A 234,149-nucleotide genomic window follows, 5' to 3' on the forward strand; every position below is an offset into this window, starting at 1 on the left:
TGAGAAGGGGCCACGGCGGGAAGAGAGAAAGGGTGAAGGGGGAATCGCGGATTTAAAGGGGCCGCGGACAATACCCGGCCCCGCCGCGCTGCCGCTACCGCCGCCGCCGCCGCCGCTGCCGCCGCGCTCCCAACTTTACCTCAGTCTCCTCCACACTGACACCCCGGGCCGCGCCGCCCCTGTCACGTGATATAGACTCCCTCTTCTCTCTCCACCCCCCCCTCTTTTTCCTCTCGCGCTCGCTCTCGCGCCTTTCCCCTCCCACTCTCCTTCCTTCCTCCCCCAGCACGTGATACGCAAAGAGGCGCGCGCCCGTCGTCCTGCCACGAGCCACCTTCTCCGGATTCGAGGATCAGCCTCCTCCGGTCACGTGACATTCACAAGCCCTCCTTTTCCTCCCTGCCACGCAGGCCCGCCCCTCTCTCTCGCGCTCTCTCTTTCCCTTTGCCGGTGTCACGTGCCGAGGGAGAGGAACTCGTCACGCTTCCCTCCGCCTTCTTTCCTTTCCCGGCTTCAGTTCCCCCCCTCAATCCCCCGTGCTCCCGGCCGCCATGTTTTCTGACCGGGCCTGGCTTTGGCTTCCCCCATAAGGAAATGGCCAGGGAGCGCCAGGGAGCCCTGTGGCCGTCGCTACCGCGGAGCCCGAGCTAACGAAGCTGGAGGGAGGCCATGGCGTCCAGCAGTAACTGGTTGTCCGGGGTGAACGTAGTGCTGGTGATGGCCTACGGGAGTTTGGTGAGGAGCGACCCCCCACACTCACCCCTCCCTCCCCCGTGACCAGCCCTGTCCCGAGGCTGACCGTCCACGCCCTCCTGGCTCCGCGCCCACCCCCAGCTCCCCTCGTGCCGGCACCCTCACTCTACTGACCCGCCCAACCGGGTTGGGGGAAGTCCCGCTCACCTGGATCTCCGAATTTGGGGGGAAATGGGAAGGGGGCTGTGGGGAGCCGCAGCTGGAGCTTTCAGCTCTTAGAGGGGTCTCCAAGGCTGATTTCCCCCCCAGGTATTTGTGCTGTTGTTCATTTTTGTGAAGAGGCAGATAATGCGTTTTGCTATGAAGTCTCGAAGAGGCCCTCATGTCCCTGTGGGGCACAACGCTCCTAAGGTGGGTCTCTGGAAATTCTCTGAAGTTCATGATCAGCAGTTTTTAAATGAAAAGATAAGGTTTTTTCTCCATCTCTGGCATATAGCCCTAATCTACTTAAGGCCCATCTACATAATTTGAGATTGTGGAAAGAACACTACTGTAGGAAAACCTGAGTTTCAGAAATGCTGCCTGTTGATTGTCAGTTGGTGTTTTTTAAGTATTCCCCCTGTAATTTATTGCCTGGATGCTGGATGATTTTTGATGGGTCTCTTGAGTGTTGGAGAATCCTAGTCCCATTTCTTCCTGGGTACTTCCCCAGGTACCAGAAGTCAAAAGATTTTAATTTGCTTCCTCTTCCTGACCAATCGTTTTATTACCCTGCCCCAGAGATTACTGCATTTTTAAATTGGTGGGAGGTATTAATAATAAAGGAAACCCTCAAGGATAAGCATTCTAAGATGATTGCTGTTCCCTTCTCCATGTGAGCAGGATCTGAAGGAAGAGATTGACATCCGACTATCCAAGGTCCAGGATGTAAAGTATGAACCTCAGCTCCTTGAAGAGGATGATGCCAGACTTTTACAGCTGGAGACACCAGGAAATCAACGTATGGGGCGAGTTTTCCACCTTGGGGATCAGTAAATTTGGAAAGCTAGGAGCTCAGAGTTTATTTTCTGGGAGCTGAGAGTTAGAAGTGCCTATGAAATCATAACTTTGCTTGCTTTTTGTTATAGTTGATCTAAGAGAGCAGGCTTAATAGTAAAAGGGTATTGGGAATGGTATTCCTGATTCAAGCAATTATCTTTACAGATTGCTACAACTACCTGTACAGAATGAAAGCATTGGATGCCATTCGTGCCTCTGGTAAGGGTCAGTCAGGTCTGGGAAGGTCTCTAAAGGGATCCTGATGCTCTAGTTAGAAAAGAAGCTTAAAGCCCACATCATAAGGATAAGAATAAATCTATCCTATCCTTACTGGGGCACATTTGTCTTAGGAATTCCCTTGAATCTACAGAATATATTTCCTTCCCTTGGGGACCAACTTGATGAGGAAAGCCAATCGTTCTTTAGAGATATTTTGCCAATGATTCCCTTTATTTTTTGGATAAGGAGGATGGGAGAAGGGAAACAGTTTGCTGAATTCTTAGAAGGCAGGAAAGATCTGCTTCAATTTCACCTCATATTAGAATAGGCAGTTAAAAAGCCCAATGGGTAAGAGTGCTAGACCTGGAGGTAGGAAAATCTGTGTTCAAATCCACCTCAAACACTATGATCCTGAGGAAGTCACTTAACCTGATCTGGCCTTAGTTTCCCTGTCTATAAAATTAGAATAATAGTAGTACCTACTACTTCAGGTGGTTGTGAGGATCAAATAAGAAAATATTTGTAAAACTCTTTGCAAAACTTTAAAACAGTTATATAGGTGCTATATTTTGGTATTTTTTTAACTTACATATTCTGTGATATTAAGGATTCTTGCCGTTACTGCTAGAAAAGGATAAACATCTAGTTTTATCAGCACTTATTTTACAAATGGGAAATGGTTTGCTGAAGGTCATAGACTAGCTAGTGAGTGGTAAAACCTCAGTCTCTTGACTTTTAGTCTACTAGTCCATCTTCTTAACTGCTTTCTTTGAAAGTAGAGACCTGGCCTCTAGGGAAAAACATCCCTAATGATAAGCAATCCCAGGTTAGGACCCCTAAACCAAGAGAAATGAGGGAGGGGGAGCTAAGACAGATAGACATCTCAGAGGTGAAGGCAAAGGAGGGTTACAAAGAAATATCACAAGGCCTTAGGTTTCAGGCCCCTATTTGAATTCTATATTCCCTGAGCCTAAACCCTGAATCTCCACCCAAAATCCCGCTCCTAATCAAGCTGAAAAGTGATCAGAAGATACTCTGATCAGAAGGAATAGGAATAAACATATAGAACCAAAGCTATAGAAGGTTTACCCATACATACCCACTTTTTAAAAATGTTAATAGATTCTTAAATGGTGGGAAATAGATAAGAAACCCAAGAAGTTGAGGAGTAGATCCTCCCATTCACAGAATCCACTATTTGCTACCCTTACCAAATAGTTGTTGAAGCCTATATGTTTGGCTTCTGTTATTCCTTCCAGAATTTCCTATGACTTACTTAAAAGTTTCATTCCCTTATTTGAAGAATTATTGATCAAGATTACTTGGGGGTACAAGACATTCTTTACAGTAAGTGCTTAAAGAAGTATTTTCATCATGTCTTTACCTTTTTCAGAGATCCCATTCCATTCAGAAGGCCGACATCCTCGATCCTTGATGGGCAAGAATTTTCGATCATATCTGCTGGAGCTTCGAAACACAAGTACTCCCTTCAAGGGTGTCCGAAAGGCCCTCATTGATACCCTGTTAGATGGTTATGAGACAGCTCGATATGGAACTGGAGTAAGTCAGTTGATCTGTTTGCTACTTGTGGATTTCTTATTTGAAGTGGAAACAGTAGAGAACAGAGCTTAAAAGATTCCTACCCTCTTTTTCTCCTCAGGTCTTTGGCCAAACAGAATATCTACATTATCAGGAAGCACTGAGTGAACTGGCTACCGCGTGAGTGTGGGTAAAACATGTCAAAGTAGGGCTGGTTGTGAGTTTTCGTTTTGTTTTTAATACTTTATATGTAAAATATATGAGGACCCAAAATATTAGAGGACCCAATAGTACTGAACTGACATTGGGGGGGCACCATCAATAGAAAATAAAATAGACAAAATGCCTGTGATGCCAGGCAACTTTCTATAAACAATGTCTGGTAAAGGGAGTTGAATCTACTTGTGATAGATAGATTGATAGATGGCAAAGTGAAAAAAAGAACTAGATTTGCATTCAGTAGTACATGGATTTATTATATATGATGACTTGGACAAATCTCTTTTTTCTGAGCCTCACCTATAAAAATGAAGGAGACAACCTAGAATCTAGATGACTCAAAGATATCCCTTATGTTAATAAATGTTAATAAAGTGGCAGTATACTGTGTGCCAGGCATTGATAAGCACTGGAAAGGCAATAGAAAGATGAAAATGGAACAATGTCTCCAAATAACTTACCTTTCAGAGGGAGAAACAGAATTTATTTGGAGAATATAGATAATATGAGCTAATTTGGGAAAGGGGGCACTAGTAGCTCTAAGAAATCAAGAAAAACTTCTTGTAGAAAGAAGGTGGTTCTTGAGCTGAGTTTTGAAGGAAACCAGAGATTCTGAGAGGCAGAAGGAAAGTGGGGGGTGGGGTGAGGGATGGAGCATTCTACTTTAAAAACCTAGTGTCCCCAGATCCTGGAATGTGAAATGTCTTTGAAGAAGAGTAAGTCAACAAGTCTGGATGGACAATAAAGTAAATGGAGGGTAGAGGAATGTGGTATGTGAAGACTGGAAAAGTAGAATGCTTGAGATTTTATGATTTAAAAGGGAAGGGAGAGGTTGGTTTTAAGCTTCATGTAATAAAAATTTGGCACATATTAGAGAAAGGAATGTTCTTTTTCAAAATTAAGTTGAATTATAGCAAACTACAATGTGCATATGGAGGGAGGGAGGGATGGAGGCAGAGACCATTAGTTCATTGACCATTAGAGTCAATGAGCTCTGAACTGTGATCTTTCTCTTGTGTTGGTCATAACTTATTTTCTCCTTGGATGCTTCAGTGTCAAAGCCCGTGGTGGAAACTCCCAGCGTCAGCATCAGTCGGCAGCTAAGGATCTAACACAATCTCCTGAAGTTTCCTCCCCAACAACTATCCAGGTCACCTATCTGCCCTCCAGCCAGAAGAGTAAAAGAGCCAAGCACTTCCTAGAGCTGAAGAGTTTTAAGGATAACTACAACACACTAGAAAGCACCCTTTGACTGAATTTGAGGAGAGCCATAGCTAATGTGGCTCCAATAAGAGAATCCAGTCTCAGTACCCAGGGATTTCTCCAGGGCAGCAAACAGAGCAGCACTGGACAGCATTGATACCATTAGGCCCAGAATTCCTGCAGTGTATGCCTGGAAATCCTTCCTTAGCTTCTTTCTCTGGTCTGCTGTAGAACTCCACATTAGGGGCAGTCTTTTCCCCCCTCCACTAGCATTTTTATGGATTTGAATCCACATATTCTCCCTTTGTATGTCACTTTCTCCTTACCCCAACTTGTTTTTGATCATGGTTATTTTTTGCTCTCCTAAAGTCAGTTTTACTCTAAATGGGTTGGGGTGGGGGGAGGGCACATGATGGTAGAAATGGAAACCACAGAGCCCCTATCTTATGCAGTTGGATGGGGGACTCCAGCCCATGGACATGTCATTTAAAGTTATGGAATAAGATGGGCAAGAGGAACTAGGATGTTGTACTTAAACCAAGCTCTGTTGAGATTTGTATTGTGTTTTAAGTGCACTGCCTTGACCTTTTCGAATACTGTAGATCAAGGCAAGTGACTATGGGGAACTGTTGTGACATAGGCACTAATTCCTTATTCCCCCAATAAGTCACTACATTGGTCTCACTTTATAAACTGGTTATTTAATAAAACAGCTGTAAAAAAATAAGTATTATTTGTTGCTGATTTCTGCTTCTACCTGTCTGAAGTAGCTCAACATGGTGGGGGAGGGGGTTCTCTATGTGTACACCTGTGAGGCTATGGTGAGGCTGTTTCTCCTGAAATTATAACTATAGTGCTGCTTCTGGATACCAGCATAAGAGGTCCTGGATTTGGGTCTACTCTTCTTAGGTGGTGGTGGGGTCACTCTTAGAAGACTGAAGAACTAGGATTCCCTTTCAGGTCACCTAGGCAACAAGCCAGGTGACCAATCAGGGCCTAGGCCTAGGGTATTATTGGAGGCATGCCTAGTAACCAGGGTAATTGAGATCAGTGAAAGGACAAAACAGGAAGAGCAACAGTCAACAATGTCTATCCGGCCTAGTAAGCTCCCAACAAACTTGGGGATGCCCCTGACCTTGGACCAGGTTATAAAGATAGAAGAGGTATGGCAGTGATGAAGCATTGATGGGGTTTCCCAGATCTATTTCCCCAGAATGTGGGAAGCAAAGATTTTGTGAAGAGATCTCTACCCCAGTAACACTACCTCCCCCAGGATTGGGATATGTTGCTTTCCATGTCAATGTTGAAATATTTTGAATGATGTGTGGCCAGCCATTACTCTTACCTGTTTCTGAAGAGGTGATGGTGGGGAAAGGATTCCCTAAGTTCCTCTAAGCTAAGCTAACCAATGGGTGCTAGGGTGGGCTCTTGGTAACTGTGCTGACCAGGTACATTTTCCTTGCAGAGTTACAAGAGGGTAGTAGCATTTGAAAAGGCTGTTAAGAGGTAATTTACCTACGCCCTCCTCCATCCCTAGCCCTTCCAATGACTCCTGCCTCCTGTGTTCTCCATTCTCAACCTATTCCTCAATATTATAATTATCTCAGTAGTTCAGGGAGAGATAAGAATTAGCTTTGTTTCACATACCTAAACAAATGTAAGTCCATAGCTATGCATCAATGCTCCCCAGATTAGACTACACTCGTCAGTTATCCCCTTTCTCTAGTTTCTGTCTCCCAAGATACCCTGAATGTAAACGGGGGTGGTCAATAAGGGGGAGCCTTTGTTGAGATCTTGATCCATTCCCAGCAGTATAATGAATACTTCTTAGAGGTTCCAGTGAGGTATAGTAGACAATACCTATACTTGAGCTTAACTATGTAGGAAATATAAGATAGAAATTCTAGGTTACAGAGATGCCCAATAGTATTATGTGCTAACACAAATCCATCTCACATCTCCTGGGGCAGTTGGAAAAATACAGTGGTGCAGTGTGTATGGCAGGCAACAATGGACCAGAGGAGGAACCCTTATGCTATCCTGAGAATGCAAGACACTGCGGAACAGGAGATGGCAATGGCCAACAAACAGCTGCTGATTGTGAGTGGGTCAGCCCTACTATTGGACCCTTTTGCTCGCTAGGATCCCCAGGGCCATTCATAGTCTACCCTGATCCACTTTGCTAGCAGCTAGCTGGACTTAACATGTCCTCAATTCACCAGTCTTTTTCATTCTAAGTAGCAGAGCTTTGAATTCAGCAACTTGTTATATATTTTGATATTCAAATATAACAAATTCTCCAGGGCCTAGCACAATGACTGTCACACAGTAGGCTCTTTTTTAAATATTTATTTTTCAAAACCTGTACCTTCCATCTTGGAATCAATAATGTATATTGGTTCCCAGGCAGAAAAGTGGTAAGGGTTAGGCTAGACTTTTTCCCCCCACTTTTTTTACCAACTGCCACTTTTATTCTTCCGTTCCCTGGTTAAAACTTGGGAAAGGGTAAGTAAGGAAACTTAGCAAGTAAGATGCTGCCATCTAGACCCATTGGATGGGCCCAAGTGTGTCCTGAGCAGCAAGTTCCTGGCCCTCCAGCTAAGTGGGTGGAGAAATGAAGCAAACACCTCTCAGCAGTAGGCCAGGTCCTGAGGCTCATATACCTGTCCCCTGCTGATAAAGAAAGCCCATGGGGTACTAGAGACCCAAGACACTCCAAGGGGCAAGGGCCAACACCCCCTCCAGGAGAAGGGGCAAAGAGAGAGCCAATAATGACATTCTACACTCCTAACGGGGTAAAGGAGGCCAGACACTATATACAAAAAGGGAGCAATCTAGTCCATTTGGAAATCCCTTCTCATCTATCTCATTCCACCAGAAGATCAAATTTCTCAGCAGCTTTAAACTGGTGACATGCCTAGGGCCTCACAGTGAGGAAGTATCTGAGGCCAGATTTGAACCCAAGGCTTCCCATCTCTAGGCCTTGCTTGAAACCCATTGAGCCACCTCACTGCCCCCATAGAAGACTCTTAATAAATATTTATTTATTGGTTGATTCTCTGATCTTTTTTCCTTAGTGCTTCTCTAGCTTCCTAGACTCAAATTACTTCAAGTTGCCCCAGGAATTGCCTTTTTTTCTATTTCCCTAGTGTCCCTTAACTTCTGTTGTGCCATATTAGGCTCACCTAGCTTGAAGAAATGATGTTTTGCTCCGTGTTCATTTGTACAAAGTGTAGGCTACCTTCTCTGACCTACCTACCTCTTGTCCCCTGTGTTCAGTTTAAAAAAACCAAACCAACCCCAAAAGCTAGACAAGTATAAAGGGTGGTAGGTGGGTGGGTACCAGAAGACAAGTGTCCACACTTTACTCTGACCCTCCCTCTCCCAGGTTCGGCAAGCTGCCTTAAATCAACTGTTTGAGAAGGAGCAGCGACAGTACCAGCAGGAGCTGAATCAGATGGGCAAATCCTTTTATGTGGAAAGATTCTGAAGGCATCAGAGGCACTGTCCCTTTTTCTCTAACCATTCATACTTCGGGGTCCCCGAGGCCTAAAATTTTCTCCCTAAGATAAGTCTGGATCAGGCTATCTGCCTAGAACCAGGCTGTCCATTTTTCATCTGTATTTTTTTTTTTTTTTTTTTTTTTTGGTAAAGGTGATATATTAAAAGGCTGATCAAGGCAAGAGTGACCTCTTGTGATCAATTCAGGGAGTGTAATTCTGGTGAATACTAGCTGGGAGGGAGAGAGGGGCATTGTTTGATGCATTCTGGTTATTAATGATGATGATTTTGGTTGTTAATAGTTTAAATATGGATCTCCCACTAGGCCACCACTTTAAGCTCAGTCCTTAGGGCTCACCCTTGAAATATATATCAAAACTTCTGTTTCCACAGTCATCTAATCAGTAGCTTGTTGTCTTCCCCTTTGCAAACTCCTATCAAGTTTCTCTTCCCAAGCCCTTTTCTGTTTAAACACATTCCTTCAGTTGCTGCTGTTTGTTTTCAAACCTTTTTCTAGCTGACTCACCTATACTTATATATATATAAATATACTATATTTACATAGTATATATATCAATGACTGTCCCAGTTAAGGCTTCACTTTCCTGTGAGCTACCTTTGCCATTGGGGGATACGCCATCACTCTTCTCCCCCTCCCTAACCTTTCACTGACACCCCACTATTATAAGGCTGTGAGATGAAGAGGATGGAGATCACTGGAATTGAAGTCAAAAAAGACCAGGTTCAAATGATGAGTCCAGTATTTACTGTGTGGCTAGAGACAGGTCACTGCGCCTTGGTCTCCTCTTTTTCAAATGGTGATAATATTTGCACTGCTTACATTTCATAGGACTGTTGAAAGTTTAGTTTTGAAATATTTAAAGCTCTGTAGAAATGTGAGCTACTCACACTCCTACCACAACCACTGATGATCTTGTCTGCTCTGCCCAAGATTTCCTACTTCAACCCAGCACTTGTTGATCCAAGCCCTTATTCCCACTTCAGGAATCCAAAACTCCAAGCTGTATTAGTCACCACGGTTTCCACCTACAAAAATAACTAACTGCTGCTAAAGGCTTGACTTGGGCATTGAGTTAGGGAAGCTGGCCCTATTGAAGGACAAACATTCTCTAAGTCAATGACTTTCAAAGCATTATCTAGGTAGCACTGTGGATAGAGAGCCAGGCCTAGAGATAGGAGGTCCTGGGTTCAAATGTGACCTGACACTTCCTGGCTCTGTAACCCTGAGCAAGTCACTTAACCCCCATTGCCTAGCCCTTACCACTCTTCTGCCTTGGAGCCAATACACAGTATTGATTCTAAGGTGGAAGGTAAGGGTTTTAAAAAAAAAAAGTGTTGTCTAGGGACACAAAGGGTTGGTCCCCCCAGACCCTTTTATGTGGTTCATCACGAGGTCAAAACTATCTTCATAATAAGATGTTTTAATTTCTAATATGGTTAATTTTGATAGGCATAACACACATAAAAAGTTCTTTGGGGAGGGGAGGGTCTTCGATATTTTGAAGAGTATAAAGATGTCCCCAGAAAAAATTTAAGAACTGTGGATTAAACCATGTGCAGGAGCTTTGATGTAATCTCTATGTATGCCTAGCATATTTTCCTCCAGATAAGAAGTTTTTGTGTTTGAAGGTGAGTTCCATTCCTGGAAAAAGATGTAATTTTATGTTTTGCAATTTAGAATTCTAAAATAATGCTTCCTTAAAGACATTGTTATAAATATTGGTTCAAATTAGATTCTAGTTCAAGGTGAGTATGACCTATGATTTCATTGGTGTAGAGAATTATCTTCTATTGAGGAATCTCCATCAATAGACCAGCAATTATTTAACAACTTAAATTATATATATATATATATATATATATATATTTTTTTTTTTAATGGTTTGCTAAAGGGGAAGCTGGGTGGTTCAGTGAATTGAGAGCCATGCCTGGAGATGGGGAAGTCCAGAGTTCAAATTTAGCCTCAGACATTTCCTGACCCTGGACAAGTTACTTAACCCCAACTGCCTAGCCTGTACTGTTCTTCTGCCTTGGAACAGATACTCAGTATCTATTTTAAAACTGAAGATAAGGGTGTTTTTTTTTTAAGTTCACTTAAATCTTACTTAAACTGGCTTTAAAAAGCCAGTGTGGATCAGGAACCATAACTAATCCCAAATTTCCATAATTCTGAAGCTGGTTGGACATCTAATAGGTAAGTAGATAATGCGAATTACAGATTGAACAGGTTTTCAAAGACTAGTATAGAAACTTAAACTTTGATCATACTGTTTCTTTTTTTTTTTATCCCTTCTTTTTTAGCATAGATACTAAGTATCTGTTCCAAAGCAGAATTGCTATATGAGCTAGGAGGCAATCGAAGTTATAAGTGACTTGTCCAGGGTCACACAGCTAGTATGTATCTGAGGTCACATTTGAACCCAGGACACTTCCCATTTCCAGGCATGGCTTTCTATCCACTGTATCCTTTAACTGCCCTGATCACATTGTTTCTAAAAGGAAATGTATTATGAGCTCCAAACGGACATAAATAAACTTTTAGAACACAATTCACTAAAAAATTTTTATATACTCCTTTCTCTGTACCCCTGAAACTCCTCCAGACTACATCAAATTATATGCTATTTATTTGTTCCTCTTATTTTCTCAACAGCTTTCTTTTTTTTCATGCTCCTAAATTGGGTGAGATTCTTGCTTGGGGAATAGAACATCATGAATTTATTTTCTTTCATTTCTTTCTTCCTTCCTTCCCCCTGTTAGTAAGGGCTAGGAAATGGGGGTTAGGTGACTTGCCCAGGATCACATAGCTAGGAAGTATCTGAAGTCAAATTTGAACCCAGGCCATCCCATCTCTAAACTTGGCTCTCTTTCCACCAAGCCACCTAGCTACCCCTGCATGAACATAATTTCTAAACTGAGAATCAGTTCAGGTACAGTGTAAGCTTTTTGACAACAGGGAATGTTTCATTTTTGTCTTTGTATCTCCAGTGTCCATCATGGTGCCTTATATATATAGCTAATAGTTAATGTTTAATGTTTGTTGATGGCATACTCAGGACATATGTCCATATATATGAGTTCTTTTAGTCTACAATAAAAGCAGGTGAAAATATAACCTACAGTGAATTAGGGGAAGGAGCCATTTCTTTGAAGTCTAGATATCTTAGGAGCAAAAGTGTAACAAGGATTATTTCTACTTTTTTCAATTTCAATTAAAAAATTTTTTCCCATTGTTACATGATTCATGTTGTCTCCTTCCCCTCTTCCCTCCCCACTCCTGGAGTTGACAAGCAATTCCATTGGATTATACATATATTAAAGGATTATCCTTATTGAGAATGCTCTGACTTCAGTGGGATAGATATTCTCACACATGCACATACCATGACTGCATAAATAATTATATTTACAAAAATGACATATTTGGAGCTAGCTGGGTAGCTTAGCGGATAAAGAGCCAAGCCTATAGATAGAAGGTCTCAGATACTTCTTATTTCTGTGGCCCTGGGCAAATCCCTTAATCTCAATTGCCTAGCTTTTATCATTCTTGGAACCAATACTTAGTATTGATTCTAAGACAGGGAGAGGTAAGGGTTAAAAATAAAAGATGTATTTGAGGTTCAATTTGTATACCATCCATATGTATATATACATATGGCCTTGTTTAACTTTAACATCATCTTTTGTAGTTTAACGAGCAGGAATCTCTATTTGTACTTTTCTAGGGTTCCAGTCTTCTTGATTCAACATCTTTCTCTCACCCAAATTCACTTGTTCCTTGCCTTTTCCTAGTGCCCAGTACCCCCCCCCCATTTAGCTCTGAGGTAATTTTGCCACCCAAATTCTTGAGACTTGTTATCTAGAAGCACAGAATTCTAGAGCTAGAAGAAGTCTTCAAGATTATCAGGACAGTACCCTTATTTTATAAATGAAGAAGCATAGAGAAGTGACTTATTTAAGGTTACATAGTAAGTGATATGTCCAGGATTTGAACCCAGATCTTCTGACTAGGAATCTAGTACCCTACTATCTATTTGTCTTTGCCCCTTTCTTTATCCAACTCCTAAATATGTCTATCTCTTCATTCCATTAAACTGTTTTTTCAATGCAGAATCACATAATTTCAGAGTTGAAAAGGACCTCAACAGTTATCTAATCCAGTTGATATTGAAAAAGAATTACAAAATACCCAAAGTAATTATCTAGCCTCTGTGTGAAGGCCCTTTAAGGGGAACATACTGTCTCCCAAAATAGGGAGTTTACTGGACTATTTCAAGCCTAAATATGCCTCTGCAATTTCCACTCAATCTTCATACTTCTGCCCATTGGGACCAAGAAGAACAAGTTTTATCCCTCTTTCACAAGACAATCCTTCAAATACTTAAAGGCAACTATATCATGTCTCCCCTGAATCTTTTCTCCTCTAGGCTACATATCCACAATTGTTTCAACCAGTCCTTAAGATGGCCCAAACCAGACTCTTCACCATTTTGCTGGTCCCCTGTTCTATCAATGTCCTTCCAGATAAGTAGAAGCCAGACCTCTTCATTCAATTGTAAGCTCCTTGAGGGCAGTCTGACCTTTACCTTTCTTTGTATCTCCAGAGCTTAGCTCAGTACCTAACAAAGCCTGAAGATGCTTAATAAATATTTATTGACAGTACTTCTGATGTGGTTTGACTCAGGCAGATTACAGCACTACTATCATCTCCTTTCTTGGAAGCTTTGCCCTTCTTAATGCAGCCCAAAATAGCATTAGCTTTTTTGGCTACATATCACACTGTTGATTCATATTGAGCCTGCAATCCATTTAAACCCCCCTGATCTTTTCCAAACTGCTGGCTAATCATACCTCCCCCAACTTGTACTTGTGAAGTCAATTTTCTGAACCCAAGAGCAAGGTTTACAGTTACCCCACTACGATTTCAACTTCTTAGATGTGGCCCAGCTCTTTAGCCTGAGAATTTCTTGTACTCTGTCATCTAGTATGGTAGCTATCCCTCCTCCTAGTTTTATTGGGGAAGACATAAATGTCACCTGCCAATTTGTTATGTAATCTCTGCCTTTATCTAAGTCATTGATAAAAAATGTTAACTAGAACAAGTAGAACAAGGCCGAGCACAAACACCTAGGAAATGCTATTGGAGGACTCCTTCCAAAATCTTATCAAACCCTTAAGACTATTTGGGGGAAGAGGGGTCTGTCCAGTCAATGAGTTGTGAATTCATTTTGTCTCATCATAATTGTCTTATCATTTGTATTTCTCTAGCACTCTGTTTATCTTCCAACCCCTCAATCTCTCCCAAGTCTGATTCTTCTCTTTCCCCTCCTTTGTTTTCCCTTCATGTACTATTCTTCATGGCCAATCCTCATTCCTAATAATAGATCATCCTCCTATTTCTGACTTATGTCTCCCTCTATTATCTGTAATCTGTCTACCCCTGCTCCCTGCCAAGACATCTGTTTTCTTCTCTATTTCTCTGACTTGGTTTCCCCTAGCCACATCTACCCTTTTGCTTATTATAATCTCTGACCTTGGACTCCTCCTGCCTCAGGGCTTGTCACTGCCTGACTGGCTCTGCTATTGGCAGGCCTGTCCCCCACTGAGCCTGTTTTCTCAACCCCTCTGTCTGCTCCCATTACATCAGCAGAATCATTCACTCTTAACTCTTCCTTTATGATACTGGTGTCATGTATATTGGGCTCCCCTGGGGTCAGAAGGACTGTCTCCATCATTTGTGGGGCAGGCACAAAAATAGTCCAGAGAGGAGAGCTAATGAGATTTGATGTCATGGTCACGTCCCTCTCCTTTATCTCCAGGGACCTGTCTCTTCTTCTACCTCAATATTCCCAACCTCTGCTTCTTGTGGTGCCCTCTCTTCAGTCCTTGACTCCCTCAAATATTCCTGTTTCCTCTCTTTAAATATCTTTCTCTATTTCTTCTAGCTTTCGGATCATCTTTCTCCATCCCCCACACAACCAAGTTAAGTCAACCTCAGGAGCATGGACTCTGTATGGTCTCTATTCCCCAGAAGCAGCAATTTGGTATCAGTTTGGGCAAAGTTGGTGAAGTAAGCAAGAGTACACTTGGTGATGTGGGGGAAGGCAGGGTTGACAGGTAAAGAGAGCAAAGATGATACCAGTAATTACAAAGGTCTAATCACAAGAACTCTGTTGAGATCTGGATGCATAAGCTGATTTTTTTCTCTAGAGGACATGAACCACAAGGTTGACAGGAATTGACAGGCAACAAAGGACAAATCATTGATCCAGCCCAAGGACAGAGTGTTATTGAGAGGCTGGGGGTGTTGGGGGAAATCTATACTAGTGGGAATAGGGACACATGGGGCAGGCCTGCCTGAGGGCTGAAGCCACATCCCCAAGTTCCCCCACCCCTAGAACCTTTCAATAGTTATAATCCTGAGCTTTGGTCACAGCTTCCAGAAGCATCTGTCCTTTGCTTCAATGAGATTCTATTTCTCTCCAATCCAGTCAACCCCTATTTGAGACCAGCTGAATCAGTGGTAAACTGGGGTCTCTACAGAAGAGCTGCCAAAGAGGAGAAGCATGGATCTTTGCAAGGAAGGATTTGTGGGGAGAAGCAGTCCAGACTCTTGGATTTCCTACAAGGGTAAAGTCCCAAAGAAGGAGAGGATGGATCCTAGCCCTTTTTATCAACCAAAACTGGCTCTTTCTGTTCAGGCTGATTCAGTATGGGAAGCCATAAGTCATCCATGGGCTGGGACTCCTTTGATCCCACTCCACAAGGAATCCTGAGGCTGAGATCACTAAACCTGGGGCAGGTGAGGGGGGAATTATGGATTAGACATTTTAAAAAGATTGGGTCACTTTTGTTTTAGGTGCCTGGGGAACAAATGGGATAAAAGTGGCTTGCATAAATGGCACAAAGAGGGAAAGAGATGAAAAAATGGGGCAAGATGGGGAAAGGAGTTAAGCATTGCCTAGAAGGTTTGTCTGTACTACCTAGGGCATGAGGCCAGGCAAGCAGAAATCAATGGAATTGGTCAGGTACTTGTGGAATTGACCTCAACAGCCTTATAGGTATAAAAGTGGAAGGTTCTATTAGGGAATAGCTACTTGAACTTGTGTTCAACTGTGGAGGCAAAGCAAGGTTTACCAAAGACTAGGGATGCCCAAGGGGTTTAAAGTCGGGGGGGAGAAGATCCAAGGTGATAAATTGTTGACATTGCTGATCTATCACGTATCTTGGAAAGTAAGAGGCTCTCTGGCCCAAGTTGCTAGGAGTAGCACATGGATGTGGAGCCTGTCCAGGCATATTTTCCTAGTCAATTTAACCAGCCATTGTGAAAGTCAAGGGCATTGGGAGGACAGAGGCACAGATGGGGAAGGTACTGAGGGAAAATGAATAGGAGGTGGGAGAAATGAGAAAAGCACAGGGTCTAGTAGCGATCTATAACCCATTCTCTCATTGGCCATGTTTGGACTCTTTAATTTTTCATCTTTGACTACTCCCTGTAGGCAGAAATGAAGAGGGATACCAGGAGCCTTCTCTTTTTTTTTTTGATAGCTTTGTTTCTTAGGCTCCCTACTTCTGTGTGATATGTTTGATATTAGGTTGTTTGATTGGGAATCAACTAAATGTCAAACATATTCTTACAGCGGTTGGGTAATTCAGCACCACTAAGATCTCATCTTTTCTCCCATTCCCTCTTCCTCCTCCCCCAACCAGTTCTTTAGAAAACCAGCAGCTATAGATAAAGGAACTTTGACAGGATCCAATGGGGGGGGGGCAGAGTTATGAAAGCTGAAACTTAGGGATCTAGCCTTCCTGTAAACTGAACCTTATGCTAGAAAAGACTTTTCCTCGTCCTCTCATCTCTGATTTTTCTTCTTCTTCATCTCCCCTGTCTTCATCCTTTCCCCAATCCTTATTCAGATCCTTCCTCAACACCCATTATTTCCTGGTTTTGAATTTTCCTATTCTTCATTCCCAGACTTGCCATTGTTAACATTTTTACTTGACACCCCATAAGCTGGATTCCTTGGTACCTTCTCTCTGAATCAGGTGGTATTTTAGAGATGCAGTGAATAGAGTGCAGGGCAGGAAGACCCGAGCTCAAAACCCTCTTCAGACACTTATTGGATGTGTGATCCTGGGCAAGACGTTTAACCTCTGTCTAATTCAGTTCCCTTAGCTGTAAAATTGGGATAATAACAGCACCTACTTTGTAGGATTATTATTGTAAGAATCAAATGAAATTATATTTATAAAGTGTTTGGCACATAAGAGGAATTATATAAATGCTTTTTGCCTTCCCAACTTTTTAAATCTGCCTTCTTTGGATGACTAAAAACTCCCAGGGATGGCTATCACATCTGCCTTATCTCCCTAACCCTAAATCCCATACCCTCTATGCTGCCAAGCTGGAAAGAAATATCTGATTACTGCACCAAATTTCACCCATTATAAAATTTAAGTCATATGTCAGGCCACATACTATTCACCCTTCTCCCTACCACTAGCTCTGATGTCTCTGAGCAGTGCCCACCTCCCTTTCTGGTGCACACATTGGTGCCAGAGCTCTGGGGTCATCAGCCACCTGTCAGTAACCAAGCCCCGAGTTAATCCAGGGAGGGAGGGAAGAATGATGAGGATTGGAGGAAGGGGAAAGAAGGTAAGCAACAGGGAGACAACAACCTTGAGCATTGTACTTTGGAGGGTGGCAAGAACTCTATTTAAAGATCCAAAACCACATGTGGAAAATTGAAACTTGGATCTTTCTCTCAGCTTCTCTACCACCTACCCCTCACAAATCTCCCTTATTCAGTCACCTTAGAATGGCCTCCCAGGTCTAACTCTGATTCTTCTACCCAGAAGCCCCCCTTTTACTTAATCCTTATAGTCTGAGGAAGGAAAAGTATAGTTTGGATCCCTCTTTAATAACTAGAAATGCCTAAAATAGCCCAACAATTTTGTGATGAGGAGGAATCATCAGTGATCTTCCCCTCTTCCATTCCCCAAACTCATTAGATCCAAAAATAAAAGGACAATAATCACTTAGTGGGATCTGACTAGTATAAAGTTCAGATTAAGTCAAATGGTAGAAGGGGAAAGCAGATCCCTAATAACATGTCAAAAACTAGGACCTTCTAGGTCCCTGAAATCTATGTCTTTCTCTCTCTTTCAGAGCATTCTACTTTTTTCTTAACCCTTATTAGGTTTCCCAACTGAAAGAGTACGAAAAAAAATTCATGTTGATAGAAGTATCCCTCCCCCACTTTCTATTGTCTAAATCTAGCCTTCAGCTGTTTCCAAATTTCTCTAAGTGATGTCAGTTCATCAGTGTCTTCCTCCCCATAGGAGGTCAATTTTAGGGATGTGGGGGATTGAACAGGGCCATATTGGGATGGAGGGGTGGAGCTAGAGTCCTCAAGATAAAAGCTCAGTTCTAGGGATGGCCAGTAACACAGGCAGAAGCCCCTCAACACTTGTTCCAGTCCCTACCACTCATAACTAATCCCAATGATGGAGGCCATCAAGAAAAAGATGCAAATGCTGAAGTTGGACAAGGAGAATGCCTTGGACCGGGCAGAGCAGGCGGAGGCTGAACAGAAACAGGCAGAGGATCGAAGCAAGCAGGTATGGGCTGGAATTTATTTTTAATATCTACATGGGGCTGAGGGAGGGCTCTAGGGAGAAAGTGAATAAGAAAGGAAAGTAACAGGCAGAAAGGACAAATGACTTTCAGGGAGAAACAGTCCTATTGGGGGCAATACTGGCCAGTTCCCAAAAGAAGGATATCTGTGTAGTTTGCTTTGTCTGCCTATGACCTTGAACTAGATAAACCAGTCACTGAAACTTTCTGAGCCTCTGTTTATCCATTAATAATAATAATGAGAATAGTGGTACAATAGTAGCAATTATGTAGTGCCTCCTATGTGTCAGGTACTATCACTTTCCTAAAGAATTCATCTGACCCTGGAGACTGGGATAGAATACAGTACCTCAATGCCCTGTGAATACCTGGGCTTCTTTAGCCATCAAGTCTCTGAAATAAAAAACTCAGGGGAGATTAAACATCTCAGGTATTGGGCTATAGGAGGCCCTATGGGAAGGACAAAGAACGGGGAACTAATTGATGGAGGCATTTCCCTGAGGCTGCTAAGACAGAGGTTGGACAAGGATCTAGGAATCCAGGAACAAATCAGACTATAATTCTGGTTTATGGATTACTTTTTGGGATCTCTCACAGTTGGAAGATGAGCTGGCAGCTATGCAGAAGAAGTTGAAGGGAACAGAGGACGAACTGGACAAGTATTCAGAGGCCCTGAAGGATGCCCAGGAGAAGCTGGAACTAGCTGAGAAGAAGGCAGCAGATGTATGTATTAGGTAGATTGGGCAGGGGGTGGGAATAGGACTTGCACAAACATACATGATCAACTATATTATGTACTGAAACCTACAACCTATGAAAACTTGTGAGCACACTAAATATAAATAGTATTTTTGTGTTCACAAATTCTCAAAAATACTCACAAATTCATACTTAAAAACATACTTGTGAACTCACATATGAGTAAAACCATGTAATGAGTTACATAGGCATATATTTTCTTTCTCACAGTGCTACCTTGGTCAAGACTTTTCCATTTTATTGTCTGTTCATCAACCCATCTATTTTCTTAGCCCTCCTCTAGAGTAGGTAACAGATTGTTACAGAACTTCCAAGCCCTAATTGGGCTTCACCTTTTTCTACCTCAGGACTGCCTTTATATTCTACTTGATCTTATTTTCTTTCTAGGATAAGGTGCCTATCTCTTGGACCATCCAGTTCCATTAGTTGATCCTCATACCTTCCAGGAGGCCACTCCCTCCCCCACAAAGGAAGGGTTCTGTAGAGGGAGGGAACTCAAAACCCATCTGACATGACTCATTTCACCACCTTCTGTCCTCATACCCTAAGCTCCTGGCTTTTGTGATGAGGGTCTGGCATGCAGATGTGTATTAATAGGACATTTCTCATCTTCCTACCAACTAAACCCAGCTTGGGTTTCACACTGGAACAAAGAAATAGGTCATATTACCCCTGTCCGGCATAGGCTTATTATACCCTGGACAATTAGGGCATCTGTGCTTATGTCACTAAGATGCCACTGGGGGCAGTACCTAGAAGAAACACGGGTAATATCCAAAGAAAATAATATAGCAGGGACCAAGGGAGAAATCTAGGTAGGACACAAAAGTAACATACAAGTGTTACTTCAGTGATCCTGCTATATAACCTCTAGCAAAATACTAAATTTCTCCAAACCTGTTTAATCTTTTCCCTCTTGACATTATCTGACAACCAACTGGTTTCCTCCAATCCCCCATTTCTAAGGTTATTCTCACCACAAATGAGAAAAGTCTTTTGAGGCCAATAGATGGGGAAGCCATTTGAAGCCTTTGCAAGAAAAGCAGGATAAGAAATGTATTCAAGTTCCTCAGTTTGAATGAGATATGCCGTCAATTTTCAATCATCCATATTCTTTTTGTGATGGATTGGTCTAGATAACCACCGATGTCCTATCCAACTCTCAAATTCTGTGATTCTGTAATACCAAAAGATAGAAGGTACATGGATAATGTTTTGTTTTGTTTAAAAAAGGATAATGTCCAAATCATATCTATTTGGCTTTGAAGTGTAACTAAAAGTAGTCTTACTCTAATTCAAATACTTCAAACATTCACCTCCTCTTTAGAGTTGGTTCTAATCCCTCTCTTCTCTTTTTCACATTATCAAACATTCTATGATTAAGGGGAAAATTGGACCAGAGGAAAAATACAGAGTAGACCAACCACTGGGAGTATTGACATTGCAAAGTATGTATAATCTGGAGTTTCCTAGAATTTTATCATCTAATTGATGATATCTAGATGGTAAACCCTTCAAAGAAAAAAACTGCACAGAATTATAGAAACTAAGACTTGGAGTGGAGCGTGGTAGGTATCATATCCAACCCATATTTGAAAAGAATCCACGCTCCAGAGCATGCCTCTAAGGCCTCCAAGGAGAAAGGTCACTACCTCTCAAGATAGTCCATTCTACTTTGGAACAGTTCTAAATGTCAGAAAATGTTTTTCCTGTAATCAAGCCTAAACTCACCTCCAAAAGGAATACAACTCCAGGATACAGGCCACAGAGCAGTTAGTTTCTAAGAGCTGGGGCCACTTCTATTCACTCCCTTTTTAAAAAGATTAAAAAACTAATGACTATGTTATAATGACTCTCTGGGCAAACCATCAATTTTTCTTGCATGCTGTTCTATCTTGGGCAATTCTGGGGAAATTTTGATCAGGTTTCTACAGACCTTGTATGTAGAAAGGAAGGGATTAGGGATTGATGAGTTATTAACAGGTTAGTAAGGTTTTGGGGACCACAGAAAACCAAATCTTTTCAGGTAATAACTATTATGGAAGAAATCTGGTCTTTTAGAGATTCATAGCAGGAATAGCAGGCTTGGTGGCAAGGTTATTAGGATTGTATATTTTGGGAAGAGTAAATACATGTAATCTGAGATTTGCAGAGTGGGGCACAGATATTCAAGCTATTAGTCTTACAAAGGGAAGTTAGGAACATTTCTAAGAAATGAATTGTTCTCCATTAGGTTTTATATATATATATATATATATATACATATACATAAACTGCAACCCACTGGCCTATAAGGTATTATCATCATCAGAACTCATTTCATATAGCTCTTTAAAGTTTATAAAGCACTCTATACAGTCTCATGAGTCTCATCACCACCTCACAAATAAACCTCTCTATATTGATCCAACTAATGAAAAGTTATATAAATAATAATTCCTGGTTCTATAATGTAATAACTCCATTCTACATTACAGTATTTGTTGACCCTTGTAGGATTTAAAATAAAGTCATTCTTGACTTGAGTAATTAATTTTGGTGACCACATTTCTCATAATTTTAGTCCAACCTTTAATTTTTAACCCTTATACCCTTATAACAACTCTGTGGAGTAGGAAAAGCATTTTCTTCATTTTAGACACTAGAAAACTAAGACTTAGAGAAGTTTAATTGCTAGATTAAGGTGACCGAACCATTGAATGGAAGCTAGAACTCCCAGTTTTAAGGTTAATATTCTTTCTGCTATAATACATAGCCTCTCTCTGTGATCAAGTCGAACATGACTGAATTGTAATCCAGACATACCTTAGCCTCTATCTCTTCCCAACAAGCATTCTTAGAGATAAGGACCTAAGAAACAGGAGAGGAAGGATCACAGATTTGGAACTGTAAGAGACCTTACAGATGATCAAGTCCAATCTTCTCATTTTACAGATAAAAGAAACTGAAAGCCAGAAAGGTCAAGTGAAAGAGAAGTAGGTTAGATGCAAAATAGGAGAGTCTACAATTGGCCTGCACCTAAGGGAAAAGGCATCTTGCAACCTAAGGAGTGAGAGGGAGGTGGAGAAGAGGTTTGGCTTTTGTGATGATAAAGAGTTATTGGTAATGGGGAGAGGTGAGAGAGATTGAGTAAGAGGAAATAGGTTGTGTGGTCAAATCTTCATGGCAGGCAGCATAGCCCAGTGGAAAAATTGTTGAACTTTGAATTCCAGCACTTGAGAATTTGATCCCAGATTGGGCCCTATGTGACTTTGGTCATTTAACTTTTCTAGGCCTGAGTTTTGTCATCTGTAAAATGAAGGTGATCTTCTAAGGTCCTTTTCAGTTCTAGATCTGTGATCCTATGACTTAACATCATCAATATAATCTTTTTTTCTGAGTTTTTTGGGAGAAGTGTATTAGATCCTATACAAAGGAATTTAGAACTTAATCCCTGCTCTCTAGGGAATTACATAAAGACCAGAGAAAAAATGAATAGGCAAAGATCAAAGAATATGGTTTAACAATAATGAAAATGGCTAGGTCTGATCAGAAGGCAAAGAGTTGTTGAGATAGAAGTTGTGATAGGGAAAGTGAGGGAAGCAGGAAACTTTTATAGGAATAGTATGTTTAAATAATATCGGGTTTTAGTTATACTGGAAAGCCTTGCTGGGGAAAGTGGGATTTTTCAGGCACTCTTTTGACAAAGAGTAGAGGTTTGGAAAAATCAGTATCAAACTTTATATGTTGACTAGGCTCTTTGTATTCAAGATAGAAACAGTAGTTTTTTAGTGAAAATGTGTAAAAAGGGAACATGGTTTAGGACAAAATGTTATAGCACTGTCCTTTTAGGGAGTAAAGAATAAGGAGGGAAAATTGAGGGACTGGGAGAGATTCTGGGCCAATACTAGTATCTGCCAATGTACTACTATTGGTCTCCAGGAAAACAATAGCACATGACTCTCTTGCTTCCCAACCATCATAATTTTAAGGGCTTTAAGGAGCCAATTCACCTGTTCTTCAGAATTATGTGGAGATTATCTGTTCAAATATACCAACCTAAAGAATGTAGTGGTCCTAAAGAGATATCAGAGACATCTCAACTCACCCCTAGTTTGTGCATGATGGGAAAGGTTTTTTGGATTTGTCTTGGCCTTGGGAAGAGAGGTTTTTAAAAAATAGCATAATAGTGCCCCCTGCTGACTGTCACTCAATTTATAAATAATTACAAATGTAGCATAACCAAAAAATACATACAAAATAAGAAATTTACTCATAAACCATAAAACAAATTGAAGCTTTCATCCACAAACCAAAAATGATGTAAAATTCTTTCATTATCTGCTTCCAAGGATGCAGTGGGCCAAGGACACAAGTGATATAGAACAGACAATTCCCAGGACTAGTTAGGATTTCCTGTAATTCAGATCACTACTGAATCTGTTGCTCTATCTCTGCCTTGGAAGAAATATAAAAGGACAGGCTACCACTTAGGAGGCTGGGCAAATATCCAACTGTCTTCTGGAAAAGTTCCACTTGCAGGAAAGGCCTCTTGAGAAATCTTTATTGTGACACACCAAGAACTTGGTACTTGAAGAAACAGGTATGTATCATGTCTTCTGCCATCCTCAGTGAGTAGGACTTCTACATTCTCTGTATTTGTTCCACTTTAACTTACTAAGACAAGCAAAGGTCCAAAAACCTTACTGCTTCTGAGTGAGAATTTTGAACTGTTAGTAAGTAGGAAAAGAAAAACAGAAAGAGGGGACAATTTAGCTAGTCTTCCTTCAGTTTCTTAGAACTATCTAGGATGTTTAACTAGAATTAGATAGTGCCTATGAAAGGGCTCTCATGTGGACCAAAACTAAAAGGCTAGTTTGAAGTTCAGGCTAGATTTTTTTTTTTTGGCTTAAAATATCCTTTTATTGGTAGGTCTTTGAACACCCAAAATGGCAAGAAAACAAAGCTAAGGCAACTAAAGAATAATCACTATCTCATGTCATCAAAAGGGGGAGCTCATAAAATTTCCCTGATTCTTGTTTTTCTTTGCTCTAGTGTCTTTCAGAATCCTACCACAGGTGGCCATGTGAGTCTGTTTCAATCTTTTAAACATGTCTACCAATGTAACTGGAAACTAAGGTAGTAGTGAAGTTGTTAGTGAATGTGGTACTTAATGCAGTGGGAGTTACTGAAATACAGAAACCACCCCCTTGATTAGTTAGGCTCAACCTCCAGGAAAAGTTGTTTGTCCATTCATGCCATCCCCGGGTCCTTCGGAAAGCCACAGCATGTGTAGGGCTCCCCTCTGAAAGCAGTGAGGAACCTTCCTCTTCTTCCAGGACAGGGAGAGCGGGAACGGGTAGGGTGGCGGGCAGGCCAGTCTATGGGAACAACTCCTATTTTCTCACACACCCCACCCCCACACCCCTGTGCTCTATGTAGAGACATGAACGTTAACAATAACATTAACAATAAGGACAAATATCCGGAGTAAGTAACCCCGCTTCCAATCTGTATCTTTATAAGTGGTTCGGAGAAGGTGATAACATTTCTATGGCACTTTAGGGTTTACAAAGCGCTTCTCACACACGTAAGCAAGTTCTCCTTTGCTGATCCGATCATCTCTCGGGATACCTGAGGCTTCGGGGGCTCTCCCTCGTGGCAGTTTGGTTCCTCCCGGCCTGAGCTGCCCCATGGTCGGTCAGCTGCTGCCCAGGACCATGGCAGGGGAAGGGGAAGGGGAAGGGGCAGGGGAAGGGGAAGGGGCAGGGACAGGGGCAGGGTCCGGCTGGGACACTCGGAGAGCTGATCGGCGGCTCTCTCTGGAGGTGGAGGGAGAGGATGACTCCTTTTGTTAGGATTCAGTTAGGGTCAAAGAGCGCCCGGGTGGCGAGTTGGCTGGGAGGGGTCCAGCTTTGTGGAGCGTCACGGGAGGTTCAGAGCCCTGCGCGTGGCGGGGCCGGCCATTGTGGGAAGCGGGCCAGGCCCGAGAGGCTCCGACCCGGCTGCGCCTTCCGGTTACCATGGTAGCGGCCCCCTCCCGCTCACAGCATGGGAGGCGGGGGGGAGGGGTCAAGGGGGCAGTCAGTCAGCTAGTCAGTCTTCGGGGTCTACACACAAGCCCCGCCCCTCGCTCCCCCACCCGTCTCCCTCCCAGCCCCGCTGCCTTCCCGCCCGGTTGGCGGAGGGAGGGGAGAAGGGGAGCGGGGCCGTCGTCACATCCGGACGGAGTGGGCGAGTTCCGGTATTTCAGGGCGGAGCAGGCGGAAGTAGGGCTGAGAAGCGGCAGCAGCACCGAGCGGAGGAGGTAGCAGCCGGAGCGGGAGCCGGAACGGGGCGGGCACCATGGCTGGTATCACCACCATCGAGGCGGTGAAGCGCAAGATTCAGGTTCTGCAGCAGCAGGCCGATGACGCCGAGGAGAGGGCCGAGCGTCTCCAGCGGGAGGTGGAGGGGGAGAAGCGGGCCCGGGAACAGGTACCCAGACAGGCCTGGCCGGGGCGGGGCCGGGCGAGGGGACTGGAGGGATCTGGGACCCTGGACTTTGAACGTCGATATGCCAAGACCAGAGGAGGCCGGCTACTTAAGAGATGGGCATCCGACTTTTGGGGGACTAATAATTAGACTGGATCAGGTCGACGAAGGGTGGTGAACTTGGTCCCAAGAGTGGACAGACGGGGCCGCCTGAGTAGGAGTCCTCCATCTCCGAAGCCCCGGGAGGGGTGCACGACCGCTGGGTGGGTGGGGGCCCGGGGTGTGGCTTCTCCCCTCCCCACTTCGGTCCAGGCTCATTCATTCATTCCCGAGGAGCTGGGGCGCGGTCGGGGGAGGGGCTTTTCTGCTCTCCCCCTTCCTTTGCTTGCGAGGGGACCTTGTGGGCTGGTAAGCAAAGCCCCGAAGCGGTTTCCCCGCGGTGGGGGGGGCAGGGCTGAACCCGCCGGGCTGGGTCCCGGGGTGACGGGGCGAAGGGCGACAGGAAAGCCCCCAACTGGGGCCGCTGGCAGCCTTTCCGCTCCCTTTGCCTGCTCAGGAAATGAGGCAGCAATTCGGTTGAGAGGAAATGCGGTACCCCCCTCCTCCCCGCCCAGAGGATGGGGCTTGCAACGCCTCCCATCCTTTCTCCTGCGGTCCTTTTCCCCCAGCCCCGCCCCCTGCCTCTTTTCCTTACCGGGGACTAATCTACTAGCCAAGAGGGAGGCAGGAGGGGAACTGGAGGTTCAACCTCCTTTCTTTTGTTGATTGTCATTGTGGGAGCTTGCTTAGCTTGGAAGACAGAAACCTCTGCTAATGTCAAGTCTTTGTTGAAGCAAGATCTCTGCACGCAGAACCTGTTAAGAGCACTTCCTCCATACTGAACTGATAAGCAAGTATGTGTATGCAGAGGGGCATCAGATAGGTTTCTAGCTTCTGCTAGAAATTCTGTTGGCATGAGGTCTGATGAACTACTAGTGACATGACTTCCGAGTCTACTTTGGAATCTTTTCTTCCCTTGGTACTTCTACAGTGTGGTTTGGGCCCTTGAAATCTCCAACTATAATTTGGAATATTTTATGATGACTATTGGTAAGATATTTATGAAAGTGCTTTCTACTTAGAAGTGATGAGAGAAAGCAACTTGCAAGACAGGCTAACTGGAGTATAATACAATTTTGGGATATCTGGCTCTGAATATTGAAGAAAAAAAGATGTACTGGTGTCTTGTGGAGAATAATACAGGCAGTTAGAGAGGGACTGATTGGCTTAATGGTTTTAATATTTGATGGAATATGTACCCAGAGAGAAAAACCATGTTTTGTTAGTGCTTTTAGTTAGTTCCTCTTAGTCAAGTCAAGGTCAGCTTTCTTCTGGTTCCTGGTTTAGGGTCTCCCCAACCCTGAGCTTTTGGGTTTGGGAGGTAAGAGTTAAAGAAAGGAGCTAGTTGGGATAGGAATGTTGATGGTGGGGCTGGACAGTTGAACTGTGTACTTAGCAAAAATCTGAATCCCTTCCCCTCCTAATAGGTACCATAACCTTATTAATAAATTCAAATAAGTACTCTTGAGCTGTGGCAAGATGGTATTCAACTTTGAAGGGAAGTCTTCCACTTTTTCTCCCTTTATTTGATAATTCTACCCTTAAATGAATGGCTGGTAGGGCCCTCCTAACCCACCATGTGTTTGAGCCTCTTTATAAATGAATTCCATATCATGGGAGAAGATCTTCAATGGAGACTGATGAAAAGTATTATTGTTCTTCATGACTGGTCTCTGAATAAGTTGAGCAGCTTTGACCTACCTCCTTTTTTTTTTTTTTTTTTTAACTCAATTCAGGACTAACCTTGGAGTCTTGGGGTGCTTAGGGAGTAGCTGTAGATTAATGCTTCTCAATCAAGGGGAGCCTGCCAAACCCGATTTATTACCCTGAGGACTAGTGAGGAAGTCTTCAAAAAGGGGAAGTAGGCTAATGTCTCTGTGTAATGAGAGTCTTCCCCCTCTCCAGCTCAGGGGAATCCAATAATTACTTTCTTGCACCTTTTCTAGAACATCCTGGAGTATGGATTTGTAGGCTGACTTCTCCCCCTCCCTTTCTCCTGCATAGCACACTCAAGTGTGTTACTGGGAATTGTCATTTAAGTTTTCCTTTTTTTCCCCTTTGTTTTTGGTTGTTCATTTTTGTCAACTATCCTAGAGCCATCCTCTAGTTAGGTTGGGTAGAGCGGAGAAAGCAGTTTAGTGATGTGATCTCAGGATCATTGGTGATTGACATTCATAATGAAGGCAACCTGGTAATAACATTTTCAATTTTTCATTTAACATTGCATTACAGCCTTAAAGGAAACAAGGTAATAATATGTGAAATCTCAGCTATCCTTTTGTGTTTTGTCCCTGTGCCTACCCTCTTAGGTTTTGGGGAGTTTTGTTGATATTTGGCTGCCTTCCTAGATGAGTTCTGTTAAAAGCTAGTGAATGGACTCCCAACAACACTTGTCAGAGGCTAGCCTTCACCTCCAATTCCAGAACTTCATGGGATTGGGGGAAGGAGGAGGTTAAGACCATATTTTATGGCAGATTCTCTGGAGCCTCCTGAGCCCAGACATAGCTCTGACCTTTTTTGGCTCAAATCCTCGCCCCAAACACCAAAACTCACACATACACTTTGGGGAGGAGCCAAGAGCCCTTTGCTCTGAATGCCTTAGCCTTGTCTCCACCTTTGTTTACACTGGAGCCTAGTACTTCCCTGCCATCCCTTTTAAAATGGAAACTTAAATTTCCTCAAGGGCACCATATCTCCCCTGTTAGATAAATATGAACACGATGAACTGGACCCTTACTTGGGGATCCTGCATAACTCTTCTGTTATTCTTTCCTTTTGAATGTTGGCAAGTTTTCTCTAAAAAGAGAGAACCTAGAGTAGCAGGTGTGGATTAATTTCCCTCCTTGCTCTTATCCCAACTTTTGGAGCATCAGTTGCTCCAGCAATCTCTTGGCTTAAGGACTAAGTGGACTCTAGTGTGCTTGGAGCTGATTTTGGTGGTGATACATTGTGAAAAATTCAAAGGATGTAAAATGACTTGGGTTCAGTTACTAGGACTGGTGACAGTTATTTTAGAAGTGCAACCACATGGACCTCTACTTGGGGGGTTTAGGTTTAGTGGATAGGGAATAATTAACTGGACTAAGGGAGGAGTGGGGTATCAGTGGTGGGGTGGGGTCACCAAGTCCAAAAGATCAAATTCCTATCTGGGGGTAGAAGGGAAAGAAACAAGCATTTATTAAACACCCAATATGTGTCAGGCACTGTGCTAAGAATTAAGATAGAAGAGCCCCTTTCTGTATATCTCCAGTGGCTATATATCCAGTATTTTCTATTCCACTGGATGCAGGAGTTTTTATACCTAATACTCTCTCCCCCTACCATATTATCTCCAGGAGAGGTAGTTGGTTCAGCTCAGTGGATTTCTCTTCTTGATCTGAAATAATAAAAATTATGACATTTTAAAAGTACGAAGGTTTAAACTAGAACCTTAAAAATCTGTTTTCCTCTTTTTATGGATGGGGAAATTAAAGCCAAGAGAAGAGAAGTGACTGTCCCCAGGGGTGTACAAACTAAGTCAGTGATAAAGTTGGAGAACTTGAACCAAGTAATTGGACAGTCAATCTGCATCAGTCTTTCAGCACTCTTTCCCTCCTTTCTTAGGTTGCCTGGTCTGATTGAAAAAGCAGAGTATTCCTAATCTCAAAACACTGATTCAGTAGCTCATTTTTAGAAGAACAACTGCCCTAAGGTGAAGGGATTGGAGTTGTCCCTGAAGATATTCCTGAGGATATTTTCTAGCTTGGATTCTGCCCACCTTGTCATATGTAGGCATCACTGTTTTCTCCTCCCTCTGCAACCTTGCAAAGAATGCTATTGTAAATGCTGGTTTGTGAGAGAAACCGCCCAAGCTAGTTTGTTGTCATGGAAACCTATATACCACTCCACCTCCGTAGATTGATTTTTCCTGCTGCAGAATGAGAGGAACCTTCTTTCCATCTAACGAAGAGCCTGATGCTCTCCCCAGCTGTCCCCAATATTGAGTTCAGTTCTTGGTTTTGAATCTCTTGTTCTCTAGAAAACAGTAATTATGTTGGGAGTGTTTCACAAACCCTCTACTATAAGCCTGGCTTCTTATACTTTGTCCAGTCCAGGCCTTGCAGGGTCCTCCAAGAGAAATATGCTTCCTGGGAGATAATTTCTTCCTTGGAGGGATGTGTGTATGTGTGTGTGTAGTGTTTTTGAATGGTTTGGTTGAGTAAAATGGGTTTTCCTTCAGTTTATTTAAGCAAACTAAATTCTTGATCATATAGTTTGTAACCCACAGGCTAAATATGGTCAATTTAAAATTCTTGTAATACTTTCCACCCCCCAGGAAATAAACCTCTTGCTTGATTGGCATATCACATTAGCATTGCAGCCTTCCCCACCTGGTTTCCTCTAGGCCTCCTATTTTTGGTGTGTTTTGGATTCCAAAGGAACTGATTCTTAGCATGATTGTATTTGGCTGAGCTGTCTCCTTACCCCACCCACCCAGAAAGGTGAGGGGGTGGGGTGGGGAGTAAGGGGAGAGAAAATCAGGACAGCTGTATTCAGGCACAATCTTAGCCAGCTGGGCTGCTGAAGGGAGATCATGTTTACAAGGTGCTTGGATAAGCATCTGAATTAAATGGTGTGCAGGGGAGATTAAATTCTTATACTGTAGTAGCAGCCAGTTTTGCGTGATAACTAGTTAAAGGGTATAGAAAAAAGAAGTCTTAAGAAAAGCTTTGAAAGTTACAGGTTTTGTAACCTTTTTGGAATTATCTTTCCAGTCTTGCCTTCATCATGCCCCTTTTTCTGATGTATGAATGGAACACTTGAAATTTCCTGCAGAAGCTTCCTTAGCCTGACACTCATTTAGGGAAGTGGAGTGGTTTATTATTCTAGCTCCATCTCCCATGTTTTGCAGATCAAACTAAGGCCAAGAGAGGTTGTAACTTATTGGCTATGTGATCTTTGGGAAGTAGTTGAGAACAGTACTCAAATGTAGGTTTCCCAGCTGACTTCAAATTGAGCACTCTTAATATTATACTGAGGCTGAGAAAAAATTGTGAAACTATTAGTAGGTAGGCTTTTTTAGTGGGCTGTTGAAAGGAGAATGTGAGAAGCTTCTCAGAAACAAAGATTCTTTAAGGAAGAGAGTGAAGAATGTGTGGGTAGACATAACATTTCTTCTGCTGCTGTTTTCTTGGTCTCTTGGATATCAACATTAATTTCAGGCAAGCCTGAGGTTCTTTAATTTCTTTCTTTTCCTTGAAAACTTTGAAGAGCAAATGTTAAAGGGTTGGGTAAGGTTAGTATTTAGGAGTGGTTTGGGCCCCTTAACATCTTGGCCCTGACTCTAGAAGCTACTTTGGAAGAGCTTATCATATTTTTTCTGTTATTTAATCTAGAAATAGGTGAAGAATTCAATAAATGTTCTATAGTCATAAAGCAAATTACTAGCTTAATCCAAGCACATAACCCGCTTTTATTAAAGGAGCTCTCAAAATCAGAATTCAGGCCAGGTGGGAGCACTATTTTTCTGGCCCTTTTGAGTTTATGTTTAGGGGAGGGGACTTGACTTGCTGGTCAAGAAGCTGGTTTCTGAAACCAAACCCTTTTCCTGTAGAGAGTATGGCTGGGATGAAGGGGATTTTTGCAGGTACTAAGTGCCAGATAACAAATCTCTACTCAGCAGGGTAGAATTTGGCCTGGCTCAGTTACTCTGGAGCTTTCTTATAATGGTTACCTTATTTGTTGAGTTTTGAGCTTCCAGCCTTTCTCCCCAGTGTCTCCTCCTGCTACAATTTTCTATTCATTTCTGCCTAGGCTGAGGCTGAGGTGGCTTCCTTGAACCGTCGGATCCAGCTGGTGGAGGAGGAGCTGGACCGTGCTCAGGAGCGCCTGGCAACCGCTCTGCAGAAGCTAGAAGAGGCAGAGAAGGCGGCTGATGAGAGTGAGAGGTGAGTTTGGGTGCTTCAGCTGCTCTATGGCTTTCAGTAGCCAAAAGGTTTGCTGCTTTAAATCATTTAAGTTATTTGCCAAATACCTAGTTTTTAAGTTTTCTTTTTCTTCTCTGTTGATGGTTCTTAGTCTTATGTTAGATAAGCAAGCTAAAGGACAAGAAAAAAGGGCTTTTGAATTTTATAACCCTTCAAACAAGTTCTTCCTGGGGATTTCTAAAGTTTGCAGCTAACTTCATGTTTATTATGGCATCTACAAGTTATTCTCCCTAAGTTACAATAAGCCTTTGTTGTTCCATTCTTTTAGCTAATTCTCATCTTTGTCACTTGAAAATAGACATTTGCCCTTTCTAGGTGTAGATTAAATTATAGATTAGATTAAAAAGGAAGCCACTCCTTGAGCCATAAAACTTCAGAGTTCCTGCTTCATTCCCACATGTCTTTCCCTGCCATATTCTCTTTGTAGAGGTATGAAGGTCATTGAAAATCGGGCCCTGAAGGATGAAGAGAAGATGGAGCTGCAAGAAATCCAGCTAAAAGAGGCCAAGCACATCGCGGAGGAAGCAGATAGAAAGTATGAGGAGGTGAGATCCCCATCTGGCTGTGTCTCCAGAACCCTTCCCCTGAGCCCTTTTGGAAGGGGGAGAACAAAGCATGTTGAAGGACAAGAACATTTTGCTTTTCTTCACTGATCCCTGGCTTGGAACTTTGTGTGTAGGTGGCCCGCAAATTGGTGATCATTGAGGGGGACTTAGAGCGCACAGAGGAGCGGGCCGAGCTGGCTGAGTCGTGAGTATCTAACTTCCAAAACCTTATCACAACCATTGATCACTTGTCCTCTGTTATGGTCACTAATGTGAAAGAACCCAGCATTCCCTCAATCTTGTTAAACAAGGCCTTTGGGGTAGGGGATGTCTGGACCTTACTTGAGGGAAAAAATGGGCTCTGAAGAGATGACTATAGGAGACTTGGCTTGTGGAATGGCTTTTGTGTAGAATATTCAAAAGTTAGGAAGTGATGAGTGGGGAGAACACAAGATCTAGAGTCTGCCATCCCAGCCTCAGAAGGGGACAACCATTGTGCTTCCATCCCCCAAGTTGTTGGCATAGAGGGGGAGGGGTGCAGGAGCTCCCATTGTTACTTGTCTTGTTTGCTAATTAAGGACAGGATGAACACTTGTTGCTCCGGGTCTTGTGTAACAAAGTTAGCCCTAACATGGGCATACTTATGCTTCCCACCCATCTCTCCCACCTGTACCCCAAACACAGCATGTTGTGACCATGGTGGTTTGTTTTTTCTCCTTCCTTTTTTTCTTTTGCTCTGCTGCTTGTACTTTTGCTGTGCTTCTTTTTGACCCATCTCCCTCTCCTCCACCTGGCTTGTGCCACCCCCACCCCCACCCACCCCCTTTCTCCTGTGACTACACTAACAGCCGTTGCCGGGAGATGGATGAGCAGATCAGACTGATGGACCAGAACCTGAAGTGTCTGAATGCTGCTGAAGAAAAGGTACTAACTGTTGCGACCACAGAAAGGGTGTGTGTGTCTGTCTGTGTGCATTTGCATATGTGCGTGAATGGTTGGTTTTGTTTTATTTTGCAGCTTCCTCCCCTCCACTGGTTTGTTTGACTAGTCTTCTCATCTCCTCTCTCATGGAATGCTCCATTCTTTCCCACTGACTTGGCATCCTTCACCTTTTCCTTCTTAGCTGCTTTACTGCTTTTCCACAGGGCCTTTCCTTCTCTTGAGGGGCTTGGAGATGGGAGCTGGACATGGGAGCCCATCTCCACCTCAGGCATTGCTATGCCCCGTTCCTGAACATGTCCTATCAGGAGCTTGTCTCTTAGGGGTTCTTCTCTTACTTTAGTCTTCTAGCATACTGGTTCCAGCCTAGAAGGGGCTACTCTCCCCATCTGTGCTGCTAGTAGTGAGGGGGTGGGAAGAGTGGGGCTATTCAGGGTTGTCTTGGCACTTCTCTGCCCTGGTGACTTCTCAACCCTCTCTACCTATAGATTCACATCTGTATGTCTCTCTCCTCTTTGTTTTCTTCTTCCCTTTTCCTCTCCTGCCTTCTTTAAAACATCCACAGTAAGTGTTCTGAGCTGGAGGAGGAGCTGAAGAATGTCACCAACAACCTCAAATCTCTTGAGGCTCAGGCGGAGAAGGTAGGGGCTGGTTCATGAAAGGGACAGGCTTTGGGCCTGGGCCCAGCCCTACCATGTACATCCAGTAAGAGAAACCCTCTTTTTGTGGGGTGGGAGGGCACTCTGTTCAAGACATGGTGGTTGATACTGATCCTTCATGCTCTTTGCATTAAAATTTAAAATAGCTTCCTGCGTATAGAAGGCCAGGACCATGGTTCTTATGAACAGGCAAGGCAACTATCCTTGATCTAAATAGGTCTGTAGGTAATCTTGAGGGCTAGTGAGAGGAGAGGTACAAGGGACTAACTTTCCCCTTTGGCATCAGTGTGAATGACTATGTTTTAAAAGTTCTCTTGACTCTGACTTTCCTTATGAATTGAGGGAGAAAATAAACTTCTTAAAGTTTAGGATATCTAAAAAATACAGTTTTACAAATGAGCCCTAGGACATCAAGACTGTGGATAATGAGGACATGAGATGATTTTAAAAAGAACTTCCTCTACCCACTCCCCCTTACCTCATGAGGCATTAAGTACATTCATTTCCATTGGTTGTTGGTGGGGGAGGAGAGTTAGTACCAATGAGGGTAATTTGATCTAACTACTATTAATTTAATTCTCTTGCAGTATTCTCAAAAAGAAGACAAATATGAAGAGGAGATAAAGATTCTTACTGATAAACTCAAGGAGGTGAGCTGTCATAGAGAACTAAAGTAATACACAGTCTTATTAGCATAGTTCATCTAACTTTGGGGCCCTGAACAGTAGAGAAGCTATGGTAGGGAATAGAGAGCTGACTCAAAAGTTAGGAAGACCCAGGTTCAAGGCTTCCTACTGACCCATCTTAGCTGTGTTACCCTGGAAAAATCCCTGAGGACCCTGGTCAACTTTCGAGGTCTTTAACTTGTTGAATGGTAGGAGGCTTTATCACCAGGACTTCTCTATACTGGTACAATCACAGATGTGGATCCAAGGTGGGGGAGGGATTTCCCTTTTTCATTCAGACTTGCCCATTCCTGGTTCTGATCAGTCTTAACGTCTTCCTCAGGCAGAGACCCGTGCTGAGTTTGCTGAGAGATCGGTAGCCAAGCTGGAAAAGACAATTGATGATTTGGAAGGTATGAAACTTAAGGGATGGAAATAAAGGGCTAGTAGGTGGTGATATTGCTCCCTATATATTCCTTCTGTTTCTGAAGACTTACAGAGAATTATCTGCCTCTCCACCTCTCTCTGGAGACATAGTGAGAACCCAGTACATGTCCTTTGTACTGAGTGACTGGTTTAAGTGTGCAGAGAGGGGATGTAGCTTACTTTCTCCTATTTAATCTAGTCCCAAGATTTCTGCCTTCTACTTTGAAGCTTTGGAGAACCTTGACAGTATCTGTCTCCATTGTAGCCTTTTTGTATGCCCCTAGTTTTTGGGTGGCATTTGAAACCAAACTCTTCCTGTGTGTCAGTGGCTTCAGTGACCAAGTCATCTTTCAAGACTTAATTCCCTATCCAACTGTCCCCCAAAAAGGGAAACTGTGGTTGTGCCCTCCCCCCAAGGCTGAGCAATAAGTAGAGCTTTCTAAGCACTTCCTATCACTAGTTTGATAGCTAGATTTACTCATCAGCCTACTCTGCCTTTAGACTTGAGAACTCTTAAGGTATCTTTCCACTGTGGGCACAGGTTAGGTATATCCCTATTAAAAGGTTGGGAGGGTGAGGAGAGATCACATGCCTGGGATAATGAAGGTAGGCATGCCTGTTGGGCAACATTTTAAGTACTAGCAGGGCATCTTCCTGCTGTAGGCACAGGCTAAGTTATTGAATATCCCTCCTAGGGATAGTGGGTATGCTTTGGAGCAGCATTTTAAATAGTAGCCAAATACCTTTGAGTTCTGTCTCACTCCCAGGGGTTTATTGTTTATTGAATAGAGTAAGGATAGTATCTCCAGGGGGTTACAGTCATAGGAACTTCCCTCAAGGAATGCCCATTCTCAAATTCCAACTTCTACATTTGGTCGGAGAGAGGAAAGAAGAGCCCTGAAGACCTAAGTAGAAGCTGTACCTCTTGGGGAATCAGAGGAATGGCTCCTAGCAGGCTGTTACCCTAGCTGTGGTTCCTGTTCCACAGCCACCCTTTCTTCTTCTCTTTATTGATGATTCCCTCATTCCCTCCACCCCTGGCACATCTCACCTCTGTCCCTTTATTATTTTCTTCGATTCCTGTCTGTGCCTTTCCTCCAGATGAGCTCTATGCCCAGAAACTGAAGTACAAGGCCATTAGCGAGGAACTGGACCACGCCCTCAATGACATGACCTCTATGTAACTATCTGACAGCAGAGTGGGGTTGGGCTTTTGTCTTTGGGAGGACAGGGTGTGCATAGAATGCTGTGCTGTTGTGGTGTCTGTCATTTGGAAACACTAATATCTCCACCCTTACCCTCAGTATTAGAATAAAAGGTGGTGCTGGTTACTGGTTTGGCCAGTGATGAGGCATTGATAAAGCTAAGAGTCCCTCCTTCCCCACCAACAAACTGGGCAGTGGTCCTATTTGTAAAGTATAGACAACATACCTTTTATTCTTGCTGTGTTCCGTTACATTGTCTCTTGTCTTTTGTCTCCTCATGGAGGAAAATACTAAGGCTAATAATGTTTCTCTGTATTACAGATAGAGAAATCAGTCCAGGGAAAGTCCAATCTATAAATGACTTGCTTGGACTTGAGTAGTTCATCCTTATAAAGCAAAAGGCCCCAGACAATTTGTAGTACTTTGTGATCTGGGTCCAAGGGAGACCCAAGTTGTTCTTCTTTAAGACTCTAGCTGAGTCCTAGAAATGAATGGGAAGTAACCAGCACCAGAGAGAGTTGTCTAGGGCCTTTTTCTGTTTGTGGATCCTTGAGTCTAATCTACATCTTTCTCCTTCCTTCCTACTAACTTAAAAAAAGAAGCCAAAAGTCTGGCTATAATTCCTGGTTCCTCTTTTCTTATCCCTATTACTACTCTTTCCTGAATGTACCCTGACTATTGAGAGCCACTCTCATCTGGGGTTTCATTCTCACTTCTCCACACAGATAAGCTCTCTCCGTTTCTGCTCTGTTCCGGATCTGCCCCCTCCGCTCGGGGAAACCGCCCTTCTCTCAGCACCCCCAGCGTCCTGTGCTCTTCCTGGATTCCATTTGGGTGGGCCTGGCTGGTCCCCAGGGGATTGGATGGTGGGGGGAGACTAACTCACAAAGCAATTTATGTATTCAATCCCCTTTCTCCACCCCAAATTAAAATGTTTCCAAGCCGCTGGATGCCTCACTCTGCCCAACTTTTGAGTTCTTGACAAAGATATTGCTGTCTACAGGAAGGAACTGACCTCTTCAGGGTGTGGTTTAGGGAGTAGACGTGGTGGGCTCTCCTTCAATGATGTGTGAAATCAATGCTACTTTTGTGTGTCTTGACTATTCTTTCCTGATATTTAGACATTTTGTTTAGCTACCAGAATGGTTTAATAGTTCAGTGTTCTTAGTGGATTCTGAGAGGATCCTGCTTCTTAAATTGCTAAAGTTGAAAAGACCTTTTTAAGGTCAATCCCTGTTTCCTAGCTCCCAAACCATCTCACCCTTGAGTGTGTCTTCTATCCTGTTCTTGACCTCCATTGAAAAAAAACAAAAAACAAGCACCTTAGAAGTTCTCAACCCCTGTAGTAAAGAGTCTAAACGAGTCAAATATTTGCTTATTCTAGTATTTTCCCTCCTTTTCTCAGTCTATATTGGTTTCTCCTTTAGGAGATAGGACCTTTATATAACTGTTTCTCTTGAAATTCACACTAGAAATCCTATTTAGGGATGACTCTTCCCTTCTCTCCCTCCCTATCAGAATCACCCAGTCAGGCTTCTTCTATCCCAAAAAGGAACCTAGACCTAATATAAACTCAGTGACTTCAGACATACTTCCTTTGCTCTTCACTCTCAGAATGACCCAAGGAAATATTACTGGTATAACTAATACTTTACCAAACACCTACCATGGTGAGGAAAAAATCATAATAAAAGAAAACAAGTCCCTTTCCTTTAATTTGGGAAGGATAAGAAATTCACACAGTTGTCAATAGCAATATCTATAAATTGCTATAGGTGTATAGAGGGAAAAAATTTTTTAGCCAAAATCAGTAGCTTATAATTAGAATTGAGACAGCTTCATGATGAAGTTGGGTAGATTTTTTTGATGGGAGGAGGGTAGGGTAAATAAAACCTTTCAAGCTAAATAAAAAGCATGGAGATGGGAAACCAACATTTGGGTAATGGTGTATGTAAGTAATATTTCTCTGCTCCAACCATATAAGTCTTTAGCAAAACTAGAAGGATAACAGGCCAGACAGATCTGAGGAGATTTACATGGTATGCTAGAGTCTAGACTTTTTGACAGAAATTAGGAACCCACTGGAAATTTTTTAACAGAAGGATGACTTAATATCATATATATGTACATGATATAATATGCATATATCATTTAAGGTGAATGGTATGCATTATTTTCCTTTTATAAATGGACAAACTCTTAGGTTCAGGGTTTGACTTAGCTTAGTGTTACATAGCTAACAGGTATCCATACCTAGAATCCAGTTCTTGTGACTGGCCCCAGACCTCACAAAAATTGTGGTGTGTTATGACTGGCCTGTCAGGACAGATTAGAAGTAGAGAAAAGGGGAATGGAGGGGGAGGGGAAAACCCCTTGGGAAAGTTTAGTTAAGTGGTAATAAAAGACTGAACTTAGATGATGGGAGTGGGAAAGGGATAGTGTAGACAGGAAATTGTGAGCTTTTGAACTTGGGTAACAGCAATAACACCAACAGGAAAGTCATTCTGTAGCAGAAAGATAAATGTAAGAAGACACTAGATGCTGGAGCTGCCTCCTCATAGAGAATGAAGGCTTTGAATACAAAGTCATAGAACTTGAGAATTAAAGACTAAGGACAGAATTTGGGGAGAATGACTTGACTCCATTTGTAGGAGAGGAAGAAAGGGGAAAGGAAGAGTTAGCAGTGTTGGGATAATAGAGTGTTAAGGAACCCAAGGAGCAAGAGGATGTTGATCTAGAGTTGAAATGCTACCAGAGCCTGGATAAAAGGAATAAGGGAAAGCTATTGAGTTAGGCTAAAAAATTATTTAGTGAGTGGTAAAGGTAGAAAGCAGGTTACAAAGAACTGAGTAAAATGTGATGAAATGCGATATAGTGACTTCAGTTTTGGGAGTCACAATTTAAGAAGATTGATAACTGCCTTATATGGGTCAGTGTGAAAGAAAGATTAGATTTGTTCTTTTGTCCCCAGAACATAGAATGAAATGGGGAAGTCTCAGGGCTTTTTTCCCCTCAATTAAAAAGAAAGTTTCCTAATACAACAGAGCCCCCAATCTAAGGTTCTCCTTTCCAGGATTTTCCATTTTCTGGGTCATTCTCAGAAGTCCTATCTCCTTCTACTTTCACTTTCACTTTTAGTCACTTTTACTTTCTTTTTAAGAGAGTTTTTGTTTTTGAGGAGGTGAGAAAAGTCTGAAGAGCTAAGGGGAAGGATTAGGGATAAAGAGCATATACATATATATATATAGTCAGCTGGAAGTTCACTGATAGAACACAGTTTTAGCTATCAGTGGTATGTTTTGGAATATATAGTCCTCAGATACTGGCACCCTACTGTAATTAGAAATTGTCCAAGGAAGAAATGAACTATTTATAGAGGGAAAAGGAGGAAATTGTGGGCCCTTCTCTGTAGGACTGTGGTGAAGGGCAGACTTACTCCTAGTTAGGAATATTTTAGAATGGATTCTCAGTTTGCATGAAGGTTGGATCAGATGGCTTCTGAAATTCCTTTCAAGTTCAAGATCATGATCATGACTACTGTTCTTGAAGTTTGACATGATAGAGAAATTGGTATTTGCTAACATGGTCAATATTTATTTAAGATGGGGCTGCTAATTATTAGCACAGTAGCTAGAGCACCAGGCCTGGAGTTGGGAGGACCTGGGTTCAGATTTAGCCTCAGGTACATGTTAGCTGTATGACCTTGGGCAATTCACTTAACCCCAATTCCCTAATAGTCCTTGCCAAATTTATGTTTTAGAATTGAGATTAAGACAGAAGGTAAGAGTTAAAAAAACAATTTAAAAGACCCAGCACAGAACCACAAGAAAGGAAGAAATAATAGATAATATAAAGTAAGAGAAGAACTTAACTAATAGATTACTGAGGCAAAAGAAGAATATCTTGAAAAGGAGTAATCATTTCCTTTGAAAGCAAGTGGAGCATGTAAGCTGGAGTTTTACCTTAATCTCAATGAAGTATGGAAGTTAGAGTTGGAGGTTAAGATTTGAAAAAGCCTCAGGCTTCCCCCCTATCCATATTAACCAAGGTACAGGTGACCACAAGAAATGGTAAGTTGAACAGTGTAAATCTAAACTTGAGGAAAGATGAGCTTTAACGATTTAATATTTCCTACCCTTTCTCTGCCTCAAGAATAAGCTGTTCTTACTCTAGTAGGGTGCCCCCAAATTAAAATGCTTTTATCACTTGCTGATCCCAATGACAAAGGGTATGATATTTTTAAGCCACTCTGAACTGTTCAGTTTGCCTCTCCCTGAAGCACCCACTCCCCACCCTCCATTGAGCTTCTCAGAAAGAAGGGTGATTGGGTGTGGTTATTTTAGAGGATTATTCAACCATTCACCTACCTGACTGTCAAGTCTGGGTCAAGGAACTTTTAAAAGATGGCTATGCCCCCAGTCTCCAGCAGGGTGGGAGTGAGGCTGACCTCTACTACTTTCAGGCATCTTTGACCCCACCTAAGTCTCTTATTCCCAGGGAGAACTCCTTCATCCTGTGCAGGTAGGGAAGTTTAGTGTCATAGAATCATATACTTAGAAGCTATCTAGTCTGACGCCCTCGATTTAAAGATGAAGAAACTGAGACTCAGATTATCTCTGATTGATATTTATTCACTGATTTTATAGGCTGAGATAATTCCCCAGTTCCTTTTCTCCGAGGTAAAAGGAAAGCTAGTTTATATTATAGGCCTATGACAGCTCAAGTACATTCTAATGAATGGGTTGGCCCATAAGTAGGCAGGGCTTGGGAAAGAACATTGGACCATCAGATGTGTGCGCAGTATGTCTTGCTTTCCTTAAAACTGTTAGTAGTGTGGGGAGGCAGCTGGGTAGCTCAGTGGATTGAGAGTCAAGCCTAGAGACAGAGGTTCTAGGTTCAAATCTGGCCTCAGATACTTCCCAGCTTTGTGACCCTGGGCAAGTCACTTAGCCCTTACCACTCTTCTGCCTTGGAGCCAATACACAGTATTGACTCCAAGATGGAAGGTAAGGGTTTAAAAAAACAAAACAAAAACTGTTAGTAAGACACCAATACCCATCAATCCGTGTCTTTAACTAGAGAACTAGCATCTGATCATAAATGCCTAGTCTAGCAAAGCAAGAAACAAGGTCAATCTGGTGATGAGATTTGAAGCAATTCATCTTCATAGAGATAACTTTGGAGAAAGAATACTCCATCCAAAGACAGATAACTTGGGTTAAAATCTAGGCTCTGACGCTGAAAAAAATCAACCTCATTGGACTCATTTCTTCATTTGTAAAGTAAGAGAGTTGAACAGATGGACCACTGTGGTGGTCCCTTCCAGCTCTAAATCCATAGTATTTAAAGCCTAAAGTCAGAGGTGAGAATAACACATTCTGTGTACCAATTGAATTTGGTCTAACACCAAAATACTTCCTCCTGTAGTTTTTCACAATTCCTTAATTCATTTTGAGTGAAATATATGCTGTCTAAATTGCTTAAATCTTCATTTGTAAGGATAGATATATCTTGATCCATGGGCCTCAGAAGCCTCCCTGATATAGAGAATGAAAGTTCTGAAGGGTGTGGCCCTTCTGTAGAGTGTGAGCCCTAGGGGCAGCCTGGTGATTTCCTGGCCACAAAGACCTATGATTCTACAATATTCCTGAAGAGCTTGGGAAACCTAGGTGCTCTGAGAAAATATAGACCTGGTTAGAGATAGCATTCATCTCTAAATTTGAACTGCCTTCTTTCTGACACCAACCAGACAGGAAATTATAGAATCACTGACATTGATTGGAGGGTTGTAGAGTTTTTATGTAACTTCCAGGAGTGTAGGATGTATGACCAATCAGTTCCCCTAAATCTCATCCTAAAAGAAGACACTCCTTTTAAAATGGGAAGAACAGAAATATTCCAGGGCAACTATTTAGTATATTCAAGTTCCTCTCTTCCTTTCCCCTTTATTCTCTGTCATAAACTGTATTCCCTTTGCATATCATTCTATGAAACATGAAATGAGGATATAGATGAAAGGAAGCTTAGCTAAGGAGGATCCATGTATAAGACCTCAGAGAGAAGATCAGTGACTTATGAACTGAAGGGGATAATCAGAAGACTGGGTCGGAAAATGTTTCTTAACTGGACTAGAGAAAAATTTTACTATATTCTTGGGACTAAGAGGTACAAATGTCACCATTGGTTGGTCAATAACTATCACTTTTTTTGTCCCAAAGGATGGAGTGGCTAATTTAAAAGATATTCTGTCTTTCTAGGATCCCCTAGACTTCTTGGAGGGAAAGTGGGGTGAAATCCAGCCTGGGGAGAGACCTGTAAAAAAACCTAATAGTTTTAGACTTCAGAAGCATATTAAATTTGGGGAATTCCTGGATACTGTGTATTAAATTAGCTGAGGTTCTGAGACAGTCTAAGGAACTGCTATACCAAGCTAGAGAAAGGCTGTCCTCCTAATTCAGAGTTACAAAACTGTGAGAGAGGGATTGGCTTGTTGCCCAGCTCCTTTCCCTGTTACTGATAAGATATAAACACATAACACACAGGCTGACATCCCTGTTGCTAGTTTGGTTTCTGGTTAACAACCTAGTGATGACTTGACCTCTTAATTGGCTAAAGTACTTAACTTCTAATAGGTGGATGGGCACTAGAGTGGGTAGAGGAGAGATGCTGCCCAACCTTCCAAAGAGGACCATGTTCTTTGCTCATTCTGTCCAATTTCTTGTGTGCCCCAGCAACAAGGGTTGCTGCGGTACAGTGTTTTCCCATCTCAGTATTGTGTCCAGTTACCTTCCTGTAGTCTTAACTTTCCTCTTCTGCTTATCTGGCCCATTCACCTGACCATCTTTCCACACTGTTTGATGCTAGCTGACTGGACTATTCTCTGTCCAAATCCTTCTCCCACCTAGTGTGATTCACTGATGCATGTGTTATGCCAACTAGTTGTAAAACTCAATTCACTTCCAGTACTCTACTAACTTTCCCTTTTTTCTCTCCTCTCCTCCTCTTTCCCTTTCTCTTCCTCTTGTTCCCCTCTCCTCTGTCACTGTTGCAGAGCGTCTCTACAGCCAACTTGAGAGAAACCGCCTGCTCTCTAACGAGCTGAAGTTAACGCTGCATGATCTGTGTGACTGACGGGAAGGGGCTCACTAATGCCCCTTAAACCAAGCTTACAGTTCATTGGCCTGGACCCCAGCAAAAGCTGATCAGTACCCCCCCCTTTATCCCTTGGCTGAGCAAACTAACTATTGTTTAATTGGGGCAGTTGAAAAATAATAACATGTAGCATTTATATAGCGCTTTAAGGTTTGCAGAGCACTTTACAGATATTATCTAATTTTATCCTTACAACAATCCTGGGAGGTAGGTGTTATTATTCCCCATTTTACAGTGGAGGAAATAGGCAGATGAAGGTTTAAGTGACTTGCCCAGGGTCACACAACTACTATGTATTTGAGACCAATTTGAATTCAGGTCTTCCTGATTCCAGGGTCCAGTGCACTATCCACTGTACCATCTAGCTGCCTCTAGTAACCAGAAGAAAAAAAACAAAAGCCTTTAATTAAGGTAACCTTTCCACACCTGTATAAATCCTAAAGCATTACTACTGACATTCCTTGCCCTTTTTACACAAATTTGCAGGGGAGTGGGGTGGACATAGACTCCAAATGGAACTAAAAATTGGGAGGCCAGGAAGTCCAGGAGAATTTGTCTCCTTGACATCTGTTCTCTCCCTTAAATACTAGCTGTTCCTTTCCTGTACACTGATTGTAGGATATGTTCCCTTTGCATGGATGGTTTATAACAATAAAAGGACTGACTCAATTGTATGGTGTAGCTATGCTTCATCTGTAGGCCCAGGGGTGGGTCAATTCAGCCTGGGTTGAGATAGCAAAGAAATTGGATTGGGAGGAAAAAAGAGTGGGGTAGGTTGGTCTGGCTCTCAGCTGTCATCAACTTGTTTTGGGACATACAGGGATGTTGGTCTGTCCTTTTAATTGAAGGAGTCTGGGGGTGGTTCACTTGGTGGGTTTGAGTCGTCTTAAGACTTGGCTAACTTCTGGTCACTCTCGATCTTATTTCCTAGATCACTTTTCCCCATGTTACATGCTTCAGTATGTCTAACTCAGTCATAGGCAAGTCCTATATGGCAGCCTCAGAAAAGCTTGTCGGTGGGGGACAAGACATTCTTGGTACTTTAGTTGAGATCTTTTGGCCCATCGAGCCTAGTGTATGGAAGTATTCTCATGATTCTCACTGCCTGCTCTGCTCTGCTTTGGAGACCAATTTGGCTTGAGTAGCTTCACCTTTGGTAATCTTCTCTTTATCAAGAATGTATTAGGAATGCTCTCATCCTGGTTCCTAGTGCCATCGAGATCATCTAGTCTAACTTAAATTAGGAAATGCATAGACTTGTTTATCTTTGCATAGAGAGTAAGGTTTGTAGTAGAGTTTTGAGCCTAGGTCCTCTCTCTTTAAACCCAATATCCTTTCTGTTGCAATAAACTCCTTTTCCCCAACCTGAACTTTCCTTTGTTTGGTGCTGTCCCTTCACCCAGTCTTTTGGTTTTCTCACCACAGAGATGAATAGGGTTAAATTTGCTACTGTAGTGTGAGCCTGAGTGGAGAGTTGTAAGGTCAGGAAATAACAAGAGTCTAAACTCCATCCCACAGGAAATACAGCAAACACCTGTAGCTTCAGGAGGCAAAGGCCTACAAAGCTGAGTGAGGCAACAACAGCTTGCTTCTGGGGCTGTGAGATTCTGTTAACTGCCCATCCATGGGGAGCAATTCTTAGAGTGTGGACAGACTTGGAGTTTTGTTCCTAGCCATTGTAACCTCTTTCCCTTTGCCCCCATTAGATAAACTGAAATGCACCAAAGAGGAGCACCTCTGCACACAAAGGATGCTGGACCAGACTCTGCTTGACCTGAATGAGATGTAGAAACCCCTTTCCCCCACCCCAGCCCCACCCTGTCGCTGCTCCTTCCACTGACTCTGACTTCGCTGGAGGCCAGCCTGCCTGAAGCTGACCTTTAAACTGAGGGCTGATCTTTAACCTGAAGGCTGCTTTCTTCTCTGGGTCCTTGCTTACCCTTCCAACCCTACCCCTACCCCAACTCCCTGTGTCAATTTCACCAAACTGTCTCTGCAGCTCGCCCCTAGAGATCCCAGCTGGGCTAAGGGCTGAGCACTTTTGGGAACAGCATTTAAGGGAACCTGAGCACAATGCAATAGTGTCTTTAAAAGCATGTTGTATGATGTATACATTTTGTAATTACCTTTTTTGTTGTCATAGCAACCATTTGTAAGACATTCCAGATAATTCCCCAGCTCCTAGGCTGCATCTAATTACTTTTCTTCCTTTTGGATGGTAAATCTTTTCTGCCTAAACAATGTCCCTTCTCCATAGAAGAGGGAAAGAGGTGTTAGCCTGCCCTACTGAGAGTTGAACATAGCCCAAGGAAAGACTCTACCATGGGAAACCTCTACGTTTTGTACCAAGCACCAGCCAAACCAGAAAGGTCATTCCAGGAGGAGTTTGCCAAAAAAGGAAAAAAAAAAAAAGAGTGCTGTTCAGGTTTTCAGCTTTAAGGTTTTTTGGGGTGTCTTTTTTTTTCCTTTTTCTTTTCTTTTACATTTGCATCAGTAGCAACCAAGCAAATTACACAGACAAGACCTCTCCGAGACCAAATTGTCTTCCCTCTCCTCACTCACTCACAGAATAGATCATGTGCCCCAGAAGTTGGGGTGTCTACTCCTATCCCCACTCCACCTTTGAAAAATAACGTTTTTGCCACTGATTAGCCAAGTGAAATTCATCTCATTACCCATTCCTGGGTCTGAAGCTGCTGTCTCTAAAAGTGCCATCTCATTGTGCTTTGTATCACTCGGTGCTGGAGAAATCTTGAATAGCTTGTGTACAATTTTTTTTAATTTTATGTATATTATTTTTGAAGCTTTATTTCTCTAGGGTGGGGAGCACCAGGACCACCCCATCCCACCCCCTGTCTGGCTGTGAGTGCTCTCTGTCTGCAGTCCATGGGCTGGCAGTGTGCTGATCTTTTTTAATTCCTTTTTTTTTTTGGTGAGGTTTCTGTGAGGTCTGTGTTAGGTTTGCATCGTGCAGCTTATTGGCTTGAAATGTACTCTCCTTCGGTGTGGTCTATTTGGGAGCCAATCTGGAAAAAGAGGAACCAATAGTGCAAATGTTTTGATACTGAAAATTGACAAAATGTCTTTTGAAATAAAGAACCAGTCCCTCTACCCTCAGAACTGCTCGTTTCTCATTTTCTCATAACTCATTTACTGACCATGCTCTCTCCCCAGAAGTCATAGTAAATAGCTAAGACACATTCTGGGAACGTACGTATTTTCCCAATTGGTCTTTGACAATCCTGTGGGGTAGATAGAGCCAGGATCATCTTCCTTTTAGATGACAGGACAAGGAAAAGGGAGTATATCATCTAATTGGCCCTGGGCAAATATTGTTGGTGATTATCTGTTGTTAACTTCTCTGGGACTCCAAGCCAGCAAATTTTTATCTTGCAAGGTTTGGTTTTAGCCTTTTGGCTTTTGGATGAACTCCAAGTTCTATGATTTGCTGTCAGGTTTTCATCTTTTAGAAAAAGCAATAGCTTGTTTTCTGCCCAGGATTTCAGTTAGTTTTAGGGGAGAGAATGAATCTCAGACTCATCTTTGAGAAGCTTACTTATTCTGCACTTTACTTTTTGGCCCAGGAAGTTAGAAAACAATCTAAATTGTCAACAAATATTCAAAATCAACTCTGTGCCAGCCACCACCCTAGGTGATATGACTAGTGATCAAGTCTGAGTTCTCATTGATGTAGGAGATTCATACCTTCTTGGCAACTTAAACTCTTTAAAGAGTAATCATAGTGGATAGGTGGCTTGTCTAGGGCCACTCAGCACAGGTTAATATGTTGTCAAAAAGAGGACTTTGACACAAGTCTAACTTGTTTTTTTGAGGCCTCCTCTGGACATTACATACCTCTAGGGTGCTAGAAATACAAAGCCAAAAATGAAATAATGTTTTCAAGAAACTTAGATTGGGGGATGGGGTGGTGGTGCAACTGAGTAGCTCAGGGGATTGAGAGCCAGGCCTAGAGACGGAGAGGTCCTAGGTTCAAATCTGACCTCAGACACTTCTCAGCTGTGTGACCCTGGGCAAGTCACTTGACCCCCATTGCCTACCCTTACCATTCTTCTGCCTTGGAGCCAATACACAGTATTGACTCCAAGACGGAAGGTAAGGGTTTAGGGAAAAAAAGAAAAAACTTAGATCGGGAGACTAAGGACAATGTAATTTGGGGGCAGGGAGGAAGGTGATAACAGTTGGGGAGTTCAGGAAATGTTGGTGTGAGCTAAGCTTTGATGGAACCTTAAAAGATGGAGTCTTAAAAGATGACTACATTCCAGCCATGGAGGCTGACCTGTGCCAAGGGCAGGACCTGGAGACAATGTCACTGGTGGAAAAAACAGCTAGTAGGATAGTTTGGCTAAATCATAAAAAGCCATGGAGTAAAGTGACATATAATAATCCTGAAAAAGTAAATTAGTACCATGTTATGAAATGCTTTAAATACCGGAATCGATAAATCATTGTTACCATGTACTTTGTATTATGCTAGGCCTTGGGGCCACAGCTACCAAACAGCCCTTGCTTTCAAGGTACTCATGTGAGAGACAAGTTTGGGAATAACTAGGTACAAATAAGATAAATTCAAGGTAGTCTTAGAAGGGAAAACGTTAAGGGGGTGGGGGTGGGAGGGTGCAAGAAAAACTGGCTGTATGCTGAAAGGGCTTCCCTTCCACACCCCATCCCATCAAGAAGGAAATACAGTATAACTAAGAAGCTCCAGTGAAGATGCAGAGTATTCCAGGCATGGAAGACCCTAAGTGTGAAGAGGGCAGAATTCCTGGTTCAAGGAACAATAAACAAATATGGCTGCTTGTAGTGAATGGAGAGGAGCAAAATATAAGGAGGGAAAGGAAGGGCTGAGTTGTGAAGAGCTTACCTGGCCAGAAGAGGGCTCTATGTTTGATCCTGGAAATAGAGCCATTGGAGTTTGATGGAGTTGGGGAGAGGCTTGAGATAGGGAGAACAAGAGGAAAGAAGGAGCAACCATTATGTGCTAAGTATCAAGCAAAGCCCTTTCTTTACAAATATCTCATTTGATCCATTTGAAGGTTATTGAGAGATTAGGACATGAGGTCATGGAACTAAGGTCCAGAGAGAAGAGAGTCTAAGACCATTGATAGTTCTTGGGGTACTCACTGAGGGCAGAACATCAATGGTAATATATGACAAAGGAGACTAAGGACCAGTCAGAAAGCTGGGAGAAAAACAGGGTCTAAAAAGTTTTCTGTGACCCAGGTGAGTCTACAGAAGGAAATATAGAGTGATCAATGGCATCAAATACAGAGAAGAAAGAAGAGGATTTGGAAGAGGCCATCACATCTTGACAGTTTGCAGGGTTGAGAATGAAGGAGATTTATTTGAATGATGGAAGAAGCCAGATAGAAGTGAGTGAAATGAAAGGAATATAGACTGACTTTTTTTCTTATTCCCCTTTGGCTGTGAAGGAAGGGAAGAAAGCTTAAAGAGACGATAAAAATTAAATGAAAGAAACTTTTAGATTTTGTTTTGTTTTAAGTCAAGGGAGACCTATGATGAGTAGTGCTTAACACAGACTTGTATATTAGGAACTTTTGGCAGTGGTAAAGTGAGACCTATAAACCTTTTCTGAATAATATTTTTAAATTTGTTTTTAAAACGTACATAGAATTACAAAAGAAAATTACACTGTGATATTTCTGTTAGTCATTCACAGACCCCAGGTTAAGAACTTGGTCTAGCAAGAGATTGAAGATTAAAGAAGGAATGACATGAATGATTGCTGAAGCTGACTGAGGAAACAAGGAGGGGGCTGGGATTAAGGGTGCAGTTAGAGCTTTTGTAAGGAAAAGTGGCATGTTCATCAGAAACTGGAGTAAAGGAATAATAGTTTGTTCTCTTCATGGAGGACCCAAGTTATCAGCCTCACTCTTCGAAGAACATTGCAGTCCAGTGGCAGGACAAAAGACAGAATGACTGTCAATTGCCTAGGATGCAGTGGATGAACTATGCTTGTGCTTCTTCAATGTCTAACCAAATCCTAGGCAGACCAGAGCCTGCTTCAGCTGCCCTCATGGTCCATTGGAATGAGTTGTCGTCATCTGTCCATTCCACTGGGGGAAGTCTTCTTATGTTTGGGATATATTCCCTAACTCCCCAGGGATTTGAGGTCCATTGGTTACCCTCAACCTGCCTAGATGGTTTTATTGGAGGTTAGCCATTACTGGGCTTGCCTCTTAGATCCATATGTGAGAGTTGGGTCAAAAGTGGACACCAGGGGGCAGCTGGGTAGCTCAGTGGATTGAGAGTCAGGCCTAGAGACAGGAGGTCCTAGGTTCAAATCCGGCCTCAGACACTTCCCAGCTGTGTGACCCTGGGCAAGTCACTTGACCCCCATTGCCTACCCTTACCAATCTTCCACCTATAAGTCAATACACAGACGTTAAAGGGTTTAAAATAAAAAAAAAAGTGGACACCACACTTCCCAGCTGTGTGACCCTGGGCAAGTCACTTGACCCCCATTGCCTATCCTTACCACTCTTCTGCCTTGGAGCCAATACACAGTATTGACTCCAAGACGGAAGGTAAGGGTTAAAAAAAAAAAAAAAAAGTGGACACCAAAGGTATCTGAGTAAGCCTGAATAGGGTACTAATCCTCCTTGACCACTCTTTATCCCCCAAAGTAGAGAATAGTGGGTGTTTAAAAAAAAGACCCCAGATAAAATTGATCTGTTTACACTGCCCATTTGTTCTGGTTCTAACCTAACTTTTATATCCAAAGGGTCAGAAACAGGCAGGGGAGGGAATGGGAGTCAGAAATCCTGGGTTCCAATTTATAACCTTAGGCCAGTTACCCGGGGGGCTTCAATTTCCTATAAAAGTATGAGTTGAGACTAGATGACCTTTCCCAAAAGATAGCAGTATTTTCCAGCTCAGAAACCGATTAGATTGTATCTAATCTTGCCCATCAGGAGCTTGCCTTTCTGCCTCTTGAGTTTGTTTCTATCTCCGGGGTAATGGTGCCATGCAGAGGGGGAAGGGACTCGTTTTGCTAAATTGCAATTGAGGTGAATTTAAAGAGGAAGTTTAACGAGCTCACTAATGTTATTAGGCCTCAGGTCCCTCCTTGCTCTGTTATTTTCAGAGTGAGACTGGGAGGGAGGGTAAAAAAACTTTTGCTGCGGTTTCTGCCACGCTTTCACCCAGGATGGGCCCCTCCCTCTCTCCTCGCTTCTACCCTCCCCACAGCGCGCGCCGAGGCCCCGCCTCTTGACCGCCTATTGGCTGTTACGAGCCGGGGCGTGGCCGGTGGTTGAGCGGGATCCCGGGCCGCCATGAGGAGGCTTGGAGTCCGAAGGGATGGCGGCTTGAGGCCCCCCTTGGGGCTATCCCTGCCCCTGAAGCTGCCGCTGCCCCCGCCGCTGCCGCTGCTGCTGCTGCTACTGCTGCTGCTGAACTTGCTTGGCTCCTGGGCCAACAAGCTCAATGTGCCGAAGGTGCTGCTGCCCTTCGGTCGCGAGCCCGGCCGGGTGCCCTTCCTGCTGGAGGCCGAACGGGGTTGCTACATTTGGTGAGGGGCCCCTGCCCCAGGCCTTTGGGCCTTGGGGGGCTATCCCCAGGGGCACATTGGGTCACCCCGAGCGCGGTGGCCCCACAAACGAACGGAAAGCTACCTGAGTGCGATGGCGCACCCTGCTTTGGGGAAGGGAGGCGCCCTTCCATAGTACAGACCGCCATTCACCCCACGGATGGCCCCCTGGGCGGGGACGAGGTGGGGAGGAGACTGGGCCGAGGGCGTCCCATACCTTTGGAAGCGGGTTTGGGTGGGAACAACACTTAATGGGATGTGAACTACCTCCTCCCCTCTCCCGTACCTCGTTCCTTGGTGCCCCTGGAGAGCATAGTGCCCATAGGAGCACATGGGTCACCTGGGCTTTTCTCGAATTAGATAAAGATAACCCTAGAAAATGAACATAATTATCACACCACCACCAAAATTGAAAGGTCCACAGAGGGGTAGGTACCTATCTCTTAGGTTTCCTAGCTTTGTTCAGGAAGTATAAGACCCATCTTAGAAGCAAATAGAGCTTTAGCCTGGAGTCAGGAAGGTTCAAATGCAGTGTCAGATGTTACCTATGTGACTCTGGGCAAATCACTTGACATCTGTTTGCCTTCATTCATTGGAAAAGGAAATGGCAAACCCTTAACAGTATCTTTGCCAAGAAAACCAACCAGTATTGGCAGTGCTGTAGTCAGAGGATCACAAAAAATTGGACATAACAAGGATTCATCCTAGAAAATGAACTCAATTACCACCTCCACTTCCACCCAAGTAAAAGTACTATGGGCACAGGTGGTTATAGGCCAAATGTGCTTTCCTAGTTTTAGAGAAGGGTAGGACCTATCCTAGAAAATGAGTTTCTTCACAATCTCCACCCATCAGGAATGTGAAAGATCTATAAGAGCAAGTAGGAGACTTAGCTTTGGCTGGTTGGCGTGAGCTCTTTCAGCCTTTGGGAGGAAAGAGGCCATTTCTAAAATGTAAGCACCCTTTCCTTCTTTTTTTATGAGACCTCTGCCCAGAGTCTGAAGAAATCTAGGACAGATATACAGAGAGGTTTAGTGACTCTTAGGTTGACAGGATGCAAGAGTATTTGGCTTTTTAGCTTATTAAGTGTTTGGTTAGGTGACCCCCATCCTGGACTTGAAGGATCCCAGCTTCTTTGAGAGGACAATCTCCTTGAAAATAAAAACTGAGTTTAATTTTACAGATTTAGGGGAAGATTAGCCTTTACTAAAGAGATTTTTGGCAAGGGACCTTTTGGAAAAAAAGCCTGCTGAAGTCTTCCATTATAGTTTGTACCCTTAGAAAGTGAATACTCTTCGTTAGTTACTAATACATGGTTACTTTATGAATTTGAAAAGGACAGATTATTTTTTCTGGGAAAAAGAAATTTTCCATTAGTTCATTCTTTCATACGCCAAGTACTTTGTTCTGGCAGGCATTCTACCCATCATGACGCAGTCACCGTTGAACCTCTATACGAAAATAGTACCTTTTGTTCCCAAAGAGCTATACTTATTGCTGAATCTACTCAACCAATACGCCTCAGCAGTGTTATTCTAGCCAGAGAAATAGGTAGGTTGAGAAAAAACAAGTTCAAATGGAACTGGGATTTTATCATCCAAGGACATTCACATATGGTCATTTTTGCTATCCTAAAGTAAGAAGACTAAGTAAAGGATTTTTTAAACCAGAGGTGCAACACCCCCTTTAATCTGGAAAGGCAAGTATGGTATAGAACAAATGTGTACAGGAGGATGACAAGAGAGGGTGGATGAGCCCAGCTCTGGACCCAGATCACTTCAATTCTCTTGTAACTTCTTCCTATCCTTCTCTTATTCCTATTCATGTTTTAAGCACCTTTCTACCCAGGTTGAGTGCCATGGTTAGGATTGGTGGTTAACAATAAGGAATCCTTGTGTTCAAGGGAGAATTTATGTGAAATGTCTAATCTGAGGACCAGACCAAGTAAGGAGACCAAGCCAAAAGGGGAACAACGGATTAGAAAAATTTTGTTCAACAACTAGGTTCAAGTCTTTGGTATGTGCTAATGCTAAGTACCGGAAATAATTAGGCAGTGATGGGCTTTCCCTCAGAGAGAAAGAGAGAGAGAGAGAGAGAGAGAGAGAGAGAGAGAGAGAGAGAGAGAGAGAGAGAAAGTAAGTGTGTGTTGTGGCTACCATAATAAAATAGACAAATGAGGGTGGTACAAGGAAAATTATGAAGAAAGTACTAAAACTGAGAACTGGGAAACAATTTATTGGGGACATAGAGTGTGAGCTAAATCTTAAAGGGCCAGGATTGTGTAAAGCAGAGATGAGGAGAGAATACATTCCGGATAGGAGGACTAGCATATGCTATTTGGAGTCAGGAGATAAGTTGTCCTCTTTTATCAGCTTTCAGAATGTGTGTGCAGAGGAGATGTATAAAGTGAGGTGGAGCCAGGCTGATGATTGTGATCTTAAATTTTAGATGCTGAGGTTTCAGAAATACTCCTTGATTCATGCCTTTTTTAGTGACTCTCCTTCACACTGTTTCTGCTGCTTGATTTGAAGTCTTGAAGCCAAATTGTAGAGAATGTTAAATGCTAGGCTAGAGAGCTTGTATTTTATTCTATAGGCAGTGTGAGTGACCTGGTTAGACCTTAGAAAAATTATTTTGGCAGCTGTGTGAAAGATGGATTGGATGAGGGGGAAAGTTTGAAAGTAGAGAAGCCAGTTAGAAGGCTGTTAAAGTAATCCAGAAGAGAAGCGATAAGGACCTGAAATAAATTGGTAGATTATGAGCAGAGAGAATAATTATTATTATCATAATTATTGCAGCTAGCATTTATATAGCGCTTTAAGGTTTACCAAGTGCCTAATATATGTTTAGTTTTTTTTTTGATGCTCACAACTGTGGTGGGTGAAAGATAAAATGACTGAGGAAACAAAGATTCCAGCTTCCTAGCATTTAGACTTATGAAGCAATATATGCCAATTGCCTAACAAATTGAGACCAGGCCCCTTCCTCAGTTTAGGGCTGGACCTGAATACAGAGGGATAGATTTTTATACATTAAAAACAACCAAATCAGACCAAATAATTAAAAGAAAACAATTAACTAACATATAGAATTAGATATAATCTAATTTGTAATTGAAGGAAAGATTAGAGACTTTTGAATCTGAAGAGAAAATGAACAAATACGGATTCCTTGAATTCAGAAAAAAGAAGAATCCTATTCTCTCCCAAGTATGTATAAGCAATCAAAGGAGTATGAAAACAATAACTGGTTGATCAGTATGGGGCCAGTTTTCAGATCAGTCTTTGGGTCTCAATGTAGTTCCAGTCAGCATAACCTAGGTGTTTAATTAAGCAGCTGCTAGAAGTGGTCCAGCTTCCCAGACTGGACTAGACTGTATCAAACAATACAATAAGATTTTCTTCTAATTCCCACAATTGAATAAAAATTTCTCACAAAACAGAAGTTGGACTAGACCCATAATTGAATGGAAAGGGAACTGAGCTAGCTCCAGAACTGAGTCACAAGATGGAGTCACTGTGGTTCACTCAATTCTCACAATTAACCATTCTAATTCTAATCCCCTCAGTTTCCTCACAATGTAACCCTGAGAAGTATGTCTTATTAATATTCTCATCCCTGTTTTACAGATGAGAAACTGAAGCTGAAACATTAAGTGATCAGGAGGATCATATGAGGTCTGAGTCAGGATTCAAGCTCAGATCTTCCTCACTCCTCTGCACAGCCCTCAATCCAGTCATTCAGTTAACTAACATTTATTAAATGCTTGTTATGTGCCAGGCACAGTGTTAAGCACTGAGTTGTAAATACAAATAAAAGGAAAACACAATCCTAGTTCTCAAGGAATTGAGAGGAGACAACATGCAAACAACTATATGCTCAGACAAGATATGAATCCAAAATTGTAGGTAATCTGAAAGGAAGGGCACTAAGACCAAGGAAGAAATGGTAAGGCTTCTTGCAAAAGATGGGGCTTTAGTTGAAGCACAAAGCCCAGAAATGAAGAACTTTCTAGTCATGGGGGATAGCATGTTGTGTGGTAGGAAATGCCAAGAGGCTGCTGGGTCACAGAGATGTGAAAGAGAATAAAATGTGTTATATTCAATAATCTGGGAAGAGATGGATGCCACCTTTACTGACAGGGATGACAGTTGAGATTAGTGAATATAACATGTTGATGTTGAAGATAGTAAGATTGAAATGGCAGTATGGATCGATTATAGGCAGGTTATGAAGGGCTTTGAAACCAAACAGGATTTTATATTTAATCTAGAAATAATAGAGAGCCACTGGTGTTTATTTAGCAAAGTTCTATGCTTAGATCTGCATTTTAGGAAGAGCAGTTGAATAGTTGAGTAGAGGTTGGATTTGAATGGGGAAGAGACTTCTGGCAGACTCACCAACAGGCTATTGTCATGCTCTAGGCTTGAGGTGATGAGGGCCTATAATAGGGTGATTCAATGTCAAAGGAGAGAAGGGAGAGTATATGAGAGAGGTTATGAAGGTAGAAACAATGACTGATATGATTTGGGAGGGATGAAAGGGATTGAGGAATTTTGAGGATTAAACCACATTTGTAAATTGGAGAGACTGAGATTACATTGATACCTTTTATAGCAATAGGGAATTGATGAAAAAGGAAGGGTTTTGGAGGAAAGATAATAAGTTTTGTTTTGAACATAATTGTTAACAATAACAATAGCTTAGCACTTATATAGTGTCTACTATGTGCCAGGCACCTTGCTAAGGGCTTTATAAATTTCTTATTTGCTCCCCACAATAACTCTGGGAGGTAGTAGCTATTATTTTCTCCATTTTACAGTTGAAGAAACTGAGGCAAACAGGTTTAATGACTTGCCCAAGGTCACATAACTAGTATCTAAGGTTGGTTTTGAATTCTGATCTTCCTGACTCTAGGCTTAGTGCTCTTCCTCTTTTCTCTCTTGCTGCCCTCATGTTGAGTCTTAACTAAATTTAAGATTCTATTGAACATCCAGTTCAAGATGTCTGAAAGGCGGTTGGAGTTGTAAGAATGGAGGTGGAAAGAAATCTGAGCCTGAGCCATTTGTATACAGATAATTGAAACCATGGAAGCTGAAGAGATCACTAAGTAAAATAATACAGGGAAGAAAAAAAGAGCCCAGGAGAGAACCATGAGTATCCATTGCTCCAACTAGCTACTGAAACTATATTGTCTCACTTCAGAAGGAGAAAGAAATATGGAGGTAGGAACACAACTTGGCAACTGATTAGATATGGAGAGAGAAGGGAGAATTAGATATATATAGAGAAGAGAGAATCAAGGATAACTGAGGTTAGGAATCTGGATGTCTAGGAGAGGATAATTTTGAAGGGGTAAGTTAAGTGAGAGAAGCTGAGTTTTGTTCCAGAGATATCACTTTGGAGATTTCCCTCAGACTATGGACAATTAACTGGCATTGAAGTTTAGGAGTTAGCACCTAAGAGTATTGCCTCAAATTTGATGCAGAAAACATTTTTATTTAGTGGAATGGTCAAGAGATGAGGACTAAGTATACAGATTTGAGTCATCTTTTAGAGGTGGTACTTGATCGCATGGGAGCAAGTAAGCTCTCCAAGATAGAAAAAAAGAGGGTATAGAATAGAAAATGAATGATGATCTAACAAAGGAAGGAACTTGAAAAGGAGAACCAAGAAAGAATAGGATCACAGAAAGCAATCGAAAGGACAGAAAGAATGTCCAGGAAGAGATGAGTTCCTTAAAGGCAGTTTCTTTTTTGTCTTTCTATCTCCATTACTTAATAGGACCTTTCAACTAATTCTTCACAGATACTTGAGGAATTGAATTAGAATGAGAACAGGGTAATTAGAAGTATCAGAAGCTGCATAGGAGTCATGAAGGATGAGGACTTCCAAACAGCCCTTGGAATGAGCAGTGTTGGTAGCCCCAGGAGAGCAGTTTCATTGGAGCAATAGGGGTTGCAAGCCCAACTGCAACTAACTGAGAGGGTAGTGAGTGGCAAGGAGGTGTTTAAATAGACCTCAGAGAACTAGAGAAGAAACATGGGGTGATAGATTGAGAAGAGAGGGTGGTATGGTGGCAGAAGTTTTTAAGAGGTTGAAGATGAGGGGAAGAGAGAAATAATGGGGATCCTCAAAGAGATGGAAGGGAATGGGAATAAGAACATGGCTGTCTTGGCAAGGAGAAGAGCCACATCTTTGTTATAAACAAGGACAATAGAGGAGATGAGTATAGGGAGAAGGAAGATTTGAGAACTGCTGTAACAAGTTGGAGAATGCCTGGTAGGTGTCCTCAGTTTTTCTTAATAAAGTAAGAAATAAATATATCTTCTAAGGAGGTAGGGCTTAGGGATTTGAAGAAATGCCTTTGGAATGCCCAATGAGGGGAATGGTATAGAGCAGTGGTTCCCAAACTTTTTTGACCTACCGTTCCCTTTCCAGAAAAAAATATTACTTAGCTCCCCCATCACATACTATCACTGCCCCCTTACAATTATTCACTGCCCCTAAATGCACCTGTGGCCATCACTGCAGAACCCACCAGAGGGCGCTGGCGCCCACTTTGGGAATCACTGGTATAGAGTTACAAAGAGTTTCAGAATTGGAAAGGATCTCAAAAACAATATACCTGTACCTTAAAAGCTTTAACGTTAAGACAACTTGTACCTTAACCCCTCTTTTAGCAGACTAGTCCAGTGGTCATCTAGATTTTGCTTTAAGGGCTTCCAGGAAACCTATCCACTTTGACATCATTTAGGAAGTTGTTTCTTTCTTCAAAGCTAAATTTACCTCTTTGTAAACTCTACCTATTGCTTTTAGTTCTATCCTCTTGGGTCAAAGTAAAAAAAGTACATTCTTTTTTTTCCAGGTGATAACCCTTCAAATATTTGAAATTTACCCCTTTTCCCTTTTCTGAACTTCCCTATTTCTGTTGAGGGTAATACCAACCTTGCAGGCTCCCACATTTACAGCTTCAGAACCATTCTTATCTAATCACTTTTCCTTAGCCTACATATCTGATCAGTTGCCAGAACTTAAAAATTTGAGCACTATAAGATCTTTCCCCCTAGTTTTCTCATTATTCATATGACTGCTACCTTGTTTCAGACCCTCATCAGTAATTCTCCAAGCTTTTTTAGTCATGTACCTTAATGGTAAAATTTTTTTCAGCATGCACCCTTGGTATGTGTATATTTCTTTATTTCTTTTTTTTTTTTAAAACCCTTACCTTCCGTCTTGGAGTCAATATTGAGTATTGGTTCCAAGGCAGAAGAGTGGTAAGGGTAGGCAATGGGGGTCAAGTGACTTGCCCAGGGTCACACAGCTGGGAAGTGTCTGAGGCCAGATTTGAACCTAGGACCTCCCGTCTCCAGGCCTGGCTCTCAATCCACTGAGCTACCCAGCTGCCCCCTTGTATATTTATTTCTGATGTAAGTTATATAAATGTACTGGAGATGCAGCAGGGTGTAATGGTTAAAAAAGCTGGTCTCTGAGCCAGGAAGATCTGGGTTCAAGTACACTGCTTCTAATATCTACTAGCTGTGTGACCTCAAGGTGAGTAATTTCTCTGTGCTATAAGCAACTTTCTAAGACTTTGAAGTTAATAGAGAAGGTGCTTACCTGCATTGGAAGGAATTTATTTATGTAGAATTTTTTTATGCCAAAGAAATCACAGGTCTAGGCCCTGTGCCATTGCCTATGCATGTATTACCATGTATTTAGGAATAATCGTATACATTGTAGTGTACACACATAGAGTATGGGGCAATAGATGAAGAACTGGCCATGAAATCAGAAAGACATGGGTTCGAGTTCTGCCTCTTGACACATACAGCTTGTTTGGCCATGGGCAAATCACTTAACTTCTTAGTGCTCTATCCCAGAGGTATCACAAAAAATGTAGCCTGCTAGAACCAGATTAAAATGTAATTGGGAAATAGTTAACAAAATAAATAAATATATAGTCAAACATAGATTAATGTTTTTTAAAAATCAATATGTGACTACAGAGATCCTCATGTACAGTTTAGTGTACATTTATATTTGAATTTGACACCACTGTGCTAGACAACTCTTTAAGTTGCAAAGAGGATACCAACCTCGTAGAAGTAGCTTCCATATGTAGGAGTTCCTGAGCTGGAATGAAGCTATAGTTCATAGTAGTTTAGGAAAACTACTTTTGAACGGGGCATTCAGTGTTTATAGGGCTGTTTTATATTATATATAGAGAAGAATTGATATACATATAGATATATATCAGTCATTGTAGTTCAGGAGCTTGGTGGATTGAGCATTCAGGGTTGTTGTTACAGGGTGTGTATGTATTTGTGTGTGTGTGTATATATATATATATATATATATATATATATATATATATACACACACACACACACATATATTTTGTCTGTCTCTAGATATGTACATATACACATATATATATGTCTGAATCTTGAAAAAAGCAAGTTAGAACAAAGATAAATTTTAATTTTTCATAGTATTTACATATATATATACATATAAATGCCTGAATATCCAATAACAAAATGTTTAAATTATCATTTATGACCATGGTTTACCCTCTAATTTTTAACATGTTGAGTCTGCTTATATACTGATATATATGCAGCACTTATGGACACAGGTATATATCTGATGTAGCAACCCAGCCTCTATAAGAAGTTCTTGCATGGGTTTTAGTCACCTGTGGAAGGAAGCTAAAGACTAGGAAAGCAGTGGGTAAGGAGTTTAAGGACTAGAGAGGGTGAGACATGGGTTGAACAAGACAAGTTACACAGAGAAAGAACTTCAGTGTCGTGTCAGCAGGCCAGCACAGAGAGAGAGAGTCTGACCCACTGCGCTGTTTTTTATAGAATTTTTCAGCATTGGGGATTTTCAGGATTTCAGTCAAACAAGTGAAACAACAAAAATATTAACATAATATTAGCGTCCAGTTACAAGATAAAGAAACAAGTAGCTACACAATTGTATAGCCGGGGCCCAGGAAAGAAGCTTACTTGAAAGTCCTTCCTGACTTCAGTAAAACCTTCTATTTCTAATACTGGCCCAAATTTATTTAGATGTTAAGTATAAGTCTTTGACATTTCAAAGGACCTTTACAATTGTTTGCTAGCTTTCAGACTGCAGATAATAATAGAGATTTAATTTTTAAGTTCAATGAAATTTAAGTCCAATCCATCTTAAGGATTTAGAAATCAATCATGAAATATTAGAAATATGTCCATAAATCTGGTCCATGAATACTTTGCTCATTAGAGTCAGCTTTTGAAAACATCTTTAATATATTCATGATTTGTTATAACTGAAAGACTCATCTGAGTAGGTTACAGAAATGAAAAGAAAATAAGAACACAGATGCCTGTTTTTTTCCAAAACTTTTTTTTACTGTTGAAATAAAAGTTTGTGAATTGTTAGGGAAAACAAATGTGTTAAGAAGTGATTATCTCTCTCTCTCTCTCTTCTATCTTAGAATCAATACTGTGTGTTGGTTCCAAGGCAAAAGAGTGGTAAGGGCTGGCAATAGGGGTTAAGTGACTTGCCCAGGGTCACACAGCTAGGAAGTGTCTGAGGCCAGATTCAAACCTAGGACCTCCTGTCTCTAGGCCTGGCTCTCAATCCATTGAGCCACCTAGTAACCCCAAGAAGTGATAACATTTAAAGATGGTGCCTGTTTTCAAAATAGAAAATCTATTTTGAAGTTAAATCTAAATTTACCTTAGTTCTAGATATCTTTCTAGTTTTGAATAAATATGCTTTTTATTAGCAAAAAATAGATGTTATTTGAGTGTGTGTATATATATATATATATATATATATAATATACATACACATATACACATACATGACTCAGTACTTAAACTTCTTGAGAAAGGAGAGGTGGAATCTGGAGGCTGATAAATCACATTAAAAAGGGGATCTGGACAAAATTTGTTGGGAGTGGAATGAACCTCCAAAGAAGGAGAGATTGCTGGTAATAGTGGCAGAGAAAGAATTTGAAAAGCTGGGTATGGGGGCACATATAATTCTTGCCTAATGGTAAGGATATGATTGATAGATTGCTTAAACTCTGGCATTTTCTGAGATTCAGCAGGGCTAAAACCAATCTGATATCCACACTAAGTCTAGTACAATTATGGTGAACCTCTGGGAATGGGAACTGGTAGCTCCCCAAAAAAGAGTGAACTGGCCAAGATTAGAAGCAGAACATAAAACTTCTATGCAAGTCAGCTGTGTGATCTGACCAATGAGTAGCCCCTGTACTTCCAGCCTGGGAGAGGTAAGGAGACCCAATCTTCTCCCCATAAAAGAAAGTAAGTTGAAGTAGAAAGCAAGGATTAAACCAATTCTTCTTTCTGGAGCAGTATATATGAGTCATGAAAGAAAAGGATGGAAAGAGCGTGAAAATGATTGTGAATGAAAAGAAAAATGTTAGAGAAAGGTCTAAGGAATCCCAACTTTATATAGACATTCATCCCAAATTTCAGCTCCACATTTCTGCCTCTGGAACATCTTTGTATGGATGTAGAAAGTATGTACTCCAGTCATCTCAAACTCAGTATGATAAAAATTGAACTTAACTATTTCTGCAATCTAGCTCCTCCTCTTGACTTCCTTATTTTTATCAGTGGTGCTTCTTCCAATCACCCAGACTTAAAACTTAAATATCATCTTTGATTATTTCACATTTCCTATGAGGAATCTAGTCAGTTGCCAAGTTTTGTCACTTCTGCCTCTACAGTGTCTCCTCTGTAACATTCCTCACAGGTGGTCACCAAGCCTCACTGAACTACAGAAAAAGAAGTTCATGTTATAATGGAAAGAGCCCCAGGATTTGACCAAGTATATAACCTTTGGCAAATCAACTAACCTCTCTAACCATCTCAGCTGTAAAATGGGCTAAATGATTTTTGAAGGCCCATCTATTTCTAAATCCTTTAATTCTACAATGAGAAACTCAATACTCCACAAGACAGTCTCATCCATTTTCAAACATCATAATTTTCTGCAGGTTCTTTCTTATATTGAGATGAATCTTCCTCCTTGTAACTTCCATCCATTGGCCCCAGTTCTGTACCCTGGAGCTACATAGAGGCAATTGACTGCCTCCTACAAATGACTATCATGTCTCCATGAGAAAAACCACAAACCCTAAAGGATAAAGGTCTGGGCATGTACCAGGGTCAGAATAAGAGCACCTCCCCAGCTGAGAGAGGGAGGAAAAACCAGTACAGCCTGGGTGGGAATTAGGCGAGGCACCTTAATAGGCCATCCATTTGTTACCTGTATTTATTGAGCATCAACTCTGCTAAGGCAATGTTCTAGGAACTAGGGGGAATACAAAGATATCCAAGAAGATACAAAGATTGCCTTTTAGGCCCTTATAATCTTGTGGTTGGTTGGATGTGGAAGGAGTTGAGGTTGTGGCCACAGGGCCAACAATGTAATATTGGTATATATCGGTATATATACCAAGTATATTGGTAAGACTTGAATGGACTCGAAAGAGACCAATTGGTTCAGCCTTCTTATTTTAGAGATGGGAAAACTGAAGCCAAGGGACATTAAATAAATTGCCCAAGATCAAATAGTGAATAAAGGACAGAGATGGGATGTGCACGTGAGGCCTTTGATTCCAAAACTAGTGTACATTTTGATTTGGGGGCAGCTGAGTAGGAGAAAAGGCAGGACTTTACAGAAATGGATAGGAAATGGGGAATGAATTGTAGGCGAGCAGGGATTTGGGTGGCTGGGAAATAATGATTGGAATGTAGAAAGGAGAATGAGGGCTGCTTGTATGATGCTGGGCACATGGGAGACGTTCAGCAAATATTTGTTATGGTTGACTTTAGGTTCAGAAATAGTATTGAGAACAAGGCATAGAAGAAATAATTGAGGCAGACAAGAAAATAGTGTACTTTTTCTTTCTGTCCCTATCCCTTGGTTCTCTGTCTCTCCGTTTTCCTGATTTAGTCTCTCCTTCAATCATCCTTTTCTCCTCTTCCTTTATTGCCTTTTTCTTTTCTCCCTTAACTAACCAGAATATAAAAACTTAAAATTTTTTGTAATTGTTTTTGTAAAGTTTTGTTTCCTATTAATTTTAATTTTATTAAATTAAATTAAATTAAATTTTAATTTCATTAAATTTAATTTTAATTTGTAGGCAAGTTGAAGAATTTACATGTTTCTTGATAAAACACAAAAATTGGTCATAAACTGTTTTTTATTTATATGTGGTCCTTATGTGATTTTTTCCCCATAGTTAACATTTTGGGATATTCACAGCCTTATATAAGTAATAATTGGACAGATCATGTATTATTTTGTACATAGTAAATTTTAAGAATTTTTAAAAACATAAAATGAATTTAATTTAAATGATTTCTTTTTTGTACTCTTAACATGATGCAGGATGGTATATTAAAAATAGTGCTGAGGGACGTCTAGGTGGCTCAGTGGATAGAGAGTCAGTCTTGGAGTTGGTGGGACCTGGGTTCAAATTTGACCTCAGACACTTCCTAGTTGTGTGACCCTGGGCAAGTCACTTAACTCCCATTGCCTAGCCCTTAAACCAATTTTCTGCCTTGAAATCAATACTTGTATCAATTCTAAGACATAATAATGTAAAGGTTTTAAAAGGGAAAAAATAGTGCTGGTTTCAGAGTCAAAGACACTGGTTCAAATTGTGGCTCTGCCACTTAATACTTTTGTCACTTTGACTAAGTCACTTCTAAGCCTCAGTTTCCTCTTCTGTAAACAGAGGGAGTTATAATAGATGATCTCTTAGGTGCTTCCCAGCTGTTAAGTTTGTGACTTATGACATAGTTCTTTGAACTACACTTTAGGTGCATTGACTATGTTTGCATGTATAATGCATTATATGTTTTAAATGGGAAGTCTCATAGGCTGTCCCTGTGCTATTTATTTACTTTCAAAATTGATGATAAACAATACAGATTTCCCTTTCATTCAAATTAGAATTAGTTTCATCTAAAAATTTGGGAGACTTATGGTTTGTTGATTTAAATTCTTAGTTCTGGCTTCATTTTAGTGACTGACCATGAACTGCGCTGTGATGTTAAAGTTGATGTGATAGGCAGCATTGAAATTGTATCTCGAACTCGGGAACTGTATGTGGATGATTCTCCGCTGGAACTGATGGTGAGAGCATTGGATGCTGAAGGTAAAGAACCATAGAGGAGATTCACTATTAACCTCCTAAAGAACAGTAACTTTCATCTCTTACTTAGCATATGAAAATATGCCTTTTGGAAAAATACATAGATAGAAACAAAATTTTTTCTCACATGGGGTAATTCTAGGTGAGGAATTCACAATTATGCATGTAATTTAGGGTTTTAGTCAAGTCTATTATGTAATTTTTTAAATTGCAGTTTCCTCAGAACACACACTCTCTCTCTCTCTCTCTCTCTCTCTCTCTCTCTCTCTCTTTTTCTCTCTCTCCCTCTCTCCATATATATACATATATATATATATACATATATGTATCCAGATTCTATTATTGAGCCCCTGATAATGGTTCCTAGGTAAATATTTCAGAACATTTTCTGAAATTTCCTGACTAGATTAAACCTTGTCCTTTTGACCTTGAAAGCAAAGTGCAAAATTTGTCCTTATCTTACCCTACACCTTAACATGAAATCTACTGGTTTTATATTACATTTTCTATGCTATTCTAATGATGTAATATTATTTAAGACTTTAATTCATTATAGCTTCCTCTAAAATTGTCTAAAAGGACATTTTGTTTCAGCGTAAAAGATGAAAATATCAGAAATACCTGGGTAACTTAAATGTCATTTGATTTATGATTGAATGAAAGGAAGGTCAGCCACACAGGAGCCTGTAGGATGATTCTTATCCATTTGACAATAGACATTAGTAAAGAGGAACAAAAGAATGTGTGACTTAACATTTGATAACCGGAAGTTGATCAACCTGATTCTCTCTGCCCTGCAGAATTCTACAGCAAAAGTGCTTACTTCCTCTGTGCTATAGTTTATGAATTAAATGTTAATGTTTTCAGTAATAGTGCTTATATATGTTCCCTGATTTAAGTTATATGTTCCCTATTTGCTGGTTAGGCTTTAGCTTCTATGTTCCTAGTATTTAGCTATTTTTAAATCCATATTTTCTGTCTTCTTTTTTTCTTGGTTTTGGTCTACAGGAAATACATTCAGTAGTTTGGCAGGGATGATGTTCGAGTGGAGTATTACCAAGGATAATGAATCGGAAAGGGTAGAGCTGTCTAGCAAAATTAGGTAACCCCCTAAACAAACACAGACCATCTGTGCGGGAAGATCCCATCTGCTCCTGGAGAACAAACCGAATGGCAGCCATGTTCATGGGTTTAAATGGCCCTGCTATTAGAATTTTTTAAAAGCAGATAGATTATTAGGAGAAAGAAGATTTCTAGTACAGGAATAGCATCCATTATATCTGGTGAGATTCTTCTTCATCCCAAGCTAATCACAAGGAGAGAAATAATATAGCATTGTGAAAGAAGCACCATATTTTGAGTGACCCAGGTTTTAATGTCTACTTTGATATACTGAGCAATCACTTTTTTTTTAAGCCTCAGTTTTCTCATTTTTAAAATGGGAATAAAATTGCTTCTCATGGGACTATGCAACAAGTACTTTTTAAATCATAATGCACTATTAAGAAAAGTACTGGGCAGCTGGGTAGCTTAGTGGATTGAGAGTCAGGCCTAGAGACGGGAGGTCCTAGGTTCAAATCCGGCCTCAGACACTTCCCAGCTGTGTGACTCTGGGCAAGTCACTTGACCCCCATTGCCCACTCTTACCACTCTTCCACCTATGAGCCAATACACAGAAATTAAGGGTTAAAAAAGAAAAGAAAAGTACTTATGATCTTTTTGGACTTCGTACTTGACTTGGTAATGATGTATCATTTAACAGTTCTACTGCCAGTGCAACTTCTCCTATTTTAGCTAATAGCTAAAAATAACCATTATTATAAGTAACTCTGTTTTCAGTACAGAGAATATTTCTTAACCCAGATTCCAATCCCATCTCAGTGGTAGTGAGAGATATAGTTAGTAAACTCATTCCTCACAGTTCTTGTGGGAAGAAGAGTTAGATCTCTGCCTCCTTTAGTCACTGGAAACATTTTTTTAGTCTAAGTAGAGCTTTTGATTTTTCTGGTTCTATTAGATGCAAACTTAATTCTGTTGTTTTAGGATTCTGAAATACTCTGAAGCTGAATATTCTCCACCAAAATATATAGCCGAGATGGAAAAAACAGGGAAACAAGGGGATATGATTCTGGTATCTGGAATTAGGACAGGTGCGGCGGTTATAAAAGTTCGTATACATGAACCCTTCTATAAGGTAAATTCATGCTATAAACTTTCATTCCCCAAACTTTGTTTATGTATAGCTTCTTATTTGTATTCAGTACATATTAAAATCTCATTTCATTTCTGCCTATTTGCCTTTTTACTATTCAACCACTCTCTTCCCTTCCAGAAAAAAGCATTGAATTTCTTCTTCTTAATTAGTGACTAAAATTAGTATATTATCAAGATATACAGTTATCCTTAAATTTTATCTAAAAGTAGAATTTAGGAGTTGGAAAGATACTTCCCAGAAGTTTATTTTAAAATGCTACTTTTAACATTGCCATTGAAGCTGGCATAAAGAATATGCTTATGAAAGTGTGACTGTTTTGTTTTTTTCTGTTAGAAAGTGGCACCTGCATTGATACGTCTGCTGGTTTTGGAGAATATATTCCTTATACCATCCCATGATATTTACCTTTTGGTAGGAGCTTATATCAGATACAGAGTTGCCAAGATAGTCCAAGGGAAAATGACAGGTAGGTATTGACCCTGCACAATCTCATTTTGCTACTGAATTTTGACAAATCTTTTCTCCAATGGCAGCAAAGATAAAAGCATTTTAAAATGAAGTATGTAGGGTCCTCTTTGTGTTTTTAAGTCTTACTTATTCCTGTGCCAATATTGGACATGGACATTAAGGATATCTTGAACTAGATAGCAAAATAGTCAACTGTTGTTTTGGTTTCATTACTTATAGGCATTTGAATTCTCTGTTTTCAAACAGTTCTCAGACTGTCACTATCCCAAACCAAATGACTGTACTTGCTGGGCCTTCAGAGATACCAGTTAGAAAATAGTAGAGGAGTCTGTTGGGGGCCATGAAAGGGATTTCAAATTCTTAACTGCAAAGGTTCTTTTTAAGAAAGCCTCTATAAAGCTATTATGAAAACCAATCAGCAGTTTTGTCATTGTAGTACTTATAAAAAATAATTTGTCCCACAAATTTAATCAAGCCTATAAAATGTAGTATTGGTCTCTTTCACTCCTCAACCTATTAGGTCATTAGTATAAGTTTTCACTTCAGTTGATACATATTTAATTTCTTTGCAAATAGATAAGAAGAATCCTCACAATAGAAATAGAAAGTAGAAGTAGAGTCTATGGCTCCTTTTTTAGATCTTCTACCTGATATCCTTGAGGTTTGATTTTTTTTTATACATTTTCATTGATTAGGCCATTATCTATTTACATTGCTTATCTCTGTATCTTTCATTTCTTGCAGAGGTCGTTTTTCCCCTGGAACATTATGAGCTTGAATTGCAAGATCATAAAGTTGCACTTACTATAAATGTTTCTGATAAAGTAGCCTCGCTGGATGAGAAAAAAGCCATAGTAACTGCTATCCAACTGGGCCAGACTAATCTGGTCTTTGTCCATAAGAGTATCCTTTTGATTATGTTTTAGTAGTCACAACGTCTTATGTTAAACATGGATCAGGTGTAGTGAAAAGATTTCATACAGTGATGGTGAACCTTTTAGAGACAGAGTGCCAGGTCCCACCAACCCCCCCCCCTCCCAGATCAAGTGCTGTGCCCAACCACCACCAGAGACTTCGTGCTGTGCCCCTTCCCACCACCAAGTGCCAGGTGTGCCTTACCCACCCCCCACACACCACCTTACCTCACAAAGGAGAGGAAGAAAGAATCCCTATTGGGCTGCTGGATGGAGGAACAGATAAAGTGAGGAATGTCCTCAGTGAGTGTAGAGAGAGGGAGAGGAATGGTCCAAACACTCTACTCCCCTAAAGCTCTGCCACTTGTGAGCCACCCATCTTACCTGCTGTGGGCTCCCATTGGGCTGCTGGGCAGAGGGATGGGTGATATGAAAAAATGTCATCAGGCATGGTGGAGAGGGGGAGGGGAGCAGCTCTGCCCAAGTCCCTCTGCCTTTCTAGTAACTCTGAGGGTAGGGGAAGGGGATGAGGGCAGCTGTGTGTCCACAGAGAATGCTCTGTGTGCCATCTTTGGCACCCATGCCCTAGGTTTGCCATTACTGATTTGGTATATGTCAGTTAAGAGCCCTAATCTATAGTTCTCAATAATATAGTGTTGACTTTGTAGGCCTCTTTTACAAGAAACTACTTAAAGATATTACCTGAAATATTTCTTTTTTTTATACACTTCAGAGGTAGATTTTAATCCTCTGTAAGTCAGAACTTTATAATAGAATTTCCCAATAGTGGAAGGGGCTGCTTTCCTAGGTGGTGAGTTTTCCCCTTGCTGACCATTTCTGAAGGAAACTAAAAGGCCATTTTCAAGGGTGGTGGTTGTAAAGACTCACATTCTTCCATGCCATGTTGTGAAGCATATCTCTATAACATGAACTTTTCAGAATGGGTTATCCAGTTTATGAAATATTTGGGCTTCTTGCTCCTGTTTGCTTTCTGTTCTGTAACACAGCTTTTGTAATAGGGAAAAGAGACTAAACTTATTTGTATACTTTAATATTGGTTAGTAGCCTTAGCACTATTTTTAAGTTGAATACATTAGGAGAATGAAGTTTGGGAACAATCTGTGGATTTTATTTAATCTTGTTTTCCCCAAGTTAGCATGGATAATTGAGGGGTGGCTTTTTCAAAATGATTTTCTTAAGGTTTACCAACAGCTGCTTTCTAGGAACTGACTACAGAGGGACATTTGTAAAAATCTGTTCAGTAAAAATACATAAAATTAATATTAAAACAGACAAAATTTAAATGATTTGGACCATATCCCTCGGTTTTGCATTAGAAATACTTGACATTTGAAATGAAAACAGTTCCCAACTCACTGACGGACTGTTCTAAAAGTTCATTTGTTCTCTGATCAGCTTATAAAAGCCTACTTAACCCATGTTGTATCTGAAACATAATACTTAACTAATATTGTGCTAAATCATGTTAACAATATTTCTTTTGAGAAAATGCATTATTAGTCTTACTATGGGGCAACAGTAATACATTTCCTCTACCCTTGTAGTGGGAGCAGGAATTCTCTCCTTTCTCCTGCCAAGTAGTGGGAAGGAGGATTCCATTAGTACTGAGTGGGCCTGGGACAAGGGCTTCAGTTGATTGGGGAATTAAGAGAGTAAGTATTGAGAGGTAGGGACTGGGCCAGGGGTAATGGTAAAAAATTGGAGGGATTGGACTTTCTGCCATTGTAAGCCATCTTTCAGTCCTTCTCTTCATTCTGGGATGAGCTCTCATAGTTACTCCCATTATTTTATTCCTTGGGTCCCATTGCTTAGTCTTTCCTTTTTCCCTCCCAGGGGTTAAAAGTCTTCCTATCCTATATACAAATCTTATCTTTTTTCACTTCCACCCTGTAGGGAAAAGTGGTACCAACTGAGATCTTTGGGTACCCCAAGACATTTCATGAGATTGGGTGGTGGTCTCAGGGTGACCCTTGGGCTGTGATGGGATGTAATCTAAGCATAACTTTTTGTACTTCAAATATGCATGAGAAAAAAATTCATTTTATTGACTATTTCATGGACAGATGAGCTTACTGGTTCATAGTTTTTGTCAGTCAGCCAGTAGTCAGTCACTAAATATTTATTAAGCAGCTTCTATGTGTCAGGTCCTGTGCTAAGCACTGGAGATGTAAAAGGAAAGGTAAAAGAAAGACTATGCCCTTGACACAACATTCAAAGAACTAGATGCAAATAAGCTCTATAAAGGATAAACTGGAAATAATCAGCGGAGAGAAGGCATAGAATTCATAGGGAATGGGAAAGGCTTCCTCTAGAAGATGAGATTTTAGCTGAGACATGAAGAGATCAGGAGTTGCAGATGAAGAGGGAGATTATTCCAGGCATGAGAAATAACCAGTAAAAATCACCAGAGTCGAGAGATGGGTTGACCTTTTTGGGAAACAATGAAATAATATTGAGGGAGAAGAGAAGAGGGCCCAAGACAGAGTCCTGTGTTACACACATGATTGACAATTGTGACCTGAAGGAAGATCCAGCAAAGGAAACTTAAGGAATGGTCAGATAGGTAGGAATATCAGGAGAGAACAATGCCATAAAAACTTCAGAGGATCAAGGGAAGAGGGTAACCAAAGTATCAAAGGCTGCAAAGAGATCTAAAAGGGTGAAGATTGAGAAAAAGCCATTGGAATTGGCATCTAAGAGATCATTGGTAACTTTGGAAAGAGCTATTTTGGTTGATTGAGGTCAGAAGCTAGCTTAGAGCTAAAAAGACAGTGAGAGGAAAGGAAGTTGGGGAACCTATTTTATAAGACCTCTTCAAGGAATTTAGCCACAATAGGCAGAAGATCCAGGGTAATAGGAGAGATGAAGGGATCAAGTGAAGATTTTTTTGAGGATGGAGGAGATGTGGTCATGTTTGTAGACAATAAGGGAAACAACTCTTAGTAGAAAGGGAGCTATTGTAAGAACAGAGGACATAATCCACTGGAGGAAATGAAATGGAGTGGGATCACTGTATTTTTTGTTTTGTTTTTTGTTTTTAATTTTTTAAACCCTTAACTTCTATGTATTGACTTATAGGTGGAAGATTGGTAAGGGTAGGCAATGGGGGTCAAGTGACTTGCCCAGGGTCACACAGCTGGGAAGTGTCTGAGGCCAGATTTGAACCTAGGACCTCCTGTCTCTAGGCCTGGCTCTCAATCCACTGAGCTACCCAGCTGCCCCCAAGTGGAATCACTTGTGCATGTAAAGAGGTCAGCCTTAGCAAGGAGGAGGACTTCTCATTATGTGGAACAGATGAAGGAGGAGAGAGTAGCAGAAGGCATCTGGGTTATGTGAAGTAAGGAAAAGATATTAAGAAGGCTCACTTGGCCCAAAACTTATCTCATTATGTGGAACAGATGAAGGAGGAGAGAGTAGCAGAAGGCATCTGGGTTATGTGAAGTAAGGAAAAGATATTAAGAAGGCTCACTTGGCCCAAAACTTAATCTTAGTCATTTCCATTTATGTACATAGGGCATTTATCAAAGAATATAAGTTGTGCCCACAAAGTCAGCTATGATCCATGATTTATAGATAATAAATAACAAAGTAAAACATATTGATTTCTACTTATTAGAAGGAAAGGTTATTTTAATTAGCAAAAGAAGTTTGAATTATAGATTCTTTACAGTTCTATTATTTCTAAGCACACCTGAGAACCAAAATTAAGCCAATAAATATAAGTAATAAGTTATTCAAATAAAGCACATAAAGACCTGAGGTATGACTGTATAAGATTGATTTGTGATTAGCATGTCGTTTTTGAGAGTAGTTGGGAGTGGGGGGAGTGAAATTGGAGACCAAAGAACTGGCCTTGTTGCTGGTGTTGTCACTTATTAGTTATGTTAACTTGGGCAAGTCTAATCTCTGAGACTGTCCTACTTTATGGGCTTATTGGGAGGAAAGTACTTTGCAACCTGTCAGATGCTAGATAATTACTGTTTCTCTGTAATACTTCTGGAATTCCTGAAACTGAAAACAATGGGTACCCTTAAGTGGCTTTTAATGTCTTTCTTGAATTTCACATTTCTATGATCATTATAAGTATGTATTATCAAGCCTTTTTCTTGCAGATAAAATAATGATAAACAGTACCTGAATCAGTTATCCCAAATTAAAAGTTAGTGTGGCTTAAATCAATGTTGGTTTACTTTAAATTATCTACATAATGCAAGGCAGAAATAATATAATCACAAATCATTTATTTAGTTTTTCATGTACATTAGGTGAAGATTACTAATAATAGCAATAAACAATAATTATAGTTAGTAATTATATAGCATATACTATGTACCAGACACAGTGCTAAGTGCTTTGCAAATATTACCTCATTTGATTCTCACAGTTCTGAAAGGTAGGTACATAATATATTACTCTCTTCATTTTACATTTGAGGAAGGTAGAGATTTAATGTCCTTCCAAGATCACACAGCTAGTAAGTGTCTGAGGCCAGATTTGAATTCAGATCTTCCTGACTCCCAAGCCCAGTGCTTCTATCTTTCTACTTTACCACCTGTCTGTTTTTTTAGGCTGATATTAAAATGTGTTTGCATTCTCAGTACTGAGCATTTAGGAGGGGCTTAATTGATTGAATTGACTTGAAAATGAACATCTAAAGGAGACAAATAAATATTAGGTAACTTCTATGTATCTGATGGAAAAGGGAAAGAATTTTGCATGAAAACTTTGCTACTAGTTCTAGAAAATAAACTGTCATCTTTTCTTCCTGTGCCACCTTTTTCACTTTCAGTCTTTGAAACAGCCCTGTGATTATGGGACCATAGGTCCTTAGATCAGAAGGACCTCTAGATTATACTACCTCATTAAAGATGAGGAAACAGATCCAAAGTGGTTGAGTGATTAGTCTAGCATCATAGAATATCAAAGTAAGAATGGATCTCAGAGGCCATGGAATAGCTAGTAAGTGGCAGAACCTGGAATAGATTCTATATTATCTGACTCCCAAGAATAGTGTTCCTTCTACTACACATTGAATGCTGTGGTGTTCAGGTATCTTCATTCAGCTCCTAAGTCTAATACTATCCAATTTATTTTATAAACACTTAAGTGCTTATTAAATATAAGACTTCGTGCTAGGCTTTGGGGCTACAGATAACTCAGGTCTAAGCTTCAAGGATCTATTCTTGTCTTTGTTGTCAAGGGATAATTTAAAAAACAATTTATGCCTCTCTACAGCAATATGTAACCTTTTTTCCTTAAGCAAAAACTAAGATATCCATATGCGGTCTGTGTCTGGACTCCCAAACTGTACCATCTACATTGTAGAGCCTGGATTTTTAGGTATTAGTTGTTCAGAAAGCTGAAAAGCATTCAGCTTCAATTTCTTCAGTTTTCTAATCAGTTAAGTGAGTGCATTAGAAAATAACCACATGAGAATTGACAAGTCATTTTTCTTAACTGCCCCTTATTCTGATGTGTAAAACTCATTTCAGACCCAGTTTTACTTTGACATCTTCTCACCTTGTTTATTTCCATTGATTGTCATCAGCTGGAAGAAGAAATCTTGAAACAGGTTATGAGAAACTTAGAAGAAAAGATCCATGTAATATGAAGCTTCCTTCTCTCTTGGGTTTGGGTCAGATACCTCATTTAGGAAAGTAGAGAAGGCTGTGTTCACGGCAGGAAAAAAGAAGTACCACATGTCCTGTAAGTCCGGTGGAACAATAGGTTCAGTTCCAGGAGCTGAAACTTGACCAGATCCATCACCTGTATGGTTTGTGGTTTTGTTTTATGCACAGACACCAGAGTGACTTCTTTGGAGCTGAGAATTCAGATGCATTGACCAAAGCTTTATAGTTTGAAGGGGAGAGCTGAGTCTACTTTGGAAACCATCTCCTCTGTACAAAACTAGCCAGGCTATTTGTGGGGTCTCACCTCTTTGTTTTGCATAGCCTGGAAGAAAAACATACATTCACTTTTAATACACTGCTATTGGTCTTTATACAGGTTTCACTGTCCAACCCGGAGACCGTTGGAGTCTGGAAGTGGGACAAACCTATATCATTACAGTTGAAGTGTATGATAAAAGTAGCACCAAGGTTTATGTGTCTGATGTGAGTGTGTCTGTGTGAAGCTCCTTTTTCTACTTTACTTGAGGGTGGATTAAAAAAAAAGGTCCACTGATGAATTATTATTATGATGTTATTTTCCTTACTAAGTTTATTATTTGTATTGTTCAGTCTTTATTTAGTAAGGCAAACTGGTAAATTTCAATTTCAAAACATCATAATCTTTGAAGGACATGAACTGAAAAGTCAAATTACCTGCTTTGGTGATATTAAATGTTGTTTCAGAGTAGGAATTCAGAGGCATTGCCAGTGATGAAACTCAGAAGGTTTGACTCCCTTTGCTGAACTTCAAACCTGTAACTCTGGAGAGAGCTTTGGAGGAGGTGGCAGTAGCATTACTAGACTAGGGACAGCAACATACACAGCTGATGGGAAGCTCTGTACTCACTTAGCCACAGGTGGTATGGAACCTCAGAGCTGTAAGGAACCTGAGAAATCATGAGTTCCAACTTGCTTAATGTTACCTCCCCAAGTCATAAGAGTTTAAGAGAGATGGGACTGACGTTTTATAAAATGGCACAAATTACACTAATGGTATCCACAGTCTTTTTTTTTTTTTATCACTCTTTACAAATACATTATAGGTGTTTTAAATATATTTGCCCAGCTACTTGAGAGACCAGAGATTTTAAAAAATATTAGCATATAAGAATCTTGAAGACACAAAAAAATTTTTTTCCTTAGACATTTTGTTTTCCATTTGCTCAAAAAACAACAAAAACCACTTGCCTTCTGTCTTAGAATCAATACTAAGTATTGGTTCCAAGGCAGTTGGGGTTACTTGCCCAGGAACATAGAGCTGGGAATCCTCAGACATTTGGGGGTTAAAAGGGTTCTGGAAAGGTGGTCTCTTCAGAACTATGTCTATTATGGTTGATTTTCAGAATCTCAGGATGATGCACTACTTTCCACCAGTGTATTTTGAAGAATTGGCATCCACCATCAATGGCTCTTATCATGTAGTCAGAATTCTTAGAGATGGTGTCACAGTAATTAAAGCTGCCCTGACTGCAATCATTTATCAGGTAGGAATTGAAAGATCACACTTGTAGTAATAATAGCTGACATTCATATCATGGAAAGCATTTTACATTATCTCATCTCAATCCTATGAGGGTCCCTGCTGTACAGATGAGGAAATTCAGACTACTAGAGTTGAAGAGATTCTTCTGTGGTCATATAGGCATTAAATATCAAAGAGGAATTGGAACTCAGCTCTCTCCTAACTCTAAGGCCCTTTCATTTGGAGCACACTGCATATGCATAATCATTAAACTTGGTTCTAGCATGTCAATCAGTCAATAAATATTAAATGCCTGATATATGTCAGACAAAAGATACTTCCTGACCTCAAGGAGCTCACAATCTGATAGAATTATACAACACATTAAACATAAAAAGAAATATAAAGGGAGGGTGTGGGAATATGATGAAGTCCTATAGCCAGTGGGAGTGATGAGATGGGAGGAGTTCTCCAATGGCTTCTCTTCACCCTCTCCAGTCAGCCATATTCATCTGTGGTAACTATGCGCCACCTATTCTAAAGCACTTTAACACTTTACAGTGCTGTATAAATATTAGCTATTATTATTGCCATTTTCATTGCTGAACTATTTAAGCACAATACTTTGGGAGCTATAAAACTAAGTTTTATTGAATCCTGGAGATCAGAGAATAGAAATCAGATGATCATAGATTTCAAGTTGGAACTTGACCTTAGGGGTCATTAATTCCAATCCCCTCATCTTGCACATGAGGAAACAAACAAAGCCCAATTTTGCCACTTATTATTTTTGTGACTTAGGCTTGCTCTAGGATGTATAGAACTGAGATTTGAGCCAGGTCTTGATTCCAAATCCAATTTTTTTCCCCTCTCTTACTGACCTACCTCTATCCTCACTTAATTTCTCTTGAGGTTATACTTACTATAGTTTTCCTATTATTTTAAAGAAGACCCAGATTGATTCCATTTGAAGCAGCTCTTTAATTGTTTGCTATAATTACTTCTAATTTATATTCATTAGAACCTAATAAAAAGGGGGGGAAATGCATGAACAACAATTAGCTGACTTGGGGAACCTGAATCTTTAATTAACTGCAGTTTCTGTTTAGATTCTATTTTTTTAATATGAACCTATGATTTCATTGGTTCATAGAGAACTCCCTGTGAGAAAACTGCAGTGCAATTTACTACTCATAATAATAATAATAATTGCTCATATTTATGTACTTGATTAAAGTTTATACATGTAAGAATTTTACATGTAAGTCTCTGAGGCAGAATTTGATTTCAGATCCCCTTGACCCCAAGTCCATTACTCTACATGTACCTGTTACACCAACCAGCTGCTACATCTATAACTTGTATTTACAGAGAATTGCATGGAACACTAAGAGGTTAAGTGACTTGCCCATGCTCACACATTTGTCACAGAAACAAAATTCAAGATCTTATTACCTCCACAGCTGACACTTTTTTCATCATAGCACCGTGCCTCTCTGGGCTTCTATTAATATGCCCATTATTCATAATTTTAAAAGTATTTGTTTTACTGACAAAGGACCTGGTGCCATGAATGACTAATCAAGGTCAGTGAAGTTAGGTATTTGGTTCCAAAGTTCTGCCAAATGCAGGAGAAAGATTTGGGATGCTGATTTAGGTGCCAGGTCGTTTAGAATACAAAAACAACTAACTACCACCCCTGCTCTACAAGTTAGACAGAGGCCTGGGTCTTACTAATGTAGCAGTACCTATTCCTTTGGACTTCCACATTTGCAGCAGACATTAATTTTCATTTCCACTAGGTCAACAAAGCAATTTCATTAGGTATCTATTTACCCTCCACTATATCTGGAACTGGAACTGCTGTTTTGTTTTGTTTATAATAAGTAAGATTTTTTTCCAGTTTTTTCCATAACCAAATGTATTTAAATTATTTTTAAAATTCAGTTTATTAACATTTTAAAGTGCCTGATGTGTACAGCAAAATACAAAAATCCAAATGTCATAATCCCTGCTCTTTTTTTTTTTTTAACTCTTACATTTTGTCTATGATGAGTATTAGTTCCAAGGCAGAGGAGCAGTAAGGGCTAGGCAATTAGGGTGAGGTGGCTTGTCCAGGGTCACACAGCTAGGAAGTGTCTTGAGGTCAGATCTGAACCCAGGACCTCTCATGTCTAGGCCTAGTTCTCTATCCATTGAACCACCATGCTGCCCCTATCTCTGCTCTTATAGGATTTATAATCCAATAAAAATAGGGTAATGCAATTTGTTAATATACAGAGTTCTGTGTGGAACAGGGCAACCTGGACTTTGTCCTAAGTTTTTTGAAATACTTAATAATAATCTTTTTAAATTCCACATTTTAAAAATTTATTAATCTACATGTTGACATCACTTGCCTCCTCTCCATCATACCCTCCCCCTTTCCTCCCTACAACATAGAAACAATTAAACTTGGTACCTAGTTAGCTACTTGATGGACAAACTGCTAACAACACACATGCATGAACTATGGTAGTAATTCCCCCCTTTCAACTGAATTTTCCTAATTACTTTGTGTATTTTTATATTATGAATTGAAAAACTGAAATGAGTATATATCTTGAACTCCTGATCCCAAGTGTGCCTATTGCTACTTATACCTCTGTTAGTATATGTAGTTTGCTAACTCTTTGAATGTAAATGTCTCTCATAGTGATAGCCCTCAGGTAACTTTACACCTCCTCCTACAGGATAGTTCTCGATATTCCTTAGATGATCAAATTAGCCACCAGCAAGAAGTGAAGATTTACTTTCCCATTAAGCTGACACCCACCTTTTTAGCATTTCCTCACCATCCCATGGAAATGGTCTATCGGTACAAAGTGAAGGTATGATATACTGTTTTTGTTTTTGTTATTTAATTAAAACCCCTACCTTCCGTCTTGGAGTCAGTACTGTGTATTGGCTCCAAGGCAGAAGAGTGGTAAGGGTAGGCAATGGGGGTCAAGTGACTTGCCCAGGGTCACACAGCTGAGACGTGTCTGAGGCCAGATTTGAACATAGGACCTCCCATCTCTAGGCCTGGTTCTCAATCCACTGAGCTACCCAGCTGCTCCCGATATACTGTTACCTGAGAAATTTCAAACTGAGTAAATGAATTCTTGTATTAATGGACATTATTGAAACTGCTTATTAAACATAGAATTTTCTTGATTTTTCCAATATCCTAAAAGGATGCCAACTTAATCATGCTCTTGGCAATTATAGCAGGTGATGAGTTTTCTCTTTTTATCTCATTGCTTCTTCTGCCCAAGTCTTCTATACCTTTTTGTCATATTATTCCTTTTATACATTTTTTTGCCTTTTATATACTTTTGATTTTCAAAACAAAATATTGCCATTTCCTTTCCTTTGAACACTACTCTTTTCACCTAGCTATTTCTTTAGTATAGTCTCACAGCTCCTGAAGGTCTCTAAGAAATTATTTTCTTTTTCATCAACCCAATTTTGTCCTTAATCATTACATAGATTTATTTTTAGATAACAAACATTTTGAATTTGCTTCCTTATAGGTCGAAGGTGGTAGTGGCAACTTTACCTGGACCTCTTCCAATGAAACAGTGGCAATGGTAACCATAAAGGGAGTGGTGACTGCAGGCCAAGTCAAGGGCAATAGCACTGTTCAGGCCAGAGATGTACAAAATCCCTTCCGTTATGGAGAAATAAAGGCAAGTCTTTCCCTTCCCCCATTCGCACTTGAGTGACTCCAATCTGAGTTTAGGCTTCCATCTCAAAATGCTTCCTGATTAGTAAGTTTTGAACATAGGCTCAGATGCATTTTCAACTATACATTTTCTTTTTTAAAAAAGTTTTATCGTTGCTTTTACTTTTTTTTTATTAACTAAACAGTCCTGGGTTTATATGAACTGTTGACTTATTAGTTTTGACCATTTATCCTTTGAAGAATGACTATTTTAATAATACATTTTTGCTAATTCCTTACAGATTGCGAGTCATTTTTTTTAACTATATGTAATATGTTTACCTCAAAGATTATTTGTGGAGAGAAGTTTTCTTCTTTTCAGAATTGAGGCAAATCTTAGATTCCTTTTCTTTTTTCCTTTATAATTTTTAAAATTCAATTTTATTTTACTTTATTTTCTATTATAAATTCTCTCCCTTCTCCTTCCTGTACCCATTGAGAAAGCAAGAAAAACAAAACCCATTACAGATATGTAGAGTCATACAAAAAAATTTACACATTAGCTATGTCCCTCCTTTCCCCCCAAAAAAATGAAAAGAAAAAAAGAAAAAATAGGATTCATTCTGTACTCTGAGGACATCACCTCTGTTTTTGGAGATGGATAACATGTTCCATTAGTCCTTTTGGAACTGTGGTTGGTTATTGGATCAGAGTACCTAAATCTTACATAGTAGATTATTTTTATAATATTGTTATTAATATATGTTATTCTCTTGATTTTACTTATTTCACTTGACATCAGTTCATTCAAACCTTCCAAGATTTTTCTGAAACCATCTCCTTCAGCATTTTTTGTGGCACAATAGTATTTTATCACATTCATCTATCATCACTTGTTAAGTCATTCCCCAATTGATGGGCATCCCTTCCATTTCTAGTTCTTTGTCACCACAATAGAACTACTATAAATATTTTTGTACTTATGGGATCCTTTCTTCTTTCTTTGATCTCTTTGGAATGTAGAATTAATAGTGGTAGTTTAATAGCTTTTTGAGCATAGTCCCAAATTGATTTCCAGATTGCCTGAAATAGTTTACAGCTCTTCCACCAATACATTAGTATACTTGTTTTCCCACAGCCCTTCCAGCATTTATTACTTTCCATTTCTACCACTTTAGCCAGTTTGATGGATATGGTCCAGGTACCTTAAAGTTGTTTTAATTTACATTTTTTTAATTATTAGTGATCTAAAGCAATTTTTCATATGGTTTATGATAGTTTTGGGTTTTTTTCTCTGAAAACTATCTATTTATATCTTTTGACCATTTATCACTGAGGAATGACTTATTCTTATAAATTTGACTCAATTCTCTATGTATCTTAGAAATGAGACCTATATCAGAAAAGAATTTATTACAAAGATTTGTCTGTTTCCTACTTCTCTTCTAATTTTAGCTGCATTGGTTTGTTTGGGCAAAACCTTTTTATTTTTACATAGTCAAAATTGTCTCTTTTACCTCCTGTAAACCTCCCTATTCCTTATTTGGCTACATATTTCTCCCCCTATCCATAAATTTGACAGGTAATTTCTTCCATGTACCTCTACTTTGCTTTTGCTATCTTTCTTCATGTCTAAATCACATATCAAATTGGAGCTTATCTTGGTATATGTTATGAAATGTTGGTCTGTACCTAGTTCCTTTTCCAGTTTTCCCAGCAGTTTTTGTCATATTATGAGTTCCTGCCTCAGAATCAAGGATCTTTCCTTTGAGTTTATCAGACTCTAGGTTACTGTACTCATTTGCTTCTTTATGTTCTTTATGTACCTAATCTGTTCTATAATGGGGGAAACCAGGGGAGTTCCAAAAATATTATTTGTGGGCTCAGTGGGGTGTGAGGGGGACAGGAATGACAGAAGGCAGGACCAAACAAGGTAGGGAGACTGGATTTAACTGCTAAGGAGGTATCTTTTAACAGAAGTGGTAGTTAGGCCCTAACTCTCACTCTGCACCATCTAGGCAAGGGACCTATGGAAACAAGCAGGCAAATGACAAGACTTTATAACAATTTTAATTAAGGAAACAATGGTAAAGGATGGGAATAGGGGTTTCTACACTTCTCAGACTAAGGGCAAACCACAGGGTCAGGAGAGGGACTTATCTACACTCATCTGAGACCTAAGCCAGACAGGGCCCAGAGAATAGCAGGACTGAAGTGGGAATCCTCACAGCAGAGTCCAGAGATGTTACAGGATGCCAGGAGCCAACTCCTCCAGAACTAATGATCCAAAGTAGCCTGGTAGGGAGAGAAGTCTGCAAGCTGTCCACCAGATCACAGGCCACTTCCCTACTCAGTGTTGACTTGCAAGATTGATGTCCTCTGCTTTCAACCTTCACCACTCTCCAGGATCCCAGGGAATCAGGGTACAACTCCACTAGCTCTGAGGTCTCCCAGGGTCAGCAACAGCTTGTCCCAACCACCATGGAGTCTGTCTCAGAGAGAGAGCACACTTCCTGCTTCCCCATTCCATGTGGAATTCTCCAGCCCTTCCTGTTAGGTCTCCTAACTAATAACTAAGTAATCTTCCTCACAACAGTTCTAAACAATCAACCTCTGTATTTCTATCTTAATCCAAAATTGTTTTGATGATTATGTGGTTTTATAGCATAGTTTGAGATTAGGTACTGCTAGGCCATCCATCCTTCCAATTTAAAAAAATTGATTTCCTTGATGTTCTTTACTTTTTATTCCTCAAATGAATTTTGTTATTATTTTTATTAGTTCTATAAAGTAGCCTTTTGGTATTTTGTCTAACATGGCACAGAATAAATGAATTTAGGTAGTATTGTTTTATTATATTGGCTTATTCTATCCATGAGCTATTAATATTTCTCAAGTTATTTAGATGTGCCTGAATTTGTTTGTATAAAGAGTATATTGTGTAAAGACTGTTTTCCTGTGTGTCTAACTGCTAGAAGGCTTCCAAATATTTAACACTGTCAATCATTATTTCAAATAGAATTTCTATCTTTTCCTGCTGGATTTTACAGAAATACTAATACTAAAATACGATGGTTTGTATGAATTTATTTTGTATCCCACAACTTTGCTTAAGTTGCTAATTTTTTACTTGACTCTCTACGGTTCTTTAGGAAAACTATCATATCATTTGCAGAAAAAAAATGATAGCTTAGTTTCCTTTTTGCCTGTGCTCTTTAATTTCTTTTATTTGCGTTGCTGCTATAGCTAGCACTTCTTATACAGTGTTGAATAGTAATGGTGATAATGAACATCCTTGCTTCGTACCTAATCTTATCGGAAAAGCTTCAGGCTTATCCCTGTTACAAATAATGTTAGCTCTTGGTTTTAGATTGATATTCCATTTTTAAGAATAGCTCTGTTTAAACTGCTTGATCACATGGTTCAATAGGGTATGATTGGGAATGTAGACTCTAAACAAACACCCTAGTGCAAATACTAATAATTTGGAAATAGTTCTTGATCAATGACACATGTAAAACCCAGTGGAATTGCTCATTGGCTACCGGAAGGAGGTGGAAGGAGGGGGTAGGGAAAGAAAATGATTCATGTAACTATGGGAAAATATTCTAAATTAAATAAATAAACTTAAAAATAAGAAAAATAATAATTCAAAGTTTTTTTTATATGTTTATAGTTTTCCTAATATTAAACCCTTGCATTTATAGTACAAATTCAGCTTGTCATAACACATGATCTTTGTAATATATTGCTGTAGGCTCCTTGCTAATATTTTATTTAAAATTCTTCATTAATATTCATCAAGGAAATTGTTCTATAGTTTTCTTTTTCTGTTTTGACTTTACCTGTTTAGACATAAAGGCCATACTTGTATTACAGAAGGAATTTGGTAGGATCTCTTCTTTACTAATTTTTTTCAGTTTACATAGTATTGGAATTATTCTTTAAATGTTTGGCAGAATTAACTTGTAAATCTATCTAGTCTTGGGTTTTTCATTAGGGAGTTCATTTATGGCTTATTTAGTTTCTTTTTTTCTAAGATAGTATTATTTAAATATTATATTTCCTTTTCTGCTAGTATGGGTAATTTATATTTTTATAAATATTCATTCATTTCATTTGTTTTGCTAGTTTTATTAGCATATAATTTGGAAAAAATCATTCATCTTTTTTCATTTTTGGTACTAGTCATCATGTTTTCTTTTTAAAATCAAATTAGTTAATGGCTTAGCTATTCTGTTTTGTTGTTTTTTTTCAAACTAGCTCCTAATTTTATTTATTAATTCGGTGATTTTTTAAACTTTCAATTTTGTCCCTCTCACTTTTAATTTTCAAGATTTGTGTTTTGGTGTTTAATTAGAAATCTTTAATCTTTTGATATTCTAGTTCTTTTGATTGAACATCCAGTTTAATGATTTGCTATTTCTATCTTTTATTGCTGAAAGAGTTTGGAAATATAAATTTTCCTCTAAGTATTACTTTGGCTGTATTCCACAAATTTCAGTGTGTTGTCTATTTCATTATCTTTAGTGAAATTATTGATTCTTTATATGATTTGTTCTTTGACATGCCCATTCTATAGGATTTAAGTTATTTAGTTTCCAATTAATTTTAATCCTTTCTTTAAAAGTCTTTTCTTGAATGTATTGTCTATTGCATTATGATTGGTAAAGGATGCATTTAATATTTCTGTTTCTCTGCATTTGTGAGGACATTTTTATGCCCTGCCTCTTTTTTTTTTAAGGTTATCATGCACAACTGTTTCCATTTAGTATTTTCCAGAGGTCTATTATATCTAACTTTTCTAAAATTTTATTTGTTGCCTTAATCTTTTTCTTAAAGTTAGACTTATTAATGACTGAGCAGGGTAAATTGAGGACCCTCACAGTATAGTTTTAGTATTTCCTCCTGTAAGTCACTTAACTTTTCCTTTAAAAATTTAGGTGCTATGCTACTTGATATATATATATATATATATATATACATATATATTTACTATTAATATTGACTCATTGTTTATGGTACCTTTTAACAAAATGCAGTTTTCTTTTTTATCTCTTTTAGTTAGGTCACTTTTTGCTTTTGCTTTTTCTGAGATTATGCCTTTTTTATTTTAACTGAAGAATAATAATCCTGCTTCAGTCCCCTTATTTTAACTCCAAGTTCTGCTTCAAGAGTATTTTTTACAAGTAACATTCTAATCTATTCAGAAGTCTGCTCCTGTTTTAAGGGTGAATTTATTCCACTCACATTCACAGTTATGATTGCTAATTGTGTTTTTCCCTCCATCCAGTTTTCTTAAATTGCCTCCTCAAATCTATTTTGCTTCTGACCACCATTTCCCTTAATCTTCTGTCCCTCTCACTCTTTTCCTTCCCCTTAACCTCTTTCCCTCCTACTTACATGTTGGATAAGATTAATTTTTATACTCATTTGTGTGCCTATTGTATATTCTTCCCTCCTTTAACCAGTTCAATGAGAGTGAGATTAAAGTGTTGCCTGTACCCTTCTTTATATTAATTTCCATTTAAGTGACTTAATTTTCATCAATCTTCTTTTTCCTTACCCCTCTCCTAGTGCATTCCTTTTCCTCAATCTTTCATCCTTTTTTCAAGATCATACAAAATCACACCCAGCCTTTCTGTCTAATTAGACTACCTCTAAGACCCCTGGTAATAGTAAAGTTATATAGAGTTACATGTATTATCTCTATAAGAATGTAAATAGTAAATAGTTTAACCTTTTATGATTTTTCTCTCAATTTTGCCTTTTTATGTTTTCTCCTGGATCCTATAGTTGTATTGTTGTATGTTATATTTTACACTCAGTTTTGGTAATCAGGAATGCTTAAAAGTCTTCTTTTTCATTAAATATCCTTTTTTTTCCCACTTAGGATTATGCTCATTTTTCTTGGGTAGGTTATTCTTGGTTGTGAACACATATTCTTTGCCTTCTGGAATATCATATTCCAAGTTCCACTCCTTTTAGAGTAGTGGTTACTAGATCTTGTGTGATCCTGACTATAGTTCCTCAGTACTTGAATTCTTTATTTTTGGCTCCTTCTAGTATTTTTTGTTTGACCTAGGAGTTTTGGATATTGGCTATAATATCCCTGGAACTTTTCATTTTGGGATTTCTTTCATTGGACTAGTAGGTTCTTTCAATATTTATTTTATCCTTGTTATATTATAATATATGCAATTCTCTTGCTTTCTTGAAATATAGTTTGGCTCTTTTTTTGTAAATGGCTTTCAAGTAATCCACTGATTCCTAAATTATCTCTCCTCAAGCTCCTGTGAGATATTTCATATTTTTTCTAATATTTTTTATTCAAAATTTTTTATTTAATTAATTTGGAATATTTCCCCATGGTTATATAATTCATGTTCTTTCCCTCCCCTCCTCTCACCCCCCTCCCATAGCCTAGGAGCAGTTCCACTGGGTTTTACATGTATCATTGATCAAGACCTATTTCCATATTAATAATATTTGCATTAGGGTGATCTTTTAGAGTCTACATCCTCAATCATATCCCTATTAACCCATGTGATCAAGCAGTTATTTTTCTTCTGTGTTTCTACTCCCACAGTTCTTTCTCTGGATGTGGATAGCATTCTTTCTCATATTGACTTTGTTATATCTTGATGTCTCATAGACCCTTTAGTTTTCATTTAGTCAGTTCTAATTTTCAAGGAGTTAGATTCTTTTGGAAGGTTTTGTTCCTCTTTTTCTAGCCTGTTTATTTTCTTTTCATATCTTTCCCCCTAGTTCTTTCCCTTCTTTTCCTATTTTTTTCTCTACTGTCATCAGTTTTCTAAATTATTTTTCATCTCTTTTAAAAAACTCTTTTAGTATTTTTGTTACACTTGTTTCCAAGCTGCATTTTTATTTAGAAATGTTTGTTTATAAATGTTTTCAAGTTATTTTCCTCCTCTTTGTGTCTTGAACTTCCCTGTCACCATAGGAGTTCTTTAAGATTTGGTTCTTTTTGTTTGTTTGCTCATTCTTCCAGCCTCCTTTTGACTTTAAACTTTATGTGAATGCTGAGCTCTAGATTCTCCTGGGTGGGGCTAAGGGAGGGAAAGGATGTTTGGTCTGAGCTTCTATCCTCTTATGTCCATCTCTGTCTGGGAGCCTTTAAGTTTTCATTATTCCCCAGCTGGTGTCAGGTCTGTCCACTGCCCTCCTGGTCTTGAGCACTACAAGTTCCTGACCCTGGTTTGGGTATGTTATTTTGTTCTTGGTTGGGAGTTTCAATAGACTGCTGCTGGACTCATTCACTATTAGCCAGTTGAGAGGCTCTGCAGATTCAGAGTGATTTAACTGTCAACTTCCCTTTGGTCTGAGGCTCCTGCCCTGGTTATTCCACCGCCAGCTTCCATGCTGGGCTCAAAGTTAGAGTTGTCACTACTCTGCCCCTGCTAGGGGTCACACAGCGAGGGTCCATGATCCTCATGATCCTCATCCCCCTAGATCAGTGACCCAGAACTGGGTAGTTTCCAGGGCCACAATATTGTACTGTTCCTTCACAAGTAGTAGACCAGGGATTCCCTGGCATCTTTTTCTGCCTCAAGGCTTCCTACCCTATGGGCCTGATCTCACAACCCTTTTTCAAACCCTGGGTACTAAAATGTTCCTTGCCAATATGCTCTCAGCCAAACCCTATCTCTAATGTTTTGTGTTTTAATGAGTCACAACTATTAGCGTCCTATTAGATTAAAGCCAGAGTTATAAATCAAGTTGTGAAATCCTGTTTAAATCTCTCTTAATGTATGTTGTCATTCTTCTAGGCTTCACACTGATATTTTAATAGGAAAAAAATCCTATCCTTTGACATATAGTAGAGTGGATATCTCATTTTCCCTTCTTTGGGAGACTCAAACATGAGCCATAACTCTTAGTGTAATTAGCATAGTTTCTGGATAACAGGGCTGGAGTTTGCTGGCAAACCAATAAGTTCAAAAATGAGTCTAATCTGCCTATATTAGAGATCAGGCTCTTCTATCCCATCCCTCCCCTACCCCCTACCTCCACTCCAGTAAACATGGGCAGACTGCAGTAGCTGGATACAGGTCAGGCAGTGGTTTGGGTTGCTGGTCTTCTGTGAGCCCTTGCTTAGCAGTACATCTACACTAGGTATACGTTCATTCAGGCTTTATATAAAAAAATAAATACAAGGTACCTCAAAGGGGAAGGCACTAACAAGTAAGTGATTAGGAAAAATATGCAAAATGTGATGCCTAAGCTAAGCAGCATGTTATGTATGGGCACACAAAAAGAGTATGAAAGCTATAATATTTACAACATACATTAACAGAACAATTTTTTTTAAACCCTTACCTTCTGCCTTAGAATCAATATTGGGTATTGGTTCTAAGACAGAAAAGCGGTAAGGGCTAGGCAATGGGGGTTCAGTGACTTGCCCAGGATCACACAGCTGAGAAGTGTCTGAGGCCAGATTTGAACCCAGGACCTCCTGTCTCTAGGCCTGGCTTTCAAACCACCAAGCTACCCAGTGTAAAAGTGAAATTTGGGAGATGCCATCTTTAAGTATATATATATATATGTATTTTCTATGGACACGTGGAAATTATCAAACTACATTTCCCGTGGTCCAACGGGTTTCCGGTTCCGGTTCTTTGGGCGTGGGGATGCCTACGTCTCCACGCAGAGGATAGTTTAAATCTCCAGGGTGAGGAGGAACTTCCTCTTTAGCTACCACCTCTTGGCTAGCAAACTCAGGGAGAGACGGGAGGTAACAATAATGGCTGGGGCGGCAGTTTTGAATTCTTACAAGCGCATGGTCTAATGACTTTATCTATCAGCATGGTTTTAATTAAAATACTAATTTATATATTTATCTCAGCCTTTATTATTTTTTATCTTTATACCAGCTACCCCCAACAGAACAATTTAAACAGAATTCATTAATTAGTCCTTTTAGTATATCCACTGATGGGAAAAATCAAGAAAACGTCTCTGGAAAAATTTGGTATTGGAGTTGCTGTTTGGAGATAGGCTTGTTAATTCACTAGTAGGAGAGCTTATAAAGTGGTTCAACCATCCTGGAAAAAGGTTTAAAGTCGTTTAATAAACATTTAAAAACGTATGTAGCTAAAATATATATATTAAAAAAAAAACACTTTATATAGCACCTGGTAGAACCTTCTCTCCAGGTTGCATAGAACACATATCAGAGAATGGCTACCTGTGATTCAAGGTACCCTGGGTAGTCTTTATCCCATGAAAGCATAACTCATGATCTGTTATCTATATATCTATATATTTACCTTTAATAGTCATCCAGAGGACACAAACATATTTCAAAGCAAAAGCCTTTAATAAAATGCCATAGAAGACAGATAGCAAAACCTTCCCTCTATAAACTTGGGATAACTCCTCTCCAAATACACACATCATCAGTGAGAAGGAAAGAAACAAATAGAGAAACATGTGTAACCAGGGCACACACAAAGAGGAATAACTCCCCTTTTTGACACTGAGACCATGGATGTTTTGTGGTAATGTCATAGTACTAATTCCATCTATACTTTTTCCTTGCTACTTTTATAATCCCTGATAGGCATCACTCTGCTGGATGGTGCCAGTCATTAAGCAAGCATTAACTAGGCACCTACTACATGCCAGGCACTGGCTAAACTCTAGAAATACAAAGAAAAGCCAAAATTTTTTTTAAAAGGCTTCTTCCCTCAGCTCACAGTCTGATAAGGGAGACATCCTGCAAACAACTGTATACAAAATAGATACATAGGAATAAATTGGAGATAATCAACAGAGGGAAGGCACTAGCATTAATAGGGATCAGGAAAGGCTTCTTACAGAAGGTGGGACTTTAACTGGAACTTGAAGGAAAGTAGAGAAGCCAGAGATGGAGGTGAGGAGGGAGAGAATTCCAGTCATGGGGGATAGCCACTGAAAGACACTTCCGTGTCTTGTGCAAGTAATAATAACAAAGGAGGCCAAATCAGTGAATCACAAAGGATTTATGGAAGAATAGATTGAATAAGGATGCAATGTTTACACAGTATTGACTCCAAGATGGAAGGTAAGGGTTTTTATTTTTTAAAAAAGGATGTGGGGGCAGCTGAGTAGCTCAGTGGATTGAGAACCAGGCCTAGAGACAGGAGGTCCTAGGTTCAAATCTGACCTCAAGACATTTCCCAGCTGTGTGACCCTGGGCAAGTCACTTAACCCCCATTGCCTATCCTTACCACTCTTCTGCCTTGGAGCCAATACACAGTATTGGCTCCAAGACAGAAGGTAAGGGCTCAAAAAACAAACAAATAAATAAATAAAAATTTTAAAAGGATGCAAGGTTTAATAAGGTGTTTTTTTTTTTAACCCATATCTTCTGTCTTAGAATCAATACTGGGTATTGGTTCTAAGACAGAAAAGCAGTAAGGACTAGGCAATAGGGGTTCAGTGACTTGACCAAGGTCACACAGCTATAGAAGTAAATGAGGCAACATTTGACACATTCTCCCATCTCTAGTCCTGGCTGTCTATCCACTGAGCCACCTAAAACTCCATTTTTAACATTTGTTTTCTGACATTTTGCTATCTAAATTCTCTCCCTCCCTTTTGCCCTCTCTGAGGCAGCAAACAATATGAAATAGGTTATACATGTGCTATTATTGTTAAAGAAATATGTGGGTAGAGAGAGATATTGATGTGATGATGTGTATCAGTCTATGATCTCCTCAGCTGCAGTTGGTGGAGAGAAACACCTACTCCTCTCACCCTTACTGCTGCTATAAATTATCCCCTTCTCCCTGACAGGTTCAGTTGATAACCACTCAGCAATTCCTTTAACAGCTGCCCAAGTAAGGACCCTTGAGAGGTTAGATGGATGGTTAACCTCTCCAGGCCCAACCTGGGGTTGGATAGATTGGTAATGGGCTATTGATCAGCTTTGGATAATGTTCAGGATCTGACTGCATATTTGACTCCCTTCCCAAGGACTGTGATAGAGAGACCACTCAGAAAGGTACTTGTTATTGAACACTTTTTTATCTATAGGTAGGGAAAGGATAACAAGGTCAAGGATTGGGGATTGGAAACCCTATTGGTCTTTATCTATTAAACTAATTAATAATCAGGACCGGAGGCTACTAAGCTGGTGGAGGTTTGAGATCTTCACTTCTTTCTATCTCTGGCCAGACCTGGCTACAGCCAAGCCAGAGAATAGGGAAGGCTATTGCTGCAGATATATTGATGGTCTTTATTCTCTCTGCTCTCTCACCAGTAGTGTTGATGGTTCACTAGCTCTCACAGACTAGCCAGAAATAGATTCAGGCTTTTTCCTACCCTCTTCTTCTTCAACTACCCTTCAGCCACCCTCTGCCCAGATTGATTCACAGAGGTTTGTACCAGTCTCAATTCAGAGATCTGTGATCTCCAGTTCTTAGCCTCTGAGTCCAGAGACCTCCTTCAATGTAGCTGTCAGGGGTATATATAGGGTGAGGCTAACTGACGTTTGCCCCTGGCTCACAGCACCTGGGAACATTCCAAACTCTCAACTGCCATCCCTGTCAGTCAAGGTGGCATCCATCTCATCCCAGATTATGAATATAACATTATGCAATACATATTTCTATATTCATCATGTTGTAAAAGAAGATACCTATCACATACAAGAAAACACTCATGAAAAAAATTAAGTGAAAAATGGTATGCTTCAATCTGCATTCAGACTCCTACCAGTTACTTCTATAGCAGCAGATAGCATTTTTCATGATGGTCCCTTGGAGTTGTCTTAGATCCTTGTAATGCTGATAATAGTTAAGTCATTCACAGTTGATCTTCATGTAATGTTGATGTCACTGTGTACAATGTTCTCCTGGTTCTGCTTACTTCATTCTGCATCAGTTCATGTGAATCTTTCCAGGTTTTTTTTAAATCATTCTGCTCATCATTTCAATGAGACCCCAATTAATGGACATCCCCTTAATTTCCAATTCTTTGCCACCATAAAAAGAACTACAATAATTTTTTTTACAAGTAGCTCCTTTTCCCCTTTTTTTGATGTCTTTAGGATACAGACGTAGTAGTAGTATTGCTATATCAAAGAACCTGCAATTTTATGGCCAGTGAGCATGGTTCCAAATTGCTCCCCGGAATGGTTATATCAGTTCACAACTCCACCAACAGTGTATTAATGTCCCAATTTTCCCACATCCCCACCAACATTTGTCATTTTCCTTTTTTGTCATATTAGCCAATCTGATAGGTGAGGTGGTGCCACAGTTATTTTAATTTGCATTTCTCTAATCAGTAATGATTTAGAGCATTTTTTCCATATGACTATAAATAGTTTTTAATTTCTTCATGTGAGATTTTCCAGTTCATGCCTCTTGACCATTTATCAATTAGGAAATGGCTTGTTTTCTTGTTTTCTTTTTTTAAACCCTTACCTTCTGTCTTGGAGTCAGTACTGTGTATTGGCTCCAAGGCAGAAGAGTGGTAAGGATAGGCAATGGGGGGTCAAGTGACTTACCCAGGGTCACACAGCTGGGACGTGTCTTGAGGCCAGATTTGAACCTAGGACCTCCTGTCTCTAGACCTGGTTCTCAATTGACTGAGCTACCCAGCTTGTTTTCTTATAAATTTGACTCAGCTCTTTGTATTTTTGAGAAATAAAGCCTTTGGCAGAGACATTTACTATAAAAAAAAATTTTCCAGTATTTTGTTTCCCTTCTTATCTTGGTTGATTGGTTTTGTTTCTTAAAAAATTTTTAATTTAATGTATTCATAATTATCCATTTTATATCACACCATGTCTTCTTTGTCATAAATTTTTCCCTTATCTTTAAGTCTGATAGGTAAATTATTCAGTGCTCCCCTAATGTTTATGGTATCACCCTTTATAGTTAAGTCATGTACCCATGTTGACCTTTTCATGGTATTTGGTATGAGATGTTGATCAATATCTAGCTTCTACCATACTGTTTTCCAGTTTTCCCAGCAGTTTTTGTCAGATAGTAAGTAGTTATCCCAAAAGTTTGGATCTTTAGATTTATCAGACACTGAGTTACTGTGGTCATTTATTGCTGTGTTAAGTACCTAATCATTACTCTATTTCTTAGCCAGTACCATATGGATTTGATGATTACCAGTTTATAATATAATTTGAGATCTGATATGCCTAGACCCCTTCCTTCATATTTTTAAAATTAATTCTTTTGATTTTCTTGACCTCTTGTTCTTCCAGATGGATTTTATTGTTTGTTTTATAACCCCATGAAAGAATTATTTGGTAATTTGATTGTTTTGGCACTGAAAATATAAGTTTAGTTAGAACTGTAATTTTTTCATATTGGCTCAGCCTACCTCTGAACAATTAATGTTTTTCTAATTGTTTAGATTTAACTTTATGTGAGGTTTTAATGTTAAAAGAGAGAAAGAAGCATAGATGAGAGATATTGTGAAGGTAGAATTGACAAGACTTGACAACAGATTGGATATGTAGGATTAGAGAGACTCAGGACTCAAGAATGACATCTAGGGGAAGATTTGAGGGGAAAGATAGTGAGTTCAGTTGTAGACATGATGAATTTAAGTTGTCTACAGATCATCATTTGAGGTATAATGCAATTGGAGATGTGAGACTGGTGATTAGCAGACAGGTTAGGGCTAGATAAGTTATCTAAGAATCATCTTCATAGAGATAATAATTGAATTCATGGGAAGTGATAAGATCACCAAGTGAAATATAAGGGGAGAAGGGAAGAAGACCTATGATAGAGCCTTGGGGATCCCCTATCCATAATGGGCATGAGCTGGATGAAGATAGAGCAAAGGAGACAGAGAAGCAACCCAAATATAGAAGAACAAGGAGAGGCATCACAAATATATAGAGTATCAAGGAGCAAGAGAGTATTCACCAGTGTCAGAGACTTCAGAGAGATCAGGGAGGGTGAGGATTAAGAAGGACCATTAGGAGGTTAGGCAATCAAGAGACCATTAGTAATTTTGAGAAAAATAATTTTAGTTGTACTATGTGGTTAAAAGCCACATTAGAAAGTTAAGAAAAGGGTAAGAGCAAAGGAGGTAGAGGCAGCTAGTGCTGATGACTTCCTTAAGTAACTTTCAACTTTTGTGAGTGGGGAGTAGTGAGGGTTTGGGGGTTTGTTTTGTTTTGTTTTGTTTTTAAAGCAAACAAGATTAAATAACTTGCCCAGGGTTACACAACAAGGAAGTGTCTGTGGTCAAATTTGAACCCAGTTCCTCCTGACCCAGACCTGATGTTTTATCCATTGTACTACCTAGCTGCCCTGTGAATTGTTTAAAAAGGATTACCTTGCCATAGTCAGGATCCAGCTGAGATTACATAACATAAACTTGTGGACCCATTCAGCATGATTTTGTGATTTTTTTTTTCTAGCTCTGTTTGGCAGCACCTAAATAGGAGTATAGTGTCTCAGTAAATTTTCTTTGAAACTCTCCATTCCATCAAAAATATATATCCTTGATATATATGATTTATCATATATGATATATATCTTATTTGAGAATGCATATTATATCATCTAATAATCTTTGATAAGAAAAAGGGCCAAGATTCTCAAGAGAAGAAGTTATTAGAGAGTTAAACTGATTCACCAAGAAGTCAGGATATGGAAAGGAAGAGAGTGTAGCTGAGGTGATGGCCTGGGAAAGATCCTGAGGGTTGAAAGGACTAGAGATTGAAGTGAGGACAAGGAACCAGGCTGGAGTAGCAAAACAATGAGAGTTAAAATCCAATGAAAAACTTTCAGAATTCATAAAGGTGGGTAAGGGGGAAATGTGTGTAGCTATGGTGATATGGAGGAATAGGTCATAGAATATGAATAAGTTGAGCATTTGGGATGTTAAGGTATTTGAGGAAGTATCAATGATGAAGTTCCCTGGGAACAGGGCAGGAGTTGGACAGAAGAGAAAGAATGAGAGTCAGGTACTGAAGTCATTTAAGAAGGAATAAGAATCTAGATTGGGTGATAAATATGGTTGCAAAGAACCTCAAAGGAAGAGAGGTTATAGAATAATGGTGGTAGAAGGGAATGCCTGGAAGTGGCAATGGAAAAAAAAAGGAATATTACAATTCCTCCTCCACAACCAGTAAGTTTGAATGAAAATGAAATGAAAATAAAAGTACAGCCAGTGCTGGAAACAGTATCCAAAGTAGTTGTGTCATTAGGAGGGAGCCTAGGCTGAGTTAAGTGTAAGAAGATGGAGAAAATACAAATGGGAAAGGATATAGATGATATCTAGTTCATTGCCTATGGTGCACAGTGTAAGAGTTGAGTAGCTTTTAGAGTAGGAGGTTAGGGAGGATTGGGATGAGGAGGGTGAGAATAAGGAAGTGATCAGTAAAGAATGGAGAATGAGATTTGAACAATAGCAACTAGTGACTCAGAATCACTGGCATGGGGTGAGTATTGATGGAATGAAAGTATGATAATCATTCAGGAATGGAACAACATTTCTAAATATTAACAAAATCCAAGAGGCAATAGTAGAAAGGGAAACCCCATTCCAAATAACTATAAAATCTATAAAATTCCCAGGGACCAATCTATAATTCACACAGAATACTTGTATAGTCAGTCAGTTATTAAACATTTATTAAGGACCTACTGTGTTCTAAGCACTGTGCTAAGTAAGCACAGGAGATGCACAGAAAGGCAAAAGACTGCCCTTCCCTTCAAGGAGCTCCCAGTAGTCTTCTAAGACAGTCATCATGAAAACAACTGAACAAGCTATATTGAGGTTAAATCAGGAATGATCAACACAGAGAAGATATGAAGATGAAGGATTGGGAAAGACTTACAGTGGGAGGTATTCTATTGAAGAAATCCAGGGAAGCCAGGAAGTAGAGAAAGGATTCAAAGCATTCCATGTATGAGGGACAGCCAGTGAAAATTCATGGAGTCAGAAAAAGTCTTTTTTTAAGGAATAACAAGGAGGCCAGCATCACTTGACAGAAGAGTACCTGGGGGTAGGGTATAAAGAATACTGGAAAGGTAATTTGAGAAGGACCAGGTTATGAAGGGCTTCAAATGCCAAAAGGAGAATTTTATATCTGATTGTAGATGTGATAGGGAGCTCCTGTAGTTATTGCAAAGGAAGGTGAAGATCTTTCTGAAAGCTGAATATAGGATGGATTGGAATGGGGAGAGACCAACTAGCCAGATACTTGCTGTATGTAGTTTAAGGGTGAGGTAATGAGTACTTACACCAGGGTGGTGGCAGTGTCAGAAGAGAAGGAGATGTACATAAGAGATGTTATGGAGGTAGAAATGATTGTTGGTGTCCTTAACAGTTATAGGGAAGTTATAGGAAGTGAGAATGGTTTAGAGGGAAAGATAATGAACTATTTTAGACATGTTGAGTTAAAGGCAGTTGGGGATGTGAGAATGGAGAATAAGAGAGAGGTTGGGACTGGACAGGTAGTTCTGAGAATCATCAGCATAGAGATGATAATTGGATTCATGGAAGCTGAAGAGTTTATCAAGTAAAATATTGAGGGAGAAGAGGGCCTAGGACAGAGCCCTGTGTTAACACCCATGGTTGACAGCTGTGGCCTGAAGGAAGATCCAGCAAAGAAAACTAAGGAATAGTCAGATAGGTTGGAATATGTAAGGGTGAAAAAAAGGTTTCATGGGTTCAATATATTAAAGATGGTTGCCAGAGGACTGAACTATTATCAATACTCAATTAAGAATAATCTCAAATCAAAATTGATTTTTATGGAAATTTATTTACATAGGAGAGAGAGGAAGTACGGAAATAAGAATCTATCCTACTGATTAGTCTAGGTAGATCTTAACCCTCAGCCAAGGGTTAAAGGGCCTGAGGCCCGGACATGAATGGAGCAAACTTCATTCACAGAGTCTATAAAAAGAAGTTTCTTAATAGAAGTTCAGGAAGATTCAGTCTTTAAATTCACCATGTGGAAGAGTCTCAGTCACAAACCAGCAAAGCTCCCTCAGGTCCCCTTCACCAAACCAGAAGCCACCTCACTCACTCAGCTCCCTCTTTTATAGGGGTCACGTATGAGTCACTTCCAGTGCCAAAAACAATAGACGCTTTCTCATAGAAAGCATAGGGGGTGGTCATTGATTCTGATTCCTTACTCTAGCACACATGGGTTAGGACCTCCCAGAATTGGAAGTAGCTCTCACCTTTGGTGATTAAATCTAAAGATGAGCGATGTAGATTTAATCTAATTATCACAAGTATCAGAAGAGAACAATACCATAAAAATTTCAGAGTATCAAGGAGAAGAGGTTGACCAAAGTGTCAGGCCATAGAGAGGACTGAAAGGATGAGGATTGAGAAAAAAGCCATTGGATTTGGCATCTAAGAGATCAATGGTAACACTGGAAAGAGCTATTTTGGTTAATTGATGAGGCCATAAAGCAGCCCATAGAGAGTTAAAGTCAGTGAGAGGAAAGGAAGTTGAGGTACCTATTGTATAGTGCCTTATCAAGGAGTTCAGCCACAAAAGGTAGAAGATCTGGGATAATAGAAGAGATGGAAGGATCAAGTGAAGGTTTTTTGAGAATGGAGGAGAGACATGGTCATGTTTGTATGCAACAAGAGAAACAACTCTAAGCAAAAAGATACTGAGAGAGTATTGAAGATACTGAGAGAGCAGGAATGATAGGTGGAGCAATCTGCTAGAAGAGATGAGATGGAATGGGTTCACTTGTATATGTAGAAAGGTTAGTCTTGACAAGATGACAAGGAGAAGGGCTCCTCATTATGTGTGGGACAGATGGAGGAGAGAGTGGCAGAAGGCATCTGGGTGATGAGAGATGAGATGGAAGAGGTAAGAAGGAGCTCTCAGAAAATGGTCCCAATATTTTTCAGTTAAATATGAGGTAGGGTTCTCAGCAGAGAAGGTAGAGAGAAGAGAACCCTAGAAAGTTTGAGGAGGGATGAAATGGTTTGGGAATGGTGAGTGGGATAATAAACTAATTAAAGTTTTAAAGGGATTGCCTTAAATAAGTCAAGGTCTAGTTGAAGTTATGCAGCATAAATTTGAAGTGGTTCATTTAGCACAGTTCTGTTATTTTCTCCATCATTATTCAACGGCATTTATATAGGAACAAAGATGTATGTATTTAGTTACAAAGTGCTCCTTAAAGAAATAAGAACTATTTAGAGATTTATAAAACAAAAGATCCATGCTTTTGAGACAAGAACTCACTATTTGACAACTGCTATTGTGAAAACTAGGAAATGGTATGGCAGAGACTAGGGCAGACCAACATCTCACACCGTATAACCAATATATAGTCAACATGAATATATGATTTAGACTTAAAGAGTGATACCATAAACAAATTAGGGGTGCATGCAATAGTTTACCTGTCAGATCTATGGATAAGGAAAGAATTTATGTCCAAGCAAGGAATAGAGAGCATTTTAGCATATAAAATGAATAACTTTGATTATATTAAAATTAAAAAGGCATTGTGCAAATAAGACCAATGCATCCAAGATTAGAAGGGAAGCAGAAAGCTAGGGAGAAAATTTTACAGTAAGTCTCTCTGATAAAGATCTCGTTTCTCACATATATAGAGAACTGAGTCAAATTCATAAATTGGTGTGTAATTCTTATTACATACATATATGTATTCTTCAGTTGATAAATGGTCAAAGATATGAACAGACAATTTTGAGATAAAGAATTCAAAGCTATCTATAGTTATATGGAAAAAATGCTATAAATCACTCTTGATTGCTTTAAATCATGCATGAGAAATGCAAACTAAACTAACTTTTAATTTAAAAAAACCTCATAACTATCAGATTGGCCAATATGACAGAAAAGGAAAATGACACATTTTTTTTAAGTCTTAAGAAAAAGTTATTTAATTAATTTGGGGTATTTTTCCGTGGTTACATGATTCATGTTCTTTCTCTCCCCTCCTCCCACTCCTCTCCCATAGCCAACACGCAATTCCACTGAGTTCTACATGTGTCATTGATCAAGACCTATTTCCATATTAATATTTGCATTAGAGTGATCGTTTAGAGTCTACATCCCCAATCATATCTCCATCGACCCATATGATCAAGCAGTTGTTTTTCTTCTGTTTCTGCTCCCACAGATCTTTCTCTGGATGTGGATAATGTTCTTTCTCATAGGTCCCTCAGTAATGTCCTAGATCATTGCATTGCTGCTAGTAGAGAAGTTCATTACACTCGATTGTGCCACAGTGTATCAGTCTCTGTGTATAATGTTCTCCTGGTTCTGCTCCTTTCACTCTGCATCAATTCCTGGAGGTCATTCCAGTTCACATGGAATTCCTCCAGTTCATTATTTCTTTTAGTGCAATAGTATTCCATCACCAACATATACCACAATTTGTTTAGCCATTCTCCAGTCAAAGGGCAACGCTTCAGAAAATGATAAATATTGATAAGGATGTGGGAAAACTGGGACACTAATACACCTTTGGGGGAGTTGTGTAGTACAAAGGTTAGTAGCACATGAATTTATTGTCTGTTGTTATGTAGGGTCATGAGTTTCTAGTATAGTGTTCAGACTACTTTGATTGCATCTTTTAACATATTTGGTAAGTCCTAAAGAATGCAATACATTTTGCTTGGTGTTTTGAAGGTTTGTAATTTATTCTAAAAATCTTCCCATTGAACTGTTGCTTTAGGATATCATTAAGATTTCTTTTTTTATATAGCTGTAGAGTTCCATTTCATAATTTTATATTTATTGGGTCTTGCATAGAGAATACCAGTGTAAGAAGACAATTTGTGAATATTACCTTAGTCCATTGATTCTTTTTGGCTTCTAGATTCAAGCCCAGAGCATTCATTATTCATTTTTTTGAGGCATATGTTAAGAATTTTAGACTTATCAAGTCCAAATTACATCATGATATCACTGGGAAAAAATGTGTTAAAAATATTTTGGTGGGACTATATAAATGATTCATCCATGTGTATATTATATAATTAGTTTGGGGATATTACTCCATCTTTGACTTGGAAGTCATGCTCACTTCCATTCATGGGAGGTGATGATGATAATGGACTTAGAGCTAGTCAGAATTGTAATGGACTTTAGTCCTAAATAAATCCTAAAATATGTGTGTGTGTGTGTGTGTGTGTGTGTGTGTGTGTGTGTGTGTGTGTGTGTGTGTGTGTGTGTATCTCTATCAAAGGAAAATTTTGCATTCCGTATTTTGGACTCAAGCCTACCAGAGACAAATACAAAAAAGTATAGCGTTTCCTAATGCCTTTGTAAATCTCTTTGGCTCAGGTAATTTTCTAGTTATAGTTTATACTAATTCCAAAGATAAAATTCTACAATAAAGCAAAACATAGTTCAAAGCTCAACTGGAAGTTTGGGTAACTTGTTTTGATTCATCAAATAGAACAATAGTTACTGTTAGTGCATTCTGGAGAAAATTTTTCCTAAACCTTTCAATCTGTCGAGGATGAAGACAGATAACCAACTTAATTTGATTTAGCTATTCATGATTTAAGGCTCATTATCACCTTATACCATTTTCTAGGAATGTAGAATTTCTTCCTAAACTTATATCTAGTTTTTTATTAGAACATGGAGAGGTTATTGATAAAGGGAAAAGGATCTTAGTGGGAGGGTATTATTTTAGATTTTGTAGTTTAAGAAAACTTAACAGAGATACTTTCCTTGTCAAGGTTGCCTCCCATCATCACCCTAACTTCTTTTTATATCATCTTCCTCCATTAGATTGTGAGCTTCTTGAGGGCAGGGACTGTTTTTTACCTTTCTTTTGTATCACCAGCACTTGGCACAAGGCCTGGCACCTCGTAGGCACTTAATAACTGCTTATTGACTAATTAGGTATTGCATTCAGATGAAATCAGTACAGCAGATTAAAGTATTAGCCTAATATTATTTTGTATGCAAGTTAATTAATAATTGTAAAGAAGGAACAAGGGTCAGTATCTTTCCACACCATGTTTTATAGTCATTGTCATTTATATTATTGCATTGTTGTTAAATAGAGGCCATTTAAAAATGTTTTATATAGAGACTATTCAAATGTTTTAAATAGAGACCATTCAAAATTCAAATGCTATACTGTTTTCACTATATTTGACATCTATTTTGTGTATTTGCAACTCAGGAATAAACATGAGCATAGAATTGGGGCAAAAGTGTTATGTTCATAACAGTGGGATAAAGGCAGATTGGTGGGTCAGTGGATAGAGACCCAGAACTGATGTCAGGATGACCTGGGTAGCAATCTGACCTCAAATGTTTCCTAACTGTGTGACCCTGGGCAAGTCACTTAACCCCAATTTCCTTGCTTTTACTGCTCTTCTGCCTTGGAACCAATACTTAGTATTGACGTAAATATCAACATAGTATCAACATTACAAGATACAAGTTGGTTTTTTGTTTCGTTTAGTTTTTAATTAAGGTCAGTATGAGTTTTATGGTGCTTTCAGGTAGGTGATTTGTTTGGTAATCAACACATTAATAATGAGTTGATCTTTACACCTGTAAGAATTTAAATTTAAGCTTTTATGCTAAATATGAAAGTCATAAAGTAATATTGTGGTTGTCAATTTAAAAAATTAACGCTTAAGTTGTGAGTCTGTTAGCCGCTCTTAACAATTTAGTTTAATCGAGATATAGTAAAAGAGAGAAATGTAGGAAAGAAGTAGAAAGTATTGCCTAGCTAGATACCCTATAATTTCTGTCTGAAGAAGTCCAGCTCACCACCTGTCAGGGGCTCTCAAGTCCTTTGATCTCCACGATGTGGAGTTGTGGTAGTTTCTTAAGCCAGTAGTCCCAGTGGTATCTTCAGCAAGGGTTCCACCAACGCAGTCTCCTCCAGGAAAAGAAGGCCAGTTACTCACCCAACAAGCCAACACAGGATCCAGGGAAAGAGTCTCCTCTTTCAGTCCAGCTCACCAATACAAAGTGTCCAAAGATGAACTCCAAAGAAGTTCCTTGGACAGGAAGTTCAGGACTTTTTATAGTCCTTTTTCCACGTCAATTCCTGTCCCCTTCTCCACTTTACAGGAACCAGTCGCAGTCTTTCAATTTGCCTAGCATTTCCCAGGGGCAGGGCAATGGCCTCTGGAGTTGTCACCCACTCTAGCAAGTGACTTGTGTAAAAATAATAATGGCGAGAACTATAAAAATAAATAGACAAAAACTATGCAAATAAAGGTTCAAAATTGTTCAGATACTTTTGATAGAAGTAATCAAAAGTAGCTTCAGTGATGAAGTGAAGCTCATATGTGAACTTCTCTTCAGGGCCAGGTTCAAAGATGATAAAGAGACTCTTGTTATAAAAAATAAAATGTTTATTGAAATATATAAGATAAAAAGAATTTCTAACTCTAAGGGATTCTAACTCCACCCAAATAAAACTCCCTGGTTCCACAGGAAACTGCTTCTTCCTTTTCACAGGCTACACTAATCCTTCCTGATCTGATTAACCCAAATTTTTACTATTCTAAATAAAACTACCACTATTATCCTTATAATTCTTAACTTTACCTCTAAGTTATAAAAATAACAAAGGCTAGCTGGTTGCATCTCAACAAGAATTAAATTAGGACTCTGAGCCTTCACAGACTCAGAGTCTAATAAACCAAAGACCAGGGTTTTCTTTGGTCTTCTCAGAGTTAAATCAATATATGTAAAAACAGCAATAGTCAATAGTGTTTCCCAAGTTGGAAAAAGAAAACACTAAGCTCCTTCAGGTCTTTCCCTCAGACAATGGAAGAGAGGCAAAGATGTTGCCTCCTCCAGCCCTGAGAGAGTCCCTGTGTGTATTGACTCTGCCAACTGCCAGAAACCAAATGCCAACTGCCAGAGAAAAACGGTTCTAACTGTCAACAATTGAAATTGACACTCTCAGTTCTGCATCAAACTCCAATTCTTTCTCAAGCCAGCTTCTTGACTTCTTATCTCTAAACTAATATAACAATACCTAATTTCTAATATCATCCTTATACTTGTGAACTCTCATACTTACTGATTAGTAAGGTACTAAGTAGGAGTACTTAAGTTTTTGATTAATTAACTTAAAAGTAGACAAGGGGAGAGTTAATCCTATCTTCACACACCCTATGAAACCTTTTGACACATTTTTATTCATCAGTCAATATATTATTTTCTTGAAGGTTTCTTTGGATTTGGGAGTATGTTATGATAGATGTACATCCTTTATATAAATTACATTGCTTAAACGTACATTTATATGACATGTTGTGAGGGATCATTGGGATGCTTGTCTTTTGGTAATAGGTATATGATGTCTTCTGGTAAGAAAAGTGGGATAAGGCTTGGGTCAAAGATGAAGTTGGTAAAATGCTTTGCTAAGTAATTCATGTTCCAGTTTGAACTGTTTGAGCTAATTATGTATCTTGTCCTGGCTGGCTGCTTTCTAGTTTTGCAAAAAACCTAGTGTTTGTCACTTTCCTTGATGTAAACATTGTCATTCATTGTATTTTGATACACAAACTTAACCTCACATCTCTTCCAAATTATATTATTATCACCTCATTCATTCTCTGAAACTATTTCTTTTTCTTTCTTTTTAAAAAAACCTCATATCTTCTGTCTTAGTATCAATTCTAAGATAGAGTAGCAAAGGCTAGGCAATCAGGATAAAGTAATGTGGCCAGATTCACACAAAGGACGTATCTGAGGCCAGATTTGAATCCAGGTCCTCCCAAGTCCACACCTGATACTCCCATCTATTGTGCTACCTCGCTGCTCATATCTTTTTCTTTTCTTTTCTTTTCTTTTCAACTCTTACCTATATCTTAGAATCAATATCATGTACTGGTTCCTTTGTTGCCATAAAAATTTTCTATGCTTAGGTGTTTTAGTTTTTTTGATTGTTTGCTCATTTTCCCAGCCTTTTAAAAATTTTTTCACTTATCTTAATGGTGGGCTCTGTTCTCAGGGTAGAGGAGGCAGTCTCTTAAAATTCAGTTTTTCTTTGCTGAGACCCTTAGCTCTATTTCTGCAAGTTTCAGTTCTTCTAAGGTGGTAGGATGGCCTCTGGGCTGGGAGCTCTGAAAGCCACTGATTCAAACTCCCATCCCTGAGACTGCTGAAGGCTTGCAGAGATCAGAGCATCTTGTACTAGGGCTCAGGGTTTAGTCTCACGGTTAGATAGGGGCTTTTGGTCTCAATCTTGGCTTAATCAGATCAGGCACACAGTAGACTGCCTTGCCATAGGGTTTGGAACTTTGCCTTGAGGTTAGGTAGGGGCTTCACCTTTACCTTAGGTAAGGGCTCTGGGCCTTGCTCTGGGCTTACACAGGTCAAGTACAGCAGACTGCCTTGTGCTTGGATTCAAAACCTCACAGCAGGCTTTGGCAAGGGCGCCGGGCCTCCCCTTGGGCTCACAACAGGTAGGCCCCTTGCTGTCTGCCTTGTACAAGGGCTTAGAACTTCACTGCAGGTGTGAGCTAGGGCTTAGAATTTTAAGGGATAAGCATTGGGTTGTACTGCCATTAGCTTAGGCAGGGCTCAGAGTCTCAAAGTTCATTTGAGCCTAGGTTCAGAACCTAGAAGTGTAAATATGGGGAGGGGAGCTTGCTATTTGCTTGTGTTGGTACTCCTTGGTGTGACTTCCTGTGGGCTGTGTTCGCCTCTCACCCCAGTGAAAGAGATCCTCTCTGGCGACTTTTCAAGTTGTTTTCTACATGAAAGTTACCTCACTCTGTTTCCTTGTTGGTTCTTTCACTCCAGTATTCAGTTTTTTTAAAACCCTAATATTTTTTATATATGTCCTTCTATATTAATTTTATTTGTTACAGGGCTAGGCAATGGGGGTTAAGTGATTTGCCCAGGGTCACACAGCTAGGAAGTGTCCAAGGCCATATTCGACCCCAGGACATCCCGTCTCTAGGCCTGGCTCTCAATCCACTGAGCCATCCAGCTGCCCCTCCAGTATTCATTTTGAGGCATTATTTTAAGTTTGGTTGAAGAAGATTCTCAGTGGTTCAAGCCTTCCTAGTTTCTGCTCCACCATTTTGGCTCTGCCCCCAGAAAAACCTCTGTGAACTGGTTCCAAAGCAGGAGAACACTAAGGGCTAGGCAATGGGGGTCAAGTGATTTGCCCAGAGTCACTCAGCTAGGAAGTGTCTGAGGCTAACTTTGAACCTAGGACCTCCCATTTCTAGGCCTAACTCTCAATCCATTGAACCACCCAGCTCTCCCGTTGCCCCCATCTTTTTCAGTAGGGTTTATATAGAAATGGTCCTGGGATAAGTTGCTATCCTATTATTACATATTTAATATTCTACATAGTTTGTACAGGTGGATAAAATAACTGCTTTTTCTAGGTGAGTAAAAGTCTAATATTAAGGAATTACTGCTTGGCGAAAGGGTTGGAACATTGTGCCCACTTCCTTCCTTATTAAGGAACTGCTCTGCTCTAGACTCATGCATGTTGCCCAGACCAGATATAGTCCCAAGGGAATTTGACCATGTAGGAAAAGGGTCAGACTCCATTTCTCACACATCCTTTGTCTTATTATGATTCCCCACTCTGGCAAACTAGAGAAAACTTGATTAAGGATTAGGTGTCAGTGTGTATCTAGGTCTCCCCAGAGGAGGATCTAAAAAGTTATTTGTTGTAGAGTGTAAAATCAGTTATGGCATAGGGATTCATTTCCTCTATTCAAAAGATATATTAAGGGTCATCTAGGTGGTTCAGTGGATTGAGAGCCAAGCCTAGAACAGGAAGTCCTGGGTTTAGATCTGGCCTAAGACACTTCCTAGCTGTGAAACTCTGGACAAGTTACTTAACTCCCTATCCTTTATTGCTCTTCCACCTTAGAACCAATACACAGTATTGATTCTAAGGGGGAAGGGGCCCATATGTGGGCATGCATGCTTGTGTGTGTGTGTGTGTGTGTGTGTGTGTAAACACAAAACACTCACAAGCTCCCCATTTGACAGAAACATATATGAAGAGATGGCAGTACAAACTACTATTATGCCTTGAGGTTAATACTTAAAACTATCTCACATAAATCAGTTTTCTGGGCTGCTGATTAGGATTTATATTTTACCTTAGCCTTATACTATCTCCCTCAAAGTAAAATGGTCCACTCTTAGGCCCATCCGCTTGGTGGTGGTCATCTTCTCCAAGGATGGTAGAGTAGGACTTTTCTTGCTGCCAATCATTTCCAACTAAAAGAATCCAGGACTATACAACTTCAAGCTTATAAGGGCTGTTATTATTACAATTCTCTGGAAACCATATATTAATGTATAATTATTTATTAGTCAAAGCTAGAAAGAGAAAATCACATGATCATTTGGTCTGGACTAATTAATCTGAGTTTGCCATGCTGTCTCTGTTTGCCAGAGTGGTTGTGAAGGGGTAGAGCCAAGATGGTGGCTTAGTAGCACCAAAAACTGAAACTGCTCTTGACAATACTTCCAAACCGTTCTTTAAAATGTGCCTCATAATGTCAGGAATCAAAAACCAACAGCAAGATGGAGTGAGGGGGCTCTCCCATTGAACCCAATTTGAAAGACAAGCAGAGAGTCAATTTTCACAAGACAGGGGGAACTGGAAGCAAAACTGTACACAGAGGAGTGTTAGCCAACCACCCTCCCCACTCCCCTTACTGTGACAGGTTCTTCAACTGGGCATAGGCTACACTAACAAAAGAATACCACAGACCTGCTCCCTGAAGTCCCAGACCCTGGCACCAACCCATAAGTGAAGCCCAGAAGTCTTAGCACTGGACCCTTTCACACCTGCACTGTTATAGTGAGGACCTAGCCCCCTGGCAAAATAGCTTACAGTACCAAATCCTGCAAGCCAGCAGCTGAGGAGACAGAATCAGCAAGCAGCTTTCAGAATTTCCAGTCCACAAGCAAAAAAAGCCTGGGAAAATGAGCAAAAAAGCAAAGGAAGCACTTAATGCATGAAAATTTCTTTGAGGATAATGAGGAAAACACAGAACCAACAGGGGATGGTGAGATCCAAGCAACCACATGCAAAACTTCAAATAAAAATGGGAATTGGCCTCAAGCTCTGGAAGAACTGAAAAAGGAATTCAAAAATCAAATAAGAGAGGTCAAAGAAAAATGGGGGAAAGAATTGAAAGTAATGCTAAAAGAAAATAAAAGCTTAAAAAGAAAACTTGGCCAACTAGAAACAGTTCAACAAAGAAAACTTTCTTAAAAAACAGAATTGTCGTACTGGAAAAAGAGGCAAAAAAATCCAATGAAGAAAAGGAGGATCAAAAAGTCAAGAAAGAAATTCAGTCTTAAAAATTAGAATTGGGCAAATGGAAGTTAATGATGTCAACAGACATTAAGAAACAATAAAACAAAATCAAAAGAATAAAATAATAGAAATAGAAAAGAATGGAAAAAATAGAACAGAATATGAAATATCTCTTTTTTTTTTAAACTGACCTGGAAAATAGATCCAGTAGAGGCAATTTAAGAATTATTGGACTATCTGAAAGTCATGACCAAAAAAAAAAAAAAACCCTAGACATAATATTACAAGAAATTATCCAAGAAAACTTCCCTGATATTCTTGAATAAGAGGGTAAAATAGAAACTGAAAGAATCCACAGATCACTTCTTTCAATAAATCTCCAAATGACAACTCCCAGGAATGTTATAGACAAGTTGAAGAGCTCCCAGGCTATGGAAAAAATACTACATGCAGCCAGAAAGAAACAATTCAAATATCATGGAGCCCTGGTCAGGATTGCACAGGATCTAGCAGATTCCACATTGAAGGATCAAAAAGCTTGGAATGATAGTCCAGAAGGCAAGGCAACTGGATTTATAATGAAGAATCACCTACCCATCAAAATTGACTATATTCTTTCAAGGGAAAGTATGGTAATTTAATAAAATAGAAGATTTCCAACCATTCCTGAAGAAAAGACCAGACTCAAACAGAAAATTTGATGTCCAAATACAAAATTCAAGAGAAGCATAAAAAGGTAAATAAGAAAGAGAAAAAAATTAAGGGCTTCAATAAGATCAAATTGTTTATATTCCTATATGGAAAGGTAATATCTATAACTCTTAAAAATTGTTATTATTATCATAGTAGTTGGAAGAAGTATACATAGACAAGAGGATGTGGTACTAAGCTGTTTTGGTTGATGTGGGGAAAAATACTAGGTATGAAAAAATGGATTGAACTAAGAGAAATGAGAAGAGAGAAGTAAAATGGGGTAAATTACATCACATAAAGAGGCAGGGGAGGGAACTATTACAATAAAGGGGAGGAGGAGGGTGTCAATGGGTAATAATACTTAAACCTTATTCTCATTGGAACTGGCTCAGAGAGGGAAGAATAGCCAAATTGGAGTATAGAATCCTTTCTTACCCTATAGAGAAGTAGAAGGGGAATAAGGAAGGGAGTGGTAGGGAGGGGATAATATAAGGAAGGGAGAAGTTGCAGGGATAATTAAAAGACCCTATAGAGAAGTAGGAGGGAAAAGAAGGATATTGGAGGGAAAGGAGTAATATAAGGAGGGGGGAGTGACTAAAAGCAAAATACTTTGGTTGAGGGAAAGAGTAATGGGAAAAAGGACAAGATTAAAAGAGGAAATCAAGATGGAGGGTAATACACAGATGGTAATCATAACTGAATGTAAATGGTATGAACTCGCCCATAAAAAGGAAACAGCAGAGTGGATTAAAAATCAGAATCTTACCACATGTTGTTTACAAGAAACATGTTTGAGGCAAGTAGACACACACAGAGTAAAGGTAAGAGTCTGGAGCAGAATCTACTGGACTTCAACTGAGCCAGAAGTGGCCATACCAGCAAGAGTTTCTAGTCTAAATGAGCCAAGAGCAAAATTACCAAAAAGAGACCCTCTTTCTTATAAAGCCATTAACACCACTCCTTCTGGATTTCTTTGGTTAGACAGACTTAACCTCAGATAGGATTAAAGCCCGGACAAGGACCAGCCATAGTATGCATGTTCACCCAGTCAAAGGGTGGGACTAATATCGACCAAAAATGGGTTTTCAAAAAAAGAAGGGGTATGATTTATATTAAATTCAGAGGGCATATCCAAGCCTCAAGATATATGTTGTCAGCTCTCAGGAGGGAAGCACAAAGTAGAAAGACAGCTAGGGATCTAAGTAATTTATCTAGTTGAATCCTACCATTACAGTTACCACATGGAAAAATTTTGTCCTTAGTCCTCTTTGTTCTTCCTCATCTTTTTCCTTCAGTCATTCATCTATTCCTTTAATCATTGTCTTCATTCATGTCCTCAATCTGTTCTGATCTCCACTACAAGGTTGATTTTGTGACAGTATTTTGAATATGTCACTCTACTTTACTCAAGCCTTTAACTCATCTTAGCCTACCAAATAAATGTCAGACTTAGCCTGTCTTAAACTTATATCTTTCTGTCCTCCTTATCCTGTTCTCTAATTGAACTGAGCTACTTAGCATTCTTTGTACTTGTTTCTCCTATCTTCCTTCTTTTGTTCATGCTATTCTCTTTATTTTGGAATACACTTTCCCCACCTCTCACTTATTGAAATCTTTTTTTTTAACCCTTATCTTCTGTCTTAGTTATCAGTTCTAAGACAGAAATTCAGTTAGGGTTAAGTGACTTGCCCAGAGTCACATAGCTAGGAAGTATTTGAGACGAGATTTGAACCCACATCCTCCCAACTCCAATCCTAGCTCTCTATTGAATGTGCTACCTAGCTGCCCCCTGTTGAAATCTTAGTCATCCATTAGGTCCCAGATGACATGCTTCTACTCCAAGATACCTTCCTTCTTCTTTACCCTCCCATCCTACCCCACTTCCATCTAGGCATTTTCCCATCCTCTAATCCAAGGGTTGGCAACCTTTTTGGCCATGAGAGCCATAAATGCTTGCGGAAGGAGGAGGATGGAGGTGGAAGGTGCTGGAATATGAGGTGGGGGCTGAAGGACCCCCTGGGGCACATCCTGGGGCTCTGCCTAGACTGGCTGGTCGGGAGGTGGAGCCAGATATGGCTCGAGAGCCATACATTGCCAACCCCTGCTCTAATGTTTCTAGCCACTGGAAGTAAGGGAAATATATGAGGAGTAGTAACATGTCCCTAAGTAGTTTGTAAATTTTTTGCTGTTAGAAATATAGGGAGTTGAGTTTTTCATATTCTTGGGAATAGAATTTCTTGTCTTTTTAAAAGTCTTATCTACTTGGAGGTTTTACAGATCTTCCTAGTCTCAGGCATGTTCCATTCCCAGAGCTTTCTTTGCTTGGCTTTCAGAGAAGGCTCATGATCATTTTTACTTCCAGGTATATGTTCTGAAGCTGAACAAGATGAAACTCTTGCCCTTTCATGCTGATGTGGAGATTGGCCAAGTCATAGAAATCCCTATTGCTATGTACCACATAAACAAGGAGACTGGGGGTATAATGGCATTCACAGACTGCTCTCTCTTATCTCTGGATGTGAGCATGGATAAGCAAGGGGTCTTTACTCTTCTCAAAGAAGGTAAGGAAACATCATTTCCTATTTGTGACCTTCCCTTATCAAGGGGGTCAAAAGGAAGAAATTTTAATGCTACTTTTTTCTCAGTGTTCTTTTATAAGTAGGGAAACAGAGGTTAAGTGACTTTAACTGGGTTTCATATTGAGCCACTGTACCCAGAACCCAGCCCTTCCATTTCCCAGTTTACTTCTTTTTTTCTCCCTTATGCCACATGGATGAAGTTTATTAACTGATTAAATATTTTGTTTTTTATCCTTTTCTACACTGACCTATGTCATAAGCATGGCACATCACATGTTGTTGAACCCAAAGGTTCAACATGTTAAGTTAAGAAGAGAAGTTATTTTTAATGTGTATTAAATTTTCATTTTCTTGATTTTTCCTCAGTCCCTGAACCTGTGTATTGATGCTTCTTTGCTTCACTCAGATAAAATGCCTTTTGATCCACAGGTAGTAGTACCCCAAAGTCAGGCCCAGCATTCTGTTCCAGTGTCCACATAGCAGCCAAGTCCTTGGGCCACACCCTGGTGACAGTGAGTGTGATTGTGTATGAAGAATACTTGGAGAGCAGTGCCACATTTGCTGCTTATGAACCACTTAGGGTAAGCTGTTCCACCAAGGAAAGGGCCAGCAGTTCTTCACAGGAGGCCTAGAAAGGAGTCATTACTTCTATCTGTGGATTCTCTGCTTCAGATCAGATTCTTTGTCCTATGTTTTTCTTACATTTAGATTCTCCTTGAATAGCAACTACTTGGAGTCATAGTCATCTCATCAAACATGAGTCAGGGAATTATGGAGGACTATCTTTGAGATAGATCAACAGTAATTAGCATACATTCTAAGGAAGTACTGAAAAGTGAGGTCTTCAGACACCAGGGTGGGAAGTTGATTTTCTTGTGCCTCATATTCACACACCTGGGAAATGAGAATTGGATCTTTTTCATTGGTCAGCGTTACTAATCCATCTTGATAGAACAATGTTGAGAAATGAGATTGGGCAGAGTCTAGCTTGCTTGCTCTATATTTTAGTCCTCTCAGAAACTAAAATTGAGTGATTTTAAAGTTATTGTTTACTAAGCACTGCCAAATCCTGACTCCATGGCAATTAGAGAAAGGAAGCAATTTCAGAGAAGTTAACATTAGTATGATGAAATAAATGTTAAACTATTATTTTTGTAAAAGCATTTTACCTTGTTTATTAAAATATGAATGCTAAATAGGCTTCATTGCTCTTCCTGGTCCTAGTCCAAGATGTTCATCAAACAGGTTCTATATACACATATGTGATATTTTTCCAGTTCTCTGTAATGATTCCTTCCACTCTCTTAGCAAGTTTTGTTTTTTGTTTTACTGTGATATGTTGTCCATTTTGAATTAAAGAGTCTGTTTTGCATCCAGAGGACAATTTTAATTATTTTTGTTAACAGTCATTATTATTGGCCATATTTAATCTTAATTGAGCACTCACAGGTCATATCATACATGAATTAAAGCTATTCCCAATAGTCCAGAAATAAGATTTTCTACTTCTATTCATTGTTTTATTTACATACTTTTTTTTTAATCCTTACCTTCCGTCTTAGAATCAATACTATGTATTGGTTTCAAGGCAGAAAAGTAAGGGAGTAGTAGGGAATGGAGGTTAAGTGACTTGCCCAGGATCACACATCTAGGAAGTATCTGAGGCCAGATTTGAACTAGGACCTCCCACCTCTAGGCCTGGCTCTCAATCCACTGAGCCACCTAGCTGTCCCCACCTTTTTAAAAACTAAAGTAAACCCTTAGCTTCTATCTTAGAATCAATACTGTTTCAGTTCCCAAGGCAGAAGAGCAGTAAGGGCTAGGCAATGGGGTTTAAGTGACTTGTCCAGGGTCAGACAGCTAGGAAGTGCCTGAGACCAAATTTGAATCCAGCATCTCCAGTCTCTATCCACTGAGCCACCAGACTGTCCTCTCCCTGCCCAATACTTTTTTGATGAATGAACAACACACATTAAACTCTGTCTAACGTGAATATTTATTTACTTATATTTTTCTATATGTCCCCTGTTGTAGATTATAATCTTGGGGAAGAGGTTCCTGTCTGTTTCACTTGCATGTATAATACCCAGCATATTACTATGCAGCCTGAAATGAGAACACTATTAGATGGTTGTGATGATCTATATAGTTCGGGAAAGAAACACAGAAGCCCAAGTTTTTACTGCTATTATTTCAGCCTTTGTTTTGGAACCTACCCATTATGTATTTATACAGTAAATTAATATGGTTTATGCTCTTAGAGGAAGACAGTACACTAAATGGTAAATATTTCAACCATTTTTCTTTTTTTTGTCTTCCCAACCCCCACCTCTTGCCTTTCTTTTAAGTACCTTTTTAATGCAGTAGGCAACATATATAATCTCATCATCTGAAGATTCTCAATTTATGCCTCAGAAAGGGCAAGTTGTTTTGTTTTGTTTGTTTGTAGAGACAGCATTGTGTAATAGGTAAAACACTGGATTGTGAGTCAGAAGATCACAATTCTTTCTCAGCTCTGCCCTAGCTACTTGGGGAAATCATTTAACTATTCTTAGTTTCCTCAGCTACTTAAAAAAAAAATGGGAACAATAATATTTCCTCTGCCTATTAGTCAGACTTACTATGAGACTTAAATGAGCAAATAAATGTGAAAAACACAGTACACTACTCTGAATCTCTGCAAAATACAAGAGAGTATTTTTACTATGTTTTTATTGGAAGGAAGGGTTTTTTGATGCATTAGCCAGGTGTTCTTTGAAAAAAGATAGCTAGCTAAGTAATATACAGAAGCTTTTTATTGAGTGTTTACTCTGTTCATAGAAACCTGTGCCATGCAGCGATACAAAAGGAAATATAAAATATAATTCCTTTCCTCAAGCACACAAATCAAATCAGGGAGATATGGTTATATGCATTTGATGTGTTTATGTAACATAAAATATTAAGTGCCAAAAAAAGTGAGAGAGATAATAAGTGATATAGAGTTCAAAGTAAAGAAAAATGACTATGAGTTAAAAGAGATGCCTTCATGAAGAAGATGAAACTTGAAGTAAGCCTTGAATAATAGTTAGTTCTTGGATAGGCTAGAAAAATGAAAGCACGAATTCCAAGTTGGGGGCCTAGTACATGCATAAGAATATTTTAGGAAAATGCCTTTGAGTCCAGTATCACTTCTTATCTCAATGCTTCATTTGTAACCATTAAGTAATAAATGCTGAAATTTTTTCTGAACTTTCTGAAAAGTTATTTTCACTTCCTTCTGGTCCCATTCTTTTCCTGCTCCAAACAGACACTATAAAAACATGTAAGTGAGTAAAGGACTTAGCAAAAAATCAGCATAGAATGGTGGAAAACCATTGATTAAAATGGGGAAATGAGGAGTAGATTGGCTCTCAAAATATTTTAGGATAAGAAGAGCAGAAATTATTTCTCCCTCTTCAATGACTGATACTGACTTTCCATGTCTTCAGGCTGTGAATCCTGTGGAGGTGGCGTTGGTGACATGGCAGTCTGTGAAGGAAATGGTGTTTGAAGGGGGTCCTGGGCCATGGATTTTGGAGCCTTCAAGATTCTTTCTGGAACTGAGTGTAGAGAATGAAAAGAAGATCAGTGTATCACAAGTCCGGCTACCAGCAAAAAGAAAACAGAACCAATATATCTATCGGATACTGTGCTTGGAATTAGGAGAACAAGTAGGAAAATGTTCTTTTCTTGATTTTACTTAGAAAAAACATCATCCAATACTTTTTATCCTCAATTTCCTTTCCTATGTTATCATAAGGCAGAGAACCTTTCTTCACATCTAGCTAGTGGGAAGAATTATTGTTTCGCTGATGAAGAGCTTTTAAAATTGACTGCCCTTTAACATACTTTCAGTTTGTCAATCTGAAGATTTTAAGAGTTCCCCAACTAAAAAATTGGGGGTGGAGGGGTTGTAGTGAATAGATTCATCTTTTGTAATGATTTTTATTGTCATAATATTTTAAAGTTAGAAGAACCTTAGAGATCATCTAGTCCAGTGGTACTCCAGTAGCCTACAAGCCACATATGGCCATAACAGTCTCAAGTGTGACTTAAACCAGATAAAAATGTAATTGTGAAATATTTGATAAAATAAAACTACAATAAAATATTGATAATGTTATCATGTCATTTTCCAAGTCAAGATACAGTCCCCAGTGATTTTTTTGTACAGTTTTGCAGCCCTGCTTTTATTTGAGCTTGATACCAATGATCTAGTCTAATCTTCTAGAAGGCAAATTATACTTTCTACTTCTACAAGAGATTTTTCTAATTCAAAAAACATTTATTATGGTATTTACTACGTGCAAAAGATTGTACTCAGTACTGCTTCTTTTCTAGTACAGGCACTTAAAAGTGAAAGAAAAATAAGAAATTTAAGATAACTATAATAATAATGCTGGCCTTTAGATACAAAATGATATTACTATCCATTATCAATTGAACATATACTATACTTTGAATTGCTTTCTTGCTAGTAGTAATAGATTTGCATTGATCCATCCACCTTTTCTACCTTATGTTTAGTAGCAAATATTTGCAGCAGAGCTAATCACAGTTAAAGACTTACTCTGTGACTCTGAAACAGAGCATAGCTAACTAATACACTAGAGATTCTATCCAAGATTTTGGCTTCATAACATCCTGCTCTAACCCACTAATTTAATACATTTGTGTCTGTAATATCAGTAATTAACTTGACTTTATTTGCAATGACACGAGGATTAATTATCCAATGTGAAACCTTTAATTTCTCCTTTATTCTCCTAGCCATACTACAGCTTGCTAGTACCCTCACCAGAAGAAGATGAAACACAAATTAATTTTATTCTTTGAAAGTAGCTGTAATAAAAGTTTTAGTAGAGGGTAGACTAAAACAGTTGGCAAAAATATGTATATTTTTAATTGTCAGTTAATATCACCCCTACCTCCCATTAGTACATACAGCTGAGAGTTGTAACATTTCCAAAGTTTCATCTTTAAAGTCTAAATGGTAATTACTTCCTCTGATGAAGCTAGTATTTCAATTATTTATACTATATTCTGTCTGGTGCTATCTGGCATGAAAAGCTTCTCTTTTACTAACTGTCCCTCTGAATTGTCTTCAAAGGTGCTGACATTCCGCATTGGAAATCATCCAGGAGTCTTGAACCCTAGCCCTGCTGTAGAGAGGGTGCAAGTACGTTTTATTTGTGCCCACCCTGCCTGCATGTCTGTAACTCCAGTATATAAAGTACCCACAGGTGCCCAGCCATGCCCACTGCCACAGCACAACAAACAACTGGTGAGTCCAGGGTATATTTAAGACTAACTCAGTATTTTATCTTTTTAATATATATGGGTTAAGATGTAGCTTTCACTTTATTTGAATTATGAAAACTAGGTACGTTTGAAATTAAGTTAAAACTAAGGCACAAAGCTATGAGCACATTCATTTTATTGGTTAGGCTGGCAGTTACCAATAAAAGTAATTTTTAGCTCCTCTGCAAACCAAAAGACCCCTAATGAAAGCAGACAGATTATTTTTACAGACAAAAGGAGAACCATCAAAAAACTAAAAGGCAGCATCACAGATGGGAGAAACAATATAAAAACAAAGTCAGAAGCATCATAGGTTGGGGGGACAATATAACTGACTGGAAATTTGGAATGTAGGGCCATTCCAGCCCTCCTTCCTTCTTGTCACTATGGAAAACTCATTAGTGATATACTGCATGGCTAATTAGTGTTACAGCAATAACAAATCAGAATTTCTTGAAGGGCAGCCAGTGTTGCTGAAAAACCAGACCAGACTCCCTGGCATCCACTTGCAGTCTTCAAGGATAACTGATTCCCTTGATCACGCAAGGATAGAATAGTGATTTGCAGAAAAACCAAACTTCTAAATTTAATTAACTCAGAGAGAAAAGCTAAACTTATTAACAACTCAGAGACAAAGAAACATGCCTTAAGCATATATAAAATATTGGCAGTAATACTGAAAAAAAATTGATTACAAAAATAGAGACAAAATCAATTTGATTTTCCTAACTAAGAGTTTTGTATACTGTTCATTACATTGTCTAAGAGTTCTAGTATTTTTTATACAAGTGACATATCTGTGTCCACTCTATTTTCACACCATTATCCATCTTTTGATTATGTAAGTGGGGTTGGAATCTCATGCCACATCCTCTAGGTTTTAATTGATAGTCATCGAGTGTAATCATATTTCGTAAAGGTTTTTTTTTAAACTCTTACCTTTTGCCTTAGATTCTATACTAAGTATCAGTTCTGAAGCAGAAGAGTGTTAAGGCCTAAGCAATTGGGATTAAGTGACTTGCCCAGAGTCACACAACTTATACAGGCTAGATTTGAACCCAAATCCTCTCAACTTCAGACCTGGCTCTCTATCCACTGAGTCACCTAAAACCTGATAAGGTGTCAGTAGGATATAAATATTCTGTGAACCCTTATGAAGTGTGAACATCACTGAGTCAAGAAAGGAACATGTCAGAATTGCCTTAACAAATTATCAACATCCCTGGGGCATCTAAATATCTCTGCCCTAGATGAATTTCAGCCTATGGAGATTAGAAGAGATTGCATCTTCAGGGGGGAAGAAGAGATTTCTTTTTTCTTCCTACCCCTATGAACAGGCACAGCATGTAAAAAGCAAGGCAGAAGAGTTCAGTAATACAAAAGAGAACTCCAACTACAAGAATGGTACCCCAGAGAGATCAAAGAAGAGGGGGGCAGAGTCATATGTACAAAAAATATTTTGTAGTGAAGAACTGGAAACTAATGGGATACCTTTTCATTTGGAATATGGCTTAGCAAATTATGGGATATTATGTGCTGTAAGAAATGGCAAAAGGGATGGCTCCAGAACATCATGGGAAGATTTATATAAAGTGATGTGGAGTGAAGAGGAGAGAAGCAGGAGAACAGTTTATGTAATAACAGCAACATTATAAAATAAGCTTTGAAAGACTTAGAATATCTAATCCATACAATGACCAAAGATGTTTCCAGAGATTCAGTAATGAAGCTTGTTATCTACTATCTGACAGATGAGGTAATGAACTTACTATGATTCAAAATGATATAACATGGGGGGCAGCTGGGTAGCTCAGTGGAGTGAGAGTCAGGCCTAGAGACAGGAGGTCCTAGGTTCAAACCCGGCCTCAGCCACTTCTCAGCTGTGTGACCCTGGGCAAGTCACTTGACCCCCATTGCCCACCCTTACCAATCTTCCACCTATGAGACAATACACCGAAGTACAAGGGTTTAAAAAAAAATGATATAACATGTTTTTGGACATGGACAATGTAGAAATCTGTTTTTTTATTGACTAAACATATTTATTACAAAAAATTTGTTTCTCTTTTCCTTCTCAAAGGGAGGGTGCAGTAGATGGAAGGATGAGAAAATAAATGCTCATTAATTGGAAAAAAATAATTTTGAAAAGAGAGAATTTAAGGCACTTGAGGAAATAGAGACATACTGCAGACAGTCATGGCAATAGAGAGGCTATGTAGGAATGGGGCCTGCTTGCAGTAGAGGAGAAAGCTAGCTGTGGAAAACAATAGACCCTGAGAACCTAGTTGATGAATCTTCAAATCTGTACAGCAGAGACCCTGGGAGCTGTGTATAGTGGTAAACTGCCTATGTGAGCCCATCCCACATATATGTATCCTACATGTTGTTTTACTACCATCATACTTTTAAGTTTGAGCCCACTCTTCCCATATATGCTATATGCATTTAGGGAAGAATGTTGGGGTTTGTGTAAAGATTATTTTAAACCCACTATTTTTACTGCGCCATCTTAGTAAATGCTTTTGTAAGAACTAATTATGTCTACTAACCAATTGTTATTAAGAAGCACACACATTGGAATTTGTAAGCTATATAGTGTCGAGAATATATAAGCCCTACAGGGTTACCCCTGGAGTCTGTGGTAGAAGCCACACTCTGTCACCTAATCCTTGAGTACAAGTTGGGGGAGTTAGACTGGAGGGGATTCTACATTTATATAATTGGGATACAATTTTGAATAATTAAAATTTATAAAGGATATATATCAAGTTAATTTTAGTATCCATTTCTACCAAAGCTTTAACCATGCCTGTAGCAGTTTTATTTGTAAATGTTAAGTAAAAAGAAGTAATATAATATTAAGTAAACTATTAAGAGTAGTAAACTAAATTAACCAATTTGCCTCCATTCCTTGAAAAAAGTACTTAGCAAGTTAGTAGTGACATGACTAGTAGTATTAGAGTAGGGGGAGGATAAATTCAAACATTTGCTCATTGGCTCATCCATAACAATTGATTCCTGACTGTAATTCCACCTTCAGTGAAGGGAGGTTTTGTATAAGGCTACATAGAACAAATTAGTTAATTTTGTATGTTAAAATTTTATTTTTAATAATTTTTTTGTTTCTGTTTGAATATAGATTCCTGTGTCAAGCTTGAGGGACACCGTCCTTGAATTGGCTGTGTTTGACCAGCACCGAAGGAAGTTTGATAACTTCAGCTCCCTAATGTTGGAATGGAAATCCTCCAATGGAACCCTTGCCTACTTTGAGAATTATAAAGTAATGTTGATGGTAGCCAAAGATGATGGAAGTGGACAAACCAGACTACATGGTAATTTTTATTAGCACTATATGATTACAATAGTATTTTTCTGTATTATTTCATTTAATTATCAAAATACCATGAGGTAGGTTAGTGTAAATATCATTGCTATTTTATATTTACCTTCCTGAAGCTCAGAGAGGTTGGACAAGTTTGCAAGTAAGTGATGTAACTGGAACTCAAACTGAGCTCTTCAGACACCAAATGCAGTTCTCCTTCCTTTAGGAATTTTAAGATGTTCCATCATGTCTGCCATGTCTCTGTACCTGAGGAAAGAGATCCCATGACAATGAAATTGAATTAATCATAAGTGTTTATTGATTGAATTTACAAGTATTAATTGAATGCCTATTCTAGACCTAATGGAATATTGAAAAGACATTAATAAATGTTCTTACTCACAAAAAGCTTATGATCTAGTAGGAGGGATAAAACAGGTAGTTAAGAAATAATTTTAAAATGGGGCAATACAAGTTGCCTGGTATTCAAAGTTCCCACAATCTGGCACCACCCTTCTTTTTCCAGATTAATTCCATCTATTGTATTTTCTAGGCAAACCAGTCAACACTCTACTCCTTCGTCTACCCCCTTCCCTCTACTTATACTGATCTCTAGCCCCCTTCACAGTGACTAACTCTAAAGCACAGCTTAAATGTCACCTCTTCTCTAAAACTTCTCTTGATGCTGCCCAATTAGTAATGACCTCCCCACCTTGCACCTCATATAGCACTTTCTTTTGCTCTTAATTGTTATATTATGTATATCTGCATTTATGTTATTCTTGTCGTCCAAGAGGACAAGGCTCCACGAGGGCAGACAGTTTTCTCTAAACTTTGTAACTTCTTAGTAATTAGCCAGAGTGTAGGCATTTAATAAATGTTGCTTACTATTTGGTACAAATGGTACAAATGATTAAAGTGGAACAGTCTAACAAAGTTAATGATGTAGTATGGCGAGTAAGTAGGAAAGAAATGGAGAGAATTAATGGAGGCTGTAGTCATTAAGGAAACAGCTCATGGAAGTATGCTTTGAGTTAGGTTTTGAAGGATATACAGGCTTTGGAGAGAGAGATGAAGGGCAGGGTAGATGTTCTAAAGGAATCTGCAACTACCTCACCAGGAATGTTGGAGACCTGGAAAGGAAACTGCTCAAACTTGAACAGAAGGGCTATTACTATAGAGTACAAGAGGTTGCTTGGAATAATAAGGCGGTCCATATTTCATTGGACTTTGAATGCTAGGTTGAAGAATTTGGGTGTAATTATACTAGATATGTGTTGGCGAAGCCATGGCACAGGGCCAGGATGGCACAGAGGGGGCTGCTCCCTTCCCCCCTCTCTACTATGCCTAAGGACATTTTTCACATGCCCTGCCCCTCTGTCCAGCTGCCCAGTGCAAGCACTTCCTCCATTGTCTGGGGTAATGAAGCAGGGCTCACAGGCAGCTTGAAGTTGTAGTTTGGGCACACAATCTCAAAAACATTCGCCTATGCTGTATTAGATGGTCATTATGTGACAGCTAGGAGTGATACAACAGGGAATAGATAATCATAGTTTTTGTGTAGGGAAGTGAAATGATATGAAGTTTATTTTGGCAACAATAATCAGCATGAGTTAGAGGAGGATATCTCAAGGAAATAGCCATTTGTTTTTCTTTCCCAATAAATACTTGTACAGAAACAATGTCATTTGTTTAATCTTTAGAAAAAAATCAGCAGAATTATCTTCTGACCTTTCTCCATTATTCATTTTATTTTTTTATGAAGTTATTTGTTTTGTTTCTAGGTCACCAGATTCTGAAGGTACGCCAGCTCAAAGGGACTGTACTCATTGGAGTCGATTTTGTAGGCTATTCTAAGCCACGTAGCCCAAAAGTACGTAAGAATGAAAGATTCTTTAATATTTCTAAGTGGGGCTTGATTAATTTAGTTACCAAACTTTCTTATTATCAAGATCAGAAAATGTAGATTAAATAAGTGTGGTGATTGAAGCTTTTTACTTTAAGGATCGTTTCCTAACCAAAATAAAATATCTAAAGACTATGTCCCTCTTTTTTTTTTTGCACCTATAATTTCTCTGACTTGGGAGAGATGGTTAGAAGAAGTTAAAAGGAAATGTTTATTTTTAACTTTTTGTTGTTCTTATTAAATTTCTAGGAACTCTCCAACTTGCCCAGGTCAGCCACTGTGGAACTGCTCCTGGTGGAGGATGTGACTGTGGTGCCTGAGAATGCCTTAATATATAATCACCCTGATGTGAAGGTGAGACCTGCTCAGTTATAACCAAGTTGAATCATGTTAGAGAGGAAAGTAGTACAGATTTGTTCTTAAATCTAAAATGTTATTAACACAGCTTATAAAATATTGACAACAACACATCAATAAGACAATTAGTATATTAAAAGTTATTAATAATTTTTTGAATTTATTGTAATTATCCTCTCTCTGAAGCAACATGACCCTAACTTGTTTACCCATATCTTCTTTAGTATGATATATAGATTTTCTTCCCCCTGTTAACACCTTGTAAACTAAGGGGATAGAATTTTGACTTTGATTTTTTTTTTCCTATAGGAAATATTTAGTCTTGTGGAGGGATCTGGTTATTTTCTGGTCAATAGCAGTGAACAAGACATTGTCACCATCACCTACATGGAAGCTGAGAGTTCTATTCTGGTAAGTCCCAGAGACACTCCAGGTTTTATCGTTTTCATTTTATCATTCTCAAACTCGTTCTTCAGAAACCATTTAGGGAAGTTTCTAGTGTTCTGCTACTTGCAAAACATCATTTCTAGATAATTGGAATTCTTTTCTTTTTATTTCATTTCTTATTATGAATTTGACAAATCAACCCATATGAACAATTTTATATACAAAAAAAAAACAACAGAAAAAGCGAATTTTATATTAAATCATGAATCTCCACTGTGTTCAACATGTTCTTTGATACTTTTCTTTCTTGTATTACTATCACTATCATGATCCCTAAATAACTTACCCACATTTAAGAAAAAAATCAAAGCCTCTCTTTGTAACAGCTATAGTTGAGCAAAACAAATTTATACATTGGCCATATTTGAAAATATATGTCTGAAAATATGTGTACCTATAGTCCATTATCCCCTTTCTTTCAAGAGACAGGAAGCATGCTTCCTCATTAGTCTTCTGGAATTACTAAATTGGTCTAGAGTTCTTAGATATTTCAAAGTTGCTCTCCTTTATATAGCATTATCATATTGTTTGAAGTGAAAATTTAAGGGGATCCTACAATAACAAGATATACCCTTTTAAACCACTTTTCAAAAGACCAAGTAAACCCATCTATTAAAATGCAATGCTTTATTGGGAGAGAGAGAAATGTGGAGCAATGCCTCAAATCAATTGACCTGAGACAAAAGCCCAAAAATTTACAGAAAAATCCCTTTTAAAATTTTACAGGAAAATCCTGATACAATCAAGCTTCCCTGAAGGGATTATAACATTTTTACAATAGATTGGAGGCCAGATTTTTCTTTTGAATGAAGGGAGTAAGGTTTACAGAACCTGGGAAAATTAACCATTTTACAGGTACTGATCATTACTGTTTCCCTCAGACTAAAGGGGATTGAGATCTTTGTATTTCAAAGGGTGTGGGATAATCTTATCCTACAAGAAGGGAGAAGAATTGGGGGTGGGGGGGGAACTTTACTAACTTCCTTTGGGGTAACTTACTACTCTTACTCTTAAAATATTAAAGTTACAAGCCAAAATGTTACTCTGAGAATTATACATTCATTCCACCTTGCACAGTATTCTGGTACTGATCACTTCACTCTTCATCAGTGCAAACAGATCTTCATAAGTTCATCAGAATTTGTCCCTTTCATCATTTCTTATGTAGCAACAATATTCATTTTGTTTATATAACATAATTTGTTTAGCCATTCCCCAATTTATGGGTTCTCATTTTGTTTCTGGTTAACTGCTTTAATAGAAATTTCTTCTATAAATATTTTTTGTACATATAGATCTTTTCCCCCTGTTTTTGATCTTTGGAGGTTTGTGCCTTGTAGTATTGAAGGTCAATGGGTTTACACAATTCAGTGACAAGGTTGATGAGTACATTGAGGAAACTCAGAATTTTAATTTCCATTTCTATTAGTGATTTGGAATATTTTCTCACAAGATTGTTGAAAGCTTGAATTTCTTCTTTTGAGAACTGCCTGTTCATATCCTTTAACCACTCCTTATAATTCTTACATACTACAAATAGTTGGTTAGAGATTTAAATCTCTATACTACAACAGTTATTAAGTACCTGTTATCTTCAAGGCACTAGGGAGTCAAAACTAAAAATCACCTACTCTCAAGGAGTTTACTTTCTGTTGGGCTGATACAACATATACATAGATAAATAAATGAAGGTATTTTGAGGAGAGAGGAAGCGTTAACTGGGAGGAAGGAGGAAAATGAAGAAAGTCTTCATTAGGCTGTGACACTAAGCTTAACTTTGAAGGAAGTTAAGGATTCTAAGAGGTGGAAGTAAAGGGAAGTGGCATAGAAAGGTCAAGATACAAAAGATGGAATGCCAAGTTCAAGGAAATTGTAGTGTTTTGGGGTACAGCCAATGTGGGGTGTAATGGTGAACCCCTGAGTTCGGGAAGGATACCTTTTGCAAGAATGCAAGACTCCAAAACTTAGCTTAAAAGTAAAAAGAGAGATTAGTAAGACAGAATTATTGGCCAGCAAGACAGCATGAATAGAACAATCTTGGGGGTGGGGAGTACTCCCAGAATGCTTCGATTCAGGAGTTTTTTATATTCTTTACAACAGTGAGTACATGATGGTGTGTCACGTGACTCTAGAGTGGTAAACACTCAGGCATTCGGTGGTGGGGTGTTCGGTCATCTGACAAAGGTCTGCCTGAAGACCCTTATAGTTTAGGAGACTGAGGGATGCCTGAGATACAGCCCAATGGTATCAAGGTGTGGCCTGGAGGTACATCTCTATATCCATCTCAAACTAAAGGATGATTCAAAGATGATAATAATCTCAGGGTCTTATAGAAGTTATCAGATGTTCTTGGATTAGGAGTCACAAGGACAGAAAGGAGCAAGGGAATTTCCCTGTTTACAGTTTGCCTGGGTTAAGGGGTACAGTGCCTATGCCAGTAGTATAATAGTTTAGTTGGAATGTAGATCATAGAAAGGGAGTAATATGAAATACATCTGGAAATATTGCTAGAGAGAGAGTGGGAGGAACTATAAAAGCTAGATTGAGGAAATTGTATTTTATCCTGGAAGTAGGAAGGAATCACTGAATATTTTTGAGCAGAAGTATACCCTGGTTATCTCCCTGCCTTGGGAAGATTGATTTAACCATTGTTAAAAGGAAGACCTGGAAGCCAGGTAGGAGAATGTAGCATTATTAGTTCAGAATTGATAAGGGCCTAAAGTAGGGTAGTGGCTTTGTGAATGGAGATAAAGAGAGTGTTGTAGAACTCTTGGAGTGAAAAAAACTTGGCAACTGATTGAATTAGGGATAGGACAGGGAGAGTTGAAAGGAAAGAGAAGAGTCAACTCCAAGATTATGGACTTAGATGATTGGGATGATATATATGACCTCAGAAGAAATTAGAAAGTTTATAGGACGAGAATTTAAGAGAAAAATTCTGAGTTTGAAATGGCAATAGGACATCCAGGAGAAATTTTAAGATAAGTTATGGGGAGTTTAAGGTTGGGTTTATAGATTTGGGGGTCATTTATTTAAGAATACTAATTGAACTCATAGGAGTTCACTAGATCACATAGATGAGATCACTAGAAGAGAGAAGATGGTCTTGAATAGAGCCTAAAGAACATCCGTGTTTGGGGGGGTTGTGTTTTTTTTTGGGGGGGGGGGGAATGGTAATGAACAATCAATGGAGATCGAGAAGGTAAAATTAATCAAGAGAACTATAGAAAACAGTTCTGTAGAAGCCAAGGAAAAAGAATGAATCCAAGAGGATTGTTGATAGTGTCAAAAACCCGCAGAGGTCAGGGAGATGAGAACTGAGAAAAGGTCATTGATTTAGAGATTGCTGTTACTTATGTCAACTTGGAAAAACACAGAACCACTAAAGTAGTTAGCAAGACCAAATCTTTTAGGTTTAATCAACTCAATATTTGGTCACCACACAGAGTCTACACTATACCACATAGAGCCAAAGCTCTGGCACTCTGGTCGCAGGGTCTCTGGGAAAAATCCACTGTCAAAGATGATTTTTCCAAAGAATAATAGAACATAGGAGTCTTATATACCTTTTGGGGAATTAAGGACAGAAAACATACACTGACTGGTCATAAGCAGGCTTGGGAAAGAGGCTGTAGCCTCTGGCTGGGGTATAAGAGAGTGTCCTAAACTATAATGTATACAAAAGAATGGTTCTTGCCAGGGGTTGGGCTATCTATCTGAGAGAGGTCTCTGATCTATGGGAGAAATTTCTAAGACAAAAAGGGTACTTAAGATTTGATTATGTCTACTAGTCCCATCTAAACTGGGATCTTTAAGTACTTTAAGGTTTATTGTTTAGTCAGAGACTAGGTCAGTCTGGGACTTCCCCCAAAGCAAGTAAGTTCTCCAGTGACAGGAGCAAACTTGGGGTTTCCAGAAATAAAGTTGACACTTAAAAAAATACAAAATACCAAATTAACCAAAAGAGGAGAATATTTAAATAACCCAATATCAGATAAAAAAAATTAAACAAGCCATAAGTGAACACCCAAAGAAAAAAACCTCCAAGACTAGATGGATTTACAAGCGAATTCTAGCAAACATTCCAAGAACAATTCCAATATTACACAAACCATTTGCAATAATAAGAAAAAGTGTCTTTAAATTTCTTTCTGTGATCCAGATATGGTTTGATAGCTAAACTAGGGAGAGACAAAGCAGAGAAAATTATAAATCAACATCCCTGATAAACATTGATACAAAAATTTTAAATAGCATATTAGCAAACAGGCTATAAAAACATATTTAATTATATATACTATGTTGAAGTTTTATCTACATTAGAAATTTGAGGCTTAACATTAAGAAGACTACAAATATAATAAAGCATATTAATATAAATAATTTAAAAGCATGATTATATCAATAGAAGCTGAAAAGACTTTTGACAAAATCCAACATCTGTTTTTATATTAAACACTATAATCATTGGAATAAAAGAACCTTTCCTAAATTTAGTAAATAATATCTATACCAAATTGAAAGCAGATATCTGTGAGGAAAAATGAGATGCCTTTCTAATGTAAAAGGGGGGAAATTATGGTTGGACTGGATATTTAAGAGTTTTGGTCGCCAGGAATCAATTTTCACAATTCCAATTAAAGACCCAAGTCATGATGACTTTTATGGTAGTTTATTTACAAAAAGGAAAAGTGAAGGTAGGGAAATGAGAGAGAGTTAGTTACTCCAGCAAAGGGGCAAGCCTTCTAGCCACGAGGTCTCTTCTAAGACCAGAAGCCACTTCAGAGAGGCTAGTACCTCCAAAAATGCCACTGAAAGGGAGTCAGCCTTAACTTACCCACATGACAATTCAAAGGGAAGCAGTCTGAGGTCTCAACCCAAGCTCCTCCAAGGCCAAGTTCAAAGGGCAAAATCCTTTCACAGTAAGTTACCATCATATTTAAAAGATAATTCTTGGGCAGCTGGGTAGCTCAGTGGAGTGAGAGTCAGGCCTAGAGACAGGAGGTCCTAGGTTCAAACCCGGCCTCAGCCACTTCCCAGCTGTGTGACCCTGGGCAAGTCACTTGACCCCCATTGCCCACCCTTACCACTCCTCCACCTATGAGACAATACACCGAAATTAAGGGTTTTAAAAAAAAAGATAGTTCTGGATTCCGGGGCCGACTATCTGCACCTGGATGTAATGGACGGGCATTTTGTTCCCAATATCACTTTTGGTCACCCTGTGGTAGAAAGCCTTCGAAAGCAGCTAGGCCAAGACCCTTTCTTTGACATGCACATGATGGTTTCTAGACCAGAACAGTGGGTAAAACCAATGGCTATAGCAGGAGCAAATCAATATACCTTTCATCTGGAAGCTACTGAGAACCCTGGAGCACTGATTAAAGATATTCGAGAGAATGGGATGAAGGTTGGTCTTGCTATTAAACCGGGCACTACGGTTGAATATTTGGCACCATGGGCCAATCAGATAGATATGGCCTTAGTCATGACGGTGGAACCTGGCTTTGGAGGGCAAAAGTTCATGGAAGACATGATGCCAAAGGTTCATTGGTTGAGGACCCAGTTCCCCTCTCTGGATATTGAGGTAGATGGTGGAGTAGGTCCTGACACAATTCACAAATGTGCAGAGGCAGGAGCTAATATGATTGTATCTGGCAGTGCTATCATGAGGAGCGAAGACCCCAGATCTGTCATCAATCTCCTGAGAAATGTTTGTTCAGAAGCTGCTCAGAAACGCTCTCTGGATAGATGAAATTTCCAGGCAACTTTCCTCCTGTGCCCAGCCCACCTCCTCAAAGACCAGATTATTCAGCCTCATTTTCACCTGGTGCACAAGAACACAAGGAGCTCAAGAATCATGCTGCTGCAGAGGTGGGGCCACTGCCTGTCCTGAGCAGTTAAGTCTTCATCTTGTTGACTTCAGCATACATACAGATATGCCGAGGCCAAGAATGGAAATAGGTGCATATGTGATAATTACTAGGTTTTTAAAGAGATGGGAATTAAATTTTTATGTGGCCAAAAGTAGTTTTTACTCGAAGACTTGATCTTAAAAAAAAGGAATATATTATGTTGCCTTGACTTAAGGTTCTGTCTCAGAGGCAGAAGAAAAAAACAGCAGCTGCTAACTATAAAAGGACTAAAATGGGTAATACTGCTCCTCTTTATTCTCAAATGTATGTGCTTCGTTATAAAAGGTTTGCTTTACTCACTAGCTTTCTTTAGAAAACAATTGTTTTTTTGTTTGGGGCATCAGTTGATTTTCATATATATAATTTCTTTGTGTGACTGGGTTTCGTTTCTTGCAGGGAAATCTAAGCTCAGTGCTTTTGAGTGGAATGAGATGATTCCTTTCTAAGTTTCTTTATCCCTTTCCCCTCCCACCATCTCTTTATACTTATCTTGGCTACATTTTCATGTGACTAACCACCCTACTTGTTTTCCCAGTTGACCAAATGAGACAAAACATTTCCAGCCCCCACCCCCCTTTTTTCCTTCCCTTTGGGCAGTAACCTACTTTGGAACTAAACTATAAGACGACTGAGGATTATGTTGTTTACAAGAGTTTATTTTTTATATACTTTAAAAAAAACACATTTATTTCAAACTCTTTCCTGCCTATAGCAAAATATGTTCAACACTTGGACAGAAAGCCGAGTTGTCTCTTTCTCCAGATCAGAAGTATGGCCTCAGAGGTCCTTCAGGTGGCTGGGTCCAAAAATACAGAAGTGTAGGACATCATTGTCTTGGAGTGTCCTCAGGTCACAAGGAAAAAGGTAGCGGGGACTATTCCAAATAACTTTAATTGACCACTTTTTAAAGAATTCATAATTTGATTATGCTAATACCAATTTAGATCCAGAATTTTTTCATTTAGTTCTGGACTTAGTGTATCCTTACATCTTACAGAGCACTTAGGTGCTTCTTGTATCCTGGATCTCATTTCATTCTTCTGACACTCTTAAAGGAAACAGAACAGTTATTGTCCTCATTTTACAACTGAGGAAACCAAAGCACAGAGCAGTAAGGCAACACATGGAGGTTATCTGGATAGAGATTTGGAGTTCAGACACAGTAACTTGCATTACTGGAATGATGTCAGGATCCTCTTCCAGGGTCTTTCAGAGCCCTAAATGAATGAACCTAGGTCCTTATTGGGAGTATGTCTGATTGACATGGTTTTATTCTTTCACCTCCAGTGGTAATAATGCAGAAGAATCCACAGATCAGAGGTTTATTTATAACTACTGTGCTTGATTAAATATTAGACAATAACTGTAATGGCTACTTCAAAGAAATAGGAGTAGAACTTTAATTATCCTCAGGTTAATGTGAATTTTTTATGTCTTTCATTATGCTGTATGTAAACTATAAACACGATGTTTGACTTGAATGAATGAATAGGGTGGGGAGAGGAGGGTTGCATAGCATTATGAGGTATAGTGTGTTTGTTTTTTAAAAATAGGACTATTTTGCTTGCTCTGTGTGATTTGGGAAGCAGAAAAAGGAAGATTTTTTAAACAATAAGGATAATAAAACTTCACAAAGCAAAGTACTGAAAAAAAAAAAAAAAAAAAAAAAAAAAGATAGTTCTTTTCGTCACTTCTTACATCCACCCTTCAGTTCCACATGGACAAATGGCAGCCTCAACCTTGTTTTGCCTGCCCAGGGGGCAGTCACTTGTTTTTGATTTGTCACTTACTGGCACATATGGGTCACAGACCTCCCCCCTCACCACTTAAATTCTAAGTTGGGTGGGGTGACATTCCTGTTGGCTAAAGTCTAAAGAATGAATAGGGGTGAGCTAATTTCATCTTCACACTAATAAAATCAGGAGAAAAGCAAGGATTGGCCATCATCCTACTCCTTTTTTTAACATGGTAATAGAAATGCTAGCTATACCAATAAAAAAAGAAAAAGAAATTAAGGAAATAAGCAAAGACAAAGAGGAAATAAAATGATTGCTTTCCAAAGATATAATAGTTTACTTAGAAAACTAAAATGTCAGCCAAAAAATTAGTTGAAACAAATATTAATATCTGTAAAGTTGTAGGATATAGTCGGTTCATATAAATCATCAGCATTACTTTATGTTACCAACAAAATACCAGCAGAAGCAGCTAGAAAGAGAAAATCCCATTCAGAATAAATGCAAAAGACATAACATATTTGGGAGTGTATCTGCTAATATACAACAAAGAACTATATGAATTCAGCTATAAAAAACTTCCTTTGTAGAAATAAATACAGACCTAGATAATTAGAGAAATAATAACAGCTCATGGGTAGATCAAAGCAATATGACAAAAGTAACAATACTACTTAAATAAGATATTTATTTAGTGCTTTACAAATCAAACTACCAAAGGATTATGTTATGTTTATGTTAGAGAGTTATGATGTTGGGGAAAAAAAACAATAGAATTTAGATGAGGGAAAAGAAGATCAATAATCTCTATGGTAATAATGAAAAAAAGGGGGGCAATAAATGGAAGGAGGTTATCAGTACCAAATCTCAAACTGTTACTAAGTAGTAATTATTTTTAAATTATTTGGTATTTATTTAAAAATAGAGAAGTTGATCAGTGGAATGGATTAAGTATATCTTATAAGGAATCAAGCAAGTATAATAGCATAATGTTCAATACATTCACTGTCTGACAGCTGATGAGGAAAGTAGAAAACAATTGGATAGAAATTGGGTACATACCAATGTCTCACATCAAAGTTATGGATAGATAACTTAGACATTGAAAAGAGACAGAAATGTAAGGGGTTAAAAAATTAAAGGGTTGGATGAAGTTATTTAAGAGTATGGTCACCAGGATTTAATTACTCAATTCCAGAATGATTTTTATGGTAATTTATTTACAAAAGGAGAGAGAAAGAGTGAAAGTAGAGAAATGGGAAAGAGGGCAGTGTAAGAGATCTAGCTTAACAAGCTAGACTATGTGCTCAAGCCCTGGCTTATTCCAGCAGGGCTCCAGTAGCCCCAACCCAAGGGCCTAGGGGCCAATTAACAAGGGTTTTAGCTATGAAGCCTCCTCCCAGACAAGGGGCCCCTCCAGAGGCTAGTACCTCCAGAAAAGGCCAAGGAAGGGAGTTGGCTTTTTTTCTCTCACCCACATGGTAGTTCTAAGGAAAAATAGAAAACAGTCCAAGATACTCAGCCAGAGTTCCTCCAGGGTCCTGTTCAAGGCGAAAGAGCATATCACAGGAAGTTCTGGCCACTTTTAAAGACTGTTCCTTTCATCACTTCCTGTGCCTGCCTCCCACTTTACATGTACCAATTACAGCTAAAGATTTGCTTAGGACTGCCCCAGGGGCAGTCAGTGGATTCTGATTCGTCACCCACTCTTGAACACCTGGGTCACAGACCTCCCCCACTTAAGTAAGTAGGGCTGGGGATTAAATCTAAAAATGGGCAGGGGAGAGTTAATCCCATCTTCACAACATAAAAAGTGATGGCAATTTAAATTACCTTTTAGTTCAATGACTGGGAAAGAGTTTGTGACAAAAAAGCATCAAAGTATCACAGAAAATAATATGAACAATTTACATTAATATAAAACTGAAAGGGTTTTGCACAAACAAATCTAATGCAATGAAAATTAGAAGGTAAACATAACTGGGGGAAAAAATCTTTAAGCTTTTCAAATAAAAATCATATCCAAAATATAGAGAATTAACTCAAATTCATAAAACTTAGCCCCCAATCCCCATAAAAATTAGTCCCAATTCCTCAATAAATAAATAGTCAATGGGTACAAACAAACAAATTTCAAAAGAGAAAAATCCAAGTTTTCAATAAACATGAAAAATTGCTCCAATTTACTAATAATTAGAGAAATGCAAATTAAAACAACTCTATTCTGACTCACATCCATCAGACTGGCAAAGATGGCAAGAGGAAAATGATGAGATTGGGAGGACTTTGGGAAAATAGGCACACTAGTATATTGTTTTTTGTTTTTTGTTTTTTTTTTAAACCCTTACCTTCCGTCTTGGAGTCAATACTAAGTATTGGCTCCAAGGCAGAAGACTGGTAAAGGTAGGCAATGGGGGTCAAGTGACTTGCCCAGGGTCACACAGCTAGGAAGTGTCTGAGGTCAGATTTGAACCTAGGACCTCCCATCTCTAGGCCTGGCTCTCAATCCACTGAGCTACCCAGCTGCCCCCCACACTAGTATATTGTTGATGGAGCTGTGAATTGATCTGACCAACTGGGAAAACAATTTGGAACTATCCTCCAAAAGTTACTAAATTGTGCATATCCTTTGACTCAACTATCCCACTACTACTTATACTCCAAAGAAATTAGAGTAAGCAAAGAACCCATATTTACAAAAATATTTATAACCATTCTTCTCATAGTAGCCAAAAATTGGAAACTAAGAGTATACCTAGCTGTTGGGGAATGGATAAGCAAATTGTGGTATATGAAAGTAATGAATAGTATTGTTCTATAAAAATTATAAAATGGACAGTATGGGAAGATCTCTTTGGCCTTGTGCAGAGTGAGGTAAGCAGAACCAGGAGAATAATATACATAATGATAACAACATTATAGGGGAAAACAGCTTTGAAAAAACTTTAGAAATGTGATTAATGCAATTATATATCTAGTCTAGAGGACTGAAGATGAATCACACCACCACCTCTTTCCAGAAAGGACATGTATTTTTAGACTTAGCCAATATGGGAATTTATTTTGCTGGATTATGTATTTGTTATGAGGGAGTTTTTATTTAATTAAAAATTTTAAATTAAAAAATGTTAAGTTTTAAATTCAAATTGTGGTTGAATTATCAGTTAGTAAACATTATTAAGTACTAACTATATGCCAACAAATCCAAAAGACCATCCCTGCCCTCAGAGAGCTCACAGTCTAATGGAGGAGATATGAAAATAACAGTGTACAAACAAGATAAGTACAGTATAAATATGAGATATCAAGAGTGGGAAGGCACTAGCATTCAAAGGAATCAGGGAAGACTTCTTTAAAAAGATGGGATTTTAGCTGGGACTTGAAGATAGAAGGGAGAGATGAGAAGGAAAAGCATTCTAGGCATGAGGAACAGCCAGGGAAAATATCTGGAGACTAGAGATGGAGTACATTGTACAAGAACAGCAAGGAGACCAGCAACACTGGATCATAGTAGTCATGAAAACTGAGAGAGAAAAAAGTATTAAGGAAGAGAGAGGGGTGAAGAGTGTTGAAGGCTACAAGTAGGTCAAGGAGAATGAGGATTGAGAAAGGCCATTAAATTTCTCCCAGGGTTCTCAACTGCCCCCTCCTGCATCCCGCATGCCTCTCTAGGAACATTCTATCCAACTGACTTATCTGTCAATCAAAGGTGAACTTCAAGCTCCCAGAGATTCAATATAACACATGTTATAAGGCTAGTCCAGGGGTCAACAGAGCTATGATTTGAACAAGATCCTATGACTCCAAATGTCCTGTTCTTTCTACTACATCATACTGCTGCTTGGCCCCAACAGGCAAAATCAACAGAAATTCATAGAACTTGTAGAGGGGTAGATTTAGGCTCAGTGTAAGTTAACTTCCTGATAATTGAAGCTATCCAGAGGTTCATTGGGTAGCCTTAGGAGGTAGTTTCCCTGCCCTCTAAGAGGGACTTATAAAGAAAGACTGTGTAACCATTTACTAGTATGTGGTGAGGGGGCTTTCTTTCAGGTTCAGTTAGGACTAGAGGTGTCTTGGGACCGTTTGAAACTGAGATGAAATGAAGTCAAGATGGTCCATTTCCAAATGGGAAAATAGTGTCCAGACTGAGAAAGTGACACGGAGGATGAAAATGAAGTACTTTTTGTTTGTTCTTAGCAGTGCTCTAGGAAAGGATTCAAACCCCAATTCATACTATACTCTCCTGTTTCACCATTCTTAAGGAAGCTGCTCTATTTCTAGCATATAATTGTTATTTCATTCTAAAATCAACTTTATTCATTATCATCTAAAAATTTGTTGTGTGCCATTATTAATAGCCTGCTAGAGATATTAAACCCTCCCCCTGAGAGTTTTCTTCACAAAGAAAGTCACATACAAATATTGAGAAGCTCCCTTGTAAAATTCAGTTATAGTTCCTTTTGTGGGTGGGGAAAGATCAATTAATCAACTTGTACTTTGTAAGTACCTGCTATATGCTTGGCACTATGCTAAGACAGAATGTTCATTTTGAGTTTCATCTAGATCTATTCATACTCCTTACCACTTCATTTGTTCCAGGTGATCCCGTTACACCCTGGATTTCTCACCTTGGAGGTCTATGATCTGTGCCTGGCTTTCTTAGGCCCAGCGCTGGCCCACTTGCGGGTATCAGACATACAGGAGCTGGAGGTGGACCTGATTGACAAAGTGAGAATTGTTTGCTTGTCATAATTCTCACACCAATAGTTTGCAATTAGGCTACATATTAAGCATGGGGAGTGAATTTTTAAAAACCATACCAGAGCCTCTGCTTTTTATAAAGAGGCCATATGCAAAAACTAAATTGTGATGAAGATATACATGGAATCAAAAGCAAAATACTAAAAATAGTATGCAGAGATTAGGTAGCTTTGGTTAAAGGGTACAAGAAGGCAAAATGTAATGTAGCACAGCTCTTTACTCACATCCCCATCACACAGCTTCAACAGCTAAGGTCCCCACAGGACTGAGGTTGGCCTTGGATTCTGCTCTTTGAGACCTCACACTAGGCTTGTCTGTACATAGTAATAATAGTCATAACTTCTTTGAAGTTTAAAACACTTTACATATATCATCTGATTTGTACCTTCCACAACCCTGTACAGTAGGTACTGCTGGTCTCCTTATTTAGTTGAGAAAACTGAGGCTTGATGATTCACCCATGGTCATGTAATTAACAAGTATCAGAGGCAGGATTTGAATCCAGGTGGGCCTGACTCCAACATTCTTATCTATTACATATGGTGCCTTTGAACCAAAAAATACTCAAATCTACCATTTTCTCTTAATCCTCAGGTTGAGATTGGGAAGTCTGTATTAGTGACAGTGAGAGTTTTAGGCTACTCCAAACGCCCATTCCGAAATAAGTACTTCAGAAATATGGATCTAAAACTTCAATTGGCCTCTACCATAGTCACACTAACGTGAGTATCATCCATCAGTAGTCCTTTCTCCTGTTTTAGGTCTCTCCTCACAGCCAGGAGACTCACATATCCTTACTCCTCAACTTCTCATTACAGTATTGCCATAAAACTTCTCCGTTCTGTGCATTGCAGAGTCATCTCCCAGGATTTAGAGCCATTTAAAAATGCACAGTTCCTAATCTTCCTTGTTATAAAAATATTCATCTGACTATCTGGGCCACTCCCCAAACTTGCATTCACAGACTCAAGATGGTTCCCCAGAGGGTGGCTGTTACCCTTGGGTTCTAAAGTTACCCTCAAAGTAACTTCTTAAACTATAGTTTCTGAGACCCTACTGGTATATTTCCATTAACAATCATCTGGTAGCACATTAGCTCTTAGCAAAAGCATTTATTAAGATGACATAGTGAAAACAATAACTACAGAACAACCCCTCCCCTCATAAACCTGTGACATATTCTCCTACATATACACATGGTGTCAAGGGGAAGAGAGAGCAAAAAACCAAGTATAGTCAGAATAAGTTTATGAGATAGGTGCTGCTGCTATCTCCATTTTACAGATGAGGAAACTGAGAAGACAGAGGTAAAGTGAATTCAGGGATCCCACAGCTAGTAAATGTGCTATAAGATTATGAATATGAAGAATACAGAAAAGAATGGAAAAATCTTAGTTGAATTTTGATGCAAAGGAGAGTAAGCAAAACAAACAAACAAACAAACAAAACAGAATGTCCTGTTTCTACAATAATGTAAATGAAATGGAGTGTGGGGCTGAGGATCCGCTGAATGCTATGAAATTCTAATGACCCAGGTTGGCAACAAAGAAGGTAACTCTTAACTGGTGGGCCTGACTGAGGTCAGTTGCTTGCTATTTTAAGTCCAGTATTGAATGAAATGAAGTATTTAGCATTCATTGGTTATCAAAAGGGGATTTACTCAGCTTTAGCATAGAGAGGATATTCACCAAGGATCCTGTAACACTTGGTAGAAGCAGCCTACCTTGCCTCGGTATGGACATGTGTCTGGTCAGTCCTGCCATTTCTGACATGCCTATATCCCAGACAGCAGACCTGGTACCATATCAGTACAGCCAAATATCAACAGGAAGCTTCTTCAGAAGTTGAGTTTGAACCTTAACCCCCTGGTATGATCAGATTCCAGCTTTGTCACCTTTCAGGGAAATTCATATTTTATAGACACTATTTCCTCCTTCACTCCTCAAATGTAGATTTGCTGGCTCTATATCCAGGTCATAACTTTGGCAAACTCCTGAGTCTTTTCTTCTCCTTATCTATTCTGTCTCTGTGATTTCTTTAGTTCCCGTTGTTTCAATTATTATTTCTCTTCAGGTGATTCTAAGATTTGTATATCCACCCCAAATTTCAAACCAGAGGTCCAGTCCCATATCACCAATTGTCTTTTAGACATCTTGCCAAAGTCAGCTTTCTACATAGGCCCATCCTTCACTGAATTGTGCTGCTCTCCCTAATCCTCAAACTCCCATTGGCCACTGGCTCTGCCCATGTTGCCCCCAGTTATGCCCTTGTCTCTCTCATCCTTTGAATAAACTTCATTTGATCCTGTCATCCCCACTGGCTATTGTCTTATGTCTCTCCTCTCCTACTCATTTCTCAGTCTTCTGCAGTCTAATTTCTCACCTCATCTTTCAGCTGAGCCTGACATTTCCAAAGTTAAAAATGTTCTCTTGTCATTTGTAATGTCCTTTTCTCAGTCTTCATGGCTCTTGGCCTTCTTGGCCTCTGTAGCTTTTAAACTGTTGATACCATCACCTCCAAGGATATTCTCTTCTCTAGATTTTTGTGGCCTTGCTCTGTCCCATTTTTCCTTCTATCTGTGATTGCTCCTTCTCAGTCTCCTCTGCTGGATCTATATCCAGTCATACCTCTGACACTCTCCTGCATCTTCTTTTCTGTCTTTATTCTCTCTCTTTGATTTCTTCAATTCCCCTAGATTCAATCATTATTTCTATTCCAATGATTCCTAGACTTGTATATCCACCCAAAAATTCTTTCTTTTTTCTGTTTTTAAACCCCTACTGTCTGTCTTAGAGTTGATCCCAAGTATCAGTTCCAAGGCAGAAGAGTGGTGAGGACTAGACAATTTGGGGTTAAGGAGCTTAAGTTGCAAAGCTAGGAAGTGTCTGAGGACAGATTTGAACTCAGGACTTCACATCCCTGGACCTAGCTCTATCCACTGAACCACCTAACTGCCCCATCTACCCCAAATTTCAAACCTTAGTATCAGTCCCACATCACCAACTGCCTCTGGATACCCATCTTTTTGTATAGCCATTTGAGGCAACTCGAATTTAGCATATTCAAAACAGAACTAATTTTTTTCCCCAAAAACTCTTCTCTGCACCAATTACACATTACTATTGAACTCCATTATCTTCCCAGACACTCAGGATGGCAGCAGTATTATCATCTATAACTCTTCACTCATACTTACCCTCCATCTTATCATTTCTTTCTCCACAGAATCTCTCAATATCCCCATCTGTCGTACTCACATAGCACCACTCTAGGTCAGGACCTTTTCACTTCTTCACTAGCCTTCTAATTGGCCTCCCTGCCTCAAGTCTCTCCCCTCTCTACTCTTCTTCCACTCATCTACCAAGATGATTTTCCTGAGGTACAAATCTGACTACCCAATAAACTCCAATGTCATCCTGTTATCTCCTGGTGCAGATATAAACTATTTGCCATTTAAAACCCTTTCCTAGATCTTCCCTCTTCCCACACATTACTTCCTTCTGTACACACTGGTTCAACTCTGCTGGCCTGCCTGCTGCTTCTCATACATGATCCTTCCCTCTCCTGCCTCTGGGCTTAGTCACTATCTGTACTCTATAGCCACAAAAACTTTTTTTACATTAAGTTAAGTGCCTGCTTTGTGCCAAAAGAAAGGCCAAAATACTATCCCTGGTCTCAAGAAACTCACATTTTAATGAGGAAGACAGCTTGTGAATAATCATATATACCCTAAATATATGCAGAGTACATGGAAGCCACTGGCAGTCGAGGGGTAGTGTCAAATGCTATACAAAGGACTAAGGGATTTGACAGGAAAAAAGAGTTCTTGGAATTTGCAACAAGGAAGTAGGTCATCAGGGACAAGGAAAACAGAATTTCAGAAAAGATTTCTCATTTCTAAGAGACTCTTTGGGCTAATACAGCCAACAGTAGCTTTGCTGGTAATCCCCCTCATAGAGAATAGGAAATATAGAACAATGAAGTGGTTTGCCATTCCTGCCAGTGTGAGATGGGGCCTCATTATATATTTGTTTATGTTGCTGTTATTCTCTTAGAGCTTCAGGACAAACCTCTGCCACTCTAGAGCTTCCTGCCATTGCCCAGAAATGTGGCTTTAAACATTCATTTCTGATAATTAATTTTTGGGACCTTAAGTGACCCAGAACCTTCTGAATCTGAATGAGCAAGATATGAAGACCCTGGCAATTTGCCTACCTAACTAGGAAGGCCCATAGCTTGGATACTACCAAAATAGTGGAACATTCCTGACAACTCATTGATCTCTGCAGGTTCATGGAGGAACAAGATGAATACTCTGAAAGCTATATTCTTCGAGCTGTCACCATTGGGCAAACCACATTAGTTGCTATTGCCAGGGATAAGATGGGAAGAAAGTTCACATCAACCCCCAGACAGATTGAAGTAAGGAAGCCATCTGGCCCAAAGTTCATTCTTCATCCTCTTTCTGGGCTTTGACCTAAGTTGCCCATCTTTCTCTGTTACTGTTTGCTCTTTTTGGAACAAAAACCATAAAACATCCTTTAGATTAAAAAAAAAAAAAAAAAAGATTGCCTGGGCAGTTAAAAAAAAACAACTAATTTGAATAATTACTTTCCATTTGGTTCTTTCTTCAAAGGTGTTTCCTCCATTCAGACTTGTTCCAGAAAAAATGACACTGATTCCAACCAACATGATGCAGGTAATCATAAAGGCAGTGGAATGAAACTCAGTCCTCCCACTTCTTGTCGGCTTCCTTCCAGGCCTAATTCTAACAGGATCTAAGATGGGAAAGAACATTTTCTTTTAACTGACATGCAGTGTATGTAAACTGGCACTCAGAGCCCTCTGAGCTGTTTCCAGCTCATCTGTTTATTCTCCAACTAGTTTGATGTGAAATACACAGTAGAAAACAGGTGGGGGGGGGGGGTGAGGGAACATTTTGGGAAGTAGGATGAGGATTCTTTTCATGCCCCAATGTTCATTGTTATATTTAAATGAATTCCAGGTGATGTCAGAAGGTGGACCTCAACCTCAGTCTATCATTCACTTCTCCATCAGTAATCAGACTGTGGCTGTTGTTAATAGGCGAGGGCAGGTCACAGGGAAGGTGGTTGGCACAGCTGTGGTCCATGGAACCATCCAGACAGTAAATGAAGATACTGGCAAAGTCATTGTGTTTTCTCAGGTACATCTTCATGACTCTCCACTTGGGTTCTCTTCCTTTTCTTTCTAAGAATATTGGCACTGTAGAAAGACCCTTCCCTTTCCCCTTTAACATAACCTTTATTTGAAAATCCACAACACATTTGGCCCCATTCTTCTTTTTTTAAACCCTTACCTTCCTTCCTAAAGTGGAGACTGACTGAATTCTGAGGCAGAAAAGTGGTTTGGGTTTAAAAAAAAAATTCTACTTTGCATCATTATCATATTTATAATTTTTTACAGCAAAAGAATGCTCCATTTCCTTTATATACACCTCTGTTTGGCTAATGAGTCCCTTCACAGCCTAGCCCCAAATTAAATTTCCAGCTTTATTATACATTATTCCCCTTCCCTCTGTGGTCCAGCAAAACTCAATTCACACAAGACATTCCATCTCCCTTCTCCATGTCTTTTTTCACAGCCCCCCAGGTCTGTAATCCCCTCATTCTCCAAGTCTGCATTCCCCTCCTCTGTCCCTCCTTACCTCCTCTTCTAAGAAATTCCTCATTTCCTTCATAACTCATCTAAAACACCACCTTCTAACTGTGTACATATTTTCTCCCCAATAGAATGGAAGCTTTTTTAAAAACAGGACTATTTCATTTTTGCCTTTGTGTGCCTAACACCTAGCAAAGATACTCTCACATTGTAGGTGCATGGATCGATACACTGTGTTTGTTGATAACAGTTTATTTAACCATTCCATAGTCGGTGAACATCTACTTGGTTTACAACTTTTTTTTTTTTTTTTTTTTTTTTTTTGCTACTACAAAGAGTGTTTCTTTAGACATTTCATTATATGTAAGACCTTTCCTTTTGTCACTGATCTCTTCCTCAAGGAATTTCTTTCAGAGAAGTCACATTCTCAGCTCTAATTGATATTTTGAACATTGCTCCTCCTACCAAAATTAACAATGCAATTGAAGCCCCCACCTAAGCTCCTCTGTCCATGCTATAAATACTCCTTTCATATTTAAATTCTCCCTTCACCTTCCTGGACAGGATGAAGTACAGGTAGAAGTTGTCCAGCTTAGGGCTGTAAGGATCCTTGCAGCTGCCACACGTCTTATCACAGCTACTGAGGTGAGCACTAGACCCCACTTCAAACTGAAGCTGTCATTCCACCACTGTCAATTGAGTGGATAACTATTTATTGTGCTTTTTTTTCTCAGATGCCTGTCTATGTCATGGGAGTAAGCAGTACCCAGACTCCTTTCTCCTTCAGCAATGCAAATCCTGGACTCACATTCCACTGGTCAATGAGCAAACGAGATGTACTGGACCTGGTACCCAGACACTCCGAGGTATGGGTTCATGCCTTATAATTACTATGTCTGGATCTTGTTACTGTTCTTATTTTTAGTCATCAGGAGCTTAGGCTGACTCTTATTCTATAGACTATAAACCTTATGGACAGAAAGGCAGAAAAGTGAAGAAGAAAAGTTATGTAGGATCTAAAAGCTAAGTATATGTGACATAAAAATTTCTTTTGCCATTCACAGAGAAGTTTGTCACTGTTTTCATAGCATCTGCCCCCAACTCTAAGATCAAAATCTTCCCTAAAAATAATGTGAGTTTTTGAATCAAAGTGATATCAGTTGTCTTTCCTATGTATAGTGTTTAGAAGGATATGCTAATTTCTTCTCTGGTTTGGGAACTTATTCTATAGCCTAAATATTTTTTTTACTAAAAACACACTAAAGTCTCCATGTGCTAAATATACTTTCTTAGCCAAAAGTAAATAAACTATTAGCCCAACTCTATGTCTTAAAGTATGTCATCAGTGCTACTTAGTCATATTACTAGCATTAACTGACTCCTAATCATATTTTAATGGAGTAGCTTTTTGGCAGAGTAATCACATAATTGTCATTTGTCTTCTACTATGCTGGAGCCATTTAAAATAGATGTAGATTTTAGGTTAAATAAAACTGTGTATTGATTTATTCCCCACTGGAAATTTTTTTTTTCATAAAATTTGACATGGGGGGCAGGAAGACAAAAAGCATTGGGCATATCTTACTTAATATCTTAAAAATAGATTTCAAGGGCAATATTTCTTTTAATTTTTTAAATTTATGAGCAGACGTCCATGTTACAAAAGCAGCAAACTATGAAGAACAATTATTTATACACAGAATTGTTTAATATTATAATCAAATAAAATGCAGTGAAGTTAGACATATTTAATAATAGTTTTAATAATATTTGGGCCATACAGTAGTTTGGCATAAGTAGTAAACAAGATCAAAGTGGCTTAGACAGTGATCACAATTTTACCCAAAGACTTCCTCTTCCCTGGGTGACATTCTGACCACTCTGATTTCAAGGGTCCAGGCTCACATTCTCAAAGCCAAGTTCAAATTAGAGTTGGTCTTGCAACTGCAGAAAAGCTACAGGAATTATAATTGTGGGAACATTTCTGGGAGAGCCAAAGAGAAAGGAGAGAAATTGGGCAAAGTGAGTGAGCTGGGCATGGAACAGCACAACCTAGATGGTCAGGCCTCTCCACTTCTTAGAGAGGAAGCCCTCTCCATCTACAGAGTTAATTATCCCTCTTATGCTTTCATAGAGGAACAGAAATTAGATGGATAGCCCAAGCCTTAGGCTCTGAATAAAACTTTAACTGAAGGTGAACCAAGCATAGTGACTCTTACCCAGGAAAAGAAAGGAAAGCCTCCAACAATCTCCTTTTCTGCCCTGGGGTAGACAAGTAATGTGATTTAGAAGCAATAGAAAAGCCCTTTCCAAACTGATTACAATTTCACCAATAGGAAATCCTTTTGAATTTATAAGAAAATATCCCTAGAAAAGTTAAGAGGAGATATCAGTCTTTCTCACTTTAGTATAAATTCATTTAATGGATACTTTTTTCATTCTGCATTTGCCTTTTAAAGTATTTTACAACCTGGCCTTTCCTGTGTTTCCAGTCTTTTTATTCTTCATGCACTCTAGCCATCCCTCTTACACAATAGACTCTCAAATGGAGTCTCCTGATTCAGCTTTTTCATTGACTGTCCCCCATGCCTGGTATGCTCTCCATCTCCACCTGTACCATCTAGATTCCCAGGTTTCTTTCAATACTAAATTTGAATCCCACCTTCTTCGTCTTTTTTTTTTAACCCTTACTTTCTATCTTTTTTTTTAAACCCTTAATTTCTGTGTATTGGCTCCAAGGCAGAAGAGTGGTAAGGGTAGGCAATGGGGGTCAAGTGACTTGCCCAGGGTCACACAGCTGGGAAGTGTCTGAGGCCGGATTTGAACCTAGGACCTCCTGTCTCTAGGCCTGACTCTCAATTCACTGAGCTACCCAGCTGCCCTTCTTTACTTTCTATCTTTAGTAACAACTCTAAAAGAGAAGGTCAAGGGCTAGGCAAATGCGGTTAAGTGACTTGGCCAGTATCACACAGCCAAGAAGTGCCTTTGAGCAGATTTGAACCCAAGTCCTCCCAATTCATATGCTCTATCCACTATGCTACCTAGCTGCCCCTCAAATCCCAACTTCTTGAAGAAGCTTTTCCTGCCCTACCCTCTCTGCCTAGTACCTTCTCTCTGAGATTATATCCCATTTACACATCTTATATATTCATCTTAGTTTCTACATTACTCTCTCATCATTTTTTATATTGTTGCAAGCTTCTGAGGGCAGGTACCCTAATATGATTTTCTTCTTTGCCTATCCCTAGGGCTTAGCACAGTGCCTGACACATAGGAAGAGTTTAATAAATGCTTATTAACTGGCCTGATTGATGGAAATTTAGATGAAAGAATAGTTAATTCTTAAGTACTCTGTGAGAGTGTTTTGTGAGTTTTTTATTTTGTTTGTACATCACATTCTGCATGGCCTACACCAGTTTTTCATGACTTTTTATTAAATCGATCTCTGTGCTATAGTGAAAGCCTTGGTTTTGCATCAAAGTAAAATAAATTAATCACATTTGGAACATTAAAAAAAAGATATAGTTTGTATAGCCATGGGAGACTGAATATGGATTTCCTGGAAAGGAAGGGAAGGAGGGGAAGGAGGAGGCCAGAAAAGGAGGTGGAAAACACATACTTCAAATTTTTGCCTACTTTTCACACTGCCCTGTAATTTCTTTTTTTCTTTTTAGGATCTTAGTTTATTTTTAAATTTTTCCATAGTTACATGATTCATGTTTTCTCCCTCCCCTCCCTCCTCCCCCCTCCCAGAGTTGACAAGCAATTCCACTGAATTATACATATATATATTATCACTCAAACCCATTTCTGTATTAATCATTTTTGCAAAAGAGCAATCCTTTAAAACCAAAACCCCAAATCACATACCCATATAAACGAAGGACACATCACATGTTTTCTTCTGCATTTCTACTCCCACAGTTCTTTCTCTAGATGTAAATAGCATTCTTTCTCATAGGTCCCTCAGAATTGTCATTGCATTGCTAATAGTAGAAAAGTCTGTTACATTTGATTGTGCCACAGTGTTACAGTTTCTGTGTTTGATGTTCTCCTGATTCTGCTTATTTCACTCCACATCAGTTCATGTAGGTCTTTCCAGTTCTTATAGAAATCCATCAATTCATCATTCCTTATAGCCAATAGTATTCCATCACCATCATATACCAATTTATTTAGCCATGTAATTTATTTTTTCAAGAGAAAAGCAGGAATAAAAAGCCCTTCCCTAACCAAGTACAACTTAGATTCCTGTCAAGTTCTACTCCAACTGCCATCACTCCTATCAGAACTGGTAAATGTAGAGGGGAAAAGAGGAAAGCTAATTTCTGTAATCCTAGGACCCAAAAGTTTCCCACTCGGCTACATCCCTACCTATCTTTTCAACTTTAGAAGCAAATTGTTCTCTTTTTCTTTATCCATTTTGTGCCCTGTCTCCACTGGAATGAATGCCTCTTCATCAGCCTTACCTACCACTGGAATATGTAGGAGACATCTCAAAGCTTATCGTGTGACACATACAAAACTATATATGTATTAGGTTATTTTGAGGAATGAGCATGAGCAAACCTTAGAAGGAACTAGAATTAAGGGACTATGACAAAAAAAAAATAAGTTTTTAGTACTCTGACACTTAGAGGTATTTTATTTACATCCAACATACATTCTCATCTTCTTTTCATTGTGGCAGAGAGGAAATTACCCAAGGTTTTGTTGCCCTTGAGCATCTCTTGTCCCATCTTTACCAGGTCTCCCTGCAGCTCCCAGAAGAAAATAATTTTGCCATGACAGTCCATACTAAAGCAGCAGGGCGGACCAGCATCAAAGTCACTGTGCGCTGTATGAACATCTCGTCTGGGCAGTTTGAGGGGAGTTTATCAGAACTGTCAGATGAAGTCCAGATCTTGGTAAGTGTCCAGATCCAAGAAGTTTTTTCTTTCTATGGCAGAGAGGCAGAGGAACTTGCTTTCTCATCACCTTTGGAAATTTGTTCTGAAGAGAAATCTAGAAAGAAGTGATTGCTGCCAGGGAGGTCTCCAGGATAGGCTTCTGACCCAAGGTCTTTACCATTTTGGTCTCATGTCCTCCTTGTACTCTATTCTATTTCTGTGTCTCACTTCCTAAGGCTTCCTTCAGTCTTCCTCACCACAAGAGCAGAAACCAACACTAAAGCAGCTGGGCAAAGATCAAATGGTTTGGGCAGCTCCTTAGCTGATATGGCTCTGTGCGTCTCACAGGTATCTTGAAGTTTATTGTTCAAATTTGTTCCCATATACAAGTAGCCACAAAATTCTCTAGCATAGTGGAGATAATTATAATACACACAAAAAAAGAATTCTTAGAAGCTAAATGCCCTTATTTTTAAAACACAAAAGAAAATGCCTCATTTCATGGCACATGTCCACTTCCTATTCCTTAGGATCTGGCACTGATTTTCTTTTGGATTTTTTTGTTGTTCTCTCAGCATCTTGTTAGTAGAAAATACACTATGACATAGCAGTCACCTGGTTTCTTGAATGTGCTTCTTCTTTCTAGCTTTGTAACCTTATGGGACAAGTCTCTTAGTCTCTCTAAGTTCCAGGTTTTTATCCATTAAAAAAAAAAAAAGCCATAAAATTACCTTTCCTGCCTACTTCACAGAATTGTTGTGATTATTAATGGAAAGGTTTATATAATTTCCTTAAACTGAAGGAATCTTTCTTTGGTCTTTGACCTTTCACCTTTCCTGGTGCTTGGTGCTTAAAGAACTTTTGAGTCTGTCTTTAATTATATGTCCTTCTTTATCAAAAAGAGATTGGGGACAGAGGAACAGCTAGGTAGCACAGTGGAGAGAGAGCCAGGCCTGGAGTGAGGAGGATGTGATTTTGTATCTGGCAAGTGACTTAACCTTAACCCCCATTGTCTAGCCCTCTGCCACTCTTCTGTCTTAAGACTGATACTAAGATAGATGGTAAAGATTTAAAATAAGAGAAAGGTTGGGAACTGATCAGGAAGAAAAAAAGAGAGATTTTTGTTACACAGTGCAGAAGAGGCTATGCCTATAACAAATTAAGATCCTGTGAAATGTTATTGTGCAATAAATGATTAATGTTATTAATTAAAATATTATTAATTAAGAGAAACGTGGAATACTATCTGCTTCTGGAGAAAAAACTGATAGGGTCTGAAACCAAACCAAATCAAACTTTTTTTACTTTCTTAACTTTTTTTTTTTAATTTGAGTTTCCTTCTACAAACGGAATAATATGGAAAAATGTTTTATATGATTGTACATGTAAAACCTATATCAGATTCCTTACTGTCTCAGTAGGTGGGGTAAGGGAAAGAAGGAGAGAATTTGAAACTGAAAATTCCTTTTAAAATGTTGGATACTCAATGACATATGTGAAATTACTTGTTGGCTATGGGGGGAGGGAAAGGGAAAGAACATGAATCATGTAACCAAGGGAAAATATTCTAAACCAATTAATTAAATAAAATATTTCAATTAAAAAATAAAATAAAATGTTGGATACTTTTCTACATGTAATTGGGGAAATTTTTTATTGTTATTTTTTATTTTATCAATTACATGTAATAACAAATTTTCACACAAGTTTTCCTAGGTTATATGATTGAACTTTCCCCCTGCCACTGCTAGCAGGAGATTCAGTCTGGGTTATTCATGTATTACCACATAAAACAGTTCCATATTGTTCATTTTTATAAATAAGTAATCTTATAAAACCAAAACAATTGGGGGGAAAATAAAGTAAATTAAATTTTTTGAAAAAAGTGAGAGAAATGTGGAAAGCTTTGTTGAATTCATACACAGCAAAATAAGTTGAACCAGAAGAATAATTTACAAAATGAATTCCACATTGGAAATGAAAAGATCACTTAAAGGAAAAACCAATGTTATTACAGAATTGGTTTTCTGTTTCATAAAAAAGAATTAAGTCTGGAAGACAGGAAATGACTGATGCAAAAACAAAAGGCATCCATAAAATGTTTAAGTAAATTAACTAATGAAGATTCCAAGCCCATTGCTCCAGGACTGTGTATCACCACATAAATGACAGATTTTAAGCTGGGGCAGATTCTAACAACCTTGTCCACTTGAAATATGGACCCAATAACAAATGGTATGAATTTTCCCATTCCATACTAAAGTATAGAGAGATTCATTACAAAAGCTGGCCATCATAAATTCTTTGACCAGTTTTGGCTACTACTTAGCTATAGACAAACATTAATTTAGCAGTTGGTATTCATAAGATGTGATCTTTGTACAGCAACCAAAAAAGTTGATATCCTGCTGGAACAACTTATATATATCCATAGTGGCATTCTCAATATATATCATGTAAATTCAAAATCTATATAGAAGTTGCTGATCAATAAGACAGACACAGGTTTTCCTTAGAGCAGTGAATTAAAGGAGTTGGGAGAGTTGTTTCATTGTACCCAAAGACAACAAAAAATATTATTTCATGGGATACCAGGTCTTCTTGCTTTTTAGTGCTTATGAACCTTATTAATGAAGCAGTTGGCAAACATTTAAGTGCCTGCTATGCACTAGGTACCATGCTAAGTTGTGGGGGATATAAGGATCCATGAAAAGCAGCCTGTGCTCTTAAGGAGCTTACTGTCTAATTGGAGAGATAATATGCAAGGACTATATGCAAATAAGTTATAAATGGGTTAAAATGGAAGTAATCAACAAAGAGAAGATACTAGAATTAAGGAGAGTTTGGAAAAGGTTTCCTGTAGAGTATAAGATTTTAGCTAAGACTTGAGGAAAGTTGAGAAAATCATTTCATCTTCAATGCCCACATTTGTTATGGGTGAAGCAATAAACAGATTCTATGATGAATGTGAGTTCCTTCATACAAAGTCAGCATATTCCTCAATACTTGGTGTCTTCAGCATGGAGACTGACATAGGGGAGATGGTTCAAACTAGGAAGAAAGATATAGGTCAGGATTAAGAAATGGGGGGCCGGGGGGGGGGGAAAGCTCATCGACTATATTCAGAAACTCCACAGAGTTGTATGTTATCAATTTGTATGTCCAAGTCAAGAGAGTCAGAAGGTGCTAAATGAAATAACACCATAAAAAACTAAATCAGTCCATCCTAACAGACACAAAGCTACTAGTTACTAATTGGGGAATTATTTTTGAATCAGTTCTTCATGTGCGATCAGACCATCACCTTATTAGAGCAAAGGTCAGAGTCAATAGGAATGTTACAGGGGGAGAGAGTTTCTCCACAGGAGTATCTACTTTACACTGGTACTGAGAAATGGCAGGCTAAATATGTAAAGCACAGACAAAGCACAGATGTTCCAATAGTAGGGCAACCAGTCCTTTATGTCTCTCCCAGAGAGGCTAGGTGGGAATGATTTATTCAGAACATATTCCCTCTATAAACCACCAGATGGTGCTCTGAATTCAGGCTGTTCCAAGACCCAGCTCAGCCCTCTTGCACATGCACAAACAGGACTTACTAGGGTCCTTTGATTCCCAGCAGCTCAGTCTAAATTCAGTCTCTTATAAACTAAGGGGTCCTGCTGCAGGGCACTGGCTGCCTAAGACCAGCAGTGGCCATTGTGGCCGCCCTCTTCAACCTGGAGCCATTCTACATCTGCAGTTGTGCTAGGCACTTGGGGTTCCCTAGAATTCCCAACAAGTACTGTACCAGTACCCTTAGCAGGAGCAACAGGACTTTTGGGAAGAATAAGACAGGCCAAGGTTCTGAAGCAGACACTCCAAAAAGCAACATGAAAGCTGATCCACTACCCAACTAAAAAGGTTCCTCTCACTCTGATGGAGGTTCTTCAGAATCCCCATATCCTCAGCCTCCTCTATTGCCACCCCCTACAAACTGCTACATGAGTGGCTGCCACAATTGTGTATGGACTGAGTATGCTGAGGAGCTCATAGAGCACTACAAGGATGGTGGGATCAAAGCATTGACTGCTGTGGATGAATATATCCAAAATGAGAATATCAAGACCTTTATCAAGATGGAGATCTAGTTCTGAATGAGAGAAAAAGACTGAGGTGCATCCCAGAGTAGAGATGCTTTCTACCTATCAGTCATCTCTCAGGGAGCTGCAACTACCTCTAGTGATTTTTGTGGTTCCCTTTTCAGGGAACCTTCAGAGAAGAAATTAATATTAATACAATGGGTATTTTATTGTCTTTGCCTGAAAATAAATACTCCCTTCCCTGACATTTCACCTAGAAGTGTATGTCTTCTGCTAACTTTCTTTTTGAGGAATTATTTTTCAATATCTAAAACTACCTTGGCAACTTTTTAACCTTCCTATAACTTCATTCTCAAATAATAAATTATCAAATATATGGCTTTGTGCTAAAATGCATAGGTATTAGACATAAAAGGAGATATCATAAGTAAGTTAAAAGAACAGGGAACATTACCTATCTGATTTGTTAATAGAAAAGGAATTTATGAGTCAACAAAAGATGGAGAGCATTGTGAAATGTAAATTGGACAATTTTGAATACATTAAATTGAAGTTTTTTGTACAAATAAAATAAATGTTGCCAAGATTAGAAGGAAAACAAAATTGGGGGGGTTGAATTTTATAGATAGCCTGTTGAATATATATATCTAAAATATATAGAGAACTTTATCAAATTGATAAGAATAAGAGCCATCCCTCAGTTGATATATGGGCAAAAGTTATGGACAATTTTTGGATGATGAAATCAACCATCTATGAAACAAATGCCCTAAATCTCACTACTGATTAGAAAAATGCAAACCAAAACAGTTATGAAATATCTCACACCAATCCCATCAAAACGACTAAAATAACAGAAGACCAAAATGACAAATGTTGGAGGGCATGTGGAAAAATGGGGATACTAATACACTTGGTGGAGCTGTGAACTGATCCAACACATCTTGGAGAGCAATTTGAAATGAAATTTACAAAAAGTTGTAAAACTATTGTATACCCTTAGACCCTGCTGGGTCTATTTCCCAAGGAGATCAGGAAAAAAAGAAGAACCCATTTTTTCCAGAATAGTTATAGCAGCTCTCTCTGTGGTAACAAAAAATTTGAAATGAAGGAAATGCTCATCATTTGGGGAATGGCTAAAAAAATTGTGGTATATGATTGTCATAGAATACTACTGCCCTATAAGAAATGATGAGCTGGTTAATTTTTTAAAAACTTGGAAAGAACTACATGGGATAATGAACAGTGAAATGAGTAGAATTAAGAGAACCTCATACAGAATATACACTGTGAATGTTACTTCCAGAGAGTGAACTGAAAGACTTAATTTGCATGGATATGTCTGTCTCCTAGATGATCCCTTTTTATGCCACAGGGAAGGTGGAGAGGGACTGGAACACTTATGGATAAATTTTATTAATAAAAAAAATGTACCGATACAATCTCTTCCAAGGAGCTAAAACTAATGCACAGACTTTTGTGAGTTACTGAGACAAGATAAAATTGAAATCATGTACGATAAAGCACTGTTCAGAAACAAAAAAATAAAATAAGGGTATGAGTTCTTTTCTTGACAATTCATACTTTGTTAAATTGATTCAGTCCCCATCCCATTTGAGATTCACATCTCCTTCCCACAAAGCATGAATTGAAATAATATTTATTTACATATAGAGTACATTTTATTGCATTAAATTAAAAAATGGAATGAACAGCATTAAAAATATTGAACTATTGACAACCTTCTAGTGAGATCAGAAATTTCATCTCAGACTCTTCATTATAGTGAAAATAAAATAAGTATTGTTGATTTTAAGAATTCTTCAGAAGTGACACTCTTTCACTTCTAGTAAGTATGAATTTTCAACTTTCTTCTATTCAGGCATCCTCACTGGAATAGGAAAGAGAATGACAACCCATTAATACCAAGCATGCTTGGTCTCAGAGTGATAAAGTGGAGTAGAAAAGAGTAGTCTTGCCACTATCTTGTCACTCCATCTTTTTGCATAGGAGGTAAAAATTACATACCCCAGCCACTATAGGGATGATCTTCAATTTCTGGCCAATGGTCAAGCAAAACTCAAGATCTGATATAGCAGCAGTCTGGTCATCAGAAGTTTTTATTTTCCCACAGTCTAGCTGAGTACTGTCTCTCTCTTATTACTAGACTCTTGTGTCTCTTCCATATATTTCTCACAAATCAAATGACTGTGTCAAAATGCCCTCCTCATAATGCAATAAAATGCCCTGAACAGTTCACCTTTACCTTTCTGCTTCTCTTTGGTACTTAGCAGGGAAAGAAAATGCTGAAAAACAGCACCCAGAGCTACAGATAGCTGCCACAATAAGGTATCACCCTAAATTAGGTGTGACTACAGTCACTGAAGTCTGGCCTATTTTAAAAAGCCATCCACAGAAAAATGGAAATTAGACCAAAGTAAAGAATGTGATTATCATCATTTCTTAGCATAGTTTTAACATTGCAAAAGTCACCACAACAAATGATGGTTTTTTGTTTGTCCATTCTTATAGCCTATCTCCTAACTTCAGACTTAATGTTGGGATTGGGCTCTACAGCACTTCTGGAGGGAAGGTCTAGGCTGGTCCTATTTCTGCTTGTGTAGGGTATTAAGTGTTGTATTTTTCCAGGATCTCAGGAATAGGTTGGGTTCTTGCAAGCTTTCAGTGCTCCTAAAGTGATCTGATCCAGGACAGAAAGTATGATACTGTCCTTTGGTCTGAGCTCTGCAAGTTCCTGACCTAGATTTGGGTCTGAGCAAGAGTAGATGCTGTTGGACCCCTCCTTTATCAACCAGCTGGGAAGCTCTGTTAGCTCAGAGCAGCAGAATTGTATACTCCCTTTAGGTCTGGAGTTTTGGCCCTGATTATTCTTCTGTAAACTGGGCTAAACTTTAGAAGTGAGATTCCTTTTTATGGCTACCATCATTTTGAAGAGAGGAAAAAGTTGGGCGAAAAATGAACCTGACATGAGACTCAGCTAAGCCAGATCATCCCAAAAGCCAAAAGACATGAGAAGCACCAACAAATATGCATAAAATGGAAGAGATTTGCTAGCATTTCTATAATCAATTCTGAGCATAAAAAGTGAAACTACCACATTAGGACTCTACCAGCCTCATCACCATCAGACTCTGTGAAGAAGTAGCCATAGATTTAAGGTGAAGTTGAAAAGTGTGGTTAGATTCAACTAAAAATATACAGGAAAAATGTTTGCTAGAGGGAACATTAGCACTCAATGATTAATTTTCAAGCTTACTCAAAGACAAGATGATTAGAAAAAATTAGAAAAGCATACAAGCAAGTACTTTCATCAGAAAAAGCAACTGAGAACAACTGATTCACATACTTGGTTTCTCATCCCTAAAATCATTATCAAAATGGTCTTCACCTAAATCCAAAGTCTCCTTGATGGGAACAAGCAGGTTTTTACAGACTAAGAGGTATAGGGAACCTAAGATCTCATTATGTCCATTTCAAAAAATTTCAAAATAACATTTGACTCAGAAAAAAATTGCACCTTAAAGGCTTTCCTCAAGGTTACCTTCCATCTGTGTTGAAATTATACAAGAATTTATGACCAGGGAAGCTAGGTGGCTCAGTGGGTAGAGCACCACCAGGCTTTGGGTTCAAATGTGGCCTCAGATACTTCCCAACTATATGACCTTGGACAAATCACCTAACTCCAATTGCCTAGACTTTACCAAACTTCTGTCTTGGATCCTATGTTGAGTCTAAAACAGAAGGTCAGGGTTTAAAAGAAAAAAAGAATGTATGATTGATACAACTGTAGAGATAACATTGTTCATTAAGCCATTGAACAACAGCATCAAAGAAGTATAAAAATATTTCAGGCACGTGCCCACCCAGAATATTCACTACTGTCATGAATCATGTCCTGTGAAGAATCCAGAAAGAAAGGAGATACTTTATTCATAAAGTTGTCTAGAAAGAGATTTCAGTTCATAGATGAGATTTTAATTACATCAGTCCATAGAATACCATAAGAATTCCCCACTGAGATCAGCCTAGCCATTACCACTGTGGGGAAAAAAATCAGAAATGCTTATTGCTTATATTAGACTGACACTGAGATTGTGTTGTAAGAGTTTAAATTTAGGTTTTATGTTAAATATGAAAGTTATAAAGTAATATTGTAGTCACCAATTTTAAAACATAAGAGCTTAAGTCAAAATGACTTTTAGTAGCTTTATTTACAAAGATGTGGAAAGAGTGAAAGTGTAAATGTAGATAAAGAAACAGATTCCTAACAAGCCTACCAGCCTTTTTCCAGTGAAGTCTGGCTCAGCCCCAGCAGGGGCTTCCCCAAGACTCTGCCTTTATGCGGATTTCCCAGTAATCCTCAACCAGAAGTCCCAGTGGTGTTTTCAGCCAGGGTTCCACCAACACATCCTCCTCCAAAACTAAGGTATTAATCTCAGCCACTTACCCAGTAAGCCCACACAGGATCTAGGGGGAAAATCTCCTTCAAGCCAGGAAAGGAATCTCCAGAACCAATCTCTCCAAACGCCAAGAAGGGAAATGAATGCTTGACCGTGCTGGTCTTTTTTATGCTTCTTTTTCCATATCACTTCCTGTCACTCCTTCTTCACAAAAACCAATGGCAGTCTTTCTATTTGCCTAGCACTGCCCAAGGGGGGGGGGGGTAGGCAACAGTAGCTTTTGGAGGTGTAAGTGACTTGTGAACTCTCATACTTAATGGTAAGTAGGGGTGCTTTGAGTTCTTGATTTGATTAGCTAAAATTAGACAAGGGGAGAGTTATCTTCACAGTGTGTACACATATATGTGAAAGAGAGATAGGCACAGCAGGTAGATGGTGAGCTGGGCCTAGAACTGAATAAAAGCTAGAGAGCAGGTTGCTTCATATTTGAGAAATAATACAGCATTTAAGGGTGATTCCAAGCTGTTTACAAAAGCATGTATTCCTCACCCCAAAAGCCTTGCATTTTTAATTTTTTTATTTTTCCCCAATTTCATGTAAAAATCATTTTTAACATTTAAATAAATTTTTTGACTCCTCAGTTTTCTCCTTTCCTTCCCCACTGAGCCAGTAAACAATTTGATACAGGTTTTCCACGTGCAATCATGTAAAACATTTTTTTCATATTTGTCCTTTTGTGGAAGAAAACTAAAAAAAAAATGAGGAAAAAAGTGAAATATAGTATGCTTTGGTCTAGATCCAGACTCCATCATTTCTTTCTCTGGAGGCAGATGGTAACTCCCGGTAGTCTCATGATGATGTTCTGTAGCTGTGAATCATACATTATGATATCAAGAGATTCAAAATTAGAGATGACCCAATAAGCAAAGGGGAGAGGCCTGATGAATATGTGTGTGTGTTCACAGCACCAACAGACACCTGAATGTGAAATGTGATGTAAGAGACCTTAAGGAAAGGGGCCAGATTTATGATGAAAGTAAGAGAAACAGGTGCTATAGTACCAACAAAACAGTAAAAATAACAATTAACAATAGCTTGCATTTCTATGGCACTTTAAGGTTTGCAAAGCACAAACTTTCCCTGTTTTTCAGATGTTCTTTAAATGTCCTCATAATTGCCATAGGAAACAGGTGCTCTCATTATCCCAGATAATACAGATGGAGAAACTGAGACTCAGAGATGAGTGACTTGCCAGAGTCCACAAGCCTGTAAAAAGAAAATAAGAAATGGATCACTTTGTAGCTGATATTTATTGTCATGAATGACCATTTGAGAACAAGGAGAAGATTGGCCTTCCTGATACCAACCTTGCAATAAAGGGTTTTCAAGGTTCACATGAAGAGATATCATCATGTCAAAAATGTTTGTCTTGATTTTTCATTTTTTAAAAACGATGTTTTCTTATCACAGGTATTCGAAAAGCTCCAGCTTTTCTGTCCAGAATGCCCAGCAGAACAAATTCTGATGTCTATGAATTCTCAGCTCAAACTGCATACCAACAGGTAGATGAAAGGAGGGAAGAGAGCTCCCTGGTAAATTTGACTTTTAATACCTTCTGTAAAATTTTTGACTCAGGCAGACAACCCCTGGGTACAACTTTTTAAACATGCTTCATAAAGGAATTTTATTTTGAAGACTTTAAAATAATGTAAGGATAAGCCATCATCAGAGGTCACAAGACATCCTGGAAATGGGGTAACCTCCTCAGTGTGCAGCCTTAGATAATAATCCTAACAACTTTCCTCATTCCCCTCTAGTCAAGACAGACCCTAACTAAAAGCCTCCATTCAATCTGCCTCTATTCTAGGGAAGGAGCTGCCTTTGTAAGCTCCAGGGTTCTCAGGTGTTTCCCCAATTCATCCGTAATTGAGGAGGATGGCCAAGGGCTCCTGAAAGCTGGGGCTATTGCAGGGACTGCTGTATTAGAAGTCACTTCTCTGGAGCCTTTTGGAGTCAATCAGACAGCTATAACTGGAGTCCAGGTGCGTTTGGGAAAATTTGCTAAAATGCTACATGACTATGTAGTCTTGAGTACAAAGTTAGATCATATTGGTTTAAAATTGTGAGTTTTCTTAGATTTTGGTGTTTTCCTTAGAGATCCTAGTAACTAGGACCTAGTTAAACAGGCAGGGCAACAGACTATTTCTGTTAAATGTTGTCAGTTGACAAGTAGCAAGGTTTGTGAGAGTCCAAGTTAGTGGAGAAGGGCCTACAAGCAAGCCGACCTACCACAAGATCCATTAGTTTCATCATAAACAGCCTTAGTGAAAAATGTCCTTTGGACTTTTATTTTTGTCTCTGAAACCCCAGTATGTCTCATAGTATCCTGGCACACAGTGACTATTTAATAAATGTTTGTTGGATTGAATTGAATCAAAAAAATAAAGCCCTTACCTAAAATATGCTTTTGTCATTAGAATCACAGAATTTAGATCTGGAAAGTCATCCAGCTCAACTTTCTACATAGTTCAGAAAATACTCTGATAGCCTATCATTCAATAAATATTTGCTGAGCATAGACTGTGCAAGGCCCTATATCGTAAAGAATACAAAAATGTATACTACTCTAGAGTCCTCAGAAAGCATCTAGCCTTTTCTCCTAGGCTGTTGTTAGGCTCTAATTGTTAGAAAGGGAAATTAGATGGCACAGTGGATAGAACACTGGACAGAAAGACTCTTCTTGAGTTCAGATGTGGCCTTAGACCCTTACTAGCTATGTGACCCTGGACAAGTTACTTAACCATATTTTATCCCATTTCTTCATATGTAAAATGGGCTGGGGAAGGAAATGGCAAAGCATTCCAGTATCTTTGCCAAGAAAACCCTAAAAAACATAAAGATTTGGGCACAAATGAAAAATAATAGAATAACAATTGTTAGAAGCTTCTTTCTGACTTGAAGCCACAGCCTTTATTGTGTATATATAAGGTATTCATCCTGTTCAGGATCAGGTAGCCCTTCTCCTTTCCCACCTAAATGTAAAATTCATTGTATTGTTGTTGTTGTTTTTAAACTTTACCTTCTCTCTTAGAAATTATAATAGATATTGATTCCAAGGCAAAAGAGCAGTAAGAGCTAGGCAACTAGAGTTAAGTGATTTGTCCAGGGTCATATAGTTAATAAGTATCTGAGGTCAAATTTGAACCCAGGTCCTCCTGACTCCAGACTAGACACTCTTCCCCTCTGTGCCACCGCATTGTCCCTAATTGTATTATACCTGGAAAAACAATACCAGTCTCTCCTTTTTAGGTGTCTCTGTTTTGATAACATATACCATCCTTCTCCCTTCTCTTTCCCAGTGCTTAATAAGAAGCTTTGTCTTCCACAGGTAGCACCAGTGACATACTTGCGGATGAGTACTCACCCCAAACTCTACACTGCTCCTGGAAGGGTCCTATCAGCGTTTCCTTTGGGCATGTCTCTCACCTTCACTGTCCAATTTTATGACAGCATTGGAGAGAAATTCCACACACACAACACACAACTCTACTTGGCCCTGAACAGGTGAGAAATTCAGAGCACCATTTAGTCCCAGGATGTCCTTACAGTCAGTCCTTTAAAGTTTGTTCCTTGTTATTACAGCAGCTCTGTTGAGTTCATTCTCATATTACTTTCCTGAACTCTTTGTTGAAAGTTAGGAATAATGTCATTTAAAGTAGAAAATTTATAGAATGAGACTGTTGCCAGGTCCCAGTTCTGATTTTAGAGGGACTAGATGTCTAGGATTTCTTTTTAAATTTTTACTCAGTAAATTCCAAACATAGTATCTTTATCAAAAAGCCTTTATTGACCTCTTATGAGCACCACTGTTCTGGATACTTTATAAAGAAAGGTTATCTGTTCCTTGATATCTATTTGTTTACACTCTAAGATGGTGAAATTCCCTCTGAAGCCCCAGACTGCTAAATGCTTTGTAGTGCCCATGGCTGCCTCCTAGAACAGAACTCTGTTCATCCTTTTTTAAAGATATCTCCTTTTTAGCTAGTGCTGGGCCTAGAAGACAGGGAGACCTGAGGCCAAATCTGGCCTCAGACGCCAACTGTGTGACGCTGCTCAAGTCACTTCACCTCTGTCTGCCTCAGTTTCCTCAACTGTAAAATGGAGAGAATAATAGCACTTCTCACTATCATTGTTGAGATGAAATAGGATATTTGTAAAGTATTTCGTACAGTACCTGGATTATAGTAGGTCTTTAATAAATGCTTGTTTCTTCCTTCCATGTTTGTTTTCAGAGATGACTTGTTGCTGATTGGACCAGGGAATAAAAATTATACTTATATGGCACAAGCTGTTAACAGGGGAGTGACACTTGTTGGGCTCTGGGACCAGAGACACCCAGGTATGGCTGATTATATCCCTGTTACTGTGGAGCACGCCATTGATCCAGACACCAAGCTGACCTTTGTAGGAGATGTCATCTGCTTCAGTACTTACCTCGTCAACCAGGATGGTTTGTATCCCCTTCCATGGCTTGCCTATACACTGAGTAGTAGAAACTCTGAGAGCTTTTTTACTCATCTAATGCAATCCAACAAGCATTTATTAAGCTCCTGTTATGTACAAAGTACTTTACTTGTCCCCTAGAACCGAGTCCTAATATTTCTGAGGATGGGAAAGTGAGTGGACTTAAGAAGAATCATCCCTTTCTTTATGATTTGGGAATTTCATGTCAACTGATACTTCTCATTTCTGTCTATAGCTACTCAGCCAGTACTATAGCTGCATATAATGGGTATTTAATAAATATTGATTGAATAAATGAATTACTGTATATAGCCCTGTACAGTACTGTATTTCTCTTTGCAGTCATAAGTAAACTGTACCCCAGAGACCTGGGCATACCCTCAGCAGAGTAGTAACCAAGGATGTATGATAGAGAAATAAATTCTAAGGGCAGTAGATATATGATCTTAATTTGAAAACTTTGCTTTACACATATTGATTGTTATGGAATAAAATAGAAGGCTCAACTTCAATCAGTCTTCATTTTGATAGAATTTGGGCTCTGATGGGGACAAACACTTTATGCTCAGCAAAGGGTCTCTAGGCTAAGAAGTTATCACTGAGTTAAATGGGATCACAACAAAACATTCTTCATGCCAACAGAAGGGGCTGCCTAGCCTTGCTTGGCTCATGGCAAAGCTAAAATCAGACATGAGCTGGGAGGATAGTGGCTAGATGTAGGCTTTCAAGAAGGACTAGAATGACTCTACAGCTGCCCACGTTCATATATACATTTGGGACCATGGGTAGAGGTCTGCTTCTTGATTAGAGAGATTGTAATCAATATACCTCCAACTATTCTGAATAGACAAACCATGTGTCCTCATACCTGTTTATGTCATCTAAAAACAATCTTCCATATTCCTTCTTCCAAAGATTTAAGGCAGAATGTACAAGCCATATTTCCTGCCAGGCCTTACTTTTTTCCAGTCTTCCCAGTAGCTAAATGCAAAGTCTTAGAGCATATTAGCCTTTGACAGTGTCTGAAAAAATGTAACCTGAGAGCTCTTTCTGGAATATATAAATGTCCTTTCTTATCCTTTGTTTGGAGGAAAAAGGATTGGGAGGGAGAGAGCATTTTCCAACTTACAAGTCTGCCGCCTAATCCTAAAGGCCACGGGGTCTGTGTGTGTATGAGAGGTCTTTGGCTCTAGAGCTTCTCATATCAGTTCTGTGAATAAGATGTTGAGATCAAGATAAACAGGCACCTTTGACGTACACTTAGGCTAACGCCCAGGGGCATTCTGTTTTCGGTTATTTTTGCTAGGTGAGCCTGGGACGTGGATGATTTCAGCCGACAATATTCTACAAACAGACTCCATCTCTGGGGCAGTAGTGGCTAGGGGTCCAGGAACAGCAACAGTCTTTTATGATATTCCAGGAGTAGTGAAAACCTATCGAGAGGTAAATCTCTAAACACTAGGGGTTAAGACCAAATTGATTACCACCATGTACCAAAGTAATCTGTACCACTAATACCACCCTATCCAGAATGAACCCAGGCAATATTATCTAAGAATCTTTTGTTCCAGAGAAAGTGTGTGCCTCCACTGAAACTTTAATTTTTTATCAATTTTTTTATTTTAAAATATTTTTCCATGTTTACATGATTCATTTTCTTTCCCTCCCCTCTTTCCTTCCCCCTCCTAGAGCCGACAACCAATTCCACTGGGTTGTACAAATGTTATCACTTGATACCTATTTCCATATTATTTGCTGTAGAGCGATTTTTTAAAGCCTAAGCCCCAAATCACATACCCATATATACACATGATAAGTGATGTCATAAGTTTTGCTTTTGCATTTCTACTCCCATAGTTCTTTCACTTTAGTTAGTGTTCTTTCTAATAAGTCCTTCAGGAGTGCCTTGGTTTGTTGCATTGCTAATAGTAGCAGAGTCCATTACACTGGATTGTTCCACAATGTTATACTTTCTGTGTACAATGTTCTTCTGGTTCTGCTCGTTTCACTATGCATCAGTTTATTAAGGTTCTCCCAGTTCATATAGAAATCCTCCACATTATCATTCCTTATAACACAATAATATTCCATCACCATTGTATACTATAATTTGTTCAGCCATTCCCCTATCTAGGGACACCCCCCCCCATTTTCCAATTTTTTGCCACTGCAAAGAATGCAACTGAATATTTTTGTACAAGTATTTTTCCTTATTATCTCTTTGGGGTACAAACCCAGCATCCACTGAAACTTTAAGAAATAGAATTAGTAAGTACAATGGCCAGAGCTGAAATCCCCAGCAAGAAAAAATGGAACAATACAAAGAAACAGAAACTTGAACAGAGAAGATACTAAAATCATCAAACTTAACTTATAGGAATGCAAAACAATATGGTTAATAATATGACCTTTTGGGATGCAATAGAAATGACAAACAGGCAACTGAGCTAAACATTTTTATTATAATAGTTGGACATTGTTTAATGTCATTGCATGATGTAGATGTGTTTGATACATTGTGTTGTTGCTTTACACAGACACATAATTGCATAGTATGTATATATATATATGCTGTGTAGTACATGTGTAATTGTGTGATGTGTATGTTGTATAATACATGTGTGTAATTGTGTGATATGTGTATGTTGTACAGTGAGTGCAATGATTTGTTGTGTGACATGATGCAGGTGTAGATGTGGTTGAGTGGTGCAGGAATGTCATTGTGTGATGTAGGTATGTTGTATAACATATATTTTGGTGCATGATGCCAACATGTCATTGTGTGATAAGAGTGTAATGGTGTGTAATTACATAACACAGGTATGTCATTGAATGACATAGCTATTGTTGAATGATGCAGACATGCTATTGCATGTTGGGATGTGGCACATTGTGTCAGTGCCTGGCTTAGTATGTTATTGTATAACACAAGTCTCTTGTTGTGTGATGCAGGCTATTGAGTTTAGAGGAAGAAGAGCTATTTTGTTGAGGGAAAGTTGAAAGAAGTAGCATTTAAATTGCACTAAAAAAAATCCTCATTGACTCACTTTTTCTTCCTTTCTTTTTTCCCATTCTTTCTTTCTTTTGATATCCTAAACCATACTATCTCCCTCCCACTTGCTTGAGCAAAATAAATCCATATTGACTATGTCTAAAAATGTATGTCTTATTCATCTTAACTTTATTACCAATTTTTCAAGAGGAAGATAACATGCTTCACCATCAATCCTCTGGAATTATGGTTGACCCTTGTATTGATGAGAGTTCTTAAATCTTTCCAAGTTATTTTTCTTTATAACATTGTTATTGTACAAATTATTCTTCTGTTTTGACTACTTAATTCCACATTATTTCATACAATTTTCCCTAAATTTCTTTGAAACCATCCATTCCATCATTTCTTATGGAACAATAATTTTCCATTCTATCCATCCACTCTGGTTTAGTTAGTCATTCCTCAATAGACACTCTCTTCATTTCTAGTTCTTTGCTATAACTATTTTTGTACATAACTGGTTTTTTTCTTTCTTTGATATTTTCTGAAGTATCATCCTAGTAGTGATATAGTTGGATCAAAATTTATGTATGCACGGTTTAGTGATTTTAGGGAGATAGTTCCAAATTATTTTCTAGAATTATTGGACCAATTCACAGCTACATCAACAGTCCCTTATGTGACTGATATTTGATATGACATTTAAAGATTACAAAGATGTACTTTATTTTTAAATTTAATTTCTTCCCCAATTACACATAAAAACAGTTTCCAACATTTTTCATAGAATCCTGAGGCTCAAATTCTCTCCCTCTCCCCAACCCCCTGCTTCCCTTGAAATGCTAAGCAATCTCCTACATTTTACATGTGCAATCGTCTTGAGAGCAATTAATATTTTTTCTTGGAGGCTTTAAATGCAGCAATTGACTTTGTTGTCTTCTTCTGAGTTTAAGTCTACCCTGTGACCAAAATAATTTTCTGTGTTGTTTCTTGTTTTTATGTTTTGTTCATTTTCCTGCCATTTTCTTTTCTTTTAATTTAAAAAACTGTTAAAGTTGGGCTCTGTAACTGTGGTGAAGTGAGCACTGTTCCAAGTTTCAGTTTCTTTGTGTAGTTGCCTTCAGAGCTGACACTAGGGATATATTTACTTCTTCCAAGGTGGTATGATATAAGGAGAGGTATGTTTAATACTCTCCAGGTCTATGCTCTGGTCTGTGAGTAACCTCAAGTACTTTTTATTCCTTGGAACTGTGACCAGGGTCCCCCACTCCTCTCTGGCCACAAGAGTTGGTGTCTTCTGGTGTTTCTCCTCCCCCTACAACTGTGTCCTAGGATTGTGACCTGGTCCTGCATATGGGCAGAATGCCACAAGTCTTGAACCCCCAGAGCCAGCAAAAGGACCCTCATAATCTCCTCTGAGCAGCTGTAGGATCCCTCACTACCTATGGCTGAGAATTCCAGAAGCCTTGGATGCTGCTGCCAGTTTCCTCAGTGGGGCCTGCCCCTGCCCTGTGCCTCACCTCCACCCCAGTGCAGTAGATCCCTCCTGCCAGCTTTCTAACTTGTTTTGTACTAAAAAATGACTTCACCTTGTTTTTGTGTGGGTTCTGCTGCCCCAGAATTTGTTTTGAGGCATTATATCATTGCTTTTTGGAGGGTAATTTGGTAGAAATCATTGGGTTCCTGTACCTTCTCTGCCATCTTAGCTCTGCTCTCCAGAGATTTACTTTAAATGCATTATTTTATTTGAACCTTACAACAACCTCAAGATGTAGGTATTAGATATTATTATTCTCATTTTTCAGATGAGGAAACTGAGACTCAGAGGGACTACATGATTTACCTGTGGTCACACCACCACTAATAAATATCAGAGGCAAAATTCATACCCATGTCTGTCCTGAGTCAGTATTTCCACATGCCATTCTGTCTGGATTCCAATACAGGGTTTATAGAGTCCATGATTTCTCCTTTATTTTGGTGACAGGTGGTTGTTAATGCTTCTTCAAGATTAACTCTCAGCTATGATCCCAAGATCTACCTCACCAATACCCCAAATTCAACTGTATTCAGACTTTTCATCACTGCTGGCAGGAATGGTGTCAACCTCAAAGGTCAGGAAGGTGTCTCTGGGTTTGGGTGAGTGCCCTCATCATTCCCATCTCTCCCTAGATGTTTTCCCCTTTGAAGAGATAACCTCAAATCCCTTTACTGTTCTGTTTCTTCCCCTTTACCTCCCTTTACCTAGGATGGGTAAACAGCTGAACAAACAAATCACAGCGGGTTGTCCAGCATCAAAATAGGTGAAGGAGGGAAGTTGTAAAATCTCTTTCCCTAGAGATGCCATATACCGCTCTCTTGGATAATTGTTAACCCTACCTGAAGGCAAGAGAAGACATTTGAAAAATTACATTTTGTCATGATTCCTTGGCCATGTTTATTTCAGTGATTTAGAATCAAAGAAATATGATTCATGTCTTTTTTTCCTATAAAAGTTGGATTAGCAACTTATTTATTCATCTCTCATTTTGCTTGCTAGGTTCCTGTACCTCATCTCAGGCTTCTGCCATCACAAATATGCTTCTTCCTGAAACTCTTATGCTGTGTCATGTACAGTTTAGTAATACAATGCTAGACATTCCAGCAAGCAAAGTTTTCCATGTTCATTCAAATTTCAGCATTGATAAAGGTAAGCTCTGCCAGGTATAGTTAGTTTTTTCTTCTCCTTCTTTATATAATTGCCAGTTTATCATTGGATCAAAACTGTGTTCGCCAGTATCATTTGATATACATCAGCTAGAATAATATCACTTAACATTTTCAAGTGCCTACCCTGGAACCTTAATACACATTATTTAAACTGGCACCAAGAAACTTGTACTCATTGCCACCTCTATTCCACTAACCTCATTTTTTATACTTCAAAAACAATTAGCTGGTTCCAATGTCCTTGCCTCTTTTCTTTTTTTAACCCTTAGAATCTATATTGGTTCTAAGGCAGAAGAGTGGTCAGGGCTAGGCAATGGGGGATAAGTGATTTACCTGAGGTCACCCATCTAAGAAGTGTCTGAGGCCAGATTTGAACCCAGGACCTCCCATCTCCAGGCTTGGCTCTATCTACTGAGCTGCCTAGCTTTCACTATCTTTGCCTTTATACATCTTGTCCTTTTTGATGGGATTGCCCTTCTTTATACCTTTTCATTAATCCATACCATTAATTTCCTTCAAAATGAGTTCATTTTAACAACTGTTTGCTAAGTACATATATATATACATAACCTGTGCTGAGCAATGAGGAGGAAACATAGAAATTAGAGATAGCTAGTGGCACAGTAGTTATAATGCTAGAATCAGGAAGTGCTCAACTCTAGCCTCAGACACGTAATAGCTGTGTGACCCTGGGGAAGTCATTTAACTTTTATTTGTTTCAGTTTCTACAGCTGTAAAATAAAAAGAATAATACCAACTCTCTCATAAGCACAGTGCCTGGTACATGGTAGGGTAATATATAAATGCTTATTCTCTTTTCTTATTCCCCATGTTCTGTAGTACATACCTCATGTGTGTATACATATGGATATATATGATACATCCCAATACCACTAAAAAGCAATGTATTCTTAAGTACCAAAATGAGTGACATAGGTAAAATCTGTGCTTTAGGAATTGAAAGAGGAAAAGAATTCATATTGGATTGAGAATGGAATTTGCATTTCCTAAGAAGTCTTAAAATATAGAAGTAACAGACTGGCTTCTGGGCAGAGATGGAGGGCATGTAACAAAGGCTGACAAAAATGTGTTGCTTTGCATTTTGTAAACCTCATTACAAGAACTTTTGAAATAAAAAGGCTTAAAGAGGAAGAAAAAAAGCCTATGTACTTCCACCAAACTAGATACCCTGGAGAGCAGCTACACTAATGAATAATGGGGGGAAATGAACTGATGAACTCTGAGTACAAATTGAAATATAATTTTCTTCATTTTTTCTTGCTTTTTTTGAAATATGGATAGTATGGAAATTTGTTTTGTATAATGTATATTGTATTGCCTTCTCAGTGGCTGTGGAAGGAAGTGTGGGAAGGAAGGAATTTGTGAAAGTGTTAAAAATAAGAAATTTTTTAATTTTTTAGGAGAAAGAATAGTATTCAGAGCATCCAGAATTTCAAAAGAAATAAAATTCAAGAAAGGATCCTGAATCATGAAATATATTGCTTCCAATAGCTATATGCAAATGATCAAAGTTTATGCAACAAGCAGTATAAAGAGACAAATTTGATCTAAGAGGTGTCATTGAGATTTGGTGGGAAGAAACCCTTGACCAAATATGGCTCTGGGATGAATATACCTTGTTCAAAAGAAACAGGAAAAGATTAAGGGGATTGGGCAGCATTATCAATTAAAATTATGTATTCATGAGAAAGCTAGGAGCCACAATGGGAAAACTCAGAGGAAGAAACAGAAGCAATTTTGGCATAGCATATTACAGATCACCTAGACAAAAAGAAGAAATAGATGAGTAATTTGGGAAACAGATCACAAGCCTGGAATGGAGGCCTGATCTGATAGTGATGGGGGCTGCATAATTCCAAATACCTGTTAGAGTACTCTCTCTTCCAAAAGCAAACTGCTAACAACTTCTTAACTTCCCTGAATGATAATTTCATCCTTCAAACGACAGAGCAATTAACAAGGGGAAGCTCTGTTCTATATCTGTTTCTCAGTTAAGGAATGGAAATAATGCAAACTTTGAGGTGGAGTGGAAGTAACCACTCCCTCTTTGAGTCTGTGTTAGAGGAAATCCAGGAATAATCTGACATGCAACCTAGATTTTAGGAGAGCAAATTTCAAAGGGTTCAGAGAAAAGGTTAAGCAGATTTCCGGGACTAAAATCTACAGGGGAAATAAATACCAGGAGAGATGAGAAACTAAAAAATTAAATTCTGAAGCCATACAAAGAAACCATTCCAATGACAAGGAGAAACAGGAGGCTAACAGGTAAGGAAAGAAAAATGAGAAGAATAGGGCATATGCTTGTAAAAATAATGTCAGCAGTCCTAAAGTTCATAGTAACCTGAGACTGATGAGGAAAACCAAGGAAAACAAAAAATATCCTTTTTAGTTATGTTGGAGAAAAGAGAATTTAAAAAAAAAAGCTAGAACTGTTGCTTGAGGTGTTGTTTGAGGTGGAGAGAATGATGGTAACTTCTAACAGAGCTAGCTGCTTATTTCTTATTCTGCTTCCATTTGTAGTAAGCTTCCCTTTATGAATTTTCCATTGTTAGACTGGTAGATCAGAACAGGTTGTAGGTAGAGCTTGGCTAGATTTTTAGCAAAACATTTGTTATGTTATCTCATGCTATTCTAATAGGGAAAAATAGAGAGATGTGGGCCAGATTGATGAGAACCGTCTGATAGATCCAGAGCTGGTTGAATGGTCAGACTCAAGTAGTTTATAGGTCAGTGTTAGCTTTGGAATGATGTCTCCAGTGAAATGCCACAGGGATTTGTTCTTGGCCCTGTTCTGTTTAACTGTTTTGACTTGGATAAAGACATAGTGTGTCAGCTGTAAATGAGAGTTAGGATCCAGGTGTAAGGGGTAAAAAGGGGTTTTGATTGGGTAAATATTAAAAGGTTGGTCGCCAGGGGATTGAACAATTATCAGTTCCCAATTAAAGAATAACCTCAAGTTAAAATGACTTTTATGGAAATTTATTTACAAATGAGAAGAGGAAGTAGAAATAAGGAAGTAAGAGAGAGGATAAGATAGAATCAGTAATCTAACACAGTGGGTAATTTGCTCCGATCCCCTAGTTCAATCCAGGTAGATCTAATTAACCCTCAGCCGAGGGAAATCTGGTCTTGATCCCAAGGCTGGAAAGCCAGAGGTGAATGAAGCAAAAGCTTTAGCCACAGAGTCTCTATTAAAAGGAAGTTCCTTAAGAAAAGTTCAGGAAGATTCAATCTTTTTTTTTTCAAACATTTATTAATATTCATTTTTAACATGGTTATATGATTCATGCTCCTCCTTTCCCCTTCGCCCCCCCCGCACTCCCCCCACCCATGGCCGATGCACATTTCCACTAGTTTTGTCATGTGTCCTTGATCAAGACCAATTTCCAAATTGTTGGTAGTTGCATTGGTGTGGTAGTTTCGAGTCCACATCCCCAATCATGTCCACCCCGACCCATGCGTTCAAGCAGTTGTTTTTCCTATATGTTTCCTCTCCTGCAGTCCTTCCTCTGAATGTGGGTAGCGTCTTTACCATAAATCCCTCAGAATTGTCCTGGGTCATTGTATTGCTGCTGGTACAGAGGTCCATTACATTCAATTTTACCACAGTATATCAGTCTCTGTGTACAATGTTCTTCTGCCTCTGCTCCTTTCGCTCTGCATCTGTTCCCGGAGGTCTCTCCAGTTCGCCTGGAACTCCTCCAGTTTATTATTCCTTTTAGCACAATAGTATTCCATCACCCGCATATACCACAATTTGTTCAGCCATTCCCCAATTGAAGGACATACCCTCCTTTTCCAATTTGTTGCCACCACAAAAAGCGCAGCTATAAATATTTTCATACAAAGGAAGATTCAATCTTAACACTCACTATGTGGAACAGTCTCACCAGCTCCAGACCTCCTCCAAGTCCAGTCACAAACCAGAAGAGTGAGCCCAACTCACTGAGGTCTCTTTTTAAAGGGGCCTCTTTTGCATCACTCCCTGTGCCTTCTCCTTAGTTTGCATGTCCAATCACAACAGACGCTTTTCTTAGGACTTGGGAAATTCTGATTTGTCACTCATTCTAACAGACCAACCAACTTGTGAGTTAAGTAGGGATGTTTTCACCTTTGGTGATTAAATCTATATTGGGGCAGGGTAGATTTAATCTCATTATCACAATGGTCACTTCCCACTTTGACATGCTAGAACAGTGATTCCCAAAGTGGGCGCCACTGCCCCCTGGTGGGTGCTGCAGTGATGGGGGGGCGGTGATGGCCACAGGAGCATTTTGGAAAGTGGATTCAGTGCGGTAACCAATTTATTAACAAAAAAAAGAAATCAATTGCAAATAGTCAATCTCGATGATTTAAGATTACTGCTGATGAAAATAGAGCTGAGGATTACTAAATTGGTAGCAGCACACCAGGTTCATCCTTCTCAAATGTTTTAACTTTTTTTGTATTACATTCTATTCTGAGTTCAATAAATAGTTTCATAATTTCAAAGTTCAATGTTTCTAATTTACACCTTTCTTTACTACATTTTACAAAAATGGTAAAAACATTAATACATATATCTTTCCTATTAATTGCTATTAAAATTTTTTAAAAAATTAATTTCCAGTGGGCGCTAAGTAATATTTTTTCTGGAAAGGGGGCGGTAGGCCAAAAAAGTTTGGGAACCACTGTGCTAGAGCATTGAATTGAATCCAATAAAATGAAATGTAATAAGAATAAATGTTGATTCCTATACTTGGATTCAAAAAACTTAATAAGTTTAAGATGGGTCAGGCATGATTTGAAGTTTACCTGGAAAAGATCTGGGTCAGTCATAAATGTCAGTAAACATTACTAAACACCCATCATATGCAAAGCACTGTGCTAATTGCTAGGGATAAAAAGAAAGGCAAAAACCAGATTCATGCCCATAAGGAGCTCACATTCTAAAGGGAGAGATAATGTGTAAACAATTATATGATTTCAGGATATATGCAGTATAGTGGCAGTTTGGTGACTCAGTGGATTGAGAGCCAGGGCTGGAGTTTGGAGGACCTGTTTTCAAATGTGGCCTCAGACACTTCCTGGCCATGTGACCCTGGTTAAGTCACCTAACCCCCAATTGCCTAGGCCTTGCAGATCTTCTGCCTTGGAACCTGTAATATACAGTATCAATACTAAGACAGAAAGTAAGGGTTATTTAAAAAGATATATACAGTATAAATAGGAAGTAATTTCATAGGGAAGCTACTAGCAGTGAGGTGAACCAGGAAAGCCTTCTGCAAAAGATGAGATAAGAGCTGTGTCTTAAAGAAACACAGGGAATCCAGGAAGTGGAGATCAAGAAGGAAAGTATTCCAGGCATGAATGCAGGCTTAAAGTCAGGAAATGGAAAGCCATGTATTACAAACCTAGCATGGGTCAGGAATGTGATATGGGAGCCAAAAAACTAATATGATCATAGACTGCATTAACAGAGGTATAACTTCTAGGAATCAGGAGATGTTTGTATCCTTTGGTTATTTGTTCTTTGGATATTGAATTATTGCCCAGATACAGGCATGTATCAGTTCTCCATAAAGTTTTTTATTTACCATATTCATCAAAAAATCAGAGAATATGAAAGTGAAATGAACAGAAGTTGGAGAACCAGTTATACAATAACAACATTGTATCGACATCTTTCTGTTTTTTGCAAACTATAGAGAAATAAGGGAAGTGCAACATTATGTCTGTGTGTACATGTTTTAATTTACTATTTATTTTAAATTTTTTTAATTCTGAAATTAAATACCCCAAAATAGGAACATTTCCATTTACATAGCAAAACAGAAAGAGTATTGTAGATAAAACTATGAATCAGTATTTTAACATTATGTTCTTTTTTTAGTCTATAATAAATTCCATGTATTACTTTCAAAGCTGTCCTACTTGTCCATGCTTCCTTCTGATTTTCCTTCTGTTCTCTCCTATGCATTGCTTAAAATGTTTCAGTGACCCCTTTGGTGGAATTATTGTTATCCTTCTAATTAAAACAAAAGAAAAAACTCTTGTAGAAAATAGTACAACACACAGTGGCTACGTACAAAATAAAGTGTGTCTTTTTATATATGTTGAGACCATCACCAATATCGTAGTCAAGAGCTAGGAATCATCTTTCATCATAGATGCTCTGGAGTCACAGGTAATCACTGTATGGAACAGAATTATTTACTCTTTCAAAGTTAATTTTCCTTTACAATGTTGTTATTGTATAATTGGTTCTCCCACTTCTGTTCATTTCACTTTCATATTCTCTGAATGACTCATGATTCTCTGAAATAGTCTCTTTCATCCTTTCTTCCCAATCCCCTCCCCTCATTGCATTTGTTGTATTTCTAAAGCAAAATGTTGGGGGCAAAGGGTGAATGTTCAACCTTCCTTTGTTCATTTCCAATAAGACTGAGGTTCTTCTAGTGTCTACTTTCCTCCCCTTCTTCTGTGTTTGTGTGTTCTGAGTTCCCAGTTATGAGAGAGTATGTTTCTTTGTCTTCTTCCTTTTCTGTAGACAAGCACATTCCTTTTACCAATCTCCCTTCTCTTTACTCTTTCTAAATCTTCATCATGATACTAGTCTTCTCCTGGTTCTCAACTTTTCTTATTTGACTCTCTCAGTACTCTTTGAAGACAGTGAAATTCTTTAGAGACACCTGTCTCTTCTTCCCCATTAGGTTAGCACTACATTGTGCAAGCCTTTGCAATTGCTCTAGTAACTTGACCTTTCCAGATTTCTTTTGACTTGGGTTTGTATTTTAAAGTTTTTGCTCAATTCAGAAATGCATTAAAAAGTTCCCTGTTCCATTAAAGGTCTAATTTTTCCCCAGTAGAATTATGCTTAGTTTTACATAAGTTAATCTTGATTGTAAGTCTTTATTTTTTGCCTTTTGAAATGTGATATTCTTAGATCTCCTATTGTATTGATAGTAGAAACCGTTGTCTTGTATGATCCTGATTGTAGTTTCTTAGTACTTGAATTGCTTCTTTCTAGATCGTTGCAATTTTTTTTTCCTTTGACATAGAAACTCTGGATTTGGGCTATGACATTCTTGAGAATTTTTGTTTTGCGTTTTATTTCAGGAAGGTATTGGGAAATTCTATCTTCACTTTCTCTTCTAGCTCTAAAAGATCTGGGCAGTTTTCATTTATTTTATTGAATTATAGTATCATTTAATCTCATCTAGTTTTCAGGTACTACTAATTATTTGGGTAAGGCATACCACTTTCTCTTCAAACCTAGTCATTCATTTCTTTCCTCTAGGACTTTTGTTTCTTTTATATATATATATATATATATTCATGTATTTTAGGTATTCGTGTAGTCTGTAGGAAAATCCATTTTTTTTCTTAATGAGTCTTTGCAGTTGTTACTGTATAGTTGTGAGGTAGAAGTCATTTAACTGTAGTTTCTCATATTTCTTGATCACTACTCGATCTGGTGCAAATTTAAAATTATTACTGGAATACCTCTGGCAGGGCTGAACAGTCTAATACCATTTGTTTAGTCATCGTGGCTGGAAGTATGACCACCAAATTTCACCAACCACCTAGGTCACCAGGCTGTTGACTCCATCAGAGTATTCAATGCATATACTTATCCCAACAGATATAGCATCCTCACTCTTCACCAAATATTGCCCTCTTGCAAGTTCTTAGGCTCCTCCCCTTCCCACTGCACTGAGAGCCTTCCCAGGCTTGTAGGAAGTACAGTTGGTCCCCAATTCATTATTGATCTAGGAAGATGAAAATGGCTTTAATAATAAATATTTTAATAAATTATAACATCTCATTTTGCACCTTACTCCACATTTGGGATATTCCTTTCAATCCATCCAAATTTGTAGTTAATATCATTCTATACCTAAACATACACTGTGTGGATATAGAGTTCTAGAACCTTTAATATCAAATATGCCACTATCCCTGGAACATAATCCAGAGCTGTCAATTTACTCCTCTGTGACCTCATACACCATGTGGGTAACTTTCTGTGCCAGAGTATCTCTCTCTGGCTGCCATTCATCTAAGTATGTTGTCTTTCCCCTGTTAGAATGTTTGTACAGTATTTGTAACCCCAGCACTTATTACAGGGCTTGGCATATAATAAAGGCTTAATAAATGCTCTTCTGGCTTCTTTCAAATAAAGCATGTTGCCCAGATTTGGACTGGCACCCAATTGAATTAATTCACCAGTATTTTTTTTTTATTTTTTTTTTAAACCCTTGTACTTCGGTGTATTGTCTCATAGGTGGAAGATTGGTAAGGGTGGGCAATGGGGGTCAAGTGACTTGCCCAGGGTCACACAGCTGGGAAGTGGCTGAGGCCGGGTTTGAACCTAGGACCTCCTGTCTCTAGGCCTGACTCTCACTCCACTGAGCTACCCAGCTGCCCCCATTCACCAGTATTTTTTTAAAGCTGTTGCAGATGGATAATATGCTTAGTCCAGAACTGAATGGGAAGAAGAGTTAAATGAACAGTACTTTTCAGTAATCTCTCTTTCTTTCTCTCTCTCTCTCTCTCTCTCTCTCTCTCTCTCTCTCTCTCTCTCTCTCTCTCACACACACACACACACACACACACACACACACACACAAAATTTTCACAAAGATTCTATGTAGCTATGAATCAGGAAACAGCAGAAGCTCATTTTAAATGCAAATTTCAGGTGCCCCAAACAGCAGTGGGAAAGCCCACCCATTGAGGTGGGATTCCAGATTGTAAGGTCTAGAATTGAATAAGAGTAGAGAAAGTGGAAGCCCTAAATTTAGTTTTTTAAAGAGTTTATCTAATGGAAAGACCTTCATGGACTGAAGTAGAATGAAATAAACAGAACCAGGAAAACATTGTACACAGTAACAGCAATATTGTGGAACAGTTAACTGTGATAGGCTTATCAGCAAATCCAGGTCAATTCTGAGGGACTTATGATAAAGAATGCTATCCACCTCCAAAGAAAGAACTGTTGGAGTCAGAAAGCAAATGAAAGCATACAATTTTTTCACTTGTATATTTGGCTTTAAGTTTTGGGGTTTTGGTTTTATAATATTACTCACAAAAATGAACAATATGAAAATATGTTGTGCATAGTAATACATGAATAAACCAGATTGAATTGCCTGCCAGTGCTGGGAGGGGAAAGAGAAGAGAAGGAGGGAGATAAGTTCAATTATATAACTTGGGAAGATTTGTGTGGAAATTTGTTATTATTTGTAATTGGTAAAAAAAAATAAAATTTAAAAAGTTTAGCTGAAAAAAATGTGAAGTAGAAGGCAATAGAAATAGAGCTAGTAAGGTTTTCTTAAAGGTTGGGAGTCTTCCTACTGAGAAGAAAATGAATTTGTAGATAGAGTTTGAAGAGAAAGAAGGGCAATCTGCTAGTAAAGACAGGAAAGTATAAAATCAAAGGTATACGTAGAAGAATTGACTTTGGCAAAGAGATGGCCACCTCTTCATCAGAGCCTAGAATGAAAAAGGAATGAGTAAGGGGCTCCTAGGTGGCTCAGTGGATAGAGAGCCAGGCCTAGAGATGGGAAATCCTTAGTGCAGATGTGACCTCAGACACTTCCTACCTGCATGACCCTGGACAAGTCACTTAACCCCAGTTGCCTAGCCCTCTTTACTCTTCTGCCTTAGAACCAATATGTAATTTTAAGGTGGAAGGAAAAGGTTTAAAAGAAAAAAAGGAGAGAGTGGGGGATGATATAAAAGGGATGTGAGATGAGAAGAGGGAACAGTCAGAGAATGGCTTCAACTTTATTTATTGAGTTAAAACTTTAAGACCTTAGCTAAGAGTGAGAGATGTGGTACTCAGGGAGACTTGAGGAGATGAGATTTGAAATGGGAACTGGTGATAGGATAGAGAGTAAATCAGGATTGCCTTGCTGCTCTAAAGGGCCAGTTGAGATTAAATAACATAAATTTGTAGACTTAGCACACAGTTGACTTTCTCTAGCCCCTATTCCTGTAGCACATAAGCCAAAGCAGAGAAGGCACAGCACATGGTGGGAGTGATACAGAAGTGGTATTTCCTAGAACTTGGGAAAAAATCCCACAGATGAAGATAGGATGGATTACAATCTATACTAATAAAAGTAATCAATATATGAAGGAATTCAGCACCACTGAATTATGGAAAAGTCATGAAACCTTTAGAATAAATCATCAATAAAGGACTGCATGATTGATTGAATATCAAGGCAAAGGAAAAAGAGAAGTCAGAAATTAGCAGAGTGAGCCAGGGAGAACATCATGACTTAAAATCCCTCTTTCAAGTTGATGCCTTCTTTCAAGAAGCCTATTTGGGGGGCATCTGGGTAGCTCAGTGGATTGAGAGTCAGACCTAGAGACAGGAGGTCTCTAGGAGGTCCTAGGTTCAAATCCAGCCTCAGACACTTCCCAGCTGTGTGACCCTGGGCAAATCACTTGACCCCCATTGCCCACCCTTACCACTCTTCCACCTAGGAGCCAATACACAGAAGTTAAGGGTTTAAAAATGTAAAAAAAAAAAAAAAAAAAAGGCCAATTTGGGGCCTGCCTTTCATTCCTATTCTATTAGCCTTAACATTCTTGGTTTGTATTAGTCTGTTCTTGTTGATCTGTTGCTTTTTAAGTATTCACTAATAATTTTCACATGTGGGTGTTCATTTGTATCCATGTTCTGCTTCTTTGGAATTCCCCCACTTAGGCAAGAATGGTGGAAAATAGGTTCTCTACACTGATTCCATTTTCATTTCCCCCAATTCTCCTCTCTTTTCTCTAAAGTGTCTATGCCACTCTTTTTCCCACTCCATCTCGTTCAGACTGGCCATTAAGAATCCTGTGAATCTTCCTCCTATGTGTTTCCCTCTCTCTATAGGGGTTTATGTCTGCCTAATCACAGTCCGACCCCAGTCTGAGGAGCTTCTTCAGGCCCTGAGTATAGCAGACACCTCAGTCTATGGGTGGGCCACACTCATCAGTGAGCGTAGCAAGAATGGGATGCAAAGAATCCTCATTCCCTTCATCCCTGCATTTTACATCAACCAGACAGAACTGATTCTTAGCAACAAGCAAGACATCGGAGAGATTAGAGTCCTTGGAGTGGACAGAGTGTTAGAGAAACTGGAGGTATGTTTTAGGGTAAGCCTAAATAAATAAAATAAGTTTTTAAAATATGTTCTGTATTCCAAGTGCAAATGGTAAGGAACTGGTGAAAATCTACTCACAATTTTCTGTTTTGGAATCAGTCCAGTGTTCTGCCCTAGGATCTGCTTAATTTAAGGGTCTAAAGCAGAGATTGGCAACCTTTTTGGCTGTGAGAGCCATAAATGCCACATTTTTTAAAATGTAATTTCTTGAGAGCCGTACAGTGCTCATAGTGCACGCTCCTGTAACAGCACCTGAAAAAAAAATTGGCTTTATGGCTCCTGCAGAAAGAACCTTATCTGGCCCTCAAAAGAGCCACATATGGCTCCAGAGGCATACATTGCTGACCCCTGGTCTAAAGGATACAAAACTGTGAAGTGTTAAGTAGACACAAGTAAATGATCTTAAAAGGTTAGAAAGAAATATTAAAGGACACCTATACCTGGAGATGAGAAAACTGAGAGAATTAAAGTTCTTAAGCTGAAAATAATAGTGTGACCATCTGACCTTTATCTTCACAGAGATCCAGACAAAATTAAATTGGAATAGTTACGGTTAAACAGAAAGAAGAGTTCCCTTCTTTGTATTTTGTTATTCAGTCTTCCCGCAACCCCTACCCCCACTCACCCCCCAATGTGTCCAACTCTTCATGACCCCATTTGGGGTTTTCTTGGCAAAGTGGTTTGCTACTTCCTTCTCCATCTCATTTTACAGATAAGGAAATTGAAGCAAACAGGGCTAAGTGACTTGCTCAGCTAATAAGTGTCTGTGGCAAGATTTGAATTCAGGAAGATAGACCTTCCTGACTCCAAGCCAAATACTCTATCCATTGCGCCACCTAGCTGCCCTCTTTGTATTTGCTGAAGGAAAGTTGTATATTCCTCCTTAAAGATTTTGAGTGGACCAGTCTAGCCCCATCCTATAGTTTGTTAAGCAAGATGGACTTTAGAGAATCTTTCCATTAATGGAAGATTACTAGTACATAAAATTTTTCCTGAGCAGTGTCGCATTACTTATAATTAACAAGCCTCAGCAACCTATTAGGATTAGCACTTTAGAGCTATCTTTTTAATTCTAATTTGAAACAAATCAGATAGGCTAGGACTTATTATTCTTCTCATTTTACAAAAGGGGAGGAAATGAGACTGTGACTTACTTGTATCAGTAGAACACATCAGCCTTCTTGTTTCCATTAAAAGCCCAGCTTCTCGGGCCAGTACTACGACCAATCCCCTTCCTCTATCACTTCCAAACAACCTTTCTAACACCTTAGTTCCCTTCATGTAGTCAACAAACCATTACACTAAGGAGCCGATTGCATGAAACTGACAAGGAGGTCCATAACACACAAAAATTAAGAGTCTCTTTACTAAAGACTGTTATAGGTAACTGAAGTAAAGAGGTTTGGAAAGGAGGGAGATTACCTCTGAAATAATCCTTCTTTAGGGTTTCCAAGGGCTAGTATCCACTATTAACTATAAAGAAATAGGGACTTAAAATAACAGAAGTTTAATTTTTAAAATTAATTTCTTTTCAAATCAAGTTCTGCCTTCAGTCCCTTCTGCTTCCCTGCCATCACATCTTTTGTGTAAAGCAAAAAAACAAAATAACCCTGTTATAGATATGTAGTCAAGCAAAAAAACAAAAATCCTCATTCACCATCTCCAAAAATGCTCAGTCAGCATGCTTCAGTCTTATCACGTCTCTATCACGGGTGGCATAACATAGTTATTGTACTGACCTCAAGTTCTTTGTCTTTACAATATTACTACTATTGTATAAATTGTCTTCCTGGTTCTAATTCCAATTCAATTTATGTAATATTTTTCACTGGTTTTTTTGAAACTATCCCCTATATCATTTCCCATAGCATAAGAATATTTCATCTCTTTCATATACCATAACTTGTTCAGTTAATGGAGATTCCTTCCCAGTTAATGGAGATTCCTTCCCCTTCCCCCCATTTTCCAGTTCTCTTGCCACCTCAAAAGGAGCGGCTATAAATTTTTTTTTGGACAAGTGGGTCCTTCTTTCTTTGATCTCTTTGGGGTATAGCCATAGATATATCATTGGGCCAAAGAGTATACACAGTTTAATAGCTTTCTAGAGAGTTCCAAATTGCCTTTCAGAGGAACTGGACAATTCCACAGCTCCAGTAACACTACTTATTGTATCCTACAATGTCATTTTCCATTTTTGTCAGTTTTGAAGTTTTGAAGGATAGGAAGTAAAACTTCATAATTGTTTTATTATTTGCATTTCTCTAGTTTTTAATGATTTTGAGCATTTATTCATAAGGTATAATACCTTGGATTTCTTCTTCTGAAAACTGTTATCATATTATTTTACTTGATATCAATTGGAGAATAACTTTTATTCCTATAAATTTGAATAAGCTCCTAAAAAGGGTTAAAATTAAATGAGAAGTCTTTAGAACAAGCCTCTTTTTGTGTGCGTGTGTCATAGCCCACTTTGTCAGTTTCATTGCATAGAGTAATGGGTTGTTGCCTGTATTCATAATGGAAGACAATGCTCAACTTCAGCTGGAGATTAGTCAAAATAAAAATATATTTTCCCATCCAAGGTAACAGTCCCCCTGAAATCTAAAAGGTCCAGGTTAAGAACCCAGGCTTTAGAAGGTAACCTGTGGATTAGCCTATCTCCATTAATAAATTGTTATCTTATACAGTGCTGGATGGGCTTATTCTTTATTCCTCCCCATTGTTATAGACAATGGTTTAGGTTTTGGTTTAGGTGGTGGAATATTTTTTGGCTGGGGGTGCAAGGTATCAGGAGTCAAAACTTTTCAAAATCCTCATTCTTTATCTCTACTTAAATCTTTTTCATAGAAAATTGAAGTTCCCTTCTCCAACTTCTATTTTGTTGGGAGGGGGGGAAGTATGGTCCATTGAAATAGTCATTATTTTATGTTAGAGGCAGAAGTGGGTTAGTGAGCTGGATTTTAACATCACTAGTTACTAGGTTTTTTTTGCCATTGCTAAGTCATTTAGACTCTGGACTTCAGTTTTCCTATATGTAAAATTGGGCGATTATCTTATACCTCAGAATAAGAAGTATTTTTCATACTGCAAAATGTTACTTGTTACCCTACCTTGTGTAGTAACAAACAACTTAGAAGATTCAGACTTGCTATCAATGTTCCTCTTTTATACTCAGAAAAACCAAAGGTTAGTCTCAACAGACTTCCTGAGATTCCTTAGAACCCCCCTCCCATGCACTGCTGTGGGTATGTAGAGGTTTGTAATATGAGATATTTTTAAATTTCTTTGCCCTTCAAATCAAAGCAGCTTTATTTTCTTTTTCAGGTTTTCCCTAGTGCCCCAGTCCTGGTTGTCTCTCCCCATAAGAGATCATCCCTCACTCCAGGGTTGGCCATCTACCCTGTTCATGTTCTCAACTTCACATCACTCCAGCAGATGACAGCGCCGGTCTTCATCAACATCTCCTGTATACTGACAGGCCAGAGAGACGCTGTGCCAGTGAGGGCATTGATGGAGAAATCCAGTATGGGTGGTAATTTCCTGAACCCTTCATGATGAAAACTCTTTCTAGAGCAGCTGAGGCCAAAACTTTCATTTCATTCGGTTTATGCTAATGGAGAATTTAAATCTAATCCAAATGCTATCTCCATTGTGGATGGGAACATGTTATTCCCATGTTCACTTTACATAGTCACATCCAGCACCAGTGATAACCCAGCACTTTCTGAGATGCTTCCTTTCTTGTCAAGCTCCAATAACCCTTCCAACTTCCAAACCCTCCATGTGAGTATTAAGGTACCTGATCTCTAGATAGCCTGCTTTCCTTTATAAATATTTTTGTTATCTGCCTCCACAAGCTCCACCCAGCCCAGTCTTTACCTTTGATATGCTGCTTTACATTTATTGACCTGGCCTAAATTCTTATGTCTTTTTGTTTGTCATTATTTATTTCCTAATCTAGGTAGGGCATAGAATTCCAGGCCTTAAGTCAGAACTCATCTTCCTGAATTCAAATATGTCCTCAGACATTTACTAGCTATGTGACCCTGGGCAAGTCACTTCATTGTGTGCCTCAGTTTCCTCTTGGAAATGGAGAAAGAATTGGCAAACTGCTACAGTATATTTAAGAAAACCCCAGGAAGGCAGCTGGGTGACAAGAGCTCCTGGGTTCAATCTGGACTCAAGATACTTCCTAGCTGTGTGGCCCTGGGCAAGTCACTTAATCCCCATTGCCTAGCCCTTGTCACTCTTCTGCCTTGGAACCAATACACAGTATGAATTCTAAAATGGAAGGTAAAGGTTTTAAAAAGTCCCAAAAGAGGGGGCAGCTGGGTAGCTCAGTGGATTGAGAGCCAGGCCTAGAGACCTCAGACACTTCCCAGCTGTGTGACCTTGGGCAAGTCACTTGACCCCTATAGCCTACCCTTACCACTCTTCCACCTATAAGTCAATACACAGAAGTTAAGGGTTTAAAATAAAAAAAAAGTAATGTAGCATTGTCACAAGTCACACATACAGTAAGTCTCAATCCCCAACTTGTTTTTGATGGCCTCAAATGCCATTTTGTTTTCAAGCCAGAAATCCAAACCAGCAAAGTTAGGCTTAAGTTCAGCTATTTTTGTGCATCTTAAGCATAACCATTACTTGGTAAAAAGCTCCAAAAGGATTAGATTAGCCAATTATTCTCATCTTTTAAAAAATCTGACTATGTTTTATTCCTACAAAACATTTAGATCAGTGTGAAGATTCAGGTGTTGTACAGCAACTGATTGGCTCTTACCAGATTCTTCTCTTTACACTTTTTGCTGTTCTTGCATCAACAGCTGTCATCTTCTTAGGTGAGTAAACCAGTGGATAAAACCTTGCCACATTTCATTTCCCCATCCAATTTGTTTAAAAATAGTCAAGTTTTCAGGATATCAGTGATATGAATCTAATTGAAAGGGATAATTGTTTCTTATATTTCAGTTCAACCGGGGTAAGGCCAAATGTCACCCAAAGAACTGATTCTTAAGACAGTCAAAAAATTCAACAGGAGGGGGCAGCTGGGTAACAGTTCAATGGATTGAGAGCCAGGCATCCAGCCTCAGACACTTCCCAGCTGTGTGACCCTGGGAAAGTCACTTGAACCCCATTGCCCACTCTTACCACTCTTCCACTTAGGAACCAATACACAGAAGTTAAGTGTTTAAAAAAAATTCAACAGGACTTTAGTTCCTCTCAAACAGCCCCTCTTCCCCAAGCCCTGACCCTGTTTATAGATGTTGGATCTTTTGGTGGAATTTATGGCTTTGTTCTTTTCAAAAACTGAAACTATTTGTTTAAGAACTGTGTGCCAAGGTTATCTTCATAAGGAGTAAATGGTGAAGCATTTTTAAAACACTCAACTATATGCAAGGATCAGAAACAGTACAAGCAGTGGTTATTAGTGATTATTAGTCCAGAAGGTCCATGTTCAAATTTTCCTACTTGGCAGGACAATGCTAATTCACCTTGACTGTGTGTTCCTTAGAGCTAGGGACTGTTTTTAAGCTTTTCTTTTTATCCTGCTCTCAAGTGCAGAGTCTTCAAATATAAGCACTTTTGTTGATGGATTCACCTCTTCTTTGTAGCCCCCTAGCCCAGAGTAAGCACTTCTTAAATGACTTTTCATTCATGGGAAATTCCACCAGAATACAAATACTTTTTAGACCAAATATTTAGTGTACATTCAATATTTTGGGTACCTGATGGGGGACTTTAAATAATCTTAAAACATTCAGTGAAACCCTTAAATATTAAAATTTAACACTGAAGTTCCATTAAAGTTTGACCATCTTCTTAGCATACCCAAGGTAACACAGCTTGCCCTGCCCTTCTGCCCTCAACAGTATTAGATAACCTTTTTGTTCCCACCTTTCTTTTCTCTTTCTGGGTTATTCCTCCAGGTTTCTGACTATTCTTTTTTCATTCTTCCAGCATACAATGCCTTTCTCAACAGGGTACAGACTGTTCCAGTTGTATATGTCCCAACCCCAGGAACTTCACAGCCAGGTAATAATAAATTTGGGATTAAATCTCTCCTCAGTCATTATGTAAAAATTTTATTTTCAGCTCTCACTTTTCTCCTTTCTAGGTTATTCTTATCCTTCCACAAATCCTCCATTCATGAGTCCACAACCTCCACTTGCCTCAAGCAGACTGCAGTACTGGTTATGGAGTGTGAGGCATTAATCTACCTAGAAAAGGCCTGTCTACGTTCTCAATTAGGGAATGTAACAACTCGGGCCAAGTAGCAAAAAGGTGGTGGTGAAAATGTCAAATAAAGAGATCAAAACTGCTGTTAAGATGCTTTCTTTCTCATTTCTCTTTATGCACAAATATTCTACAGGCAGCATTTCTGATAAAGAAAATGTGCTAATTTAAGTCTTGGCTGTCACTAACTGGCTGGGTGATCTAAAAGAAGCCATGCAACCTCTCCAGAAACTCAGGTTCTTCATCTATGAAAAAAGTGTTTTTTAACACCTCCCCACAAAAAATACTTTGTCTTATAGACTCAATTTCCTGCTCCTCAAATCTACTTTCACTACTATTTTATACAAAGCTTTATGGATTGAGGTAGAAAAGTTCAAGTCTTTAAAAAATTATGTTGGGGCAGCTGGGTAGCTCAGTGGAGTGAGAGTCAGGCCTAGAGACAGGAGGTCCTAGGTTCAAACCCGGCCTCAGCCACTTCCCAGCTGTGTGACCCTGGGCAAGTCACTTGACCCCTGTTGCCCACCCTTACCACTCTTCCACCTAAGAGACAATACACTGAAGTACAAGGGTTTAAAAAAAAAAAATTATGTTAATAAAGCCAATCTGTTCTGATAAAAATTTTAATATCTAGCGCTTGTCCCAAAGACTGTTGCAGCCTTCCAACTCTTCTAATCCCAAGTGTTTACTAACTAATGGGGCAATCTTCACATTAAAAGAAAAAAGAACAGTAAACAAAACTGTACCAAATTTGTTTTATTCTTTAATAGTTCCCCATTATTCTTGACTCAGTCATTAGTGCTGCTTCCGCCTGAAGGAACATCCTGGGAAAGAGAAGAGTAAACTGTTAGCTGTAATCTTAGCTACCAAATGAAAAATTGAGTTTCCAACCCCTTTCAATGATCTTCTTTAAGCCTTCTTAATTACTCTTAATTTTTCCTGCTTTGTCTCAGCCTTCCCCCTCCCTCCCATCTAGTCCCCTCTTTCATTTGAGAGTTTTGAGGTTCTCAGAAAAGCCACAGGAATCATTTAAACATCTCCTTAGAGCAAAGTTTCTTGCAACCCATTAGAATCTTAATAAGTGTTCATTATAGAATTTGTCAAAAACCTGCTATTTCAGAATAAGGCACAAGCATCAACACTAACCTTCTGTAAGTCTTGCCTTTCCTCCAGTTGGCTGACAGAGTACGGTGGAACATCCCACACAGAGAACCACTGTTTGTGCATGGCTAAAGACAGTGGTGATTTTATAGCAGCCTGAAGGGAGAACATCAGGAGTTAAAAACACTTCCTCCACTATTCCTCACCCATAAGTACAGTGCCCTAACAGCACGTGAGATCATTTTGTCTTTTTAAGTTTCCTAAAGCAGAAAACTCATTTAAGTTATTCCCTATATATCTCCTGGAGAAAGAGTTAGTACAGGCCCAAACCCTAGCACAGCTGGAACGTAAAAAGTTTGGCAAAGTTTCAAGATACAGAAAAACCCACACCTCGATTCTATCAACAAAACATCAATTACAAAAGCAGAAATTGCCCCCCCCCCCGCCCCGCCTTCAACATTTCTAAGCGCAGAACTTTTTTTCAAAGAGTTTCACACACCCCGCCAAAGCCATCCTCCCTCCTCTTTGGAGATTTCAGTTTCTCGGGTCTGCATCCCGGGGGAAAAATGTATTAGCACTCCCATTGGCATAACAAAGCCTCCCTCTTATAAAGGGGGAGGGGGGAAGGGGATCGGTTCGCCACGAGCCGCGCAGGGCTGGGCTGGGAGGAGAAAGAGGATCACACTGGAGTGTGTCACGAGTGGGGATGGGGGGGTCGGCCCACGCGGTGCCCAACCACACGTGACCTCACCGGGGCACTTGACATCCATGAAGTAGGAGTTTGGACTCTGCACCAGGCGCTTCTTCTTGTGTTTCCTCTTTTCCTCCTCGGGAGAGGGGTGCAGGAGATCTTTCGCGAGCTGCGAGGGGCGGAGAAGTACAGATTAGAGACCACCGGGAAGGAAAAGAAAGGAGGCGGCCGCCATATTCGGGCCCTATCTCCTCCGTCCCGCACAAGGGGCTCGCTTCGGCCCTTACAGGTAAGGTCCCAATTGAGGCTGTGACCGGAGTACCCTCCCCGGCCTGCAAATGATCTGGGGAAGGCAGAACATGGCCTTGTCCGAAACCAGGGAACTCACAGGCATGTTGGCGCCGAGAGGACTTCACCGCCGGAAAAGAGCGAAAGCGGAAATCCTGCCCTTTATATATTAAGTAAAGGCGGAAGTGACGTAGCGACATCGCCACGCCACCATCTTGAGGAGGTCATTCCTATCTGCGCTTCCCAGGGTAATGATTTCTTCCGAAAGGTGACGATCATGCGAGGAAGGTCTCAAGGAGATTATAATGTCTCTAAGACTCTTCAACTTTGGGATGGTCGTGCCGACATCTTGAGAAGGTCCCAAATAGTTCCTGAGAGCAATAGTTAATGCATTAGACTGTCCCTTTTATTTAGCATCCCAGAATATGATGCCTGAAAAGAACACCACAAGTAGAAAATGGCAGAACAAATTACAAATGTAGTCCAGGAGATGAGCATATATTAAGCGCATACTGTGTGGTGGGCCCTGTGCCAAGCCCTGGGGATACCAAGGAAGACAAAACAACAGCCCCAGCCCTCTAAGAGCTCACAATATAATAGAGACACCATGCAAAGGACCACATTCAAGTCAACTAGCATTTATCGAGAGCCTACTATATGCTAAGTGGTGAAGTAGATAGAATGCCCTGCCTAAAGTCAGGAAGAGTCACTTTCCTTATTTCAATATTGCCATTTTTCAGATGAGGAAAATGATGTTCTGGGAAGTTACCCATGGTGGCAGAGTTTCAAAATAGCTAAATTCAGTGGATAGGGTGACTGGATTGAGAGCCAAGCCTAGAGACAGAAGGCCCTAGGTTTCTTTTTCTTTGTTTTTTTAAAAACTTATATTCAGTCTTAGAGTCAATACTGTGTACTGGTTCCAAGGTAGAAGAGAGGTAAGGGTAGGCAATGGGGGTCAACTGACTTGCCCAGGGTCGCACAGCTGGGAAGTGTCTGAGGTCAGATTTGAACCTAGGACCTCCTGTCTCTAGGCCTAGCTCTGACCATTGAGCCACCCAGCTGCCCCCAGGCACTAGGTTCTAATGTAGCCTCAGACACTTCCCAGCAGTGTGATCCTGGGTAAGTTACTTAACCCTGTTGGTCTCCATTTCATCATCTGTAAAATGAGCCAGGGAAGATAGCAAACTACTCCAGTATCTTTGCCAAGAAAACTCCCAAGTGGTATCACATCAACCAGGACCAAAAACATGTCTGATCCTGTGCCACATGCTGGGAATATAAAGAAAGTCAAAAGACAATCTCTCCCCTCCAGTCTAAAGGGAAAGACAGCATGCAAGTAAGTAAGTAAGTAATGTAGTAAGGCTAAGGAGGCCTCAAAAAGGCTTCTCTCCAGAGGAGGGAGAGACAGGAGGGGGAGGATAGGGGGAGGGGGAGGAAGAGGGAAGAGAGCAGTGAAAATGCAGAGTCAGCAAGAGCATCTCATTAGGTCAGGAGTGTCAGAAGGTACCAACAAAATTTATTGAATGGCAGTGGGCAGACACAGTTTGTGACATGGGCTCAGCCCTGTGCTTTAGGAAGATCGCTTTGATAATTGAGTGGAGAATGGACTGGTATGGGGAAGGGCTTGAGGCAGACCACTTTGAAGGCTCCTGTAATAAGCTAGGTATTGTTACAAATGTTACAAATTCCAATTATACAGTATAGAGTTATAAGAGTCAACAATGGGGTGGTAGATACAAGGATTCAATGAAGGTAGACTAGAAGGGACTTAAGATTAAATATAGAGAAGGGGGAACAGTGAAAGAAGGTGAGAAGTGAAGGATGATACCAAGGTTTCAAACCTTTTCAACTGAGAAAATGATGAGGCCTTCCTTGACAGGAATAAGGAAGTTATGAAGAGAGGAAGTTTTTGAGGAAAAAAATAACAAGTTCTATTTGGGATATGTTGAGTTTAAGGTTTCCAATAGGCAATCCAGAATGAAACTAAAGATCAAGAGAGAGGTTAGGTCCTCTCTAGGCTTTCCCTATTTGAGAGACTGACATCAGTGAGGGAGGAAAGGAAGCAAGACAGAGTCCTCAATGGTTGGGGTAAGGATATCAAAAGTCTCTGTTAAGTGGCTTTCCCTAGATGGACACCAGGTAGAAAAAACTAGACTGTTACAGTTCTTCCCTTCTAGATATTTACCAAAAGGGTGGACTAAGGTAATGCTTTTGCAAATGAGTAGGTAGGGTAGGACAAAGGGTGGAGTGAAGGCAATAATAGAATTAAACAATGAATGACTGGACCTATATGTACAAAATATCTATAGCGTTCTTTTTGTAGTAGCAATGTGGTAGGAACTTAGGAGATGACCATTAATTGGAGAATGACTGATCAAATATTGGTATATGATTGTTATAGAATATTACTGTGCTACCATTACTGGTGGCACAGTATACTGGTATATAATATATACAACACTGGTATTGATTCTAAGACAGAAGGTAAGGGTTGTTTGGTTTTTTTAAACAAGGCCCACATAATAAAGACTTGCAGTTTCATACACAATTCTGTTCCACAATGCTCATTTTATGATATTTTCTAAATTCAAAATATAAACACAAAGAAAAAAAGCTATTCTCAATACCAAGAACATACCAAGGTTGAGTGCAGTTTGGCTTGGTGAACAGGGATAGGCACTTTGTTAATGTGGAAATTACAAATTCATTGATTCATTTCAACAGATCACAAAAAATTGTTGAGCATCTACTGTGTGCAAAGTGCTATGGGGATTACAAAAATCTACAAGACCTGGTTCCTCTCCTTTAAGCAGTTATAATCCTGTAATTGAAAGAGCTCTCCAAAGTAAAGTTGTGGCTTTAATAGGATGGGTAAGATCTAAGGACCCAGTATTTACTAAAAAATCAACTCCAGAGACCTTCTTCTAGATCCATCATTAATCCAATCATTAATAATTAAGTCACAGGGAATGAATTTCTGGAATTGTTTGACAGGAGAAGAGTGCCTTGAGCTAAGTGAGAAAAGGAAGCAAATACTATGAAAAAACTACTTAAAGTTGTCAAAAGTAAAATGAGATGCCTTGGGAATTTGTGGTTTTCAAATAACTAGAAGTCTTCAAGAGGAGGCTAGTTGACAGTGTAGAGGGGAATTCTCTTCTGACAGAGGTTAAGCTAAGAGGAGATGAAAATCTAATTTGGGGATTGTAAAATTGGTAAGTAAAGAGGATTTTTGAACAATAGTGCTTGAGAATGGTTTGTGGATTCAACACATTTTATAAGGACAATGAAAAGGTATAGTAACAGCACTAATTCACTCATGTTTAAAACCTCAGTATCTTTGTCCCCTCTTTTTTCATCTCTCATATTCAATTGATCGAGTCCTATTCATTCTATTTTCACAATTTCTCTTCCCCTGGAGCCAGCTAGATAGTATACTGGATAGGATGTTGTTCCTGGAGTTAAGAAGACCCAAGTTCAAATCTGACTTTAGATACTTATTAGTTTTGTGACCTGGGGAAAGTCATTTAATCCATGTGTCTTTATTTCCTTGTCTGTAGCATAATAGCACATACCTCAAAATGTTGTTGTGAGGATCAAGTGAGATAATAATAATTAATAACTTAGTACAGTGCCTGGCATATAGTCAGTACTATTTTGGTTGTTCAGTCATATCCAACTCTTTATGACCCCTTTTGGGGTTTTTGTGGCAAGGATACTGGAGTGGTATGCCATTTCCTTCTCCTCAACTGGGGCAAATAGGGTTAAATGACCTGTGCAGGGTCTCATAGGTAATGTGTCTGAGATCAGATTTGAACTCATAAAGATGAGTCTTTCTGATTCTAAGCCCATTTTGCTTTATCCACATCACCACCTTGTTGCCAGTAATTCCCATCTAAGTTAGCTATTTATTTACCCCTTTCTCTATTCCTACTGCCCCAAGTATTCACAATCACTCTTCTGTGACTAAGGTGATAATTCCTACCAGGTCTTCCCACCTTTATCCCATCCCTCCTACTACTGCCAGAGAAATATTCCTTATGCATAAATCTAGTCATGTCATTTCACTGCTTAAAACCCTCCAACACCTCCCTGTATCCTTCAGGGTCAAAGTCGAACTCACCTATTGGCTTTCAGTCCCTAAAGTGGCTCCACCCTAATTTTTCATCATCATCCCTTCACTACGCTACTTTTCTCTGAACATTTTGTATTCTAGGCAACATGGATGGCTTACCTTCTCCCTATATATCTGTCAGACCCTAGACTGTGAGTTATATCCCATCTAGGCACCCACCAAGAACCCCGAGGCCCCCAGCACAAGCCTCTGGGTACCTGCCCTTTAAAATAGTCATTCTTCGGGGGCAGCTGGGTAGCTCAGTGGATTGAGAGCCAGGCCTAGAGATGGGAGGTCCTAGGTTCAAATCTGACCTCAGACACTTCCCAGCTGTGTGACCCTGGGCAAGTCAGTTGACCCCCATTGCCTACCCTTACCACTCTTCTGCCTTGGAGCCAATACACAGTATTGACTCCAAGACGGAAGGTAAGGGTTAAAAAAAAAAAAATAGTCATAGTCATTCTTCCAAACAGGAACAGCAACCATCTGGACCTGGACCTTCAGAGATAGAGTCCCACCCCTCACCCACACTCCTGGGAGGGATCTAAGGCACTCAGTTTGGGGTTTGTTTGTTGTTGGGTTTTGTTTTTTTTGGTGTTTTTTTTTTTTTTTTCAGAAGCAGGTATGGTGGTGCAGAATGCTGGACTTGGAGTCAGGAAGACCTGCGTTCAAATTTAGCTTGCAAAACTTATTAGCTTCTTGATTTTATAACCTGTGTAACCTGACTACACTACTTTAGGACTGCTCTGACTTCTGATAGACCATGCCCCAATAAGCTCATTATTAGGATAATCTCATTATCCTGTAAAATCTCACCAGCCTTGGTATTCCACCTTATCACTACCCTCTGCCTCTGGTGGGTCCATGAACTCATTTAAGCAGATCCTAGGCTTAGACATCCCTCTTCTTACTCTGCAGTACTATTTAACACTGTGCCTGGCACATACTAGGCTCTTTTAAAAAAAAACCTTCTATCTTAGAACCTAATCTTAGAATCTAAGTATTGATTCTAAGACAGAAGAGCAATTAAGGCTAGGCAATTGGGGTTAAATGACTTGCCCACAGCCACACAACTAAGAAATGTCTGAGGCCAGATTTGAACACCAGTTCCCAAGACCCAAGACTTCATGCTCTATCTATAATGCTACCTAGCTGCCTCTATGATAGGCTCTTACTATTTGTTGAATGAATGGATGACTCTAGTCATGTCACTTAACCACTGCTTGTTTCAAGTTATTTAACTAAGAAATGGAGATTTATCTCTCCAAATTATGAGGACTAACAAGATACTTATAAAACATTTAGCACAAAACTAGGCACATAAATAAGTCAGCTCTCAACGAATGAATGAGAACTTTCTTGGTGTGGAAGAAGAAGAAATCGATATGGGGATAGGGATAAATTGGTTAGACTAAGGAAACTTCCCTCCCTTTATTCTTCCCTACCTACCTAATAGCATTTTCTTCTTAACCACATGATTTCTCTTAGGTTAATTAAAGTTACTGATTTTTTTTTTTGTTTCAGAGGGTTGACAAAATTAAGTAAAAATTTGTTATTGTGTGTCTTACAATTTGGATTTCATTACATCTTTGTATATTGGTCCATGTGTATGTGTGTCTCTGCCCCTTTTGGGAAAGCTTCCATATGCTGCAAACTGATTGTTAAATTTTTTGTTCCCTTGTACATTTTTTTTTAAACCCTTAACTTCTGTGTATTGGCTCCAAGGCAGAAGAGTGGTAAGGATGGGCAATGGGGGTTAAGTGACTTGCCCAGGGTCACACAGCTGGGAAGTGTCTGAGGCCTGATTTGAACCTAGGACCTCCTGTCTCTAGGCCTGACTCTCAATCCACTGAGCTACCCAGCTGCCCCCTCTTGTACATTTTTTTCAAGTATTTTTGTATATCAAAAGAATGGCATCTTTAGGGCCTCCTCCCGAGTTAACAATGTATATTTGCTTTAGATGATTATTATGTTTCTCTAAATAGACAAACCACATTATTTTGAATTCAAATATATTCCTATGCTGATAATGCCTTGTTAAAAATTAATTAATATTAATAAAAATTAATAAACATTTATTTCCTTTCCTTTCCTTTGGGTTCTGTCCAACTGAAAAAATCCACAACTACCAAAGTAGTTATAATAATGAGTCTTTAATGGGAGCAAGGAGATCATGATTGAGAAAAACCACGGAGAGCTATCACCCTGGGATTATAGCCTCAAGGAGCCACACAGAACTGAAGCACTGGGACTTTCCCCAAACTAAAGAAAAAGAGGTGCTTAAATAGATTTTTGAAAAGGGGGAGGAGATAACAGTTAGGTTACCTGAATTAACTGAAGCTTGCTGGGGGTGGGGGGGTGGGCAGAGCCTTGGAAGCCTTAGGAAAGGTCAAAGGCTAGCCTGATTAAAAGGTACTTCAGGCTGGGACAGCTAGGTGGTTCAGTGAATAGAGAACTATAAATACTGAGGGAGACAATTCTTAGCTGTGTGACCCTAGGCAAGTCACCCTAGACTAGCCCCCTTGCCACTCTTCTGTGTTAGAACCTTATCTGTAGGGCAGAAGAAAGATTTGATTGTTTTCTTTAAACTCAGCCCATAGAAAGGGACAAAACCAATTCATAGTTAATTCAATCACTATAGACTATCTTTTGAGTTCTTTTGTTTTTAACTGTCTGAAAAGAGTCCAGGAATGAATCAATCTGCAGATTCCTTGAAGACAGCATTGTTAGTTCTCTCCCTCTGCATTCAGCTATCCCATTGAATGGCTCACAAGGGCAAACTCACCTAATTCACTATATCTAGTTGGCCCCAGACCTGTGTTGGCAAACCTGTGGCACATGTGCTGGGGGGGGGGGTGCTTCCCTCCCCCTCTCCAGATGTGCCTGAGGACATTTCTCATATGACCTCACCCCTTTGACCAGCTGCCCAGTGGGGGCACTTCCTCCCTTTCCTGTCTGGGACAAAAGGGGGAGCAAGGAGGGCAGGCGCACATGCAGTGTGAGGGTTGCAGGTTGGGCACTCACTCTCTAAAAGGTTTGCCATTCCCTTCCCTACTTGCTACTTCCTTATAGGCATGGTATTCTCCTCTCAGCTTGTATTCTCAAGGGCAGGAACAATCTATCTTTTGTATTTCTATCCCTAGCACACAGTAAGTATAAAGATAATGGCGTAGAATACACGCACTGGCAGCAGAAAAGACAAACATTTATAGACTTGAGAGCTAGCTCTGGCAATTAAGAATTAATCTGTGAGGAAGAACAAATCCTGGGGCCCAGTTGATCTCTTTCCAAAAAGTGTGTGGACTTTTCAAAGAAAGAAAAAGAATTCAAGATCTTGCAATTACTACAAGTGGGTTAGTTGCCTTGGCCATAATTATTCCATATATATATATATATATTTGGGAAGAGCAAGTACAAATTTAGAACAGAATGATTGTAAAGCATATATATATATTCTTCCCATATATGCACATATATGCTTTACAGTCATTCTGTTCTAAATTTGTACCTACTTTTCCCAAGGACACTGTGTATTTGTGTATTTGTAGAAGAGTACATTCATGATTTATTGAAGAAATGATTGTAGCTACTTTTTTTTTTAAACCCTTATCTTCTATCTTAGAATCAAAATTTATTCTAAAGGGGGCATCTGGGTGGCTCAGTGGATTGAGAGCCAGGCCTAGAGACAGGAGGTCCTAGGTTCAAGTCTGGCCTCAGACACTTCCTCGCTGTGTGACCCTGGGCAAGTCACTTAACCCCCATTGGCAAAAAATAAAAAAACAAAAAAAATTTATTCTAAGGCAGAAGAGTAGTAAGGGCTAGGCAATTGGAGTTAAGTGACTTGCCCAGGGTCACACAGGAAGTGGCTACGGTCATATTAGAACTAAGGTACTAGCTACTCTTCTTTTTTTGGTAATTTATTTATTTGCCAGTTACAAGTAATAACAAATTTTCCACATAAATTTTTCGAAGATATTTAATCCAAATTGTATCTCTCCCTTCCCTCCCCACTTCCACAGCTAGCAAGCAATTCAATCTGAGCTATACATCTATTATCCCACAAACATATTTCCATATTGTTCATTTTTATAAGTGAATAATCATATAAAACCAAAACCACAAAACAAAAATCCAAATAAACAAATGAAAATTCCTATGTTTTCATCTGCATTTCTACTCCAATAGTTCTTTCTCTGGAGGTGAATAGCATTCTTTGTCATAAATCCCTTAGAATTGTCCTGGATCATTATATTGCTGAGAATAGACTAGCTACTCTTTTCTGTGTCATCTTAGTAAATGGATTTGCTTTGAGCAAACTGTGTCTTTTGACTACTAATAAAAAACATCTTGGTAGGGACTTATGAATTATAACATTAGAAGAACAGATGCATAGATTAGATCTTAGAATCTGAGACAGAATCTGACCTCCTAAGACCCAACCCTTAAGTGTGAATGCAAGTTGCAGGAATACTACAGAAGGCATATTACACATTGATAACCAAGATGGCAAAATAGTAGGAGGAAAATCCCTCTGAAACAATCTAAAAAACTCACTTGATGGGGAATCCAAAAAAAAAAAAACCCCAACAAATCACAGTGAGTTATTTTTTTTTACAGACCATGTTGGCATAGAGAGACAGATAAAGAAATCTATGAACACTGGAGATAGAATCTGACCTAAAGCATGGCAGAACATTCTAGTAGGAGAGACTGGGCACCACTGCAAGAGGAGGCTCTAGTCTTGTAACACGGCACTGGGACCTCCAACAGGAATTGGAACCAGATGCCAACTGGCAGCTTTGGCTCTCCCTCACTACTCAGCTCTAGGTCACAGATCTAAGGTGAACTAAGGAGGGAACCTGTGCCCAGAGGTGGCATGCAGGAGTAGTGGCAGGTTCTATCCTTTGCACCAAGTAAGAAGCAAATTCAGAAACAAGCAGCAGTGGTATTGCTCAGCTCCCAGGGACAGAACAAGAACTCAGTTCCAGCTTCTGGAATAATCTGAATACTAAAAGGAATAAACAAGGTAGAATCATAGTGGCTGAGACTAACACTAACAGCACTCTACTCTTGCTTAGATCCAAACCTAAGACAGGAACCTGCAGAGCTGAGACTACGTAGGGCAGTGATCCTTGGATCAGACCACTCAGGGAGCACAGAAAACTTGCAGGTTCCCAGTCTGAATTGTCTCTCAGAACCTGGAATAATGAAACACTCAATAATCCCAAGAAAACAGCAACAGAACCAGCCTGGAACTTCCTTCTAGAAATACACAGAGGCCTGGCCCTAACATCAAGCTTGAAGTCAGAATGTAGACTGGAAGAATGAGCAAAAGGAAAATGAATCCTACCATAAAAAGCTATTATACTATTACAGCAAAAGTAACTCTCAAGACACAAGTCTTGAAGAAAAAAATATCAAAACATATAGAAGTAAAACCTCAAAGGAAAACTAAGCCTGGCCACAAATTCAATTAGAATTCCTAGAAATGATAAAACAAGACTTCAAAAAAAAAAGTCTTAAAATGTTTTTATCAATGAAATAAAAATTTTAAAGGTAAGAAATTGAAAAATGAATAAGAGCTATAGAAGAAAATGGAAAGAGAATTAATAGCTTGGCATAAGAGAAATAAAACTTTGCCCAATTAACAAACTCTCTGAAAATTAGAATTGACCAAATAGAAGCCAATGCTTCCCTGACACAAAAAGAGATCTTAAGATAATGCCAAAAGACTAAAACATTTTTTAAAATGAGATGTTTTGCTGGAAAAAAAAAACAACTGACCTGGAATACAAAGTAAAAAGAAAACATTTAAGGATCATTAGAATACCTGAAAGCCAAAAAAAGAGCCTAGTCATCATTTATAGAGAAATTCTAAAGGAAAGCTGCCCAGATCTTTTAGAAGCAGAGGGCAAAATGGAAACAGAAAGAACTCACCAGTCACCTGAATGAAACCTCAAAATGAAAACTAATGGAAACACTATGGCCAAAATCCAGAATTTCCAAGTCAAAGAAAAAATCTTTGAGGAGCCGGGAAGAGAGAATTTAAGTACCAAGGCACTATGATCAAAATTGTATATGATTTAGCAGCCACTACCATGAAGGAATAGAAAACTTAGAACATAATATTCCAGATGGCAATGGATGTGGGCTTACAGTCAAGTATCATTTACTCCCAGAAAAAAATGAATATAATTCTACAGGGGGGAAAAAAATTGATCTTTAATGAAAGAGGACTTCTAAGTATTCCTGATGAAAAGACCAGAGCTTCATAGAAACTTTGAAGGAAAAACACAGGAGTAAAGAGAAATTTATAAATGTAAACAAACAAACTACCATAAAAGGACTAAGCAAGCATAATTCTTAAATTTTAGTATGGGAAGATGATACATATGAACCCTCTGAACTCTATAATCTTCAGGAGTCATAGAGTCTAGAGAGAAAGTTGAGAGTGAATCTATTATGTCTTGATGATCTTAAAAAAAGAATATAAAAAAAGAAGGGGAACAATACATTATCAAGGGTAGACAGGAGGAAAAGGAAGGTATGGGGAAATTATCTCATATAACTGAAGTATTCAATCAAGGAGAAAGAGGTGGGAGGAGTATGAGCACCTGAACTTTGCTCTCATCTGAACTGATCAGTGGAGGAAAGCATATACACATATAAAGTTGGGCATAGAAATATATTCCACTCAAAAGAAATAGAAGAGAAAGGAAAGAATGAAGAATTAGAAGGAAAATAGAGTAAGGGAAGGATTAGTCCTAAAAAAAAGAAACTCAAAGAATACACAAAAATATGTATAGCTGATTTTGAGGTGGCAAAGAATGGGATACAATTGGGTGCAGATGAATTGGTCAATAGCTGAACAAGTTACAGTATATTATGTGATACAAATATTATTGTGCTGAATGAACCTTTATCAGCATAATGGCCAACAAGGTTTCCAAAGATCCAATGATGAAACATGCTACCACTTCCAACAAAAAGTTAAAGGATTCAGAATGCACAATAAGGCAATTTTTTTGACATAAGCAATATGGAAATGTATTTTGATTAACTATACACGACCATAATAGATTTTGTTTTTCTCATATTCTCATTTGGGGAAGAGAAAAGGTTAAGAAAGCATGTGTTGGCTGATTAAAACTAATTATTTTTTATTTTTTAAAACACCTTCTATCTTAGAATTGATACTATCAGTTCTATAGCAGAAGAGAGGTAAGGACTAGGTAACTGGGGTTAAGTGATTAATCAAGGACCACATAGCTAAAAAGTGTCCAAGTTCACATTTGAATCCAGGTCCTCCCAACTCCAGGCCTGGCTCTTTATTCACTGAGCCACCTACCTATCCCTCAATAAATATTTTTTTAAATAGAAATTTTTTTTTTAAAGAAACTCTTGGGGGCAGCTGGGTGAGCTCAGTGGATTAAGAGCCAGGTCCAGAAACAAGAGGTCCTAGGTTCAAATCCAGCCTCAGACATTTCCCAGCTGTGTGACCCTGGGCAAGTCACTTAACCCCCATTGCCCACCCTTACCACTCTTTTGCCTTGGAACCAACACACAGATTTGACTCCAAGATGGAAGGTAAGAGTTTGAAAAAAAAAAAAAAAAAGGAACTCATCAATATAATGACTAACCATGATTCCAGAGGACTAATGATGAAATATGCAACCCACCTTCTGATAGAAGTAAAAAATTCAAAGGATAAAATGAGATACTTGTATATACATGTATACACTGTGGATTGAGGCCCAGGCCTGTGTTCAAACAGGGGACCCTGGGCAAGTCACTTAACTTCCATTGCCTAACCCTTCCTTACTGCTCTTCTCCCTTGGAACCAATTCACAGTATTGATTCTAAGATGGAAGATTAGAGTTTTGAATTTAAAAATAAAGTTTAAAAATAAAGACTGTATTCCCAACTTTCCCTAGGCAAAAAACAAACAAATAAATAAACTAACTTAATTAAAATAATTAAAAATTAAATAAAATAAAAATAATTTAAAATAATAATAAATGTGTGTGTGTAAATAACAAACATTTATTGGTATCACTTATGATAGAAAAAAGTTCTACACCAAAATGCATATGACCCAATTGTTAAATAGAACATTTCTAAGGTGAACACATTTCCTAGCCCATGTTTCTTTCCCTCCCCACCTTAAGCCAATTCTAGTCCCCTATACCTCTTCCCAGCCCCCTCCTACCCAATGAGTAACTGATAAAGAAAGCAGAAAACAGCCACTTGGGCTATAGCATTTTCAACTCCACTCCATAGTGAACATTCAAGATTGAGTTCTCTCCATTTTCTCCTAACAAAAAGTTCCTGAGTCCAGTATTTACAATATTACAACACAGAGGAGTGAGTGGTGTCTACAACTCATCTTTTTCTACTGTATATGACATGGCTAATACAGAATTTCTACTTTGCTTCACTGTAATGTTTATAACAGAGGTTTTGTAGAAGTTTTTTTGTTCTCATTGTGGGGGGAGGCAGATTTTGTTGATTGAAAAGCAATTTAATTTTTAAAAATATATACTCTGACTATAATTTTTTACATCCTAACCTTTGCTTGTAATGTTCTCTATGTCTGAAATGCCTTAGATGCACCAACAAACTATTTATTTATTTATTTGTAAACCCTTACCTTCTGTCTTAGTACCAGTTCTAAGATGGAAAAGCAGCAAGGGCTAGGCAATGGAGGCTAAATGACTTGCCCAGGGTCACACAGCTAGGAAGTGTCTGAGGTCAGATTTGAACCTAGGACCTCTGGTCTCTGGGATTGGCCCTCAATCCACTGAGCCAGCCCACTTCCCCTTCTTCTACTGATTCTTAATGCTTGGATCGAATAGCACCTTTAGGCTATGGTGCTCAGAACTCCATCCTCAAGTTGTGAAACCCAGGTTTGAATCCTGCTTCAGATACTTACTTGTCTGTCACCCTTGCTGGTCAGCAGACCTCTCTGAATCTCTCTTTATCTGAAAAATAAGGATAATAATAGCATCTACCGGCTATGGTTGTTCAGAGGCTCTAAAGAAATAATAGAAGTAAATTGCTTTGCAAAATCTTAAATCACTATATGTTAGTCAATTAAATATGTATTATGTTACTACTGTGTACCAAGCACTGTACTAAAATGTTGGGGATTCCAAGAAAAGGCAACGTGAATAGTTAATAATAGTGATAAACAACCCAAGTCGCACCTTTTTGCTCCCAACTCATGTTCTTTGTCCTTTGGGTAGAAGAAGATGGCACTGACCCACTTTTACGAGGGCAGTGCGATCTGTCACCCCATCTTCATCGATGCCAAGACCACAAATTTACAAAATGGCTGGTGAGCGCGAGGAGCGCCCCCTTGTGGCCATGGCACATAGCCAAGCTAACTGCTTCGCACTTGCAGGAAGAAGGAACCAACAATTTGTTGTGATCTCAGTTCTGAGTCTTAGACCAATGGAATAATAATTGAAATAGGTTACCACTTTGCAGTTTACAAAACACCTTCTTCCCAATCCTAGGAGAGAGGCAGATTTCCTGAATTCACTGGTTAGACATAGGACAGGTGTCCCAGGACTTCAAGCTAAACCACATCTGCCCACTCGGACAGATTCTCCCAGAAGACCCCGGGAGGGTGGAGTAAAGAGTCTGTGCGTTCATCGTGTATCGTGTGCACCTATTACCACAAGAGGGCGAGCTTTCCCAACAAACGTATAACCAACGTCCCGACGGCCACCCTAACTTCAGCAACTTCCTCCCTGGAGCAGAGGTCCCGTAGGCAGCAGCCCCAGAACTCAAAGTGAATCAGTCCTTGCCTTTAGCCATCTCCAGAGGCCCTCTTATTTGCATTTTCTCAACTCCTAAAGCCAGCCTCCAAACTCTGCTTTCCCCATGCCTTTACTCCGCTCCCCTGTTCTTATCCTCAGTTTTCCACTCTTCGACCCTAACCCCAGCTCTGTCCTTAACCTAGCGCTCCCTCATACCCAAACCTCCCATCCCCCTCTACGGAGTGGGAGGAATGAGTCGAAAGGAGAGAAGGCCATCTGTAGGAGGATGGGGAGAGGGAGCCAACGACATTGGGCGGGGGAGGCAAGAGGAGAAGGCAGCTCTGGCCTCCAGACTGGCCCTTGTGAGGTGGGCGGGCCAGAGGTGGGGCTCATGAGAGTGCCGCCTCTCCCCTTTCCCGGAGCCAGAGAAAAGAGGGAGGAATACTTCTTCCTGCCCAGGGCCCCTGGGTTCCTTCTTTTCTGTCTGCCCACTGCACCCGGGCCGTGTCTGGGTGCCAGGCTCCTTCCCCCATCCCCACAGCAGTGCCCGCCATGGCTAAAGCCTACGACCACCTCTTCAAATTGCTGCTGATTGGGGACTCAGGGGTGGGCAAGACTTGTCTGATCATTCGATTTGCGGAGGACAACTTCAACAGCACTTACATCTCCACCATTGGTGAGCCCACCGGCCCAGACAACAGATCCCACGTGGCCCCCAGACCCCTTGCTCCTGACCCTCAACTCTTCAAAGTCCCGCAGATCACCTCTCCCCATTATCCCAACTTTTCAGCCTCTCAGGAGTGAAGTCTCTCAACTTCTTACCCGTAGTCCTTCTTCACCATCAGTCTACCAATTTTCCTCAGTCACTGCCCAAATTCCTAGCCCCGACCTCCCCGAGGACTTTCAGCATCACTTCAAGTTCCCAGAAGTCCCGTTTTGTGGGACCCCTCTTCTTAGTATTCTTAGAGGTTTTCATTACCTCAGCTTCCCATCCCCCACTCTTCTCTTTGCGCTTGGGCTTTCCTCCCTTCGTACTATCTTCATTCACTTCAAATCTTCCAAGCCTATTTCCCAAACTTTTTCCCCTTATCCTCCTAACCCCAAGCCCCTAATTCTCCTGAAGAACACTCTGCATATGCGTCTGGCCAGAAATACCCAAGTCTTTATTCCTATTCCTTATCCCATCCCTATACCTCTTAGTCTCCCTGCAACTCAGACCAATAGAAGGCGGGGTGGGGAAGATTCTCAAGGGGAGGAGATCATCCTGGGGGTTAGGACTTTAGGTTTGTGATTCTGAATCCTCAAGGAGTCTAGTGGGAAAGCTAAAACCGGGGGAAGGATTACTGGGGTCTCTGACTCAGCCTGATGACTCATTCTGTCCCCCTGGGAGCCCCCAACATACAAGAAGTATGTACCCAAGTTTCCACTGAGGGTATGAGAACAATATATCCCTAGGACATACACACACAGGGATAGAGATAATTGTGTTAAGGAGATGAGAGAAGGGAAAGACTACTCCATGTTAGCTTCTTTTGCTCAGAAATAGTCTTGTGAATTCAGCCTTTCTGCTCCCTTCAACCCTATAGATATAGAAAGGGATTCCTTCTCCCCTTCTCTCTTTCTCCTTTCCCCACCCACTAACCCTCCACCTGGACTCTAATATACTTATCCCATCTCTAGGAATTGACTTCAAGATCAGAACTGTGGACATTGAGGGGAAGAAGATAAAACTTCAGGTCTGGTGAGTGAATTCTTGGAAACCTCAGCTTCTTCTTTCATTCCCCCAATACAAAATCTCATTCTACCTGTCTCCTAATCATTCCCTCTACTTGTCATTCATCTCTCTTATATATCTTCATTTTCTCCCTGCCTCTTTTGTCTCCCATATCTCCATCTCTCTGACAATCAAATGTTTACTGATCATTCATACTGTGCTGGATACTATGAAGGACAGAAAAGACATAAGGTAGGTTTCTGCTTTCATAGTGTTCACAGTCTAGTTAAGGAGACAAGACTCAACACATAGGAATTATTATTATGCAAAGAGAAGACAGTGTATGTTTAGGGGTCATCCACTGAATACACATTAATAAGTTCTTATTAGTGGGCCCATGTCCACCTGGAAGGTCTTTAGTAATATGTACCTGGTATGCATGCTGAGCTTTTTACTATTTAAAATTGTAGTTAATGGTCTGGATAATACATAGATATCATCCTTATCTGATTTCCAGGTGACACAAATCAAGGAGGGATAGCTAATATGCTGGATTTGAATCATAATTCAAAAAAAAGGTCTTGGCTGGCTTGGACCTTGGGATTAATATAATAAGATAAAAATTTTAAATGGATAAATGTATATATATATGTGTGTGTGATAAATGCTATTATGGTTTATAAAGAATAATGAAGGGGATGGTTTTAGAAAAACTTGAGAAGACTTTTATGAACTGCTGCAAAGTGAAGTGAACAGAAATGGGAGATATACAATAAAAAAGACACTCTAAAGATAAACAACTCAAAGTTTAGGGACACTGATCAACACAGTAGAGCCATAGATCCTGGGGACTCATGATAAAACATGCTATTTACTTTCAGATAGAGAAGGAATGGCCTAAAACAAAGGAGAGATTGAAAAATACATGTGTGTATGTATGTATATATATATGCATACATATACACACATACACACATGTATGTGTGAGAGAGAGAGAGACTTTTTTGGATATGGATAAGGTGAGAATTTGTTTTGCTTGACTATACATATTTGTAACAGGTTATTTTTCTTGTTTTCTTAATGAGTTGGGGAGGAGAGGTAGGAGAAATACTTTAGAAATTAAAATAAAATAAAATTGAATTCAAAAATATAAAGTTTTATATTTTGGTTCAAAATATTGATTTCACAAGTAGAAGATAGGAGGTCTGGTTAAACAACAGTTTGAAAAATCTCTAGGAGTATTAGGGGATCACAATCTCAATATAGAATGATAGTCAAAAAAGTTAATGAGATTAATAATGCATTAAGAGACATTTGTACTCTACTGGTGTCCTCAAGATGTTGGGAGATATAAAGAAGGTCTCTACACCCAATGGAATGTGGACATAAGAAAGGGAATAGACACAGACTACAATACTTTCATAAAAAATTGTATCTCATGTAAATCAGTTGCCATAATGAGGCAAAAGGAGCCTAAAAAGCATCTTCCTAAATAAACAGTTGACCTGACTTACTTCCCAAGAGGAGAGATTTGGTAACCAAAGGCAACATCTATCTGTAATATAAACTTGTTTGTAAAATAATGATAAAAGGTTATGAGCATCTCCTAGAACAGAGAAGTAATAATGGGTAAAGCCAGTCTAAAGAAAGCTTACTGAGTCTCAACTAAGAAAAAACATTCAAAGGACTTTCAAAATGAAAATGTAAGGAGAATGACACAGAAAAATGGAAAAGATCTGCAAAAATTTTCGTTAAAAGCTTTTTTTACTTTCAAGAACAGTAGAGCCAGCACACTTATACTCTAATATCATAGTCTTGGCTGTACCTATAGAGGAAGAAAAAAATGGCACTAAAGACAATAAATATAGGAGAAGCAACTGAGTTAAATCAATTCTGTACAAAAGTCAATTCTGTACAAAGAAGGTCTATGGTAGAGGTGACAAAGTTGAGAGGGCATTGATTGACCCAAAAGGTAACTGAAGGAGAGGAAAATACCAGAGATGTAGAAAAAAATCTTGGACCATATTAATGCCCTTCCCTAAAAAAAAAAAAAAAAAAGATATCAACTAACAACCTATATGCTTACTTTCTTATTTATGTAAAAATTTTCTGAGAATCATTTATATATGTATCCAGGGTATTCTCAATGAAGATATTAATATAGTGGAAAAACAGGCAGAGTTTCACAAGCCAAAATGTTCCTTGGTAGATTAAATCTGTTTCATTGTATAATTGATTAGAATAATCATATTAGCTAGCATTTATATAGTGCTTACTATGTGCCAGGCACTTTGCTGAGAGCTTTTTAAATACTATCTCATTCGATCCTCACAACCCGATACTTTTATTACCTTCATTTTACACTTGAGGAAATGAATGCAAATAAAGGTTAAGTAATTTGGCCAAGGTCACAGAAATAGTAAGCTTCTGAGGGTAGATTTGAACTCAGATCTTTCTGACTCCATACCCAGCATTCTACTTCATCACCTAGAAATAGGAGAATATGACCTCCTAGGCTTGTTGGTTGTATTATTGTTTGGAAGAGCAAATTGCCTCCTTAAAGGCTGTTTCTCATTCATACAAATGTCCCCTATACATATATCAACATTATCCAAGATTCTTTGAAAGAACAACAGAAATAATCTCTCAGCCTGTTTCATGTTAATAGCCTTTATCTCACAAAGTTGTTATGAGAATCAAATTAAGTAACATGTGGAACACTTCTCAAACTCTAAAGCACTATATAAATATTCTTCTTCTTTTTATTATTATTATTAATATATATCATGGTAGGGTACTACAAATGAACAGCAAACAAGTTGAGCCCAGTATAGAACAGAAGGAAAATTTGCCTTGAGGAAACAGATCTTTTGATTATCTGAAACTTCTCCCAGAAACAAAGGCCCATCTTTTACCTACCAATATTCTACTAGTCTTGTAAGGTCAAGAAGTCATAGAACACAACAATCTCCATAGAAGTAAGGATGGGTGTCACTCAGAGGATAATTAAGAGGCTCATGGTGGGTATTAGCAGACTGCAGCACATTAAAAAGTAAGGAAATGCAGAGAAAAATTACAGTAAATGATATCATCATCAAGATCTTGGTACGGAAGGGGAGAGGAGGAAGAAGAACAGTAGGAAAAGAAAGGGGGAGAAGAAGAAGATGAGGAGGAGGAGGAGAAGGAGGAGGAGGAAAGCCTGGTCATGTGTTGAGAACAAAAGATAACTATGGGGCATCCCCTATGCTCGATGGGAACCTGTGTGAGGAAGCCAGGAAGGAAGCTATATCCCAGCACACTGCGTGGACCCTCATGGCCAAATTATGGGAGGATAGAGGTAACCACTGATTTATTGAGAGTGGCATCATTGGAGGCAGTATGCCCACTGATTAGATTACTAGTTCATTTGTATATTTGAGTGGTAGAAGATAGGGAAACACTGAAGATTTTTGAGCTGGAGAGATAAAATGATGAAAGCAGGGTCTTAGGAAGAAAAATCAGGCAGCAGGATCATTTGAGAGGGTAGGAAGAGTCATGAAGGCCTCTTTCCTTTTTCTGTCTCATTTTTTCCCTCCATCTTCCTCATGAGTTCCTTGAATATTCTCTTTTTTTCTCCCTCATTTGATCTCTCCACTCAAATTCCAAGCTTCTTGAGGTACAAGCTTCCAATTGGTGTTGGGTGGATATAGCCTGAAAAACATGCCCTAACATCCTTCTCTCTCTGATCCCTCACCCAGGGACACAGCAGGACAAGAGAGATTCAAGACTATCACAACTGCCTACTACCGTGGGGCCATGGTATGAATGGGGAAGGCAGGACATATTATGGGCAAGAAATGAAGGTAGGGAGGTATAGAATGGGGGAATGTGGGGCCAAAATGGTTGGCAGTCAAGGAAAAGGCAAGAAGGGGCTTAGAGTAGAAGTGAAGTGGAGGGTCTGTGTGCACTGGGATTTAGGTTAGAACTTCCAAGGATGTTCTATAGGTTTGGGGGAGTGGCACCAAGGAGGTACACCATATAAGAAAAGGGCTGGGTGTAAAGTTCCTCCCCCACATTGTCTCTGTCTGTGCCTCTCTTCCCCATCCCAGGGTATTATTCTTGTCTATGACATCACAGATGAGAAATCCTTTGAGAATATTCAGAACTGGATGAAGAGTATCAAGGAGGTTTGTGTTTGAGGAGAAATACTAAAGGGGACTCAATTTATTCTTTGGGAAGGAGCCTGGGAATGCCTGAGAAAGGGGTTTAGGATGGAGAACTGGTTCATGGAGAGGTCGGGGCAGGTAAAAGGTCCTTGACATTTTAGGGCACCTTGATTCTCACCATTATCCTCATCCTTTCAGAATGCCTCAGCAGGGGTGGAGCGTCTTCTGTTGGGAAATAAGTGTGACATGGAAGTGAAGAGGAAGGTGCAGAGGGAACAGGCAGAAAAGGTAGGAGACTCCAGGGTAAGAGAAGGATAGGGGGTGGGGGTACTCAGGGTTTGTGGGGAAATGACTGGGGCTTGAGGTGGCTGAGTGCAGGTTGGTGGGCAACATGGGGAAGAGCTAGGCAGGAATGAAAGAAATAGGGAAAGGACCAAGGAGTCCAGATCAAAGTGAGGAACAGGGGAGGGATGAGGCTTAACCATCTTCTTTCTTTCTCTGCCCCAAAGCTGGCCCGAGAACATGGAATTCGATTCTTTGAGACGAGTGCTAAGTCAAGCCTAAATGTGGATGAGGTGAGGACCGGGAAGTGAGGGAACTAGAGGCTCAGTTATCCCTGTGAATGTGCCCTAATGTTACCCATAACTACTTTTTTCCTTCTTCCTTTCCTCTAGGCCTTCAGTTCTCTAGCCAGGGACATATTGTTCAAGTCGGGTCGGAGATCAGTGAGTTGGTATTCTGGAAGTGGAAAGTGAAGGGGTGGGGGCCAAAATACATTTCCTGCACTGGGAAGGGGGTGCCCTGGATGCCACTCTGAGTCTTCCACTAGCCTGACACTTCTTAGATCATAACACTAATCCCACTGTCCCACTCCAGCCCTGTCTGCCACTCTCATTTAATCCTTTCTCTTAGGGCAACAGCAACAAGGCCCCCCCAACTACTGATCTGAAGAGCTGTGAGAAGAAGAGTGGCACCAAGTGCTCCTTGGGTTAATAGCTGCTGATGACCCCAGTCCAAGACCCATCCTCTCAGCCCCTGGCCCAGAGGCTGGACCTGCTGGATTTCAGGGAGAGGGAGAGAAAAGGAGGGGAAAAAAGGAAGAGGAATTATCTTGGGGACTTGGAGAATTGGGAGGGGCAGAAGGAGAAAAGTGGGGGAGGGAGAGGGAGAGAGAGAAAGAACAAGAGATGGAGAAGAAAGAAAAAGAAATCAGAAAAGTAAATGAGAAATAGGGGAAGGGGAGAAAAGAGATAGTGAGATGAGGGAGCAAAGGAGATGTGAGAGGGGAATGGGGAAAGTGAAATGAAGAGACACATCCCCTCCTGATTCCTTCCTCTTCCTCTCCTCCAAATCTCCAGCACAAACACTAAGTGTATATATCTAATTTTTCTTCTGTTACTGGGTCATGCCCTGGGGTCAGGGTGGGGTAGGGAGCTCAGCTGGCTTAGCTCTGTCCCCTCCATACTCCCTCCTCCCAAAAGGGGAGTGGGGGCTCTGTTTTGTCACTCTAAATCTGAAAGGTCTTTTTTAGTATTAAAGACCAACATTTGCACAAACATTCTTGTTTTGGATACTTCATTCTCTCCGCCCTAGTCCATCCTCATCATTTCCTCTACTCCTTCCAACCCAATCACCATTATAAACTAGTTCATCTGTCTTATCCATAGGCCCTGCCTCAGCAATTTCACAGGTGGGAAAAATGAGCTAGGAAGGGATAGGTGAAAATGATTGTCAGCTTCTCTACCTTCCCATTTCTCTTACATCCTCAGCACCCTTGGGAAGCTACCATACCAATAGAGTAAGGAAACATCACCAGAATAAAGAGAAGATCTTGCCAGATAAATATCAATATGTAATTAATAATGAGAATTTATATAGTGCTTATTATTTATAACATATTTATTATATATTATTTATATGGTGCTATATAATCATGTATATCATATGTAATAAGCAACAAAATTATTACATGAATTATTCTAATATAAACTATATATTATAACAACTTATATATTGCTTGTTACATGCTAGGCATTCCTTGAGCTAAGCACTTTGTAAATATTTCTTATTCGATCCTCACAAAAACTCTGGAAGGTAGGTGCTATTATTCTTTCCATTTCATAATTGTGAAAACTGAAGCAAACAGAAATTAAGTGACTTGTCCAAAGTCACACAACTACGACATGTCTGAGGCTGATTTGAACTCAGTTCTTTGAGTTTAGGCACAGAGTTCTATCCACTGTGCCACCAAGCAACAGGAATGGAGAAGACATCAGTGGCAGAGTAGGAAAACACGAGACATCAAAAGAGAGTTGGGTTCAACATGGGTTGACGTGGACATGATTGGGGATGTAGACTCGAAACTACCACACCAAAGCAACTATCAACAATTTAGAAATAGGTCTTAATCAATGACACATGTTAAAACCAGTGGAAATGCTCATCTGCCATGGGGGGGGGGAGAGGAATTGGGGGGGAAGGGATGAAGGGGAAAGTAAGAGCATGAATTATGTAACCATGTTAACTTTTCAAAAAAAATATTAATAAATGTTTTTTTAAAAATAGAGAGTTGGGTTCAGATTTGCTAGCTTTCTTACCATGGACAAGTCTCAACTTCTCTGAGTTTCTTCATTTACAAAATGGGTACAATAATATTTAACTTTCTAACAATTAGAAGGCTTCAGGTAAAGATGAGTATCATCAAGAGGCATTCTTGGTCAGGTATGGACTGGATAGCTATTGCTAAGACTCTTTCCAACTTTGAATTTTAATTTGATCAGAGGTCACTGGAGACACTGGGGCAGGAAAGGTAGATTTGAGAATCTTCAGCATAGAGATGGTAATTAAATCTTTGGCACCTGAGATCACCACATAAAGTATTATAGAGGGAGAAAAGAAGAAGGCCCTGGACAGAAAACTGAGGGACATCTATGGCTACAGAATGTGATCTGGAGGAGACTGAAAAGGAACACTTAGGGAGGAGAAAAACCAGGAGAATGGTATCCCAAAATCTAGAGAGAAGAGAGTATGAAGGAGAGGATAATCAACAGTGTCAAAAGCTGCTAACAGGTCAAGGAGAATGAGATTTGGGGAAAGGCCAATGGATTTGGCAACCAAGAGGTCCTTAGTAACTTTGAAAAGGACAGTTTTAGTAGAATGATAGGGTCAGAAACTGGATTTTAAGAAGTTAAGAAGACGGTGAAGAGAGAATAGAATTGTAGACTTTCTTTGGTGTTCAGCTACAAAAGCAGAAGAGATAGAGAATGATAGTTATTGAGAATGGAAGGATCAAGTAAGGTTTTTTTCAGGATAGGGGAGAAATGGGCATGTTTGTATGCAGTCAAGAATAAACCAATAGAGAGGGAAAGATTGAAAAAAGTGAGAGTTTGGATGACAGGAGGGCAATCTGATAGATGAGACAGGATGAAATGGGATCTCGTGAATAAGTAGAGGGGGTGGCCTTGGTAAGGGGTAATTTCATTACATGAGAAAGAGGTAAAAAGGAGATGGTGTCAGAAAGCAACTGAGTGATGGGAAATGAGGAAAGAAGAATAAGGCAAAGTTATCAGCTGAGAGATTGAGAGCCAGGCCTAGAGACAGGAGGTCCTAGGTTCAAATCCAGCCTCAGACACTTCCCAGCTGTGTGACCCTGGGCAAGTCACTTGACCCCCATTGCCTACCCTTACCACTCTTCCACCTATAAGTCAATACACAGAAGTTAAGGGTTTAAAAAATAAATAAATAAATAAATAAAAAGTTACCAGCTGAGAGAGTCCATGTAGGTGGAGGCCTGGGAGGTTTGAAAGATGAATAGCTGGGAAGAACCCACTGTTGAGAGTTGGATTGTGAGTTGACAAGGGAGATATGAGTAGGACTGCCCAGCAGCAGTGAGGGCCCAGTTGAGGTTATGAAACAAAGAGCATTCATGTGAACTACAAATGTTATGGCTCTATCATAGGAAAGCTTTAGCCCTCCCATGCAGAAACCTCCTTGTCAGGTAAGGGCTTTGGGAAGCAGTTTGAAAACTACAGGAGAAATAAGTGAACAAGATTTATGGAGATTAAGACATTTCAGACCCAAGCGTGAGCATGGAGTCTTAGGTACCTTTTAAACTCCCTCCCCAAGTATCATGCTCTAATCTGTCAGAAGCAAAGCTGAAAAGTCCACAGACCTGTTCTGGGGTTGTGAGTTGAGCCAGGAGAAGCGCTCTTATACCTCTGATCCCTTGGAAGATAGGAATGGTGACAATAAGCTGATTCTGAACATGGTCTGCCTAGGGGAGGAGACCAGAAATGAGCTAAACCTAGTGGAGATTGTACCACCCCTGATGAAAATGGCAAGAAGAGTTCCTTTTGCCATCCTGAAGCCTTCAGTCCTGCCCATGGCCAATATTCAGAAACGAGCTCACTTCCCCTAACACTTTCCACCCTTAGTGGAAAGTCTTCAGGGTCAGTCCACATGAGTGGTTGTGATTTTATTATTCTGGGAAGAAGTAAAGTGAGGGGAATGAGGAAGATGAAGAGGCCGTTGAGGAAGAAGAAAAAAACCGATGAAGATTCTGATGAGAGATCCCTGGACACTTCTCTACCTAAGTCAACCAAGCGACTGGCCTCCAACAGCCAGATGGTATCTCAAAGAAAAAGAAGCTGGAGGAAGAACAGAGACCAAAGCTATGAAAGCAAGCATAGAACCCAAGAAATAAAGGCAATCTGGAGGAGAGGTAGTAAAGGCTCTCTTTGTTTTTGCAAAATCAAGAAGAGAACAGTAACTGATAATAACTATACTTAATATAATAATTATTATAAGAAACCATATAATCTGATAAAAAAAACCATAATAATAATAAAAAGTGGTATGGGCTAGGAAGGTCAAGCTGGTCAGATACTCTTTTTTTTTTTTTTTTTTTTTTTTTTAATTTTAAACCCTTAACTTCTCTGTATTGACTTATAGGTGGAAGAGTGGTAAGGGTAGGCAAAGGGGGTCAAGTGACTTGCCCAGGGTCACACAGCTGGGAAGTGTCTGAGGCCGGATTTGAACCTAGGACCTCCTGTCTCTAGGCTTGGCTCTCAATCCACTGAGCTACCCAGCTGCCCCCTGGTCAGATACTCTTAAAGCTTCAATAAATCAGTCAACAAGCATCTGTCAACCTAAATGCCAGTCACTGTGCCAGGTACTATGATATGAAACAAAAACGTAACAGTTTTGTATTTGCTCTCGAGGAATAAATGAATGAAAAACATTTTATTAAGTTCTTACTGCCAAACATTTTGCTTAGGCAGCTGGAGATAAAATTACAAAAGCAAAATAATCCTTGCCCTCAAGCTTACATTCTAATAGGGCAGCAAAGACAACACACAGAGAACAATGGTGGTCAGGGAAGGGACTTGGGGTCTGAGAAGGCCCAAAGATGGAACAGTAGGAGAGCCAACTGACACACCCCTTCTGGAGGTAATGGGGAGGATGGGGATGGAAAGGGATGATAAGTAGTAGCCAGAAGGAAATGGTTGGGTGAATATGAGGTTACATAGTTGCAGGGAAAGGAGAGTCAAGTAACTTAGCTTCTAGACGATCTCTAGTGCTCCAGTAGGAAGAAAGTTGAAGAAACTGTTTTTAGTCTATCAGGAAAGATGTGTTATATAAATATGTTTATGTGTACATGTATTTCATATGTGGGTGTATATCCTTTCACAAGATCTCTTTACATTTTACCCAACTTAAGAAAATTTTGACTCAGAAATTGTGTGTTGCAAAGCATTTCTGAAGGATATACCCCTTAAAGTGAGAGATTTTACTTCAAGGAAAAACTTGGGATCTTCAAAAGCACTTCGCAATTTCCCAAATGAAATCTAGCCCTCTCTCTTCTTCCTATACAATACTCCACTTACATTGTACACTGAGATACCAGTTGTTCCAACAATCTATCCAACTTCATGTGATAACCTAGGAAATTGGAATCCTTCATCTAAGAGGGTCAGGAGCGAAAGAATTTATTTCTGCTTTTTTGCAAGTGAAAAAATAAATGAAGCTTAGTGTTGTATTTCAGCAACCACAAACCAGTTTTCCTTCCAGTCAGTCAGAGGTCAGAGAATCTAGGTTCTTATAAAATGTGGGCATATGAACTTTGCATGGATATGGTAGGCTCAGGAAGAACCTACCTAGTATGACTCTGAATTCCTGTGTCTCCTTAACAAGGTTAAATGTCAGATAATGGGTGAATTCTTGCCCTGAGTATTTGCCTTTCCCTCTTTTAATAGCACTAGAAGGATAATTTGTTATACACCTGGGCTACACCCTTGTACTTGTTCATTTAAAGAGAGACTGGAGAGATACAAGATAAGACTACAAAAAGCCACAAAGAAATTAGAATTAAGTCCATAGAGAAAAAGGCAGTAACAGAGAGGGGGTAAAAAATGGCAGTGAAGAGAGGCTACATGCTAGACCCTTCTTTAGAGAGGAAGATTGAACATTTGTGAGGATTCTCTAGAGAACTGCACAGCGCCAGAGAGTAGCACAATGGAGTTTTTGGACCAAGAAGAAACAGCAAGGGATATAGAAGAATAAGGCTAGATTCTGTACTATGTGGACAATGTAGGTCTGCAGTAATTCCAATTACTTGTTTCTTCTTTGGGAGATTGAAATAAAGGGAATTCAACCCTAATCTAGTCTTTTTTTTTAAATTTCCCAATATAGTCTTCTAAATCTAGAGGACTATATTTGTCCCTGGGGAAAATGGAGACCTATAAAAGAAGGAAGAACTGTTTGACTGTTTATAAGTTTGGTGCAATTCCTTCAACTATATTTTTTATTGGGCTAAACAAAATTTGTGTTATATTGTACATTTTATTAGCCCAAGTCTTACATAGGAGCTGAGAGCTCTTACCCTTTTCCAAGTGGATGTAGACAAGGTAAATTCTGATATTCCCAGGGAAAATGTTTGTTGGGAATGGGTTATTAATTTATTTAGCCTACTATGTGCCAAGCACTATGCTGAGTGTTTACAAATATTATTTCATTTGACCATCACACCAATCCTGGGAGGAATGTGCCATTAGTATCTTATTTTACATTTGAGAAAACAGAGGCAGACAATGTGACTAGCCCAGGGTCACACAGTGTAAGGCAGGATGTGACTTCGTGTCTCCCGGACTTCAGGTCCAAAGCTGGGAAAATGAGCCAAAAATAAAAAAATAAAAATAAAAAACCTCAGTGAAAAGCCCCAATAATGACCTAATCTAAATAATTCCAGAATTTTGGTTTTGGGTCATAAATGCTGTGAGGAATGGCGTTAACTCTTGCAGTAAGAAAACCAGAAGGATTTCTTTGGATTAGGCATCTAATCATCTAGTGGCTGAACTGGGGTCTAAATGTATAGATAAGGTATTCTAGTAAAGAATCCTGCCTTCTTCCCTACACCTCAAAAAAAGGTAGTCCATCCAGGAATCTCAAAAGCTGCTATGCTCCAAGGCTCTACACATATAAACCCACCCATCTGAAAACTGCAATTCCCAAAAGAGAATGTTGGGGGTGGGAACCGACCCATCAGTAAAAAACTACAAGTACCATAATGCCACACGCATGGTCCGGCTGAGAGAGTTAGATAGAGGGGGAGGGGACGACACGCTTTTTCACTGGCACCACCCTTTGCCGGGACTCAACCTTTCACTCTCTGGGGTTGGGAAGGAGACAAAAGGGGCGTGCTCCAGAGTCTCTTGCGTCACAACATGGCGGTGCTGGGAGCGGAAGCCCGAATGAGACCCTGTCTCATTCCTGGGTCGCATCAGTCCGCAGAGATTTTCCTTCCCAAGCCCTCCTAGATCGGGCGGAGCGTTCTACGCTTGGATGAGGTTAAAAAATACTTGCCGATTTATCTCAACCTCCCAGGCAGGCATGCACAGATTGCGATCGCGCTAGCTATCGCGACAGTACCTTCTCCCTACCCCAACTCTCTCCTCCCTTCGCGGGGACTCCTGGGAGGGTTGCGGGGGCGAGTCTGCCTAGTGACAGAGGGGCTGGGGTGGGCAACTGCGCGCCTCTCGCCTGTCAGTCGGGTCTCAAATCTTTGTCTGGGCAGGTGCGGCGCCATGCAGCCTTCGGTCCCGACGCATCGGGAGCAGCTTCAGATGCCCTATTGGGTCGTGGAGCCCGAGACGCCCGAAACACCGTTCTGCCACCCGCGGACGCTCCTCGTCTTCTCCAGCTGGCTGCTCTTTGCCTTCATCTTCGAGCTTGGGTGAGCGGGAGGGGGAGAGGGAGGAGACCACGATGGCCGCCTGGGCCGGGAATGGGGCGAGGTGCGCAGCGCGCGCCCCCTAGGGTAGGGGCAGGTAGGTTAGTCCTGGGTCGGCTGGGTAGGTCGGAGGTCGGGTGAGGGGCTTGGGAGGGGGGGGAAACGTGTGGCGTCTTCCAGCTGACCCACGCCCCCTCTCTCCATAGGGTGACCGAGGTTGCCGCCAAGGAGAAGCCGCCGAGTAGGTGAAGGGCCCGGGGGCTGCCAAGGGAGTCTGTACTAGTCTCTCCTGGGCAGGATGGGAGAAAAAGGAGGGGGGTAGGGGAGGGACGTCCCCTGCCTTGAGGGATGGGGAAGGATGCCCCCAGTGAGAGATGGGGAGAATGGCCCATCTTAATGGCCAGAGAACTAGAGGGTGGAAGGCCTGCCTTTTCATCAACGTTCTCTCAGTAGGGTCCTCCTTCATCTCACAAACAGTAGAGTGATCTGGGGATGGATGTGTGGCATTTTTCTCTTTCAGTAAACTCCTTGGTGTCCATGCCTTGCTGGGTGGTGGAGGACTTTGTAGTGGCGAAGGAGTGTGCCCCTTGTACTACTTTCCAGGCTGTGAGTGTACTGCTGGATTTACACATGTAAACATACACACTATATTGCCCCATTTATACACATGGTGTACTGCTCCATTTATCTTCACACACTCTTCTCCCTTCCCACCTTTCTTTTGGTGGGTGAGCCATTCTTCCTCTTCTCCTTCCCCTTCCTGGGTATCTGAGCCATAGGACACAATAGCTGTCCCTATCCCAGCCTCATCCTGATTATTCACTCTACCTACCTCCTCCACAGAAAACCACTCCTGAGTGTGGTACTACTGGCTTTGTGGAGAAAATCAGTTGTTCTGGATCCAAGAGAGATGAGTTCAAAAGGTCAGTATTCTCTTACTTTGCACTGCTAAGGCCAGATACTCTATTTTAACTGATTTGGCAGATTGTTCCTCCTTTTCCTTTTTTTTTTTTCCTCCTCCATCTTTCTCCTTTGATGGGTTTATTGGGAGGGGGGTTAAACTGAAAGGGGTTTAATAAAATTTTGTCATCTTCACTGCTGGCTGTGATAGACTGTTTCTCTGCTCTCACAGCTGCCGCTCAGCAATGATGGAGCGACACCTGTTTTGGAAGTTTGAGGGGGCTGTGGTGGGAGTGGCTGCAGTCTTTGCCTGCCTTGTGATCCTTCGTCAGAGATCACTAGACCGAAAGGCCCTGGAAAAGGTCCGAAAACAAATTGAGTCCATATAAGCTCCTCACACCAATATCCTGGCATTCAACCTTTTACTCCAAGGGGGCCTGGTGGAGAAGGGTAACAGCTGGCCTGAGAGGGGAAAAGATCATATGGGGTGACCCTGGCCCCTGGAATCCTATTACTTCATCCCCTTTGCCCTTCACTTTTGTCTCCTTAATCATCAAAGAATAAAGTTAAAAACAACCCCACAACTATAATAGTTATGTTTTATTTGATGGAGGTGTAGGTTTGTGGATCAGAACAAAAAAATATCTTGGGGAAGCAGCTATGTCTCCAGTCTCCTCAACTTTTTTTTTCCTCCCTTTACCATTGTTGGGACTTATCTGAGCACACATTACTAAGAGATCCATGAAACTAGTTAAAACTTAATGTATTCATTTATTTTTAAGCAATACACCTCTCCCATCCCACAAATTGCTCCATTTGTAGGGGCGCCAACCCTTCACCTTGTTTGTGTATTTGAAGGGAGAATAAGTTACTGACCCTTTTAGGGAACAGAGGAAGGGTATGACCTCAATTTCTACTCCACCCTGAGGTCATAGGGTGTGAAGAGGGAAGGGTTATCTCACTTCAAGGAATTGAATGGTTTTTGTGGTGGCTTCCCAGGTCCTTTATCCTTTTTTCAAATCAGGTTTACATCTCATCAGCATGCTGCACAGCTCTGCCTCTTTCCTGATGGTGGCCTGGCTGGTTATTGCTCTCCTCAGGTACTCCCCCTGAGGAACCATTGGCACCCCTATCTCCTGACTGTGATACCAGGGTCCTCAAGCTGTCTGGCACATCCCTGTGAGTCAGGATGTTTCTGGAGATCACTGTGAGGGATGAAGGAAAGGATTAGGATGAGGATTTTCCTAGGCCCCAGCCTGTTGCTCTTTGCTTAACAAAGATACCCTTTCACCATCCACATACTTGGTTCCCAGCACCTCCTCACCTCCACTAGGCTTGTAAGTGTCAGACCCAATTGGCTGTTCCCTGTGAAAGGGGCTGAAGCTGGGAAGGATGATGAGGGTTAAGGAGAATATGAGGATCTAGTAAAAAAGGAGATGAGAGAAAATTGGCAAGCAGAAATCTCTGGTATCAAAATGAGGAAATAAGGGAAGAGAGGGGATGACAGAAATCTAGATGGGGGTGAGGGAGGCATAGCAGTTGGGGAGAAAGAACATTACCAGGATACAAGTGCTGGTCTGAGCAGCTTTGTTAGAGGTTTGAGCAATGAGTGCCTGCAGCTGTTGAAGTTGGGCCACCAGAGAGCTAGGAAGGGAAGAAAAAACTGTTTCTGGCCTCCAACCTTAGCAGGAAACATCAGCATACCCAAATCCCCTCCACCACCTCCATTTCACTCACATGTTGTGTCTCTCCAGCTCCTGCAGTTTCTTCTGTAGCTGCTGATTCTGCACAGAACAGGCAGCTACCCTAGGTTAAGGGAGAAAGAGTCTTGAGGATGGTCCCCAAACCAGCTGAGCATGTCAGTACACATTTGTTTACCCACATAATAAAGCACTTAAATTCCTTCTACTTGCTAGGCATTAGAGATAAAAAGACAAAATGAAACAGTTTCTGCCCTTCAGGTATTTACTTTCTATTGGGAGAAGAAAAGATCCTATAATAATACAAAAAAAATGCAAGGTAGTTTTGGAAGGAAGGGCATTAGTCACTGGGACAGGAAGGACCTTAGAAGGTGGTTCTTGAGTTGAGTCTTGAAGGAAACTAAGAGACTGAGGTGAGGAGGAGGAGGAGGGAGTATTTTTTAGATATAACTGACTGCCCCAGTTTCTGCTGAGTTTCACTCCATGTCCACACCAAGCTAAATGGCCCATGACATCTCAAACTTGGTACATCCAAAACAACTTCTTTTATCTCAAATGTCTTCTCTGAACTTCTTCCCTAGTTTTCTCAAGTTCATACTATTCTTTCAAGGCAACTTTGTGTCAAGTACAGTGTGTAAAAAAAAGGCCAATTTGTTCTGCATGGTGCAGGAAGAGCAGTAATAATAATATACAATGAGGCAGAAAAGATAGGCTCTATGAGCCCAGGTTCCTAAAGGCTTTACATGCCAAACACAAGAGTTGTTTCCTAGGAGCCATTAGAACCAATCACTGGCAGCCATGTGCAGAATAGTTTGAAGTGGGGAGAGACTTGAGACAGGGACACTAATTAGTAGGCTATTACAGTCATCCAGGTGATGAAGGGTCTGGCACAAGAAGTGATGGCACTGTGAGTAAGGAGAAGAGTTTGGATGGGAAAGACATAGAAACAAGATCTGGCAACTGATTAGACGTGAGGGAGGGAGAAGAGTGAGGAACTAAGGATAATGCAGACAAAAAACCTGAGAGAAAGGAAGAATGGTAGTGACTGACATAAATAGGAAAGTTTGGAAGAGGAGTTGGTTGGGGGGTGGGGGAGAGAGAAAGAGTTCTATTTTGGATGTGTTGTGTTTGAAATGTTTGTGAGGCATCCATTTTAAAATGTTTGAGGGCAGTTTGGTAGCAGTGGATAGAGCACCAGCTTGGAGTCAGGAAGACCTGGGTTTAAATTTGATTTTAGACACTTCATAGCTGTATGACCCTGGGCAAATCACTCAAACCTAATTGCCTAGTCCTCACTGCTCTTCTGCCTTAGAAGTAATACTTAGAATTGACTTTAAGACAGAGGGTATGGGTTTTAAAACTTTTTTTTTTTCACTGTCTGGTGGGCAGTTGTTGATGTAGAACTAGAGCTCAGAAGAGAGACTGGGACTGGATATATAGATCTGTAGATCAAGTAGTCATCTGCATAGAGACAATAAACCCATGAGTGATGATCACTAAATGAGAGAAAAAGGCAAGTAGGACATTATCTTGGGATACACTCACAATTAGGGGGCATGATATGGATGATGAACCAGCAAAGGAGCCTGAGGAGCAGTCAGACAGGAATAGGAGGAAGGAGGATAGTCATGGAAATCCAGAGAGAAAGTGGTCATCAGGATCACATGCTCCAGAGAAGAGACTAAGAAGATGGAGATTAAGAAGAAAACTTCAGATCTGACAAATGAGAGATGACTGGTGGTTGGAATTCAAAGGATGACTTTGTCGCCCATGTGATGCTCTGGACCTTGCTATAGTTTGGGGAGGAAGCTAAGGGCTCACTTTGGGGTATGATGAAATATACCTCGTCTCTAGACCATCTATGTATTCTTTCTTTCGTCGCCGGCTGTCCTGAGCAGACTGCTTATTCCTGATTTTCCTCCGAACCTTCTTAAGGACTCTTTCCTCTGCCTGGGGACCCAAAAGAACAGGGCTTAGCATTGAGTCCTTAGCTCCTCAGTGCTTAGGAAAATGTCTGCTACATAATTGCCTGTTGACTTGACACAAGTTGAACCCTTACCATTTCTCCATTGTGTTAGCTGAGGTCCTGGTTCCTCAGGGGATATACCGAGGACTCCCTATTAGGATATTCAAAGAAAGGGTTACCTTAGTGAGGGGTAGATGGTAGGGCAGAGATACCCCCTCTTGTCCTAATAGTCGCTTCTCCTCATCTGTCAGGAATAGCGCTGGGCAGTGCAGCTGGGAAGCAACAGAGAAGAGAGGGAGGAAACAGAAAAGAGAATCCCCTCCTGTTAGCATTCAGACCCCTTTACTTGCCCTTTTCCAGCTGGAAACTCCAAACCAGAAATAAAGTTCAGAATTGAGTACTTGGGGCTTAGAGGGACATGGAATAGGAACTGAGATCCTTTTTAACATTCAATTAATCTCAAAAACATATCAAGTCCTGGGAATTCCCTATGGACAGGTTTCTAAGACATTTCTTTTCATCAATCCTCCAGATACTGAGGGAGGCATCAGAAAACAGTCATGATTAAGACAGACCCTTCCCTAGTGAGAAGGCATGGCACCTCCTTTAGAAGTCTAGAGGCATTTTCAAGGACTTTGAAACTTGCAGTTAGGAGAGAACTGGTTTGAATCCTGGTTTTGACTTATTATCTGTATGACTCAGGGCAAGTCCTTTCACTTTTCTGAGCCTTACAAAATGAGGGTATTTAACTTATTTTACTTTACAGCGATGGAATAGACAGCCTTATGGATGGTGACAGCTTCTAGGAAGTGGGAAGTAAAAGGGGCAGGGCCCAGGAAGGCTGTATAGTTTCCAGCGACAGCCATTCCTGGGGCAAAGGCCCCTCCTTCTACCTAGGATCTCTAGCAAGAACTCTATACCTCATGTCAGGTGAAAAGACTCCAGAGGAGGGTAATATCTTTTTACCCAAGGGCTTCAGGAATGTGGGCCTCTGCTGCTCCAAGAGCTATAGACTATGGAGGGAAAGCTCTTGAGCAGAAGAGAAGCCTGGATCCCTCAGTCCTCCCCCAGGAAATCCCTTAATGGCACTTTTCTGTCCATTCTAGTATTTTTCCTTCATCTCATTCATTTTGCGATTTGCTTTCGTCCCATTAACTATTTGGGGCTGTAGTTCAGAATGTAGTTTATCGTAGCAGAACCAGGAGAACATTGTACATAGTAACAGCAGTATTGTAGAATGATCAACTGTAATAATAGACTTAGCTACTCTCAGCAATACAACAATCAGAGACAATTCTGAGGGACTTGGGACAAAGAATGTTCTCCAGCTCTAGAGAAAGAACTGTTGGGAGTCAGAATGCTGATTAAAGCATGCGATTTTTCACTTTAGTTTATTTTGGTTTTTATATGATTATATTCTATTCTCTTACAAAATGAACAATATAGAAATGTTTTCCATGATAATACAAGTATAACCCCAATCAGATTGTTCACCAGCTCCAGGAAGGGATAGGGAAGGGAAGGAGAGAGACAATATGGACCATATAACTCTGGAACACATACGTGGAAAATTGTTATTACATCTAATTGGTAAAGTAAAATATCTTTACAAAAACAATAACAAAAGAATGTAGTCCATCATTAGTAATAACAAGCAACATTTGTAGGGCACTTTAAGATTTGAAAGCATTTCACATACATTATCTCATTTGATCTTCACCGCCCAGTGAGGTAAGTGTTATTATCCACATTTTAAAATAAGGAAACTGAAGGTTAGGAAAAGTGACTTTCCTAAGGTCACCCAACAAGCATCTGGGGCAGGATTTGAAGTCAGGCCTTCCTGAATCCAAGTTCAACCCTCTATAGTAACAGAGGTTTCTAGAATGCTTTAAGATTAGAAAGGGGGGGAGCAGCTGGGTAGCTCAGTGGATTGAGAGTCAGGCCTAGAGATGGGAGGTCCTAGGTTCAAACCTGGATTCAGACACTTCTCAGCTGTGTGACCCTGGGCAAGTCACTTAACCCCCATTGTCTAGCCCTTACCACTCTTCTGCCTTGGAACCAATACACAGTATTGATTCCAAGATGGAAGGTAAGGGTTTAAAAAAAAAAAAAAGATTAGAAAAAGGGCAGCTAGATGGCTCAGTGGATTGAGATCTTGGCCCGGAATCAGGAAATCCTGATTCAAATCTGGCCTCAAACACAGCCTTCCTAGCTGTGCCACCCTGGACAAGTCATTTAACCCTCGTGGCCTAGCCCTTACTAGAATCAATATTAATTCTAAGATGTAAGGTAAGGGTTTAGAATTTTTTAAAAAATTTATAAAAGTACATTGCTCAAGGCAGTGCTGTGAAATAAATACAATAAATATCCCCAATGTATTGATGAGAATAAGTCAAAACCAAAATTCAAACCCAGTTCTCTCCTGACTGCAAGTTCAAGACCCTTAATAATTTTAAGATTTAGATTGGGAATTTTCTTTTTTTAAAGTTCATTTATTTATTTAATTTAGAATATTTTTCTAAGGTTACATGATTCACGTCCTCTCCTTCTCCTCCCATCCCGCTCCTGTAGTCAACGAGTAATTAATTCCACCAGGTTTTACATGTGTTATTGATCAAAATCTATTTCCATACTATTAATATTTGCAATAGAGTGATCTTTTATAAAGAAGGCACCATGTCTTCTTTTCTTTTCATTTTTTTAAACCCTTATCTGGATCAATACTGTGTATTGGTTCCAAGGCAGAAGAGTGGTAAAGGCTAAGCAATGGGGATTAAGTGACTTGCCCAGAGTCACACAGCTAGGAAGTGTCTGAAGCCACATTTGAACCTATGATCTCCCATCTCTAAGGTCTGGCTCTCAATCCACTGAGCCACCCAGCTACACCCCCCATGTCTTCTTTTTTTTATTTTTTTAAGATTTTTTTAATTCATTTTTTTAAACCCTAATATCTTTATATATATCCTTCTATATTAATTTTATTTGTTACAGGGCTAGGCAATGGGGGTCAAGTGACTTGCCCAGGGTCACACAGCTAGGAAGTGTCTGACACCAGATTTGAACCTAGGACCTCCTGTCTCTAGGCCTGACTCTCAATCCACTGAGCCATCCAGCTGCCCCACCACCATGTCTTCTTAAGGTTGGGTGGTATGCTCCTGGGGACTACCTTCAAGGCAGTCAGCACCATGTTCACTATTTACTTTCTGTAGAACCCTGAGCAGGTCCTTTAAACTCTTTTCTTATCTATAAAATGAGAGATAATTGTATTTGCTCTGACCATCTCATAGTACTATTGTAGAACTCAAACATTACTCATGTTAAGCACTTTTGTAACTTATAAAAATAAAGTACTATTCATTTATAAAATGTCATTTCTGGCCCTATTTCATATGCTGCTTATGAAGTGGCTCCCAGAGGAACAATAGGACATTGCCCCCTTTTCCTGGGAAGCTCTTGTGCTTCTCCCAAGTCTGCCTCTCCTTGGGAAGGCAGTAGGCAGTAGGCTCCTGACTCCTGCTATTTCTCTGGCAAGTGCATTGAGGAAGCCTTGCCTTCCTCAACCCCAGTTGGGCTGGATCAGTTCCCTGTACAGGTCTGTCTGGTTCTGGCAGGCATGATAAGTTTTCCCTATCCTGAACTGAATGGATAGGAATTTTACTTCTAACCTATATCTCACTCCAGCCTTTCTTGTCTCTAGTCAGTCATCTCCACTATTGCTATTTTTATGGCAAAGTTGGTCCTTGGTGCGTTTCCTCAACCTCCTCATCACTGCACCTGCTTTCGTCCTATTGTGCTGCTTCTTTTTGGCAGTATTTGAAATAGGCAGAGGGAAGGAAAGCACCCACAGGACTCACCAGTGTCTCAGGAGGCATCAAGATTCCTGTACCTATTCTGGGTTCTGGATGGGCAGAAGGGCCAGGTGGGGGATCACTGATGACGCAAGCATCAGGTATCAGCAGTGGGGGGCTCCACTGACCTGGACAGATGGACAAACAGAAGGTGAAAGGAAAATCAGAATTCAGTTGAAAGGGTGGAAAGATGATGGATTGAGAGCCAGGTCTAGAGATAGGAGGTCCTGTATTCAAATTTGACCTCATATACTTCCTGGCTGTGTGATTCTGGGCAAGTCACTTAACTTTCATTGCCTGTATCCTTATCCCTCTTCTACCTTAGACCTAGTACACAGTTCTTGATTCTAAGACAGAAGGCAAGGCTTTTATTAAAAAAAAAAATTCAATGGAGGAGATGAGAAGCTGACCAAGTGAGCTGACAGAATTAGAGATGGGCACTGGCGACAGTGCAGTCAGCACTCCCTAAAGTGTTTATTAGCTATAAAGGGAGCCCAAACTGGAGATCTAGAAATCTCTATTATACCCCTGTCTACCAATTAATTATTTATCCAGTGTCTTTTATGTGTCAGCGACTGTGGAAGGTGCCATTTACAAACTGAAAGAATGAAATCTCTCTTTAAAGAGATTACTGTCTGGTGGGGAAGCCAGTGTATTCTTGAATATATGTATATATAATAAATACAATGTAGCTACATATGAAAGCATAAAGTGGGGGGTACAGTAGCCATTGAGGAGATGGAGGAAAAGCTACTTAATCAGAGGTGTTGCTTGAGCAGCATCTAAAAAGAAGAATTCTGTGAAGCAGAAGAGAGGAAGGAAGGAATTCCAAGGCATGTGGGATGGTCAGCAGAAAGACACTGAGATGAGAGGTGGAGTTGGGATTGCGAAGGAGCAAAAGGGTTAAAGGTTAGGCTTTGCCTAGCAGAAAGGGTACAGAGCACTAACCTAGCTGGATAGAGATGAGCCCAGAGCTGGTCTGGTCAGTTTCTCCCTGCGGTCCTTCTAGGGCCCCCGTCTCATAGACAACCTCATAGAGGGCAGGAGGACTGAGAGCCATGGAGGCTAGGGGGCTGTAGGGATGCCCAGCTTCCTCCGAGATACCGCTGTCACTTCCTGGAGAAACTCTGGACTGATAGACTTCGTTGGGGTCAATGAGTAGGTTCAGGAAATCGTCAGGCTCACTCTCCTGAAGGCCCTGCAACAGTGAAAGGGAGATATGTGTCTGTAGGAATAGGAAATCTTTCCAAAGTCTTCTCAGGGCACCAAATGGTAAAGTTTCTACTGCCTTCTTTCACAGAGGTGGGAAGCAATAGAATAATTCATCCCTGACCTGGAACCTCCTTACAGGCTATTTTTGAGCTGGGAGTTCCATCATTCCTTACTCAGCTTTCTCCTCTTGGGGGGATACCACCCACCCCCATTTTCTGCTCCCCTTTCCACACATATCCTGCCCAGCCCTCACACTCACACAGCTGCTGCTCCCACTGGGTTTCCAGCCTCCCAGCCCTGGATCTTGCAGTCCAGTTTGCTCTGGCTCTCCGAATGAGGAGTGTCCTGCCAGCTCTGGGAAGGCCCTTATGGTTATGTCTTCTGAAGGTTCCAACAAGATATCCAGCAGTTCTGCGTCACCAAGTTCCATCCTCTTACTGGGGACAGTAGAAGGGATGGTGAAACTCCTTTCCAGCCCCTCTCTCCCTCTTTTCCCCCCAAGTCTGAGTTCTTGATGATCCCTCCCCTTCTCCTGCTCATCTCCCCCAGTCCCCCTTACCTGCTATTCACTCCACTTGGTTTGTGTGCCTGGTTCAGTGAATCAGGACCCTCTGAGCATTACTTATTTGGTATGGCTCCCTGGCAGATCCTAAACACTACACCTTTTCTTTCATCCAGGATCTCACATCCTGGACCTGCCAACACCCAGCCCCGCCTCCCTCAGGAGCCTGGGGAAGGGGGTGGTGGTTAGCAAAGAGATTCTCAGGGCTGGGACTGGACTCTCAGAGGATTCTGCACTCCTGGCATGCATGCCTCAGTTTACTCTTAGGCCGCACAGTCAGGAACTATCAGACTGGGAGTTACAATTGATTCTGGTGTGGGGCTCTCCCTGCTCCAGGGGCAGGGAATTTCCTTCCCACCACCGGGAGAGAACTGGAGGTTTCCCTTGGGACTATTTCCCTAGATACTTGTTCTTAGGTATTTAGGACAGTTCCGAAGAGTTGGTTGGAACGGGCTCGAACAATATGTAAATATGTTTGGCATGACGGTACGTGTATAACTCAGTTCGTTTTGCCTGCCATCTCTGGGAGGGGGGAGGGAGACAATTTGGACCATATAACTTCAGAAAACTTATGTGGAAAATTGTTATTACGGTTAATTGATAAAACAAAATATCTTTATTAAACTTTTAAAAGATGACGTGGAAATTTGTTATTAAAATAAAAAATTTAAACTAAATTAAATTAAAAAACAAAAAAAGAAATGGGCTCTAAAGTCTCCAGGCTTCTGGGTACCCTCACCCTTTCCACCCCGGCTCCGTTTTTTTTCCAGGGATTCTTTTGTTTCAAACAAACAAACAATAACAAAAAAAAAATCCCAACAAGGATTTTGAGGACCGTCTTTTCCAGCCAATAGTTTTCCTCTATACTCGCTTGGACTCACCCCCAGGCTCCTCTGGGATGACAATAGGTCTCTCCCCAGGCGGGTTTTAATAGGCTTCCGCCGGGAGCGCTCGGTCAGTGAGGTGGGAACACTTATTTGTCAGGAAGGAATTGGGCGCCTGGCATGGACAGGGGGCGGGGCCAGGGAACTTGGCATGAAGCCAAGGAAAAGTGGGGGTGGGGAAGAATCTCTTCCACGTGACGTAGAGTCTCAGTTATCACTGGGGCGGAGAAATAAATTCTGACTCGAGCCACGAGACATTCTTGTAATAATCAGGCAGAAAGCCATATGGTAACTGGCTGGCCCCTCCTCCCGGGCAATCAGGGCGTTCTATGCTGCTTAATAAACAATAATAAATAACTTTACGGATAAACTCAGTTACTGAGACTCATGGAGGGGAGCACGGGTTTGGGAAATCAGAAATGGTAAATAATTCATTTGGAAATTGAAATTGAGGAATACGTTTCAACTTCTGCTTTTTCATCTGGGTGTTTCTTATTTGGCCGAATCCACCGCAAGCTTAATAACGGATCCTTGCTGTCACATACGTAAGCCAAACCCCTCCCCTGCAAATGCTTGTGGGTCCCAAAGAGCAGCCCCGGTGCTTGGGTCCCCAATGTTCTTTGGACAGTGGCGCGGTGAGCTGGGTAGGAGAGAAACCCCGGGAGAAATGTTATTTGGCCCTGGGAGGGATGGAAAGGGGTAGGATTGGAGTGGTCTGGGTCTAAAACTCGAGTCAATTTGCATTCTGACAATCTTATTCAAGAAGTTTTAGGGAAGCCTTTGGGTTTTCCCATCCTGCCCTGCTGCTAACCTTTCATATTCCAAATCAAGATATCTCAAGGGATTTCTCAGATTAATGAAAATCAAAGTAGAGATGCCATTTCTCAAATCTTTCCTGGAGTCCTGGCTGTGGTACAGGCATCCCTTCTGGTAATTCTGTGGCTCACATCCCAAGTTTCGCTCCCACTGATGAGCTGGGTCCCCAGAGCTTGGCTACATTTCTTCTCCCAGGGTACCATCAAAGAGTCAAGAATGAATCTCTAAAGTCTAAAATTTGAGCCCCAGTGATGTGCAGCCCCTTCCTACCCTAACCTTCGGTCTTTGAATGGCTATTATCAGTTACAAGGCAGAATAGTAAGGACTAAGCAATTGGGGTTAAGTGACTTGCCCAGGGTCACACAGCTTGGAAATGTTTGGGTCCAGATTTGTTAAGTAGTTTTAAGAAAGGGATTATTTACTAAGGTAATTTACTTATATAGTACTACATTTTTTTTACAAGGAAAAATTTTATTTTTTAAAAAACAACTGGAGGGAATCTCAACTATCAGATATAGGGGGCAGCTGGGTAGTTCAGTGGAATGAGAGTCAGGCCTAGAGAAGGGAGGTCCTAGGTTCAAATCTGGCCTCAGACACTTCCCAGCTGTGTGATCCTGGGAACGTCACTTGACCCCCATTGCCTACCCTTACCACTCTTCCACCTATGAGCCAATACACAGAAGTAAAGGGTTTAAAAAAAAATAAGTCAAATATCAGATATGTTAGAAAGGGAACAAAATGCTAGAGGAAAAGCATAATCTAGATACAGTTACTTGCAAACAAAACCAATAAGTCCATTGTTGTTGCCTTGACAGCATATATTGATGAATAAGACACAGGTATTGTTTTCTGTGGAAAGCCACTGAAAGGGGTATTCCAGGTTTTAGTGCAGAATGAAACGAGAGGGCAAAGGCAATCTCTCATATCTGGACACCAGAATACAGGAACCACAGGCCAATCAATTGCAAGGTCCAGGTCCTGGTCAATAGGTTGATGCTGCATTTGTTCAATTTAGAATATAAGCATATAAGATACTCCCTTTTATATAAATTGGTACAAAACATCTCTGAAAAATCTGTCACACTTCCACAAAGACATCCAAGAGTTCAGAGGAAATGGAATTCAAGCTCAGAAAGAATATTTGGCAAAGAAGTCATTCAGCTAATGGTTGCTGAAGACCCTCCTATTCCTGGGACATCAAAGCCTAGGCTCTCCTTCCCTGACTCAATCTTACTGTCAGGCAGTTCTTTTTTTCTTTTCTTTTCTTGTTTTTTTTTTTTTTTAATTAAAAATTTTTTTAAACCTTTACCTTCCGTCTTGGAGTCAATACTGAATATTGGCTCCAAGGCAGAAGAGTGGTAAGGGTAGGCAATGGGGGTTAAGTGACTTGCCCAGGGTCACATAGCTGGGAAGTGTTTAAGGTCATATTTGAACCTAGGACCTCCTGTCTCTAGGCCTGGCTCTCAATCCACTGAGCTACCCAGCTGCCCCCTAGGCAGTTCTTAATCAGACATGTGTCAGAGAAATAAGAACAGTCTCTAGCCTCTGGGATTACCGCCTCCTCCATATGCTTAATTTTTAGACTTGTTGCCTTTTTTAAGTGAAAAGATTAGGGAAATTCTGAAGAACTCCTTGCAAGATAAGATACCAAACACTGAGGTCCTTTCTTGAGCTGAACTGCCAAGCATTCACATGCTACTTGCTGAAGACAGTACAACTTTGATGGGCTGTTGCTATTCCAATGTTGAATGTATATTTGCCCAACAGACTATTTTTCTGACAACTCCCACAAGGCAAGTGCTCACACGGAGGTCAGAAGAAGCAATACAAGGACATTCAAAAGATTTCTTTAAAGAACTTTGGTATCCATTGTGAGATACGGAAGACGTTGGCACAGGACTGTCCAGAATGTCGTGCCCACAACAAAGAAGGCACTGGGCTCTGTGAACAAAGCAGAATTCCAGTACTTCAAAAGAAACATGAGTTGCAGAAATTTAGAGAAATCTCCAATCAAAATGTTCCTATGGGCTATTTGTACCAGATCTATGGGACAGCCTTCTGAGCTCATGTGAGTCTGCTCAGCCCGAGCAGGACATGCTGTACATTGATACTAACATGGTGGTGTTTTGGTTCTTTTCAAATATGAAGGACAACAATCAATCAACCAACCAACCAACTAATTTATAGATGGTGTCTAGAGCAAGGCTTCTCAACCTGGAGTCTGGGTACTTAAAAAAAATTTTTGTACAATTATTTCAAATTGATTAGTTTATAATCTTATGTATGTTGCCATATTTATATTATTCTGAGAAAGGGTCTATAGGCTTTACCAGACTGCCAAAGGAGTTCATACATGGGTATTCTGGCAAATGTTTATCAACCTAGCTCTCCAGGAAAAAAAAAAAAAGTAATTTACATTATTACCATCTTGTTCATCACATTCTTAAGCCCAGATAGCCAAATGATAAATCAAGCCCTAATTTGTAGCTCTTGCTGGTTCCTGAGATGTAAATCTTCACACTAAACATTTAGCCATGGGCCCTTGGGAGCTACTTAGAGCTCCTGGCACCCCTCTACCACCTTGGCACAAAAATGGTTAAGGACCCCTGCCCTAGGGCCTGGCCAACCCTGAGCAGATTCTTCTGCAAGGTCCCTCCAGTTAAAATCTCTTATCACTTACTTGAGTAAATAATCACTGGACCAGTACTTGTAAGGGGAAGGAAGAAAGGAACTAGTTTAGATAAGATTTGGACCCCCTCAAAGTTTATAATCAAACTAGGGGAATGCTGACAAGTAAAATTCAAAATAATGCCTGAGAAGTGTAAAGTCTGAAGGGGAAAAGATTGGGAGGAGGAAAAAGGGGAGGCTTTTGGGGAGGACCTGGGCTTTACTTTGTATTTTAAACAATAGTAGGTAAATGTGTATAGATACCTTGAGCAAAAAAAATGCAGAAAAAAGAAAGGCTGCCTGGAAATGAATAAAAAGTCTATGAGGGGGGTGGGGTGTGTGTGACATGTTGACCAAGCAAATAATTAAGCAAAGTAAGATAAACTTGTCCTTATTTTCCCATGAATCTTGAGAGACTACCCAGTATTTTACAGGGCTTATTATTCTTTGAATATTTCAAAGGTATTGCTGTACTGCTTAGGTGTAGACATTCTTTTTTTGGATGGTTTGTTTGAAAATACTTACCTACTTTTTTTTTTTTTAAACCCTTGTACTTCGGTGTATTGTCTCATAGGTGGAAGAGTGATAAGGGTGGGCAATGGGGGCCAAGTGACTTGCCCAGGGTCACACAGCTAGGAAGTGGCTGAGGCCGGGTTTGAACCTAGGACCTCCTGTCTCTAGGCCTGACTCTCACTCCACTGAGCTACCCAGCTGCCCCCTTACCTAATCTTTTAATATCAATTCTAAGATAGAACAGCAGCAAGTCCCAGTCAATCTAGGACTTGCCCAGGGTCACACAGCTAGGAAGTGTCTGAAGCTAGATTTGAACCCAGGATGTCCCAACTTCCAGCCTGGCTCTACTAATTACTGTGCTACCAACTGCCATAGGCAGGCTCATTCTTTCAGCATGAATAACTTCCTTTTTTGGTTATAAATGAATGGAAAAAAATTAAGTGCTTACAAAAGTATTAGTTATACATATATACACACTCTCTAGACATTTCTCAGGCTAGGACAATGGGGTCAAACTCAAATAGAAACAAGGACTAGAAAAATCTACATTAGGATCCTTGTGGGCATATTACCTTAGAAAACCACAGATTAATATTATATTATATTTTTGTTGCTTTAATATATTTTAAATTATTTTGTTAAATATTTTCCAATTACATCAACGACAACAAAAAAAAACTTTTATCTTCCATCTTAGAATCAATACTGTATATTGGTTCCAAGGCAGAAAAGTGGTATGGTTCAGGCAATGGGGGTTAAGTGACTTGCCCAGGATCACCTAGCTAGGAAGTGTCTAAGGTCAGATTTGAACACAGGACTTCTTAATCTACTGAACCACCATCCCCCTATTACATTTTAATATGGTTGGGGCTATATTGAAGAGTGTTATAGGCTGCATTTTTGACATTTCTGGCCTAGTGTGTATATATATACATATATAATGTTATTAGATCATTATTAGATTAAATTAGTTAGAATATGTATAGTAGGATATGAAAAATCACATATATATTATATCTGAGGATTTATAGGAAAATGTAGATATATTCTTTGCTTAATTATTTGAGGTCACCCCACTCCTAAACTTTACTATTCAGGCAGCTACCCAGCACAATGGATTTAGAATTGAGAAGACCCTGATTTTAAATCTATATATATTCAAATACTTAGCTTTGTGACCTCTAAGACTTAAGCCCCTATATACCCAACCTAAGCTTTATCTTCCTTAGTTTCCTCATTTGTAAAATAGGGATAATAACATCCACCTCCCAGGAATGCTGTAAGGATCAAATGTGATCTTTTTAAAGCACCTTGCAAACTTTTTATAAATGCTATGATTAAGATTATATCAGTTTTTTATGCAGGTCATCACTGATAATATGATGTAGCCAGGTTACTTTTACTGGGTCTTTCCATAACTCTTTTTGTTTTAAACCTTTACCTTCTGTCTTAGAATTAATACTAAGTATTGGTTCTAAGACAGAAGAGTGGTAAGGGCTAGGCAATGGGGGTTAAGTGACTTGGCCAGGGTCACACAGCTAGGAAGTGTCTTGACACATTTGAACCCAGGACCTCTTCTTTCTAGGTCTGGTTCTCAATCCACTAAGCCACCTAGTTGCCCCCATTACTGCTTTCCTTGTCATAATAATCCCTCAGAAGTTCCTCCATGGAGCCCTTTTTTTTTTTTTTTTTAAACCCTTGTACTTCAGTGTATTGTCTCATAGGTGGAAGATTGGTAAGGGTGGGCAATGGGGGGTCAAGTGACTTGCCCAGGGTCACACAGCTGGGAAGTGGCTGAGGCCTGGTTTGAACCTAGGACCTCCTGTCTCTAGGCCTGACTCTCATTCCACTGAGCTTACCCAGCTGCCCCACATGGAGCCCTTTTTAAAAATAGAGGTCTTGGACCTTTCCAGTCTTTCTATAGCTCCTCTGCCTACATATATCCTTTAATCTAATGTCACTCATCTCCTGACTCTTTTCCTAACAAGACCCTCAGTCTCTTGGCTTCATGGCTTTTTCTCAGGGTTTCCCTTATGCCTAAAATATATTCTCCCTCTTCAACTCTATCTGCTGACTACTCTGGCTTCCTTTCAGTCCCTACTAAAATCCCATCTTTTACAGGAAGTGTTTCCCCAACTCCTCTTAATTCCAATGCCTTCTTTCTCATAGCTATTTCCCCTTTATCCAGTATATAACTTGTATATATTTATTTACATGTTGTTACTCCCATTAAAGTGTAAGCTCCTTGAAGGCAGGGATTGCCTTTTGCTTCTTTTTGTATCTCAAGTGCTTAGCTGATGGGGGGAAGGAGAAAACTATGCTGAGCCACCTTTTTAAATACAGGCCTTGGAGCCCATAACTCTACCCTCCAGTCATAGGATCAGATCACAAGGGCAAAGCAAACTAAATTAGCAGGGAACTAATCTTTTTGCCACTTCTCCTTATTCCCTTTATTTTACTTTTTTAAAGGCTGTATACTTTTTGACATTTTTAAACCCTGGCATTATTAAATATTTCTCTTGGAGCCAGAATGACCTCTTTCAAATCAACCTGGGTGTCCCATGGGTATCTCAAATGAAACAACATGTCCAAAACAGAATTCATTCTATTCCCCTCCCCTTTCCCAAACTTTCCTATTACTTTGTTGTTGTTAACGCTTACCTTCTGTCTTAGAATCAATACTGTGTTTTGGTTCCAAGGCAGAAGAGCAGTAAGGGTAAGGCAATAGGGATTAAATGACTTGCTGGTTTGCGTCTTTTTTAATATGACCATTGAAATGATAAGAGGCTCCAGCTGGAGTGACCTCGCAGAAGAATCTGCTCAGGGTTGGCCAAGTCCTAGGGCAGGGGTCCTTAACCATTTTTGTGCCAAGGTAGTAGAGGAGTGCCAGGAGTCAGTTCTAAGTAGCTCCCAAGGGCCCATGGCTAAATGTTTAGTATGAAGATTTACATCTCAGGAACCAGCAAGAGCTACAAATTAGGGCTTGATTTATCATTTGGCTATCTGGGCTTAAGAATGTGATGAACAAGATGGTAATAATGTAAATTATTTTTTTTTCCTGGAGAGCTAGGTTGATAAACATTTGCCAGAATACCCATGTATGAACTCCTTTGGCAGTCTGGTGAATCCTATAGACCCTTTCTCAGAATAATATAAATATGGCAACATACATAAGATTATATAAACTGATTACTTTGAAATCATTGTATATATATATATTTTTTTTAAAGTTCCTAGACCTCAGGTTGAGAAGCTTTGCTCTAGATATCATCTATAAATTAGTTGGTTGTTGTCCTTCAACAACAAAGGACCAAAATGAAATCACTATCAGGATCGACGCACATTTTGCCCTGCTTTGGCTGAGCAGACCCACATGAACTCTGAAGGCTGTTCCATAGATCTGGTACAAATAGCCCATTTGAACATTTGGGATGGAGATGTCTCTAAATGTGTGGATCTCATGTATCTTTTGAGCACTGCAGTTCTGCTTATACATACAGCCCAGTGCCTTCTTTGAATCAGGCTCTCATCATCTCAAGCCTGGACTGTTGCAGTTGCTGTTTGATTGATTTATCCTTTCCAATTCATCCTCCACTCAGCTTCTAAAGTAATTTTCCTAAAATTAGGTGATCACTTTACTTTACTATTCAGAACACTCTAGGATCAAATATAAATCCTATTTGGCTTTCAAAGCCTTTCACCACTTGGCTTCTTTCTATTTGTCCAGACTACTTATACTCTACTAACCTCCACTTATTCTATTGTTGATCAGTTGTGTCTGACCTGATGCCTTTTTGGAGGGATTTCTTTCTTTCTTTCTTTCTTTCTTTTTTTTTTTTTTAAGATATTTTATTTTACCAATTACATGTAACAATACTTTTCCATATATGTTTTCTGAAGTTATAAGATCCAAATTGTCTCCCTCCTTCCCTTCTTTCCCTCTTCCTGGAGATGATAAACAATTTGATCTGGGTTATATGTGTGTTATCATTCAGAACATATTGGTCATTGTTGTAAGAGAATACTCATATAAAACCAAAATCTTTTGGGGAGTTTTCTTGGCAAAGATAGTGGAATAGTTTGTCATTTCCTTCTTCAGCTCATTTTATGGGTAAGGGCAAGCAGGGTTAATTGATTCACCCAAGGTTACATAACTAGTAAGCTTTTGAGGTTAGATTTGAACTCAGGGAGTTATCTTTGTGACTCCAGGCCTGCCCTCTATCCACTGGGCACCACCTAGCTGCAAACATGCTCTACAATCTGGCTATAGTAACCTTCTTGCTCTCTCCTTGAACAGGACTTCATCTCCTGACTCCACTTTTTTTACTTGTGTCTCCCATGTCAAAAATGCTGTCCCTCTTCAATTCTGCCTTCTGGTTTCCTTCAAATCTTACTTTCTCTGGGAGGCCAGGCTAGGTCCTTTCCCTCTTGTATTAAATATTAAAACCTCTCTTTTAGAACATCTTGGGGATTTATCTTTTATGTAAATGCTAGACACTTGTTAAATCTTGTCAAGCTCTAGACACTTACTGGTCCTGTGACCTGGGGAAAGTCATATATAATCTTTGTGTCTCAAACTACTTAAGTCTTTTTTTTTTTTCCTTCCTTCCTTCCCTTAGATCTTTTTTTTAACCAAATCACTTGGGCAGTGGTAGGGAAGGGATTCATATTGAGAGTGTCCAGTGCTGGCCAATAAGCTAAAGAGAATAAATCTTTCTGAGAAGGGGATTTCCTAACCAGTCTTTGCTTTCTGTGTCCCAAGACTTCTCGTGGTCAAGTCCTTCGGCTAAAGACTTCCCTTTATTCTGCAGAAACCTAGACTCTACTCTGGACTAGGCCTTCCCTTAAAAAAAAGAAAGAAAGAAAGAAAGAAAGAAATATATGTATATATTCTTCTTGTTCTGAAGTTACCTTCCCCCATGGGAGTACGAAAATGGGACTGTTGAATATCAAGCAGTCCGCTCATCAGCTTAAGCTTATTAACCGCTTACTACGTGCTTGGTATTGTGCAGGCAAAAAAAGTGCCCTCCTTCAGTAGGAGGTCCTGAGTTGCACTAGTGGAAGCACCCCTCCTCTTTTATCAGTTCTCCTAAAAAAAAAAACCCGAAATTCATCAGTGTTTCTTGAGCAGTCAGCGTCGGGAGACCTCCGTGCAGGAAAGCCCGATAAATGAGCCCAGGAATCGGTCAGGTAAGCTTCCACGGGTGCCGGGCCCCAGGTTCCCGTGGTGGCCCGCCCCCACTCCCCTTCACCTAGTTCTGATTGCTCTAGGGCAATGTAACTCCTGGGCTTGTCCCGCCCTCTCCGCGCTGTCATTGGTCCGAGAAAGCTTAGTGCGGGGAAGTGGGGAGGGGGCGGGAATTCCCGGCTGGAGGCCGGAACGGAACGGATACTATGTAACGAGGCCCAGGCGAGGTGAGTGCTCCCTGTCCGGGGCGGAGACCCGGCCCCCAGGAGCCCGTTGTCTCGACTTCCTAGACTCTCTCGGGTTGCAGGGACCTCGAATCTCAGCCCACCGATCCTCCCTCTCTTCTCCGCGACTCTTCCGCCTCCCCCCACCCCAGCCTACTCCCCACCCTCGCCCCCAGCTTGGGTCGCGGGACTAGCGTTAGTGGCCTCCCGCGCTCCTGACCTACCTCGCTGCCGCCTCTCTAGCAGAGCTCTGGACCCTTTCCTCCTCCTGTCTCCTGCCACTCTCCAAACTACCCCTCTTAGGATGGGGGGGGAAATATTGTTCCTCCCAGGATTTGGGGCCGGGGCAAAAGCCTTGCGTCCCTGTATAATTTCTGCCTCACTTTGGGCGGATTACACTGTGGGACTCCTCCTTTCCTCCTGTGTCTATTCTTTTTTATCTTTGTTAGTCACCAAGTTTTTGGATCCCTTTGTAGAGTGGACACTGAAAGTCGGGCTTCTTTTGGGTTATGATCTCCTTGTAGTTTCCTTCCCATTATTCGGAAGCCCCCGGGGAAAGGGTATATAAATCCCTCACGTGATGTTAAATGTTTTGATCCCTTTCCCCCGTGCCTCGGTTTCCCCCCTTTGCTGGGCCCCTGCAGAGGTCACAGGAGGAATAAAGTCCTGGGGGGGGATGAGGAATGTTCCTGGAAAGGGGTGAGTCAGCTTGGTGTAGAGGTCAGGAAGTAACTGGGGTGGGGTGTGGTGGAGGGGCAGCACTCAGCTGACTAGCCTTCTTTTCCAGCTGCACCCCCCCCCCACTCTGGTAATCTTCCCTATTTCCACATAACTTTTACCAGGTCAAGGACTTTCACAGGTGTGGACAGGGAATTTAGGCACCCCCTGCCCTTCAAGCCACCACCACCATGGTGCCCTGGGAAGAGCCAGAAAGGCTGGTGTGGCGCCCAGAAGCTGTGCCTGCAGTGCCTGTGGGGCTGGAGGTAAAGATGGGTGCCCTGGCAGTGCTGTTGGTGCTCACCCTGTTTTGCAGCCTAGTGCCCATCTGCGTACTCCGACGTCCCAGTGCCAACTTTGAGGCCTCAGGTTGGATAATTTTGTCTTCCTCCCCACCCCCCAATACCATGGTAATCCCTTTTGGAAGTGGGACTGAGTGAGGGTGGCTAGATTCTGGGATCTAAAGAGAATAAAGACTTGGAGGGGGAACTGAGAGAGGAAAGGACTAGTTTGGGTGGCTGTGGGGATCCAAGAACTATCAGAAATAGAAGTGGTTCCTGAGAATTAAGGCCAGGGTCAAGGATGTCACCTACTTGAAGGCTTTGAAACTTAATTGTTTGGTAGGTAGGTAGCACAGTGGATAGAACACCAGCCTGGAATCTGAAGGCTTTGGGTTTAGATTTGGCCTCAGATATATCCTAAATGGGTGACTGTGGGCAAACCCTTACCACTAAGACAGAAGGTCTTAGAATTGATACTAAGAAAATTGATACAAAAAAAAACCAAACCAAAAACCAAACCACCAAAAACTAACCAACTAATTATTTTTCTTTGGCCATCCTTATCCTTCCCAAAGCCTCCCGAAAAAAAATCCTGAGCCTTGTGAGCTGCTTTGCTGGTGGTGTTTTTCTGGCCACATGTCTTTTGGACTTGCTTCCAGACTACCTGGCTGCCATAGATGAGGCTCTGAGTGCCCTTCGAATCACCGTGAGTATCTAGCCCTGGAGATTGGGAGAGGTGGTGGTGGTGGTAATGGTGATATAAAAAGAATTCTTGGTGTACATGTTTTTGGCCACATGAATTGTCTAAGTTTGTATGATTCTTTGGCCATGTACATAACCTGTCTGTGATGTATGTATAAGGCTTTTGTGTATTTGTATTTATTTTAAACTGTTTGTTGTGCATGGCTCTGTTAAGTATAGAGTAGATCTGACCTTCTGTGTGTGTGTGTTTGTATGAGAAAGACCCTACTCTGTCTGACCTCCAAGTTAGAAAATAGTGTTTAGCAGTGGCACTCTTGGTGCTCTTCCCTTTATCTTTTCTTATCTTTTTTCTCACTGACCTAGAGGACTGGGAAGGGAGAACTGGGGAAGGCTCAGATGACACCAGAAAGAAACCTCTGTTTAGGATATTTAGGATATCCTAAGTAGGATAATTTAGGATATTAGGATATTTAGGATATTAGAAGAAAAGGAGAAGCCCCAAACAGAGAGAACTTTGGTTTGTGTCATGGGGGGAGGGGCCTAGGCAAATAGAGATTGAGAGATCCTGGTATCTAGTCCAGGTCCTCCTCAACACCTCTCTCTTTTCTTCCCTACTTATTTCTCCTTGGATCCATGAAGCTTCTTCTTAATGCTTTCCTCCCCCCCTTCTTTCCTCCACAGCTTCAGTTCCCACTGCAAGAATTCATTCTCGCCATGGGTTTTTTTCTGGTTCTGGTGATGGAACAGATTGTGCTAGCCTACAAAGAGCAATCGGGGCCCCTTCCAAGAGAGGAGACTCGAGCTCTCCTTGGTACAGTGGGCAGTGCACCTCCCCACTGGCATGATGGACCCATGGCTGATGGGACTTCTCCTACCCCTTCAGCCTTAAGGGCCTGCGTCCTGGTCTTCTCACTTTCCCTTCACTCAGTATTTGAAGGGCTTGCTGTGGGGCTGCAACGGGAGCGAGCCCGGGCAATGGAGCTATGTCTGGCACTGCTCTTGCACAAGGGGGTTCTTGCTGTCAGCCTATCCCTCCGGCTACTGCAGAGCCGGCTTCGGGGTGGAGTGGTGGCCATTTGTGGGGTTCTTTTCTCTTGCATGACACCGTTGGGTATTGGATTGGGGGCTGCACTAGCAGAGTCAGCAGGGCCTTTGCACCAGCTGGCACAATCAGTACTAGAAGGAATGGCAGCGGGCACCTTCCTTTATATCACTTTTCTGGAGATCTTGCCCCAGGAATTGGCCACTTCTGAGCAGAGAATCCTCAAAGTCATCCTACTTCTTGCTGGTTTTGCTCTGCTCACTGGTCTGCTTTTCATTCGTGTTTAAATGGCCTCTAAGGTCTGGTCGGGGGAATCAGATGCTCTGAGAGGAGCTTTAGAGAAGGATGAATGGGGGATTGAGGAGGGAAGGAGAGTGCATTGGTGGGTGTTATAGACAAGACCCCAGAGAATGACTAATGGAACATGAGACAAAGAACAAAGTTAAAACTCTCAAGGAGTGTGGGGATGGGATAGAGGGTCAAAGAAAACTTGAAAAACACTAAACAACAGAGACATGTAAACAGGTGGTAAGAATACAAGGACTGACAGACACTAAGGGTAGGGACAGACAAAACTTGGCAGGGTAAGGGGTGGCAAAGGAACCTGGAGCCCCCAGGGATATGGATTCCACCCCATTCCTGCACTCTCCTGGAGAAGCCCCCTTTTCCTTCTCCTGGCCCCTGTCCCTTCTCAGTGTTCCCCTTTTTTAAGGGCAGGTTACTAGAGGACATTTTCAGACCTAATTCCTTGCCTTCAGCTGTATTTCCTTTCCATACCTCCCACAAAGTGCCAAATACCCTCTTCCCACCTTTTTTCACAAAGCACATTGGTATTGGGCCTTGCCAGGCAGCTAACTTTGGGGCTACCCTGCCTGCTGCTGATTTCCAGTGAAGCTTCACCCTTTCTAGGGCTGAGGGTGAATATCTAACTTGGTGATCTTGTCCAGGTGCCAAAGGCAGAACCGTCTAAATTTTTTTTGTACTACAGACGCCCTGGAGGGCCTGCCTCTCCAGGGGTTATTTTTGGAGAAGGGTGGGTGGATGGGAGGGAGGGATATTCTCTGTATAATCTATTTTACTAAACTGACGCTTCCGGGATCTGCTTCCCAAATAAAGGTGTTCCTATATCTCTGTTTGTGTCTTCTGGGCTGGACAAGAGCTGGGGTGAGGGTGGGCATGGGGGCGGGGAGAGGGAGAGAGTTCGTGCGGACGCGCGAGCCTGGAGAAGGAAGTATAGAATCTACGCTCCAGAGGTTTTCAGCTGTTACTCAATCCAAGTCTGGCTGCTTGACACACCCACAGCTATCCTCACCCCGCCTACCCAAGACAATCTTTTTCTTCGCTCTTCTCTTTTTCTTTCCTCCCTATCCCCGCCCACATCCTCCCTTTCCCCCTCCTATTCCCTTCTTCCCTCCTCTTGCCTTCCCCTTCCTTTCCCTTTTCTTTCTCCTCTCCTCTTCCCACTCATTTGTAGTCTCAGAGCCTATTTAGAACTACGTTTCCCAGCTTGCCCAGAGAAGAGGCGGGGGTGGGGGTGGCGGGGAGAGAAATGAATCTAGGACCCGACGTCTCAAGTGCTGCTGGGAAATGAAGTCAGTATCTTTCCTGCACCGCTGGTCGGCTGGCGAGGAGACATCACGTAAACAAACTACTACTCCCTGCGGCCCCCTCGCGGCGGTTCGGGGCGAGGCGGGGGTCGGGCTCGCTGTTCTCGTCGAGGAGACGGTGGCGGCGGCGGCGGCGGCGGCTGCTGCGGCGGGAGGAGCCGGGCCCGTGGCCCGCAGCGGTGGTGGCTAAGAGTGGGGGGGGG

At 39.8% G+C, this 234,149-nt stretch overlaps 12 protein-coding genes and 1 pseudogene across 38 annotated transcripts in view; 10 read left to right on the forward strand and 3 right to left on the reverse strand.

Annotated features, from left to right (window-relative positions):
- UBAP2L (ubiquitin associated protein 2 like) overlaps positions 1 to 200 on the reverse strand; it is a 50,107-nt gene extending 49,907 nt beyond the window's left edge. For 6 of the 7 annotated variants that reach the window (XM_044676395.1, XM_044676394.1, XM_044676393.1 and 3 more), the window contains exon 1: positions 140 to 200. The gene's annotated coding sequence lies outside the window, so the exon portion shown is untranslated. Of the gene's footprint in view, positions 1 to 74; positions 94 to 139 lie in introns of those variants that run through there. The other variant, XM_044676390.1, reaches the window with a different exon arrangement.
- Positions 201 to 544: 344 nt separating this feature from the next.
- Positions 545 to 5,638, forward strand: C4H1orf43 (chromosome 4 C1orf43 homolog). Of its 5 annotated transcripts, none has more exons than XM_044671809.1 (7): positions 545 to 735; positions 1,003 to 1,104; positions 1,576 to 1,693; positions 1,897 to 1,950; positions 3,344 to 3,510; positions 3,611 to 3,669; positions 4,762 to 5,638. In XM_044671809.1, the coding sequence occupies exons 1-7, from the start codon at positions 670 to 672 to the stop codon at positions 4,958 to 4,960; spliced, it is 765 nt and encodes a 254-aa protein (XP_044527744.1). In that variant the 5' UTR covers positions 545 to 669; the 3' UTR covers positions 4,961 to 5,638. The 5 variants fall into 5 exon arrangements, with proteins under 5 accessions (XP_044527744.1, XP_044527748.1, XP_044527745.1 ...); XM_044671813.1 differs by having other exon boundaries at positions 3,611 to 3,675; positions 4,762 to 4,845; XM_044671810.1 differs by lacking the exon at positions 1,897 to 1,950.
- A 358-nt stretch (positions 5,639 to 5,996) lies between these two features.
- CFAP141 (cilia and flagella associated protein 141) lies at positions 5,997 to 8,401 on the forward strand. Its single transcript, XM_044672540.1, has 4 exons — positions 5,997 to 6,074; positions 6,377 to 6,417; positions 6,882 to 7,011; positions 8,300 to 8,401. Exons 1-4 carry the CDS (start codon positions 5,997 to 5,999, stop codon positions 8,399 to 8,401), a joined length of 351 nt encoding a protein of 116 aa, XP_044528475.1.
- A 9,489-nt stretch (positions 8,402 to 17,890) lies between these two features.
- On the forward strand, positions 17,891 to 46,055 carry TPM3 (tropomyosin 3). 14 transcript variants are annotated; one of them, XM_044674657.1, is made up of 10 exons: positions 17,891 to 18,054; positions 18,668 to 18,793; positions 31,175 to 31,308; positions 31,775 to 31,892; positions 32,027 to 32,097; positions 32,741 to 32,816; positions 34,078 to 34,140; positions 34,499 to 34,568; positions 35,683 to 35,761; positions 36,512 to 36,732. In XM_044674657.1, the coding sequence occupies exons 1-10, from the start codon at positions 17,938 to 17,940 to the stop codon at positions 36,513 to 36,515; spliced, it is 858 nt and encodes a 285-aa protein (XP_044530592.1). In that variant the 5' UTR covers positions 17,891 to 17,937; the 3' UTR covers positions 36,516 to 36,732. The 14 variants fall into 14 exon arrangements, with proteins under 14 accessions (XP_044530592.1, XP_044530590.1, XP_044530594.1 ...); XM_044674655.1 differs by lacking the exon at positions 32,741 to 32,816 and adding an exon at positions 33,397 to 33,472; XM_044674659.1 differs by lacking the exons at positions 35,683 to 35,761; positions 36,512 to 36,732 and adding an exon at positions 44,645 to 46,055.
- Positions 46,056 to 50,254: 4,199 nt separating this feature from the next.
- Positions 50,255 to 179,120, forward strand: NUP210L (nucleoporin 210 like). Its single transcript, XM_044672740.1, has 40 exons — positions 50,255 to 50,490; positions 51,923 to 52,059; positions 63,575 to 63,706; positions 64,712 to 64,805; positions 65,747 to 65,897; positions 66,252 to 66,384; positions 67,131 to 67,289; positions 72,593 to 72,661; positions 73,328 to 73,434; positions 74,334 to 74,474; positions 77,185 to 77,322; positions 78,007 to 78,162; positions 108,438 to 108,636; positions 109,084 to 109,235; positions 112,125 to 112,346; positions 113,786 to 113,959; positions 117,116 to 117,308; positions 119,083 to 119,171; positions 119,454 to 119,558; positions 119,871 to 119,972; positions 132,259 to 132,387; positions 133,015 to 133,142; positions 136,710 to 136,842; positions 137,057 to 137,119; positions 137,426 to 137,605; positions 138,625 to 138,705; positions 138,795 to 138,926; positions 142,809 to 142,967; positions 152,923 to 153,014; positions 153,320 to 153,494; positions 154,841 to 155,016; positions 155,745 to 155,962; positions 157,283 to 157,419; positions 160,959 to 161,085; positions 161,511 to 161,660; positions 172,575 to 172,837; positions 176,170 to 176,377; positions 177,579 to 177,683; positions 178,804 to 178,878; positions 178,961 to 179,120. The coding sequence occupies exons 1-40, from the start codon at positions 50,255 to 50,257 to the stop codon at positions 179,056 to 179,058; spliced, it is 5,718 nt and encodes a 1,905-aa protein (XP_044528675.1). The 3' UTR covers positions 179,059 to 179,120.
- On the forward strand, positions 123,196 to 126,152 carry LOC123244543 (ribulose-phosphate 3-epimerase-like). Its single transcript, XM_044673051.1, has 2 exons — positions 123,196 to 123,210; positions 125,149 to 126,152. Exons 1-2 carry the CDS (start codon positions 123,196 to 123,198, stop codon positions 125,761 to 125,763), a joined length of 630 nt encoding a protein of 209 aa, XP_044528986.1. The 3' UTR covers positions 125,764 to 126,152.
- Positions 179,121 to 179,817: 697 nt separating the features above from the next.
- Positions 179,818 to 181,362, reverse strand: RPS27 (ribosomal protein S27). 2 transcript variants are annotated; one of them, XM_044677215.1, is made up of 4 exons: positions 181,257 to 181,362; positions 180,929 to 181,037; positions 180,223 to 180,333; positions 179,818 to 179,900 (listed from the first exon to the last, which is right to left on the reverse strand). In XM_044677215.1, the coding sequence occupies exons 1-4, from the start codon at positions 181,260 to 181,262 to the stop codon at positions 179,872 to 179,874; spliced, it is 255 nt and encodes an 84-aa protein (XP_044533150.1). In that variant the 5' UTR covers positions 181,263 to 181,362; the 3' UTR covers positions 179,818 to 179,871. The 2 variants fall into 2 exon arrangements, with proteins under 2 accessions (XP_044533150.1, XP_044533151.1); XM_044677216.1 differs by lacking the exon at positions 181,257 to 181,362 and adding an exon at positions 181,156 to 181,245.
- Positions 181,363 to 195,448: 14,086 nt separating this feature from the next.
- Positions 195,449 to 202,055, forward strand: RAB13 (RAB13, member RAS oncogene family). 2 transcript variants are annotated; one of them, XM_044671597.1, is made up of 8 exons: positions 195,449 to 195,707; positions 196,712 to 196,772; positions 200,483 to 200,543; positions 200,834 to 200,911; positions 201,089 to 201,178; positions 201,400 to 201,465; positions 201,565 to 201,623; positions 201,811 to 202,055. In XM_044671597.1, the coding sequence occupies exons 1-8, from the start codon at positions 195,584 to 195,586 to the stop codon at positions 201,881 to 201,883; spliced, it is 612 nt and encodes a 203-aa protein (XP_044527532.1). In that variant the 5' UTR covers positions 195,449 to 195,583; the 3' UTR covers positions 201,884 to 202,055. The 2 variants fall into 2 exon arrangements, with proteins under 2 accessions (XP_044527532.1, XP_044527531.1); XM_044671596.1 differs by having other exon boundaries at positions 201,565 to 201,615; positions 201,803 to 202,055.
- Positions 202,056 to 204,943: 2,888 nt separating this feature from the next.
- On the forward strand, positions 204,944 to 205,678 carry LOC123246106 (annotated as a pseudogene).
- A 2,921-nt stretch (positions 205,679 to 208,599) lies between these two features.
- Positions 208,600 to 210,601, forward strand: JTB (jumping translocation breakpoint). Its single transcript, XM_044673107.1, has 6 exons — positions 208,600 to 208,734; positions 208,962 to 209,120; positions 209,324 to 209,358; positions 209,638 to 209,723; positions 209,961 to 210,040; positions 210,250 to 210,601. The coding sequence occupies exons 1-6, from the start codon at positions 208,730 to 208,732 to the stop codon at positions 210,404 to 210,406; spliced, it is 522 nt and encodes a 173-aa protein (XP_044529042.1). The 5' UTR covers positions 208,600 to 208,729; the 3' UTR covers positions 210,407 to 210,601.
- A 452-nt stretch (positions 210,602 to 211,053) lies between these two features.
- On the reverse strand, positions 211,054 to 219,173 carry CREB3L4 (cAMP responsive element binding protein 3 like 4). Its single transcript, XM_044675866.1, is given in 10 exon segments — positions 211,054 to 211,094; positions 211,097 to 211,222; positions 211,342 to 211,438; positions 211,577 to 211,661; positions 211,755 to 211,823; positions 213,561 to 213,667; positions 213,863 to 213,955; positions 217,538 to 217,659; positions 218,480 to 218,729; positions 219,003 to 219,173. Coding segments are annotated over 10 exon segments (1,161 nt in total).
- A 10,388-nt stretch (positions 219,174 to 229,561) lies between these two features.
- Positions 229,562 to 233,464, forward strand: SLC39A1 (solute carrier family 39 member 1). Of its 2 annotated transcripts, XM_044671995.1 has the most exons (4): positions 229,562 to 229,600; positions 230,440 to 230,683; positions 231,171 to 231,301; positions 231,979 to 233,464. In XM_044671995.1, exons 2-4 carry the CDS (start codon positions 230,506 to 230,508, stop codon positions 232,624 to 232,626), a joined length of 957 nt encoding a protein of 318 aa, XP_044527930.1. In that variant the 5' UTR covers positions 229,562 to 229,600; positions 230,440 to 230,505; the 3' UTR covers positions 232,627 to 233,464. The 2 variants fall into 2 exon arrangements, with proteins under 2 accessions (XP_044527930.1, XP_044527929.1); XM_044671994.1 differs by lacking the exon at positions 229,562 to 229,600 and having other exon boundaries at positions 230,401 to 230,683.
- A 462-nt stretch (positions 233,465 to 233,926) lies between these two features.
- The window catches only part of CRTC2 (CREB regulated transcription coactivator 2), a 15,388-nt gene continuing 15,165 nt past the window's right edge, over positions 233,927 to 234,149 (forward strand). Inside the window, exon 1 of the mRNA XM_044675051.1 lies at positions 233,927 to 234,112. Coding sequence (XP_044530986.1) covers positions 233,927 to 234,112 — 186 coding nt within the window. The remainder of the gene's footprint in view (positions 234,113 to 234,149) is intronic.

This window comes from Gracilinanus agilis, chromosome 4, assembly GCF_016433145.1.
Source record: "Gracilinanus agilis isolate LMUSP501 chromosome 4, AgileGrace, whole genome shotgun sequence".
Taxonomy (NCBI): Eukaryota; Metazoa; Chordata; class Mammalia; order Didelphimorphia; family Didelphidae; genus Gracilinanus; species Gracilinanus agilis.

Coding starts and splice junctions, on each gene's coding strand:
- JTB (XM_044673107.1), top strand. Junction 209,724..209,960: donor CTTGTACTACTTTCCAGGCT/GTGAGTGTACTG, acceptor CCTCCTCCACAG/AAAACCACTCCTGAGTGTGG. Junction 210,041..210,249: donor AAGAGAGATGAGTTCAAAAG/GTCAGTATTCTC, acceptor CTGCTCTCACAG/CTGCCGCTCAGCAATGATGG.
- CFAP141 (XM_044672540.1), top strand. CDS start 5,997: ATGTCTATCCGGCCTAGTAAGCTCCCAACAAACTTGGGGATGCCCCTG. Junction 6,075..6,376: donor AGGTTATAAAGATAGAAGAG/GTATGGCAGTGA, acceptor TTTTCCTTGCAG/AGTTACAAGAGGGTAGTAGC. Junction 7,012..8,299: donor CCAACAAACAGCTGCTGATT/GTGAGTGGGTCA, acceptor TCCCTCTCCCAG/GTTCGGCAAGCTGCCTTAAA.
- RPS27 (XM_044677215.1), bottom strand. Junction 180,334..180,928: donor CATGGATGTCAAGTGCCCCG/GTGAGGTCACGT, acceptor TTCTCCCTTCAG/GCTGCTATAAAATCACCACT. Junction 179,901..180,222: donor AAAGGCAAGACTTACAGAAG/GTTAGTGTTGAT, acceptor TCTCTTTCCCAG/GATGTTCCTTCAGGCGGAAG.
- SLC39A1 (XM_044671995.1), top strand. CDS start 230,506: ATGGTGCCCTGGGAAGAGCCAGAAAGGCTGGTGTGGCGCCCAGAAGCT. Junction 230,684..231,170: donor TGCCAACTTTGAGGCCTCAG/GTTGGATAATTT, acceptor TCCTTCCCAAAG/CCTCCCGAAAAAAAATCCTG. Junction 231,302..231,978: donor TGAGTGCCCTTCGAATCACC/GTGAGTATCTAG, acceptor TTTCCTCCACAG/CTTCAGTTCCCACTGCAAGA.
- C4H1orf43 (XM_044671809.1), top strand. CDS start 670: ATGGCGTCCAGCAGTAACTGGTTGTCCGGGGTGAACGTAGTGCTGGTG. Junction 1,694..1,896: donor GGAGACACCAGGAAATCAAC/GTATGGGGCGAG, acceptor TTATCTTTACAG/ATTGCTACAACTACCTGTAC. Junction 3,511..3,610: donor CAGCTCGATATGGAACTGGA/GTAAGTCAGTTG, acceptor TTTTCTCCTCAG/GTCTTTGGCCAAACAGAATA.
- NUP210L (XM_044672740.1), top strand. CDS start 50,255: ATGAGGAGGCTTGGAGTCCGAAGGGATGGCGGCTTGAGGCCCCCCTTG. Junction 64,806..65,746: donor GAGCTGTCTAGCAAAATTAG/GTAACCCCCTAA, acceptor CTGTTGTTTTAG/GATTCTGAAATACTCTGAAG. Junction 137,120..137,425: donor TTCCAACCAACATGATGCAG/GTAATCATAAAG, acceptor AATGAATTCCAG/GTGATGTCAGAAGGTGGACC.
- RAB13 (XM_044671597.1), top strand. CDS start 195,584: ATGGCTAAAGCCTACGACCACCTCTTCAAATTGCTGCTGATTGGGGAC. Junction 200,544..200,833: donor CCTACTACCGTGGGGCCATG/GTATGAATGGGG, acceptor TCCCCATCCCAG/GGTATTATTCTTGTCTATGA. Junction 201,179..201,399: donor AGAGGGAACAGGCAGAAAAG/GTAGGAGACTCC, acceptor TCTGCCCCAAAG/CTGGCCCGAGAACATGGAAT.
- TPM3 (XM_044674659.1), top strand. CDS start 17,938: ATGATGGAGGCCATCAAGAAAAAGATGCAAATGCTGAAGTTGGACAAG. Junction 18,055..18,667: donor CAGAGGATCGAAGCAAGCAG/GTATGGGCTGGA, acceptor GATCTCTCACAG/TTGGAAGATGAGCTGGCAGC. Junction 18,794..31,174: donor CTGAGAAGAAGGCAGCAGAT/GTATGTATTAGG, acceptor ATTTCTGCCTAG/GCTGAGGCTGAGGTGGCTTC.